The following is a 207378-nucleotide window of genomic DNA, read 5'->3' on the forward strand; positions in this document are numbered from 1 at the left end:
CCGGATCTGAAGCCTGGAGTAGGGTCCCGAGCCGCCACACTAAATAGATCTCCTGTGCGCTCTGGGGCCGCCAGGAAAGACGCTCAGGTGTGGGTTTGGGGAGGGGCTGTTCCACCAAGCGTGGGGAAAGGACAGTGGAGAGAGGTGCGTTTTGGGGGCTGGGGCTGTTTTGAAGTTGGGACGCCCTCACCCCCGCGCTGGGGGAAGCCCACCGGCTGCTGGCGGTGACAGTCGGCGCGGCTCGCAGATCAGGGAGGTGGGCAGGAGCTCAGGCTTGGGGAACAACTTGGCCTCAGCCGACACAAAGCCCGGCCCCGGCGGCCCTGCTGGGCTTCACGGTGGCTGCACAGAGTCGGGCTTGATTCGCGGCACACGACCCAATGAATTAATAACCGGCCTGGGCTTCCCGGCTTTGCCTGCGACAATCCCGCCCAGCGCGGGCGGAGGAGAGGCCGCCAGCCGAGGCCGCACGGAGCCCGGCCGGGGGAGGGCTCGAGGGGCGGGGGCGCCAACTCCGGCAAGCCTCGGCCTCCGCCCCTCACCCGTGCAGCCACCTCCCGTCGCGGCCCGGCTAGGCCCGGGTCTCCCTGCCCAGGGTCCTCCATGCCTGCCCAAGTGGCGCAGTTCCCAGAGCTGGGGGCCGGGTCCTCCTCACCCTGCCGCCCTTTCCCTGGCTGCCCTCCTGGGAAGCTGTTTAAAGCTTCATCGGCGCAGCCCCAGGGGAGGGAGCTGCGGTGGGGTGGGGGGCTTGCATGGGGGGTCCGTGTGCGTGTTGGTGGTGTGCGCCTGCGCGCAACGGGCCTCACATCACAGCTCTAAACTGACCCTGGTTTACTGATTGATTTTCATGTAAAACGCGTTCAATCCTCAAGATGACCTCACTCAAATTCTGCCCTTCCGACTTTTTTTTCTGTAACTGCTGGCAGGCCCAGAAACCTGCAGGCACTGACCTGTTACCAGGGCGGCCCCCAGCCCTACCCCACCCCCAGTTGTTGTATGTTTAACTCTACAACCATATTACTGGTTTTTATTGCTGCCAGATACACAGGACTTTTCCTGTTGCGCAATTTGTCACGTCCCCTTAAAGCGCGGCAGCAGTGGGGCCGGCGTCCTCGCCCCACCCTCTGGAAAGAGTCCCCCCACCCACGCTACAGTTAGGGCCCTGGACAGAAGCTGTCCTTCCATCGCGACAGCCAGACTCCAAGCAGAGCATCCTTCCAGACTGGAGGAGGTTAGAGGTCAGCCCCACCCTCTGCAGCAGTCACCTTGAAATTGCCTCTGGGCCTCCACTTGGCGCAGCTTCTTGGGGGATGCCACCATCGTCATCTGTGCCAGTTCCCCCTCTTTAAATCCCGTGTCCCACCAGCAGCAGCAGGATAAACATCCAGGAAGCAAGTCAGTGCCCCCACAAACACACACAGTGGATTCAACTGCTTTCTGTCGCATCCTTATCTGAAAGTGACCCAAGGGAACCCCCACAATCTGAGTGTCAGGTAACCCCGTCTGCATCTGCCTAGTCAGTGCTTCCTGATTCCTACCAGGCAACTTCCTGGGAGACTCCCCAGGCGGAGGACTCGGAGACCTCAGGCCTTCCTGGCTCCCCTCCCCCTCCTCTCAAACCCCTCCCCCTCCCTCCACCTCTTCAGTTTGCTCTTCAAACTTGCTGGACACCATTCTATGCTGGGGCCAAGAAAACAAGAGGGGAGGAAGGGAACAGGTTAAAGAAAACAAGAAACACAATCAGACCACAGAAAAGCCAGGCAGAAAAGAGTTCCACGGGCAAAAAGAATGTGGCTGTCCAGATAAAGAATGTCTGTCCCGGCCCCAGCCTGTGCTGCAAGTGGTAACTCACCTAGCCGCCTTCCACCTAGGCTCCCGACCACCCTGCAGCCCCGCCAGCGGCTTCTGGCCTCCCCTCTGCCTCGGATAGGGTTAGGGCCTGAGACAAATAAATGCAAGGCCTTCAATTCTCGAAGAAACGCACAGTGCATTTTTCTTTATTTCTGGGAACTTGCACCCAGGTATCTGTCAGGCCTGCTGTGAGGGATTCTACGCGGAGAGAAGGTGGAGCCTTCGCAGGTGGAGAAAGGGGCCGCAGAAGGGGGGGCTGGAAGTGGAGGGCAACGTGGGGGCGGGGCGGGTAGCCCAGAGGGTCCCCCTGGAGGGTCCCGGAGTTGATGTCTGAAACATGCAGGTCACTTGTTTCAGAGAAACTTTATTTGCTTCTTAGGCCCCGCTAGGAGCATCGGCTGTTTCAGGACCTGGAGAAAGGCCCTCAGCTCTACTCTGAGAGGACGTGCTCCTCCATGCTCCTCCGCAAATGCTGCCCCTCTTCCCCAGCCCGGGGCTCAGCTCTTCCGTGTGTTTGGGCCGTTCCAACCCCCGTCTCCCCACCTCTCCGCATGGCCCTCGCGCCTTGAGACTGGGCAGGGCAGGCTGACGGAGGGGCCGGGAGGGGTGGCGGCCGCCCAGGCTAACGTGTCCGTCGGTGGGGGTCCCCTTGTCTTCGCAGAGGTGTAAGGACAAGTTGAACGCTTTGGCCATTTCGGTGATGAACCAGTGGCCAGGAGTGAAACTGCGGGTGACCGAGGGCTGGGACGAGGATGGCCACCACTCAGAGGAGTCTCTGCACTACGAGGGCCGCGCAGTGGACATCACCACGTCCGACCGCGACCGCAGCAAGTACGGCATGCTGGCCCGCCTGGCGGTGGAGGCCGGCTTCGACTGGGTGTACTACGAGTCCAAGGCGCACATCCACTGCTCGGTGAAAGCAGGTAAGCTGGCCCTGAACCCCGGATCCGCCCCTACGGAAGGCCACTGGCAGACCCCCGGCTTAATTCAAGGGAAAAAGAAACGTAGGGGGAGGCTGAGGGCCAGGAGCAGGGGCACTGGGCGATAACTGCGTTTCCGCGGTGGGAACCTGCCCTGTGAGGTGCCGGCCCCTCGAACGCACCCCTACCTTTGAGGCCACAGAGCCCAAAGTTCTCCATGACCCGAGGTGGGGTCCTGTGACTTCCTGCCCGCTTCTGGAGCCCCCACTGCAGGGGGTGGGAAAGCGTGACTGGGGGAGGGGCGCTAGGCCCTTCCAGGCGAGGGAAGGCAGCCCTGCGCGGTTAGCCAGGTCTGGGCGAGCTCCTTCCTCTCGTTTAGGGCTCAAGAACCAACTGCCCCCACCGGCTGTCCCAAGCGCAGGGGCGTCTGTCCTGCCCCGGAGCCCGCGTCCTGGCTCCTCCCCGCCGGGCGCCCGCGGATCCTAAGCTGGCTTCGCTCACTCGCTGAGCCTTTGGGGAGAGGCCTGGTGGGCGGCAGTAAACCCAGGGGTAACCACCTCCAGCATCTGGAGGCCGCGCGCCGGAAGCCTGCGTTCCTATTGGGAGCCGGGCTGGGACGCCCTGGGCGGCGGGCAAATCCCGGAAAGCCGGCCCGAGTCGGCGTGAGGCTGCCTTCTCTGGGCCTGCAACGCCACACGCTGTTGCTGGCGAGGAACAGCCGTAGAGGAGGCGCCATCGCGCGCACGCGAACCTCAGGCCTGGGGCTGTGTGCACAACGCTCTCCTCCGCCCGCATAAATTGGCACGTTTAGCAAAGCCGTTCACGGTGAATTTCGGGGAAACTCTGCCTTCCTCACCCCCCTTCCAGGTTTCCCTGCTTGTCTCCTAAATTCCAAGTTAATGGCAATATGTTAGTAGGAAAACACTTTAAAGGTGTCAAGGCACACTTGTAGGTAAAGGCAAGCGTGGCTTCTCGTCCCCACAGAAAGCAAAGGCGTGGAGCGGGGACGGCAGGGGCGGGTGCGCGGCCCAGAGAGCTCCGGGCCGCAGGGAGGCAGGCGGCACCCCCACCTCGCGGCCCCGGCGGCGGCCCCTGGACCCAGGGCGCTCCCTGCGCAAAACCTCCTCCCCGGCTCCCTGCCCTCGGGGTCCCCCTAGCGGGGGTCTCCGGAGGCCTCCTCCCAAGTGAGCAGCGCTAATCCATCCGCCGGATCGCGCCGGGAGAGCAGAGCCGCGGCGCGGGAGCCGCTCATTGGCATTCTGCGCACACGGGCGGGGGCGCGGGGCGCAGTGTGTCAAGCCGGGCCGTGCGACTCGACGACTCGGGCTAGCCAGCGCCTGGGGTCGCATTCCGGGGGGCTACGGAGGGCCTCCAACGGCCAGCCCCGCACTTCATGTCGGAGAAACCGATGAGAAGATTAAAAGCCCCCTGTAATTCCAGCAGGAAGATTCTTTCTGGCAATCTCTATTTGCAAAAAGCATGATCCCAGAGATTGGAATGCAAAGAAGACGGCCCTCCCCGCCCTCCTCCCCGGCCCCCTGCGCTCCGCCCCAACTTCAATTATTGTCCTCGGGACAGTGAGCCTCAGAGAGCGACAGAGGGCTCGAGAAAGCGGGTAGCCAAGGGGCCTTGAGACTCGGAGCTTCCAGCGCTCCGAACAGGCCCCGCCATTTAAAATTCAAATACACATCTTGAGTGCTTGGAAGAGAGGCCTGGCTGTGCAAATAGTGCTTGTGAATTGCACACGGGGGGGTTTGCACCTGAGCAAATAGGGAGGGGGAGGCCCGCGAGCTGGGGAGAGAGTGAGCTGAGAAAAGGGAGGGGAGAAAATGGAAGTGTCCGCTTCCAAGAGTGTCTCCTGTTTATCCCAGAAATCACAATGACAATGCTGGGCCCTTTATTGGATTTTAATTAGAAAATCCACACAAGCCTCGGATTTTCACACCTCGGCCAATCTCTGGAATGTTTGTCCAGTTGCTACAACTACTGCAGCTATTTTTCACTCCCCGCCCCCGCCCCTCCGCAGGCCTACGCCGAGACGCGGCAGGGTGCTGCGGCCTGGCGGGCCGGCGGGCCAGGGGTTTCCGCCGCGCAGCCCGGGTGCTGAGCGCGCGAGCAGGCGCCGCGCCCCGCGCCGGGGCGGGAGGGAAGGAGGGTGCGCCCGGCGCCCGCGGGAGCTCAAGGAGGCTTCCAGAGGAATCCAAGTGCAGAGCAAACACCCTCTGGATGGATTCGCGGCGAGGCGGGGTGTGTGCGGAGCTGGGGGTGGGGTTGGAGGAAGGCGGAAGGAAGGAGTGTCACCGGCCTCTGCAGGAAACGCCAGCCAACCTCTGTCACCGCCAGCCCAGACTTAGAGAGTCGTTAAGGAATGTGCCTGCGTCGGAATCCTGTCCCTGGGGCGGTGGGGTTGGGGGAGGGAGGTCTGTGCGGGACCCACCTGGAATCAATCGCCCTGCCCAGCGCTGAGCTCATCCCTAGCCTAGGCGCGCGGGCACCAAGCGTGCGCCCTCCTCCCCAAGACGCGCCTCCCTCTCGGAACTCAATGCCCTGTCCTCTCTTCTCTCCCTTCTCCTCACCCGCAGAGAACTCGGTGGCGGCCAAATCGGGCGGCTGCTTCCCGGGCTCGGCCACTGTGCACCTGGAGCAGGGCGGCACCAAGCTGGTAAAGGACCTGCGCCCCGGGGACCGCGTGCTGGCGGCGGATGACCAGGGCCGGCTACTCTACAGCGACTTCCTCACTTTCCTGGACCGCGACGACGGCGCCAAGAAGGTCTTCTACGTGATCGAGACGCGGGAGCCGCGCGAGCGCCTGCTGCTCACCGCCGCGCACCTGCTCTTCGTGGCGCCGCACAACGACTCTGCCGCCGCGGAGCCCGAGGCGTTCTCAGGCGCTGGGCCGCCTTCCGAGGGCGCACTGGGGCATCGGGCGCTGTTCGCCAGCCGCGTGCGCCCGGGCCAGCGCGTGTATGTGGTGGCCGAGCGCAACGGGGACCGCCGGCTCCTGCCTGCCGCTGTACACAGCGTGACCCTACGCGAGGAGGCCGCGGGCGCCTACGCGCCGCTCACGGCCCAGGGCACCATCCTCATCAACCGGGTGCTGGCCTCGTGCTACGCCGTCATCGAGGAGCACGGCTGGGCGCACCGGGCCTTCGCGCCTTTCCGCCTGGCGCACGCGCTCCTGGCTGCACTGGCGCCCGCGCGCACGGACCGCGGCGGGGACAGCGGTGGCGGGGACCGCGGGGGCGGTGGCAGCCGAGTACCCCCGCCTGCGCCAGGTGCGGCCGACGCTACGGGTGCGGGGGCCACCGCGGGCATCCACTGGTACTCGCAGCTGCTCTACCAAATAGGCACCTGGCTCCTGGACAGCGAGGCCCTGCACCCGCTGGGCATGGCGGTCACGTCCAGCTGAAGCTGGGGGGCCCGGGGAGGGGCGCGGGAGGGGGCGGGGCGGGGCAGCAACAGCAACGCAAAGCAAAAAGACACTCGGAAAAGGCGCACGAACCAGACTGAGTTATTATAATTATAATAATAATAATAATAATAATAAAGTAGGACAGTCCAAAGTAGACTCTAAGGAAACAAGGACCCCGGGAAGTTTTGTTGTTGTGTTTAGTTGATATATATTTTTTGAATTTTTTGGTTATTGTTTTATTTTGGTTATTTTTCCTCCTCTCCTGGCTATTTATTTGGTATGAATAGATGTTTTAAATAATATGAACCGGACCTTCAAGAGCCTTAAATAGTTTGCTTCTTGGATAATTTATTATGATCATGTGAACTGTACTCACGGGGAAAAGATTATTTTGTGAGGCCAAGCAACCTGCTCAGAGTCTATTTTTCTACATGCCCCTTGTCCCGGCTGTCAGAAAGCAAACCTCTGTCCCCGCCATCCCTCCCTTCCATCTCCTGCTTCTCAGCAAGTGCAAACTCAAACGTGCTTCATGGGGGTCCACAAATTATATTTTTATACACAGAATTGTAAATTAGATTTTTTGAGAGATCAATACTTAACTGAATTACATTTCATTTTTGAAATAGTGTAAAATATGAAAATATATTATTTTAATTTAACTAGTTTCCGATGTAACAGCCATCTCCTCTGTTGTCTTTATGGTTTCATATTCCCTTTGTATTCACCATTTTGCCACATTCTTGGAAGCCAAGACTGTTACACACACACAACACACACTTTTCTTTGCTTTGCTTTTTTTTTTTTTTTTTTTTTTTGACAAACTGGAAGAACTCTGTTATTTTTAACTTCAAAGAATTTATTAGAAAATAATATTTTTTAAAAGCGCACATAGTGATGAGCCCACGAGGATGGAGCCTGCAGTTTGTACAGAGAAAACAAAAGGATGTTTTTGCATTAATAAATTGAGAAATAACTGCTGTAAATTTACTAAAATGTATTTTTGAATATTTTGTAATAGTTTTATAGAAATAAAATGTGCCATGCACAGACCGCTTAGTATCTGATAACTAAGAATCCCTGTTGCAGCCCCTTTTCTTTTTGTTTTTTTGGCTTCTTTGTTCGGGAAACCTAGTGCTGACAGGCGCTCCCAATACTCGATTTAGATGTGTTGCTTATACTGTGAACTCAGACTGACTGACTTAGGTAACCAAAGTAGGCACACAAACCAACTTCTTCTCATGGCTGGAGAAACCTCCGCTCTGTTTGTATTTATTGTGTGACGCTCTTCCCACGCTCCCAAAGGTTGGGGGTGCCACCCGTGGGGACTGTGCTGTCCCCCTAACCCCACCCCTTATCTAGCAAAGCCTAATGTGTAAGCCCAGAGGAGGTGGCCTGGGGACGGCCACCGAGAACCTTCTCCTAGGACTCCTGTGTGTGGTTGCTGGGCAGACCCCTGGCCTGACCTTGTTTGTGCTGTCTGTGATCTGTAGGGAAGAGGCTCATTGCTGCTTTCTGAGGTCCTGTTGTGCCCCTTCCAGAAAGCATCCTTAGAAGAGAGGACCAGGTTTGATCTTCTCTGAAGCTCTATCCTCTTTTCTTGAGGGTCCCCTTAAATCCGAGTGGCAAGCCCACAGTGGCATGGGCCAGTCGCTGGAATGTTGGGGCTGCTGTTGAGGTCCTCAGGCTACGCTGGTTGTCTGTGTGACATGGCAGTCAGGCGTGGACTTTGATCCCTGTTGAGTGAGCATGCTGCTGTGGGTGCTGGGCTGGGGAAGGTCCTTCCATGCTTCATGCTGCCTTGGAGGCCAAGAGGGTCTCTGCCCTTGGCGGTTGTCAGGGTCCCAGGTGGAGGACTACTACCAGTTCTTTGGCTTATGGAAGATGTGTGCCATGCTTTGTGCTTTGGGCTAAATTATCTGAGCAGGCTGAGCCTTGGAAGGGTCGCGCTGCGTGAGCTCAGGGCCTCCTAGCAGCTGGAGCCTGTGTGGAAGGTGGTCCAGGCTTAGGGAGCGGGAGTGAACAGACTTCAGCCCCACCTGGCAGGGGCTCACTCCTGAGGCTGGGACCAGTCCCTGAAGGTTTGCTCTGCTGAGGGTCTGCCCTTGAGTGACCTTCCGGGGAGGGCGTGTGCCCAGGTGGATGGCGCAGGGTCTCTGGAGCCTCCACAGGGCCGGGCCCTTTGCGCAGGAGCAGTCCTCAGCCATTTTCTGTAAAAGACTTTTCTTTAGTGTTCTAGGTGGTCAGCAGGTTCCAGGCTGATGTTTACAATCTCGGAGGAAGTGTGATGGTTTCTGTTCTTTTGGCGGTTGGGTATAATTTCAAGTCAGTCAAAAGTGAACCCAGAAGCACTGGGCACAGCAGCTCCTCTGGCTGTGTTGACAGACCTGGCGATGTGACCGTGTGGCCCAGATGGTCAGAGAGAAGCCGGTCATTGACCAAGCCCCAAGGTGCCTGAGGCCATGGTGCAGCTCTGCTGGTGACTGGGGTACCTTGTCCTCACCCAGATGGGAAATCCTGACTCCTGGGTGGCACTGCCTCCTGGACAGGCCCGGTGGCAGTGTCCGTGCTGCTGGGTGCTCTCCCCAGCCCTCCTGGTCCGTCTTCTTAAGATCCGTCCACTGCTTTATATTTAAAATTATTTTTCACAGGCAAGGAAAGGAAACCACTGCTTAGAGAAACTAGGTACAGGGCGTCAAGAGGGTGCAACCCAGCCCCGCCAGGACGAGGGGCCGACTTCTCATTCAGGGATGACGGAGCCAAGAGTTTGTGCAAAATGTACGCTTGGTGGTTGCTGCCAGCCTCCCTCATGACTAAATGCATATCTATTCCTGTCAAAACGTGTATCAGAATGTACTTGAAACTGTTATCTTTGTGCTCTATTGTTTGAATAATTAAAGAAATTACAGAGACTCTCTTCAGTGTCTGTGATGTGGCAGAACCCGCTCCCAAACTGTCATCTGTGTTTCTCATCGTCTTCCACAAGGTAGTGCTGGGAATGTGAAGGAAATTCTTATTGAGCGTATAGACTCCGTTCTCTCAATGGGTGGGTTTGGTCAGGCTTTGGGACTTTTTACTGGTGCAAGGAGGCAGGCACGTGACTCCACTGTCTGAGGGAGTTGACAGAGCTGTCAGCATTACACCCACATGGGAAACATGGGGCAGACATGCAGGGAATGCTGGTCAGTTGCAAGATTTGGCAAGAAAGCAGCAGAGCGCCTGCCGGGGAGGCAAGCGGGCCTGCAGGGAGCCAGCTCTTCCTCAGTGCAGCCGCTCTGGCTTTCCGGATGGTGATCCACTCCAGGAGGCTGAGAAACCCAGGAAGTGACTTCCGTGTGACTTCTTGAAAAGGAGTCACAAAACCCTTCGTGAACCCTGCCATTTCTGGGCACTCCCTGGGATTTATGTTCCAGGACAGAGCTAGGCAAATGTTGGCCTCTGGGACAAATCTGGTCTGAGGTCTGTTTTCACATAGCCCCTGGGCTGAGACTGTTTTTACATTTTTTAATGTTTAAAAACAAAATATCTAATGAAGTCTGCTATTCGTCGACGTGACAATTCCGTGAAACTCAAATTTCAGTGTCCGTCCGTAACATTTTATTGAAACACACCCACACTCACTCACGTATTGTCTGAAGAAGCTTCTCCACTAGCCCAGAGGAAAGCAACAGAATCCACCCATGCCGCACAGCCTGGTGTTCACTCTCTGGCTCTCTGCTGAAGTTTGCCAACCCTCTTTCTAGGATTTTGGATTGAAATCAAGCTTGGCATTAGGGGCTGGGGGCTGAGGACAGGAGTTGGAACACAGTGGCCTGCCTACTATTGCAGCGTATTTCTCAATTAGAATTCAATTCGAATTGCTCACCCACTCCTGCTTCTTCCTGAGAGCCATAGGGGCCTCAGGAGGTTAACAAGTCCAGGAAGACCCCGGAGGCAGCCACGTCTGCCTGCTAGGGCAACAGCACCCTTCGATGCTGATCAAGTATGTGCGAGGCACACCCTGTGCAGGAGAGGCGGGGCCCAGACACAGCCCGCGGAGTCCCCAGAGCAGTAGCAGAAGCCGCAAGGTGTCACTCTTCTCATCTGTGCGGATCACACCGTAGTGAGAAAACAGTAAGTCTGGATTTGGAGATGCTTTCTTTTTTTTTTTGGCTGAGCTTAATTTTCTCAAATTAAGAACAAAATTTTTTTCACATTTCACTCTATAAAGAAGCACTGGGTCCTCTTAATGAAGAGGGAGGCATGAAAGTGGTATGGAGGGTTGCATTTTAATGGCTATCTTTGGTTTGGAAATGAGGGTAGCTGTGTTTTCAGATGGCATAAAGAGGTTGAAACGAGGGTTGAACATCGGAAAACTGAAGATAGAGTAGAAGACAGATTATGCCAGGAATCAAAGGAAAAAAAAACTCTCCCCACACAGAATTGATGCCTGGATGGAATCCTCCATCCCAGTGAGGGTCCAGGCGTTTGCTTCCGGGTGAAGTGGACAGCAAAGCCCATTGCACCTGGGAAAGTTCCTTCCTCCAGATCTGAGGTTAATGTAAGGATTTGCCTTAGAACCCTGCAACCTAAAGACAGCAAAATAAACCCACTGCCTCTACGAGGGACGTTAAGGCCCCACCCCTTGAGCGTCTGTTCACCCCATGGCTTAGGTCTCAGAATCCCAGCTGAAGGCCTCTGGCCAGAACTCTGCGGCTCTCATGGCCCAGGCGGCCCTCTAGCAGGCAGGCCCCACCGGGCAGGAGCCTCCGCAGAGGAATGGGACTGTGGAGAGGACAATGTGGTCCCTATCATTTCAGAAAGAGGGTCCGAGTCTCTGCGCAGCCTGGGAAGCCAAGGCACGGTTGAGCCTGCCCGTGTTTACTCCACTGCGCGCCATTCTTAGGGCTGCTGTTCTTCTTACCATTCTGTGAGTGGCATGGGACAGCACAATCTTCCCTGCCGTGCTTGCGGCCTCAAAGGGTGAGCCTTGGCCCACTGTCCAGGTCCCACCTCCCAAAGATTCCTACTGGGGCACTGTCCTGGGCCTGGCTCCCCCAGGGCCGAGCTGCAGAGCGACCAGCACCACCCGGGAGAGAAGCAGCCGCCCCTCCCGGGCGTGCCCTGGAGCCCATCCACGGTTTGGACCTGCACCGAACACCAGCAGACTGCAGCAGGAGGCTCCTTCCGCAGTTCCAACTCGGCTTCCGAGGGGTGCAGGCCGGTGCTCTCCTCCTCTCCAGCCCTGGTCAAGCCAGGGCTCCCGGGCGTCTTTCAGCCCCCACAGCCTCCGCGTGTAAAAGGCACTAGCAGCACAGCGTGGGCGTCTGAGGACTTTACCTACTCATGTCCGGGCTCTCTCCTCTCCCTGCACCTCCATGCTCTCTCCGGAATTGCGGGGTGCTGGGTGCAGATGGCACCTGCCATTGGACCAGCTCCTGGCTTCTTCTCCAGAAGTGTCCCGGGTCTGGGGGGAGCCAGGCTCCGGGACTGTGGGGAGCCGTGGGCCCTGGACTTAGGGGAGCTAGGGTCCCAGGGCTGTGAGGAGCCGCTGACTGCAGGCCCGGGGCTATGGGGAGTCGTGGGTCCCGGAGCTGTGGGGAGCCAAGGACTTGGAGCCCAGGAGTGGCGGAAGCCGGGGTCCCGGGGCTAGGGACAGCTGGGGTCCCGGGCTAGAAGGAGCCGTGGACTTGGGGCCCGGGCTGAAGGGAGCCGTGGGCCCGGGGCTGGGAGGAGCCGGGGTCTCGGGGCTGGAGGGATCCGTGAACTTGGGGCCTGGGGTAGGGGAGAGCCACGGGTCGGGGGCTGGGAGGAGCTAAGGTCCGAGGGCTGGGGGGAACCCGGATCCCGAGGCTGGAAGGAGCCGTGGACTTAGGGCCCGGGGCTGGAGGAAACCGTGGACCCGGGGCTGGGGGGATCTGGGGTTCCGGGGTTGGAGGGAGCCGTGAACTTGGGGCTTGGGGCCTAGGGGAGCCACGGGTCGGAGGCTGGGGGGATCCGAGGTCTGGGGTCTGGGGGAATCTGGGGTCCCGAGAGCTATGGGGAGCCAGGGTCCTGGGGCTGGAGGGAACCGTGGACTTGGGGGTCTGGGGCTTGGGGGAGCCGGGGTCCGTGGGCTGGGGGGAGCCGGGGTCCGTGGGCTGGGGGGAGCCGGGGACTCGGGGATGCGGGGAGCCGGGGTCCCGGGGCTGGAGGGAGCCTTGGACTTGGGTCCCGGGGCTGGAGGGAGCCGTCCCCGCGCTGCCCTGGTGGAGTCTGGGCGCCCTCTGGTGCTCGCGTCGGGGAAGCGCAGGCGGTGGCCGCGGGGCCGTAGCCCTGGGCCGAGGTCGGACAGCCCAGGTGAGCCCTTAAGGATTCAAGCGTCAAAGTCCCTTCAAACCGAGGGCAGATGACTACAGGCCACCTCCACCCACGGGAGCGTCAAGGAGGGGCAGCGAGATGAGAGCCAGGGGGGTCACACGCCTTCCTCTCCAGCGGGGTCAGTCCAGCTTCGGGGTGCTGGGGCCGGCCCGGAGAGGCCGCCCTGAGTCCGGGACCCACAGGAGGCATCAGCCAAAGGCACGGAGGAAGGGGCGTGGGAGATGTGAGGGGATGGTGCCGGCCGTCAGCACAAGAGAGGAAATAAATAGAAAATCTGGAGATCAGGAAGAGTATTGGCTGAGGGCAGAGGGCAAAGGCCACCTCTGACATCTCACCCTGATAGCGACCGAGTCCCGAGCGCCCAGAGCCGTCCTAAAGGTTCCACGGGAAACCTCATCCTGTCACCACGACTCCCTCTGTGCAGATGGAAGAGCAGGTCTCCGAGGTGGCGCAAGGTCTCGCGGGGAGCAGAGGCAGCAGAGACTCGGCCGGGGCCACCCACTCGCTGCAGCAGCCCCTTCCCTCCAGCCCATCCTCTCTAGCTCCAGAAGCAGGTCTCAGGCTGAACTAACAGAGGTGCCAGACGGGAAGGCCAGGGCTCTGGGCGTGCGGAGGAGGGGATGGGACAGCCAGGCCGAGGGGCGCCGACCCCCGGACAGAGGTACGTGGACAGAAACAGTGTTCGCTCTGAAACAGGGACGGGTGGTGTCCTCTTGTAGTCAAAGCCTGTGTGGAAAGCGTTCTAGAGCATACGAGAACCCAGGTGAAGAGACGGAGCGTTTCTGCTGACCCTAAGGAACACTCTCCTGGAATCCAGGCTGGTGAAACATAAAGGCTGCCTCACCACTAGCAAGTGCTTGGAGCTGGGTTAGGGTTAGCCCAACCCAGGCAGGCGGCGACGCAGGGCCAGCATCAGGAGGACCCAGGGGCCCGGCCAAGGCTGGCCGTCCTGGGATAGGAGGCCCTCCCCAGCGCCACAGACAGCCCCACTCTCTGGATGGTGACCCGCTGCCCCAGGGATGCCCTGCCTTGAGGTTGTGTCTGAAAGAAAAACCACCTCTTTCAGCTTTTTCTCCTTTGTCACAAAAAAAAATTTCAGAAATAAAAACATACTGGAAGATTGTTTATAACATGTACAGAAACCGTGTCAGGCTGAGTGCGCAGTAACCGTGTGGGATGACGGGCCACACACACCCGGGAGCACACCGTCACCGCAGCACCTGCACACGTGTGTCACACCAAAGCCAGAGTTTGCCAAGAATATTTACCCTACACCACAGTATCATCTCTTGATTCAAGCTGGCGACTAATTGATTTCAGGACCCACTAGTGGGTTGTGGGAGCAATTTTAAAGTCCCTGCTCTGTGTCCAGGGCCACATCAAGAATGAAAGAAGGGAGTTGTGAGGGAGCCCCAGTCCTACATGTCCCTCAGTGGGGAGCACCTGCCCTGGACACCTGGCCAGCCAGGCAGAGTGGGGCAGAGGCGCAGCCTACCCTTCCAGGGCAGGTGAGCCACAGGCACCTCTCCCAAGACCCCTCAGCGAATGTACCAACCCTGCCAACCTCTCCTCTGGTCACAGCTCACTCTCTGTTCTAGACACTGGAACCTTCCTTGCTCCACTGGGAGGGCTGTGAGCATACATGAGGCCGGGCCTTCAGGAGGCAGGAAATATGGCAAAAGAGGGAAGGAAGGTGAGTTCTGGGGCTGAGAGCCAAAAAGGGAAAGACCCCAGGAGAAGAGAAAAGAGAAGGAAAGAGAAGTGGCTGAGATGTGCCCAGGACTTCCACGAGGTGGATTGGAAGAGTGCTGCCCAGAGAATTGACCTCAGCCAAAAAAAAAAAAAAAAAAAAAGCTTGAAATCATCAGGCAATTATTACAACTGTGGAAAAAGATAAATGAATGTACAAAGCTCCCAGGCAATGCATCAAAACGGTCCAAGGCAGAGGCAGATCGTATGCAGCCCAGAGAGATCTCGGTTGTTGCTAAGATGAAGCATTGGCTGGAATTAGGCAGCACACCAACATGTGGTAGGGTTTCAGTAACTTTATTTATTTATTTATTTTTATTTATTTTATATATGTGTGTGTGTGTGCGTGTATATGTATATATATATATATATGTTTTTTGTTTTTTGTTTTTGAGATGGAATCTCGCTCTGTTGCCCAGGCTGGAGTGCAGTGGTGCGTTCTCAGCTCACTGCAACCTCTGCCTCCCGGGTTCAGACAATTCTCCTGCCTCAGCCTCCCAAATAACTGAGATTACTGGTGTCCGCCACCACACCCAGCTAATTTTTGTATTTTTAGTAGAGACGGGGTTTCACCATGCTGGCCAGGCTGGTCTCGAACTCCTGACCTCAGGTGATCCACCCGCCTCGGCCTTCCAAAGTGCTGGGATTACAGGTGTGAGTCACTGTACTTAGCTGGATTTCAGTTAACTTAAAAAAATACAGGCAGATTTGTTCTATTTGCTATATTTTCCTAGTTTAATATAAGGAACACACTTCCAAAACACAAGATGATGAACTAATTTTAAAATGCCCAGACCCAGGATCCCATCCAAGGCATCATAGGCCACTGTGGGTCTCTGGTCCTGCCCACACCCCACTCCTGAGTCCCTGTCTCTCACACAGCCCCTCACATCCCTGTGCTAAGGTGCCCAGGCCACCTTGGTGAACAGCGATCAGGACGAGGGCAAGGAGGCAGCTGTGAGATGGGGGGTCTCAGCCACCTGCCTGGGCATGGTCGACAGAGTGCCAGCTGACAACGTGCCCCACCCCGGCACCTCTTCCCAGTTCTGTAATTTAAAATAACTCCATGTGATCCCCCATGCTGGGACCATAGGCAGGAGGTGACCCTAGGTCCCCAGACACCTGCAAAGGCCCAAGCTCTCCCTGAACACCACAGCAGCCACAGCGACCCTCCTGGCAGGCGATCAAAGCTATTTATAGGCAGAGTGCTGGTGTCAGTTCTCAAAGACTAGGTGTTCAGTCAAAAAAGACCCTTTTTAGGTCAGGGAAATGAGTTTAAAAATACTGTCTGCAAGTGTGCCAGACAGAGGGTGGAGGCTTTCATTGTCTTAAGCAGCCCGGGGGAGCTTCCTCCAGTGGGACCTGCTAGACCAGGACAGGCCTGCCTACCTCCCACACCTGCCCCGGCCCCTGGCTGGGCACACCCAGCAGCTCTCCCTGTCATGTCGTGTCCCTCTGCCCAGCCCTACCAGCCTCTGGGGTGGGCTTTCACCACTGCTCCTCCTGCCCCTCCTGCAGCCTGTGACCTTGGCCCCTACCAAGGAGCAGGTGGGGCCCTGGGGCCTCCTAAGAGAGATGGGCTCTGGCCACTCTCTGTCCATGCCACAGAGACACAGATCCACTGGCTGCCACTGGGGCCACTGCGGTGTCCAAGGGGATGACTGTATGAGTGTGTGTGAATGTGTCCATGTATGTGAGTTCGAGTGTGTCTGTGTCTGTGTATGTGTGTCTGTGTGTGCATGCATGTGAGTGTGAATGTGCATATGTGTGTCTGAGTGGGCGTGTGAATGGTGTATATATGTGTGAATGTGTATATGTCGGTGTATGAGTGTGTGTGGTGTATGTGTGTATCTGTGTATGTGTGTGAATGTGCATGTCTGTGAGTGTGCATGAGTGTGTCTGAATGTATGAATGTGCACGTGTGTGTATGTGCATGTGTGTATGTGTGTGAATGTGCACGTGTGTGAATGTGAATGTGCATTTGTATGTATGTGAATGTGCACATGTGTGTGAATGTGCATGTGTATCTGCCTGCAAATGTGCATGTGTATGTGAATGTGCATGTGTATGTGCATGTGCGTATGTGTGTGAATGTGTGTGTGTGAATGTGCATATGTGTGAATGTATGTGAATGTGCATGTGTATCTGTGTCTGCGAATGTGCATTTGTGTGTGAATGTGCATGTGTGTGAATGTGCATGTGAGTGTGAATGTGCGTGAGTGTGCGCATGTGTGTGAATGTGCATTTGTGAGTGTGTATGAGTGTGTGAATGTGCATATGTGTGAATGTATGTGAATGTGCATGTGTATCTGTGTCTGCGAATGTGCATTTGTGTGTGAATGTGCGTGTGAGTGTGAATGTGCGTGAGTGTGCGCATGTGTGAATGTGCATTTGTGAATGTGTATGTGTGAATGTGCATTGTGTGAATGCGTGAGTGTGCACATGAGTGTGAATGTGAATGTGCATTTGTATGTGTGTGAATGTGCGTTGTGAATGTGAATGTGCATGAGCGTGCACATGTGTGTGAATGTGCATTTGTGAGTGTGTATGAGTGTGTGAATGTGCATTGTGTGAATGTGCGTGTGTGCATGTGTGTGAATGTGCATCTGTGAGTGTGTATAAGTGTGTGAATGTTCACATGAGTGAATGTGCGTGTGTGAGTGTGCACATGAGTGTGAATGTGAATGTGCATTTGTGTGTATGAGTGTGTGAATGTGCATGTGTATGAGTGTGAGTGTGCATATGTGTGTCTGTGAGTGCATCCCGTGCGCTAGTGTGTGAGAGAGAGGTGCAGAGAGGCAGGGGATGAGGCATAAGGGGAGAAGGGCTGGGCACTGTTTTCAGGGCCAGCCTCACACTAGGTTGGAATTAGCATTCCCGACCACACCTCAATTCAGGGCACCTAAACCACTGAGCAGGAGAGTGCTAGCTAGGAACATAAATCCTCTAGCCTCGGGAAGGAGAACCTCTAAGGCACAGCTTAAACAACAAATTTCTCTCTGAGAAGAGAGGAGGGCTCCTGGGACAGGGGCCGTGGGGCGAGTAGGGCACAGGAACTTGTGGGCTGGGTGTGGACACTCCTTCCCCAGGGCAGGAGGCAGAACCGGGGAGCTTGGGTGAACGGTTTCTCCTCAGCTCCAGTGGGAGTGTCGGAGGACACGGGCCATGAAGAGAAGGGGGGTCATGGAGAGAATGAAGGCGGGGCCACAGAGAGAGACAGAGAGAGAGAGAGAGAGGTCACGAAGAGAGAGAGAGAGTGGGGTCACACGGGAAGGGAGAGAGAGAGACATCACGGGGAGAGAGACAGCAAGGCCACGGGGGGAGAGAGAGACAGCAAGGCCATGGAGAGAGGGAGAGAAAGCAGGGCCATGTGGGGAGACAGAGGGTAGGGCCACAGAGAGAGAGAGAGAGCACGGCCACGAAGAGAGAGAGGGATTATGGAGAGAGGGAGGAATTATGGAGATGGAGGGATTATGGTGAGAGGGAGGGATTATGGAGGGAGGGAGGGATTATGGAGAGGGAGGGATTATGGAGGGAGGGAGGGATTATGGAGAGAGGGAGGGATTATGGAGATGGAGGGATTATAGTGAGAGGGAGGGATTACGGAGGGGGAGGGATTATGGAGTGAGGGAGGGATGATGGAGAGAGGGAGGGATTACAGAGAGGGAGGGATTATGGAGGGAGGGAGGGATTATGGAGAGGGATGGATTATGGAGGGAGGGAGGGATTATGGAGAGGGAGGGATTATGGAGGGAGGGAGGGATTATGGAGAGGGGGAGGGAGAGCGGCCCATCTTCTTCAGTGGCTCAGTCATGGTTGAGCCTATCTGTGAAGAAACTTTTGATTCAAGCCGGACCTATACCAGGGGCTAAAGAAGATCTTAAATAATTCCTCCACTCTTCCCTGAAATTGCATAGGATCTCGTGTGTGGGTGGGGGAAGACAGATTCTTAACATGAAACACTTAGGGGGTGGGTTCTGTCTTTCCTTCCAGTTGTTCTGCCTCTCTACCCATCCTGTCATTGATGAAAGTAACAGTGGTTCAGAGCCTGCCTTCGCCTTTGACTTTCGGATCGTGCTGATGTGGGTCTCCTCAGATCACAGACAAGGAAACTTAACTTTGAGAAGGTAAATGGTTTTCCACACTGCGCAGTTAAGGGAAAGAGCCAGGAAACACTCTGCTGTGGTGCTCACCGTCTGCTTGGTTCCTTGCACCGTGCGGGGGTCGCTGCCCTGGGCAAGCCCAGACCCTCTACCCCTGTCATTCTTCCCAAACACCCTCCCTTTTGCGGGCCTCGTTCCAGCTTCCACCTTTGCGCTTAGTCTTTCTCCCAAACGGCAGTGCCCGCCTCTGCTTTCCAGGTGGTTACATTCCACCTGACAGACACAGAGTTCAGGGCCAGCCCGGCGGTTCCGGGGGGATGAATGCCGGGAGGAAGAAGTCCTTAGGACATGAATGTATTTAGAGTTGCCATGCCTTGGGAGATGCTCCTTCTCCTAATCTGGGGTTCCAACGGGGGCGGAAGTCAATGTATCTTTTTTAAAACTTGGCCATAAGTTACCAAAGCCTTAGCATTTGTATGTATTCACTGGCTCAGTAATTTTAATTAATTAGAATTTACACCAAGGAAATGATTGTGGATTTGCACATGACATAGCCACTAGTATGTTTTCCACAGTGGTATTTATAGTACAACAAATTTGGGCAGCAGCCTAAATTGCCATCACTAGGGGTTAAGGAAAGTAAGGGCCATCCATGTAAGGGATTGCTACTCAGTTATGTAAGGTGACACTGGGGAAGAATATTTAACCTCCTGGGCAAATATTTACATACATTACGTGGTGACAAAAGCTGGTTCCATAACGCGATGTGCAGCCTGGCCCACTTGGGTGCATGTGTGTGTGTGTGTGTGTGTGTGTAGGAACCCACTCTCTGGGCGATGCAATTATAAGTGACTTTATTTTCTCCCTTTCCTCCTCTATATTTTCCAAATTTGTCTCAATGACAACTTAGTTCTTTGTAAGCAAAAACAAAATATTTCAATTTAAAAATGTTTAAGAAATGATTTGTTTTTGTTTCTCCTTTCCTCTCTAAATCCATGCTGGTTTTTACCTGGTCACGAGAACATCCTGGAACAGCCGCCAGGAAGCTGGTTGGGTGCACATTTGAGAGATTTGGGGCCTCTGCTTTTGCTGTTGCTTCCAAAGTCAATGGTGTAGTTTTGTTTGTTTGTTTGTTTTTTGTAAGGAATATCTGAAACGATAGTAAGTCTTCAACCTTTGATGGTGATTTTCACTTTTTAAGTAATCAGAGCCATTCAGAGAAGGATCTTGAGGAGTGTGGGGTGAAAAAAGAACTAGGTGGGTTGGCCATGAAGCCATGAGGTTTGCCTTCATGCCGGGCTCAACACTGGTACCCCAAAGGCCTCTCTCAAATATACTCATCCATGGAAAAAGTGTACATTTTCCCAAGATGGCTCCATAGGGAGCCAGATCTGCTGCAAGACCCGCGATGTCTTGGGCAAGCCAGGACAGCTCTGCCGGCTCGGGGCACACAAAGGTCAAATGCTGGTGTCTTTGGGCGTATTTTTACCCCTGCCATGGAGCCAGCTCTTTGCCACCAGAATTGTCTGCTTCACGCGGACAGGGCTGGATTGTGCCACCCGCTGCCGCGCCCCACTGTGTCCATCACCGCAGGAGACCCACTGTGTCCACTGCAGAAGCCCCACTGTGTCCATCACCGCAGAAATGCCACACAGTGGCACTCAGTAAATATCAAGTTCATGAATGAGTGAGTGAATAAGCAACCGATGAACGAATGTGGGCAGCACCAGTATCTCCGAGCAGGTTAAACACGCACACGCCTGGGCATCTGGGCACAGCCACATCAGGAAGCAGAGGCCGCCCAACGGGTGTGAGAGCCCTGACGTGGACTGAGTCCTGCAGGCTCCTGCGCAGCTTCTCCTCATGGGGTCTGGCCCAGCCGGGTGTGTCTCCAGACCCCGCATCCACTTACACAAGAATTCAGCCAGAAGCAGGCTCAGGGAGGGGCTGGAAGGACTTCTCCGGGTCATGGGAGGGGAGGCTGGCTGGCATCCATCACATACCTCGGCTGCCACAAGGCAAGCAGGACAGGTCCCAGAAAGGCCTGCTGGAACAGGAGAGGCTCAGTTTTCTCTTGTCCTGAAAGGAAGCTGGTGGCCACGTGTGGACCCGCACGGCCTGGATGGGATGCTGGGCAGGGTTATGGACATGGCCAGTGTGGCAGGTAGGGAGAAGGCTGGGCTGCTCGTGGGGGGTATGGGGCCTGTTGGTGCTCAGGGGGTTCACTGTGTTCTCTTCCTGGTGCAAGCATGGCCTCGGGAAGACGGGGTTCACCCAGCGTTGCTCTGCCTCAGCCCCTTCCCTGGCTGTGACTCAGCCCCAATGGAATCAGGGCAAGAGCCAGTCGTGGACCAGAGAACCTGGGGGCTGGAGAGGGAGACGGCCCCCAGGCTGCGCGGCCGGCTGCGGTTGCTCATTGCCCAAGCGTGGACGGGGCTCCTCCTGGCCGACGGTGTCACTCAACCCCGCGGGGCCAGGTCCCTGTACTGGAGCCCCACGGCGGTCCTTGCGCCTCCAGCTGAGCAGCGGAACCTGCGCTCCCTGCCCTCGCAGACCCAAGGCCGATCGTCGCCGTGTTACTTCGCTGGTTGTGGTTTTGGTTGGGTTTTTAGCTGTCGATATGCTAACGGCTCTGCCTGGGGAAACCTGAATACACTGAGAGGTTAAGAACGGAAGTGCGGGCCAGACAGGCGCTGTTCCCACGGCCAGACCCTCTGGGTGGACGCAGATGGTGTGAGCAGAGTCGGCACTGGCCGTCCAGGCCCAGGGGTGGGGGGAGCAGAGGAGACCCAGGTGGCTTCAGTGTCCTGGCTATCAGGAGCGTAAGGCAAACTTTTCATATGAAACTGGAATGTGTGAAAACTCACTGTTTAGAAACACTAGTTGCTAACTTGTTCTTTCTTAACAAATTGTAATCCTCAAAGGGCCAGAGAGGAGTGGGCAGGCCCGGGGACAGATCTCCGCGGGGTTCTGGGCGTGTCCAGGAATAGGTAGGGCTGCTGTGGGGGAACGAAGAGCGGAGAAGAGGGAAGAGCGAGTAGGGACAGAGAGAAAGAGAGGGACAGAGGCAGAGAAGGGGGCACGAGGTCCCCTCCGGCCGGCAGGAAAGCCTGTGGCGCACCCCTCACCCTCTCCTGGTGCGCGCTCCCAGCAGGGACAGGCATCCCAGCCCCTTCGGATGTCCAGGCAGCACTGAGGAAAGGTCCCCAGAGTCTGTGCCAGGCGGGGGCCGTGGGCAGACAGAGCGCAGTCCTGGTCTGCGGCGGGCGGCGCGGCGAGGCCCGAGACAAGGGCGGCCCGGAGGTTCCCGGGGCTGCAGAGATGCGCGCGCGGAGCCTCGCGGTCGCGGTCCGGGGAAGGAGTGCGGGGATGCGCGGCGGCCCGGCCTGCTTTAGCCACGGGCTCAGCGGGGCTGTCCCTGCGCTGCCTTCTGGGACTCTCCGGGGCAGCCAGGCGGGCCCGGGCTCCCTGCTCTGACGCAGCCAGCTGGAGGCCGCACGGGGCTGGTGCGGGGACGCTGGGGGCGCAGGGCCGGGGCGCCTCGGGGCTCACCCTGGGGCAGGGACAGAAGAACCGCCTGACCAGATAAGCTCCGCAAAAAGAAAAAACAAAAAAAGTTAACTGGAGAATCGCCCAGGTCCTGAAATTCCTGATGCAGCCCCAAAGCGTGGCTGTCAGGGAGGCTGTCTGGGGTCCTCCGGGAATGAAATATCCCTCCACAAATGGGGCCTTCGAGGCAGGGAGTTCACTGCGAATTGCTTTTGTGTCTCCATAAAACTTTCCCCCCCCCCCTTTTTTTGAGACAGGGTCTCACTGCTGGCCAGGCTGGAGTGAGGCGACAGGATCTCTGCTCACTGCAACCTCCGCCTCCTCAGCTCAAGCGATCCTCCCACCTCGGCCTTCTCAGTAGCTGAGATTACAGGTGCCTGCCACCACACCCGGCTAATTTCTTTTTTTTTTTTTTTTAAGTAGAGACAGGGTTTCCCCACGTTGGCCAAGCTGGTCTTAAACTCCTGACCTCAAGTGATCCGCCTGCCTCAGCCTCTCAAAGTGTTGGGATTACAGACAAGAACCCTCCTATCACCCAGCCTCGTGTTTCTTAATGTAGTATTTGCTTCACCAGTATTTTATTTAGGATTTTTTTGCATCAATATTTATAAACATTATTAGTTGGTCATCTTTTTTGTGCTATCTCTTCCAGGTTTAGATATAACTGATATATTTGCTTCATTAAAAAGACGTGGACATTTTCTATTTAAATGCTTTGGAACAATTTATGCAGCATAAGTTATATCTAGTCTCTAAACATTTAGAATTCCTCTGTAACACGTAGGCCTTTCTGTGTGCCTAGGTTTTTGTTTTTTGGTTTTTGTTTTGTTTTGTTTTGTTTTTACCATTTTCTTTATTTTTTCTGTGGAGATTGGCTGGTATGAGCTTTAGTTCTCCACAGCAGTTGAAACTGATACACTGTTTATCCTACGAAATTATCCATATCACATAGGTTTTGAAATGATCTGCAAAAAGATCTACAAAGTAGTCTTTTATTGCTTACAAAATCTCTTTTATGGGCAAAGCACTTGAATAGGTGTTTCTCCACAGAAGAGACACAAACGACCCACAAGCATATGAGAAGATGCCCAACCTCACTAGCCCTTAGGGAAATGCAACTTCAAACCACAATGAGACTCCCCCTCACACCCATTAGGCGGCTATGACACACAAAAAAACAGAGAAACATAAAACGGCACATGTTGGTGAAGATGTGGCGAAATGGAAGGGACCCTTGAGCGCTGTTGGTGGGGATGTCAAATGTGGTGGCTGCGGTGGAAAAGAGAATGCCAGCTTCTCAAAAATTGAACATAGAACTGCCATGCGACCCAGCATTTCCACACCCCCATACAGCCACAAGAGAAATGGAAGCAGGGTCTTGAAAAGACGTGTGCACACTCATGTTCATAACAGCCTTCGTCATTGTCAAGCGTCCCAAGCGTCCACTGATGGGTGAATGGGTAACAGATGCGCTCTGTGTTTATAATGGAATATGACTCTGACTTGAAAAGGAAGGGAATCCTGATGCGGGCTGTTACATGACGGACCTTGAGGATATCGTGCCAAGTGAAATAGGCCAGTCACAAAAGGGTAAGTACCATAGGATCCCACCCACGTGAGGCACTTAGAGTCGTCAAATTCAGAGGCAGGAAGTGGAGTGGGGGGTGCTGGGGACTCAGGGAAAGGGGATGAGAGTTTGTGTTTCATGCGGACAGAGTGTCAGTTCTGTAAGATGAAAAGGTTCTGGAGATGGATAGTGGGGACAGCTGTGCAGCAATGTGAACATATATCATATAACAGAACTGGACACTGACAGTTAAAATCATACATATTGGTGTATAATTTTGATGCTACATGTTTCACATAATTTGATGTTACATGTTTTACAATCTAAAAAACTCCTTTTTATCAATAGTAATTCCTTCCTTGTGTTTCTTTTTATTTGTACATTCTTTTTTCTTAATGAGTTAGCGGTTTGTCTATTTCATTGATTTTTTTTTCTAAGAACTGGGGTTTTAATCTATTAATTTTGTTAAATAAGCATTTTCCTCTGATTAATCTGAAGACTAATGGAAGAGAAAGTTTCAGGAAGCTTCACATGGCATCATCTGAATGGTTGTCATCAGTGGCTCCCTGGCCAGGATGGTGCCATCATCTCGGGGCACAGCCTGCCTCTGGTGACTGAGGTGCACACTGGCAATGTAAGGGCCAGGGAAGAAGCCTAAGCCAGGGGCAGCACTGGAAGGCTCAGCCTGTCATCCCAGAACTTTAGGAGGCCAAGGCAGGTGGATCACTTGAGCTCAGGAGTTCAAGACCAGCCTGGGCAACCTGGTGAAACCCCATCTCTACAAAAAATACAAAAATTAACCAGCTGTGGTGGTGCACACCTGTAATCCCAGATACTCGGGAGGCTGAGAGGGGAGGGTCTCTTGAGCCCAGGAGGTCAAGGCTGCAGTGAGTTGAGATTGTACCACTGCACACTCCAGCCTGGGTGACAAAGACCCTGTCTCAAAAAAATAAAATAAAATAAAATAAAACATAGTATTCTTCCGACACCATCCACAGGTGCTCTCCTTTGGTGGCGAGAAAAAATTACCTCCATTGTCAATTTTAGGGAAAAAACGGACTAGCATCTGAGATTGAAAACATCCAGGCTTGCTTTCGAAGCTGGGTAAAGAGCTTAGGTGTGGGTTTTCATTACGCCTCCTCTTCTCAACAGCAGCTGTTACTTGGAATCAGAGAAGTACTCCTCTCCATCTGCCCTGTCCTCTAGTCACCTGCGGTAGGGCCGGGAGGTGTGGCTTTCTTTCTGGAGGGGTTTCCTCAGTGTCCAGCTCTGCAGCCTGGTGCGATGACACGTCCAGAATGCCCCACTGACTTTCCTGTCTGGCTCGGCGTCGGACCCTAGAGAACAGCCGCGAGGACCTCTGCCCTCTCGCTGCAGCCTACAGGCAACACCAAAGGTCAGCAAGAAAGCTTCATTTTTGAGCCTGAAGCTTCAGAACTGCTGTGCTTCTCATTTCTTTTAAGCACACAGCAATGAGCTGCACCTCGAGGTGTACAACGCATGGTTCTGTGCTTCTGTTCCTAGAGCCACCAATTGTCAGCACTGTGGGTTTCCCACACAACTATCACTTAGTTTTCCCTTCAGACGTGACTGTAAGTCACTCTTTCAAAACATGCAAATACATGTTTGAATTCTTTAAGAAAAGGACCTGGCTGCACATGGTGGCTCACAACTGTAATCCAAGCACTTTGGGTGGCGAAGGCAGGCAGATCATTTGAGGCCAGGAGTTCAAGACCAAACCGGACAACATGGCGAAACCCTGTCTCTAAAAGTATTAAAACTTAGCTGGGTACGGTGGTGCACGCCTGTGGTCCCAGCTACTGGGGACGCTGAGGTGGGATCAGCTGAGCCCAGGAAGTCAGGGCTACACTGAGCGGTGATTACACCACTGCACTCCAGGTGAGACAGGCAGAAACCGCCAAGGGTGAGATTTCAGGACTCAGCTGCCATGTTCCAACAGGAGTTATCAGTGCCACACACCTAAACCACTTCCAAACCTCCAAAGGCCTTGTGCCCAGGGACACCCCTGGGCCTGCCACAAATACACTGCCTCACGTAATTGGTTGCACTAAATAAAGACACACCAAGACCTCCAGCATGCCAGGCACTGCTCGGGGAGCAATGATGGGAAATAACAATACCTTCTTCAAAGGAACTACCACTCTTGAGTGTCCCCTTAATTCAAAGCAAGCCCCATTTTCTCCCTGAAATGTCAAGTCGTTTTTTGCCCGTATTCTGTAGAGATCCCATTACCCAAAGTCCAGGTTTTAAAAATAAGGAATGACTTATTCTTGGACTATGGATTGAAGTGGAAGAAAACTGCTTTGGGTTCTAATCACATGGCATTCTCAGATTATGATTTAGGCTTAAAAATTAAATCGGATTTGAGAAATTCACCCAACACATTTCACTTTTGTTACCTATCGCTTCCTCCTCCATTTCAATTTCCCAAATTTGCCTCTTCTCTTGTTTTCTTCCTCCCTTACTTGGGTCCAAACTAAGGCACTTTCCTTTTCATCCTTACGAGAACGGGGAAAACAGGGTGATAAAATGTTACCTTTGAAAGCAGCCACCGTCTGCCCACTGCAGGCCACCCTGCTTGTGGAAGGCACCCATTTGCGTTACGGAACCAGAGTGGAAACTGCAAGGTTTTATTAACATGACTTCCAAATGACATACAATATAGTTCAAACACATTTTTTGATATGAAATCACACAAATGAAACAACAGTACATTTTCTTTTCAATTACGTCACTAGAATTCACATGTGCATTACACAGAGGTGAAGAGCATGAATGGCGGCTGTGTGGCCCTCCCGCACCTGCCTGGACGCCCGCTTCCAGCCCTGGCAGTGAGCCTACGAAACCTGCTCTCAGGGATGAACACAGCCGGAACCTCGCATGTGCCTTCTTCCCACATACCCAACAGTGCTTCCACGGCCACTGTGCTCTTCCCCAGGGTCCTGCTGGGTGGCTCTGTCAAGCCCTGCAAACCGGCCTGGACCAGAGGGATGACAGAAAGGGTGCCACCATGTCCCAATCTGCTTCGGCTCTCACAGCCACTGACCCATAGGCTGTCCCACGAAGGAAGGGAGAGGCCTGTCAAGGGAGCCTCATGTCTTCCATCAGACTCAAGGGGACCAAAGGAAATGGCACTGACTGAGATGGGTGGTCCTGTTTCTACGTAAGAAAGGAGAGGGTGCTGCAGGTGGAGAGTGGGCTGGAGCTGGTCACCAGCGCCCCCCGAACCCCAGCACAGACACCAACACCAGCGTTGGGGTGAGGGAAGTCAGCCCATCACGGTGCACCCCAGGCTGGAGCTGGTCACCAGCGCCCCCCGAACCCCAGCACAGACACCAACACCAGCGTTGGGGTGAGGGAAGTCAGCCTATCACGGTGCACCCCAGGCTGGAGCTGGTCACCAGCGCCCCCCGAACCCCAGCACAGACACCAACACCAGCATCCGGGTGAGGGGAAGAGGGCCCATCACGGGGCACAGCGGGGGGTGTGATGGGAACTTCTTGTTTCAACAGCGGTTTCTGGAAACAGAGCTGCCTTCTTTTTAAAGACTTCATTTTCAAAATAGATCATAAATTATGAGCAATTTCTAACAACATGAAAAACGCGTGGGATACGTGAAATGAAAAATATGCATGATGGTATATGTACTGTGATCACAACCTCCAGCGAGGCCTGCACATGGCAAGAACACGCCACCGTGGAAGAACGGTGTCACGGGAGACTGAGCTTCCCATCTTCGGTCTTTTATTGTCATGCTAGAATACAAGTCTCTTCTGAAGACTTGTAAAAATTATCTGTAATGCTTTAAAAAATTAAAAAGACTAACTCCTCCACCCCCAACCGAAAGCAGCATACTTCGATGCCATCTGCCTGGTCGGTTCGGAGTCATGCAACACCCAGAATGCAGGCAAGGAGGTGCAGTTGCCCTTGACCTTCGAGGCCCACTAATGAGAGAGCTGCGTGAAAGCCGCGGGCTGCAACCCAGCAGCCAATCTGGGGAGCGCGAGGGCAGCCCCCGAGCCTGGCCCCTTACAGAGGTGCGGAAGTAACGTCTTGGGCACACAGGTAAGATGAGCTGTGGCCCGACCTGAGCCCCGAGATAAAAATGAAGGCTACGGAACCAGAGTGGAAACTGCAAGGTTTTATTAACATGACTTCCAAATTACACACAACATAGTTCAAACACATTTTTTGGTATGAAATCACACAAATGAAACACACAACAGTACATTTTCAACTATGTCATTACCATTCTTCACATAGATCCTGAAAAAGTTACCACAGCCGTTAACACAAAGTGAACAAAGGAGTAGAACAGGCAACGGCATTCCCACAAGTTTAGTGCAGTGTCTGGGAGAAAACGGGATGGAGATCAAACCCAGAGAAACGCACTCCCGTCATCTCTTGACGTCTGAATTTCCAACGCTCTCCCAGTCAACACAGCTTCGCCCCCAACCAGAGCCACCCCGGGTGCAGCCCGCAGAGTGTACACGCATCAGGGCTGGGAGGCCCCGTCGGCAAAGCGGTAACACACGGTCAGACGGCCGCCACCTCCAAGTGGAGTGAGCCACGCTACCACTAACACTGAACTCAAGCACAAGAGCTCCTGCGAAAGCAGAGGGGCGGGAAACAAAGAAGCGGGTGGTTAAGGGCACGAACCGCACACTGCGGGACGCTGGCATCTGAATCGCCACTCACTCCTACAGAGCCAAACTGCAAAACAACAGAATTAAAAAGTTACTCTCTCCAATCAAAGACCTGGAGGAATAAATCGTGAGTAAAGACCTGTCAAAGCAAAGGTTGAGAGGTGATGAGATTGTAAACACAGTGTGAGAAAGGTCAGCACCTTCCCTCCCAGCCCACGTGGAGTTCTCAAGGCTGAGGCGGAGCAGAGTGGCAGGAATACAGCCCTCACCCAGTGTGGAGCCAGGAGGCAGAGGAGAGGAGCATGGAAAGCGAGGAAGATGGGAAAGTCTGAGAGAGTGAGTCTCGGAATGGGACAGGAGCTACCAGTGTTAAGAATGGTAGATGATTTAGCCAGGAAAGCAAAATAGAAATGGACAGAGAGGGAGAGCCCAGAGCATGGCATGGCCAGGTGATCCCACTACTAAATGAACAGTAGCAAGAAGAAGACACGTCCAGCAAACAGAATCACCTCAGACATGAAAAAGGTCACACTCTGTGCTTTGTCGTTGTGGTACCTGAAAATTAAACAGTGGAATTAAAGCCCAAGAGTTCAAGTCCTCATAGAGGACACCATTCTGGATCCCACGCCTGTGGAAAGCAAAGCTCGATTATAGAAATGAGTGATGGCTTTTTTTTGCTCCTTTGGTTCAGGGCACCACTGTGTTCTGTGCGTGCATGTTATTAAAAATGTTACACACCTAAGAAAACACTACAGAATGCATACAACTTAAATAGTCCTTGAAAAATCAGCTTCTGCTACGGGTGCCCTTAAAATGAAAAGTAGTTTAAAAGAAAATCATGCTGAAAGAATGCATGAGGTCTACTTTCTAGAGTATATTAAAAATTATTAAATCAGAATACATTACCATAGTACCTGTCTGCCTATCCACTCTATGGAACATATTAAAATAAACTACATGCTGTTTCTTTTCAAAGGCCTACATTTTTCTACATACCTTTTAAAATCAGTAAAATAAAACCAAGCAAAATACCAACATGAGGACCTCCTTATCTTTTAGTTGGTTAGAAGTAAAAGGCAAAAGCAAGTACTCAAGAAATGTCTCACTAAAATACCTGTTCCATCTGCCACTCTTAAAGATTTCCTACCAAAACATGACACAGAAAAGAGCGAGTTGAGACATTTAAAACATGTGCCAGCCAAGGCAGGTTACGATGTGTGAGGCAAACGGCCTTTTCCAGCCATATGCTACCAGCAGGAGGTATACCTGGGGATCCAATATGAATCAGTGAGTTCCACTTTGGCTCCAGTACACAAACCACGGGTTTATGCACCTCAGAAGTTAGGCATTTAAAAAATTAAATAGGTTGCAAAAAAACCTTACATAAAATCCTTAGGATTCAATATTAAGTCAAGGCTAAATGCCTTTGGAGAATTCATAGTTAAGAATGTCCAAAATAACCTCCATTCACAAACTTTAAAAATAGTTGAAAATGTTAACTGAAATGCTCTTTAAATACACTAAAGTGTCTAAGCCTTTCCCTAGTCGATCTGGACTCGGGGTTTTCCGAGTGGTGGTAGTGGGGTGTCTCGGATCCTTTCCTGTCCTGCACCCACTCCTATCAGTCAATTCCCTGGTATAATCGTCACCTATAATTTTTTGAAGAACCAATGATACCTTTCAAGTTTTCTCTCACCCACCCCGTTCCCTCCCTCCCCAAATTAAAATAAAAAAGAAAAAAATATGGGGTGGAGGGTCATAGCTTAATGAAGGGAAGCCAAACTGGGTCTAAAAGCGATTATGTGAAGCCAGAGCTGGGCCTACAAGTAGGGAAGAAGGGCAATAAAAAAATGAATCCCAGGAAGAGCAACACAAGAGCGGGAAGCCTGAAGTCACCCACAACGGGCACCGCAGACACCGCACCAGGAGTGTTCCTTGAGAGCTGGCAGTCCTCTCCAGGGAGAGAGCAGTGGAGGGGAACCGCCGCAGGTACTAAAGAGTTTCTAGGACTCCACGATGTGCCGGCACAGCACGCTGCCATCACACACGCTGACCTCCTTGTCCTGTGCAATTACGTGACTAGGACCCGCCTTCGACAAGCGTCAGTCTGATGGTCTATGAGCACATTCCGCTTACCTTCCCAAGGAAATAACAAAGAAATACAAAACAAAACAAACAGAACAAAACAAAAAAAACAAAAGCCAAAAGAAAACAAAAGTGATGAGTTCTTAAAACCCATCCCAGGACGAAGGCTCCAGGGCCTGGGGTGTCCTTCACCTGCCCTACCTGTCCTGTCCCAGCTGGTCACCACCCAGTGAAGATGCTCCCCTCCCCTACCCCTCCAGGCCATCCAGTGGACGCCCGTGTGCCACCAAGCACCCTGGCCCAAGGTCTCTCAACTTGACTGGCCTGGATGACCTCCCCTGATGAGCCAGTGTGTTAGAAGCAAGTTGATGATTAACACTGAGATGACAGCTTCCCCCATCGCCAGGCCTCTCCTCACCTGGGTCTGTCCATCCCTTCCTCCTCTTCACCCTAAACTCCTCTTCCACCTCCTTCAGTAACAAGGCCTCCTGTTCACAGAACTGAGCAAGGTGCTCTTTGAAAAACAGAGCCCTGGGTGCAGGATCTAAGCTCTGCCACAATTCAGAAATGCCACAGAAGCAAGCTTCAACAACTGTTTGTCTGAGACCTTTACAAATCATGCTAAGAATGACCCATATCAAAAATAGTCACGGTGAAGCCACCTCCCGCCCATCCCATCTCCTCCAGCAAGGCGGGGTGTGGGTGCCTACGGAGGCTGCTGCCTGCCCAGAAAGCAGAGAAACCCCTCAAAGTTTGTCTGGAAAAATGAGATTTACTCTTTAGAAGAATATCAGTATAAGGATTTAACAAACGTAGCCAGACCAGTGGTAATGCAAGGTTATCTTAAAGTAAGCAGCTAAATGAACTTCTATTACAGCACAAAATCAAAACGAGATAACGCAAAAAGAAAAGAAGTAACTTGGCTCCACATAATCAGCTACTGGTTTACCTTACGAGATACACTGATATTTATGGCCTTTAAGCTTCTTGAATTTGTGAACAAATAATACACAGATCAGGATAAATGTATTGACTTACTACCATCTTTATAAAAATCGAATATACACACAAACACATCAACAACTGTGGAACTGTATCCATTAAACTTTGATAAGACAACACGAAGAAACTAATAGCTAAGATGTGGCTGAGTTGAAAGCACTTCCAATCCAATAATATTTTAATTTTAAAAGGTCCATATTTACATTGTATGCTAAATGCTCTTGCATCTCATTTTAAATGCATGATGAATCAAGAACAAAGATAATGGTTGCAGCAGATCTTCCACGAGGGTTTGGCTGGTGTGGGCTGACTTCACGTGAGCAGCACACCCAACATGTAAGTACCGCTCCTTTCTAATTCTGCTTCTTTCCTTTTCTGTAGTTTCCTTCGAGGAAACTCAACCTTCATTACTGGGATTGTCTGGTACTAAGAATCCATTTTCGACGGTCGTGGGTATTGAGAGGTCGGACTGTGTTGGGCTGTTTTAATCAGTGCTTTAAGGCAGGCCCGCATGACTTTGCCAATCACCTTTCAAGAATATTCTATGAGAAAGTCTGCCTACGTGCATGTGTGGACAGTTAGAGAAACATGCACACCCCAGTGCCTGTGTCACACTCAGGTGACACCAAAACAGGCCTTCCCGTGGCCACGAAGTCTATCGTCACAACGAGGGCCCAAACGGGATCTGCTTTATTAACACTGACTACAAAAAAGTCTGTTTCAATGCCTACTTTTCAGAGACAACATGCAGATTTTTGGTTTTAAACACAGCACACTCAAAGACTATTTCAAAAAGTGTTTTAAAAAAAAAAAAAAGTCACGAAACTCATTTCATTTCATCAGAAAGCCCTCAATGATGAAGTGAGTCGGTAGGCCTTCCCACTGCCCAGTGGGTACTGAGTGGTTTGGATCTCTCTTAATTAGAGCTCAAGGGCTACCAAAGTCACCACTCTAACGCAGCTGTGCACTGAGCCAAATAAACTAGACCAAATATATCAACACATCCGTATCTAACTGTGGAAATGAGTGGGCAGTGACAGCCGTGGGAACCCGCTGATGGGCACACAGACCTGCTGCCTGGACAGCCTCCTGCAGGCATGGTGAGGCAGGGCTGACTGACAATCCCATCTTCTGAGGGTTGGCTGGGACACTCTGGAGCAGAGGTGGCAGCAGCACAGCTGCAGGGTCCTAGCAGATCCTACAAGCGCTGTGGCTTCCTGGGACCGACTGCCGCAATAGCCCCTGCAGTGTGGGGTGTTACTCTCAAGCACACAGCAAACGCCACTTTAGAATCCCTGCTACAGAAAGGATCGCAGGTTCTGGAAGACCTGCTTCAGCTCTTCAGCTTGTTGTGGTAACTTAATCTCAGAAAGTAATATAAAACGTCAACTGTGGAAACGAGATGACGCAAGTCTGTGACCGTCTCCTTAGTCCCTTCCTTCTAGGAGGCTGACAGCCCTAGCGCCATGCTCCCTCCAGCGGCAGTAAGAAAGAATGGGCTTCTATTTCCCTTAATTCTATTAACAAATGTGACATGAAATCGTAGGTAGAAAAGGTAGCTAAGATGTCTGAGTATGCCCTAGCATTATTTGCTCAAATAGCTCAGGTCCACTTTAGAATATATCCAAAATAGTGAAACTCTTTCGTAAGCAGAAATACAGTAAGGCACTTTTTTCAGTGTTTGCCCAGAATGAATTCTACCACAGTAGCTTTATAGAAAGTATGTCTCACCTACAGGAACCTGCCCGCAATTACGAAAAGCAGTTTCAACGATGACTCAGACTCGTCTCATTTGGGGTTATGTTGTCCCTGGAAGAAAGCCACCCTCACCCCACATCCCACAGGGAATGGCAGGCCAGAGTGAACATCTGCTGATGGACAGGGCAGCCCTGCTGGAACAGCCTTCAGAAAAACAGAGGTGACTGAAGCAAGGGCCACCAAATTCCCAAGGAATGTCATGTATCACAGAGCCAGTGACAAACAGGCCACCTTGCTGCATTTAAAAAGGAAAAAAACAGACAGGTCTGTTCCACCTTCAGGCTGTTCCACCACCTCATGTGGTAGGAACTAGCCCAGAGGGCTGCCAGGTGAGGCCATCATAGACCCTTGCTCTAGCCGAGGGCCATGCTGTGTGCCTGTCCAACATGCTGCCTTATCTGGGAAGTGTGTTAAAAATGAAAGGGGAGTTCATCGAAACTAGGAACGCAGGGTTGACACTTTTGAAACAGTGACAAGAAGCAGAATCTGCTGTTCAATTGGCACCATTCCCAACCACCCCACTCACACCCTGGCTTTCCAGGGTATGCAAAGGTCAATCAATAATCACCCAAATTTTAATCTACGTTTTTACAAGAGCCTTCTGAGGGCTGAGAAGACAACTCGAGTTAAGCTCGGTTGAGAAGACTCTTCTAACCTGCACTGAAGATAAGTGCAACCATTATCAAATATTCTTTGCTGTGAAAACTACTTAGAACTTGTGACGTTAATGTTCTTTCCTGAATCTAAGTCACTGTGATCGATCATAGAGTCAGATCACAAAGAACAATGTCTACATGCATTGTAAGCACTTTGAAAACAAAACAAAATGAAAAACTTGGAGTTCTTGGTGGTGACAACAGAATGTGAAGCAATCTAACACCAACTCCAGCCTGCTGTGCTCTGTCAGTTCAGCTCCTCTGGAATCAGGCCCGTGGCTGGCTGGCGCTCTGGACAACAGTTACGCAGGACTGCGGCTCGGAGAGACCTGTGCTCCTGGGGGTTCTGCGCTGGCCGGCAGCTCCCTTGAAGAAATTCCACAGTGTGTGTACAGCCTAAGGTCAGGCTCTCTTGTTAGGAATCACTCCACGATCAGGGCCACATTTATGTGGGACAAATCTATCATATGCCTGTGAAAATGTAAAGAAACGATCGACATTAACTCTGCACATCAGCACTCAACCTACCAAGGTGGGAGGAAACTAAAGGAGCCTGGTGGGTCCTGTTTAACAAAAATCCATCATATAAAAAGGCAGAGTGCCTGGGAAGATCTATTAAAACACAAGGGGCAATTCTCCACCAGACAAAAGGACGCACGCCTCATGACAGGATAACTGTCTGCACTTTGTGCCCTGGTGTCCTTCTACAGGAACAGGTGGGGACACACGCTTGCTACTGTGATGGATGGGAGGGCACAGGAAGGAGGTCCTTGCTCCCGCCCCCTCAGCACCACAAGCACAGAACACACTGGTCACCTGTGGAATTTCTGCTGAAATGCTAATGCGTGGGCTGGCTCCTTGAACTTAGCTATGGCTTTCCGTTGCTGAGGAAGCATCTGTAAACTCTAGAGGAAGAAAACAAACACTTTAATGTCAGTTGTAAATGACAATAAAAAATATGAATATATATATTTAAACATTATTAGCTTTAACACAAAATGAGTCCAGGCGGACACTTGGAACAAACTAATTGATTTTCCTTTCTCCCTGGCAATTTTTCTTACTTATCCAGATAATCTATTCCAAAACAGTGCTTTACTAAATCATTACCAAAAGCAACAGTTATATCTTCCAAGTCTAGTGTTAGGACCTCCCATCATCTGGCCACATCAGCTGCCTGCCCCAGCCTGCTCTGTGAGACCTGGTAGCAGGTACCCTTGGATGGAGACATCTCCTCTTCTCACACCTTCTTATCAGGTGATTTTTAATAGAGGCCCCCACAAATCTTTTTAGGAACAGGACTCATCACACCAGAGGAAGCTGTTTAGTATGGGGGCCCCACAGTCCACAGCAGGTGATGGCCTAGTCTACCATCTCGTGTATCCATCCGGCTGAGTGACAGTGAGGGCAGCGGTGCCTGGGGCAGCCATCAGCATAACGTGGTCATATTGTGTACTTTAGAGTTTGTGAACACCAGTCTAAGAGGGTGGTATCTGAAATGAAGTCGCCACCCACTGGCCTAAAACAATGCCAGTGAAAAAGAAATGAATTTATGAAGATTGGCTGAAAGAAATGATGAATCCAGTGAAGATTTACAAAGGAAGTGTCTGAAAAGCATAACTTACATCTAGTCCTCAAATCTGCTGCCTGAGGAAGAGGGGAGCTGCTTTCTGCCTTCTTAAACCTGATTCAGGATCTAGGGCTAGGAGGGGCAGGCAGGAGGAGAGCACAGCGATCTGCGGATCTGTTAGGTGGCATTCTATGAACTCTCAAGCAACTCAGAGCTCCAGAGTCTGGTTCTTCTCAATGACTTCAGGACACAACTTAGTGCCTGCTGTCTGCAGCTCGCACAGGCGCCTGACTCTTCGTCTCGCACTGCCGCCCAGGCTGGTGTGCAGTGGCACGATCTCGGCTTACTGCAACCTCCGCCTCCTGGGTTCAAGCGATTCTGCTGCCTCAGCCTCCCAAGTAGCTGGGATTATAGGCACCTGCCACTACGCCCAGCTAATTTTTTGTATTTTTAGTAGAGACCGGGTTTCACTATGTTGGCCAGGCTGATCTCAAACTTCTGACCTCATGATCCGCATATGCCTTGGCCTCCCAAAGTGTTGGGATTACAGGCGTGAGCCACCGCACCCACTGCCCGACTCTTCTAAGAGCAGGAGTCGCTGGGCAGCTCCTGGCATGGGCATCAGCAAACACTGTCCTGAAGGACTGCACTCAACAGGCACTTTTGGTGGCCAGAAATCATTTGCGGTGTCTGAGTTTCTGTTCAGTGTAATAGAATAGTTAGAGAAAATAACTACCAGCACAGGATCCCTTGAAAATACTGAGGCACATGTGGCCATTTCATTTGAAAGCATGTCAAAGAGCTACAATGGAAGCAAACAGCTACAAACATCAATGACTTGGAAAGTGTTTAAAAAGTTACACTGTATATGAAATAACAGCTCTCCATTTTAATAACTGTAGAATGCCCATCAGTAAACAAGACCAGAAGAGCTCTAAAGGAATACTCCAACGCTCCGAAAAAGGTGTCTTCCAGGGCTTCTGTAACAGTGTTTACACAGAAATACAAAGGTCCACGTCTCCAAATTCAAGGACATCAAGAAGTCCTGCACGCAGCTACCCCAGAAACAGCAGCACTGGTCTGGAGGCTACCCCAGAAACAGCAGCACTGGTCTGCGGACATCACTGAGACAGGCCAGCAATGAGGGAGCCCACGAGGCAGCAACGGAATTGGTCTTTTTTCTGAAACAAGTTCAGTAAAATATCAGACTTTCTCCCTTCTTTCTGAAATAAAAAATGAATACAAAAGAAATTTCTTGATAGTTTCACTTGTCATTAACAGGAAAAGTAAAGCCCTACAACGTAGTCTCCTGGATACATTCTCAGCAATATGGCTTGCAATATGGCTTTCTGGACTTTGAAATTCCGCCTGTATTTCTTGACAGAGACCTGTTTTCTCTGCCAATCTGCCAGACTCGTATTTCAGCATGCACCCCTTTTGTGTATTAGCCTGTGAGTGATACTCAGTCACTGAAACAACAGAGCAACTTCCAGAGAGAAAATGCGTCTGTTCTGTTCCCAGGTAAGGGGCTGTGTTGTGTGAGCGTCACTTGTCCATCCCAGCCTAACCCTAACCCTAACGTAACCCAAACCTGACCCCTAACCCCAACCCTAACCTAGGTTAGAGCTGCTGCAGCCGTGCCTTTGGGGTTCTCTCCGTTCTTCCGGCAACAGCGCTAGCATGCTCAGTGCTCCAGGATCCTGGGGGGTTTAAGCAATGCCCAAAAGTGACTGAAACAGTTTCACACAACAGCTGCCAATACTGTGGCAGAGCTTACTGTGAGAACTACAATAATGGAACCTTCTCTAAACTTATCTTGTCTAAAAATATAAAAATTCCTTCATTAGGAATGGATAAGGAAAACTAATTTCATTTATCACAAAACAATGATCAACATTCTGCAATTCACAGATAGAATCTGGATTTTGGAAATACTATACTAAAGCGAGATCCTATCTCTATAAGAAAGAATTTAAAAATTAGCCAGGCGCAGTGGTGGGCACCTCTAGTCCTAGGTACTCAGGAGGCTGAGGCGGAAGGATCCCTTGAGCCCAGGAAGTAGAGGTTGCAGTCAATCGTGATCACAGGATCACACCACTGCCCTCCAGCCTGGGTGACAGAGTAAGACTCTGTCTTCAAAAAAGAATAAAAATAAAGAAAAAAGAAAATATGCTGTTCTCTTTGGGAAATAACACTTCTAGATATATGTGGTGACTTCCTTTGGGCAATTTCACAATGTGAAATTAGGGCATCAGGCTGCCAATCGTACACTATTTAGTATCAGGTTTTACTTGTAATCTATGTAGTTTAAAAACCTCAATTTGATTGAGGAGCTATCCGCCAGGAAAGCATTAACTTCCAGTGAGATTATTCAATCAGAGGAATGACTTGGTTTTCAGACACTCGACACAATTAACAAGCTTGCTGTCCTAATACTGGCTTCCTGTCTACCCTATTTACATTTTTGTACCTCCTTTCAGAAATAAACCCTGTTTTCTAGATACAAAATCAAACTATAGAAACTGTCCATATTCAACCATTTTTGACCTACCAAAATGACAAGTATTTACAATTTATTGGGAGCAGAGGAGAAGAAACTTTCCAGTGAAAGCTTAAAGACATGGTGGCCGCTTCCATTGTGAAAATAAACACGTCTACACAACTCGGCAACACACTACCATCGAGTTAAAACTTTTCTTCACCCAGAACAAACCAAACGCTAGAATTTGCCTCAAGTCTACATACTGACCTATGTAAGGGACCTTCTTCTTCACCCCCAGCACCCACATAACATACTGGCAGGGAGAGGGGAAAGGCTGGCACACCAGCTCTCATCCTGATTGGCTTTTCATTTTTCAGAGACATCTTCAGACAACTTCTGAGGAAAGCTTACTGGGCTACTATAAATAAGTAGCAAATGCAAGTTAAAAGGATACACTTCAGCTGGTAGCTTCCTGCAACTGTACCCAGCAATTCCACCCAGAACCATATGATCAAATCAACGGCCACGCCACCTGGCAGCAAAAAGCTTCCATGATGTTCAGAACCCTAGCCTCTTTTCCCCATGAAAAGTTCCTCCTCTTCTGAGGAAGAGTCTGCGTATAGCTGTGGTTGTGTACATGTCTGTGCACAGCTGTGGTTGTGTGTGTGCATGCATGTATAAAGATAACTCAGATGTTACAGGAGTACAACTGATTCTGCAATCCTAAAAACCAAGCTCTTTTTCTCCCTCTGGCCAACAATTCTAGCACCTTAAGGAATCATTTAAAGGAAAAATATATATCAGCTGCTTTTAAACACCAGTCAAGCTGCTTAAAATAAGCCCAATTTATAAATCATGAGAGATGTAAATTCTTGAGCCCCACCCTAGAACAGACACTAGAGGCAGTGGGGGAGGCACTCCCTGGCAGGAAGGGCAGAGAGCCCCTGCAGAGCCCTCAGTGAGCCTGCTAAGCATTTCTGTACGAACAGTGTGCAGGACCGGTCCGTGGGGCTCTCCTCTATACACAGGTCACTGTGTGACCAACCTCCTGTTGGAAATAGGGCGCCTGAAGCCTGCACACGATTCCAGTGGCGGGCTGGGTGGTAAAGAAAGATTCACATCAGTGCTCTGGGCAGCTCCAGCCCACACCGAGTTTTCTGTCCCATTTCACGTTCTCATCTATTATCATATAACATGCTGGGTCTTCCTGGACACCAATTCTGGCACTTCCCCTGAATGTCAACGTTTGGGCTCTCTTGCACATCCATGTGATCACTACGGGTGCCCTGGCGCGTTGCTCCTTTTGCTCTGGTATAATTTTAAAACATCTCCTGACCTCTCCTCTTCCCTTTTCATCCCTGGTTGTCCCGTATTCCCCGTCTTATCCTCTAAAGCTTACACATGCTTATCCTCTAAAGCGCAGACAAGCTCTGTGTTCTCCTCCTCTCGGAATGATTGACCGACCATGTTCTCAGAACGCTGTGGGAGAGCCTCCAGTTACCCAGCTTTTCCGCTGTGGCTTCCCATCACGTGCCCACACGCATCTGTTCTTTAAGCCTGTGGCGTGGGCTTTTCTGGAACCCGTGTCTGACACTTCTTCGTGTTTTCCTTCTCAATGGTCCAAACTTCAAAACGACTCAACTGCTCACTCAAGATTCCAACATTTTCTACTTCAACAACCAGGCCTTCCTGCAGTCAGAACCAGATGTAAAGGGGCTGTCTTCCTGCGATCCACTTTACCTTCGAAGCAGAAGCATAATCAGTCAGACGCCAAGATAATCCCACCTTCCGCCAGGTTCACAGAGCCTCCATGTTGGGCTGAGATCCGCTCTGTCTGCAAAGGGCAGATTCTCCTCTGAGCAGTACCTTCTACATTTCTATGCCTACCCCCAAATCAGCAGTGTCATGCGGAGGCTCCTGCGCTGCATCTCCGAGGGCTCTCCCCAGCAGCCTCTGGGGGATGACAGCCCCCCTGGCCTTGGGAGCACAGCTGACTCGGGAGAAGGTGGTCACCGCAGCGCAGCCTGGGAGGCCGCACACCCACTCCCCTTCTTCCCGCTGCTTTAACACAGATGACGGTTTCTTGCCTCTTTCACTTCCTTCCAGATGAACCCAGGAAGAACGAAAGAGTTCATATGTGGTTTATGAGTAGACAGAAAAAAAAATATCTAGTCTTCGAGGAATCCAGTTCTTATCAAGTTACAATTTCTGAAACGTGGTTACAGTTCGAAACCTTTTGGAAGACCATCTTCTGGTTATATTTCTATAAAATCTTCTCATTCTTCCTCACTCTTTGAGTCTATAGATAAATGTCTTTGAAATGGACTTTCTGGAGAGGCTTATTAATGTAGTTTAAGGAAGTAAAACACTAATCTGATAACAAAACTGGGTACCACATCACTGCTACACGGAGGAAAGTTCTCAGATTCCATGGGTTTAAAAGTATAGTTAACATGCAGTTACAGCCGGGCGCGGTGGCTCACGCCTGTAATCCCAGCACTTTCGGAGGCCAAGGCGGGTGGATCACGAAGTCAGGAGATCGAGACCATCCTGGCTAACACAGTGAAACCCCATCTCTACTAAAAATACAAAAAAATTAGCCGGGCGTGGTGGCACGTGTCTGTAATCCCAGCTACTCAGAAGGCTGAGGCAGGAGAATCGCTTGAACCCAGGAGGCGGAGGTTGCGGTGAGCTGAGATCACGCCACTGCATTCCAGCCTGGGCAACAGAGCAAGACTCCATCTCCAAAAGCAAAAACAAAAAATAACGTGCAGTTACTAGAATTTTCTACAACTAAAAGGCCCAAAGGAATGAATACAGGTCCTCCTGGTGTAGACACCACCTGGCATTACACCAGTGAACACTAGGTGGTGACATATCCCAAAGAGACAGAGACTCGACACTATTCCAAAACATTTAGGATAAAAAATATTTGTGGCTCATGCCTGTAATCCCAGCACTCAAAAGAAATGGAAGAAAATGGAAGGAAAAAAAGACCATTTAAGAGATCTATACAAATCCAGAGTGCAAAATGCAAAATTCAATTTAAAAGACAAGACAGAAGTTAGCTGGTTTGGCAATGGTTCCAAGCATATTCTCACAACGTAGGCTCTGAGCCTCACTCAATGCTCTGAGAAGCAAACGGTACTTGTTGTTCAGGTATGGATCTTGACAACTCGATCAGGCTCAAAAATATTCAAGAAAATGATCACGACTACACACGATGAAGCAAAGTCCACAAAAGTAGCAGGTGACATATGAAAACAACAGTGCAACCCTTCCACTCACAGGGAAGTGCAGAACGCCCCAAAGACAGGAGGACCAACAGGACACCGGGCCACACACGTGAGGCCTTGCCAAGCGCACTGGTCTGTGGCTCACAACAGACTAGGCTCGGGGTTTTTTCATCTGGACTCACTGCTACATAGTTATCGGACCAGAATTCTCCATCGCCATTTATTTTGAGAATCTCAGATTAGGATAACCGCATTTTAATGCATCTAAAATGCTCTAGTGTCTATTGTGCCCCTGCAAATTAATCCAGATTATGATCAATTGTTTTGAAATATCCTTGAACATAAACTGTACGCCTCCAATAGCTGATAAAGTCATCCTAACTGCACCACTAGTGAGCCCGCTCTATCACAAACAGAAGCAAAGGCTTTGGGTTACCTCTCCACTACTACACACCAGTAAGAATGAAACCTATTCCCCAGGAATCCAATAATGAAGACGGCAGTAATTAACCCAAGTAATCTGTATGTTTCTGGAAGGGCTTTCATCTCCTCATTTTTAGGAACTGTCAACAGCAGATGGAGATCTAAAACATGTACATTAATTACTCGTATCAACCCTAGTGTGAACACGTTTCCAAATTCACCCAAGAAGCTAGAAGCTGGAAGAGATTCTTGAAAGAAAGCACTTTGGACTAAGCACTTTGGACTCCTCAGAACTCTGACATGTACTCTGTGCATCCAAAAATGTCTTATTTCCAAAGTGCTCTGCCCTCAGACACACCAGATCCCGCCACGGGACACAGGGTGCATGGCAATGGCAACAATGGGCACCGCAGGCGACAACTGACAGGGAAGGCCAGAAATCAAGACTCAACAAGCAGGTGGCTTCTTCGCTGGGTCAGCTACAGGGCTCTGGGCCTACAGACACCAGGAGTTTCCGTGGAAAACCCTGTTTCCAACGGACCTGGAACTGTGTTCCCTTTCATGCATCTCATTTGCAGCCAGCTCAGCAGGCATGTTTCAGCATTAGAATTAGCCAACTTTAAGAGATGAAGATACAGTCCAAGATACTGTCATATTTGTAAAATCTAAACCAAGTCACAGCTATTTAGCACGTGAAGCTATTTCTGGAAAGCAAGGAAAAGAAGGCTAAATACTTTAAAATGTAATGTCATTACAAATAAAACAAGTCATTTGATAGAACAAAAAATTTGTATGTATGTGTGCAAGTGTGAACTTTCTATGACAATATGAGGATCTCAAAGGATAATCTGTTCAGTTGGAGTATTTCTTAAAATTTATAACTAAGAATCTGAAAATTTCAAAATAGACATTTGAGGCAAATGTTCTGATATTAAGTATGCAAAACAGGTATGTGTCTTATTTCCCAAGTATTATTTTAATATGAAGTAGCCAACACAATGGGCACTGTGTTTGAAATCACGAAATGACTGTCTTGGGACACAACCACCCATGGCACAGATGCCACCCCTAGGCAGCTACCTGAATGGGTCCCACTGACATCAGCAGGCTCTTCAGCTGGGCATCCGTGGTGGACGAGGACAGCCCCTCCACAGACACCACGCAGGGCTGAGGCTTGCACTCCACCACCCGCAGGTTCTGCTTGTTTGGCATCAGGCGCCCCCGGCTCATGGGACCGGCCACTCCTCGACCTCGTCCGTGCATGATGGCCTGGTGACAACAAAGAAAATACATTCAGAGTTTCAAGCTTAGGCTTCTTCCATAGTCACTAAGATATAAAAGTGAACAAATAACTTAGAATCCATTAAAATATACCATGAGCTACAGGATTTTCTGTAGTTTTTTTTTCTTTTTTTTTTTTTTTTGAGACGGAGTCTCGCTCTGTCGCCCAGGCTGGAGTGCAGTGGCGCAATCTCAGCTCACTGCAAGCTCCGCCACCCAGGTTCATGCCATTCTCCTGGCTCAGCCTCCCGTGTAGCTGGGACTACAGGCGTCCGCCACTGCGCCCGGCTAATTTTTGTATTTTTAGTAGAGACGGGGTTTCACCGTGTCAGCCAGGATGGTCTCAATCTCCTGACCTCATGATCCGCCTGTCTCGGCCTCCCAAAGTGCTGGGATTACAGGCATGAGCCACTGCGCCCGGCCAAGATTTTCTATAGTTTTCTATCCACTGTTAGAGAATGTTTTAATAGCTAAATGAGACAACAATATCCAGCAAGTGTAAGTGTAGGCAGAGGAAGAGGAGGGAGCTGATGAAGCCTGCACCTCTCCAGGGACCACACACTTGTGCTCGGTGGGCACTCTGTGTTATCACTCTGTGTAGATCAGGCACCCGTGGAGGCTGAGAAACTTGCTGCAAATGACAGTTAAGAATGTGGATCCGGTCCTGAGAGTCCCAGAGCCCCCATTTCTCCTAGTGTATTACAGGCTGGTTTCAGCAGGACCTGTTGTGCACAGCACTAAGTCCATCTTACAGTCACAACAAGCCACAGCATCATGTACCTGACTCAGCTGGCAGAGATTACATTTGCTATCCTGAAACCCTCCCAGCCAGATTCTGCAATAGAAATTCAGCCATGGCTGCACATTTCCATCGTCTGCAGGCTTTTCAAAAGAAACAAAACACAACTGTGAATGAGGACCCAGGCACCCCCAAGTATAATTCTGCTGGTCTCAGGCAGGCCCAAGTATTATCATTTTTAAAATCTGCCAAGGGTTCAAAACTACTGCTCAAGGAACTTTTCAAAAAGAAGAGACTGGGCCTGGCGCGGTGGCTCACGCTGTAATCCCAGCACTTTGGGAGGCCGAGGTGGGCGGATCACGAGGTCAGGAGATCGAGACCATCCTGACTAACATGGTGAAACCCCGTCTCTACTAAAAATACAAAAAAAAAAAAAAAATTGCTGGGCGTGGCGGGTGTCTGTAGTCCCAGCTACTTGGGAGGCTGAGGCAGGAGAAGGGCGAGAACCCGGGAGGCAGAGCTTGCAGTGAGCTGAGATCACACCACTGCACTCCAACAGACTGAGACTCCGTCTCAAAAACAAAAAAAAAAAAAGAGGAGACTGCTGAACTTTCCCATACTTTCTCCAGATTAGAAAGTCAGAGAGAACATATGTGCCCAATGTCTCCAGCCTAGAACAGTGGTGAAGCGCAGAAGGCAGGGTGGAGATGGGTGGCATTTGGTTTCCGGATGGCCTACCCGAATTGTGTCCCGGAGTATGGGCAGAATGCAAAAGTGGCCTCCCAGTCCATCACAGAAAAAGGCAGAAAGTTAGGTGGAAACCGGAATAGAACCTCAGGACATGAGTGTGCACACACACAAAAGGAAATGAAGAGAAAACTTCCACAATGCTTAGTACTCTGCAGAAGGCAGCAAAACTATACCTGTGAAGTAAGTTTTAAAACAGTTGCAAGGGGTTATTTCAAGAGAAACCACACTGGAAAATGCACATGAAAAGTTGCAAGTTACCCTGACTGGAAACCAGTAGGAACTAACTAGTCTTCTATTCTAACTAGAGTAAGTTATGATATTAACAATAATATCCCCAACAAATGCCTACTTATATACACCAAGCACCAGGTTTTTTTAAATGCACCTTCTTATAAGATCCTCACAATTGCCTAAATAAGATAGGAAACATCACGATCCTCATTGACAGGAGTGTTTACGTTTAAGATGAAGAAACTCAAGTGTGCTGTGTGTCAACGTGTATGGTGTTGTGCTTCTACTCAAGTGTGCTGTTTGTGTGCATGTATGGGGGGTGTGCTTCTAAGGCTTTTCTCACATATTCAGGGATGACACCTGAAGGAAGAAAATCCAGACCACAGCAATCTTTCAAGAGTCCCCCACTTTAACACGGGCGTTACTGCTGAATCTGTCTGCACAGCTGTTTTCTAGTACAAAACAGAACTTTGCTCTCATACCATGAAGCGTTTATGAGATGAGACGAACTTAGACTTCAAAAGGAGCCAGAACCGTCTTAAGAGTAACACTACTTCTAAGTGACGAGATGACGAGGCGGGGATGAGCGGCTGACCTGCTGTCCTCCAGAGTGCAAAGCAGGGCTGCGTCCAGGTCTCCCTCTGCATAGCTCCACCCAACAGGGGCTACTGGCTTCTACACCAAGAGAAACGATCAAGACTCTGGGGAGCCAGAAAGCACCTCGCTAGCAGGTGAGGGGAAGGGCACTCTGTCACTTGTGTACATGACAGGATGTGCTCCTAGTGCACAGACGGTCACTCCAACAGAAAAGGGGAGGGTGAGCACCCTTGCTTCTTGCCTGACAGCCTGAACTCAGAGAAGCTCCCTCCAATCCCCAGGGTTACGTTCGGAAGGATTAAGGAGCTGGGAACTGTGGCCTAGAGCAAGTTACTTCATCTCCAAAGACCTCGGTTTCCTCTGTCTGAACTGGGGCCATGAGCACGCACGTGATTTCACATTTGTAAAATTTCTGGTGAGTCAGTGAACAGAGGAAGGAAAGCGTGCTGACACGCAGCAGCAGCAGCACGCGCTGTCCTGAGAGCACAGCAGACGCTGCTGGGTAGACAGCTCAGAGCTGCGGGAAGCAATCACACTCCTGGTTAGCTGTGGGTGCTCTTCTGGGTTTGTTCCGTGAAATAAGTCAGGAGAGGAAAAGGCTTTGGTGAAAATGTGAATGCGTTTTCAAAGCCAGAACAAAGGAAATGATGGTTCATTTATGAATGTGAGTACTATTGTGTGCCACGCGCTACAAATCAGAGTGTGTCTGAACACTGCCTCACGCCAACCTTCGCATTTCCAGGGCTGTGCGTGAGGCAACAAGCAGTACCTTCTTCGCAGGATGAATTCCTTGGATGCTTTTGATCCCTGGAGGGACAGGCGAGTGTGCATGGGGCCCGGCTGGCAGATGTGGGGGCTGCTGGAGGCCGCCCCTGGTCAGCGTCACCTTGCGGGCAGGCTGCGGACCCACTTCTGGAGGCTGGGGAAGCCGCTGGGGCTGGCCTTCTGGGTGAAAAAAGCCATCGCTCTCTCCTCCCTGCTGAAACCAAGAAGGCAGCACACTGTTCAGTGTCTGCTCCACCAAACGCTCCTCCCCAGCATTAGGAAGCCCACCTCAGCCAGTGTTCACCCACGAAGCAAAACCATTTCAAATAAGTGTGACTCAAAACTTGTCATTTCAGTAGAGCCAGTAAGGACAATTCTCATTGGAAAATGGTCAGGTTCTAACAAGACAGCTGAAATTTCAAACACTAAGATCCCCTTTAATTACTGTATTCATATAAGAGGTCTGCGATTAAAATAAATGCTGTTGAATTCCGTGAAACACTGGTTACCTTCAAAATACTTCATATCCAACATGCATTTTCACTTTCAGCATGCGTCATTCATTTTCAAGAGCATTCTTGTTAAAATGTACAGTGTGCATAAGCAGTGGTTTTAAACTCTTAACTCCTATTCCAACCTACCCTAAGAAGCCAACGAGCCCAACTCCTGCTGGCTGTGGTTCTGAGTCTTCCAAACCCATCACAGCGCCTTCCGCCCCTCTGGATACAGGAACTTCAAATCCTCTGACCTCTCCAATACAGTGTTCTGAAGCCGAAGAGCATCCCACAATACTGACTAGAAACTTCCCTTCCTTCTGCTGAGAGTTACAATTGCCATGAGCAACTACAGAGTACATGGATTTCCAAGAAGCGCACTTACTCTATGAAGAACCTTAGAAATACCAGGAATCTTATCTTTTGTGTTTTATTAACAGTCTGTTCATCGATGAAGAAGCAAGTACACCCTGGAACTGCGCCACCGATGTTGTTCATACCTCCAGGCAGCATAAAAATGTCTTACAGTGGTGCCTATCAGCTACTTTCAATACCGAGTAGTGTTTCTCCCCAAGAACAGCTGGAGGCTGGGAAAGAATGGGGGGGGGCAAGGACGGCAGACACTGCCCTGGTTAATTATGTCAAGATGGATGCTTGGACTCGAAAAGGAAGACGGAGGCTTTTATTAGCACCAGGCCCACTCTCAACATCGACAGGGATGGAGTGTCAGTCACGGGATAGTAAATCCTCCCCAGAGTGCTTAGCGGTGCCAGGGTCTCCAGGGCAACCTGGTCAACCAGCTCACATATCCCTGTCCCACTTTTCCTACCAAATGTATCTTGTGGAGACCAAATGGAACAAAGGGATCTGCCAAGAGAAGGAACACTGATTGGGGCAAGATGGATGTAGCTAAGATTTCTGCTAAGACTATACAAAGTAACAGGGACTCAAGAAAAGATGAGATGAAAAATGTCACACAGGAACAGGTGGCATGAAAAAGTCTGCAAATCGCCTCTCTCCAAAACAAGTATAACCTGGACAAAATTTCCCAACACATGTGAGGCCTCTGGGAATCCAAGAAAATGAAACAAATGGAGAAGCACTTATTCCTGAGCTGTGAGGACAGTGCAGTGTGTGGCAGCTCCATCAGCACAGGGCCGAAATCCAGAAAGGCCTCAGGTCCCTCAGCAGCACTGGCCATACGTGCAGCACCCTCGGAGGGGAGGCACAGGGAAGCCCATGGGTCTGTGGGCCTCCGGTCATGGTTCGGTTTGGAACAAGCAGCACACCAGCCAGAAATCTGAGAAACCTAATGAGGAAATTCCAGAACGGAAAGTGCTAGAGAACGCCTAGATGGGCTCTCCCCACATGGCTGCCTGGGAAGCCCCAACCCACACACAGATAACTGGCCACAGGGGGCCGTGCAGGGTCCAGAGATGTGAGCACAGGCTCCTCCCAGTTGCTGGCTGGCCACTAAGCTACGCAGCAGTAGGGTCAACCCCTAGGAAGCTAGGCTAAGAAATAAAAATAACAATACAAACACTGAACAAAAAATATTTAAACTGAATGAAAACAAAAATACAACACATCAAAATTCAGGGAGTGCAACTTAAGCAATTACATCAAAAAGGAAAAACATCTAAAATCAATAATTTGAGTTTCTACCTCAAGAAGCTAGTCCCCCTTCCTCAAAAAAGGAAATCAAACCCAAGTAGAAGGAAGGAAAATGATAAAGATCACAGCAAAAAGCAATAGCATGGTAAAAAGAAAAAGAAAATCTGTGAAACCAAAACTTGGTATTTTGAGATGAGCAAAAAACTGATGCTCCTTTAAGGATACTGACCAAGAAAAAAGAAGAGAAGATAAATTACCAAAATAAAACAGAGGGATCACCGCAAGGGACCCTAAGAAATTAAAAAGACATTACAAGCAACTTTACATCAACACACTAGACAATTTACATGAAACGAGCAAATTCCATGAGACACAAGCACCAAAACTGACTGAAAAAGAGAAAATATGAATAGAACTCTAAGAAGTAAAGACAATGAATTATTAAAAACCATTCACAGAGAAAAAGACCCAAATAGCTTCACCAGTAAGTTTTACCAAATATTTAAGGAAGAAAGACTACCAAGCTTACGCAATCTCTTTCAGAAAACAGAAGAGGCAGAAGCACTTTCCCACTCATTCTTTGGGCCTGGTATTACCCTAATACAAGGCCAAAGGCATCAAAAGAAAAGACACCTGCGAAAGAATATTCCTCATAAACATACATGAGAAAAAAATCCCCAACAGAATATTAGCAGACTCAGTCTAGCAACACAGAAAAGGGATCACACCTCATGACCAGGTAAGATTCATCCCGGAAGCGCAGGGCTGGTTTAACACCCCCTAGTTAACCAAGGGAACATACTATACAAAGGAAAGGACCCTGTGTACATCTGCTATCGTCCAGCCAGGGCTGCAGGTGACTGAGCCAGATGGATTCTCCCACCTAACGCTCTAAGACGCTATCATGTGAATTATCATCTCCTGAAATGTGCTGATCTTACTGGAAGTCATTCCTATCTTACGCTATCTTACAGGGACTACCCCCAACCCCCACACAAAAAGGGAAGCACTGTGAAAAGGCAGGCCACTAGCACAATCCAAAGTCAGACTGGCAGTCTGTGTTTCTTAAACCTTCTCCATGAGGTCTTCCACCCAAGGTGTGAGCAGGTATCCCACCAGGCAGGGAGGGCCTAGCCTAAGTACACAGTTTTTCAGTCTGTATCTTCAACAGCTATGTGAATTCTCTCTAGTTTTATACATGCTTGAAATTTTCTATATTAAAAAGTTTCAAAATCTAAAAATATATACCATATACCCTCATCTTTCATGAGAACCAGTGACCATTTATTAATTTATCCAAAATCCTATTGCAACAGTGTTGCCTGACAGTACAATCTTAGTGTGAGATTCATAAATTCACTATGCATGTGTTCAGCTGAGTACAGTGTTCATAATTCACTATGCACGTGTTCAGCTGAGTACACTGAGAACATTTTCAGTGACTACTGTTTCAGTGGCTACTTCCTCCTCTTTACAAGCGTGAACACTTCACACCAGCCTCCAGGTCCCATGAGGGCCCATGTGAGGTGGAGGGGACATCAGACCACTCAGTGCTCCACACAGCTCAGCAACACAACAGTCTAACTGACTGTGGTTCTCCAACTTCTACCCTTTCCACTAAGGCGGACAAATGCATGGACTGTGGAAGGTGTGCTCTCTAAGAAGGACTTCCGTCGTATGAACTTAAGTAATCCAAATCGGCTCCCTGGTAGCTTAACCAACCAGGTCTCCAAGGATGCCGACTGCATTTGCTGTCTTGTACGTGCTTGAGAGAAGCCAGTGGTTTAGACCCCAGTGAATCTCTTTTGTTCACCATACCAGAATGTCTCATGCACACAGAAGGCACTGAAATATTTACTGAATAAATCAGTAAATACTAGATTGTACTTTTTAAAGCTAAGTAGTTCTGAATGTGCTAAAAAGAGATTATAGTATCAGAATACTAGGTTATAGACACTGTCAATCAGTACACACATATTTACTACATGTCACTAAGATAATGAAAGGCCAACTTTCAGCCCAGCACGATGAAGTGTCACATGGCAGAGAGGAGACAGTACCTTTGGCCTAAAGGTAACGATGTTCATAGAACATGACGGACGGCAAGATGAATGCTCTGGCCGCTGTTTCCCTGGCAACCCAAAGCTAGAAACAAGATGGTCTAGAGAGGAAACTTTAAACAACAGCTGGCACCAGAAGTAGGATGCTATTATCTGTGTGTTGTAAGGCATACAATGCGTATGTGTATTTGGGTGATAAACATGTAACACTGTAGTAATCTGATAATTTTTACACTGTGAATTAAGAACATAAACATTGAGTCAATAAATACCCCGAATAAGAAAAAGTTCTCTTCATTGTTATTTTGAGAAAGACACTGGAGAAAATTTATGTCTGGTGATATTAAGGTCAGATAAGAACTCTGAAAGATAAAGTTCTAAACTTTTATTTTCCATTGAAGGAAAGTTTATTTTTTAAGTAGGCTTGATCTCTATTTAAAGTTCAGAAATATGGGTATTACAAAAAGCCTTTCCTTTCCTCATCTGTTTCAAAAAAACTAAAATTTCCTTATGTAGATCTTGTAACATAATGAAAGGGTCCTAATGTGATGGTGTCATACTTTGTTGATGACTTTCTAAGAAATGGCCTGAAAAGACAGGAATAAGGCCTGTGATGAGACAGTCCCTGTAGACAGAGACCTCACCTCCTACTGCCACCTCTGCTCATTCCGTTGGGCCGTGTGGGCCTTCCTGGGCCTGCCCCTGCACCCCTCCCTACTCGGGAAGCTCTTGGCCCCTGACTGACAGAGTCTTCGGTCCCAATGGCAGGTTGGGATGCAGCTACTTGGTTTTTCTTCCCAGTGGATCTGGCTCTCGATGGTCTCTTGCTTCCTGGAGGCATGTGCACCAGTGTCCTCAGTGCAGGCAGATATCACAAGACACAGAAAGTGGGTGCTTCAGACAGAGTCTTGTGATGCCGACCACCCAACTTTCAAGAAAAGACTCTTCCTACAAAACTGCTCACCAGAGAGAAGCCCTGCCTGGGTAAGCTCTGGAGTTGCTTATATCCAAGACAAGTTTTTGTACCTTATACAGCAGGGGTCCCCAACCCTCACTACCTTACTACTGTGTCCTGTTAGGACTGGGCTGCATGCACCGCAGGAGGTAAGCAGCAGGCGGGCAAGCATTACCACCTAAACTCCGCCTCCTGTCAGATCAGCAGAGGCATTCCATCCTCGTGGGAGTGCAAATCCTACTGTGAACTGCACATGTGAGGGATCCAGGTTGGTAGCTGCTTATAAGACTCTAATGTCTGATGATCTGAGGTGCAACAATTTCATCCTGAAACCATTCCCCACCGCCGACCCCAGTCCGTGGAAAAAACTGTCTTCCAAGAAACCAGTCCCTGGTGCCAGTAAGGTTGGGGCCCCTGTTATATAGCAACAAATGATGTCATAAAACTTTATAATGGAAATTTCTAAGGCACTCCTGGGATCTTAATCATCAGGAGTTTTGGTATTATTCAACATATGCACCTAGTACTGGCAGTGAAATAATCCACAGCTCATATCCGTTGACTGTCTACAACAGGACGAGAAATGTACTAGGGTAGGTACAGACACTGTTTTCCTTCAGTCCCACAGATGTGGCTTTGGTATTTTGTCCCTCCCCAAACCTTCTGCTGAAGTTAGCCCCAGTGCTGGAGGTGGGGGTTAGTGGGAGGTGTTTGGATCAAGGGGCAGATGACTGTGAATGGCTTAGGCCATCCCCTTGGTGATAAGCAAGCTCTGAGATCACAAGAGATCTAGCCATTCAGAGTGCGTGGCGCACGCCCCCCCGCCGCCGCACCACCACGCTCCGGCATTCGCCGTGAAATGCGCCTGCTCCCTACTCTGCATTCCACCATGATTGGAAGCTTCCTGATGCCTCCCAAGAAGCCAAGCAGATGCCAGCACCATGCTTCCTGTAAAGCCTGCAGAACCCTGAGCCAAGTAAACCTCTTCTCTTTATAAATTATCCAGTCTCAGGTAATTCTTTATAGCAGTGCAAGCACTGCCTAATACACCTCCCTGAGAGGTAAGTATTATTATCCTCACTGTGCCCTCACTGTGCCCATTAAACAAACTTCAGTCACCCAGTAGGCGCTGGAACATCTTTGTGGCTCCAAAACCAGGGGAGTTTACGCTAACATAATTTGAAACTATATTCAGCGCGAGTTGAAACAAACGGGATTAACAATTAAATCACTTTAATTAAACGAAGGGTTACTATAATGCTGTGCTTCTGAATGTTTCTGAAGATCATGCTAAGGTAAGCACTGAAGGCTTGAATATAAGTAAAAGGTTGTTTCATTTCGTAAGAAAAAAATGAGTTTTTTTTTCCTAATTAAAAGAACAATTATTCTCTTTTGACTTAGCATGAGGAAAGGCTAATTCTACAGAACAATTTCAAGTTTCTGGGTTTTACTCCAGTTCACACTAGGATGTAAACTAGCATACACATCCCTAGGTTGTGGCCAGGAGTGTGTTTTGGATCAGGTGAAAAACTTCTACCCGCGGGTCAAATTCTCCCATTGACTCTTCGATTCAACAACTTGTCCCTTTGGATTCTGTGGATCACATTCAAATTTTACTTTATTGGTGGTTTTGTTTTTGAGAAAATGTTCATTTCACCTTTCCCAATGGACAGATGTTTATTTCAAGGTACACTTCAGCCCATGTTGTAGTTGATACCTACAATCTCTGTCAAGAAGTAGGCAAGCATTACTCTGAATGGCATCCGGTACAGCTTGGTGGTCCTGATCATTACTTGCAAATTGACGAGTCCTGTTCGAGTCACAAAATCAGGTATTACGACAGCCATGCTGGGGAGAGGAAAATGCCAGTTTTGATACTACCCAGATACCGCAGATGCTATCCACCACCGAGTTACCTGGCTATCTGGAAATTGCTGGTGACGTTTCTGCCCAAACTTTGCTGCCTACTTTGCCACTTGTGCTTTCGCCTGAGGTTTTACCATTCACTCCAACTCACGGGCAGCACACAGTCACATTCAGCCTCTCCTGGGTTCCCAACATGCTCCGATTAAACATCACGATCCCAGCTGCCATTTCATGTCACCTCTTAGAACAAATAGCAAGCAGAGTGCACCACCACGAGAGGAGTTAACTGCAACGCACTAGACTCACACTTGGCCCAATTTATATGGCATGAACAATTTGGAAACAACGCTTTCAATTCCTTTTACTGCATATACCAAAACAATTTCCTGATTTTGACTTTTGATTTCAGTATGTTGTAGTACAAATAACCAGGAACAAATTCTTCAACTGATTACATCTGAGAAACAAACTGATCACATATTTTTATACCTATACTCACACACATAGACAAGATTTGACTAAGAACCAATCCAAATGAAATCTACCCATTTATTTATAAGTCTTCTATAAGGTTATAATTATGCATATAATTATAGCATTGAAAGAGATCCTAAAATTACTAGTACTCAAGTAAATTTTAAAATACTGTTGATTCAAATTGAATTTTAGAAAGCTGGTATCTTAACGTCCGCATATAAGTGTTGTATGTGGGTGACAGGCTACATTCTATTCATACAAAGTATGTTTGCTTTGAAACTGAATTTCTCCAGGGTGGTGTTCGCTTTTTAACTCTTTAAGCAACACTAGGTTCGGACAACATTTTAAATATCTTCTACTTCCTCCAAAGCACAGGAGAGAGAAAAGAAGTTTTGTTATCTCAGGTCAAACCAGAAACATTTTTTTCCCACAAATGATTATCTTTTAATACTATAAAAATCGCTTTTTAGACGAGGTTTTTTTTTTTTTTTTTTTTTTTAATATATAAAAGGCACTATTTGAATTAAGTAAGCTTAGGGAATACTTTTTATCAGCTTAATCATTACAAAAAAAAGAGGTCTGTAGCCCCAACATTAGCAGGACAAATTTACTTATAACAAATGGTTTAAACGCATAGATAAAAACACCTATTGATATTGTCAGGGCTTCTTGCAATTTGACAGATCAAATCTTATTTTCATTCTTAAACCCCATGAAGAAGTGCTATCACTGATGTGCATTCACTAGCGAGCAAATTGATTAACCCCCTCTATAGAAATCTCAACTCTTGATTATACCTATCAGACGTTAAGCAGCATTATTCTAGAGTGACAACACTTGACAAATTCCCCAACCATTTTTCTCAGCCTTTGTGGCCCTGCTAACTTGTATTAACCCTGATGAAAAATTAATTTTCCTTATCTTCTTCTAAACCCCAAAATCCAAATCCGCCAAACTGGCAACTCTTTCTGTAAAGGTATTATGAGAACCTCTAAAAGATTAATTGCATGTCTTCAGGTGACATTAAATTAATTTCTGTACTCATGACAGACATTTGATACTCCGTACTGAGAGGACAGATAACATTGTCAGGACACACAGAAGGACAGGGGTGTAGTGTCCCAGGGCAGCCTCTTATGAATTCTCCTTTCGATAAGGCCATACTTCACTGTCACCGCTAGTGTTGCTGATCTTACAGTCCAGAGACCTCACTGAACAGGTTTCTATTAACCACAACAATGCTGGGCCTATCCCTGTAATCTTCATAAAGCTCACTCCAAATGTGGACAATAAATGATATGCATGCTATACGAAGTTTCTAAATATAAATACATGTAGGGCTCCACTATTTTTTTCTCTGAAGATTACTAAACAAGGTAAAAGAAAATATTAATAAGCAGGCTCACATTCTCTTCCTTCTCTGTGATAAATTATCCTTATGAAATACCAAGCATGCAAAACATGGGGAGCACTTACATCTAAAATACTGCCTATCTGGAACTGGGTCTACACAAGCAGAACTAAAACCAAATCCATACGGTTAGAGAGACCAGGTTGGACAGACCTCCTAACTACCAAGCTTCATCAAAGAAAAGGGTTCTCTCAGCTCATGCATTTTGACTTTCTAGTATAGTATGGTGAGAACACGGCACAGTTATTCAAGTGCTTGCTCTCTCTCTTAACAGTCTACCTTTCTGACATTAGTTAGGCCTGTGGCGATCTTTAAAAAGCAAAATGAACTGGCCTCTGAAGGAACAAACCAAAGCCTTCAGCCTCTGAGGTGATCTCACACCTCAGGACTGTCCAATTTCGACAGCACAAACTTACCAGTCTAAAAAGAAAAGGATTACTAAAGTGAGCCAGGTGCTTCTGGATGCTGTGGCTTATGAGGCAGGGCATGAAGTCTAGCTCTTCCAGCCACAGTCCCTCACACAGGGGTGCAGCCCCAGGCTCCGAAAAGTGGCCCTTCCACAAGGACCTGCTCTGCAGCACTGAGCAAGTTCTGCAGAACAGGTGACCAGGGTCCTATCTGGGTAGGCTGTTGAAAGTTAAGGGAGGGAAGTTACCTAAGACACTGAAGAAAGCAGATTCTCCTTCTGCTGGGGTGGGTGAGTGAACTAATCCTGATTCCTAACTGAAGGTGAATTAACTTCTGATTCACCTGCTAATTTTACTCCCTAACATCATACTCCTAAAAAGCATCGTAAATTAATGAGTATGGAAATTCTTATGTGTTCAAAATAATTTCTGTCCTCTAATGACCAATGGTCTATCTTGCCATGTTTAGAGGCCACATGATTAACAATGCTTAAAAAGTAGTCTCTTTGGAAATTATCAATTCTGCCCACACTAAGACATTTCAAAGCTCTTAAAAACAAGTATTCATGCACAACTGTTTCTCCTCCAAAAGGAAGATGCTAGACTGTACATCTTATCAAATAAGTGATTAATCAGGATTCTATATGCCCTATTTTTCTTTCACTCTTCTGCTATTTGCCTGTTGCCCATTTTACCACTCATTAGCACCTTTAAACAAATGAGGTCAAACTCCACCCAGCCAACTTGGCCAGCATGAGGTGCCTGCCCTGCGCCTCCACGTACCTCCCTCCTCCCCCAAGCACCTGGATGTGCATCTCTCATGGCCCCCATCTCTGGGTCAAAAGCCATTTACAGTCTCCCTTCCTGCCTGGCCTTCCCAGAACTGTCCTGTCGGAAATCCACCTGCAGCTCTGCCCTTCTCATGGGCAGGTTCAGACTCTGGAAGCTTATTCCTGAGTCGCTTCTATCTGGCCCCTCTCAGCTCCTCTTAGCTCTGTTATCCACTCCCAGGCACTGCCAGGGATCATCCTAGAAGTCACCTTCTGCCAGAAATCAAGCGACCAGAACAGCGGCATCCTCCTGTCCGAGACCTTAGAGGCTAAAAACATGGATTCCCCTGAATGACATTCACAAGGTGGAGGCTCTGCCTTTGCATGGGTCTTCACCGCAAACAAGTTACCACTGCAGATTCACCACTTAACACAATTCAAAAAGCAGCAAAACAGGATGTGAAATATCCCATTTTGCAAAATGAATAAAGGAGGACTCTCAGGAGGCGATAATTTTTTGCATGAAATAATGCCTAGAAGAATTAGTAATGATTCGTGTTTTTTGTCTTTTTCCAAATTTTGCTCATTTACCGGTATCATCTAAATATCAACAGAAACTACTACTTTGATCATCAGAAGTACTGGGGAAAGGGGTAAGTACACTGCTAATTCCGCCTGTGCTATTTCAGTAAGAGAATGCAAGCCATGTTGCCATTTTCAACATAGTATTTAAAAATCTTAAACATTTATAATGTACTTGAACTGCCTTACATCGTGAACACACAAAAAAAGACCAAACCCCCACTCAGGTAAGCAGCAGTAACTTCAAGAGCCAGCTCTGAAAACACATGGTCAGATGGGAAGACCGGGCTGCAGAGGAGCAGTGTGTGGGAGCGGCCATCCAGGGAGGCGTCCCAGAAGACGACCCACTTGAGTTGGATCCAAAGTAGTAAGTGAGCGAGAGATGGCACATCCAGAAAAGGAGCAGGAGTGACAGTAGGAAATTCTAACCCCAACTAAAGTGCTGAGGAATTTCCATGGCTTCTTAGGCCAGTGGTTCCCATAGGGCGATAGGCAGCCTCAGAAGCATGTGATGCATGTTTCTGCCCAGCTCTCAACTCAGTGCTCAGCTGTGTCTCATGCCCTCCCACGTATCAACACTTAGGTTAGAACCTCAACAAAATGTGCAAATAATGACTGTCAATCTTTTGTTTGGGTTTATAGAGGATGAGGGACTCACTTTAAATATCTAAATAGTAATGTTTAATTCTTAGAACTATTAACTACAATAATTCAAAAAATGAAATCAAAATAGCAAAAATTACTTCCTAATTCCCACCAATGACCTATTTCAAAAAACATAGTTAAAACAAAATCCAACCGATTCAAGCAGTATCTGTATGAGCCATTTTCCTTTCTTTGCAACTCACTGTAGAAGAATCAAAAATGTGCTGAGTGGGCCCAAAAGAGAGGAGAGCCAAAAGTAGTGGGCAAAAATGGCTCCCAGATCTCCACTCCGAGGACCTGGAGCTGCCAAGAAGCAGGACTGATTCCCGAGCCCAGGCAGAGAGGGAACATCTTCTTGCAGCAGAAAGTGAGGACATGTTCCAAGAGTAACGGCAACAAATCAAAGGACACAGAAGCAGTTCAAAGGGGCTCTCACTGGTCAATCTGGGACAATCCTAACAGCAACATAAACAGTGACAGTTCATTGCATAAAGTAAGAATTCATAAGCCCATACTGACATAAATAAACGAACAAATAACGGAAGGAGAAGAGTAAATTATCACAGCAGGAGTATGACAGCTAACAAGTACAGGAGTGTTGGCATTAGAAAAACTTCAGTGCCTGCTAACAACAGTGAAAATTTGATCAGAAATGGGATATTTATACAGTCCCAATAGTCTCAAAGTATCTTCCTATAAATTACTTACCAATTACAAAGGGTAAAACTGTAATATTACAGAGGAGAGACTTGGCAAACATCACGTTTACCCATCCCCCACCCCATCCAAGTGAATCCTGTCCATACTGGACAAGCCTCCCAACTGAATGCACTGGGAAGGACCCGATATCCCCTCTGGGGTGTTCCTGCCAAATATGGACAACCCGAAACTGATCAGGACGAATCCTAAGATAACCCAAATTAAAGGGCATTCCCTCTGCTCTTTCAAAAGGTCAAGGGCAAGAAACAACAGATTTAGGGGACACGATGAATACAACGAATGATCCTGAGACCCTGGCAAGGTGGGGGTAGCTACAGAGGACATAATTGGGCCAGTGAATAAAATTCAAATATACACTATGAATAAGATGATAGTATTGCATCAGTTCACAGCATTTTTATTTCTGATAATGTACAGTTGTGGTTTTGTAAGAGGGTATCTGTGTTCTGAGGTAACACACCATGTCTCCAACCTACTCTCTCAAAGGTTTGGGAAAGAAGGTTTTTGTGCATGCAAATGGGCAAAAAGACCAGGATAAAGCAAACTTGACAAAATGTAAACAACTGGTGAATCTGATAAAGGACGTATATGAGTTTCTCCTACTGTTCTTCAACTAAAATTATAATAAAACATTCCCTTTCCCACCTCCTCAAGCTCCACAAAAGACATCAGGTATATATCATTCCAAAAGTGGGAATAACTTTTGAGAAGGTAGAAAGGGAGGAAATTTACAAATGCAGTCCAACACCACAAGAGCATGATCCCACAAATAAACTGGGACCTTCGGCATGTAGCATTTTGACAGCCTTTTAAAAATAAAATACAGGAGCATCACAATTGGACAGCTGGCTTTCCTGCGGGGGCATTCTGTGCTTTTCCCATTTCTCTGTGTGGCCAACAGAATAAAGGACTGTTTACTTAATGTGCTGCCAAATTCTTAAAAGTTTCATTATCTTGATTAGAATAAAACAGCTGAATTCAGTATTTGCTCTCATTTTCTTAAAGAACACTATAAACAGCCACTCCAAAAAAAAAAAAAAATTCTTTTTCCTTCAACTAAAAGGGTAGTAACATTTATTGAGCTATTATCACATATTCAAGCACTGTGCCACTCACTTTACATGATTATGACAATTAATCCTTGCAAGGATCCTGGGAGGAGAGTTGGTTCTCATTGTACTGATGAGGAAACTGGGATTCATTCAGGCCAGGTAACCAAGGTTGCAGAGATGCAAAATGAAAACCAAGATGCAAACGCTTCAAAAACTATACCATTTCCTTAAATAGGAAGACAGAAACTGAACACCTAAGGCAAAGAATTTCCCCTGGCACTTGTTTGTTCTAATTCCCCTTTCTTGTGTTTAATCACGCAGAATGGTTTTAGATGACTACAGTAAGTTTACACTAAGTAAACATCTTATACTTTTTATATTTGCTCTGTTATTACTTGAATTGTTTTTCTGGGAATTATGTCTTGGTTATGAACAAAATGATAATGTAACAAGGTTGTTCTTTTGGTTTCTTAAACACTTAAAAATAGCTTTCTGAGAAATGGGCCAATGAAGAGTATTTCTATATTCTAAGTAATTAAAAGAGAACCATTCCACCAAATATAATTCTATAGGTGAACTATTTACTTAATAGTCAGGAAGACACATGAAATTTTAGCAGTATTTTCTGCTATCTAACATTACTTACAAGCAGCATTAATACGTTCCTTTTGTAATCTCACCTAGCAAATCCCGACAATAAAATGAGTGAAAAAAAATGGAAATTCACATACAGAGATTGATGAGCCTCAAAACAAAAGATCTCTTTCCATTTCAAATTCCCCTAATATTTCCCTTCAAAGTTTTAAATGTAAAATGTGACTTAATTTGATTCACACAGAAATGTTCAAGGATAGATTCACAGCACGTAGCAAATGATGGCTATACTTAACCAGGACACAATATGCACTCCCTTTCCTGGGCCAGCGGCCCAGGTTCTGGAACCAGGATGATGGAACCCCAGCCACACGCCAGGCCTATATTCACAGCTGAGGCTACTCACCAACCAGGCTGCTTTTTCATGTATCAAATCCTTCTCAGCCTAATGTTCCAGGCAGTCACTATCAAATCAGTTGCGTTGGCAACCAAAATGAAACCTAACCATCATCATCATCATCATCCTAGGAGTCCCCATTAAGCATTTTCCCAGTCAATCCGGACTGCTAACAGTAGAATATTGCACCTAATCAAGAAATAAATAACACCATGAAAAACACAGCCGATGGGTAAAGAGCATAAGATTCAGCATAGTTGGAAGCCCAGCTCTCCCACTTAGTAGTTGTGTGGCCCTAGGCTAGTTACAAAACCTCTTTGAGGTTCAATGCACTCGCCTCAGAAGGATGTTGTGAGTACATGCTTGACACTTAATGATAGCCACTGCTATTATCTGGCATAAAATCACATATTTCTAAAAGGGGCCTTAGAAGCATTCTACAAAGAAAATGGGAAGTTAGGAAGTGCTTCTGTGTACCAGAAGCTTTCGTTTGTTGACTCCTCATAGCAGACTTATTAACCCCACCTGCAGATTGGAAATTAAAGTTCAGAAAAATGAAATGAATGTTCAGGGTCCCATACAACAGACAACTATTCAAACAGGAGTCTTTTTGCACCCAAAGCCACACTGCTTTACCCCATCACATGACTGCGTGCACAGGTGAGCTCTCAGTCCTAGAGAAAGGCTCCGATCGCTATACTCTACAGCAAGACATTTCAGAGCAGCCAACAGCAAACACGATGCCAGCAATGAGCTCTTAAGTCTGCAGAGTCACTTTTCAAGCTTTAAACCAAGACGCTGACCCTAGTCAACACAATCGTGTAAGAAACAATACCAGGGATCACGCTGTTCATTTCTTTTCAAAACTGTTCCCTATGCGCACGCATACTGCAGCAGCAGCCACAAAAGGGACCACCATGAAAGGACTAGACGTTCTCTTACAATGACAAGGACCAAGGAAAATCACCTGAAAGGCGATATAATTAACCACAGGGCAGACTACAAAAACCTACGGTGTTAAGACTCGGCCTCCCTCACTTTTCAGAAAACCCAGTTTAATAAAATCCAACGATAAATTATTTCATTGTAAGTAATGAAATATCGAAAATATAGAAGAAAACTCCACTTGATCCACAATTGCCTCAGAGACATGAGTATACTCACAGGAACCTAATTAAGTTGTATATCATAGTAAGAAAAGAACCGTGCTTTCATAAACATGTGAAGAATCCTGTGGACACATATTTTAACTGCAGTCACCCACCAACCAGAGCACAAGTTCTTGAATGGCACTATGCAAAGACAGTTCACTATCCTGTCTAGAGACGTGAAGAATTAGGAGGCTACTGAATGCAAAGAATAATTTAATCAAATGTATTAGATTTAGTTACACTAGTTAAATTAGAAAAAAGGGAAGGAGGTAATTTAGGTTAGGTTAGGATATAGTGTAGGTTAGAAAAAATGGGAAACATGAACCAACAATAAAATGTTTTTATTAAATAGTAATCATAAAACTGAAATGTATATAATGATATTCTGTATAGGTACTATGTAGAAGTTAATCCTCCCCAAATGCTAAGCTCCTGTCAGCCAAGGCCTGCTCAGCCCTCAGCTCATTAAGATTTCTGAAGGCAGAAAACCTCCCTGAGCATTAAGATCACAGTCCCCAGATGCAGAGAATGCCTCAGCAGCAGGGAGGAGCAGAAACACCAGCCAAAATAAACATTTCCTTCTTGTATTGTCTGAAATAAGCACAATTTGCAATGAACCACCATTAGCAATATGTTCTCTTAAAAAGAGTCCTCACCCACAAAAAAAACAAAAAACAAGGCCATTAGGCAAATACTGTTTGTTCTGGTTCAGAGAAATCCGAACAAGAGATCTTCCCTGCTAGGTCAAAAGTGCCAAAGTGCTATTGGAGGGGCCTGAGTAAACTCTAAGATACTCTAATATGTGGGCTAGTTAACATGAGGTGAAAGATAAAGAGCTGTTCCAAAGTACTGGTTTGACAGCTATTTTCATGAAAAAATCCTTTGCTTTTCCTATGTATTGTAAAATTAGCATAACTTTGGAATTAGGTCTGACACAAAAATAAATTTTTTCCATTGGACAAAAAGAGTAAAAATTCACGTAGATAAATTTCTTTTAAAGGAAAGCTGTTGGCCGGGCGCGGTGGCTCAAGCCTGTAATCCCAGCACTTTGGGAGGCCGAGACGGGCGGATCACGAGGTCAGGAGATCGAGACCATCCTGGCGAACACGGTGAAACCCCGTCTCTACTAAAAATACAAAAACTAGCAGGGCGAGGCGGCGGGCGCCTGTAGTCCCAGCTACTCGGGAGGCTGAGGCAGGAGAATGGCGTAAACCCGGGAGGCGGAGCTTGCAGTGAGCTGAGATCCGGCCACTGCACTCCAGTCCGGGCAACAGAGCGAGACTCCGCCTCAAAAAAAAAAAAAAAAAAAAAAAAAGGAAAGCTGTTGATGAGTGTAAAAGCTGCTCTTTGATGGTAGAAACCGGACCCTCCACTTCCCAGCCTGCCAGTGCAGAGTACATGCAGCCATTGTAATAAACAGCACCAGTTCTGGTTGCTATGGGAAAAGGCCTAATTCCCAACAATGGGCAACATCTCATCTTAAAAAGTTGATAACACAAGTAAAAGAATGAGACACTGATTAACACAGTATACCTAAAAACAAGGTCAAAAGCAAAAGGGCCATAAGCACTGAAGAAACTAAGGAGTGCTTGAGTTCTCACCGAAAGGTAACAAATTCATGTAATATGAAAACATGTGTATGTAATACAATTCCTCTCAACATTTCTACTTACAATGAATAGATGTAAGAAAACAGATTCAGATAAAACAAAATTATGCATCCTACTGGATATTCTACATATAGAACTTCTAATTATAGTATTTTGTACAAATTTTCTTATAGCACATGAAAAAGTCATAGTTTGTTCCACAAACCAAGAATTAAAAGCACTAACTCTCAGCTAATTAACCAACAAAATGAGTTATTCTTAAGCATAAACAAGGAGCCGAAGTAATGTACTCCTTCACATGCTCACATGTCCTACCATCCTGAAATGGACTAAAAGAGAGATGTTATTTTCTTTTTTTTACTGTATATATATTTTGTGTCTTTCACAGCAATCTTTGCTAGCTGGTTTACTCTAGAAGCATATGTTTACAACATTCCTACTTTCTTCCTCAGTTTACAGTATAAAATTGCATACAATGAATAGCACTTTTATAGAGCACAGCAATTACAGAGACCATTGAATTTGTTATAGAATTTGTTTTCATGAAAACAACAGATGAGAGCTACTTACCACAACTAAGTAAGACTATATGGTGGGATAAAGAAGCAAGTGTTCGACAGATCACTTCTTTATGGAAGAATCTTCTGCAGTGGAAATCTATCTGCAGTGTCTGGTTTTATTTTAGAGTGCTAAACTTATCCAAACTATAGTGGAAAACTGGACTTCCTGTGCCTGACTGAGAATGACCTGATACGGACACTGATCAAAAGAAAGAGAAAGAAATGAGGCATGCTCCACTTCCGAAAGCATGTGGTAAGAGCATACAGGACTTCAATTCTAAATTCTATGATGTCTTTTTTTTTTTTTTTAATGGGACAAACTGAAAACAGAAAACAAGTAGTAGTCCAATAGTCTGGGACACAGTTGATGAAAATTAGACACATACCTGCGCTGCCCACCACTCCCACTGTGCCCACAGCTGCTCACTGAATCTAAAGCTATACACAACAAATGATTTGTGTAAAGGAAAAGTTATCTCCAAAACAAACGTAATGATTTTATCACAAATTATCTACAAGAGGAGGCTAAAACTGAGTAATATCTAATTTAGGGATTGTCACACTGGCCTTTCATTAAGACTCAAAAGAGAAAACTAAAACATGTGCCTCATAACAACATTCTGCTCAGATGGGCGACACCTGTAAAGGCAGTCCCATGAGGTTATGACGCTGTATTTTTACTGTACCTTCACTATGTTAGATACATTTCGACACACAACTACTCACCATTGTGTGACAACTGCCTACAGCATTCAGTACAGTAACATGCTGCACAGACTTGTGGCGAGGGAGCAACAGGCTGTACCGTATAGCCTAGGTGTGCAGCAGGCTGTGCCATCTGTGTGTGAGTACATGCTAGGATGTTTAGACAATGACGAAACTGACTAACAACACATTTCTCAGAACATATGCCCGCCGTCAAGCGACAACTCTTATACCAACTTCAAGTAGGTAGAGGTTGGTTACAAGACTGCAACAGAGGTCATTTTTAATTCTTTCTTCAAAAATATTCTCTGCAAATGAGGGCATTCTATGTGAAACACAGACTCAAAGAAGCTCTCATAAAACTTGTCAACTTACCCCACCTGACAGCTTAATCACCCTGACCTTGGAGCTGATGTGGGGCCCGTCTCCACCACCACTGTTTGTCCTGTGCGTGACAGTCCTTTTCACGCCAGGCTTTGTGTCCTGGGGCCGGCCCTGGATGGACGCCACTCGAGGAGTCTGGGGCACAGCTGGCTCCTCCACATCTGTGGGTTTGATCTGGAGTACTTTATGCAGCGGCTGAGTCTGACTTTGAGGAACTGTTCTGGTCTGTCTCAAATGTTTCAGTGGTTTCATCTGTTGTCCTTGATACTGCATGTTGGCACTGGATGGTACAAAATTTGATGTTTTGGGCTGAACGGTTGAAATACTGACATCCTGGTTTTTAACAAGAAGTCTGTTTTTCACATTTTGTCTGACCTGTGCACCTGGAAAGGGCAACAGTGGGTTACCATTGGTGGGTGATGGTGACAGCGCCTGATCTTCCTGCTCTGCTGGGGGTGGGGGAGCATAGAGCTGCTGCTGCTGCTGCTGCTGCTGCTGCTGCGCAAGTCTCTCCAGCAGCTCCTTCTTCCTGGCACCAGCCTGCTGCTGCCGCCGTAACTCCTTCTGTTTCAGGATTTCTTCTCTTAGGCGTTTCTGTTCTTCTATCTTCAAGCGATATAACCTTGTTTCCTCATCTTCATCAGGAAACTAAAATGGAAAACATACACGGTTTACTTTGCTATACAGGCAAGGTGCCCATTCCAGTCAATTTCAATAAACTACAAGAAGACATTTACCAAAAGTCCTTTAATTCAGTATCTGAAAGAAGTCATTCAAAATCTGTTTGAAGACGTTAAGTATAACTCCTTCCTCTGGGGAGAGGGGGAAAAAAAAAACCCACACAGCTAAAGCTACTTTGGAAAATCTTATCAGAATATTAAAAATGAAATAATGTAAATTTCCACTCATTTACAAATTTGAAACCAATTAAACTATTCATTTAAGATATCAAAATATGTTTCAAACAGGAATGGCAGCAGTAGGGAGGCCTGCTGTCACACAGGTTTTATCTGGCTCTTCCCTGACAAACCAACAAAAGGTGGGGTGTAAATGACCTGAAAGGCTCTGATTAGAACTATTGATTTTTCGTACAGAATTTTCAGCCTGATCTCAAACTCATTTGTCACAGAATAATTGGTTATAATGAACAGCACAAGCCAATCTCTCTGACCTTGAACTCATGCACTCTCCTCAGAATCAAAATGTTGCCAATTGCAGTATTGGAATATTAATGGTATATAAGGAACGCCTTTAATATTCCAAGCTCCAAACCATTCTGCAAGTCAATACAAAAAAAATCTTTGAACAAGTCCAGTAACTTTCATAAAAAGCATCCAATAAGGAAAATGTATAAAAAGTTAAGCATTTTTAAAGAATTATAATATTCTTTAAAAATCATCCATATCCACAGACCCCGTATAAAGGAATGTAACAAGATTTAATCTATCTAGAATTCAGCTATTTCACCATCTTACTTTCTCTAAATAAACCTTAAGAATTAGGAACTGAGGACAAAAGCACAGCTGAGGAGTCGGCTGGTGCCCTGGAGCTTGAGTGCCTAGTGCCAGCCCTCACTCAGGGATTACTTATCTACCTGGAAGCAATTCTGACCAACTCTCTTCTCTAAATTCACATCTAGGGCAGATTTCAAACCGCAAAAATGAAGGTGGGTGAGAGGCTGTTTATACAGGCAGGCATACAGAGCAAGACGTGACATCTGGGGGGATAGTGGACAGAAGGGACATGGGCATTGGGGGAGCAGACGGCCGGGGACATATTAACAGGACCCAAGGCGCCACTGCCTCAAAACACAGGAATAATTACTAGTCTTTGGAATTTCTTCCCATGCAGTCAAGAAAGAGTTAAAGCATGTTCAGAACAGCAACTGAAATACTTGGAAAGACTACCGACTAAGCAGATTCACCCTTTATTATATCATCATCAAGTTGGGGGGACATAAGAAAATAAGTCACAGTTAGCTAAGCAAAACAAACAGAAGACCTTTCTTTTAAAAAGTAAAAATATATATATAATCCTGGACCCCTTTATATAGAGAGAGAAAATTAAAAGAAAATAAATCAAGACATTCCATTTATACTACAGTGACCTACAGGTTCCATTTCACTCAAGGCATCTTTTTGAAATAACTCTATGGAAGAATCCTTTAGAAGTTCGCCTAAATCAACTATCATGGAAGGAACTGAAAGCCAGATGTGCCAGCAGGATACCTGAAAGGCAACTTCCCCTATTAGGTAGCCCTATTGTTATATAAGTAACGAGTGTGTGACTTCATTTTTCTGAAGCAAATCAGTAATACGTACTGAGTTAGAAGCTGGCTATACACACCAGAAGCATAATAAAACTTTTATCAAAGACTTCTTTATAAACTATTCCAATCCAGTTTGTAAATCTACATTATTTTTTCACATACTGATTTTAAAACCAAAAGTCACTTGTGTTCTAATTAAGAGTTCATCGTATGTTAATATTTCAACTTTGTACTTCCAATTTGGTAAACAACACATTACAACTGCTACAATAATGTATCAGAAGAAAATCTGACTGAAAAAAAAATGAACTGATTAAAAGGCTAAAACCAGTGTTAACTGGTTTTTATGAAACTAAGAAAGCATGACTTGCCTAAATTCTTATCTAAAGTCATTCTTCATGACACCGATATTGGACAAGTTTAACCCATTGCACTGCTTCAGAGCACTCCACACACATTTCACTAAGGTTGACACGCCCTCCAGGTGCCAGCCCTCTGCACAGGCCGCCCTGGCCGACCCCGCTTTACCAGATGAAGAGACTGAGGCTTGTGGGAGAAGACGGCCTCGACTAAAGCCAGGTCAAGACTGAGCTGCATTGATTATTCATACTTACTACATTCTGTGCCTACTGAAAAATTAGAAACAGCAGCAACAACATATATAATTGTAATTCAACACAAAGCAAACCCCCAGAAATTTTAAAGACCAACAAGAAAATTGGTCCTATCTTCTAGAAGTTAATAATGTAAATTAAGAAACAGTCGCAGAAAAATACTGGATTCACCAGGTGTCGGCACATGACACCCCACGGGCTGAATCTGGTCCACCACCTGGTCTTATAAGTAAAGTTTTACTGGAACGCAGCCACATCTATTGGCGGAAGAACTATATTTAAATTGCCTTTGTGCTAAAATGGCGAGGGGGTAATGACGACAGTCTGGACTATAAAGCCTACAGTATCTATAAAATACTTGGGCCTTTTACAGAAAAGGTTTGTTAAGCCCCACTATATGTCAATTCTATATAACGGAACAGTAACTGTACACGTATATAAATAAAATCTAATCTTGTAAACTAGAGAGAATACAAGTTTTTTTTAATAAACACGGCTGTTAGGTTAAAAAAAAAAAAAGGCCCAGGTGAAAAAAGCAGGAAGATTTTGTGAATAACTTACTAAATGAAAGCGAACTGAGACATCCAAGTTGATTATAAGGCTTCTTGTTTGAGACCAACATTTGTTAATAAGAGAAGTGTCCTACCTCTGGTTCTGTTTTTGCTTCTTCTTTAGGTTGAGCCACAGGGCTAGCTGGCTTGACTTTTACTTCCGTCTTTCCCTGTGAGCTCCTGGAACCCGCCACGGCCCGTAAGGGTGGGGAAGAGCTGATGATAGGTTTCACTTGCGCTGAGGGTGTGGCAGAGCAGCGGCTGCTGCTCATTTCTATCACGTGTGATGGCGCTATGGGTAATTCACGCAAATTGCTGTTCCTTGGCGCAGTGGGCTGCATTTGCTGCATGGGTCGCTTGCTTACATTCTGAGAAGTTGTATTCTTTTCACAAAAAGAAAGAAATTCTAATTGTAAGTGGAAAGTTGGCAGAAGGAACATTAAAAGGCACATTATTAAATAAAAACACAATAAATCATTCTCATCAGCAAATGACTTCTCTTTTGGGGAGCGGATACTTTTCTCCTTGGTTAATACTTTTTTTCTCATACATAAATGTACCGGATCCATGTGGCAGCATGCCTCATCCTAACGTTAAGGACTTCCATTGGTAAAGGTGTCATACTTGCCTACAGACAGGCTCCTCTTTATAGAAATTACACCAGGCTGATATTTAGCAGGTGCTTCAATAAAGGGACTGACAGTTTTAAAAGAACTGACACAGCCAAAAAAGCACTCTCTCTGCCACCAGAGATCAACAGGATTCACATGCTACTATTTTACCTAGTCACTTAAATTTAAGCTGGAACAAGGAAAGAACCAAGCATCAGGTCAATGTCCTAAGAAACATGACCCCAGGGAGAAGAAAGGTGCCAGAACGTTTTACTCAAGAGGAAATGCTTAGTCATGTTCATCCTGGGGACTCTCAAGAGAGAACCAACACCTGGAGGAGGCAAAGAGAACACGAGAGAGCTGGAAGGGAGGAGGGGAGAGGCAGGGGGATCTCCGCGGTCACACAGGTCAAATATCCCAGTGCACAAGGGTCATGAGAATAGACTACCATTATTCTTTATATCCCAGGTTATAAAGCACCCTCTTCTCAGATTTATAAATCCTTTCTTACTGTTCATATCACTTTAGTTGTGATGTTACTTTAAGAAAGAAAGGCAAGTATCAGGAAAACTGAGATTCCAAGTAGCTAAGTGACATGCCTAAAGCTCAAGGGTGAAAAGGAGACAATACTAAAAAAAAGATTGACAGGTGAGAACCCTGACCACTGACCACTAGCTGCCACACTGTGTCTCTTTTTCCTAAAAATCAAATTACAAAGTCTCATATATATATTTAATGGAGGCAAGAGCCCTGATCACTGACCACTAGCCACATTGCGTCTCTTTCCTAAAAGACAAATTACAAAAGCCTCTTATATATATTTAATGGAGGCAAAAACCCTGACCACTAGCCACACTCTGTCTTTTTCCTAAAATCCAAATTACAAAAGCTTCTTATATGTATTTAATGGAGGACAAGGGCAATGACTGTGGCCTTTTATTTTCAGAGCAATGCATTGTTTCCCAGTTTCTTTTAATGCATGACAAATCACACATTTGCTGATGGTGCCTGAGAACACAACTCCACAAATAAACGTACGCTAATCTCTCTGGACTGACCATAAGCTCCTTGAAGGAAAGGAATTTGTCTCTTCTGTTCACTGTTGTATTCCCAGGACTAGAGTAGTACCTGGCAACAGAACAGTCAACGTATTTTTCCTGAATTCATTTATGTATTTATTCAGAGACCAAAAAGACAGAGATAATCTACACATCAAAAAATAAGCCACTGGTAAAGGGAAAGTGACTACCCTCAAAAATATGTTCTAAAGTTACATGTCTATTAATTCCTATCTATCGCTATAGAAATATCTAGATATAAGAAAGATGCTTAAGTAAATATTAACACAGTCTTTGGGACACAAAAGGAGTATCTTATCAATTATTGTTGTCCAGAAAACAACCACCTGAGTGCTTTTTAAAACATGGATTCACTTCAGAACTATGTACTACACGTTTTAAAAGTTGAAATCAGAATTAGAAAGTATTCTGACCTACAAATGATGCCCCTCAAGTCCTGTAAGTTAAAAGGCCTCCCAGGAAGACACAGGGAAGACACCCCTTGACACTTACATGCCGCAGCCCCTGGCGCTGGGGGCACTGCATCCGGCTGCTGCTGGCCTGAGGCTGAGCGGTCTGTACATGAGGCCGGAACTGTGGCTGAGACATCGGCATCAAAGGAGGGGGCGGGACGGACAGGTGGTGGTGGTGGTGGTGCTGGTGCTGCGGCGGGTGCTGTGGCGGGTGCTGGGGCGGGGGCTGGTGCTGGGGCGGGGGCTGGTGCGGGGGCTGGTGCGGAGGCTGATGCTGCGGTGGGGGCTGTTGCTGAGGTTGCTGAGGCTGAGGCTGATGTGGAGGGGGCAATGGAGGATGCAATGGCCCCTTCCATGTCCAAAGAAAGAGAAATAACAGTTCACAAATGGTTATACCGGGCATAATCACTTCAGTCATTTCCTTAAAAACCTCAACACAAGAAAGGCACTTTCACTGGTACCAAAACTTCATTTTAGACTTGCTGATGAAGGTAATACTATCTTAAATGCAGTAATAAGACAGAAGCTATTACCTTAAATTTTATATTTAATCCAGTAATTCTAGGATTGAATTGTCCTAAAGAAATAAGTATGCAAACTCGTAACTCTAAAGTATATTCCCTGTAGCACTATGATACTGAAGTACGGAAACCAGTCTACACACATGCAAACACACAGACAGCATGAAAGGGAGCCGTGAACAGCACTCTTAAATGATGGCATCAAAACCAACTCACTGACATGAAAAGATCCAATGATACATTACACTGGAGGAAAAAAAGCAGGTGGCGAGAAGATGTGCATTTTAAAAAAGACCAAAAAAAATGCTCCTGAATTGTTTCTAGGTAACGAGAGTATTTAATTTCCTTTCTTGTACTTACATATACTCTAAGATTCTGCAATAGAGATATATTAATTGTATTTTTTTAATAAAAAGAAAAATTCTTAAAAACATTTTATCTTCCTTTAACACCCTAGATAATACTCATTTTCCTTTTTTAGCTTAGATACATATTCCATGTGTTTTTAAATAGTTGATTCAAGTTTATCATCGCTATGTATTTTAATAGTAACCCTACAATACAAGAAGAAATATAAACTTGGTAAGATCTACAGACACATGTCAACCCATGAAGCAGAAGCCGGTCAGCAGAGGGCACTCAAGGCCCTCAAATAACCAGTGAACAGCAACATTTTCTTCCCCCCATGCAAAGACTCTTCAAAACTGTCTACTGCAGGAATGTAATCTGACAAAGTATTTCCACTGGTAAACCTTTCATGACATTTTATACAGATGAGCAAAGGTATTATCAAAACATGTCCTAATTTTATTAGTAGAGCCTTTAAAAAATCCTAATAAGTAGCATTTTTCAATTCCCAAAAAATGACATTTTCTCATTTTTTTCTTGTATTGAGGTAAGCAACAATGTCAAAAAAAGTTGTCTTTAATAAACAGTACATTTAAGACGAATACCCTTATTCTTTAAATAACCATAAATTAGTAGGCTCAAATAAAAATGTTTAACTTTATGAAACACAAAGACTCAAAGCTACACGTTTTCCCTGAAGGTTTGCTCAGGACGCATACCTGCAGGTTGGGCTGTGCGTGTGTGGGCAGGAACGGCTGTCCTGGGCCCGGCAGGAACGGCTGTCGAGGAGGAATGAAGGGCCGTGTGCTGGCCGACCCAGGCTGGCTGAAGTGCAGAATCCCCACCGGACCTGGGGGCTGCAGGGCGGGTCGTACGGGCCGCTCCCTCGGGAACACTGGCTGCTGTCCTTGCTGATTAAATGCTGGTCCTGGTTGAGTGAATGGTAGAGGACTCTGAGCAGGAACAGGATGGCTGCTGTTAAGAAGGGTAGGAGGCGGTGGCGGTGGAGGGGGACTTCGCTGTTCCAGAAAAAGATGGCTCGGGAATCTCGGTTCACCTGAAACTGAAAGGTAACACAACATTATTAACTTCGGGTTAAAAAGACCACGTGCTGCTCAGAAAAGCAATCTGAAGCACTATCCTAATGTGGGGAAAAATCACAAGTGTTGACAGGTTATGAGTATTTGGAAACAATTCCGGATTTTGCCTCTTATTTCTAGATTGCTTCATTTGTCATTTTCTATACATAAATTCCTCCTTTATGTGAGATGCTCCCATTTTGGATACCAACAATATCCAATTTTAGCAGCTGAAATGATAGGCAGAACTGCTGTGGTACAAAAACCTGGCATTCCTAACAACATCTCCAACTGGGTTAGTTAAATTCAGTTTACAAAATAAATGTGTTTGGGCACATCACCCAACACAGCTTCTGCTGTTACTCCACACCACTCACTCTTTCTGTACCTCCTAAGAAGAAAGGGTCTCGCTCCTGAGGCGGGGGTGGGGCTCTCCACTGGTCCTGGAGAGGGAGTCGTGGGGGCTGGCTGAAACTGTTGGGAACAGGTCCGGGTGTATGCTGTGGAAATTCTGGTGGGCCCTAAAGAACAACAAGAGAGAAACAGGGAGAAGGACAGAAAAATGGTATGTAATTTTCAGAAATATAGACCTGGTTCCAAGTTTTCCTTGAAAATGTCAAGTAATGTGTCTCTTAACAGTCATTGTCTTTCTCTTTCTACACACACACACACACACACACACACACACACACACACAGAGTCATGCATCCTTAATGACAAGGATACATTCTGACATGCATCCTTAGGTGATTCCATCACGCGAACACCACAGAGTGTATTGTAACCACAAACACACACACCCCTAGATGGTAGAGCTTTCTACACACCTAGCCTGTATAGTACACACTAGTAGCTTGAAGGCTACCCACCAGGGCAGCATATGACTGTACTGAATACTGTAGGCAACTGTCGCACAATGCTAAGTATCTGTGGATATAAACACACCCAACCCTAGAAAAGGTTACAATAAAATACAGTATTATAATCTCACGGAAATACCGCTGTCTATGCAGTCCACCATTCACCAAAACATCCTCACACAGCACATGACCGCACATATTAACATGAAAACTAAGTGTTCAGCAACAGGTGATTCTGCCATCCTAAATGACCAAAAATCAAAACACAGCAACTAGAAATTAAGTCAATGTCTTAATGTCATTGTAAAACAAGAATATTATTTTTAAGCTTATTGAAATCCATCCAATTATTGGCCTCTTTCCCATGAATCCAAAACACCATCGTGACATTTCTCTTTTTACAGACGCTCATCTTTGCTAATATTTAACACGACTGTAGGCTGCAGCTACGAAACTGCTTCACTTTAGAAGAAAAATTCAATCAGCAATTCCTGACTTAACAGAAAAATGTGAAATGTTTAAGAAACTAAATTATTACAAACAAAACAGTACACAGAGTCCTTTGGATAAAAAAATTTAAGCAAATTCTTACAGATTAACATTTTTCAAAAACTACATGTTACTAAAACTCTTTAGAGACAAATTAAAATTACTTCATTTTTCAGTTGGCCTTTCAGGTACTCAGGGAGATTTTTTAAACTACTGTATTGACCTAAGCAGCAGCATAAAGGTAAAGAAATGTTCACCACTTTTTCACTGCTCCAAAAAGAATGAACTATTAACTATCATCAAAATAATTTTCATTTAATAGCACCTTGTTCTTTGAAACTGAGTTAATTATTTCACAACTTTTAAGTATTACTCTTCTCACAAACTTACAATCTCAATGCCTTGGCCTGTCATTTTATTACTAATTCGCTATTCCCTCGAAAAGCAACATTTTCTAGCACTGAAAATGCTCTTTCGGCCGGGCACGGTGGCTCAAGCCTGTAATCCCAGCACTTTGGGAGGCTGAGACGGGCAGATCATGAGGTCAGGAGATTGAGACCATTCTGGCTAACAGGGTGAAACCCCATCTCTACACAAAAAAAAAAAATACAAAAAACTAGCCGGGCGAGGTGGCGGCGCCTGTAGTCCCAGCTACTTGGGAGGCCGAGGCAGGAGAACGGCGTGAACCCGGGAGGCGGAGCTTGCAGTGAGCTGAGATCCGGCCACTGCACTCCAACCTGGGTGACACAGCCAGGCTCCGTCTCAAAAAAAAAAAGAAAGAAAATGCTCTTCCACACTGCATTTCCCTTCCTTCTCCCTGCAAAAGTCTGTTCTACCCATGGCATTGAGAGAACAGACAAAATGAACACTAGTATAAACACCATAAACCCTTAAGATTGTTGGCTACAAAATAATAAAGAAATGTTTAACACACAAATATTACATCTTTATAAAAACATAAACTTTAGGCACTTATTGAAACATGTACAACAGGAAGTCCAAAGCTGAAACTCTCATAGCTTTTATTACTTTAGGTGAAACAAGGAAATCCATACCATACTATTGCCTGACATTAGGGAGTGTCACTTCTCTAGATAAAGACATCAATTAAGACACAATGAACCCAATAAAAGTCAGTAACTGAGGAATATATTTGTAAGTGAGAATACATATCATATACACGGTCTTTCATCCCTAATAAATGTGTACACTTTATCATAATGATAATTTGAAAATTCACTGATAAGATACTTCGATATGGATCTCTTTTTTTGAGGGGGGGAGAGAGGGGGGGAGAGAGAGGGAGGGGGAGAGAGGAGGGGGAGAGAGGAAGGGGGAGAGAGGGAGAGACGGAGGGGGAGAGAGGGAGGGAGGGAGGAGGGAGGGAGGGAGGGGGAGAGAGAGAGAGAGAGAGAGAGAGAGAGAAAGAAACAGAGTCTCACTCTGTTACCCAGGCTGGAGTGCAGTGGTGCAATCAGCTCACTGGAGCCTCAAACTCCTGGGCTCAAGGGATCCTTCCACCTTAGCCTCCTGAGTAGCTAGGACTTACAGAGCATGCCACCATATCCAGCTAGTTTTTCTGTAGAGGCAGGGTCTTGCTACGTTGCCCAGGTTGGTCTCGAACGCCTGGGCTCAAACAATTCTTCCACCTCAGCCTCCTAAAGTACTTGGATTACAGGCATGAGCCACAACACCTGGCCAATATTCTTGAATATTTAATATCTTTACTTTGCTAATAATATGCTAGAAAAATACTTCTAATAGCACAGGCCATTACATACTGTTACTCACTAAATCTGCATGAGGAATTTCAATGAGCTTGCCTGCTTTCTCCACTGCCAAAGCTTTTTCCTCGTTTTAAAATATTTTCATCTTTTGTTTGAAGTCAATGAAACACATGGTGTGAGCATGAATGTATCTCCTCCAAAATCATATTGTATTCCTCCGGGTAACTTAAATGTTCTATTTATAAAGTAAAGCATCAGTATTCCATCTCCACTTTTGTGCATCAACACGATTCTGACATATACAGACAGTTCCTGACTTACAATGGTCCAACTTACGATGTCTGCAACTTACAGCGGCCTCATCCTGATGTAACCCACCGTAAGTTGCAGAGTAGCTGTGCAAGCATTTCAAAACATGTCTTAAAATAATCTTCCAAACTTTCTGAATGACAATAAATTAGCAATCAAGGTTCTGCATTACTTCAAAAAAACGTTTAAATGATGCTTCTCAGAATGACACGGAATAAAACAAACTGCCTGCCTCTGCATGCAGAGAGGTTTGACTGATCACATTGTTTCCAACCCACGCAAATTGGCAATGGTGGTCCTGAATAAAAATCCTTTTCCAATTACTCAGCCTGTTTCCTTAAGCTGTTTCAATGCACACTTGACTACACTTATTTCTGGGGAGGAGGCACACGGGAGGCGTTTCAAACAGATAAATACAAAGGGAACCAGCAAGATTCATTAAAAGAATTTGCATTGAGAAATGTAAAACATATGGATGAAAATGATGTCACTGAGACACCAAAAAGAGACAAGATCACAGCCTGAAACAAGCTAATAGTTGTGAAAAGTAAAAATCACTCAAATGTAAACTCTTCAAATGAAAAATGGGTATTTTATGACATTTTAGCTTACAAATACGAAATTAGTAACACCTCTGGAAACTATGAAAAACCATTTCCAATGTTAAGTGTGGTTATGATAGCTCTCTTCATGTAACTGAGTCAAGATCAACCACAAGTAGGTTTGATGTTGGTTTGCCCAACCACCTAGATAAGAGTTTGGATGGGGCTGATTTCGATTCAACAGAGGGAGGAGGTTTCTAACACTCTCCCAGCAATAAACACATCCTCAACACACAGAAGCACTCACTCAGGAGGAGAAGCACCGCCTGCTGGGCACGATCTCAAAGCAAACTGGACTAGAGCAACTTCAAAGTCCAAGCCAACTCACCAACAGTGGGTCTGTTGATGTTCTTGAAATTACAGACCAGTTAAAAGACAAACTGGTAAATCTGGCTGGCACTAGTGCAGCCAGGCACACACTGGGCATCAGGTGACAGCAAGAGTGGGTCAGGGAGAAGGAGCCCCGAGTAACAGCCGGGATGAGGTGTGGGCCTCTATCTGCCAAGTCTGGAACCTGGGAGGTGCTCACAAAGAGACTGACTGAATTAAATGTTCATTTTCTTACTTTTCTGGTAGGTCTTGATGCCTAGTGGGAGCCAGATTAGGAGACCTAAGAACAAAGTCTCAGCACGGGTTAGAGTTGGGGAAGTGGGTTCTAAATCAAGGCTCAGGTTCTAGGTGACAAAACAGGAAAGTACTAGCAATGCGAATGGCCATTCTTTCTACTTGCCAGGACTCACAGCCTTTTACAGCTGAGCAAATGCTCCTACACACTCCCTACCACACAGTGACTGACAACTGCAGGGATTCTTGCAGAACTTAAACAAGCATGGCGAATTCAACATGGACCAGTCAAGAACCAACATTTTATAAGCAGCCACTTTAGAATGAGGACCGAAGGGAACTCAGGCCCCCAGTCCACTGGCAGAGTCCAGGAATTCCTGGGTATGACGCTGTCACCACTGTCGATACCAGGGCCCCATGAACTCATCAACACACAGCGAGGAAACTAAAACTTATGACATTAAATCACTGGTCCAAGGTCACAGCACTATTTTAGAATTTTTATTTTTCTGTAAGTTCACTCAACCACATCAGGGATTTCAATATTCAAGAAAACCAAGTTAAAGCTCCTGCAAGGGTTCATTTTATTCATGACATAATAAAAACACAGTGGAGGGAGTTTCAACCCATATAATAAGAAATCTTATCAAAATTACTAAATTTGGGTTACTTTTCCCCAACTTAGATATAAAAATGGTAGTGTACCCCCAACTCAGAAGGTGGACACTGGACACTCGTCACATTACACATTACGCACTTCCCCTTTCCATCACAGGGTATTTCCTTGAAAAATGTTCACTCTTACATTTCTGTCTCAGCCAAAATGCAAAATTACTACAGAAAACGGCTTCTCTTGTAACCCTTGGCGCAGAACCTTTACGTTCTCCTGTCCCTGTTTCACTCTCTGGTCACCTCCCTGTATCAGGAGACGCCTGACACAGGGCCCAGATGGACCCAAGCCTCTGACTCCTCTACCCCTGTGGCCGGGCTCCTAAAGGCTGGAACATGAAGAATCCCATGAATTGGAATCACTAAAAGCTTTTATTTTATTTTAACTGGCTCATCAGTGTCAATCAGCAGTTTTTCGCCCTTCTCTCACTGCCCAGGATAATTTCACACCTCTGAGCACCTTCTAGTGATTCCACCACACAGCTGTCCCCTCTGCCTGCAAGGCCCTCAGCATCCTCACCGCACCTCCTTCCCACCCTTCTCTGCATCCACCTGCATCTAAACATCACTTTCTACCATGAGTAATGGACTTGCTGCTAATTTTTAGCAACAGTCTATTTGTTAAAAATAAACATAAATTCTCACTCTATTATACATTTGGTCAGATTTTTCATTTAAAAGATAGGAACAGTATGCTGAAGTAGAACAGAAGGTGAAAGTCGGCCACCGATGTGCTGACAGGCCGTCAGCCCTAACTACAGTCAGCACACTTCAGGGCTCGTAACTCATTAGCTCTATCAGTCACTACTATGCTAATGAGCTGGCAAAAAAGCAGACATCGGGAGGTGCCAGAAAGAACGGGAACAGTAAAATGTACTTTCAGAGAAAGCGGGAGAGTCCTTTGGGGCTGTTTCCACTTAACCCTTAAACACATTTTTATTGTATTAACAGCTGGAAATCAGCATCACTGGGCGTGAACATTTTTAATCAATTTACAATTCTTTTGCCAATCTTAACAAAGAGTAAAGCAAAGCCTGATGTATCAGTCACTCAGAATGACAGGTAATTATGCACTTCCACTCTCTCCGATCTCGGCTCAGTTTCCCCTTCACCCCTTTCCAGTGTGCCAGTTGCCAGGTGTGCAGCTGCAGGGTGCACTGTTCCCACAGGACCACCCAGCAGCAGGCAGAGCTCCTCCCCAGGAGCAGAAGGAAGGGCTGCTTCTGTAGCTGGCCTTTTGTCACTCAGCTCTCATGCCAGGGAAGTGCCAGTTCTCTTTAAATTTTGCCTATAATTAGAACAAGCTGAAAGAGGTCCTGATCTTTCAATCTTCATTATTTAACAGGTGAATCCCTAATATTTATTATGGCTTTTCTTACTGGGCTTAGAACTGGAAAACGCTATTTCTTAGAAAATTCTGTATTTCTTCTAAGTTCCATGATATTATCTTAGTGCCACAAGTCGCATCCTCAATAGTACAGAGGTCCTCACTTATCCACAGTTTCCTTTTCTGGGGTTGAGTTACACATCATCAATTGAAATCTGAAAATATTAAATGGGAAATTCCAGAAATAAACAATTCATAAGCTGTACACTGTACACCTTTCTGAGCAGCATGACCAAATCTCTTGCCATCCTGCTCCGTCCACCCTGGGGAATGAAATCATACCCTTGTCCAGAGGATCCATGCTGAAGACACACCCTGCATGCTAGCCCATTAGTCACTTGGTCAACGTCTTGGTTATCAGATTGATTGTCACAGTACTGCAGAGCTTGCATTCAAGTAACTCATATATTACTTAACAATGGCTCCAAAATGCAAGAGTAGTAACTGTTTTATTGTATGATTAGCTATTGTTGTTCATCTCTTATTGTGCCTAATTTGTAAATTAAACTTCATCCTAGGTATGCATGTACAGGAAAAACCATGGTCTCTACTGGGGGGACTTGCAGTACACACCCCTTGGATAAGGTGGGCACCACAGCACTGGCCATGCAGCTGCTGCAGCAGGGCTCTTTATAAACCCTTTTTCCCACCCTCCATCAGGCAGTTAATTTCAAGTCCTCAAAAAGACAGATTTTTCTCATTATAGCTAAGGCAAAACGTAACTGGGAAAGTAGACTGGCCTCCACTCCACCCTGAGCAGAGAGTCAACCAAGGTTCGCTTTTTTACTTTGCCACAGGTTGTGATCAGGGAAAAGGACTCCGTCTTTAGCCCTTTCATCCTTTTTCCAAAAGAAAAGAGTTACTGAATTAGAAGAATAAACTCAAAGAGTTTAGTCCACAAACCTAGTTTTCCATAAAAATTCCAAGCCACCTGAGAACTAGGTACTTTACTTCTTAGGTCTCTAAGCACTATCAGATTCCCTGGAAGATTTCCCTGGAACTTTAACGTTGTGATTTTCATCTCTTCCCAGAACTCTCTTTCCTTTAACTGACTATTTACATGCTGTCTAAATGCACAGTCACTGGTATTTAAATGTTACTGATACATAACAAAGCCTCCAAAATTCTCTCTCTCTCATGATAGTTTTTCCACACTCAGTGGAAAATAAAAGCCTTTAAAATCCATCACTAATGTTCAAGCAGAACTTTATTCTAACTTCCAGCGATCCTGCAGGTGCCCAGGTGGAGAAGCAGCACTCATCATCTAACCTGACAGCTCTCCCAGCCCTGTCTCCATCCCAGCCACTTACCAGCTACAGCCTTGAGCTCATGACTGAATCTGTCTGGGCCTCAGTTTGCTCACCTACGAAACAGCGATAACAATAGTACCCACCTCACAGGGGCGGGAAAGTCCTTAGGACAGTATCTAGCAAATAACAAAAGTTCATCATACATGTCATTATCATTTTTACATGTTTTTGTAGACAGCAGCAGTTTTTGTAGACAGATTGTAAATACAGCTTCTGAAATATGTCCATGTCTTCTGTAATATTTCCATGTTTCCAAACAGGGTAAAAACCGAACCAGTAGATTCCCTGTTTGCATTCTTATTTCTGAGATCAAATCAGAAATCCCTCATAAAGTACCAGCAAGTCCTAGAAACTTTGTCTCTTGAATCTCTCCAAACCACTCCCACTTCTCTCTGCCCTTCAACTGTCGGGTACGAGAGCTGAGACCAGGCCTGCCTTATACATCAATGTGTTTCCATGCTTGGCCCAGTGCCTGGCACACAGGCGGTTATAAATATGTAATGGATGAATGAAATGCCTGTTTGTAATAGCAAGGTATTCCCCAAGCTCACATTCTCAACCTGGAAGTACTGCAACATGCTGTAAAACCAGCTGCCCACAAAACACGGGGAGAGGTGCTGAATGGCTGAAGGAAGGAAGGAAGGAACAAAGGTGAGGATGTACTGACCTAGACCTTGGGCAATGAACTGCCTGAGGCTTTCGAGCTGAGCAGATGTGAAACACATACATGCACTAGGACCAAAGGACCAAAGAGAAGCCAAGATCTCGGGTGATCACTGGTTTAGAGACAGAAAAATTAACAGAACTGAGTTCTTACATATATGACAGAATTTTTTTTTCTTTTTTTTAAGAGACAGAGTCTTGCTCTGCCACCCAGACTGGAGTGTAGCGGCACGATCATAGCTCACTGCATCCTCAAACTCCTGGGCTCAAGTGATCCTCTTGCCTCAGCCTCCAGAGAGCCCAGGACTACAGGCATGAGCCACCACATCTGGCTCATTTTTAAATTTTTTGTAGAGATGGGGTCTCACTGTGTTACCCACGCTAGTCCGAAACTCCTGGCCTCGAGGGATCCTCCCGCCTTGGCCTCCTAAAGCACTGGGTTTACAGGCGTGAGTCACTCCATCTGGCCGATAAGAAATCATTTTAACTCGTATTCTATGTAATACTGTTAACGAATGAGAGGACCATGCTGACTGGCTTCTTCCCCCTGCAGCTGGGAGAAGAGTGATGGTCACTGGCGGGAGGCCAGCAGTTCCATGCTAATAGGGTTTGGCTCTGCATCCCCACCCACATCTCATCTCCACCCATAACCCCCACAGGTGGAGAGAGGGACCTGGTGGGTGGGGACTAGATCGCGAGGGCAGTTTCCCCCACGCTGTTCTCATGATGGTATGTGAGTTTTCACAAGATCTGATGGTTTAAAAGTGGCACTTCCCCACTTTGCTCTCTCTCCTGCCACCATGTGAAGAAGGTGCTTGCTTGCTTCCCCTTTGCCTCCTGTCATGATTGTAAGCTTCCTGAGGCCTCTCCAGCCATGCGGAACTGTGAGTCAATTAAACTTTTTTTCTTTATAAATTACCCAGTCTTGGGGTAGTTCTTTATAGCAGTATGAAAACAGACTAATACACATGCTGTCTCATTTAATCCTTATCACAACCCTATAAGGTAGGTATTCTGCTCACAGAAATCTTCTGACCATTTAAATAACCTCCACTTAGGACAAGGTTAGAAAGTGGCAGAACTTGAATTCAAACCCAGGCTGCCTACCTGCAGAGCACACTGGGGATTCCTTGGCATGAACAGCAAACGGGGAGGGATTTTTCTCACATTCCCTAATCAGTCCCTAATCATATGTTTTATCATCACATATGTAAGTGTAATTGTGCAAGTCTATGTGTGTTTCAGAGGCAAGAAAACCAGTAAGTACTACATGAAGTCAAAAGTCAGATAGCCATGGAAATTCCATGGTAGGCTTTAATAAGTAAAAGAAATTATCAGTACTCATGTGACCAATCTACAAGACCTGCGTTAAAGAGGTAAGACCAAAGACGCTATCTAAGATGTAGAAAGAAACCATTTACTCAGGGTGAGTAAACAAGGCAATTTCTGACCTTGGAAGTTAGTTAAATAGAGCAAGAACGGGAAAAGAAGGATTTGCAAGTGTAGCCTGGAGTCTGTACATGCTACAGGCAGGCTGCTGACTCTTGAAGCAGCTGGGTGAAGGGCAGTGAGGAGGGAGTAACATTATGTCACCAAGTGCACAGGATCCAAAGAACCTGAAGTACACACTGACCTTTATAGGTGGGGAGGCTGGCCCAGGGAAAGAGAGCACCTGAATGGTAGATAAATCCAGTCCAATCAGGAGGAAGTCATGACGGCCCATTTTCCAAGATGACAAATGCCCGCATATCAGTCAAGTGGCAGCAGGATAAGAAAAGAGGGCAGATAATACAAGACACCTCTCAGAAAAAAACATTCAATGACTGATCCATGAAATAAACCAGAGTGAAAAGGGTTGCCTCAGCTGGGGACAGTGCCTCACGCCTATAATCCTAGCACTTTGGGACCCTAAGGTGGGCCAATGCTTGAGCCCAGGAGCTTGAGACTAGCCCAGGCAACATGGTGACACCCAATCTCTACAAAAAGTACAAAAACAAATTAGCCAGGCATGGTGGGAGACACCTGTAGTCCCAGCTACTTGAGGCTGTGGTGAGAGGATCCCCTGAGCCCGGGAAGCTGAGGCTGCAGTGAAGTGCTATCACACCACTGCATTCCAGCCTGAGCTACAGAATGAATGCTGTCTCAGAAAAAAAAAGCAGGGGTGGACGGTTACCTTTCTGGCAATGTCAGATGCTACTGGACACAAGGGAGAGCTCACCCGGGCAGATCTGTGGCTTGCCACTGCTCTCATAGAACTTGAGAGTTTAAATATTCAAATAAATTGTTTAACTTTTAAGCTTTAAGATCCCAACAGCTGCTCATTGACTGTTAACACTATTGCTTTTCTGAAACAGAAGTTTGACAAATAGCAGGTCTCCTGAAACGCACAGTGTCACTTTTCCTGTTTTCTGTTTGTTTTGAACACAAGTGGCACTTTTCTCTTTTCCTCTAATTACACAACTTCAATTCCGACGAACATGTCAGCCACATGGAAAAGACTGCTTAACTGCTTACCTAGCACAAATTATCACTTATTCCTTAGTAATAGAGCCCTAATTTTATTCAGGACAACACTGCCCAGATTAAAAACTACATATTCCAACTTAGAAGGAGGGTGACATTTGGCTAGACTCTGGCCAACAGGAGCAGTTGTCAGCTGGAGGATGGGTGGCGGGGAGCTCCCTGGGGGACACCTCAGCTGGCCTGTACCTTCTGCCCTTGCCCTCCTCTTCTTTTGGCCTGGAATACAGACAAATGCATTAGGTGATGGGTAGATGGAAAAAAACACGAGTCCCTGATAGAGCTGCTATACATAAAAAATAAAAGCTTTTTCCTTTTTATGCAAAAAATAAAACAGTCACTGTTAACTAAGTTTTCTGTCAAATGCAGCCTCATTCACATTCTGACTCAGTCAAATATTATAGCCAGTTTATTATATTGTAGCTGATATAAATACTGCTCCAAGAACCTGGCAGACAAGTCACTCTTCCTCTATGAGATAAAGAAACTCAGGTTTACAGAGTTAAAAGTGAATTAACTAAGTTTACATCACCCACCAATGAATGACAACTAAGATGACAAGAACCCACATTTTCACACTCTTGGTTTACTAAGTGCTTTATCCATCATACTACACTGATTCTGCTAAAACAAATTTATCTCCAAGCAATGCCATATAAATCATGGTTCCAAAATCTGACATTCATAAGAGGTTCTGTTGATGTGGTCATTCCTTTATTAACTTCTATCATTTCACGGGAACAAGGGTACTACATGACCAATTCCCTCTACCAAATACAAAATTATTTTAAAACTGTCATGAGCTATGAATACCTCACTTAACAGAACTTTCAGTACTGACATTAATTCTACCTTTTGAGAGAAAAGGCTACTTTAATCCTCTCAAATAATTGCTCAATTTTGCTTTTCTTTATATCCCTTTAAAAATCCAAGGTAAGAAATTATTATTCTCTCTCATATAATTCTCATACAAATTATACTTTCACTTTTCTGCATCTCTTGTTAATTACATGATTTTTATCTATATTAATCCTATTCAAGAAGAACTGATAACTCTGGTTACAAAAAAAAAGGAGGAAAAATTTTGCATAAATTGCTTAGCACAAAGTTAATCATATAAAGCCAAGAATAAAAAGGCACTAACAGCTATTATGTGACTTATCAGCTTCCCTAAAAGGGTCAGTCCGTATATTTTAATAAGACTAATTAAATACCTTAAAAATGTCATTGAAACTTCATGAATCTTTCAATCAATTATAACCAATCTCTACAACATGTTTTCCTTTATTAATCTCACTTAAAATACAAAGAACTATATAAGAAACCAATTGACACTTAGGAACACCTCTCAGTTAATTCCCATTAAATGGGTTGAATGCAAAGAATCAAGGCCACTAGTGACCCCTGACATAATTAAAATTACAGCCCTCTATCACAATATGTTAATCCTCTTATTTCAGTATTCTCCATGGATTTTTTTTCTTTCAGGTTATGCCTTGTTTAAATGCCTATATTCATCTTCCTAGAGGGTATTTTTATATTTATAGATGCATTCTAAACATTTTGAAGGACATACCTTGTGCCAAGTACTAGGTTTCAAAAAACACCACGTGAATTTAAATACATTAGGATAATATTAATGGTTCAAGCAGTGAAACAAGAGCACCCACTACAAACTACAAAACTTTTTGGTACAAAATGGTGTTTTGATGAACCTCCTGAAGACTACTTACATTATTTCCTGAAATGAAGAACTCTTTATTTCTGCACCCTCCCCCCTCCCACGCCCCTCCTGAAACCACTCCTCCCAATGACTGGCCCTGCTGTAGTCAGCCTCCTCACTGCAGTACTTAATGAGGGTCACAGTTTTATGTAGTTACAATTCAACTTCCTGGACTCTATGATATTTTCTCAGTTTACGGAAATTCCATTTCATATTGAAGGAGAAAGTACAGCATAAAAACTAAGAGAATTGGCCTCCAGTCCTACCTCCCGTGTCCAGTTGTGTGAACTTAGGCAATTTGATCTTTCCCAAAGTCAGCTTGTCAATCTCCAAAACAAAAAAACAGTAATTTTTTACTTTTGCTCCACAGGCTGCTGAACACAAACTGTGGAATATAGTGATCACTCAATGTTTTTTATTCACTACTGATTTTCAACCATATATGCTCTATAAAGACTGTATTTCCTCATTCAAAAAAACAGAAAAAAAAAAGAACCAACTAAAAAAGGAAAGCAGTAGTATCAGCTATGTCAACTGAAAAGCATACAGTCTGTCTTAAAGTCTCATCTGTGAATACACTGACTATATCATCCACAATCCACTCCTAGGCATTTACTGACAACTTATGTTCCAAAAAAAAAAATTCTGTACACACACACACACCCCCCCCCCAAAAAAAAAAAAAAACCTGCCATAAACAAACGTTTACGGCAACTCTAATCACAACAAAGACTGGAAATAACCCAAATGCCTATCAGGTGACTGGGTAAACAAACTGTGCTATATCCATATACTGGAATACTACTCAGCAATAGAAAAGACAAACTACTGACTGGTGCAGCAAATGGATGAATCTCAAATGTGTTATGCTACAGGAAAGCAGCCAGGCTCCAAATGAAACAAGCTCTATGATTCCATTTACGTAACACAATTATAGGAACAAACACTTTCAGTGGTTGCCAGGGGCCAGTAGGCAGAGGGGCTAACCACAAGAGGCAGGAGAGTCCCTGGATGATTATATAACGGTAGGCACTAAGCAAAACTCACACACCTGTACACCCAGAGGACTCAATTTTTTAAGTAAAAAATTCTCATCTTTTGGAAGAACTGCTTTTTGGTTTGGTTTTGTTTCGTTCTTACTTGACATGGAGTCTCACTCTGTCGCCCAAGCTGGAGAGCAGTGGCACGATCTCAGCTCACTGCAACCTCCACCTCCCGGGTTCAAGCAATTCTCCTGCCTCAGCCTCCCAAATAGCTGTGACTACAGGCACCCACCACCTTGCCCAGCTAATTTTGTATTTTTAGTAGAGACGGGGGTTTCACCATGTTGCCCAGGCTGGTCTCGAACTCCTGACTTCAAGTGATCCACCCACCTCAGCCTCCCAAAGTGCTGGGAGCACCGGCCAGAAGAACTGCTTTGGATACTTTATAATAAAACAGGACTTCTTTCCAAGTATGCCTTAAAAATGCACCTAAACAGAACCACAGGTCTTCAACGACTCCCGGGAAATTAAATATTAAAACAAAAAAAGCAGTGTGTTTTCTAGGACACATCACTAAAAACAGGTAACTAAGATTTCCTTGGCAGAGAGGAGTTCCAAGACTTTAAACTTTGTGTCCAACATTTCATAGGCTAAATTATTAAGTTGCAGATAGGCAAACTGCACTGAGGTTAAGTCTATATATATGGCACTCTATATCTGAAGAGAATTTAAAAGGTGTCCCAGTCAATGTTAACAGATTGACTTAGCCAACAAACAAAAAACAGCCCTCTGCTGGTATGCTTAGGAGATTGCTTCCAGGCCCCCGCACATACACATGTTGTACAAGGGACAACTGTAGTTTATCACAAATTTTAGAAAGCAGTTTTTACAAAGGAGCTCAATGGCTCCAACAGAAGAAACAAGAAATCAATTCTATGTAATTTCAAGGAGTACTCCCTGGCCTTTGAGTGAGTAGCATGGACTTTAACCCAGCCCTATCTCTACCCAACACATGCACTGCATGCTGACCAAGCAGCAAGTTAAAGGGTTACTGAATTTGATAAACCACCTTCTTTAATAGCTGTTACCATAGTGTTTAGCTGCTCCTGTTACTGCTGCAGATGGGAATTCATTGATATGATTAAATTTGATGGTATGATAATGTATGGTAATCACGATTAATCAGAAACTCCCTAGCAAGTGGAGGATGTTGGGTATTATGTCACCTGCATTTTAAACTGCATTCTCTCCTTGCAAGCCTGACAATGTTTGACAGCTGGAAGGATCTCCTACTATATTCGCCTGCTACTACTTATAGGTCTGATCAGAGAAAATGCCCATGATTCCTTCCATAGCTTAAGTGCTGGTAACTATAAGGCATTGCAGGCATGTAAAAACAGTAGGTGTTCAAAAGCAAGACTTTCTTTCCTGGATGGAATAAAGTCTGGATTCTCATCTGCAAGGGCTGTAATCAGAAAGAAACGTGATTTGATGCAGCAGTCTCATCAAACATGATTTGCATGAAATGGCCTATAAACACATCCAGGAAACATCCTTCACTGCCACCTGATACCATGGGCCCAAATGCAGCCCAAACTATAAGACCTGTGATGCACTGTAACTACAGAGTCAACACAAATGAGAACCTCATTTGCTAGGTCTAAGTAAGTAATAATATGATTGTTAAGAAGATGCATTTAACCTTAAAAGTATAGTTTATTTTAAATTTTAAAAAAAGGCACTAAGAAATTATTCAGCAGCCAAACTACCTGGTCTTTATCAGCCAACTGAAATATCACCATTTGCCCAACACACCAATGTAAAATCAAAGGACTGAATAGTTTTTAAATTTTTTAAACTTATTTTAAAATAGGTTTTAAAACATTCTAGGTCAAGAATCTTTAAAATGATTTTTTCATAAGCTTAAAATTTAGCTCAGGACTTTTTCATATGCTTAAAAACAGCAACTGCACAGAAAAACAAAGAATTCACAAAAATCTCAAAACAACACTTTAAAATATTCCGACAACTAACATTTTAAGTTACTTTTTTAAGTGGGCAAACTTTAAAAACAAAAACCTCTCTGAGGACAAATACATGACTAGAAAATATACCTTACAGGTAAGATAAGGACTTACAGTTCCGTATGAGTGACAAAAACACCAGGTATAGCCTTTGCAGAAAGAGAAACCAATTAGATTAATTTAATTGTAAAACAAAGAACATGTGAAATGGAAAACAGAATTTAAAATGTAGAAACTTACTTCCAGAAAAGTAACTAGCGTTTCACCCCACTACTTCCTTATTTAAAAGACAAAAAAAAAAAAAACACAACACAGTGTTTTGTGAAATAGCATTCGACAGCCCTGACATGAACAAAAATGTGTTCATTAAATGGACTAGTGGATGGTAAGAGGCCAGACCAGAAGACTGGACAGAGCAAAGTGCCCAAATGAAACAGGGTCATCAGTCACACAGGACACGTCAAGCTGAGGGTGTGTTCCTTCCTCTGCTCATCAGCCCGTGTAAGTATTCATGTGTTATGTAATGGAAATATGTTTTACAATGAGAAGAAAAACAGTTTCAGAGTTCAGAACTAATGTGCATTATCTGTAACTAAAATTAAGTACATAAATCTAATTTTTAAATGGAAGCCTAAATTACAAAGCACTTTACAGATCCTTCAATGAGGGACTAGGGAAAGACATGCATCCTAGTGCAAAGGCTAACATAACCAAGAGTTAAAGCAATTTTCTCCAAAATGTTCAAAAACAAGGATCCTTAAGACACTTATTTTGACATGCAGTTGTTTTAAAAATCATTTCTTAAATTCTCCAAATAATGTTAACTAACAAGAAATAAAAATATTACTCTAACTACAAGTAAAGCCCAGAATATCAAATTTTGGCCTCAGATTTGGATTTTTAAGAATAATTTTAAAGGCCAGGCACAGTGGCTCATGCCTGTAATCCCAGCACTTTGGGAGGCCGAGTTGGGCGGATCATGAGGTCAGGAGATCGAGACCATCCTGGTAAACACGGTGAAACCCCGTCTCTACTAAAAATACAAAAAATAAAATAAAAACTAGCCGGGCGTGGTGGCGGGTGCCTGTAGTCCCAGCTTCTCGGGAGGCTGAGAGGCAGGAGAATGGTGTCAACGCGGGAGGCGGTGGAGCTTGCAGTGAGCCAAGATCACACCACTGCACTCCAGCCTGGGCGACAGATACTCCATCTCAAAAAGAGAAAAAAAAAAAAAAAAAAAGAAGAATTTTAAAAAATTTTATACACTATGAAAAATAGTATTTCACATTTGGGTGTCTCGATTTCTGTAATTTTTACTTTAAAAACCAGAAGTATTATCACTCAGCAAAATTTCTGGACATACTAGTTCTAAACTAAGCATAAATACCAAATGTATCATAGATCCTTTAAAATTTGGAAATCTAGTGGTACTTTTGTGTATTGTCTTTTTTTTTTTTTTAACTCTTTTAGTTGGGTACAAAGCTGCATTCTTGAATAGTTAAATGCATGTGATATAATTCTACTATGCAAATTCACATATGTGGTCTTGAAAACAACAAAAAGTAAAAAATATAAAAATTAAACTGCGCACCCCCCTTTACATTACTCATTCTAAGTAGGGCTCCTAATAAGCAGTAAGATCACTCTATATTAAGTTTTGGGTATGTTTATTTGACAACTATGTGCTCCCTCCCGCCCCTCCGCACAGGGCCTGTGGCTAAGTCCACCAGAGCACAGGATGACTGGGACCCTGCATGGGCATTTAGCCACAGACATTCACCAGGTACCACACAAGGAGGAGGAAACACAACTCTGGCTGACGTGAGGAAGCTACATATGCGTTCGGAGCACAGCTGTGGATAGAATGTTACCTATCCTAGGAGCAATGAGCATTCCTTTAAATTAAGGTACTTAAGCTGGGGAAAGGAAAGATTACAATGAATCTTGATTTGCTCAATTGCAAATTTCATAACCACCGGCACACAGATTTCTGAATTCAAATCTATTTTTGCGTACCAAGAAGCACACTGACTCAAACAGACCCACCTGATAAATCTGAAGTTGAATGTTCCACCGCTTTGTGTGTGCGTGTGTCGTCAGTTTTTAAAGCAAAATTCGGTTTGACAAATATTGATTGAACCCCAAATACAGAAAACCACCAGGATAGAAACTGAGGGGCATACAGCCATCCATAAGAACCAAGACAAAGCCTGCAGGACATCCAGCCTTCAGTAAGAAATCTCCAGTGGCCTTTGCTAAGCCACAACAATGCTGTCTTCACTATTTTTAAATTTTACTCAAATGAAAATTCGCTTAAGGACATAAGTTAGGTTTCATTTAATGATGCTTGATTCATTGTATAGCTTAGAGACAGCACTATGTAGAGCACTTGGCATAAAGTTGTTCCTCATTAAATTTTCACAAAACTACATTTACATTCACAGGAAAGAAGTTTAATCTAGTAGTAGAAAAAAGAAAAAATACTCAACAAAGATCTGGCTTACAACTAAAACAACCAGAGAGAGCCTACAGTTTATCTTTCTCCCCAACAAGACTCTGGTGGGCTTTTTAAAAACATAATACCGCTACTGTATTTTTAAAAACACACATTTCATGATTTTCTCTCAGGGAAAAATGATGACAGAAATAAGTAGTGCACTGCACGCGCTACGTCCCAAGTTCACTGTGATGTCAGCACTGGGGACTTAAAGGAAGAGACATGCTAAATCATGGTAAAGACCTGGTCTGAAGAGAACACTTACTAAGCTACATTCACATACACGGCTCATTTCTAGCCCAACCATTTCTGATCACCCACACGTACTTCCCATCTCAAAAACAAAAATAGAACACTGCACCTCACAGAAACTGTTCAAAACTGCCTTGAAACATATTTACCAAGCTTAGAGTACTATATCACTGAAGAGCAAGTTCAACTTCTCACAAAAATGTTCTTTTATTATCCTCTTCTAATAGCGGCAAAGTATTCTAAGGTTTTATTCCTAACATCAGATACAATTATATTTGCACAACTGAAAAATGAAATAAAAATTGCAATTGACTATTCTAAGTTTGTATTAGTAAACATTTTTACAAAAATATAAATTACATTGCTTTAGGTTTATATCTTAACTGCAAAAGCTATTCACATCCAAATTTTATCCTTGTAGTACAAAATATGAAAACACATCCAAAAATGATTTTAACACAGATATAATCATAGTCTTGAAAAAGCAAAAAGTACTTAATATGTCAGTGCTTTACAATAACTAGCAGACAAACTACTCCACAGAAGAAATATATTCAATGACTAAAATCACACATGTCAGCCTTAGGCAATGGAACTAGTAAAACTTGGCTTTTTAGACAACTGCTTCAAATAGATACCCAATAAAAATCACCTAACGTTTTAAAAACAACTAATTTTTAGAACTTGGTAAATAATTTATAGAAACACATTAGCTAACTATAAAGAAATCACGAAGAACCAGCTTTAGAAACTGTGTCATAATTCATAACTACAAGTCAAAGAAATGTCTACAAAATACTCTGAACCTTAAATCCAACAATGTTATTTTTGAATAATCATCTGATTATACATTCACATCCTTCATGTAAGCCTTCTTGCTAAATGCCATATATAAACGTTATCTACTGAAGTACCAAAGATAAACAGTTCAATAGGCCATTTAGGTACTTCCTGAAAATCAGACTGTTTAACCTAAATAAGGCTGCCTCTGTTTTACATATAAATTACATGAAAATGTTATGGTCAGTACATTTTTTTCCCCAAACTGTTTGAAAAAAAAAAATGTACTCTCTAGTAAAACCATGAACAAACTACACACTGAACCAAAAATTCACATAAAATAAAATGTATATATTTAAACAAATATATCTAGTTAATGGGCTTGTTTCTTCTACCTAAAACACATTAGAAGAATGGATAAAATTACTGAAAATACTGCAAAGTGCATTTCTGTGTGTGTATAAGTGAATGAGAGTGTGTGTGAGAGAGACAGCAAGAGAGAGAATATATGCTTTCTTTTAAAGATATTTTCAAGTGAAAACATTCATTTTAAATTATAAAATGAGTGGCTCATCAAGACCCTAGAGGTTCTTTTAAAAAATAAGAGATCTCTCATTTTCATTTCCTAGAATTTCACACACACACACACACACACACACACACACACATATACACATGCACAAACATACATGTGCCTGTGGGCGCATGCACACATACACCCCCATCTCTCTAATAAAGCAAGGCTCTTTCTCACTTACCATAAGGCAATAATAAAATCAATATTCATATTCTTTAAGATGAACAGCATTCCACTGATGATCCTGATTCAACAATTTTACAGTTAAACAAAATTAATTCTACTCTCAAAAATCCACTGACCTTAAGCTTTTAACAAACATTTTCTATTGCAGAGATTACTGTCAATATTTGCAAATCCTTAAAATTATATTTGGCTGGAACCTCTTGCACTTGCTATATTAATATTTCTTAGTAAATGTATGCTCATCCCTATCAGAGCAGAAGGAGCAGCTGCTACTCACTGGGAATCTCTGGGGTCCCACAGCAGGTCTCGGCTGGCTCGGAACTGGTAGCAAGGGCACTGCAAGAAAAACCCCTTGCGTTAGAGACACACTTTACTCAACACCCAAACCCCTGTAATACAAGATATGAAGTTTAATATAAAATATATATTATGTGTACCAGACATATAACACATTCTGCTTATACTTAAGTTAAGCATTTAGTATTTTTAACACTTCCAAAAAAGAAAAGGGAGAAAGCAGAAGTTTCCTTTTCAGTATACAACAGTGCAAGCAGAAGTTTAAATGTCAGTAGTTGACTATTATTTGGAATTAAAATATTTTGCAACAAAAGAAGACAGTATTACTCTAAAATAAAAAATCTACTTTGTTTCTCCTATCCCTATCCAGATAATTCAGGTTATCGAATCCCAGTTATATTTTCCTACGCCAGTCACATACACATTTAAATCTCAACCCTCATGAATCATGAAAGAGAGAAGGGAAGGAGGGAAGTGAGGCAGGCAGAGAAAGGAAAACAGCACTTCCTAGGAACTGGAAAAAACGCTCACAGACCGTTAAAAATTTTCTACTACACCTCCTATGCCAAGGCTTTTAGTTTACTTTGGTTTATAAACAAGCAGGACTTCCATCAATCCACCAGAACAACGAAACAAATCATTTTTAAAAAGACATCTCAGAATAGAGAAGAAGCTAGATGTAAGTTTCATACCCTGAGGCTAAATCAGATGTGTTTAAGCTCTTTAAAACTCACCACGCACTATACTGATCTTGATTTTCAAAGAAACTCACAATCTAAGTGCAGGCTACATCTTACATCAAAACATGCTGACAGATACACCTAGGAAGCTCTCAGATTGTCAGGTACTATGGGGCTGAACTGTTTGCAACTCCCTCCCCCCGCCCCAACCCCAAATGTTATACACTGAAGTCCCAACCCCCAGTACCTCAGAATGTAACTGGATTCCACTGACTAGGTCTTTAAAAGAGGTAACTAAGGTCAAATGAGGTCTAGGCTGTAATCCAACCTGACTGGTGTCCCTATAAGAAAGGGAAATTTAGGCCGGGCGCGGTGGCTCAAGCCTGTAATCCCAGCACTTTGGGAAGCCAAGACGGGCGGATCACTAGGTCAGGAGATCGAGACCATCCTGGCTAACACAGTGAAACCCCATCTCTACTAAAAAAATACAAAAAAAACTAGCCGGGCGAGGTGGTGGGCGCCTGTAGTCCCAGCTACTCCGGAGGCTGAGGCAGGAGAATGGCGTAAACCCGGGAGGCGGAGCTTGCAGTGAGCTGAGATCCGGCCACTGCACTCCAGCCTGGGCTACAGAGCGAGACTCCGTTTCAAAAAAAAAAAAAAAAAAAAAAAAAGGGAAATTCAGACACAGACAGTACCCACAGAGGGAGGAGCACGTGAGGACACAGGGAGAAGGTGGCCAATGACAAGGCAAGGAGAGAGGCCTCAGAAGGAAGCTGCCCTGCCCACACCTCGAACTTGGACTTCCAGTCTCCGGAACTGTGAGAAAATAAGTTTCTGTTGTTTAACTCGCCCTATTTGCCGTGCTTGTTATGGCAGCCCCAGCAAACTCATACACATCAGGTGGAGTTGACAACGTAGCATATTTTTTAATTTAAGAAGTGTCTGCTAAATGCGAAATACAGGTGATACCTCTTAAAAGTCCATCAGAATCACTTCAAAAACAGGGTGCTAGGATAAACTTCTTTTTTTTAACTATGATTACTCAAGGAATTCCATACATTAAGCCTTATCATTCACATTGCACTTTCCACACTTCAACTTCAAGTGATAGCATACATGGCCTGTGTCACTGCTTGATCAAATGCAAAGTGTGACAGAAAGAAAACTTACTTTTATAAAATGTAAAAATGCCAGAAGTTCATCCCTTCCTTGACAGGCTAATCTAATGAGTCCAAATTTCAAAATTAAGAGTGGGTCAGTTTGCAAGACTTTATATAAAATAGAATCCAACTCTCCCCTCAATTCTATACAGCTGATGTTACATCAATTCCATATCTAAAGTGAAACACTAGACTGGAGAAAGTGGAGAAAGAAAAAAAGAAGAATATCTCTGACCTCAGAAGATTATAATGAAGGTGACAAAGAAAACAACTACATATTAAATGTAAAGACGTGATTTTTAAAATCAAGTTAACAAATATAAGACACCCAGATCCTCACTAACTCGATCACAGGTACTATGTAGAATTTAAATGCCAATATCTACCAAAAAATTCCAACACAATAAAAGGATAAAACATTAAGCCTCTTTAACCAGGAGAATGAGAGAAAGAAGGTGAGGTGGGATCTCTAGAAAGCAATCTGATTATAATAAATGGATTTCTTACACAGAAGCCTCTGATGAGCTGGTAATCTGCAAAGTACCAGCCTTTTCCCTATTTAAAACAAAACAACAAACAAACAAACAAAACAAAACACACAGCAGAAAAGGAAAAACAACTGACAAAAAAGGGTTGCTGCGGACAGTCCCGGTGGGAACAGGGCAAACACCTGGCCCACCCAAGAGGAGCCACCTCAGTGGGAATGCCCAGGCATGTGTCTGCAGGCTCTACCTACCGGGCCCTGGCTGCCCACTGTGAGCATAAAAGAATTTAGAAGGTGTGATGTTAGAGACCAGTCCAGCTGAAGCTTCAACTTGAATATCTGAAGTTTAATATTTATAACTTGTCCCATGTATTTAATGGACTAAGTTTTCAATTCATTATAATACTAAAAATCTGGAAACAAGTTACATTTCCAACAAAACAGTTTTTAAATACATTATAATGGAACCCTCTTCATCCTCAAAAAGGAAGTTTGTGCCATCAGAAGAAGATGTGTATATATTGTTAACTTTTTGAAAAAGCACCTTTCATCTATGTAAGGCTCTGAGAATCAAAGGTTTAATCTGTGTATCTTTTATGTACAGGAGACATCTTGATATTCGGTCTCTCTCAAGGGGAACTGTGCATTTCTATTTAAGCTCATTCATTTATTACAGAATAAACAACTGCTTCGAAAGTGTTGCCTATCTACCTAGCAAGGCTATTTTGTCCTTCTCTTCTGTGTCTGTGTACCTCTGAAGGTCAAAGGCAAATTACAGATAAGGGACATGTGGCACTAAAGCTCCTGGTTTCATGGTGAGAAAAAGCTAGCTGGTCCTGAGTTGAAAAACTTCTGTCAGAAAGCTGACCTTGGAGTAGTTGCTAAATCACACGTGTGCTTTGGGGTGCAAGGCCTGCATTCTACACTTGTCAGGCTGCTAACTTTTGCAGGGGACACCATTTTCATACATAGAGGATATCTTGGGGCTTCCTGATAGCTTTACCACCCTATAATTCTAAAACTATTTTAGTTAAGCTAAAGAAAATCTGTACATATTACCAAATGCCAGTTTTCCACTGCATTTTACAAGGAAATGCACAAGAAAGAATAATATAAGCAAAATCATTCCAACGAATTAGACTGACAGTAGTGCCAGGTTTAGGACAACCACTATGGGGAAGACGCAAAGGATTACTTGAAGGAAAGCCACCCTTCCCCATTCAAGTATGCATGTGTCCATTCATTCAACGGCTACTGCGGGAGACACAGGCACCACGCCAGTCAGCGACGCTCAGGGCCACCTAAGAGGATGTGGGGACGAGTAATACTAACCAGGGTGGGAAGAACTTTGTGGGCACACGGGGACATGCGATGGGGTCAGGAGGGCTTAGGAGTTAACTGTACTTTAAAACCTTATGCTTATCTGCCATGCCCAGTGGCCTGGTGGTGCCCTGCAGACGCTGTCAAGAGGCGCCCCCCTCCCTTTCACTCTGTGCCAGCCTGTCACCATCACACTCCCCTGCTCCATGGCCACAGGACAACTTCATAATACTTCTGACCCACGTATGGGAGGGTCCCAGGCTCTAGGTCACTGGCCAATCCCCTGCACTTGAACTACTACCTTAGGCTACTCTCCACTTCTGAAACTTCTCTCCCACACCCTCGGGAGTCCCTAATTCCCCACCCATCGGCAGCATCCACAACACCCCAAGTTCCTTCACCTTCTCGTTCTCACGGCCCCTCTGGGCGGCAGCTGTTCTCCCGCAGCTTCTTGCCAAAGGTCTGGAGGTAGAAGGGCTCCTTCTTGATCTCACTGCTGCTTCCAGATCCAGCTTTCATCTCATGCCACCAGCTGACATCCCCCAGCACCACACTGCCCCGGTCCTGTCTCAGGGAGCTCAGCTCCAGTCTGAATAAACACAAAGCTGGCCCTTACCGTGCCCGCCTCCGATCCGTGCCGCCTCTGCCTCCAGTCCTGGTGGCCATTCTGCCCTTCCATCTCACTCCCTCCAGCACCGACTCAAACCACCATTCAACTCGACGAAGACCTCCAGTGACCTCCTTTTCACCGTCTCAGCCTCCTCCCTGGTGTCCTCTCCCCCCTGGCATCTACCTTATGATCCACAGCCCATCGTTATCCGCACCGCCTCCCCTTTACTACTTTGTGAAAACCATGACCCTCATAAACCCAACCGCCTGCCGATTCCACACCTAGTGCGTGCAGATGAGCACAGCTGGACACACAACCATGCTGACTGCCCTCACCTCAAATCCATGCTCCTCACGGGCTCAGCAGCCCCACCCATCCCTGCGCACATCCACTCTTCCAAAGCACGAGTGGATGCTCCATAGCTCCTTTCCTCAGACCTTCAACACGCTCTCCTACCTCCCCACTCTAGCTCCTTGCTACCTACTGAGGAAACTGAGGCCACCAGGGAAGAACTGACACAAGACTTCTCCACCTGCCCACTCATCTGAGCTCAGGCTTCACCATCTGCCCCAACCATGGAGGACTCCCTGCTCCTCCATCTCAGCAAGCCCACCTCTGGCGCATGGTCCTGGACAAGACAAGTTTTCTTCTCATCTGCATCAATGATGTTTCTCCTTCTTCACTAGCTCTTTTCTGTTAAGTGCAATGAATAAAAAACTTTCTCTCAAGCCTATTGGCTCCCACCGATTATCATCCAACTTCTGTTTTAGCAAAACACAGTCAAAGTCTGTCAATACAGTGGCCTCAAGTTCGTGCCCCATCTCGGCCAGGCTTGCGCCTCCTTCTCCCCAGCTCCTTTATACTTGCAGGTAGGGTCTCACCTGGAGGAAGCCCCTTCATACCTGATCACCCTGCCTGCAATCTTCTTCCCCGAACAGCCACATGACTAACTTACGGATATCCCTCAACTCTTTCCTGCTCAGTGAAGTTCACCCTGATCACCCTATTATTAAGAGGCAACCCACCCCTTCCCCCCATCCTGCTCCATTTCTCACTGCGTTTTCATCTTCTAACATGCCACATAAAATACTTACGTTTACTGGTAATAATAATAAGACTGTTAGACAGCAAGATCATGGCTGAAGAAAGCTTTGTCTGGTTTGTTCATCAATATAACTCAAATGCCAAAAATAGAGTCGTAACTCAATAAATGTGTGTGTGTTCACAGATACATGAAGTTAATGCTTCATATAAACTGCTCGAAAACAGTTTCCTAGCTTAAGGAACATGTTTAAGTAAAAATCAGATCTGTATTTATTTGATTACAACAACTAAAAGATGGATGTGTCCCCTCTCCACCAGCTGACACTGGAATTGAAGGGGAACATGCTGCCTGGAACCAAAGAGGGACACTGACCACTGCAAACATCCTCACCGGGAGAGTTATGAAGAGTCACAGATCAATTTCCACTCAATTATACAATAAGAGATACACATTTTTAAAGAAATATACTTGACCCATCAAGCTAAAATCTAAATGAATGGGGAAGAGCCAAGGAAAACTCATCCTTACAAATATGAATGTGAAAACCATTTTGCCATAGCAACGGCTTCAGTGCAATAAACTAATAAATGCTTTCAGATGCACAGTAATCTATAACATAACAGATGCTCCTCAATATAGGATGGGGTTACATCCCAATGAGGCTATCGTTGGTTGAAAAGACCCTTAGTCAAAATGCATTTAATATACCCAACCAATGGGACATCATAGCTTAGCCTCACCTACCTTAAGCAGAACACTCACATCATTCCACAGTTGGCAAAATCATCGGAGCTGGGAAGCAGAGCACCCCCTGCCCAGCTTCGAGCGAGTTTTGGGATGCCTGATGCTACCCCAGGAGAGATCAAATCTCAATATTCGAACTATGATTTCTTCTGAATGCATACTGCTTTCACACTCTCACAAAGTCGAAAACGCATCAGTGGAAAAATCCTAAGTCAAACCATTGGAAGCTAGGGCCATCTATGCTTTACAACAGTAAAAGGAAACACAGACCTTGAACAGGCGTGACCACCGTCCCTTTGAAGTGCGGGTTGATGTGTATGTTCTTGGGCTGCTGTGGAGTCACGGGTGGCGGGGTCATCATCATCCTTGGGGTCTCTAGCTGGGGAGGCATGTGCATTCCCTGAGGGGGGGATGGGTGGTGCGGGTGCTGCACCGGAAGCAGCGGCTGCAGCTGCTGCGGCTGGAACAGGCTTCTGATCGGCTGCTGCTGAGGCGGTGGTGGCGGCGGAGGGGGAGCCTGGGGCTGTGGAGGAGGAATTAACCTTGGAGAATGAGTCTACAAATCACAAAAAAAAAAAAACAAAAGTTCACCGAAATCAACATTTAAAAGAATGCTGAAGTGTTACAAATTTACACTGATTGCATTTGTAAAGTTACAATGGAAGAAGTCTGTAGTAACAATTTGTATCAAAACAGCAGGATAAAGAAGCTTCTCTACTTCTTCACAGTGAGGGCTATAGTCTCACAATTGAGTCAATCTCAAGGCAAGAAGGAAAACAGCCCCAAAGCACCCAGTGTGAATTTTGAAGAAAAGAAAAATTCAGTTCAGGGAAAAGAACTGCCCACACTGAGCAAAGCCCTGTGCCAGGGACAGAAGAGCAGCTGCCACGGCCCTCCCTGTAGCAGTCCTGCATCCCCCTCCAGGAACTCTGGTAAGCAAGGCAGGAGATGCGCACCAGTCACCCTGCTCCAGAACTGAGGCCTGAGAACAGGACAGGACTACAAAGAGCCTCCAGGAGAGGCTGGGAGGGAGCTTCTCTGAGAGGGTGGCACCTGAACTCGGTGATGAAGGACAGAGAGGTGCAAGGCAGAGTGAGGGACAGATACCCAGAAAGCAGCAGAAGCAGCACAGACCCACCTGCTTGGTAAAACCAGGAGACCAGGAAAGAAGGCAGGAAAGAAGGTATGAAAATGACACACTCAAAGTGGTCAGAGATCTCGATTCGAGGCTGGTTATTTTGTCAGTCACTAGAGAGGAAGAAATCAACAACCGCAACAGCTGCTGTGGACTGAACCTTCCCCACATTTTAAGTTCCTACTATAAGGTCAGTAGAGAAAGTTAGCTGACCTAGCTCCCCACAGTCCTATAAAGTAGGTCCTATTTATTGACCTTTTACAAGATCAAGTAGTTGGAAAGCAGAAAAGCTGGAACCAGAATTCAGGCCATCTGATTCCACAGGTTTTGCTTTTAATCACTAACCAAACTGGTCACACAGCTAATTAGCAGTAGACCACTACTAATTCAGTTGTCTAATTTAACAAGCTATTTTCCCTGAGATGATGCCAAATTATGGAGGGCTTTTGAATTCCAAGTAAATGATCCATTACTACGCCATAGACAACATGTGTAACAAGGGATCACGAATGATCTTTTCGGTAGGAAAATGATCATTCACAGCAGTGTGAGATGAACAAGGGCAAAGAAGATGGAAGGAGACCATCTAATAGGCTCTGGCGAGAGCTGGAGCACAGGAACAGCCATAGTCTGACAAAGACAAGAAGACATCTCAGAGGAACAATGAGTAGGATTCTAAAACTAATCTATGAATGGCCTTGGCCCGCCTATCCTTCCTCAGGGAAGGTGTTTCAAAAGATTCTGGTACCAGCTCACATCCACTAGCACACACGCTCCCATATGCAGTATGCGCCCCTCCTTAACTCATCACATCTGTGCACCTTCGCCCATGAGAGTGGGGATCTTGTCTGTCATACCCACCATTGTATCCCATAGATAGCACACGGACAGACGCCAGGGCTTAAATTTTAATTGAACTGAGGATGACCACAATGCATGGTCATTAATTCAAGACCACAGAGTTTCGAGGGAAAGATCATGTTTGTGTGATTAAACAAGTGACATTCAGGGTCTATGAAACCCATGTTTGCAGAGGTACAGGGACCGCTGGGAGAGGGAGAAAATGGAGCTGGAAAGAGGTTAGGCTAGAGACTAAGACTCACTGAGAGACACTAGGTAACAGCAAGAGGAACAGTGCTGGGGAGACCGCTGAGAAAAAGGAGGACTAAGAACAAAACCTGAAGAAAAACACAACTAAAGAAAAGGGTATTTTGAAACTATTCAAAGAGATTTTAAATGCTCAATACCAAAAACCAGGAAATATTCAAGGGGATGCCAATGTTAATTAGCTTGATATAATCCATTCACAACATTTACATACCGTAACAGTGCGTTGTACCTCATAAATATATGCAATCAAAAATAAAAGTTTAGTTTGAAAATAAAAAGGTCAAAGGGAAGAAAGAAGAAACCATTCTAGATAAGAGAGTACATCCAAAATCTCATATGCCCAAAAAAGAGCTGCTCACAAAGAGACCATGTGTGATGGCCAAGGCCCCAGAGTGTGGTCCAACAGGACAAGGGGTCAGGTGGCATCTCTGAGGGCACCATTCAGGATTCAGGACAGGGAACAGAACGGAATCCAGGCAGCAAGGAGCCAACCAAGCAGAAAATGGGTACAAGCAGAGACATGAGCCAAAAATTTTGTTTGCAAAACTTTGGGGGTCAAGACGCAAAGAGACAAAATAGCTCTGGGAAGGGGAGTGAATAAGATGGAGAAAGCTTATGATGTAAGAGAACGCCGTTGGAATGGAGGATAAGATAGCCCTGATTGACCGGGCGCGGTGGCTCAAGCCTGTAATCCCAGCACTTTGGGAGGCCGAGACGGGCGGATCACGAGGTCAGGAGATCGAGACCATCCTGGCTAACACGGTGAAACCCTGTCTCTACTAAAAAAATACAAAAAACGAGCCGGGCGAGGTGGCGGGCGCCTGTAGTCCCAGCTACTCTGGAGGCTGAGGCCGGAGAATGGCGTAAACCCGGGGGGCGGAGCTTGCAGTGAGCTGAGATCCGGCCACTGCACTCCAGCCTGGGCGACAGAGCGAGACTCCGTCTCAAAAAAAAAAAAAAAAAAGATAGCCCTGATCTCATCATTGATTAGCAAAGATGAGACTATCGCTTACAAAGCTGTGTGAGTCTTAGGGCAGCTGTCTAGTTTACTCCTAATACACAGTAGGCTCTAACAGTCCAAATCAGTCACATTACAATCCAGAGATACAACGTCACCATCAGGACTGAGGACAACTGAATGTCCGTGACATTTTTAAAAGCATTAATGCCATCTCAGTTCAGCCTCTCTAAGGAGGCAGGTGAGAGATACATGCTCTTCCCTTCTTTGTGGTAAGAAAACAGAGTTCAGCAACTTCTCCAGGATCAAAGCCATAATTACGTAAACACTGGTCTCCTGTGGGAGTTGTCTGGCCCCTAAAGAGGCCAGAATAATGAAAATGGCTATTCGACATATGGCAAGCGGAGGTTTGGGGCGGAGACAGGGAGCAATCAAGGAAAAAAAAGACAAACTGTAAATCCAGCCTTTTTGCTATTAGAGAGGCTCAAAAACAAAACAGCTGTGTAAGCAAACAGCAGTTCCTAGTATCATCAAATTGTGTACACCTACCTACTCTCCCTTTACACATCAGAGTTGGAATTCTCATGCTAAAACAAAAATTATCTCTTCTACTTTATCATTTCACAAATGAATGGCTCCTGAAATACAACATTTCAACAGAAGTGAAATGTCATTTTCTCTAAATTCGGATAAAAATGTAAAAAGGGCAAGTGGTAGACACAGTGGACACATATTTGTGTTAAACAAATTTTTCCTTCAAGATTGACTTCTAAGTAAAGAGCCATACAATCCCTAAAGCTTAACTGAAAGAATCGGTTGGGCCCAGTGGCTCACGTCCGTAATCCCAGCACTCTGGGAGGCCAAGGCAGGTGGATCACTTGAGGTCATGAGTTTGAGACCAGCCTGGCCAACATGGTGAAACCCAGTCTCCACTAAAAATATTTTTTAAATTAACTGGGTGTGGTGGTAAGCACCTGTAATCCCAGCTACTAAGGAGGCTGAGGCAGGAGAATCATTTGAACCCAGGAGGTGTAGGTTGCAGTAAGCCAACATCATGCCACTGCACTCCAGCCTGGGCAGCAGAGGGAAACTCTGTACCAAAAACAAAAAAAGAACAAAAAATCAACAATTCCTGTCGTTTTTGAGATGTGCCATCTCTGAAATACAAAGGACATTCCAATTGAAATTACAGGTACATGATTTATTCCTAAACTATAGGCTGTGAAAGCTTTGTATGGAGGATATGGTAATAATTCTGAGAAACTGATATTTAAGGAAAAATCTATGGTAAACAGTATAAAGGTAAAAATGTTTTTATAAAATAAACAACTTCTGCCTAAATTCTATCTGTAATACCATCTTTCAAATGCAATGCACTCAGAAATACCCCTCTAGAGGCTTTAGCAAGCAAAGTGCCACAGGAGCTTATGTCATCTTGGGGCATCAGGTTGCTCATTAATCCCTCCTCTGGAAGTATTTGTGGTACAGGATGATTTCTTACGACCAGATGACTGGAGTGCTGAATTTCTAGTTCAGGATGACTGGAGTGTGCAAAATCACATGAGACTATAAAGCAGAAACTTCAGCCATTACTCCTGCTACTAACCTTTCATTTCAGACTAAGAAGAGAGAAATGTATAATAGGATACCCACAAAAGCTTACTGCCATTTGTTCTAAAGTTCTAGGGCTACTACAATAAAATCTGAAGTTACCACGACAGGAGGCTGTGTAGGAAGCAACGCGGGTCTGTGGTCCTTCATCCTGCCCCTCTCGGTGCTCTCTCTCCTCTGGTCCCCCACACCACGACACATCAGCGGACCTCCTCGTCGTCCTCCCCGCCTGGAGCTGTAGCGTCCTTGTTTATGCTGCCGCTCCCTTTCTTCAAATTCAAGCAATGCTGCCTTGGCCTCTGCTGAAAGTTCTATGTGAAAAGATGTGTATGTGTTAGTTACTTTCCGAGAGCCCAAACTAGAGATCTAGGGAGAAAACAGGAAAGAATGATGTGACATGAAACTCTGCAACAGCCTGTGCTTCACCCGCGGGAAACACCTGATTAGCAGCGGCAAGGATGATACAACCAGCAACACACACAACCCACCAGTGAGGTCTGAGAAATAAGAACAGGCTTTCCTTTACGATACCATGCAAGTGTCGCCAATCAATTTTAAATTATTTTCATTTGAGACCAATGATATGTGCTGAGTGAGGCTAAAAAGAAGTTGAAGTGAAATTTAACCACTGCCCTCACACTAGAAGGCATTTTGCAGTCACATCTTTTTTTTTTTTTCCCTGAGACACACAGTCTCGCTTTGTTGCCCTGGCTAGAGTGCATGGCATGATCTCGGCTCACTGCAACCTCCACCTCCCAGGTTCAAGCGATTCTCCTGCCCCAGCCTCCCAAGTAGCTGGGACTACAGGTGCACGCTCCCACACTGGCTAACTTTTTTGTATTTTAGTAGAGACGGGGTTTCACCATGTTGCCCAGGCTGGTCTCGAACCACCGGGCTCAGGCAATCCATCTGCCTCAGCCTCCCAAAGTGCTAGGATTACAAGCGTGAGCCATTGCGCCCAGCCTGCAGTCACACCTTTTACTGATGGTGTATGACATCAGTCAGAAGCTGCCCCTACCAGTCCTACACCAGTATGATTTTCTTACTGAAGCCAGTAGAAATATTAATAGCATACGATGATGGCACATAGATGCAAGAAAACAAATTCCTGGTCCTTCTCACTTAAAAACATAACTATTCACGAACTCACTCTGAAGTCAAGGTGATTTCATAAAGAATAAAAAACTCAATGTAATACATATCATTTCCATTTTTCATATTTATTTTCTTAAAACTTTACTGTGAAGCCTTCTTATATGCATGCAGACTGACAGAGAAGCCAAATCAAATGAGAGCAAAGTCACATGAGAAAACACTCATGCAAACACGTGTGGAGTGTCCAGCAGCTGCTCACTGCTCTGCCAAATGCTTTAGGGATACAGAAAACATGGGCATTGGCCCCAAGAAACTTCAGATGGCACATTATTCTATATTCCTAAAGGGAACGAAAATGATTTAGCCACATATGGTCCTTTTACAACACTAGCTAAATTGGGACAACAGATCTTACGCCACATTTTCTAAAAATGTCACTGAGTATACCAAGATGCCTTCTCCTGCCTTCTTCCCCAGCCAAGGGTAAGCTTTCAATATTACCAGAGTCTACCTTCTACCTTGGATCCCATCGTCATCTCCAAACTCCTCCAAAATCTCTAAGCCACATTTTTCTTGAAATTGTTTCTATGGTACCCCTCTCCCCTTCAAAGAAAACTAGACCCCATTTGAAAGAAAATTTAATCTCTTCTTAACCAGCATAGACTTTTATTCTAACCTTGACTACATGATTAGTTCACACACACATTTTATGCAGTGAATCAGCAATTATTTTTCTAGTGGTTCTGAGTGTCAAGATTAATTTCACTTTCCTCAGTAATAAAATGGTTTCAAATGACATCTTTAATCAGCAAGTGAAAACGCTTTCCTCCAATTGAGACAAGCTGTCACAAAAGGTCACCAAAATATGACAGGATGGAAATTACATTTGTAACTTCAACTGAAATGTTAATTTCCCTTTAAGTGTTTTCTGAACTATGTCTAGATTCTAAAGAGATACATACCTCAATGTAACAAAGTTTTACACTGTACTGTCCCTTTCTAAAATGTTAAGAAAAATATATTTGCATGCAAATAATTTTGTAATAGTTGAAATACATACAGAATACACAATTTGTTTGGAAAAATAACAAAAGATAATCTGAGTTTTTTTAAAAGACAACTGAATCAAGAAAATTTTAAAGGCCCTGCAACTACAAGGACCATTAAGTACTACTGCTGGCATTAGCAATTCTGAACTGTTTGTTACTACAGAGAAATCTCTTTCCCACAGATCCTCTGAAATCAATGATATTATTTCAAGAGAATATTTTGTGCGTGTACAAGCAGGTTCTTTAGGCTACAGCAATAAAAAACAACTTAAAATGTAACACATGCCAATGAAACTTAGAATAAAATAATCTGGAAGCCTACTCACAGATAATGCCTAACTAAAATAAATGCAGTCTTTGATTTATGGCTTACATTGCTCTCTAAGGCAATCCAAGGGCCACCTCCCAGACGAAGACACAGCTCTCAACCTGGAGGACTGGCAACTGAGGGACACTGGTCAGTGACACTGTCTTCAGAAATGGCGACTGGCTCTTTCACAGTGAACCATTCCTTCCACATGCCTGCTCTGTAACCCTGCTCAACTGAGCTCCAGGAGGGAGTTAAGCACTTACACCCTACAACATCCTTTGAGTGTAATGAATTAATTTATTTCCTAAGTACGTAGTTCTGTACTATCCTTGGGAAAACTGAGAACACTGTCATTCAAATCTTTTTCTGTAAGGTTTAATTTTCACAATCCTGATTGAGCAAAAAAAGCTAGTTAATTAAGATCTTAACCTAGATGAAAGCCCAGAATTCTACTTCTAATCCAATCTGCATTCAAAATACCAATCAACAATTGTGGATAAAACTGTTCCTTAACTGCTGAGGCTGTCACATGTACAAATGTTTTTCACAGAGATGTGAATGTGAAAAAAGACTAAAAGTAACCAAAACTCCCTCCTAGATTGGAAGAGAACTCGTTTCACATGTAAAGTTTTAGAGTAAGAAATTGGGAATACCAGTGCATTATTTGATTCTCCCTTTTGAAGAATGAAGTGTTCTCAATACTAACAATGGTATCAGTGGAAAAAAAAAAGTACATCTCATAAGACAACAGGTACTCTGGTAGCAAGATATTTTAATCCCATTACAGAGCAGGCAAACAGCTTTACAGAATCAAATAAACGTAATTATTTCCACACAGAACCTGAGACTGTTCAGGTTTTTTGATTTTGATCTCTAGGAGCACACAAATAAACTGATGTGTAAAAATGTATTCAAATGTCTTAGTTTACCAAATATTGAGGCATTATCTCTTTTTCAATATATATTTCCTCAGATGTAAAATTCATCTTTTGTTTGGGGGGAGGTGCTGAAGGTAACAAGAGAATTCACTGTTTTAGGAAACCAATCTTTTGATGGACAGAAAAATCCTCCTTTGTGTTGGGAAAAATCCTAACTTCGCAATTATCTGAAACTCATGTTTCCAAGCACCAAGCATTCTTAAGTAATACAGAACAGAAAAGGGTACTTTTAACTATGGTTTCACCTGCCCTATCATCTTGCCAAACAACCACATTCTACACAAATGCAGTTAAGTGCTTTTTTCATTGTTTACAAGAATGGTCATTAATCAAGCTGTTTACGTTTATAGCTACTCTGCCTCTAAGGACCTCATGCTCTTCCCCCATAATTCAAAGGAGAGGACTTGCCCACCACAAACCAACCTTTCCAGCTTCTTGTCCCAGGATTACATGAACATAAAGCTGCCAGATGCCTTAAAAAGCAAAACAGATTCAATACCAGTTATTTAAATACACGAAATTGTCAATGACCTTGGAAAGAACAAAATGAGGGAAAAGTCCTGAGGAGGAGATGCAGGACTGAAACAGACACTAAGCACACATGCAAGCTGGCCATCACTGCAGAACCAGGATGTTACTAGTGGGTAGGTGGAGGGACAATGAACAGGGATGAGATGACGAAACCAGGGAGGTGGGAAAGGCAGAGAGGCAGCACAAATCAGGGCAGGGTGGTACAGAAGAGGGAAGACGAGCCATGAAATCCACAGCCATCCCACAGGGGGCGGACTACAGAGTTGGGGAAAGGCCCCCATTTGTAATGTTGTCTAGCAAGTGAATTAACAGTCTTAGAACTTGTAGCTACCTGGGGAGTTCTCAGTGACTAAGCTTTTACACATCATGGTTTAAATGTATGTAATCAAAGCCACAGCCCAGATAACAAGACCCAACAAAAGAAGTAGTAGCCATAACTAATCCCTCCCTTCCTCCACCCCTCCCCAGTTCAGGAAGCCTTACGTCCTCCAGGTGGTGGCTGTGGGTTGCCCTTAGAATTCCTTAGTATACTGCCAGGTATGGAGAGCTTTCCTTTGCTCATCGCATCCCAAGCCAAGACTGACGCGTCTCTGCTCAAGTAAGACTGTTCTACGATATTACCAATTCCTCCTGTTGACATGTTTTGTTTATTCCCATCCTTCTGTTTTAAGATCTTCGCTCCATCTTTCACCTAAGGCCAATGCCAGACTCTATTTCTTAGAAATTAAAGATGTTCTATTAAAAAATCTGCTTCAGATTAACTGGCAACTTCATACCATAACTTGAAAAAAGTCTAGGGAAATCTTGGGCCACAAGATGTAGTAGCAGTAAACTAGACCACAGAGAGAACACAAAGATTCTAGAAGAATCTCTCTGAACAATCTTGCCTAGTAAATTAAGGTAAGACTGGTTGACTACTGCTAACTTGTGCATCTTTGGAGCTTAGTGTCCTTCTACAGAATTCGTATCTGCTACTTAAAGTACAGGCTCATGTTTTGGACAAAAAACGACTATGAATAACAGTTTTAAGAAGTAATAAAAGTAATCATGAAAGTTAAGTCTTGATTCTTATCTAGACCAAGACCAGACAGCAGGCAGAGCCCCTGTGTCCTCCTGCCCGCCTGCCCTCCTCCTCAGAAGGACAATATCCCAGTGGTTCTGGAAGCACCAGTGCAGGAGCAGAATTGCTTGGTAACTCATTAGAAATACAACTTTCTAGGCCAGGCGCAGTGGCTCACGCCTGTAATCCCAGCACTTAGGGAGGCCAAGGCGGGTGGATCATACGGTCAGGAGTTTGAGACCAGCCTGGGCAATACAGTGAAATCCCGTCTCTACTAAAAATACAAAAACTAGCCAGGTGTGGTGGTGCGCACCTGTAGACCCAGCTACTCAGGAGGCTGAGGCAGAAGACACTTGAACCTGGCAGGTGGAAGTTGCCGTGAGCCAAGATTGTGCCATTACACTCCAGCTTGGGCAACACAGGCAGACTCTGTCTCAAAAACAAAACAAAAAAAATACAACTTTTTTGGGCTCTACCCTATATTTAATCAATCAGAGAAGCTGGGAGTAGGTCCCAAAATCTGTGTTTTAGCAAGTCCTCTGAGATTCTGATGCTCACTCAAATTTGGAATCACTGCTTTATTCTTTGCAGTGGACATTGAAAAACACTGTATAATGAGGGGTAGGGTCACTATTAAAAGTCTCTGTGAATCAGCAGCTGTCTAGTAGACCTTTCACACAGCAAGCTTTGCTCAGAGCGATTATTTCTACAAACGAGTCAGCTTGTCTCAGTAAAGACAGAGGAACCGCAGAAAACACACAAAAAAAGACAGCTATGAAGACACTAAAAGGTACAAAATATAAACCAGTCTTGTACAGAATTCGCCCTGACACCCTTAGGGTCTTGGGAAGTGTCAACACGTTCCCATAGCTACCATCCCCATGCCACCTTTTCAAGACCAGCCAGGAACCACATAGTATGTACAAGAGCAGCTCTAGGCCACACACTCAAAAAAAAAATTTTTTTTTAATTGTCTTAAACATTTTATTCAAGCATTTTAATCCATAAACAGCAACGATTTTAAAGAACGAGTTTTACAGTACCATAACAGCACTCACTCCACAGTCCAGCCACTCTCCGGATGGCAGCCACAATTATCCAGTCAACCTTCTTTGCCTACTTTGATTAATTACAGCAATACTATGGAGGAAGTTGAAATGAGAGTGAAGAAGGATGGGAGACAGGCAAAAAAGTTACCCAAAGTTTCTGGAATGTTCCTTCTCTCTCTAGTTACATCTGAGAGCCTAATAATTGTTCCTTCTTTCCTTTCAGTTTTGAAACGTAATCGTCCAGATTCTTCATCATCTTCTTCTTCTTCATCTGATTCTTCTTTGATGTCCTTTTGAAGTTCCAATGTTTCCATACCTCCCTACATTGCAGACACACAAGGCAAAAAGAGAAGGATAGTACGTTCATATTCTTTTGAATTAAATATTAAAGAATGCTAAAATATTTATTTATATTTACGAGGTAAAAAATACTGCAAAATGTCCTGTTAAAAGGCCACATGAAATCCTCAACTGACTCCAGGAGAAAATACCTTAAACATTAACAGTTAATGTTAAAAAAAAAAAAAAAAAAAAAGAAAGGTCAAATTCTTGCTTGCAATTAATAGACAAAGTCCTACACATCATTGCTGCTTACACTTCTGAGAGAATAAACAAATTCCAAAAATTCCTGCTGGACTTATTGCTTTGAGTTTAACACAGATCATAGCAAAGTTCAATGTATTAATTAAACTAACACTAAAGTTCTATGAGTTTATTGTAACTTAAAGGCTTAACATTTTATAACTCCTGACCCCAACTACCTTCCCTTCATTGACAGACAAGCAGTCCGAACGTGTCGCTGTTGTACTGACGCAGCCTCCAAAGTCTTTTCATCATTTCTCACTCCTGCTTACATCATTCTCACTGTCTAGAGTTAATTTATCACTAGCTTTGACTGAGACTATTGAAAAGGAGAAACTTTTTTTCTTTAGTCATGTCTTCACACTAAAACCAGCTTTTATCTGAAATTTTATTATATCAGTATTCCCTACAAAAATTTTCCCTAACCTCAGCCCAAATTAAAAGTAATTTCTTTGTGGACAATTCTTACTGCCAAGTGTCACTCATGTTCCTAGTGAAAGAATCACCTCTCATCTCGATCAGTCTCCGTGACCCCACTCTTAGTACCTACAGAGAGCAAGGTCAATTTAAACACTTCTTATCAATGTGAAGAAAAGATATTTGCTCCTTTATTCTCATGATTTATAATACGTAAATATTTACTCTTAATAGAAGTAACAGTGAACTTTATTAGAAAATGCACAAGAAAAAAATGAAAACAAACCAATGACACAATCATTTTATATTCTTGCCTTTTTCAGTATTTTCGATGTAAAAAGACCAACTACAAATGCGCACACTCTACTATAAATCCTCCAAGTGGAAAAAGATCTTCTGGAGCACAAATGCCTGAACAGCAGGAGATGACCGTAAACTACAACTTTCACCGTAAGCCTGACAATTGCACTCAGTATGCTGACGTCCAGCATACTGCAGAATTTTAAAGTACCAAAATCTCAGGATTTTTGCTGGTTTGATACCATTATTTCTGTACTACTGAGTGTTTGAAATCAGAAGGATGCCTGCAAGGTACATGCTGCACCACATTTTCCAACAGAACCAAAGCCAGCTTCCTTAGGCCATCTCTTCTGCACTCCCATGATGCTCTAGAGCAGCACTTCTCCAATTCAATGCCCATTCATCAGTGGCAATCATGTTGAAAAGCAGATTCTGACTCAGGAGATTCAGGGTGAGGCCTGGGATTCTCCATTTCTAACAAGCTTCCAGGTGACACCAACACTTTAGGTCCACAGACTGAATAGAGTAGCAAGGCCAAAAGGGAGGAAAAGAAATCACTACCAACAAAGCAAAGATTCTACAAAGTCATTTTCAATTCAACTATTAACAACTGTAAGCAGAATTCAAAGACTTTCCAAACAAGGGTAATGTAAAACAAGACAGCACTGAACTTAATATAGTTTATTCTGCATCCAAATCTCCATCTAAGAAATCTAAGGAGGATAAAGATGAGTTGAAAATTGTTTCTTCCTAGATATTTACCCTAGAGAAATGATACCTTATGTTCAAACAGACCTATAGGAAAATGTTTATTCTATTCAGGATCACTAAAACTGTAAACACTTAAATGTCCTTCAATGAATGAATGGATAAACTGTTGTACATCCAGACCACAGAATGCTACTTCGCAATACAATGGAATGACCTATTGATATAACAGGGATAACATCATAAACACATCATTATACTAAGTAAAAGAAGCCAACCTCAAAAGGTTATATACTGCAATGACTCCATTTATATGATATTCTCTAAGGAACAAAATTATACCGGTAACCAGTGGTTAGGAAAGAAGGAAAGGTATAGCCACAAAAGGATAGCACAAGGAGTATTTTTGAGTGATGGAACCATCCTAGAATGCAAACTTCTGGTCCAGATCTTGGGGCTCAGTTAATCCTTCAACTATATCAAAGGCTAGGGAAACTGAACTGACAGACACCAACCACGGCTGATACCACTTGCTCGACTGCAGACCATTCGACGACATTCACTAAGCTAGGCTTAACTCTCCAGCCACTGAAGAAATACTACCTCTTATTCTAAATACAGGGCTTTAAAAAATCCATCTCCCTTGACCATAAGGTTTAGAAAATTAACCTGTCTGCCAAAATGTTGATCTTCCGTATAATTTTTTTTTCCCCAAGACGGAGTCTTGCTCTGTTGCCCAGGCAGTGGCGTGATCTTGGCTCACTACAACCTCTGCCTCCCGGGTTCAAGCAATTCTCCTGCTTCAGCCTCCCGAGGAGCTGAGATTACAGGCGCTCACCACCACGCCTGGCTAATTTTTGTATTTTCAGTAGAGACGAGGTTTCACCATGTTGGTCAGGCTGGTCTCGAAATCCTGACCTCGTGATCTGCCCACCTCGGCCTCCCAAAGTGCTGGGATTACAGCGTGAGCCACTCCGCCTGGCCTTCTGTGTAATTTTTTAACAAGTATTACCTAGCATGCCACTGACAAGCTACATTCCACTGATGGGTAGTGTGGGGCTACAATATAAAAATCAAACTATCCTAAGATTATGTTGTGTAAACATTTAAACGTGCATGTAAATCTTTCATTTCACTATAGACACTGCCAAAAAATAGTCAAGGTTTGATTTTTAGTTACTGATTTATTGTGAAAACCTCAAAGATTTATTTTTAATTCTTAATACAGAGTGCATATGAAAATCACCATCAAAGGACTTAAAGAACAGAGAGGCCCACGTAGGCTTTACTTCATAAATGGAGAAAGAACTGGAAAAGCAAAGAGGGAACGATACTCAGACTTGTATATATTTTGAAGTTCTCCAGTTAATTCCAAAATGAAACTAGGATCTCAGTGTTTTGAAAGAAAATTGAATTTTCTATCCCAAAATCTAAACAGAAACAATCAGTAATTCTCTGAAACACACACATACACAAATGTAAAAATACATATATATATAGAGAGAGAGAGAGAGAGAGAGAGAAAACATTGCTTACAAAAAGTTCACAGTTTTTAATGCTTATTGATAGAATAACTGACACATCACCAAATAAAAATGAAAGTCATTCTACCAACAGTAAAAATTTATGGGTTGGAAAGACTGAGCAAACTGTGCAAAAATTAGAAGAAAAAGAATTACAGACCAATGTCCCTCATTAATACAGAAACAAAATCCTTTTTAAAAGTAAAAGTACACGGAATCTCACCAAATATAAAAAGGATAATACATCACAACCAAGTGGGGTTTATCCAGAAACATGAGGTTGATTTAACATTCAAAATCAGTCAAATCTTACCTGAAGAATTCCAAATCTATGGAGATCCTCCTCCTCCTCCTCCTCCTCCTTCTCCAGGAGGTGGGGCTTAAGCTCCTTTCCTCCCCTCTCCCCACAACCCCGTCCCCTTAAAGTAGCCTAGACTTAGTGACTTGTTTCCAAAGAACCGAATAAGGAAAGAGAAAGCAACATTACAATGAAGAAAACTGGCAGACACTGACCCAAATGACCAGGGTGGGCGCTGCCAGGGACGCTGTGGATGTCACGTGCCCAGTGGTACAAGGGTTCCATGGTGTTCTTTCCAAAACCACAACCTCAGGTTAATCATGAAAACAGCGTCAAACAAACCGAGATTGGGAGACACCGTACAGGATACTCAGCCAGCACTTGCTAAGGCTGTCACTGTCATGAAATACGCGGAAACACTAAGAAACTGTCGCACAACAAAGGGGAACGGAGAGACAACGATGGGGTACGTGGCTTGGGTCCTAGACCAGTGAGAGGCCATAAAGAGAAAAACTAGTCAAATGGAAATAAAATCTGGAACATGGTTCATCATTTTTTTGTTAATTTAATTTACAATAATAAAAGCCATATAATTATCTCAATAGATGGGGGAAAAAAAGCATCAACAAAATTCAATACCCATTTCTGATTTTTAACAAAATCCCAGCAAACTCAAAATAGAAAAGAACTTCTTCAATCTGATATAAAAATGTACAGCTAACATACTTAATGATGAAATAAACATTTTCCCCCTAACATCAGGAACAGGCAAGAATGTCTGTCCTGAATGTTTCTATTCACACAGTACCAGAGGTCAATGATACAAAAGAAAGAAATAAATGGACAGACTGAGAAGGAAGAATTTTAAAACTGTCATTATTAACAGGCAATATGATTATTAAGATGTTAGTTTTTCCCAATTTGATTTAAAAACACTATCCATTCTCTATCAAAATCGTAACCAGACTTTTAAGTAGCTATTCACAAGTCCATTCCACAATTTATACAGAAATTCAAAGGACCATCAATAGCCAAAATAATTAAAGGAAGAATAAAATTAGTGGATTGACACAACGTGCTTTCATGTTACAGTAATCGAGACTGTACAGTACTGGTAATAAGGATACAAAAACAACAGAACAGAAAGAGACTAAAACCTAATTTTATTGTCAGGACAAGCACTGTGGCACTCCAAAGGGAAAGGAAAGAAATTACAACAAATAGTTGTGAACAATTAGAAAAACGCATGGAAAAAACGGAATCTCATACCACACAAGACACACCCAGACACAGACACAGAGACACACAGACACACACACACACACACACACACACACACACACGTTGAGAAAGATCATAATCTTAAATAAAATTATACTGTAAAGTGTCCCAAAGAAAACAAGATAATAACTCTGGAGTAAACAAAGATTTCTTAGGTCACAAAATTCTTTGTACTTCATCAAAATTAAAATTTTCTGCTCATGAAAAGACATATTTAAGAAAATGAGGCCAGGTGTCATAGCTCACACCTGTAATCCCAGGACTTTGGGAGGTCGAGGCGGGCAGATCACTTGAGGTCAGGAGTTCAAGACCAGCCTGGCCAACATGGTGAGACCTCGTCTCTACCAAAAATATAAAAAATTAGCCAGGTGTGGTGGTACGTGCCTGTAATCTCAGCTACTCGGGAGGCTGAGGGAAGAGAATTGCTTGAACCCAGGAGGCAGAGGTTGCAGTGAGCCGAGATCATGCCACTGCACTCCCGCCTGGGTGAGAGAGCGAGACTCCGTTTCAAAGAAAAAAAGAAAATGGAAACACAAGCCACAAGCTCAGAGAAAATATTTATAGTACGAATACGTAATATGTAATTATCTGCCAATGTAATGATACCCAGAATATACAGACAACTATCTATCTAGAATATATGCAGTATGTATGCATACATATTCTCCCTAAAAGATATATTGTGTATGTAGAAAATATATGTATAGACAGCATATCTTCTCTATGAAAAATATATGGGCTATATACAGCATATATAGAAAAAAAAGACAACCCACTTTTTTTTTGAGTGAGAGACTAAAACTAGAAGCAAAGAACATATACGAAAGTCAATCATTCATGGAATGGTGCTCAACATCATTAGAGGTCAGATAAATGCAAACCAAAACCACGATGACACACCCACTAGAAGGATTACATCAAAAGACTGGCAACATTAAATGATGGGGAACAATGGGGACTCCTCCACATTACTGGTGGGAGTGCCAAATGGTACAGCCACTTTGGAAAACCAATGGCAGTTTGTTATAAAAGTAAACATACCTCTAGACTGTCTCAGCAATTCCACTACTTGTTAATAACCAAGAGAAACAAAAAGACACATCCACAAAAAGATGGATAATATGGATAATAAGATCCTTTTAGTAGCTTTATTCATAATAACAAAAAAACTGGAAACAACTCAAATGTCTATCATCGGGAGAATGAACAAATGGGGTACATCCATAAAATGGAATAAATTATTAATACACACAACTCCTTGGATGAATCTCAAAAACATGTTGAGGAACAGAAGCAAGACACAGGAACACACACACTAGATGACTGCATTTAGGTGATGTTCCAGACTGGAAAATGCCAGTCTAGGTATAGAAATAAGAAAAGCTTTACTCGAGGAGTCAGGACTGAACAGACAAAAACATTCTGCGTAATGGAACTGTTCCTTCTCAACCAAGGGATAGTAACTTGGATGTATACCTGTATCAAAACTTACTGTACACTTTACATCTATGCTTATCTCTAAATGTAAACATTATCACCATTTCACAAGTATTTTAAATGGTGCAAAGATGTTTTTAAAGCTTCTCTCATTTCTTCCTTTACACATGCCAAAACAATTTGAAAATGGCAAGTCTTTTTAAATAACTATGTTAGAAGACAATGGCATAATTGGCACTAATGTGACCGCATAACTAAAAAGGATTGATATTTAGTCTTTATAATTAGATCTAACTTGTTTCAAATATAGTGATTTCTCTATATGAACCAAGCAAGAACATTAGTTAAATAAAAGGAGTCACCTAAAATAGGCTTTTCAATTAAAATTAATTAATTGCTTTTAAGTTCTATAATTAAGATTCTAATATAGCCCTTCACAGAGCTCCAAGAACGAAGTCATGTGGAAAACTGCAACACACTTTCTGCCGGTCTGAAGCAATGCAGAGCCAGGCGTGCCGCAACACTGGTGGGCACAGCGCACAGCGGGCTGCTCAGCAACAGCGGGCTGCTCAGCAACACACAGAGGTTTAGGAAAAGGAGTCCAGGGACTAGGAAGACACCAAAACAGAGGGGTATGTGGCCCATTAAAAATGGTGCTCCTCCCTGAGGACTATACAGTTTATTTAGACTTCTAAAAAAGATAGATCACAAGCCCGCCAAAACCAAATCCTACAAAAGTTGAAATGCTAGCAACTTCTACTTCTCAGCACTTAAAACAGTATTATGTACATGAGTTCCCAATAATTATCTCATTGACTAATATTCCACAATGCATCAGAAAAAAAAAAAAAAGACCAAAGTATTTATTGCTAGTGTAAAAGACCAGCACATCACCAGCCTCCAGGAAGGACTACTGAAAGTCCTAAGATCAAGAGCATTACAAAGAACCTGCCCTCATCACAAAAGCAAGCAACATAAAAAAGGAAACTAAAAGCATCAAGGAAAGGATAAAAAAGTAACTATACGAATACGTTTTAAAAATATTTTTCAACAGTAAATTTAAATTATGAGATATACAGTTTAAAAGTAAAAAGTATATAATACATCTAGCAGATGATATAAAAAAGATAAAATAATATGGATGAGCTCTTTCTGCTAGAAAGATTCATACTGAAAACAACCCTTAGGAAGTTTCACGTGAGAGTGTTAACAGCAAAATAATAATAATAATAATAATCACAAGAGTGAAGCAAATGCAACTTGTAGCTCTTTCCTTCCAAATTCAAGGGTTGGCATTTTAACCACCTTGTGTTTCCCTGTCTCTTCATATTTTAAAAGGAAAAAGAATATTTCTTTACTTATAAAAGTTATTTTGCTTATAAAAAACATTTTAAATCAGAAAATACTGGAATACAAAGGCTAAATAATTCCACCATTTAGCAGTAATCATTATTACCATTTCCATCTGTAACTACATAGACTTATTTTTTTGAGAATTACACACACGTATTTAGATCTGCAGTTACAGGGGGAGCGGAAGGGAAGAATCTTATCATCTTGCTCTTTACACTTAATGCATCACGAGCACCTTTCCAAGCCAAACAGAACTAAGACAACACTTGGTATATTGCATTCCACTTTAAGGTTAGACTGTGATTTAGTCTTCTATACACTGGTTCCACTTATTTTCAATGCTGCGAACAAATACTTGATACATATACCTTTGAACACAGATTCATTCTTTTGGATAAATTTGCTAAGGTGGAACTGATGAGTCCAAGGACAAGAGCTTTAAAGCTTTTAATACTGTCAAGAACAATGAAGAGTGTAAGATTTTACTCTACTTGCAAGCTAACAAGTTAGCTGGCCACCGTTTCATGGAAGCTGTAAGGCGGCGAAGCCTCTGCGTCGGAAATAAGGAGGCTACGACAATGTTGTGTGTATCACTAGCAGTAGCATACGGCACCAGCTCCAAGAGGCCCCACTCCCAACTGGGCCACGTGAAGAGAGCCAGGTGACCCTGCACACATAGGAGTCGTGTTACAGGAGGGACCTCACTGCACAGGAAACCCTGAATGTGTCACAATGGGCAGGAAGCAAGCCTGCCCTTACTCCAGAGGAAGACACTGCATCTGGAGCTGTCAGATACACCAGAATCCTCCAAAAGGTATTCTGGAACAAAGGATAGGCAGTGACTTGTTCACTTTGCTCACAAAATCTGCAGCTAAGCGAAGGCGCCTCAGAAAACTGTCTCCTGACAATGTTTCCAAAACACTCTCTCAAGTGAATCAGATTACATCTGATCAATAATTCTGAGGTCTGTCAATATTAAAGTAGATTAAAATTCTCCATTTTCTTTTAATTTTTATTGAACATGTCTTCATACACTCATTGTTCATTTGCTTATTCAAGTCCTGAATTATTGTCTCACATTATTTGTCCTTCTTTTTCTCCCTCCTCCGCCACACAAGAGACACTGAAAATCAAAGGAAAAAAAATCACCTTTTTTTTTGGACACAGGGACACTCACTCTGTCACCCAAACTGGAAAGCAGTGGCGCAACCACAGCTCACTGCAACCTCTGCCTCCTGGGCTCAAGTGATCCTCCAACCCCAGTCTCCTGAGTAGCTGGGACCACAGGTGCCACCACATCTGGCTAATTTTTTGTACTTTTGGTAGACATGGATGTTGGTCTCCTGAGCTCAACTGACCCGACCACCTAGGCCTCCCAAAGTGCTGGGATTACAGGCGTAAGACACAGCACCCAGCCAGGTCACCATTTTTTATAATAGTCATCTTTTGTTTTAATATTTTAATGAGTACAGTCCAGGAATTGAAGTTAAAAACACCTAAAACTAGAAGGTACTTCCAGAAGGCACCCAGGCAATGATAGTACTTGTTAAGATTCTTATTCTTTAACTGCCTTACAATAAAAGTTTACGTAACCATCTTTTGAAAGCTGAAATCTACAAAACCTTTCCCTATTTTAAGATATGCTATAGAGTATCAGGGAAGAATAAACAAAATATTGTTATCTAAAAACTAAAATAAATTACAAGGAAAAACGAACAACAAAATTAGTTTTCCAACTTCAAAATACCACCAACAAAAAGGACATGAAATTAAAAGGCACCGAATTCCTTGGTTTCTCTCTCAACTATTTACCACGGGGAATGATCTCCACGCAGTCTTCTAATTCTCTCTCCTTTACTGGCTACTTAGATTCTTCTCAGATGTCTTCTGCCTGAATTACCCCTTTTCAGGTTTAACCTAGGCTGGTGCCAGCTTTGTAATAAAGACAGTGCTACAGAATTCAGTGATGAACAAGACACACCTAACCTCTACTCTCTGTGTGCTTTTAACATCTTCTTTAGCTTTGTCTTAGTTCCTTGGACGTTCTTCTACAACTGGAGAACCTGGGTAAAGAGTTCTTTGTATTATTCTGTCCTTTCTCTAAGTTTCAAATTATTTCAAATAGCGAGCGAGAAAGAGAGAGGAAAGCGCACACACACAATATCAAATTTAGTTTGGTGGAGGGGGAGAAAGGGTATGGGCAAGAAGTGCTTCTGTTTTGTAATGTGCACAGCATGCACATTCATAGACTGTCATAGTATTATTTATATTAGGGGGAAAGGGGGAAAGAAAATGTTTTCTGGGCTGAGTGTCTAAATCCTTGAAATAACATCTAAAGTAAATGGCCTAAGCCAGTAAGTATCAGTTTTCATGGCCTCTTGACAAAAGATGAAAACAGTATTAAGAAACACTCTTGTGAAGTTCTCAGGCTGAAGAATGACTTGTGGCTTACACGTCTGGCCCACAGGAGCTAGTTCTGGGGTAAGAGAACAGCAACCATTGAACTCTACATGCCTCACCCCACCTCTCAGTACAAATGGCATCTACCTTTCAAGACCTACCTCAGAGTTCAGAGGTTCACCTCTGCCATAAAGCCTCGTGGACCCTGAACCTCCCTCCCCAGGGGTTTCCTCGGTGAACTCCTAGCACTGTCTCTGAGCCTCTCTTAGGTGGTTTCACTTTTTTTGTTTTCATATCACAGGCATTTACACGTCTTTTTTCTCCTCTACATTAGAACCCAATTTCCTTGAAAGCAGCAATCAAGCTTCGTCATCCTTACTTCTTCAACACTAAAAATGCACCTAATTACAGAAACCTGGCAGTATTTGTTGTATAATGGTCCAAATTAACTGTTATTGACTAATTAAAAAGAATTACAGCACTGCTTTCAAAGCGCTAACATATTACGTCACATTTCTGAAAGATTTCCACCCACATCCCCACAAAACATTTACAACACTCTAACACTTACAGGGTACACACTATGCGGAAATCACAGCACACCAGAACTCACTTCCCAAGGAGCCTACAAAGATCAGGTTTTTCACTATACACTCACAGTTCAAAGGTATGTATCGACTTTCACTAATGCTAAAAAGATGCTCATTTTAAGTCCAGGGGGAAAAACAGCAAACTTTTTGACTCTTTTTAAAAGATGAACAAATACCTCTTCAGTTGCAGGAGCAACCTGGGCATCAGTAATCTCATCTAATTCATCTTCAGCCACACAGTCTTCCTGCTCTCGCAGCCCTTGTTGCCCACCACAAGCCTGCAAGTATTCTTCATCCTAACAGCCATTAAAGAGAAAACAAGTTTTTCTCATACAGCTTCGGGGTGGTTTTTTACGCACTTTTCGTCTTTATGATTCATGCTTAATAATTGTAGAAAGTTTTACTATGGTGATTAGCTGACTGAACACAAAGCACGAGGCCCAGAAACAGAGGGGAAGCTCCTCTGCGTGTTAACGCAAACAAAGCGTATCATGCTGGCCCAGCCACCAGAGCAAGTGCCATGAGCTTCTGCTTCAAACTCCAAGTGCTCTGTCACACAGCTCCTCTGCAAATCAACAGCACGGAAGAGCCACCTAAAGACACAGTGTGTGTGCTCTCACAGAGGAGCTCAGCAGCAGGCGGGGGCTGAAATCATGCCCAACTCTATTTTTGTGGCAATGTAAGACAACAAAAGCATCAGCAATTAAACAGAGGAGCTTTTTAAAAATCATATTTAGTATGTTTCTGCATTAGGCCTCCTTCCCAAATGAGAGGAAGATTCCAGGTTTTGTATGCAACTTAAGGGGTGTATAAGCAAGCAAGCATCCCTTCTGGGTAGATGGAAGAAAGCAGGCAAGCTGGCTGGAGACGACCACAACTGCAGAGAAGAAAGAAGGGCTTCTGGTATTGCAACAAGCGACAACATCTGACCCTACTCAGTGGGGGTGGACATCCCAGGGTCCCAGGCTACTTGCTAAAAAATGAACAGTAAAATGGTTCCAAGGCAGACAACCTCAAAGAGTAAACAACCTATAGAAATTTAACAACTACTGTATGGTACATGACAGTCTCATCTAGAACCCCCAAATAAAGCAGCTGTATTTAAGGTGACAAACCACCTCAGTTCCCACAATTCTTTAAAGACAATCTGAACACAATGCATGTCATTTTCCAGAAAAAACTGTTAGTGCCCTATCAAAATAACAACTATCACTACCCATGAATCACTGGAAGCAGGACATTCAGATTTCAAATAAAGCCAAATAAATGATGCTAATCCACATCTTCAGCCAGTATACAATGGAGTGCAGTCCACACCCCTGGATTCTCACTGGTAAACAAAAATCTGCTACTCTTGACATAAAATGTCAACCTGAAGTTGTTTTTACAGAACAATAAGATCTCAATCTATGTTAATTTTAAAGGCCTTAAATAAACATTGCACTTAAAGGTAGAAGTCACCCAACAATTTTCTAATATTTTGTTGACTAAACCAATACACACTCCTTACTAATATAGAAGCACACATTTTCAAATGAAATCACAATCCTCTCCCAAGAAGAGCACCAGCAAAATTCACAGGAAAGAAGAGCAGAGCTGTGCGTCCAGCTTTATTGATATCTCTGGACCTCCCTTTCTTCATAGGGAACCGCAAACCTTCCCACTGTACATTCTGGGGTTTCATGATTCTACTCCCAGTTATGCACCAAAGCCCCTCCATGTGGCTTTACACGTAGGTTCCAACAGATCCACATTTCAGAGTTCAAGTCTGGCTTTAGAATGGGGGATTAACAAACCCAAAGGAGAACAAAAATCACAGTCATACAAGCCATTTAATAAACTAAAATACCATTGGGGTACACAAAGACACAATCTGCTCATGTGTTCATTAGTCTAAAGGTGAATAAATCATCTGAGCTTCAGTGACAGTCTCAGAAGACAGAGACAGAGAGGCTCCCACTGCCGAGCAAGATAAGAGTACCTCCCAATTTAATTCTCTGTGTATTTCCTCCTGTCCAAGGAAGCGGCAATTTCAGACCATTCAGACGTTATCATTGTGATCATCATAAAACAAGAAAAGAATGACCACGGCTAGAACACACGTATTAAGATGAACTGACAGTGCGCACAGAGAGACATTTAACTACTACTGCTCAACTTTAAACTTTACAACTCTCTGTGAAAACATTAGGACACTTTCAGAATGTCTAAGTATTTTTTTTTTTTTTTTTTACTTTAAGACTTTAATTCTGAAAAAAAAATCATTTTAATGTGGAAGAGTACTATGAGTATTATTAAACTACCACCTTTTCTTCTTTTCAAAACCTTAATCTTAGACCACAAGATGTTGGATAATTAAGTTGGATTTTATTACAACTGGGGCCTATGTGTAACCTCAAGTTTGACAATGGAATACAAGAGAAGGAAATTCCTCACTTGGAAATTCTCTTTACAACAAACTCTGCAAGAACACCAAAGTGAAAGAGGACTTCTATGTGGCTGTGTACACGCATTCCTTCAGGCACCTTCCACGCTATGATCTGTGCCGCCTAGTACTAAGTTCACAGGCAAGGCCAATGTTCATGATACGGTTTAGCAATATTTGTGTCCACAGTGCTTAGACATCAGTAAAGACTTGTTGGACTGGTGAACTTACAGGAGGTAGGAACCCAGGACTCTTAGCCAATCATCTTATTTTACTGATGAGTAATAGAAATAATAAAATACTCTAGGCAATAACTAGGCACAATTCTAAAAGATCTTGGTTTAATTTTCAAAAAGCATTTGAAATTACAGTGTCTCACGTTAAGGCATACAAACACACCAGTAAACCAGAAGGCACGTGCCTACACTAGCGAAGGATTACTAGAACAAATTATTACAGGGTTATGGAAATAACAAGTTCCCCATGATGCCTTTTACATGATTCTATTTACCAAAACTACAAACATTTCTCATTACTGTATCTACCGAAGAGCAAACATTAACCAAAAAAAATTAAATCTTAAAACTATTGAGCACCAGGGACCGTGGCTCATGCCTGTAATCCCAGCACTTTGGGAGGCCGAGGCAGGTGGATAAAACGTGAGGTCAAGAGTTCGAAATCAGCCTGGCCAACATGGTAAAAACACCTCTACTAAAAACACAAAAATCAGCCAGGCGTGGTGGTGGGCGCCTGTAATTCCAGCTACTCAGGAGGCTGAGGCAGGAGAACTGTTTGAACCCAGGAGGTGGAGGCTGCAGTGAGCGGAGATCACGCCACTGCACTCCAGCCTGGGTGACAAAGCAAGACTCCGTCTAAAAAAAAAAAAGAAAACAATTGAGACACCTAAATACAATCATGACTAGAACTAAATATTCTAAGGTTCCACATAAACAATTAATCCTTTTCAAAACTACTCATACACATGGCCGAAATTCAGCAACTTCTAAACTATTTTTTTGAAACGAAAGCTTACTCTGAAAAAAGATGTAAATACAGAAAAGCAGAGCTACTCCCATTGCAAATGGGCTCTTGAAGGTCCCAATTTTGCATACTTCTGTCACCATTCCAACAGCCCCAATCACTCGGCCCCCATGGTGTTCCCAAAAACCCTTAAGATTCTACTACAGTCAAGCCTGTAATCCCAGCACTTTGGGAGGCCGAGACGGGTGGATCACGAGGTCAGGAGATCGAGACCATCCTGGCTAACACGGTGAAACCCCGTCTCTACTAAAAAAATACAAAAAATTAGCCGGGCGATGTGGCGGGCGCCTGTAGTCCCAGCTACTCGGGAGGCTGAGGCGAGAGAATGGCATAAACCCAGGAGGCGGAGCTTGCAGTGAGCTGAGATCCAGCCACTGCACTCCAGCCTGGGCGACAGAGCGAGACTCCGTCTCAAAAAAAAAAAAAAAAAAAAAAAAGATTCTACTACAGCTACTGAGATCACATCCTTCCCTCATAAATTTTGTTACATGCTTATTTTAAAAAACAAATCTCTTTTGATGATGAATCATTAAAAGATGAGAATCTTACACTAGTACATTTTTTCTTTCTTGTTGGTTCAACTTTGGAAAAAAAAAAAAAACTACCTACCCAAATCATCTTTCTGAAATAAAAAATCAGCACAATCTTGCTTCCCGATTATAGATAACGAATTATATGTGACATTTCCTAAACTAACCTCCAATCTCTTTATTCAGGTTTAGACAGTTCTCAGCTACAAAAAGGATGAATGAACAGGACATCAATCACTCTGGAATATTAGCACCTTAAAGATGTCTTTAGCAGGTCAATAATCTTTTCACCTTAGAAGGACTTTATCAGATCTTGTCTAAAGCCTGGATAAAAGCTCTGCATTAAGTACTCCTAACAATTGACAGTGTATCCCCACAACACAAAGCTGTTTTCTTCCTTAGGGTACAATCCTCAAGGTCACGATTCTTTGCAGCCTTCCAGAATGACAAAGGAGCATTACCTCTGGCCAAACAAGCTGTCAACACAAACTTTGTCATAGCTCAGATAAAGAAACTGGCAGACAGTGATAATAAGGTCTAATTTCCCCTCCCTCCCAAGGGAGGTAAATAGATTTCAAATCAGTCTAGAAGCCTATGCATGGGAAGCCAGGTTATCTTTGGCCACACAAAGAAGAAAAGACTCACTGTAAATTCATCTAAAGGTTCATTGATTTCGATGTCTAACACTTCATCGGTGTAAAGTTGCTCCTCCTCTGGCTCCTCCACATATTCTATTTGGTCTTCTGTCAACTCAGCTTCGTGGCCTTCATACTGTCCTTCTTCTGGGTACTCTTGAGTATACAATTCTGATCCATCAGATTTGTGATAAACCAGTTCATCCTCTCCTTGTTCTTGTTCGTACTCAGACTCCTGTTCGCCAGATTGGTCATTAGTGTTGTCAGACAGTTCAAATGATGTAACCATGCCAGATGTAGCATTCAGACTAATTGTAACACCCTGAGAACTAGAGAGGACAAAAATACAACAAAAACAAAAAAATAGCCAATGAAGAGAGGAGCTCAAAACTAAACCATTATATAAACAGCTGTTACAAAGATTTAAACCATGACTGGTAAAAAGTTATTCCAGTTACTGACAAACGCACATTAACTCCCACAGTACTCAAAGTGCTATGCAGAGCTGTGCCCTAAGCCCTTAATGCATACAGCAGAGCTAACTGTGCTATATGGAGCTGGCCACAGACTGGCAATGCATATAGAGCCTCTACTTATCATCAGCGGCAGGTTATTTGACCAAAAGAATTAAATCAACCACAGATGAAACACATCTGACTGGCAAAAGTCCAAGACTGAAATCAAATAGACTATATTTTATTCTAATTTACAGAATGAAATAGAAACTGCTAAGATTTCAAAGTAAAAACAGGAGTATTATTCTATAAGCAGAAAATCAGAGTTGGAATTTTAAGAACAATTTTTCTTTTTTACATCTATGATAGAAATTATAAACTGTTTAAGAAAATCAAAATATTAAAAATTTGTGTGAAAATACATTTCAGTGTTCAAATAAATAAATTTATATTAGTCACAAATATCTTTAAAAATTGTTCATAATTTCTAAGTAAAATAACAAAGGTTTTGAAACTGCAAAAAAATCATGTTCCACCTATTAAATCATAACAGTTGCACAAACAATAAGGTGCAAGATAACATTTCCCACACAAGATGGTGCAGATAAATCTATGTTCACACACAGCACCCAATCCTAACAAAAAATTAATACACCTCTTAGACTTCAAGATACTATGGCTAAAAAACTTCAATGATGTATTTCTAAAAGGCAATCTAACTCAAAAGATCAAAATATAACAATGATGTCAAACAATGGAATTGGGAAATTTATTTGACTGGTAGAATAATTTAAAACTTATTTTTACCTGTAAAAATTACTTTATGTTAGAAAATCTGTTACAAATCCATGGCTGAATAATAAATGGCATATATTCACTAATTACATTTATAACCAAGAGCTTGTCTACATTTTCCCCATGTTTCCTCATGAAATTAAAAAAATTATTCCACCTACCAGAGTGTCTCTCTCCTCGTATAATATAGCTTACTATATGTCAACAACAGAAAGATATTCATCGTACCAGTCAACTAGAGTCTAAAGTATCACCTCCCGAAGTGTCCAAAATAGTAATTCAGTAAATGATATCAATAAACTGGCTAAAATGAAAACAAATGCAGCAACATCAAACTGCAGGAGAGTTAAGAGTCCCAGGCCACTGCCCTCCACCCAAATAAAGCAATTCTTTAAAAGAGCAGTAGATATCCGTACTAAATGTTCATAACCTGCACTGAACAGAACTCACAGAGATCATTAATGAAAGACCTACTGATTTTTTCTTTTTGAGACGGGGTTTCACTCTGTCTCCCAGGCTGGAGTGCAGTGGCACGATCTCGGCTCACTGCAACCTCCGCCTCTCAGGATCAAGCAATTCTCCTGCCTCAGCCTCCCGAGTAGCTGGGACTATAGGCGTGCGCCACCATGCTTGGCTAATTTTTAGTAGAGACAGGGTTTCACCATGTTAGCCAGGCTGGTCTCGAACTCCTGACCTCAAGTGATCTGCCCGCCTCAGCCCCGCAAAGTGCTGGGATTATAGGCGTGAGCTACAATGCCTGGCCAAGAACTACCGATTTTAAACAGCTGCTCTGTTTACAGAACATCCATATGGCTTCTACAGTTATTACTAGTATTCCATTTAGAATGTAATCATGTGTTAAAGATATAAGGCTACATTATTCAATTACATTCCATTATAATTATAAGTAACAGTTCCTATCAATCTAGTTAAATAAAGAACATTTATAATGAGGTAATACTGAGTACCTGAAATTTTCTTCGTCTTCATTATCACTCTGCAAAAGATCATCATTTAGCTCTTCATCTGACAAATCCGACTGATTCTAATTAAAATAAGAAATTAAATAATTAATGTGTGTCACTTCCATAAAAAGACTTGTTACAAAGTACAAAATTACATTGACTGAATTGTTTCTAGCCTTATATTAAAACGTTTGCCACCCAGAAGGCTTTGTGGTCACCAGAGGACAATCAAGAGATCCCACACAAGGCATGTGGATCCCTCCTGGGCTCAGCTTCAAGTGCCCACGCAAATTAAATGTAAAAACAGCAAGTATAATGATCACATTTATTCTCACACAAAAGAGAAAAGGTAAGAAGTTCATTGGTAGAGGCTTACAAACAAATAATATCTTCTTATAATACACAAAAAAGTAAGATATCCTTAAGGTACTACTAAATTTAATGCTAATATCCAAAACCTAAAGATTTTTTAAACAACATAAAAAGTGTAATTTTAGAAATAAGATTTTAAATAACTGAATCACTAAATTGAAATAAGAGATTATAATAAAACTTTGGTTTTTCCAATACAGATCACATATGAAAATAAATGTTAGCAGCTCAGTTCCCCACTCCTGTTCTTGATGGCACTCCTACCTATAAGCATAGAGAGCCTAGCTATTCTGTCAAGAGTTCCAGGTTTTGTTATGTTATATGTATTTGAGCATCTTAGAATAGGTTTCAGGGGGTGTTATTCACACTTTCACACTACTTATTCACACTACTTCACACTTTCTTCCCTTTTTAAAATTACTTATATGTAATAAATGGTATATATAAATTACTACTCTCTTCACAAAAGACAGTCAAAGCCACACACACACACTGTCATACACACATATTCATTCTTAAAAAGTAAAGAGAGAAAAATCAACTTGGTTTTCTACTTAAAGGTGAACAAACAAGCAGTCTTTTCCTGGTAGTTACACCTAATAAAAACTTATCTGTATACTTTATTACAGTATTTCTGATAGTCAAAAATAATCTTATTAGTACTTCTTAGTCGCATGGGACTCAACCTAATCACTGACACCACAATAAAATAAAAATAAAATAACACAGGCCACATACTCAGTTTATCTGCAGAAGGGAGAACAGATATGCGTGATAACAAAACAGACTGCTTAACTGACAGAAAATGAAGTTTCTGGCTGGACGCAGTGGCTCACGCCTGTAATCTCAACACTTTGGGAGGCCAAGGCAGGTGGATCACTCGAAGTCAGGAGTTCGAGACCAACCTGGCCAACATGGTGAAACCCTGACTCTACTAAAAGTACAAAAAATTAGCCGGGCGTGGTGAGGCGCCCCTGTAGTCCCAGCTACTCGGGAGGCTGAGGCAGGAGAATTGCTTGAAACCAGAAAGTGGAGGTTGCAGTGAGTCACTGCACTCCAGCCTGGGCAACAAGAATGAAACTCCATCTCAAAAAAAAAGAAAAGAAAAGAAAATGACATTTCCATTAGGTGACCATATAATCTGTCATCCATTTCTGAGATTGAAAGGAGATGTCATTATGAAAGTGAGAGCTATGAGCCAGGCCTACCACAGACAAACCTCAGTTTGGCTGTCCAACTCAGTAAATAAAACTTCAGGAAATCTTTAAAAATTAATAATTCAATGAGAGACAAATTTCATTCAAGAGGCTGCTTCTCTGAGCTTTTTAGTAAAACTCTTAGTATTTGTCAAAAATCAATGAGCCAAGAATGCACCAAGCAAATAGAAAGGGAATCTGTGCTGTGTTGGGCCCTCATGGGAGTCGAATCTCCCGTTGAGGATTCAACTTTCCTCTCTGACTTTTAAACCTACTGACAGACACAGGAGGCAATAAGCACAATATCCGCTTCACTGAAAAAGCTGGAAAGGAGAGCTAGGCTACAGCTTTGAGGCCAAAGCTGATTTCAACACATCCTAAGGAACTGGAGTAAAACAGTTTTCTCGGGCTCCAGAGGGTTCTGCTCAGGATGGTCTGCAGGAAAGCAGGACCACAGATCCCAAGATACGAAGACAAAGTGGACACAGATGCCAGTGAAATCCTTTCTCCCAATCTTTCCAAACAGGTCATTTCTCCCATGGGGAGAGAAACAAATATGAAAGAAAAAGAATAGTTCTCTCCAATACTCCCAAAAATATAAAACCTACATGGAATAGCCAGAGTTTAAAAACAGGAAGAAAATGGTTCCCAAAACATTCTCCAACACAGGCATCTATGAAACGGAGCCACCTCAGTGTATCAGGAGAATGTCTGTCCAAGACAAGTTGATGAAGGTAAACACAAAAGCTAAAGAAGGAACTGCAAGCTGGCAACCAACTTCCACCTCACTCTTACCCACTTTCTAAAAGCTCTAGCCTGGTCACATCAGCCTGCTTTATCCTAAATTCGAAACCTTAATTATATATTTAAAACTGAGCCCTAACAACCTTCTTGACACGAATGAACTTGTCCCTGACAGTCTGGCCCGTGTGCCATCCTCAGTACTATGCACCTCCCTTGTGCTGTCTGTGCCGTAGGAGTCTTTCCAGGCAAAGGCTCCAAATTGTGCATTTCGTGCGGACCCCAGTGGGAGAAAACAATTTTTCAGGCAGCCGGTGTCCTCATCACGTGAACTCCATTCACAGACCCTGCAGTAACTAACTCGCTCTCACTAGAAATCAAATAAATAGAAATTAAGCCAATCAGAAAACATTTTTCATCTATCACACTGACAAAGATTCTTTTTAAAAAGTGGTATCGAACAGGGAATGGAAAAGTGAGGGCAATGCTTATTCCCTGCTGCTAGAACATAAGTGGATCAAACATTTCTGGAAAGCAACTTGGCAATACAAGAACCATGAAATGTTTCCACCCTTAGGCCAGAATTCCTCTTTATAGAAACCTCCTAAGAAAAAAATCCCAAAAGCGTAGTAAGACTTGTCCATTTAAATATCACCATAATGCCTGAGATTTACATAACATAATTCAGGAGGTAGGGAGTGGAAGCAAAACAGCCTTTAACTGAAAATTACTGAGGCTGGGCGACTGACACCTGAGAGTAAACCGTACCGTTCTCTCTTCTTTTGTATATGCTTGAGATTTTTCACAAAAAGGTGTTTTTAAAAAAGTCATAAGCAATGAGCTGGAAACAACCTCAATGTACACAGGAGTGACTAGGTATACTGTAGCATCTACAAACGTTGACTATTATGTTGCCATTATAAAATATTTTAAAATAACCCTAATGACAAGGGGGAAATGCCAATGATACAATGTTAAATTAAAAAGAAGTAATGTTTTATATCTATATTTCAATTTTTTTTTTTTGAGACCAAGTCTCACTCTAGCCCAGGCTAGAGTGCAGTGGCGTGCAACCACAGGAGCGCTACAACCTCCACCTTCCAGGTTCAAGGAAGCCTCTCGAGTAACTGGGACATCAGGTGCGTGCACTATGCCTGGCTAATTTTTGTATTTTTAGCAGAGACGGGGTTTCACCATGCTGGCCAGGCTGGTCTCCAACTCCTGACCTCAGGTGGTCTACCTGCCTCAGCCTCCCAAAGTGCTGGGATTATAGGCGTGAGCCACCACACCCGGCCTATATTTCGGTCATATTTAAAAACACATGGGAAAAGAACACAAGACAGGTGACAAAACGTTAGTCACGACTGTTTACATATTTTTCAGGCTTTCTTTTTTTATATATTTTCAATGTCTTGTTTCCTATAAGGTACAAAGCATTTATTTTATGTTAGGAAAGAATAGAGAAGAGGAAATGAGAGAGATACATCTCCTGTTCCAAAGTAAACACACTTCCAAAATGTCCAAAACAGATGCAACCCCGCCACTGAGATGTCGGAATGCACTGTCACTGGGCTTGCTCCAGTTCCAGCCCAACAGGAGCAACTTACGACAATCAACTGAACTGAGAAAAGTAGGATGACTTCCCCCAGAAGAGTCAGCATTACAGTCCAAACCAAATAGTATTTCTCCATCTTTAGTGATAACAGTCCTGACCCCAAAGGTCAGGACTTTTTTTTTATGAGAGGAGGTCACATGTATTAAAAGGGAATTATTACAGCTTTCTGGAAAGAAACACAGGGCAAACCATGACATAAGGCTTGCCTAGAGATAGAAATCTAACTTCATGTCAAAGTATTTTACTACATTTAAACCTTTTAACATCTAATTGTTATTCTCCATTAAAGTTGTCTTAAATAAAAAGAAAAAAGTAGCCACTTGAGGTACAAAAATACAAGTGAGAGCACCTCAAAGAGTGTGCAAAATAATTCCCCCATACAGGATAAAAACAAGAGCCTTTTCCCCCAGTGACCATGACAAAGGAGGACTGAGCATCCCACCCCCACTCCAGACATCACACTACAACATAGACCAGAGACACGAGGCTCTCTCGTCAACTGATACGGATGCATCTCCATTTACTCCTATTGAATCAGGTGGATTTACAACTAACCACACTAACTCTCAGTGTTAGAAGTGATGACAGAGCCATCTAAAGGAAGGAAAGTGGGGTGAGGTCAAAGCCAGGCCACCTGCAGGCTGATGATGCAGTAATAAACAGAACACACAATGCAAAGTGGCTTTAAAAGAATTCTAAAATGCATTCATGCATTAAAGAAAATGCTAATAATGCAATATAGTAAGTTAAAAGACAATGGCAAAATTGGTAACTTTTTTTTTTTTTTTGAGATGAAGTCTCACTCTGTCACCAGGCTGGAATGCAGTGGTGCAATCTCAGCTCACTGCAGTCTCCACCTCCCAGGTTCAAGCAATTCTCCTGACTCAGCCTCCCGAGTAGCTGGGACTACAGGCGTGCACCACCACACCTGGCTAATTTTTGTATTTTTAGTAGAGACAGGGTTTCACCACGTTGGCCAAGATGGTCTCCATCTCTTCACTTCATGATCCACCCGCCTCACCCTCCCAAACTGCTGGGACTACGCCCGGCCTGGTACTTCTAGTAAGAGATCTTAACTGTATCACAAATGAGATTAAAAGGGAAATCTATTAAGATGTGATAAATCAGTCAAAAGATGTGAACTTACCGCACTTCTTGAAATATAGATTTATACCACTAATATTATTGATAAATTTTAACCTAAAAGAACAACAGCTTGAGGCTGGGCGCGGTGGCTCACATCTGTAATCCCAGCACTTTGAGAGGCCAAGGCGAGTGGCTCACGAGGTCAGGAGATCAAGACAATCCTGGCTAACACAGTGAAACCCTGTCTCTACTAAAAATACAAAAAATTAGCCAGGCGTGGTGGCAGGCGCCTGTAGTCCCAGCTACTCGGGAGGCTGAGGCAGGAGAATGGCGTGAACCCAGGAGGCGGGGCTTGCAGTGAGCGGAGATTGTGCCACTGTACTCCAGCCTGGGCAACAGAGCGAGACTCTGTCTCAAAAAAACAAAAAAATTAAGCCTAAACTATCTTGATAATGAGAAGAGTTAATAAACAGATGAGAACACTGTTTTTAAACAGTTAATAAAATTTTAAAAATGTAGTATTTCACTTTCCTGCTTTACATTTCTACTTTTACATGTTTTATAATGTCTGAAATATACTGGTAGGGTTCTGTTTGTGTGTGTGTATATATATTTCGTAAACTGAATTACAGTGTGTATATATAAATATATATACACACACACCCACAATATATATAGAGAGATACACAAAATTTTTACTTCATCAAAAAGATTTAGAAAAACCTACATTAGGTTTTAGACTTCTATTTATTTTAATGTTTATTATATTTGAGTATGTTTACCTTTAAGCTTATCTCTGAATGCCTCCAAAAAGTGAAATCCAGAACAAGTATGCAAAATGTTAACCTCCAAATGTCACCTTCTATGGCAAGGCACAACTTTATGTTAATGCTGTCACAATCCAGTAACGGCTAGAATGCCTTGGACAAAGTAGGAACTAATCTTCAAGGATTTATTTCTTGAGTTATAATTACCAGAGAATTTACTAATAAACAGTCAATTCCTTGTGCACTTAAAAAATAATTCAGTTTACAACATTTTTATCTATACCCAACTTTCCAGTAATGAAACCCATGTATAGTGATTACTGCTATATGTTAAGTACAATTAAATGACTATTATTTCATCTCAGGACACAAATTTCTTACCTTTTTGCCAGATAGTAAATCTTCTCCAAGTAAATCATCTTCAAGTTCACTTGGGAGAAAAAAAGAGACATGTCAATGATTATTCCCATCAAGACTTGCAAGTCTGTAGGTCACTTGGGAATTTACCAAGAACTCTACAGCTAAGGTACCTTTTTTTTTGAGACAAAGCCTCAACCCGTCGCCCAGGATGGAGTACAATGGTGCGATCTCAGCTGACTGTAACCTCTGCCTCCCAGATTCAAGCAATTCTCCTGCCTCAGCCTCCCAAGTAGCTGGGATTACAGGCATACGCCATCACGCCCAGTTAATTTTTTGTATCTTTAGTAGAGACGAGGTTTCACCATGTTGGTGAGACTGGTCTCGAACTCCGGACCTCATGATCCGCCTGCCTTGGCCTCCCAAAATGTTGGGATTACAGGCGTGAGCCACCACTCCCGGCCAGCTCGGATACTTTTACATTAAGTTTGCTATACTTTCCTTTTTCTTTATTAATAATAAAAATGTATTTTCAAATGCACAGAGAACATTTTACCTTTTAAGTATGGGGAGGCTTTGCTATAGGTAGTGCCTCACTATACTTCTAATTTTAGTTTTGCACCTTAATACGGGACCTTAATCTCTTGGGCCTGTTGAATAATCAGTAAAAGCAGAAACTGGAATATATTAAGTCATATCTAAGCTTTCTCCTACCTTTAAAAACCTTAATGAAGAAGGAAAAGATACACAATATAATTAATTAGGAAGATCAAAACCAAAACCACTAGAGACAGTTTGACATTCATCAAACCAACAGAAACTGAAAAAAATAAATTTTAAAACCGAATGAGAACATAAAATCAAATCACAGTAACTAAGGGAATTAGCTTTGTATAACATGGATGTCCTATCAGTGATTTGCAATTTTTTCCAGCATACTTCTGTTTTAAATGATTAGAAGCAGGCTTTCTCCCTATTTCTACAATTAAAACAGAAACCCTTAGCAAATAAAAAAGCTGAAAACATTTTCCACTGTATTTATTAGAAACAAGATTTTTTTAGTTGATAAACATGGCTACCACTGGATTATGTTTTTAATTCTGGGGAAATCAATCTCTTGGAAGCAAGTATCATTAAAAGCCAACATAGAGAAATGTACAAAGGAAATATAATTAGACGGACTTTAGTTCTAGGTGCAAATACTCATGGAGATTTAACTGCATCAATATTCTTATTAGAATTGCCACTTTATTTTTTAAGGGGGGCTCTGGTTACAAAATTCTATAGGTTTTGAGAAATCAGCAAAACCATGATTTTACCCAAAAAACCATGTTTATTTTTAGCATGCCTCTCTGCAGAATACTATACTATACTGCAGAATGCACATATGGAGTTATAATGAAATGCATGTTTCTATATGCCTTTTAGAACTGAAAACAACCTGACAAATCATTTAATTCATGCACTAAAGACTTTATTTGTTATTTTAAGTTATCCTCCAAAAAGTCCTATAACCTCATTTTACAAATAAAGAAAATAAGGACAAGACATGAAATAACCTGCCTAAAGTCACACAGCAGTGACAGATGCAGGACAAGAACAGCCCTTGAAAAGCAATCTTTCACAGACTCTTATACGATAGTTATAAAAAAAAAAATACAGCTTCTTTCAATATTTTAAAACCACTATCATCTATCAAATACAATTTTTGTATCTTTAGTGTTCCAACTACCCTCCAGAGGCAGGGTTAACAATGCTGTCTAGTCAACAATATTTACAATAACCCCATTTGAAATTTGATTCCAGATAACCAAAAACACACAAGCACCTCTTTGAAGACAGGCACTCGTCTATACCATCACCTTAAGTAACTAAAAATGGAATGTGATGCCAGTTTCCCAGGGCAAACTGACACAGTCATAAAAACAGGTGTCAGTAATTATACAAGCAAAAATCTAGAAAGTATGCCTTTTGCTGACAAGCACACAGAAATAAATCAACCTTTAATAACTACTTAATTTTTCTAAACAAAAACATTTTTAAAAAGTAAGTGTATCAACTATAAAATAAGCAGAGAAAATGAAGACTCGTACTTGTTCCACAACGAGTGAGAAACAGGATGGGAGACAGTGGGACTCAGTACAGAACAGCAGCAAGTCTAAACAGCAGCTCCAGCAAGCCACTGCATCTGCTCAGTACACTTCTGTGCCAGGCACCACTTGACAAGTTCCACATACACGAGCTTTTCATTGACATAATAACCCTCTCAGGTAGACCCTTACACTGTTGCCATTTTTTAAATGTGCAAACAGAAACACTAAGACGCTAATTTGCCCAAGGTCACCCAGCTAGAAGTGGTGACACCAGTGAGAGAATCCAAGTCCTAACTACTATGCACACACCCCACAGAAACTACATGTACTTTTCTTCTTGTCATCGTAAAGCTGGACCCTCACAAAAGATGTATATATAAGGAATAAACTTATTACATATGTAAAACTACATCCACTCTTGCCAAAAACAACAATGAACTAATGGAAATGACTGATCTCCATCTGGCAGTTTCAAAGGGGCGAGCAGTCACTCTGGCTGGCAGTAGCAGTAAGTGTTCTAGGAAATCAAACAAACACTGGGCTGAAGAGGCTTCCTGTGTTCAATTCTAGAGCTCCCTCAAGATTCCACCAGTAATCACTACTTGAGTATGAACAACCTTTCCGGCAGACATTTCTTATTAAAGCTTATAGACAATGAGCTCTTTGAAAGCAAGTATATTTTTACTTAGAAACAGAAGTTATCCTCAAAGACGTTTTTCAGGAAACAAGTATTTGTTGTTAACCACTGGGCTACAGCCTTTCAAAACCAGAAGCGAACCTGACCACTGTACATGGGGCTGTAGTCTCTGGGTCCTCCCCACTCTAGTCTGCTCTCCATCTTACCTGCCTGCTCTGTGCCTGGATTGTGTCCTCCAGGAGCAGCTGGCACAGCCTGTCCTAACCTCTGGCTTCCAGATGGAATCGCCCATTGGGAGGCACCAACATAATGTCACCAAGTAGGAGGAGAAAGATGGGCCCTTCCCTTCTCACCTGAAGGGACAGAGACTATAGTATCCCTCCCCGAACAGCCTTCACTTCCCACAAGGCCGGGGCAGGAACTGGTACTCCCTGGATGGGAGTGAACTCATTAGTTCTTTAACCTTGCCCTGTAAATAGACCCTTCATTAAATTTCTTCAGCTAAAACTTTTTGGACCGGGCGTGGTGGCTCACACCTGTAATCTCAACACTTTGGGAGGCTGAGGCGATTGGATCACCTGAGGCCAAGAGAGTTCAAGACCAGCCTGGCCAACACGGCGAAATCCCTTCTCTACTAAAAATATAAAAATTAGCCAGGCATGGTAGCACATGCCTGTAATCCCAGCTACTGGGGAGACTGAGGCATGAGAATCGCTTGAACCTGGGAGGTAGAGGTTGCAGTGAGCTGATACCGCACCATTGTACTCCAGAGCAGACTCTGTCTCAAAAAAAACAAAAACAAACAAACAAAAACAACTCTTTGAGTGTGCCATCTCTTTCTTACCTGGGCATGAGACATTCTTATCTTTAAAAAAAAAAAAAAAAAAACACACACACAATTTCAGGTGTTGGTTCAGCAATGATATCATATTCTTCCAAACACCACCACCAGTACAGCACGGCAGAAGAACTTACCATAGTAATTCCTGACCCACTCTTCTCAACTTCGAAGTGTCTCTCTCTGTGTCATGCAGCACACAAAGAGGCTGTCTTATGCTTAAAACATCAAAAAAGAAATACATGTGGCAAAATCTTCATAGATGCAAACATGTCATTGAAGACAATAAAAAAAGGAAGAGTTTGTTCACAAACAACACTGAGACAACTACTATTCATAATAAAGTAAACAATAAAAACTAGAACTGTCTCACACCATGACCAAAACAAGTTTCATCACAGCAGAAAGCAAGGCAGCTGCCAAAGACGTCTAAAGTCATGTCAAATGGACACAGGAGCCAACCTGAAGAAATTCCAATTCAGCAAATATCAGGCAATGTAACCACCAATCAAGATACTAAACTACAATGGATTCAACACAATCCAACATTGAAATCTATGATTTCAAAATGATTCAAAAACAAAAGTCACCCCTGCAAGATGCTAGAGCTGACTTCTTAGTTTGAAATGTGGCAAACAACAGGAAAGACTCAATCACTTACCCTGTCTTTTCTATGTCATCTCCACCTCAGAAGAACTAACTGGTTTACAGTACTATTAGGTACTATTTCGTGTACTACTAGTACTATAGGTAACAGGAAAAGCGGAGGTATCACCACGTGCCCCCAAGTAGCTTCCAATGAGGAACGCAGCAATACTTACTATACTGCCACACCCCAGCCCCTCCCCCAAGTTCAAACCTGAATCCCATCCACTTCTAGTTCTATTAACTCACATAAAACACCAGCAGTTAAAGGGCACACTAAAAACACCTCAGGGAGTGCAATCAGCAAAAGGAAAATTCTAGAAGACACACCACCGTTTCTTCAACAAAAAATTGCATGGAACTAAAATAAGATGGGGGAGAACCTGTATATGAAACAACACTTGAAAGACAACTATCAATGACCGTGTGGGCCCAATTCAACCATAAAAAAGCACACAGACACATATCCAAACTGTGAAAGTAACAGTCTACTCATACATACATTTAAAATAAGTGTGTATACATATGTATGGAGATATACATGTATGCGTCTACATACACATGCATACACACACGCACAAATATAAGAGAATCGGAAATTTAAACACTAAGATATTTACATAACAAGGAATTCTTAAAGATACAATAACTATTGTGGCTGTATTTGTAAATCCTTTATTTTTAGAAAAATATATTCTACAAATTTTGAGGGGGTTGCAGAGTATGGTTAAGAGATTGGCTACATGCTGATAACTGGTGAAACTGGAGGATGGTACATTGGGTTCACTGTACTAGTCTATTTTCACATACGCTTGAACTTGTTAGTAACTTAAAAATCAATTTAATCAATTCCAGGCAGACTGTGTATCTATTTTAAAAAAAGGACAGGCGCGGTGGCTCAAGCCTGTAATCCCAGCACTTTGGGAGGCCGAGACGGGCGGATCACAAGGTCAGGAGATCGAGACCATCCTGGCTAACACGGTGAAACCCTGTCTCTACTAAAAAAATACAAAAAACTAGCCGGGCAAGGTGGTGGGCGCCTGTAGTCCCAGCTACTCCGGAGGCTGAGGCAGGAGAATGGCATAAACCCAGGAGGCGGAGCTTGCAGTGAGCTGAGATCCAGTCACTGCACTCCAGCCTGGGCGACAGAGCGAGATTCCGTCTCAAAAAAAATAAATAAATAAATAAAAATTACAACTTTCATAGACACATGCAGGAGATACCCAGAATACAAGGTAGGGAAGAATTTCTTAAGGACAAAAAGCACAAACCAATTTCCTGTGCCTCCTGAAGTGGGCACTCAGGAGGCCGCACGTCATCTACCCTGACCACAAAGCACAGCCTACAGTCAGTCACGATGGAACACCAGCAAACCCAAAATAAATGGCCTGTCAACGTCATAAAAGACAGGCTACAAAATTCTTCCACATTAAGAAACGATGAAAGAAAAACGCAATGTATGATCCTGCACTGAATCTTGAATCAGAACAAAAAATTCTTTTGGGAGGTATAAAGGAAATAATTGAGACAACTGAAAACATTCTGAATAACCACTGTAGAATAAAAAATTAAAACTGGGTAGGGCACACTAGCTCACGCCCATTCCAGCACTCTGGGAGGCCAAGGTAGGAGTATTACTGACAAAAATCTGAATAATCACTGTAGAACAAAAACTAGAACTAGGCAGGGTGTGCTAGAACAAAAAACTAGAACTAGGCAGGTCATGCCTGTAATCCCAGCATTCTGGGAGGCCAAGGCAGGAGCATCACTTGAGCCCAGGAGTTCCTGCTTGCTATGATCACGCCACTACACTCCATCTGCGTGACACAGAAACACCCTGTCCCCAAAATAACAACAACAAACCTCACATATATAGAACTGGATGTTTGATAAACTTCCTGACTTTAAAAATTATACCATATTTATATAAGTGAAAGTTCCTGTTTTGGGGAAAATATATGCTAAACAATACTGAAGCATTCGGAAGTGGCATGACGCCTGCAACCTACTGTCAAATGGTACAGGAAAGAAAATTTTACATATACAGTATATCCATGTACGTAAAGAATTAGAGTATGGCCGGGCGCGGTGGCTCAAGCCTGTAATCCCAGCACTTTGGGAGGCCGAGACGGGCGGATCACGAGGTCAGGCGATCGAGACCATCCTGGCTAACAGGGTGAAACCCCGTCTCTACTAAAAATACAAAAAAAAAAAAAAACTAGCCGGGCGAGGTGGCGGGCGCCTGTAGTCCCAGCTACTCCGGAGGCTGAGGCAGGAGAATGGCGTAAAACCCGGGAGGCGGAGCTTGCAGTGAGCTGAGATCCGGCCACTGCACTCCAGCCCGGGCGAAAGAGCAAGACTCCGTCTCAAAAAAAAAAAAAAAAAAAAAAAAAGAATTAGAGTAACAACATCAGCTGACAAACAGCACCTCATGAGTGTAAGAGAAGGTTAAGTGGGAGTTTCTGTATTATTCTTACAACTTTCTTGGAAGTCTGAAAAGAGTTTCCAAATACATTTCTTTCACGTTTTAATAAAAAGAATAAAAAACTATAAGGAAAAATATTATACACTTGACTGTATTCTTTTCAAAAATCTAGTTAAAGACTATTTTTTAAGGAAACACATGCCACAGACTGGGAGGAGATATCTATAAACAATAAAAATAAATTTCCAGTAAGTATAATATAAACAGTCCCTAAAATCAATAAGCAAAAGACAAACAATCCAAAAGAAAAACAAACAGATATGAACAGACCATTCAAAGAGGAACTCCAAATAATAAGTAAGCTACTAAAAGACCCACTTAATATTTTATTCAGCTCACCATCACAGTCTTTTAGTCAAAACCAGCTTTAGTACTTACTAATAAGATCATTTCTTTTCTAGGAAAGACTTCGTTTTTAAGCAGTATTTAATTTTTAGAATGCATGCTGGCTGATTTTGTGCGTCAGCTTGACTGGGACAAGAGGTGTCCAGCTATCTAACAAAACATTATTTCTGTGAAAGTCCATGAGGGTGCTTCCAGAGCTGATTAGCGATGAATCCACAGACTGAGTAAAGAAATCCATCCTCACCAATGTGGGCAGACATTACCCAAAAAGTTGGAGTTGGGCAAATTCACCCTTTTCTTGAGCTATCTTCTGCCCTCAGACATGGGAGCTCCTGGTTTTCAGGCCTCCAGGCTCAGAGAGGGACTTCCATCACTGGCTCCCCTGGTTCACAGGCCACTGGGAATACACCACTCTACAGACCGGGTAACTTCTCAGTCTCCATAATCACGCGAGCCAGTCCTTCACAACGAATCTTTCTGTATATATTCTTTTGGTTCTGCTCCTCTGGAGAATCCTAATAAACTGCATGAGTCACTGAAGAGCAATCAGCTTTATGTGGACTGTAAGGGCCTCATAGTTCTCAAGGTAGATTATTCTATATAACTTCTAGATGTGACACTGCCGTTTTTAAACTGACTGCAGCTTCAAAGTAATTGTTACATTTTCTCAACACAGTATTTAAGATGTTAAAAAAGTTATAAAGAATAACCCTCATTTCTCAGCCCCAGCACCCAGATTAAGCCCACATTGTATTTCTCCCAGAACACATCTCTAACCTCTATTATAACTCCTTGCCAGAGGTAGCCACTCTGTCAAACCGCCATCTGTCATGACTGTGGATTTTTAAATCGTGTTTGTGTGTATTCCTAAACAGGTCATTTTCATCCACTCCTAAACAGGTATCTTCATCTTCACTGGTAACCAGGAAAATGAAAATTAAAATTAGCGAAATACCATCTACACATATTAGAATGGAAAAAACACTAAAGTGTAGCCAGATACTCAGTACAAAGTAGAGCTTAAGGAACTCTGGCACAAGGCCACTCCAGTAATGGCTCTGGGTGTCCCCAAAGTCAGTATCATTACTATATAAAAACAAAGAAAAAGGACAGAAGACCTATGATCTGTTGGCAGCCCTCCATACAACACCGGCCTGGAACAGGAGCCCACGGTCAGCCTTCTACATGGAGAAGCTTCACTTTAGCCCAGGAGGGACAGCCCCACTCAAGATAGAGCACCAGGTAGTCAAGGTGCTGTGTTCAGTAAAGACCCCTTGGGAGCCAAGGGTTAGAATGACAGAGATCGGCACGGGCAGTCAGGTGAAGCACAGGGTGCACGTACCTGTCCCAGTCCTCATCAGCAGCTCTTCTTCTCCATGACCGTTCCGCGCCAGGCTTATCAAACTGGTCAAAGTCATCATCTATGAGAACAGTCCATTGAAGTCAGTTTTACTAAGTTAAAACAGATACAATGCAAATAATTCAAACACTAAAACAACTTTTTTAAGGATTCCTGACTTGACATTTCAAATTACAAAAGTTTCATATATAACGATCACAAACACTTTAGCCATTTTCAATAATGAAACATCTTTAAAAACACAAAGCTATCCAAGAAAACCAATTCATTGAATATTGTTGGACATGAAAAATCACTAATAGGTTTTCAAAAAAAACCCACAAATGTTATTAAAGTGTTTTTTTTTAATAAAATGGGTTTTGAATGTTTTTTTACTGCGTAAAAAAAATGTGATGTGCTAAAAAGTTGGAGACTTTTATAATACTTTTTGTAATTGTCACACTTTTCCAAATCATGGAAAGCTAAGATCCCACTTAAGCAAAATAGAGATAATGCAGAGACGTGCTGAGCAATGGAAGTATAAGCACACATCTAATTCCAGGTTTTCTAGTAGCCACATTTATAAAAGGCAAAGAGGAACAGACGAAATTTTAACAGGCCATATTTTAACAATACATTTTATTTAACATAGTATATCCAAAATATTATCACAGTATGTATGGCCAGGTGTGGTGGCTCACGCCTGTAATCCCAGCACTTTGGGAGGCTGAGGCGGAAGGATCACTTGAGGTCAGGAGTTTGAGATCAGCCTGTCCAACACAGCAAAATCTCATCTCTACTAAAAAAATACAAAAAAAAAAAAAATTAGCCAGGCATGGAGGTGCACGTCTGTAGACCCAGCTATCCCAGCTACTTGGGAGGCCGAGGCACGAGAATCGCTTGAACCAGGAGGCAAAAGTTGCAGTGGGCCGAGATCGCACCACTGCACTCCAGCCTGGGTGACAGAGGGAGACTCTGTCTCCATAAAAAAAAGTGTGTATATAAATATACATATAAATATATATAAATAAAAATATATAAATACATATATAAAATCATAGTGTACAATCAATACAGAAAATATTAACAGCATATTTCACATTTTTTCCATACTAAATGGGTATTTTGTACCCACAGCACATCTCACATCTCAATGTGAACAAGCCACATTCCAAGTGCTTGGTGCCGTGTGTGACAAGTGGCTACCGAAATGGACAGTGAAGAAAGAGCAATGAAGAGCAGAGCCCTTTAGAGGCCTGTTTCTTTTTCTGTAAAAACGAAGCTATTATCTACTTCATAAATTTGCTGGAACATTAAATTTGACAATGTGTTTTAAAATACAAGAACTGACAAATGGGTGGCACCTGACAAAGTTATTTTTATTCCTAGTAAACAAAGAATTGAAATTAAAGGTTTTCATCTCAGACATACATACAAGCAAAGAAATTGCAGCACATAGATCTGTCTCCCCAGAAAGAGTCTAGCCTAGGGGTAGGTGGTTGGGGTAGGGAGGGCCAGATGATATAAAGCCTCAGAATTTTCCCAGCCTGGAGCTGGAAATCAATCAAGTTCTACCGAAGTAATATATCTACTCTTACCAAATACTACTGATACAGTTTGAATATACGTCCCTGCCAAATCTCATGTTGAATTGTAATCCCCAGTGTTGGAGGTGGGGCCTGGTGGGAGGCATTTGGGTCCTGGGGGCAGATTCGGCATGGCTTGGTGCTGTCCTCACCATAGCCAGTGAGCTCTCTGGAGATCTGGTTGTTGTAAAGTATGGCACCCCTCCCTACCTCCGCTCACTCTCTTGCTCCTTCTTTTGCCACCTAAGGTAAGTGCCTGCTCCTGCTTGGTCTTCCACAATGAGTAAAAGCTCCCTGAGGCCTCCCCACAAACTGAGCAGGCACTGACGCCACACTTGTACAGCCTACAGAACCATAAGCCACTTAAATTTCTCTTCTTTATGAATTACCCAGTCTCCAGTATTTCTTTATAGCCCTGTGAGAACAGCCTAATATAACTAACTACCAAACAGAATGAGGGCTTTAACAAAAAAAAAAGAAGCAGAAACAAAGAAAAGAAAATCCAAGAATTAAAGACATTAAAGAATTAGTAGCCTCAAGAAGTTCCACTTCCAATATGACAGAACGAGGAACTCCATGGGTCCTCTCTCTGTGAGCCTGGTGAAAACTGTTTTATATAATAACCACTTAAAGTCTCTAAGAATAATTCTAAAGACATACAACAAATGAAAAGACACTTATTCCAGAAATCTACCAAAAATCTGGCAAGAATGGAAGCAAGAATTAATGGATTTTAAACCAGGACCCACCCCTTTTCATCCTCGAAACAATAATGCTAAGATTCCACTCCAGACCAGTGCAACCAAGAACCCAGGACACCCTCCCTCCCCACTCAGCTCCCAGCTTTTCACATCCCACCCCCACCTCCCCGTTGTTGAGGCTGAGTTCTGGGTGAGTGTGAGCGAGAGGGGTGGGCTCCTTTCTTCCACTCAGGTCCCATTCATGGGACAGACACTGCTGGGCCCAGAGAACCCCTGCCCTGGGTCAAGGGCTGGGGGTCCCACACCAAGAAAGTCAAGTTGAGGAGACCTGGGGCTGCTGCCTTCCCCCAGTTCCCAGGCACTCAGCTCCTAAGGCAAGGGTATCACCCAAAGACTGGCACACCACTGTCCATAGCCACAGCACAAGTGCTGTGGCTCAGAGAGGTGGCGGATGAGGAAGTGAGTGCTCCAAAACTCTCCAAAGAAACTGACTTCAAGTCAAACAGTGCTCCTAGAAACAGTGAGGGAGAGTTCTGGTGAGAGCTAATTGGGAAGAGAGTGGTAAAAACAGCTGGAAATATGGCCAGAATGTAGATGAGCTGCTGTGCTGGAGAGAAATGGGGACACAGACAGGTGAGCAGGGCCTCTGCTTGGGTCAGAACAAATCTCAAACACTAACATGGACACTATCCATTCAAAGGAGCCTGAATGTGATGGGCTCAATTTATAAAGCAATTTATGCCCCAGAGCATTACAGAAGGTGTACTTAGAGAGAGACAATAAAAGCCATGACAACCATCCCAGGGTAATTAACTGTGCATGCCCAAGGCTGTGGTCACTGCAGAGCAACATCAAAAGCTTCGAGGGAGGGGTGAACACTTCCTTAAAATACCCCAGCCAGTCAACAAAGGAGTAAAGAAGCAAATAACAGTAATAAGCCCAGGGTGGGAGAATAGGGAGACCAGCACCCAGAGTTGCTACAACGTATTATCTAAAATGTCCAGACTTCAACAAAAAATTACAAGATATGGAAGATACGGAAGAAACAAGAAAGTATAACCTATAATCCAACGACAACAAAAAGCAGGCAACATAAACTCCATGTGAGAGGATCAGGCGTCAGATTTCACAGAAAAAGATCTGTAAGTAGCCATTATAAATATGTTCAAAGAATTAAATGAAACCATGATCAAAAAACCAAAAGAAAACATGATGACAGTGTCAGGTCAAATAAAGAATATGAATAAAGAGACCAGGCGCACTGGCTCACATCTGTAATCCCAGCACTTTGGGAGGCCAAGGCAGGTGGATCACTTGAGGTCAGGAGTTCGAGACCAGCCTGGACAACATGGCAAAACTCCATCTCTACTAAAAATACAAAAATTAGCCAGATGTGATGGCACACACCTGTAATCCCAGCTAGTCCGGAGGCTGAGGCAAGAGAATTGCTTGAACCCAGGAGGCAGAGGTTGCAATGAGCTGAGACCACACCACTGCACTCCAGCCTGGGCCACAGAGCAAGACTCTGTCTTTAAAAAAAAAAAAAAAAAAAAAAAACACTTTGGGAGGCCCAGGCAGTGGGATCACGAGGTCAAGAGATCAAGACCATGCTGGCCAACATGGTGAAACCTGTTTCTACTAAAAATACAAAAATTAGGTGGGTGTGGTGATGCGTGCCTGTAATCCCAGCTACTCGGGGGGCTGAGGCGGGAGAATGGCTTGCAGTGAGCGGAGACTGCACCACTGCATTCCAGCTGGCGACAAAGTGAGACTGCGTTTCAAAAAATATATATATATATATACACACACACACACATACATAGAGACACACGAAGAGACAGAAATAATTTTAAAAAACCAAATAGAAATTCTGAAATTGAAAAATAACTGAAATGAATTCATTAGAGGGGCTCAGTAGATGTGAACTGGCAGAAGAATTAGCAAACCTGAAAATAGATCAACAGAGATGACATAATCCAAAGAACAGAAATCAGAAAATGAAAACTGAACACGGCCTCGAAGAAATGTGGGGCCATGAGGGGGCACAACAATATATGTGTAATGGGAGCACCAGAAGGAGAGGACAGACAGGAGTAGGAAAAAATACTCAAAGAAATAATGGCTGACAACTTCCAAAATGTACTGGAAAATATCTATACATCCAGAAGGCTTGACAAACTCAAATGATAATAAACTCAGAGATTCACAAATACACACAACATACTCAAAATGTTTCAAAGCCAAAGACACAGGAAAAAAACCTTGAGAGCACCAAGACAAAAATGACTCATCACCTACAATGGACCTGCAATAGTTGTTTGTCAAAACAGAAGTAGCCAGAGGCTACTTAGCCAGATGACCTATTCAAAGTGCTCAAAGAAAGAGACCTAAATCCACCAACGCGATCTTTCAAAAATTAAGGCGAAATAAAGACATTCACAGATGAATAAAACAGGAAGAAATTTGTTTCTAGCAGAATTGCTTGTAACTGTTGAATTGTGTCCCCTAAAAATATACACTTAAGTCTTACCACTCCTTCTGCCACCTGTGAATGTGATTTTATTTAGAAACAAGGCCAAGCATAGTGACTCATGCCTGTAATCCCAACACTTAGGGAGGCCGAGGTAGTTGCTTGAGGCCAGGAGTTCAAGACCAGCCTGGGCAATATATCCAGATCCTATCTCTACAAAAAAACTTTAAAAATTAGTTGGGTGTGGTGGTGTATACCTGCAGTCTCAGCCATTCAGGAGGTTGCAGTGGGAGGACTGCTTGAGCCCAGGAGGCAGAGGGTGTAGTCAGCTATGACTGACTCACTGTAGTCTAGCCTGGACAAAAGAGCAAGCCCCTGTTTCTAAAACTTAAAGTTACTTACAGGTGTAATCAAGTTAGGATGAGATCACACTGGACATTAAAGAGGGCACTAAATTCAATGATGACTGATATCTACATAAGGAGAGAGAGATTTGGGTACAAACAGACATACACAGAGGAGAAAGGTCATGTGAAGCCAAAGACTTGAGTTATGCTGCCATAAGCCAAGGAATGCAGGAAGCCACCAAAAGCTGGAAGAGGCAAAGGATTCTCCCCTAGAGGCTTCCCAGGGAGTGTGGCCCTGCTGGTACATTACTATGGACTTCTGGTCTCCTGACCTGTGAATACATTTCTGTTGTTTTAATATACCCAGTGTGTGGTATACTTAGATGTACAGATTCTATCTTTTATCTATATATTTGTTTATGAATTTGGCAATTTTCAGCCATGATTTCCTCAAGTTTTTTTTCTGTCAATTTCTTGCTCTTGTGGGTCTCCTATGTGTATATAAGTGCACTTGGTGGTGCCCCATAGGTCTTTTAGACTCTGTTCATTTTTATGCATTATCATTCTGCTCTTCCAACGGGATCATCTCAATTGACCTTCAAGTTTGCTGATTCTTCTGCTTGCTCAAATCTGCTATTGATCCTCTCTAAAGAGCTTACTTTAGCTACTGTACTTTTGAGTTCCAGAAGTTGTTTCCTTCTAATAATTTCTCTATTACTATTCTCTACTTCTTCATATATCACTCTCCAGATTTCCTTTAGTTTTTTGGTTCACAGTTTCCTAAAGCACTTTAAGCATATTTAAGAAGGTTAAAGCATCTGTCTAGTAAATCCCATGTTTGGGTATCCTTGTGGGTGGTTTCTATTTCTTTTTCTCCTATGAATGTGCCATACTTTCAGGCTTCTTTGTATACAATGTAATATTTTATTTACTATTTACTATTTAAAACTGGGTATTTTGTACATTGCAATGTAGTAACTCTAGAAACCAGATTCTCCTTCCCCAGAGTTGCTGCTGTTACACAATGAAGGTTGCTGTCCATCTGTTTAATGGCTTTTTAAAACTACTATTTATTATATTCCTTCTTAAGTGTGGTCACTGAAGTCTCTCTTCTGTTATCTCCCTAATCAACTAGTGACCTGGTAGATTTCCTTAAATGCCTGCATCCAATAAAAAGGAAAAATGAACAAAGCCGAAAGAGAAACTGCTTCAGCGGAGGGGGATGAAAATAACAGAGAGCCTCTGTACCAGCTCATCAGTGATGAAAACCAATGTTAGGTTCTAAAGTTCCAAAACGGTTGCTTCCAACAGTTCTTGCCAGGTCAATAGTTGTTCCACTGGAAGGACCGGCATCTGGAATCTCCCACTTGATCATCTTCTGTCACATCACAGACTGGCAGAGTGGATTAAAAACAAACAAACAGCCAGGTGCACTGGCTCTCACCTATAATCTCAGCACTTTGGGAGGCCAACGCCAGTGGATCACGAGGTCAGGAGTTTGAGACCAACCTGACCAAGATGGTGAAACCTCGTCTCTACTAAAAATATAAAAATTAGCCAGGCTTGGTGGCGCATGCCTATAATCCCAGCTACTCAGGAGGTTGAGGCAGGAGAATCGCTTGAACCCGGGAGGCGGAGGTTGCAGTGGGCTGAGATCACACCACTGCACTCCAACCTGGGCGACAGAGCGAGACTCCATTTCAAAAAAAAAAATCCAACTATATGCTGCCTATTAGAGACTCACTTTAGACCCAAAGACACTAATAAATTGAAAGTGAAATGATGGAAAAAGATATTTCATGCAAATAGTAACCAAAAGGCAACTGGCACAGTTACACTAATACCAGATAAAATAGATTTTTAAATTCAAAATTGTTTCAAAAATTAAGAATACTGTATACCAACCAAAGGGTCAATTCATCAAGATATAACAGTTATAAACATATATGCACTGAAACAGAACACCAAAATTCACGTAGCAAATGCTGACAAAAATGAAGGGAGAAAGAGACTGCTCTACATTAATATCGAGAATTCAACACCCCACTCTCAACAAATATGAAATCCAGGTAAAAGATCAAGGATACAGAGGACTCAAATACTATAAATCAATTAGAACTAACAAATACAAGGTACTTGGACCAATAAGTGCAAAATATACATTATTTTTAAATGTACAGGATGCACTGTCCCTGATAAATGTTAGGCCAAAAAATAGTTCTAATGAATTTAAAAACATCAAAAGTCATGCTTCATGAAAACAAGAAGCATTCCCTATCAATGAAAACATAACCAAATTCCCAATACTTTATAAGCTAAAAATTTGGCTTGTGGCTAAGACACAGTGAAGGAAATAGTACTTAATCACAATCATCCATGGCAGACATTGCTAATTAATTACAGCATCCACTGGGTACAGTGGCTGGAGCCTGTGGCCCTAGCTACTTGGGAGCCGGAGAAGGGAGGATTGCTTGAGGTCAGAAATTTGAAGCTGTAGTGTGCCATGCTCGTGCCTGTGCATGGCCACTGCACTCCAGCCTGGCCAAAATAGTGAGAACAAAAAAAGAAAAAAGGAGGAAAAAAAAGAGCATCCAATTCTGCTGAAACCAGAACATCTTTTTGCCAGGCTAGCTAATAGCAATCACCTAGAAACCTTGTAGCAAGTACATAATCCCCGGCCTCCTCACTGATTTTTGATTCTGGGCTCTTTCTGCTTTTTAAAGCTCCCACTAATTCTGACGGACAGCTAGGGTTAGGAATCCCTGTGTTCATCTCACACTGTGCGTCAGTGCAGTATCTCCGGAAGGAAATTAACTGCCATCGTGCTACACAGCACTTTCTGGAAATTTCAGTTAAATACACAAAAGCCAAAATTAGAAGCCAGGATCATCAAAAATAATTAAAGTAAGTATTTTCCCAAAGGAGAGACACCATAAAACAGCTAAGGAAAGTGGCTGTTGAAATCATTCCAAAATTGGAGAATGCAAGATAAGCAGAAAATATGAATAGAACTGAAGGGTCGTGAAACCTGTATTCTTCACTCAACAACTATTTCTTGACCACATAATATATGCCAGGCACTGTTCTAGACACCTGACATACAAAAAAAAAAATCTTCACCCTGTGTAGGTTACATTCTAGTAAGAAAAGACAAACAGTAATCCCAATAAACTAATATATGGTACATAACTTAAGGTCTTTATTGGAAAAGACTAGAGCAGGAGGGTAAAGAAGACGGGAAATGAGGTAAGGGTCAGCTGGTACAAACTGGGCTGACTATAATTTTAAAGACAATAGAGTAAAACTTAAGAAACAAACCAGTATTACATGTTAATGCAACATATTTTAATGACAAAAAGTCTATAAAACAAATATTTTTTACAGTTTTCCAAAACTCTTTAATGTCTGACTTTATAGAAAACAGCTGAATTCTTCTATCTGCTTCTGCATTCAATCTCCTGTGATATATATTTTTTTTCCTGAGACAGAGTCTCATTCGATATATTTTTTGACTGAAATACATGAAAGAAATCCGACTCTAAATAGATACGTAGTTGTAAAAAGATGTACTTTGTCTTTTCAAACAATTTCAGATATTCTTCTTTGATACTACACTAATAATCAAAAAGTGGCCATTTCTTAAAGATTGGCTGCAATGCAGAATCTGAAGCCACAGCAATGAATATTTCATACTCTCTTATGTTAAAGTACAAGCGTGTCTTGCATTGTTATTGGATCTTTAACCATGATTTTGTGCCACCATGCAGTGGTCATTTTGAAAACATTGGTTCCCTGATTTATGTAGTACTCCAAATGCTAACACATTTCATTATCCAATATACAAAATCACAATGGTTAATAACATCACCAATCTCATCAGGAAAGTCTTCAAGCGCTGGGAAGTTCTCAAGCTCACAGTATCAAATACAAGTATTCCAAAATTCTCATTTTTGTCTGAAAACTTACATGTTATCATTGGCAACAAATAACATACACTGTTTTACTTGAAGTGACAGGCTCACTTCATTTTCAAGAATCTATCTGCCAAGCACTAAAATCTGAATAACCACAGTCTGTCAATTGTCCTTTCAAGTAAAAATGATGTTCTACAGAAGAAATAAGAAAAGCCAGCGTACCTCACTATTAAATTGAACAAGTATCTTTTTTTTTTTTTTTAAAGAGATGGGGTCTTGCAATGTTACCCAGACTGGACTGAACTCCTGGGTTCAAGTGATCTTCCTGCCTCAGCCTCCAAGTCGCTGAGAATACAGGTGCACACTACTCTGCCAGCTGGACAGGCGCTTTTCCTGAAGACAACTGTTATACTTCATGATGAAACAGAAGTCCTTTATGTATATGCTTCCTATTTGTCACAAATATTTTTTAAATGCACTCTAGGATCAAGATTTAATTAAATACTTGCCACTGCCTTAACGCTAAAACACCAGAAAATGTACCCACCATTACTTTTGCAACACTGATGCAAATGTCAGCAAGGTAAAAAAAAAAGGCAAACTACCTTAATAACATTATGAAAATAGTATGACTTCACAGACACTCTGAAACAGTCTTGGGGACTCCCAAGACTTTGAGAAATACTGTTCATCATTGAGTGAACAAAGGTAGTATGTAAAAGGATGTTCATCAAGAAGTGTTTTATTAATAGGAAAAAGTAGAAATAAACCAAATGCCCAACAAAAAAAGCCAGAGCAGAGAGGTCAAATAAAAGTATAGTCATGTAGTTACATATTAGGCAGCAATAAGAATTTTAAAGTCAAACTATGTTTCCTGACATGAAAAAATATCCCCAATAATATCATGGAGGGGATCATACAATATGGTATGGCCTTTGTGTATGTAAAATATATGTGTACACGTGTGCCCAGGATATAAGCCAAACTGCTATAATGGTAGTTATCTCTTCACACAGAATTATGGATTTATGGTCCTCTTTATTCTTCCTTAAACTTTTAAAACACTCATTTATTAACGTAATAGCTTGATTATCTATACTAGACTAATACACGATCATTATGAAATATTATTGCAATACCTAAAAGCACAAAGATATTAAAATCATCCCAAATTTCTCTGATAAAAACAATTGTACAACTAGGAGAACATCACCACCAATGTTTATCCGTGCACACAGGTGAACACATAATGTGTGGACAAATAAAATTATTAAAACAGCACAACATATATTTTTAATGAAGTATTAAATTTCATATTACGTAAATTTATCAGCAAAAAAGCAAACGAATTTAAATTAACAGAATGACTGAAATTTGAGTAAAGATTCCAAAACAAAAAATACATACAAAGTGATGACGGCTGGGGAAAATCAAGTTTGGTTTGACACACCAGGTAATAACTGAGATGAAGGCTCATAATGACTATATTTTTGTCAAGTAGATGGGCATTCCAGGGAAATAACAGCACAGAGGCTGAGAAGTGCTCAGCAGCCTAGAGCACAGCGAGGAGTTCAGGTAAGCTGACATACTCATAGACAGAAGTAGTCAGAAAAGAAAAGGTGGTAAAGATGTGGGGCATTACTAGAAAAGCAACGTGAGAAAGCTATACGTCATATGCAACACAACCCCAGTTTAGAAAGGGTAATCTACTAGCAAGAAGCAAGAACTAATTAATCGCTAAAACATAAACAATGGTAAAATAAAATAACTACAAGCATTAAGGGAAAAAAAATGTGGTTAGCATCGCAGCAAAGAAACAGAGGGGAGAATAAGACAAATGCATGAACTAGAAACTGACAATTTAGAAATTCCAAGGCATGTTGACTGACTGAAAATAACAAGGAAGGAGAAGTCAATGAAAACAGCATTTTGAGTCTGGACTATTCGCTGTGGATTGACGGATACATGTGCTGGTTTGTTTGAGGGTGGGGTAGAAGTTAATTAGTTTGGTTTTTAAAATGCTGCATTTGTATTATTACACTTCACTCAGCCATCTTTTGCAATATTTTTTAAAAGTCTGACTTGCTGACTGTACTAAATTGCACAATCATACTGCAACACCAACAATTCCATTCAATCCTAACACTAATCATCTGGAGTTAGGGCAGGCCCCACAGATTAAGGACTCAGTTTCACAAAGCTGCCCCACTTCAGATGCCAACTGCGACGAGGTGCCCAGGCTACTCACACTTATCCCTGGCTAAAAATGCTGGGGTTATCACACCTCCCCCCATTGCTATTACTATAACAATTCACAGGACTCAGGAAAACACTGTACTCACTATTACAGTTTATTATAAAGGATACAAATGAAGAGCCAGATGAAGAGGAACACAGGGCTAGTCTGACGGGTCAGGGTGCACCACCCTCCTAGCACGAGGAGGTGCTCACCAACTCAGAAGCTCCCTAAACCCAACGATTAAATCACTGACTAATGGTGATTACAACCAATCTCCAGCCCCTCTCCCCTCCAGGGAGGCTGGGGGTTGAGGCTGAACATTCTAATCCTCTTAACATGGGGTTAGTTTTTCTGACAAGCCCCCACCCCAAAGCTATCTAGGGCCCCCATCCCCGCTATAAGCCATCTCATTAGCATAGAAAAGATAGTAAATGCAAAAGGTTTCCAAAGTTCTGCCTAGGGAACCAGGGCAGAAAAAAATATTCATTTTTTAATCATACCACAGCATCCCCCAAAAGGGCATGTCCATCAGAACCTTAGAATGCAGCCTTATTTAGAAATAGAATCTATGCAGATGTAATGAGTTAAAATGAAGTCATTCTGGAGTAAGACTGGCCCCTAAATCCAAGGACTGGTGTGGCAATTCCATTTTGGGGTATACACTCTAAAGAACTAAAAGCAGATACTTGAAGACGTATTAATATACTCAGGCTCACATTAGTATTATTTACAATACCCAAAAGGTGGAAGCAACTCAAGAGTCTATTGAAGGATATATGGCTTTAAAAAAAAAAAAAAGTAGCATAGATACACAATGGAATATTATTCAGCCTTAAAAAGGAAGTTCTGACACACGTTACAACACTGATGAATCCTGAAGACATTGCGCTAAGTGAAATAATGACTCAAAATTCATAGGGCAAGCTAGCACAAGAACCCTGTACAGCCTCTTTGTATTCTTAATATATTCTGAGGCATTTCCCTGTTTTTCTTTAGAATACAGACAAAACCTTTTTAAAGTTCCAGTTCATAGCAGTCATACTAAATATAAACCAAGAAGAAATGTGTCCACATTAGTCCAGCGTATCCATGAAAGCCAAGGGGTAAAAGATTAACTGAGCAAAACGAAAGAGGTCAATGCCCTCCTTACCTGGAAAATCTCCTTCTAAGGGCTAAACATTGTACAAGACATTCCATTTTAACAGGGGAATCAATTTTCCTTCAAGACTGAAGATAACTACCAAATTTCCGTAATTCTCTATCATGCAGCAATTAGACATCTACAGTTACAAACTTTTACTTACCATTCTATTTCTTCTTCATTTACAGAATCCTGGACTTGGATTAGACACCATATAGACTATTAGCCTGGGATAGAGTTCTAGCAATTAGCTAATCTAAGGGTCAGCAAACCAAAGCCCATGGGCCAAGTAGGGCCTGCCACCTGTTTCTGCCCAAATTTAGCTACCACCCATCTATGTAAATAAGCTTTTAATGGAACATAGCTATTCCAATTTAGGCATACATTGTCTATGTCCACGGCTGCTTTCGAGGTAAATGGCAGAGGTCAGTGCTTCCAACAAAACCCATCTGCCCTGCAAGCCTAAAATATTTACTATTTGACCCTTCACAGAAAAGGTTTGCTGACCTTTGTATCCCAAAGGTTCTCAACTTTCTTTCTCCTCAGTATCACACTCATGTATAGTATGTTCCTAGTTCAAATCACTAGTAGTCAAAATTCCTTATTTTATAGATGAAGAAATCCAGATCCTTTATTTAAATATTAACTAGAAATCAGGTAATGTCCAATAATTTCTAAGTGAACATATGAGCCTTACAGTATAACTATTAAGTTCTGAGTAGCCAAGCCAAATTTTCAGAAAGCGTTCCTACACCATGTTGCTTTAGAAATAATTTGTAGTCACTGTTTTAAAAATCTCTTATGTTGTTACATGGGCCCCAGGACAGGTTCTCCCTAAAATGAACTTTTTGTTTATGAAGTATAGTGCCCATTGGTCATTTGTTTGTCTTTCAATGAACTTTCATCATTCAGGGTTTAAAAATCAATTCTAACAGAAGTCCTGCTTGACACGAGACAGAACCCCTTCTATTACGGAAGTTAGAAAGGCTTGCTCTATCAACCTGGGTAGCCAGGAAGAGACAAATGAGCTGAGCTCAGCCTCCTGGATGTTCCCACTATGACTTAAAATCTACAGGAACTGACACTCATTTCTTTTCCCAGGAACCTAGACCCTCTGTTTTTTTTTTGGTGAGACGGAGTTTCCCTCTGTTGCCCAGGCTGGAGTGCAGTGGCGCAATCTCGGCTCACTACATCTCCACCTCCCAGCCTAGCCATATAGCCTTCTAAATGGCTGAGTTTAAGTTTAAGGGATGAAATGTCAAACAGAGGGGAGAAAATGTTGTTAAAAACTTCTAAAATGAAAAAAGGTCACATAAAAATGATTAGGAATCAGAATGTCCTCAGACTTCTCAAGAACAGATCTAGATGCCAGAAAACACAGCAATACCACCAAAAATCTTACAAAAATGAACTCAAATCTAAAATTCTGAATCCAATCAAAAACCACCAATCAAGTTGTGAAAATTAAAAGTTCCTTCAAACTGAGGAGTCTTAGTCTCAAAAAACTTACCTTCAACATACACACTTAAGAAGCTGTGGGTCGGGCGCAGTGGCTCATGCCTGTAATCCTAGCACTTTGGGAGAACAAGGCAGGCAGATCACCTGAGGTCAGGAGTTCCAGACCAGCCTGGCCAACATGGCGAAACCCCGTCTCTACTAAAAATACAAAAATTAGCTGGGTATGGTAGCATGTGCCTGTAATCCCAGCTACTTGGGAGGCTGAGGCAGAAGAATCGCTTGAACCCAAGAGGCGGAGGTTGCAGTGAGCCGAGATCACACCACTACTACACTCCAGCCTGCCTGGGAGATAGAGCAAGACTCCGTCTCAAAACAAAACAAAACAACAACAACAAAAAAGAAGCTATGGCACTGCTTAACTCTGTATAAATGTGGAAATCTGAACATAAAGAATAATTTTTCTAGGAAAATTTAAATGATCGCAATTTACTTTCCATCTTATAAAACTAAATACATCAATAACAATACAGGAAATTGAAAAGATAACTTTTTTAAAGGGAACCGGACCCAAATGGCTCTGGAGAAAAGAGTTCTTCCACAGTCAATAAGAGATTTTCACACTGTCCCAAAAAGTTTCACAACTCATTCTAAAAACCAACATATCATAAATAAAAGGACAGCACAAATGTACACAGAAATACCAAGGAAGAAAACAATAAGTCAGTCTCCCTTATCATCACAAATAAATCCTAAAATGAAATCCAACAGTATATTAAAAAGAACAAAATGTGCAGATCAAGATTTTGAACCCCAGAATGCATGCTTAGTTCAGCACTGGAAACCTATCAGTACACTACATTAAGAGATTAAAGAACAGGGGAAGAACTCATAATCACAACAGACGCAGAGAAAGCATTTCGCAGCTCAGAGGCAGCAGTGGGGATGGCAGTCAGTGTTCCCGGTGCAGTGATGCTAAAGGGCTCAATAAGAACCTGCCCTCAAAATATTGTGATTGTGCATTGTGACCTGTCCGGTGGTTCTCTGAGGAATCAGCTCAGAGATACCGCCTCAGAACTCTCTCAGGGCTAGAGCAGCATCCCAGGCAGTGCTTGTCAAAAGCATTTAAAGACATCCACTAACCACGGTCACCTGGGACAAGGGATGATGGAGAAGGTAAGCAACATACAAACTGAAAAGCCTGGGAAAGAAGAGGCTGAGGAGGAAAACATATGAAGGAATGAGAGTGTTGAGGGCTCCCATGTATACTGGGAAATCTGGAAGACAAGACCATGCACACGCTGAAGGCTGGGCACATGCTCAGAAAACAACTTGAAAGAACCCTAGATTTAACCTCTGGCTGCTCGTTGCGCTCCACATATGCAGAAGGTGAGGCTAAGGAGGGGGGTGATAAGTGGCCTGCATGAGCAATGAAGTAACCTCAGCTACCTGTAAGCACAGGAGTTTTTGTTTGTTTTTTGGTTTGGGTTTTGTTTTATTTGTAGCTCCAGACATTTGAGGACATCTCCATCAGATCACTGGCTGGGCAATGACACAACACAACGGAGACATCGGTGACCACAAGAGACAAGAAATAGAGTCTCTTTTCATTTGGCAAGTCATAAAAAACCAGACAACTGAAGCCCACAACAAGAAACAGCAAACCCAGAAAAGGGGCAACATTGTGACTTCCCAAATTTCCACATCACAATATTTAAAATGTCCAATTTTCAGTCCCAAAACTGAGGGACTGAAAAAATCAAGTTAACATGATTTAATCAGTTACACAGGTAAATCATGTGGAACTGACTAACATACATTAGGATACAATTATAGATAATTCTTCAGAATCATACAGAAAACATGTCATTCTTTAATTCATTCCCCAAGTATTTGTTTAACACATGCTATGTGCCAGGAACATTTGGAATGCGTGGTAAAACAGATGGCATTTTTTGTCCTCATGAGGCTTACAGGCTACTGTGGGAGGCAGATTTAAAAAACAAGTAAATAAGTAAAGAAAATTAAAAATTAAGATAAACGTTCTGAAGAAAACAAGGGTGCTACAGGTGAAGAAACAGGAAAATATTGAAATTATCCAGTCTAAGGAGCAGGGGAACAAAAATAAACAGAGCCTTAAAAAACAGGGGGACATCATTAAAAGTACCAATCTATGCATTACGGGAGTCCCAAAGGGAGAAAACAGAGTACCAGGAAAAAGAATTGGAGAAAAAAATAAAAAGCTTCCAAATTTGGTGAAAGACATGAACCTACATAATCAAAAAGTTCACCACTCCAAGCAGAATAAACTTGAAGACCCACACCGAGACACATTATGATCACACTATCAAAAGTCAAAGACAAAGAGGATCTTGAATACACCAAGAGAGAAGTGGCATGTCATGTACCAAGGATCCTCCACAAGATTAACAATTTCTCATCAGAAACTACGGAAGCCAGAAAGTGATAGGATGAAATATTTAATATGCTGAAAGATAACAATTGTCAACCAAGAATTATTTATCTGACAAACTGCCATTCAAAAAATTACATCCCCAGGTATGACCTAAGGGACTTTGTCATTAGTACACCTGCCCTACAAGAAATGCTAAAAGTACTCATGGCTGAAATGAGAGAGGCTATTTTTCCCCCACTCCTCAAACTCCCTTGATTGAAGCTAAGAAATTAAGCATGAAAGATTTTCTTGAAGGGAAAAAAAAAGAATTAAATGGCTATACACACATAATTATCGGCATGCAAATATCTCATTTATCAGCACTATTAGTGATTTAAATGCTCCAAAAACGTCCTACCAGGTGAATTTTACCTGTTGAAGCACTAAAGCTTGTTTCACTTTCACAATTTCGAGTGAAAACCTTCTGCGCCATGCTTCATACTTTCCCGCCTTACTACACACCGACACAGTGGGAGGAACACTGAACTACAAGTCAAAAGACCTAAATTCGAATCCACTTCCCTTTCTTAACAGTTAGGTGGCTGAACATTTCTGGGCTAGTTTACTCTCAAATGTAAATTAAGATAATTGGTTTAGTATCTAAAGTCTTAACTCATCCCAGCAGTGTATCTTGCTATAAAATTTTACCAGCCTGGGGTTTGAAATACACAAAAGCGGATACTAGATGATGGGTATGTGGGTTAATTATTCTACTACTGGGTGTGTTTGAAATTTCCCATTAAAACTTTTTATTTCTAAGAATCGACTAGAAAACAAAAAATTTACAAGCACCCATTTTTTTTTTACCTCACCTATAAAATTAGATTAGCTAAGGCCCAAGAATGCTGTTGTAAATCTTAAGCAAGATAATGAACTCACCAGGTTGGAGGCTTTTTACAATTTGTGTACTGATTTTTTATTTTATATTTTACAAGGAAGCACCGGAACTAAGAAGATCTTGAAACTCATTAAACTATTTGTTCCTTCCCCAAAAATGCCATGTTTTTGCCTTTATGTTTTTGTTTTCAGTCTCCAATAAATAACAGTTGTCATTCTCTCTGTTATTAGTAAGGATAGCAATTCCATTCCTCTATCCTTACTACTTGACTGCAATACCAAATGACTCCTCTGAAATGTATCATGGCAGGGCATGGTGGGTCATGTAATCCTCGCACTCTGAGAGGCTGAGGCGGGCAGATCACTTGAGCCCAAGTTTAAGACCTGCCTGGGCAACACGGCAAAACCCTGTCTCTACAAAAAATACAAAAATTAGCCAGGCATGGTGGTGCACACCTGTAGTCCCAGCTACTCAGGAGGCTGAAGTGGGAGAATCAACTGAGCCCAGGAGGCTAAGGCTACAATTAGCCATGATCATACGACTGCACTCCAGTCTGGGCAACACAGCAAGACCCTGTCTCAAAAAAAAACAGAGTAAAAAATAAGCAAACACTCCTACAGACACTTTGTGGTACCCATTTTGGCTATCCAGATTATGGATAGCCAAAAAAGCCTGTTTATCTGGATTACATTCAGTGATATTACTATTTTACTATCCAGATTACGGATAGCCAAAATCCATTTTATTCAATAAATATTAACCACTTACTATACAGGAGACCAGTGATTTTCAAACTGACAATCTTGAACATTTTGTGGGTTGTGAAATTAATCTAGGCCACAATCAGCATTTTACTGTAATGAAATAGAAAACATTAGAGTGCATGGCATAGTACGGACCAGCATTGTTCATGAAATTTTTTTTAACTTTTATGTATGTACCAAATCACAATGTCAATCACATTTCTGTGGCTGCCATTTTAAAAAGTTTGAAAGCCACTGTGCTAGACAATATGCTAAACTGAGCTGCCAAATAAGCTATCTGTAGCTATCAATAAGGTATTACCAATGTAAATATTTCTCTAAGCTAACATGATTTTAATCAGTTACACAGGTAAGTCACATGGAAATGACTAACATAACTTAGGATATAATTATATTATTTCCTATTTGTAAAGAAAACATTTCATTCTTTAATTCATTCACCAAATGTCTGTTGAACACATGCTATGTGCCAGGAACACATGGAATGCTGGTAAAACAGGCAGCATTTTTGTCCTCATGAGGTTTACAGGCTTCTGTGGGAGGCAGATTTTAAAAACAAGTAAAAATGAAGAAAATTACAAATTGAGATAAACATTCTGAAGAAAACAAGGGTGCTACAGAATGAAGGGAAGAGAGAGAGGCACAAGAGCAAGAGACAGACATTCCTCAGATAGAATGAATTCTCAAGGAAAGCCTCCCTTCATGAGACCCACTGGATTAGGAGTCAGCCCTGGCAAGAGGGGACAGGAACAGTCCAAGATGAACTTCCAGGATAAGAGAAACAATCACACAACATGCTGGTGGGGTAGGCAGGGACTAAGTCATATAGAACTCACAAACCTTGGCAAGGAGTTTGGTTTGAATCGAAGAGCAAAGGAAATTCTGGCACTTGTGACAAAATGGAAGGAAAAACTCCAAAGCATCGTGAATAAAGCCTACTTATTCTTCTAAAATAGCAATTCTCAAAACTTCTGACCTCAAAATTATTGAAGACCCAAAAAACCCTGTTTATCTGGATTACATTCAGTGATATTACTATTTTAGAAATTTAAAATGAGAAACGTAAAGGAATACACAAGCATATATTCCATTAGCCATCAGCATAACGTCTTCAGATATTATTTAGCCTCTAGAAAAAATACAAATAACACCTTAGTCTTTCTAATGAGAAGAGTGTTGACCCAAGAGTTCCCAGATGACACTGGGAATGCTGTAACACAAGGAATTCCGACCCCCAGAAAGACAGGTGAGCTATAGATTTTTACATTTTAATTAGGAAGTCGCAGACAGAACACGCAAACATGTATTTAAACTGAAAGAAAAGTGGCATGTAACAAATCAAATTGCCAGAAGCGACATTCCTACACTTACTCTTCGTAGTTTTGTTTTTTCATTTTGTCAGGCAAACGTTTTGATAGTTGGGCCAAAATTCCTAAACAGGATGACTGCAACCTAACCATCTGCCGGCATTTACTAAAAAATACTTCTCGAGTATACACTAGACTAGCTTTTCAAAGTTTCAATGGTAAGAACTAATCCCAAATGCTTTTGTTATCCATATTTTACCATCTTTCCAAAGTTTTCAAAATAATCACTTAAAACGTCACTTTCAAGTATCTCTCCACGTTTTTAAAACCCCCAGTGATATGTAATTTCACCTGAAAGTAGTTTTACCTACAATTTTTTAGAGATAGGTTTTTCATCAATATTGTTCATGCTTGCAAACAAGAGACACTATCCAAAGGAACTGACTCAGTATCTAAACCTTTTGTATCACGTTTTCACTTCTGCAAGACGCAAATAAAACACTAACAGGTTTTTATTAGACAACAAATAAGTGAATTTAAAACAGGGATTTATTAAAGACTATGTCTCAAGAAATCTCTTTCCAAAATGGCCTACTGTCGCACATTCCTTCACACAGGTGAATCTTTTCACCTGTTATGTTTTTGTAATGGGCTTGAAATCAATCTAAATCTGTCAGGATGGCCCCAGAATCTTAACCACCCACCCTACAGCGACCTGACCCGCTCTCCCTAAGTGACACTGTCGCGGTGGGGGGGCGCGGGAGCGCTCTACTAGCCACAGGACACAAGGCCGGCTCCGGCACTTAATGCCCGCCGACGCCAGAGATGGGCCTGACACTTTAGGCAGCCTTGCAAAGTAGAGGACACACGGAAGTTCACAGGTAAGTACGATCTGCAGAGCGGAGAGGAGGAGCGAGCCAGGGATGACAATAGGGAAGGAAGGCGGGGGAGAAAACTGAATAGGCCGAACACAAAGACAGTCGGAGCCGGGGAGAGCCTCGTCCTCTCCTAAGCGGGAAGGCCCGCCGGCCAGCACCCCCGCCCACCGCGGCTCGGCCCTGGTCCCCCGAGCCCGGCGGCCTCACGTACCTCCGGCGCCTGCTCCTCCGCTCGCTCCCAGGGCGGCCGCCATGGCACTCGCGGGGCCCGGCCTTCAGCCTCGCCCACCAAGCCAGCTGGTGGGCCAACGTGACTGGTCCGGGCCCGGGTACTGGTGGCGGAGGACAGGGAAGGGAGGGGGCTGCAGGAGGCAGAGGCGAAGCCGGGCGTCTCGCGGTCCACAGCTGCCCCTTCGCCTCCGCAGGAAGAAAACAACAAACTACCGCAACATGGCCGCGGGCCCGCGCCCGCCGCGGTGCACCCTGGGATGATGGAGGCCGGGAGGCGGGCGGGCGCCAGGGCCTGCCCCCGCCGAGGCTGTAGCAGCCCTGAGGCCGCCGCCGAGGTTCAGACGGGGCGCGTGCAACACAAACACCCGGCAGCCACCTCCGCCCGGCTCCTGAAACCCAAATGTTTGAAGCAGGGCGGGGACGACTGCTGGCCGTAGGTCGATTCCGGGTTCAGTCGTAAGGCGCTTTGCAGCAGTCGGCAAAGCGAAGCTTTACGGCAGCCGGTGTCCCGTTAGGAGTTGGGGAGGGAAGGCCCAGCGTACGGTCCCCGGTCAGGGGGAACTTAACTATCGTTTCTGTGCCTGGACAGTAGGAGAGTGGGGTCTGAATGAGCTGCAGTAGTGAACGCCGACGGCTTGTGTTGAAGGCAGGAAAGGGTGCGCACAACTCTGGCAGGTGCTTCTGCGAGCTGGAATGAGCGCCGCCCGCCCTGTACTAACGTGCACGCGCACTCGTGTGACTCCCACAAGCCCCCACTTCCTACGACCCGAGAGGCTCCGGACCCGCGACCCCGGACCCCCGCCCGTCCCTTTCCCCGCGCCTGGCTAGGCAGCGGGCAGCGCCGGGCCCTGGTGGGCTCTGCCCCTGCGCTTTGCGGCCCTGAGAACAAGACATGAGCAGGACCGACAGCGCCCCGCACGCGTGTCTGAGTTTTCATTTTTGAGCAGTGAGAAAGGTTAAGAAACGAAGTCCTCATACGTGACGTAAAGGAAAGAGTGCTGGGTAGTCAGACAGCTGTGGACGAAAGGGCTCAGGGATTTTGGGGTGTGGGGCCCGGGAAGGCGCGTCTGAGTGGTCGCAGTCGGGGAAGGGGGTTAACTAAGTACACACCGGCTGCAAACATTGATTCCATATCGATGAATGAGGGGCTGAGGTGAGGCGTGCTGACCCAGCAATGAGACTGAACAGGTAGGCAGGGGCCAGGATTCCGGACTTTGGGACGTTTTTCTGACTCTGTGGGGTCTATTGAAAGATTTTAGGAACAATTTACATGGTAAGATTTGTATTTTAGAAAGGTGACTGATACAACAATGTAGAGGACCCTGCAGTGTGGAGAGGCATGAAACTGGAGGTCCAATGCCATGAGGTAACCAAGATGACCATACAGAAGATGCATTGGTGGATGGGTGAAGAGATGGTAAAACGGTACGTGTAATAAAATGCTGGCCAGGCGCGTTGGTCACGCCTGTAATCCCAGCACTTCGGGAGGCTGAGGCGGGCGGATCACGAGGTCAGGAGATCTAGATCATCCTGGCCAACATGGTGAAACTCCTTCTCTACTAAAAATACAAAAATTAGCTGGGCGTGGTGGCGCCCGCCTGTAGCCCCAGCTACTCGGGAGGCTGAGGCACAAGAATCGCTTGAAACTGGGAAGCGGAGGTTGCAGTGACCCGAAATCACACCACTGTACTCCAGCCTGGCGACACAGCGAGACTCTGTCTCAAAAAATAAAATAAAAATGCCAATGGTAGAATCGTCATAGCTAAAAGAATATTTACGGTAAAATTATTCAATTTTTGTATGTTTGAAATTGTAATTTTTTATCAAAAAATAAACATTCCTGGATTAATAGCTAACGTAAATAATACCTAAAATAAAAATCAGGAACGTTTTTAAAAATAATTATTCAACTATGAGAAATCACTCCCCAAAAAAAATGTTTTGCAAGCAACGCATTGAAAAATGGTCTCTATTAGCACATTAATACATCCATACTTAAATGGCTTGAACTCTTTATCACCTTTCATTATTTTCTGAACTGTGGAGGATGGCATGCTTAACTCAGAAAATATTTTTCAGGATAATTCAGTGGTGATCTTGAGAAGAATTCCACAAAAAAAAACAACAACAACAGATTAACAGATGAAACAATCTCATAAGCCACTTCACACTGAATTTCTCTAGAACAAGAATCTATAAAATTTTTTGATCAAACACCCACTGGAAAAATTTTTGAACATGGACACCCAGTATTTGAAGTTCTTGGTAAATTACTGTGAGTAAAGATTTAACCAACCCCTTTTCCTTGTCTGTGAACAAATTTCAGTTTGTGTTAACTTTAACTTGCCATGGAAACCTTAAGAAGGCAGAATGTTCATTGTGGTATAAAACAACATTGGTTGTAGGCCAGGCGCGGTGGCTCATGCCTGTAATCCCAGCACTTTGGGAGGCCGAGACAGGAGGATCACTTGAGGTCAGGAGTTCAAGACCAGCCTGGCCCACGTGGCAAAACCCCATCTCTACTAAAAATACAAAAATTAGCTGGGCGTAGTGGCACATGTCTGTAATCCCAGCTACTCGGGAGGCTGAGGCATGAGAATCACTTGAACTCAGGAGGTGGAGGTTGCAGTGAGCCACGATCACACCACTACACACTAGCCTAGGTGACAAGAGTGAAACTCGATTTCTAAATAAATAAATAAAAAATTGCTCGTGGTAAAAATGACCTCTGACTTGTATTGTACACTGCCTCTGGCTTGAAAGTACTGAATAATCTTAAAACACCTGGTGGGAAGCCATACTTTTAGCATCTGTTACTGTCTTAATTGAGTGTGGGAATCTCAAAGATAAACTCAGGGAACAAATACGAGAGATGCTGGTTCCCGCCTGTCAAGGACTTCCAAAGCAAGCCCACACCCATACTGGTTTGCACCTGATTTGCATTTGGGGAGCCAAAGACTATAGCTCTTCCATGCCTGTATGGAGGACGGCGAAGTGTGTTTCTTCTCAATCCTCCAAAGTGGAGCTGCTGCCAGGTGTAGCACTATGAGTGTCAGGGGCTAAACCTAAGAAGACTACCCAGTGAGCACTGCAGTTTCATACATATCCTACTGGAAATCTTAAAAGCAAGCTTGGCTTTTTTGTAAATAAAGTGAATATAGAAGTCTTTTTCGTCTCTCAGTAATGATGAACTGGAAATTCTGTTCCCCTGCTCCTACAGAACAGATTCTGTGGAACACATTTTTTTGTTTTATTGCTAGGTTTTAGGAATAATGTTTCCAAAGGATCAGGAAGGAAGCAAAACGCTGGGCACAGTGGTTCACACCTGTAATCCCAATGCATTGGGAGGCAATGCACTTGAGCCAAGGATTTCAAGACCAGCCTGGGCAACATGGCAAAACCCCATCTCTACAAAATAAAAATAAAAACTAGCCAAGCATGGCGGTGCGTACGTTTAGTTGTAACTACTCTGGAGGCTGCGGCAGAGCGATGATCTGAGTCCAGGAGTTCGAGGTTATAATGAGCTGTAATAGCACCACTGCATTCCAGTCTGGGTGACTGAACAGAACCCCATCTCTTAAAACAACAAAAAACAAAAAAACAGAGCCAAAGCTGAGCAGTAAGTAGTGAGCACACGGGAAGTTCAGGGTTTCGCTGGGGAAGTCATCCCCATTCACACTGCTAATAGGAAACAAATGCTTGCACAGCTTTTGAGGAGCTAATCTAAACCCGAGGCTCCCAAGTTAGGCCAGAGATCCTGGAAGGGCTTTCTCAAATTGTCCACCTACATTCTTCACGGTTTCAGATCAAGCAACTATGGACTTAAAATCAAAGATCTCAAAATGCGTGAGGGAAGAAACCACTTTAAGTGAAAAATACAAAGTAGATTGAACTCTAGGGACTTTAGTTATTTAAATTACCATAAAGGACGATATTTGAAAGTTTTAAGGAAATAAAAGATGAAAGAAATCAAGAAGAGACTGTCTAGAGTAGCCAGAGAGTGCTTCCTTTAATCTGAACAATGTCCTAAAGCCATTAGGCAGCACTAGTGGTATAGCAGGGCTGGGAGAGATGGGTAGGGATGTGCTGGCCAGGCTGGAGGATCAGAGCCCAAGCATCTCTTCCTGCCCACGCCCTGTGGGAGGGCTGCCCAGCAAGGCATATGAGAGCATCACTGGGTGTAAAGTATGTCCTGTGGATTGGCAAAGTGAGGAGGGCATCCACCCATGGGGGCAGTTCAGCAGGGGGAGTCACACATGACTAGGTTACTAGGATATAATCCTGAGGTATGGGCGCAATGTGGGATTCAGGGCCCTACTGGGATGAGGTGGGAGTTGCCAAAGATGAGTAGACTAGAACGGCAGAGTTCTAGTTGTGAGAGTTTTCACACAGGTGGGAGGCAGAGCGCAGGGAATCAGAACTCCGGTATATAAGGGCACCTGCATGAAAGAAGGTGACAACAGAGATGGCATATTGGTTATGAACAGGGAAATTGATCAGATATATAAATACATTAAGGGTGATGGAGCTAAATTTCTCACTGTCCAAATAGGGAGTTACTTGCATGAAGAAAAAGCTAAAATTAGCCCTATGGTGTGTTATTAGAATAAAGAATCAGAGTGATTGCACTGATGCTTTTTGATAATTGTATTTCATTGTAGGAGTAAGCGTCTATGTGTATTTGTGTGTAACTCTGTGTGTGTGTGTGCGCGCATGTGTTTCCTAACTGTCCACCAAGAGTGCCCTGGAGACAGCAGCCCATCTTGAGCACACCCAGCCCCTAGACCTTGGTCTCTAAATACCACTTTTCAAAAGGAACCAGTATTACTTGGAAAAACAACTGAATTCAGGGCTAGGGCATGGAATGCACAAGATCAGCTTGGAACATCTTGTTCCCTCCAAAAATCAAGGAAGTGCTTGAATAGTGATAGAGATATGTCAAAAGGACACAGAAGTGAGACTTAATGGACCAAAGCAGAGATGAGATGAGCATCAAATTAAATAATGAGAGTAACAGACTAAAAACAGGAAAGCTTGTGTCTATACAAATACTGATAAAGAATAAATTGAGCTTTATATGGAAACAGTATATCAAAATAGTTAAGGTGTTCCTTCCTAGAAAATATGTATTAATTATATAGTAGAAAAGAATAATTTTCAGTGGAAAAGCCTCTAAAACCACCCTAACTGATCAAAGTAAATATTTTCAGTCATGGGATAAATAAAAGTTACCACCTGATATAATACAGTAAGAAGAGTACAGCATCACTTCTGTCAAAGATACCTAACCAAATCTAATTCTGAAGGAAAAAGCACACACTCCAATGGAGAGACATTCCAGAAAATAATTGGCTTGTAATCTTCAAAGATCTAATTATGAAAGTCAAGGGAAGACTAAGAAAACATTTCAGACTGAAGAAGAAAAAGGCATGACAAATGCAATAAATGATCTTTTCACTCTATTATTGGGACAATTTGCAAAGATTCATAGGGTCTGAAGGTCAGATGGCAGTAACACACAAAATTAATTCCCTGATTTCAGTGATTATAAGTGGCTTATAGGAAGAAAGCCTTTGTAGTAAATACATACTACATACAGTACTTGTGGCTTATGGGGCATCAGGTCAGCAACTTAGTCACAATGATTCACAAAAAAGTTTAATTTTACTCTTAAACTTTCTATGGGTTTGTATTGCTTCAAAAAAAATTAAAGAGGAAAAAAATCAAATCAAACACTGTTCAAAATACAGTTGTTAAAAAACCCAAAGGGAAAATTACACAGATAAGACACAATTGAGAGAATTTGGGAATTAAGGGGGGTAGATAAAAAAATTTTGCAGAATATAACGCAAAGAGAAAAGGAGATGAAGGATGTGAATGAGAGGTTTAGCAATTGAGAGACTGGAATGAGGATGCCAAACACGTGATACAGCTTGAATGTTTGTATTCCTCCACCCCAAATTCATATGTTGAAACCTAATCCCCAAAGGTGACAGTATTTGGAGGTGAGGCCTTTGGAGGTAAATAGCTGAATGAGATGAGTGCCCTCATAGAGATCCCCGAGAGCTGCCTTGCCCCTCCCGCCACGTGAGGTTAGAGTGAAAAGATGGCCACCTATGAGAAATGGGCCTTCCCCAGACACTGAGTCTGCTGTCCCCTTGATCTTGGACTTCCCACCTCCAGAACTGTGAGAAAGAAATTCTGTTTATAAGCAGCACAGACTGTGTTATTTCATTACAGCAGCCTGAAGGACTAACACCCTATGTAAAAATGAGGTTCCAGAAGGAGAGAATACAAAGAATAGAGGAGAGGCAATATTTGAAAAGATGATTTCACATGATTTTTAAGAATTAGTGAAAGACATAAATCCAGAGATTCAGGAAGCATAACAAGCATGGAGTAAAAAAATAAATAAAAAGAAATCCACACCTAGACATGCGGTGAAACTAAAAATTTTAATAACCAAAAAAAGAGAAGATATAAAAAGTAGCCAAAGAGAAACTGCCACCACTGGCCGTGATGGAGTACTGAGACAGGCTTCTTACTTCACAAACAAGTCGAAAACTGGACAGATTTGGAAACGCTCTTTTCAGACATTGGAAGACAGGCGGTCGAGGACCACGATCCCTGAGAGAATAGCAACAAACGAGGTAGGCCTTAGGATAGCCCAGCTTTCTGGATTGTGAGGCAGGAAGGGGAAACTCAAGTAGAACAGTGGGCTTAATGATTTGGGGCCACAGGGATGAAAATTTGTAGGTGCTGGTGTGGGACATTTGTGGGTTGCAATACGAGTTCTGGAAATCTGCATGGAGTCACTTGAATATGTTGCTGTAGGGTGAAGCTCCATGAGGATAGAAAAAGTACATCAGGAACAACCAGAAAGCTGGAGTAAAGGTTACTCCAGACCTAGAGTAAAGGTTACTCCGGGATCTCCTAACAGAGCTTTAGGACAATCCTGGAAGGGAGTGTGCTGATCAGCAGGGAATTTAATGGCCTGCCAGAACGAAGTCCAGTTTTTTTTAAGAGAAGACAACCAAATTCAGTACTCAATAAAGTAAAATTCACGAAGTCCAGCATCCAATCAAAAATCACTACTGAAGTGAAGGAGCAGGAATATATGATCAATACAAGGAAAAAACATTGATCAATAGAAACAATATCACAGAAATGATGGAATTACCAGCAAAGAATTTCAAACAATTACTATACCTACACTCAAGAATTTAAGGAAAAACAAGGCCATAATGAAGAAAGAAATCGATAGGAAGTGAATATTTTAGAGCTGAAAAATACAATATTCAAAATAAAATGTTCAATGGGTAGAAATAAAAGTACTTAGAAATTTCCAGTTTTATCTCATAGACGTAGAACACTGGATAAAGTGTCACTGCCAAGGTTACAACAACAAAAACTGTAGCTTTCTTGAGCCCATCAGAAAATCAATGTTGCAGGCCGGGCGCAGTGGCTCAAGCCTGTAATCCCAGCACTTTGGGAGGCCGAGACGGGCGGATCACAAGGTCAGGAGATCGAGACCATCCTGGCTAACACGGTGAAACCCCGTCTCTAGTAAAAATACAAAAACTAGCCGGGCGAGGTGGCGGGCGCCTGTAGTCCCAGCTACTCAGGAGGCTGAGGCAGGAGAATGGCGTAAACCCGGGAGGCGGAGCTTGCAGTGAGCTGAGATCTGGCCACTGCACTCCAGTCCGGGCGACAGAGCGAGACTCCGCCTCAAAAAAAAAAAAAAGAAAATCAATGTTGCAGAGGAACCAAATAACTGGAACTCTAGGGAGAGACACCTGGGAAGAAAAACAGGACCTGAGCATTCACTTACCTGGGACAGAAACAAATGGTGCCATAGGTGTGGGAAATAAGAGTCAGCTAAAATGTTTAAAATGAATTTCTAAATGCCATGCGTGAGACTATGAAGTCCCTTGGGGCTGCAGAGTAGAGAGGTTTGCCTCCTCTTGCAGGCTTCTTGTTCATGAACTCCACCAGGTACTCACAGGAAAGATGGGAGAATCCTGAGAAAGTTCCTCATTATGTTGGCTCAGGGAGGGAACAGTGTCCACTCAAGAAACTCCATCCGTACACAGCTGCCTTATCTCACCTATAGAAAAAGGGCTTCAGGGAGAAAGGCCACAAAAACTGTGGCCTTAGGGCAATGGGGAAGCCCATTGCCCTTGTGCAAAGGGGACAGAAAAATAACAAGCTGTACCCTAGGAGAGGAGAAGGGATACACGCCAAGCCCAACACTGCCGCTGATAGGAGTATTTTGAAGTCCACATCCCTGAGACCCAGACACTCCCTGTGTAAAACGATGCTTAAACAGAACATCAGAGGATTCCCCCTCTGCTATCTCCTGTCACCAGAATAACAGATGTCAACTAAAAATGGCAAAATACAGTTGGGAGGCCCACAAGAGACAGCTTCTTTCAGGATTGCAGTGCAAAGAGAAGACCCAAAGCCCAGAGGAAGTGCAGACACTGAGAAAATAATCTCACAAATGAGCTCTGTTCTAAGTACAAGGTGTCGCTGGAGGAATTTGGAGCCTTTTGTGCAGAGGATAGCTGTGGCGACAACAAATATCTCACTAAGCCCAACTCCTGAATAAGATAGCAAACTCTCATACTAACGACCTACTAGACAACAAGATATGTTCATCTCCAATCATAGAAAATATTTACCATAGTATACACCATCATTAAAAAAAAAAACGAGGTTGCAAACAAAAATTCAGTGTACAAAAAGGAAATGCTAGAAATCAAAAGCACAATGATAGAGGTGAAGAATGCCTTCAGTGGGTTCATTGATACACTTGACACAGAAAGAATAAGGTACCTTGAAGAAAGATAAATAAAAATTATCCAAACTGAAGTAAAGAGAAGGAGTGTCAGAAACAGAGCAGAGCATCTATGAACTGTTGAACAACATTGAATGGTCTAACATGTAGTTAGAAGAGAAGAGAGAAAGGAGTGGAACAAATGTCTGAAGAACTAATTTTTTCAAGATTTATGACAGGCACCAAAACATGGACCCAAGAAGCTCAGTTAACACCAAGCAAGACAAATACCAAGACACAAGCAAACAAGCAAAAGCCCCCATATCCAAATATATTCCAATTGCTGAAAAAGAAACAGTTTCTCTTTTCCTACAGAGGAAAAGAACAATAAGAATTATAGCAGCCATCTCATCCAAAAGCAGACCAGCCAGAAGACAGTGGCATGACCAATCTTTTAGGCACTGATGGAAAAACCTGTTGTCAGCAACAGTTACCCAGAAGAAATACCTAAGGAACAAAAATTGACAGAATTCATTGTGAGCAGACAAGCTCTAAGGGAAATGTTAAAAGAAGTTTTTTCGGCACAAGGACTATCATAGCAATCAGAAATCTGGTTCAACACAAAGAAATGATGAACATGGTTGATGATGAGTGTGGTTGAAATTGAATATATGACGGTAACATTTTTCTCCATATTGTTAATGCCTTGAAAGATTGAAGGAAGCAAAAATAGGGAAAATGTATTGTGTACTTAGAGCATGTGAACAAGTAAAATGCATGACAATAATACAAAGGATGAAAGGGAGGAAGTGGTCATGTATTGCTATAAGGTTCTTATACTACATGTGAAGAAGTACAGTATAATATTTGAAAATAGATGCATAGTAATTAAAAATATAAACTGTAAACCCCAAGGTGACCACCAAAAAATTTTTTAAAGAAATGTGTATATATGTTTAGGAAAGATAAAAGGGGATCATTTTAAAAAGCTAACTTAACCCAAGAAAAAAAGAAATAACAAATTAAACAAAAAACAACTAACAAGATGGTAGGTTGGAATCCAACCATGTCAACTCAGTTTCCGTTGAATGTCAATGATCCATACACACACAACAGTCCTAACACCAAAATGTGTCAGATTGCATTAAGATGTAAGAATGAAATATAGGTTCTCTATTACTTTGGGAGGCTGAAGCAGGTGGATCACTGGAGGTCAGGAGTTCAAGACCAGCTTATCCAACGTGGTGAAACCCCATCTCTACTAAAAATTAAAAAATTAAAAAAATTTTTAAAAAATTAGCGGGGCATGGTGGCAGGTGCCTGTAATCCCAGCTACTCAGGAGGCTGAGGCAGGAGAATCTCTTGAACCCAGGAGGCGTAGGTTGCAGTGAGCTGAGATGGTGCCACTGCACTCCAGCCTGGGTGACAGAGTGAGACTCCGTCTCTAGAAACACACTTTAAATATAAAGATGTAGATAGGCTAAGTGAAAGGAAAGATATGCCATGCAAACACTAACCAAAAGAAACATTGTTTTCCATGTAACTCATTAAAATAGCTATTATCAAACAGATGAAAGATAACAAGAGAGAGAACATGGAGAAAAGGGAACCTTTGCACACTTGTTGGGTTTGTGAATTAGTACAGCCACAGTGAGCCAGCAATCCCACTACTGGCCAAAGGAAATGAAATCACTATGCCAAAGAAGTGTCTGCACTCCCGTGTCTATCGCAGCATTATTTGGCTGTGTATACTGTAGCCAAGATATGAAAGTAATCTAAGCATCCATCAACGGATGAATGGATTTTTTTTTTTTTTTTTTTTTTGAGACGGAGTCTGGCTCTGTCTCCCAGGCCGGAGTGCAGTGGCCGGATCTCAGCTCACTGCAAACTCCGCCTCCCAGGTTCACGCCATTCTCCCGCCTCAGCCTCCCGAGTAGCTGGGATTACAGGCGCCCGCCACCTCGCCCGGCTAGTTTTTTGTATTTTTTAGTAGAGACGGGGTTTCACCGTGTTCACCAGGATGGTCTCGATCTCCTGACCTCGGGATCCGCCCGTCTCGGCCTCCCAAAGTGCTGGGATTACAGGCTTGAGCCACCGCGCCCGGCCTGAATGGATTTTTTTTAATGTGGTACATGGCCAGGCGCAGTGGCTCACGCCTGTAATCCAGTACTTTGTGAGGCCAAGGCAGGCAGATAATGAAGTCAAGAGATTGAGACCATCCTGGACAACATGGTGAAACCCCATCTCTAATGAAAATACAAAACTTAGCTGGGCGTGGTGATGCATGCCTGTAGTCCCAGCTACTCGGGAGGCTGAGACAGGAGGATTGCTTGAACCCAGGAGGTGGAGGTTGCAGTGAGCTGAGATCGCACACTGCACTCCAGCCTGGCAACAGATCGAGACTCCCTCTCAAAAAAAAAAAAAAAAAAAAAAAAGGGGGTACATATACACAAAGGAAAACTATGTAGCCATTAAAAAAAAAAAAAAAAAGGAACTCCTATCATTTGTAACAACGGAAATAAATCTGGAGGAGATTAGGCTAAAGTGAAATAGGCCAGGCACAAAAAGACAACTACCATATGATCTTACTTATACATGTGTGGAATCTAAAAAGGTGGAATTTCCAGAAGCAGTGTAGAATGGTGATTACCAGAGGCTGGGGAGTGAGGGCAGGAGGTTGGAGAAATGTTGGTCAAAGGATACAAAGTTTCAGTTATACAGGATGAGTAAGTTCAAGATATCTATTATACAATGTGGTAACTATAGTTAATAACAATGTATTGTGTTCTTGAAAAATGCTGAGAGAGTAGATTTTAAGTGTTGTCACCACAAAACGTAAGTATGTGAGGTAATGTGTATGTTAATTAGCTTAATTTAGACATTTCATAATGTATTATACATATTTCAAAACAACACATTGTACATAAGAAAGATAAACAATTAAAAATAAGTTAATTCTTTCAAATGTAAAAGAATTGGCTGGTTGCAGTGGCTCATGCCTGTAATCCCAGCACTTTGAGAGGCCAAGGCAGGATCGCTTGAGCCCAGGAGTTCGAGACCAACCTGGGTAAAATAGTGAGACCTCATCTCTACAAAAAAAATTTTTTAAATAACCAGGCATGATGTTGTATACCTGTAGTTCCAGCGACTCAGGAGGATGAGGTGGGAGGATCACTTGAGCCCAGGAGGTCAAGGCTGCAGTGAGCCGTGATTATGCCACTGCACTCCAGCTTGGGCAATAGAGAGATGTCCTGCCTCAAGGGGGGAAAAAAAGTAAAGAATCATGTTAAAGTGACACTAACTTCAACCAGATCATATTGCAGTTTTACATTCCTGTGATTCATTTTGTGCTGATTTCCTAGTATGCTTCTCACTTCCAAAGCCTAAAATACTCTTAATGCAAAAAAAGAGAGAGAAAGAAAGAAGAAAGGAAAAGAAAGAAAACAAACTAGAGTATCTACAATATGGGACAAAGTAGACATCAAAACAAGTAATATTATCAGGAATAAACAGAGACATTACAAGATAAAGGGGCTGATTATCCAAGAAGACATAAAATCCATAAATACGTGTGCACTTAACAGAGCTTTGAAATACATGAGACAAACTGATAGAACTAAAAGAAGAAATAGAAAAATCATAATTATATTTAGAACTTTAACACTACTCTCTCAGTAATTGACAGAACAATATTCAAACCTTTTGCTCTGTGAAAGACATGGTTCAGAGAAAGAAAAGGCAAACCACAGATTTGAAGAAAATGTTTGCAAATGACAAATCTGATAGAGGACTTGCATTTAGAATATATAAAGAACCCTTACCACCCAACAAATAAGAAAACAATCTTTTAAAAGGAGTAAAATGTCTAAACAGAAACTTCACCAAAGAAGATGTACAGATAGCGAATAAGCATATGAAAGACTTGAACATCATTAGTCATTGTGGAAATGCAAAATAAACCCACATTGAGATACCACTACACACCTGTTAGAAGGGCTAAAGTTTTAAAAACGGAGACTATCAAAGTTTTAGGAAGGACACAGAGTAACTAGAACTCTTAAACATTGCTACTGAGAGTGTAGCATTTGTACAGTCCCTTTGGAAAAGTGTGGCAGTTCCTTATAAAGTTGAAAGTGTATTTACCCGAGCCTGGGTGACAGAATTTACATCAGCCTGGGTGTTATTTACACCAGCTTGGGTGATCCTGTCTCAAAAAAATAAAAAAGCACATTTACCAGCCAGATGTGGTAGCTCACACCTCTAATTCCAGCACTTTGGGAGGCCAAGGCAGGAGGATGGCTTGAGGCCAGGAATTCAAAACCAGCCTGGGCAATATAGTAAGACGTCATCTCTACAAAAAAATAAAACAAAATGCACAGGATATCCATACATGGAATGCAACTCAGGAATAACAATGCGTGATCTGCTGATTCACACAATGTAAATGAATCTTGAATGCATTTTGCTACAGATCCAGAAGGCTATATATTGCATGATTTTATTTGTGTTCTGGAAAAGGCAAAAGTGTGGGAATAGAAAACAGATCAGTGGTAGCTAGGTATTGAGAGTGGAGAGAAACTAACTACAAAGCATCAGCTCAGAGAATTTGGGGGCTGATGAAGATATCCATATGGTACTGTGGCCGCAGATATATAACTGTATGCATGTTTCAAAGCTCAAAGAACCGTGTACCACCGAGAATGAATATTCTGTATGCAAGCTTGAAAACATCACCCAGGATGTTGGGGAGTTCAAGATGGAGCACAGACTGAGTCATGGATGGACTGTGTTCCTCACCTACCGTAACCACATGGAACCCAGTGGAGAAGAAGGGAGCTGAGCCATACACCTTTTGAAACAGTGTATTGAATCAACATGGCAAGTCTGAAGACAGAAGGAATTGTGCATGAACAGTGTACTGTAGTTGGTAATGTCTTTCCTCATGGGGGTATGGATTAGCAATCCTGAAAGCACTTTACACATATACTGCCTTTGAACAAATAAGCAATTATAGTGTAATGGGAAGATTTCACACTGTCAGAGAAAATGATTACAAATAACCAAAGGGGGAATGCTGGAATGAGCCTTGCAGTGCTGGGTTTGAGTCTGAGATAGGAGTATGGGGCTCAGGGTTACGTAAACATGTATACAAATACACACATACAGAAAGGAATTTGGATGTGTATTCATATAGATACGTGGGTTAGTGTACATGCATACATTTCATAGCTCTGGTTATGAGAGGGCCCAGGAGTGGCGACCATACCTAGATCTGGGGTTCTTTTTCTTTTTTTTAGACGGAGTCTCGTTCTTTCACCCAGGCTGGAGTGCAGTGGCCGGATCTCAGCTCACTGCAAGCTCCGCCTCCCAGGTTCACACCATTCTCCTGCCTCAGCCTCCTGAGTAGCTGGGACTACAGGCGCCCGCCACCTCGCCCGGCTAATTTTTTGTATTTTTAGTAGAGACGAGGTTTCACTGTGTTAGCCAGGATGGTCTCGATCTCCTGACCTTGTGATCCGCCCACCTTGGCCTCCCAAAGTGCTGGGATTACAGGCATGAGCCACCGCGCCCGGCCTAGATCTGGGTTTCTAAGTAAACAGAACCAAGGCTCTTTGGAAAAATATCTGATTCGGATTCTAGGACTGGGGCAGAAGAAATGCAAAATGAGCCTGCAACATTTTGTGGTGCCATCAGGTAAAGTGTTAATAGTAGGACCATGTCAAAAAGACACAGAAACCAAGCCACAGATCTCCTGGTGACCAAAGCTGGAACAATTTGAGCAAGAAAATAAATCACAGTAGTATTGGAATATAACACAAAGACTAAGATAAATATTTGTGAATCGATTTGTGAAACAATTGAATAAATCATAAATGGAGAAGAAGGACAGCGCTTCCTTAGAAAAGGATTCCAATTAATGAATGTGAAATCAATGAGGGAAACAGAGAATCACAACACACCACAGGAATAGATGCTGTAAGATCTGCAGATGAGCGCGGAGATTAGTGCGGGAAATTTTAAAGAGATGAACGTTTTCATAGCCTAAGTAGCTTTCCAAAAAATACTTGATTGTATAGGTTTTAACTTACGTCCAAAAATTTCTGATATTTGTCCCTCCAGAAGAGCTTAATTCCCCTCCCCTTAAGTATGGGCTACACTTAATAGTTCACTTTAGTAGATTATATAAAGGGGAAATTACTGTAGACTAGAAAAACTTTGAAAATTCTACTTCAATGTGAAGACATTTTGATATCATATATGCCTCCCAACCCATGTGATACAAGCACATACTTGCCCTTCCCATATCCTGTCTCCTAAACCCATAATCTTAGTTAAATCACAAGAAAACATGAAACAAACCCAAACTGAGGAACAGTTTACAAAATCCCTGACCAATACTCTTATCAAGGTTATGAGAAACCAAAAACAAAAAGATGAAGGAACTGTCACAGATTGGAAGAGACATAAGAGATAAAATATCCTGAATTGGGTCTTGGAATGGAAAACAGACATTAGTGGAAAAATGGTAATTCCCAATCAAGTCTGCAATATAACTAATAGTATTCCATCAATTTATGATAGTTTCCTAGTGTTTACAATTATGTCACAATTATGTAAGATGTTCACCTCGGAGAGATAGATCAGAGGGCATACTGGAAACCAACTGTCTTTGAAATTCTTCTGTAAGTCTAAAATTATTTCAAAATAAACAGTTAAAAGCACATTGGGAGGCCGAGGCGGGCGGATCACAAGGTCAGGAGATCGAGACCATCCTGGCTAACACGGTGAAACCCCGTCTCTAGTAAAAATACAAAAACTAGCCGGGCGAGGTGGCGGGCGCCTGTAGTCCCAGCTACTCCGGAGGCTGAGGCAGGAGAATGGCGGGAACCCGGGAGGCGGAGCTTGCAGTGAGCTGAGATCTGGCCACTGCACTCCAGCCTGGGCGGTAGAGCGAGACTCCATCTCAAAAAGAAAAAAAAGCACATTAGACAATGCAGAAGAAAACGTGTGGGCACAATAGAAACTTCTCAAGAAACACACAGAAAGAAAAGACTTAAAAAATGAACAGCGCATGACTGACCTGTAGGACAATGTCAAACAGTCTCATATGTGCATAATTAGAGCCCTAGGGAAGCATAGGAGACAGAGACAAATCCCAGCACAGATAATGGCCAAACCTTTTCCAAAAGTGATAAAAATCATAAAACTATAATTGAAGAAACTCAACAAATTCCAAATGGAATAACCACACAGGAAGCCACAGAGCACATCATAATCAAATTGCTAAAAATCAGGGGTAAAGCAAAAATCTTTCAAAAAGTGAGAAAAAAGACATTATATACAGAAGAAGAAACATAAGGATGACTGCAAACTGTCAGAAAAAGTGCAAATTCCATGCCAAACGTCTTTACTGGTTAATTCTATCAAACATTCAAAGAAGTAATAATATACAAACTCTTCCAGAAATGCAGAGGAGAAGAAAATACTTCTGAAATCATTTAATAATATCAGAATTACCTTAATATCAAACCCAGAAAAAGACATCACATAAAAGAAAACAATAGACCAATATCCTCATTAACATAGATGCAAATATCTTTTTTTTTTTTTTTTTTGAGACAGGGTCTTGTTCTGTCACCAGGCTGGAGTGCAGTGGTGCAGTCATTAGCTTACTGCAGCCTCGACCTCCCAGGCTCAAGTTATCCTCTCACCTCAGCCTCCAGATAGCAGGGACTAGAGGTGCATGCCACCATTCCTGGCTAATATTTTAATTTTTAGCAAGCTGATTCTGAAATATATGGAAATGCAAATACCTAGAATAACCAAAAGAATTTTTTTCTGTGTCAATTGCATTTTTCTTTTTTTTAATTATACTTTAAGTTCCAGGATACATGTGCACAACGTGCAGGTTTGATACATAGGTATACATGTGCCATGTTGGTTTGCTGCACCCATCAACTTCTCTTTTACATTAGGTATTTCTCCTAATGCTATCCCTCCCCCAGCTCCCCACCCCCCGACAGGCCCCAGTGTGTGATGTTCCTCTCCCTGTGTCCATGTGTTCTCATTGTTCATTTCCCACCTATGAGTGAGAACATGCAGTGTTTGGTTTTCTGTTCCTGTGTTAGTTTGCTAAGAATGCTGGTTTCCAGGTTCATCCATGTCTCTGCAAAGAATATGAACTCATCCTTTTTTATGGCTGCATAGTATTCTATGGTGTATATGTGCCACATTTTCTTAATCCAGTCTATCATTGATGGACATTTGGGTTGGTTCCAAGTCTTTGCTATTGTGAATAGTGCCGCAATAAACATATGTGTGCATATGTCTTTATAGCAGCATGATTTATAATCCTTTGGGTATATACTCAGTAATGGGATGGCTGGGTCAAATGGTATTTCTAGTTCTAGTTCCTTGAGGAATCCCCACACTGTCTTCCACAATGGTTGACCTAGTTTACAGTCCCACCAACAGTGTAAAAGTGTTCCTATTTCTCCACATTCTCTCCAGCATCTGTTATTTCCTGACTTTTTAATGATCACCATTCTGACTGTCGTGAGATGGTATCTCATTGTGGTTTTCATTTGCATTTCTCTGATGGCCAGTGATGATGAGCATTTTTTCATGTGTCTGTTGGCTATATAGATGTCTTGTTTTGAGAAGTGTCTGTTAATATTTTTTGTCCACTTTTTGATGGGGTTGTTTGTTTTTTTCTTGTAAATTTCTTTGAGTTCTTTGTAGATTTTGGGTATTAGCCCTTTGTCAGATGAGTAGGTTGCAAAATTTTTCTCCCATTCTGTAGGTTGCCTGTGCACTCTGATGGTAGTTTCTTTTGCCCTGTAGAAGCTCTTTAATTTAATTAGATCCCATTTGTCTATTTTGGCTTTTGTTGCCATTGCTTTGGTGTTTTAGTCATGAAGTTCAACCAAAACAATTTTTAAAACTAAGGTCAATGTTGAGGCACATATAGTATGTTTTTCCAATAATTATTATAAAGGTACTGTAATCCAGATAGTGTGGTATTGATAAGAGCAAACACTTAAATCAGTGTAAAAAAAATAGTATACATTCCAGGAGTAGACAGACACATGGATGGCCAATCGGTTTTCAACAAAGTTATACATGTAATTCAATGGAGAAAGGAAAGTCTCTTCTATAAATGGTCTGGAACAACAAACCTTAACCATTACTGCACCCCACACTCACAAAAATCAATATGAGATGTATTGTAGACCTATGTTTAAAAACGAATACTATAAAATTCTAGAAGAAATCCCAGGGGAAAAATTCTTTATAACATTTGGGTTGGCAAAGATTTTTTAAAACAGAATATAAAATATACAAACTATAAAAGAAAAATGGAAAAGTGGGGCTTTCTAAAAATTAAAAACTTCTGCTCTTAGCCGCCATTAAGAAAAGGAGGAAGCAAGCCACACAACGGGGAATATATTTGTAACACATTTACCTGATAAATGACTTGTATCCAGAACACATTGATAAGAACTCACATTATAAGATAATTAAAAGACAAGGAACAAATTCAAAGAAGGTATTTACAACGTATATTTCCAATGAAGGATTCGTTTACAGAATACAAGGAAGTCCAACACATCAATAATAAACAGCAAACAAAAAAATAGAAATATAGTACAAAATACAGACAGACATATCACAGAAAAGGAAACAAAAGGACTCCAACATATTTTGAAAGATTTTCAACCTCATTAGTAACTAGAGAAATGCACAATAGCCCACTGAATTGACAAAATCTGATAGTAACAGTTAATTGCGACATGGACCAATGAGAACACTTTAACACTATGGTTGAGAATGTGTATGGATAGGGCCACTGTGGAAAACAGTCTGAGGCCACCTTCTACTGCAGGTTCATGGCCCAAGAGTCTAGTCCTAAGTGTATACCCTAGAGAAACTCTACAACTTATGCCCCAGGAGATATTTATAATTGTATTCATAGCAACTGTAAGAATAAGGAATTGTAAATAACCTAAATGTCCATTCACAGGAGATTGTATACAATTGAATACATAAATTCTGGCATATTCATACAATAGACTAGTACCCAGCAGTGAAAAGGGGTGAACCAGAGATACTCCCAGCAAACTGGATGAGTGTCAGAAACATAGTTCTTTATTAAGTGAGAAAGTTCCAGAAGACCAGGAATGAACCCTAATGTGAACATGGACTTCTGGCTACAATGATCTGTCAAGGGCTCGGCAGTTGGAACAAATGAGCTGCCTGGTGGGGGACGCTGATAATGGGGAGACTATGCCAGTGTCGGGAAAGGCAGGGAAAGGCAGGGATATGGAAGATCTCCACATCTTTCTCTAAATTTTTCTGTGAGCCTGAAACTGCTCTAACAATACTAAGTTTTTGTTTGTTTGTTTGTTTGTTTTGAAGTCTCAGAAACTTATATGTTGTATTTCATTTTTGTGCTCAAACCCAAGTAAAACTAAGCAACATATTGTTTAGGTATGCAGTCCATGTTATTTTTTCCTGATCATGGCATCTCTCCTGCTGGGTAAGTATTACATGTTATTTTTTCTAAAGTAATTTTATTTTGAGATAGGGGTCACTCTGTTGCCCAGGCTAGAATGCTGGAGGTCCTTGACCTCCAGAATTCAAACAACCCTCCCACCTCAGCCTCCTGAATAGCTGGGACCACAGGCGTGTACCACCATGCTCGGTTAATTTTTTGTTTTTGTTGTGTAGAGACGGGATCTCCCTGTGTTACCCAGCGTGCTCTGAACTGTGGAGCTCAAGTGATCCTCCTGCCTCAGCCCTCTCAAAGTGTTGGGATTATAGGTGTGAGCCACTGTGCCGGACCAAAACTAATACTTCTAAAAGCAAGAGCATAGTAAACAATTCAGGAAGGTGTCTGCAAAGGAGTCTGGGGGGTGGGACAGAGAAAAGAGCCCCGGGAAGATGCCACACACTCGGTCATGTTCCAGTTCTCAAATAAGTGTCTACAAAGGAGTCTGGGGAGTGGGGTAGAGAAAAGAGCCCCAGGGGAGACGCCACACGCTCGATCCTGTTCTAGTTTTCAAATAGGATGCAGCATTGGCAGTGTTCATCCTATCACATTGGTGTTTTGTTTTGTTTTCTTTTGTTTTAGAGAGACAGGATGTTGCTCTGTCACTCACGCTGGAATTATAGGCGTCAGCCGGGCCTGGCCTATCATGCTTCTTAATTTACCTACATGTTCATACAATCTGTTGAAATATTACATTATGTATTATGTATTTTATATTTTGTATCTGCACTCCACTTTGGATATTACGGCTCTATGTCACTTATTTCATACATCAGCATTTCCCAAAATGTGAACCATTTTAGAAATTTGCATCAAAATCACTTTTGGATCTTGTCAGAATGCAGCTTCCTGGGTTCCATGCTAGTTTACTAAATCTTAATTTCCAGAGATTGGCTCAGGAAATCACTTCCAAGGTGGTTTGTATGTCTGTTTAACACGTGAAAACCACTTCCCTGGGTGTTTTAGGGTGGGAAACGGGGGGCCGTTCAGCCTGCTTCCTCTCACTGTTCACACCATGCGCCTCTAGTGTGGACTCCAATGTTGCTGTTTAGAAGCTATTTCCCCGATTTTATTTCTCATTTCCAAAGCTATCTCTTTCCCTCATTTTATCATTTCACGTTTCTGGAGTCTAGCTGGATGAGGTATTGAGGGAACTTCTGATCTGCTGAAACTTCGGGATGAACATTCATGTTAATGGCAAGGTGGAGTTGAGGAAGAAAGTGAGGAAAGGAGCGGGCAACATAGCCAGCCCCATCTATACAAAAATATAAACATTAGCCAGGTGTGACGGTGTGCACCTGTGGTCCCAGCTACTCGGGACGCTGAGGTAAGAGGATCACTTGAGCCCAGGCAGGTCAAGGCTGCAGTGAGCCAAGATTGCACCACTCAAATGATCCTTCTGCCTCAGTCTCACAAGTAGCTGGAACTACAGGCACACTCCATCATGCCCAGCTAATTTTTTTTTTCCAGAGATGGAGTTTCGCTCATGTAACCTAGGCTGGAGTGCAGTGGCACTATCTCTGCCTCTCGGGTTCAAGCGAATCTCATGCCTCAGCCTCCGGAGTAGCTGGGATTACAGGCGCCCACCACCATGCCCGGCTAATTTTTTTTATTTTTAGTATTTAGGGTTTCGCCACGTTGGCCAGGCCGATCTTGAACTCCTGACCTCAAGTGATCCGTCAGCCTCGGCCTTCCAAAATGTTGGGATTACAGGCGTGAGCCACCGTGCCCACTTCACACCCGGCTAATTTTTAAAATTATTTTTGATAGAGATGGAATCTCACTATGTTGCCCACACTGATTTCAAACTCCTGGCCTCAAGCGATCCTCCTACCTCAGCCTCCCAAAGCGCTGGGATGACAGGTGTGAGCCCCCTGCCCGGCCTCAAATGTCTTAAAGGCAGAAAGAAACACTCAACTGCAGTTCTGAGACTGTGGGTCTGTGTGGAATGAGTTCAGGTGATGCAGGTGAACTCCTGGGGTGAGCAAAGGACTGACAGTGTCGATCAGAGTACTGGGAGACAGCGCTGGTGCACAGACCTCGTCTGGCCAAGGCAGAAATGCTGAAGCAGCTGTGACTCACACTTAAATAGCACCCGTTCCCAAGGAGCTCATTCATCTTATTTTGTTGACAAATCTTCATTTACTCATACACAACATCTATAGGATAGGGGGCAATTGGCCTCACCTCACAAGTGAGAAGGCCAGGAGGATGCAGAGAGGCTAATTGCTAGTCTGAGTCACAAAAGAGTGAATGGTCCTAAGCCATTTGTCTTAGCCCAGTCCCGAGACCTGCGTGTGGCACTGTATCTGGGCCACAGGCCCTGTGCCTCTCCTAGGATCTCGAGACAAGAAGACAAATCTTTCTTTTCTCAGAGTATACCTGTGCATCTCTCTCTACTTTGGCCTGAAGCCTCGCAAGCAGTTTTCACAGTCACATTCCTCTGCGCACGAAGATGTCTGCAGTGCAACCCTTTTGAGGGACCTGTTACTATCACTTACCAAGAAAGAAATGTCAGAGTCATCCTTTGTCCCAATTTTTACTTCTCGGTTATTAATTTCATTCATAACAAATTCTCTTTTTATGGTTCTTTTTTCCTTAGCCTGTCTTTTTCATTATTAATAACACTTTCTTTATAAAGTCATGAAGAGGATGTCATCCTAATGCATAGTAAGAGTAAAATACATCATACCAATTGGGTGATTTTTGATCTGTTAATGCATTTAGTAATGGAAACCGTAGAGAAATGGTCACGCAGATTCTCACTTTTAGGACCTGAGCTGCTCCTCAAAGAGGGTCCCATTAAGTACAAATATGCACCATGCTGGCTTACGAAACAAGAACTTTTTCCCTTTGCTAACGACGACTTGTTATGTGACACGCACATCATTTGGTGTTATTCTGGTGAGATGCTATTTTCGGTCATGCTCCAGAAGCATATTTCAAGTCTTGCTCTGGAGACAAGGCTTACTCTTGGGGAGCTGCCTGCTCCCGCAAGCATCTCACAGTCTTCCTTTGTTATTTTACAAATGGAAAGCAGGGAGATAAAACGTCCTAGGGTGGCGCTGAGGATGGGGAAGGACACCCATCTCAGACACCTTCTTCATGCCACATGCTGCCCACACATGAGATAACTTCAGTAGAAGTGTGTCGCATGTTGCGGAGAGCTGTATAAAATTACTGCACAATATTAATAATAGCATTGAGATTGTGTAAAAGCAAATAAAATATTGCTTCTGAATATGGGAATGTTAAATCTCTTTCTAAGTTAAATCTTCTATCTGCTTTTGAATATAACTCATCTTTTACCATTTGTCTATGTTACACCTTTGCTTCTAACATTATTCAGACGTCCGTCTTTTTCTTTCTAACATTGTTTTATTTTTCTGAGTCTACATTGTGTGTATTGCCTGAACATTCATTATTGTTACATCCATGCTCCCCCCATGTCAACTCGCCACTGGTTACTAGCATGTGTCCCTTCTGCCTTTGGTCTACCTTGCAGGGGGCAAGTGTATTTGCTTCTCGTTAACATCGGATGTTCACCTAGCAAACATGCATTGAGATATTCCAGGCCTGGGGCTGGGCAGTAGGGGCACAGAAATGAATGCAAGACTGTTCTCCACTACAGGGAGTCTCAGTCTAGCATCAACCAACAGCCCTGGGCAGCTGACGTTAGAGCAGCCCAGTCCTGGAGCGAATCTGCAGGATCAAGTTATTAAAACATGTTCTTATGGAAAGAAGTTAGATTCCCCTCCCAGCGTAGGACATGTACAAAAGCTGGTGCTGCCATTCTAATAACCATGAGTTTAATTCCTCAAGTATTAACTGTTGGTTAAACGAATACATCTGACCATTTTTATTATAATTGAAAAAGTAAACTGTAATTTATCATTTGGGCTAATGACAAACCTCATGAAGCCATGCCTCCATGAGTGTCCTGGGCATTTCCTGGGTGCTTTTTATGACCTGAAGTGACCTCACAGTGGTCACCTAACATGCCTGGAACTTAGAGTGGGGAGACTAACACTTCCTAAGGCACACAGCAACATACCCGCTCCACAATTAGTGTACTATACAGTTCTTTTTATTGAGACAGGATCTCGCTCTGTTGCCTAGGCTGGAGTGCAGTGACACAGTCACAGCTCATCGCAGCCTTGAACTCCTGGGCTCAAGCAGTACTCCCACCTCAGCCTCCTGAGTAGCTGGGACTACAGGCATGTGCCACCATACTCAGCTGATTTTTAAATTTTTTGTAGAGACAAGGTTGCACCGTGTTACCCAGGCTGGTCTTCAACTCCTGGGATCAAGCAATCCTTCCTCCTCAGCTTCCCAAAGTGCTGGGATTACAAGCATGCGCCACTGTGCCTGGCCAGAATGACAGGATTTTAGAATTAGGCTGGCCTGTAGCCCAGGTACTCCAGATGCTGAGGCAGGAGGATTCCTTGAGCCCGCAAGTTTGAGGCTATATTGAGCCGTGATCACACGACTGTGCTCCAGCCTGGGCAACAGAGCAAGATACTGTTTCTTAAAACACAAAACAAAACTGGAAGGCCACCTTGTAAAGTGTAAGGAAACTGGGAGTCGTGAGAATAAAGGACTTGGCTGGGGGTCACACCACCTAGAAGGGTCTGAGCCAGGACTGGTCTCCTGGATTGTGAACATTTATTGTTCTGTCCATCTAGTCAAGGAAAACCACTCTCCTTCTCTGGGGGAGGTGCTCCCTCCCCGGCCCCCACAGCCCCACGTGTAGCCAGTGGAAACTGCTGGGCTGCTGACCCCTGGCCCCTGTGGCTGACCAGGCATGGCATGACGCAAGCAACTGAGCCCATGGTGGAATCTCATCACCTGCCTGCTCTCCCTGCCTTGTCTTCAGAGACTGGCCATGGGGTGGGCATTTAGCCCAAGCTGGAGGCCCCGCTCAAGACACTGTCTGCTGCAGGTGGGGGTGTCCCCAACCTTTTAGGCAGTGAGATCGGGAGAATGTGGCCTGAGAGGAGCCATCAGCCATGCACGTCCTTTCCCCAGGGGATCCCAGGCTCAGAAGAAGGGAATGAAGAGCAAGAAAGGAGAGACAAGGGTCCAAAAAAACTCCTTGTGACTTCAAAATCAGGTTAATTTATTGCACAACACAAAAGATGGAATTTTCACCAGCAGGAAATGAAAGGAAGGTGGGCTGCTAGCTTCTGAGCAGTAGATAAATATTTGCCAGCGGCACAAAGTCCAACAGTCCGTCCAAAAGGCATTTGCCTAGTGTTTGTTTCTCACTTGCCAGCTACCACGTAGCACGCCCTATAGAGCACAGGGAGTGGAGAGAGCGTGTAAGCTACCTCTGCCCAGGAGGAGATTTTAATTGGCTAAAGAGATGATGGGGCAGTGAACATAAAAACAGCCAGCGACGGGAACGGCGGAAGAGAGGAAAGCGATCTGAAGATAGCAGCGTAGACGGCCAAGGGCAGTGGGGTCCAGGGCCACAGCGTGATCCATATCAAAAAGCACACAGCAAAGCCATTGTTAATTTCTAAGCCCTCAGTATTGAGCTCTCTGCCAGAGTGGTTCCAAGATCTGGCCATTATCATCATCTTCTTTTAAAAGAAATCATTTCTTTTTTTTTTTAGACGGAGTCTGGCTCTGTCGCCCAGGCTGGAGTGCAGTGGCTCAATCTCGGCTCACTGCAAGCTCTGCCTCCCGGGTTCACGCCATTCTCCCGCCTCAGCCTCCCGTGTAGCTGGGACTACATGCGCCCGCCACCACGTCCGGCTAATTTTTTTGTATTTTTAGTAGAGATGGGGTTTCACTGTGTTAGCCAGGATGGTCTCGATCTCCTGACCTCGTGATCCACCCGCCTCGGCCTCCCACAGTGCTGGGATTACAGGCGTGAGCCACTGTGCCTGGCCAAAAGAAATTATTTCTATATCAAATATCTTGTTTGAACTTAAATCCACTTACAAAAATGTTTTGCTGCTGGAAAAAGTGTGTTAACATTTTAAACAAAGTGATGAGACTGAGATAATCAATGCTAGTATGTTGGGAAAGCCAGGAGTAAATCTCACATTGACCTACATTGGTACTGAGAACATATCAATGTTCTGATAAACATTTTCCTAGTAGTATAGTTACATTAATTTAGTAGATAAGGAAAGATTTTTTTAAAAAGATCGATAAAACAACATAAAGGCAGAGATAGATAAATTTGAACTCAGTAAAATCTGAAACTGCTCTGTATCTAAAGATATCACTTAAATACAAAAAGACAAGTTGTAAACCAGGAAAAGCTATTGCAACACATATGACTAACAAATAATTAGTACCCAGAAAACATATTTTTTAATTGATATATCATAATTATATATGTTCTTGGGGTCTATGTGATACTTTGATACATGTGTGCAATATGTAAAGTTCAAATCAGGTATCTATTACTAATGAAATTTTTTTTTTTTTTTGAGACAAAGTCTTGCTCTGTTGCCCAGGCTGGAGTGCAGTGGCCCACAGTCTCTGCTCACTGCAAGCTCCGCCTCCCAGGTTCACGCCATTCTCCTGCCTCAGCCTCCCAAGTAGCTGGGACTACAAGTGCCTGCCACTACACCCAGCTAATTTTTTGTATTTTTTTTAGTAGAGACGGGGTTAGCCAGTATGGTCTCTATCTCCTGACCTCATGATCCACCCGCCTCAGCCTCCCAAAGTGCTGGGATTACAGGCATGAGCCACCATGCCCGGCCTTTTTTTTTTTTAAGACAGAGTTTCACTCTTGTTGCCCAGGCTGGAGTGCAATGGCGCAATCTCGGCTCACTGCAACCTCCACCTCCTGGGTTCACGCGATTCTCCTGCCTCAGCCTCCTGAGTAGCTGGGATTACAGGTGATTGCAACCATGCTGGGCTAATTTTTTGTATTTTTAGTAGAGACAGTGTTTCACTATGTTGGCCAGACTGGTCTCGAACTCCTGGCCTTGTGATCTGCCTGCCTTGGCCTCCCAAAGTGCTGGGATTACAGGCGTGAGCCACCACACCTGACCACAAATGAATTTTTTAAAACCCAAATAGTGCAATAGAAAAATTGGCAAAGGATATGAATACACAAATTACAGATGAGAAAACTCAAATGCTTAATGGCAATGTGGGAAACTACATGGAAAGCTGCTAAACCTCACTTGGTATAAGTGGTACACAAATTAAAACTTCACACCCATCAAGGTACACAAATTAACACACAGAAATACCACTTCACACCCATCAGGGTACACAAATTAACACACAGAAATACTTCACACCCATCAGGGTACACAGATTAACACACAGAAATACCACTTCACACACATCAGGGTACACAAATTAACACACAGAAATACCGCTTCACACCCACCAGGGTACACAAATTAACACACAGAAATACCACTTCACACACATCAGGGTACACAAATTAACACACAGAAATACCGTTTCACACCCACCAGGGTACACAAATTAAAACACAGATATACCACTTCACACCCATCAGGGTACATGAATTAACACACAGAAATACCGCTTCACACCCATCAGGGTACACGAATTAACACACAGAAATACCGCTTCACACCCACCAGGGTACACAAATTAACACACAGAAATACCACTTCACACACATCAGGGTACACAAATTAACACACAGAAATACCGCTTCACACCCACCAGGGTACACGAATTAACACACAGAAATACCACTTCACACACATCAGGGTACACAAATTAACACACAGAAATACCGTTTCACACCCACCAGGGTACACAAATTAAAACACAGATATACCACTTCACACCCATCAGGGTACATGAATTAACACACAGAAATACCGCTTCACACCCATCAGGGTACACAGATTAACACACAGAAATACCACTTCACACACATCAGGGTACACAAATTAACACACAGAAATACCGCTTCACACCCACCAGGGTACACAAATTAACACACAGAAATACCACTTCACACACATCAGGGTACACGAATTAACACACAGAAATACCGCTTCACACCCACCAGGGTACACAAATTAAAACACAGATATACCACTTCACACCCATCAGGGTACACAAATTAACACACAGAAATACCGCTTCACACCCATCAGGGTACACAAATTAAAACACAGAAATACCACTTCACACCCATCAGGGTACACGAATTAACACACAGAAATACCACTTCACACCCACCAGGGTACACAAATTAACACACAGAAATACCACTTCACACACATCAGGGTACACAAATTAACACACAGAAATACCGCTTCACACCCACCAGGGTACACAAATTAACACACAGAAATACCACTTCACACCCACCAGGGTACACAAATTAACACACAGAAATACCACTTCACATCCACCAGGGTACACAAATTAACACACAGAAATACCGTTTCACACCCATCAGGGTACACAAATTAAAACACAGAAATGCCACTTCACACCCATCAGGGTACATGAATTAATGCACAGAAATACCACTTCACACCCATCAGGGTACACAAATTAACACACAGAAATACCACTTCACACCCATCAGGGTACATGAATTAATGCACAGAAATACCACTTCACACCCATCAGGGTACATAAATTAACACACAGAAATACCGCTTCACACCCATCAGGGTACACGAATTAACACACAGAAATACCACTTCACACCCATCAGAGTACGCAAATTAAGACACAGAAATACCACTTCACACCCATCAGGGTACACGAATTAACACACAGAAATACCACTTCACACCCATCAGGGTACATGAATTAATGCACAGAAATACCACTTCACACCCATCAGGGTACATGAATTAATGCACAGAAATACCACTTCACATCTATCAGGGTACACAAATTAACACACAGAAATACCGCTTCACACCCATCAGGGTACACAAATTAACACACAGAAATACCGCTTCACACCCATCAGGGTACACGAATTAACACACAGAAATACCACTTCACACCCATCAGAGTACGCAAATTAAGACACAGAAATACCACTTCACACCCATCAGGGTACACAAATTGAAACACAGAAATACCACTTCAGATACAAAACACAGAAATACCACTTCACACCCATGAGGGTACACAAATTAAAACGCAGAAATACCACTTCACACCCATCAGGTTGGTAGAAACATAAAAGCTGGACAATACTGAGTGCCAGTGAGAGCGTGGATGCTCGTAGAAGCATACCCTAGACCAAGGGCTGCCAACCTCTGGTTAGGAACTGGGCCACACAGCAGGTGAGCAGTGGGCAAGGCAGCATGACCACCCGAGCTCCACCACGTGTCAGATCAGTGGCAGCATTAGATTCTCATAGGAGCGAGAACACTATTGGGAACTGTGCATACGAGGGATCTAGGTTGTGTGCTCCTTATGATAATCTAATGCCTCATGATCTGAGGTGGAACAGATTCATCCCAAAACCCATCCCTCCAACGCCGCGTACATGGAAAAATTGTCTTCCACAAAACGGATCCCTGGTGCTAAAAAGGTCGAGGACTGCTGCACTAGTGCAATCATTTTGAAGAGTCACTTGGCAATACCCAATATAGTTGAACTGGAACATTCTCTTCTACCCAGCAATTTCACAACGAGTTACAGCCCCTAAAGACCTTCTTGCATACGCATGAGAGGATGTGAAACAGAGGCCCTTGTGGTGGTGTTGATAGGAGAAAATACAAGCAAAGATCCCAAACAAATAAAAACATAAAAGACAATATCTAAATCCTGATTTTTTTTGAAAGCCTGGTTAAACAGATGGTGATAAAAATCACAAAATAATGAGCAAGAGCTATGCACACCAACACGGAAAGAGCTCAGAAACGAAGTGTCAAACAACAGGTGAAAAATATGTAAAGTAACTTTTCGCATAAAGCCAAAGTATAAAGGTGGGTACAAGCAGGACAGACATTCTGCACAGTGGTGACAACATGCGGAGGCGCTGGATGCTGGTTCATAGTGAATTCAACACTGTGTTTTAGACTGGGTTTGTTATACTAACCTCTAAGACTTGTTGGATGTCAGTAGGACTGCATTATCATAGAAAGCGGACTTTCCTTCTCTATTCCTATGGTGGGAGCATCTCTGGAGTCTGTGAATTCCTCTCTGTCACTGTACCTTGTTTTCCATGGATTAGTTTTATTTGTAAACATTTATCATTATAAATATTAGAAAACATCAGCTCTATTAGTCTGGAATCTTTAACATTGGAAAAATCAAAAAGCTTTTTTTTCTTCTTTTTTCTTTCTTTCTTTTTTTTTTCCGAGACAATCTCTTGCTCCATCTCCCAGGCTGGAGCTAAGTGGTGTCATCTCAGCTCACTGCAACCTCCTCCTCCTGGGCTTAAGCGATCCTCCCACCTCAGTCTCCCAAGTAGCTGGGATTACAGGTGCACATCGCCACGCCCAACTAATTTTTTGTAGAGACTGATTTTCACCATCTAGCCTGGGCTGGCCTTGGATTCCTGGTCTCAAGCAATCTGTTCACCTTGGCTTCCCAAAGTGCTGAAATTACAAGCGTGAGCCACCACACCCTGCCGAGAGCAATGTTTTATTCAAAGTTGTTTTTGAGTTAAATATGGAGATGGGATAGAGGCCACCCATCACACTATTCATTTATTAGCTGGACATTGATCTTTAGAGCTAATTTGAGATGTTTCAATGAATTAAAACTGCCCAACAACTTTTTTTTTTTTTTTTTTAGGTTGGGTTGAGCTTTGTAGGAAGATCCGTCCTATCTTACTTTTTACACAAAGGTCTCTGAAATCTCCTTTGGAATCAAAAGTAACCCCAAACAAGTCATTAAGATTTTTCTCTGGGGAAAACCGATATTCTCAAAATGAGGTCCAAGTTTTTTCCAAAAACAGAAAGCAAATATGCACCTGCACCTCCATCAAGCACGTACTGATGTGCTGAGCACATGGCCAGGAATGAAAATAGTCAAATAAGAGCTCGTTCCTACCATCCAGAGTCTTCAGGTTCCCAGAGGAAGCAGACAAACATGAGATGACTGAAGAAGCGGGGTCAGAGGTGTGAGGGGTTGCACAGAGGCAGTGCTGGACCAGCGGCTGTCGGGAGCTTCCCAAAGGGGACAGCTGAGTCTGGGAAGAAAATAGTAAGGAAAATGGGTGGAGGGAAGGCATTTGCCACAGTGCTACAAGGGCTGTGACTTTATTCTTATCTCTTTGACCCGGGCTGGAGTGCTGTGGTGTGATCATAGCTCACTGCAGCCTTAACTCCTGGGTTCAAGTGATTCTCCTGCCTCAGCCTTCTGAGTAGCTGGGACTCTAGGCACATATCACTACACCTGGCTAATTTTTTATTTTTATTTTCAGAAGAGATGAGCTCTCGCTATGTTGCCCATGATAAAAATAATTTATCTGAAGGAGAAACTGGGTTATGCGTAATGGACATGTGAAGAAGGAGACCCTCAGCCCCCTTTCCTGTTTCGAGTGCCCTCGAATGCTCAGGCCTCATGGCAGGACCTCGGCAGCTTGCAGGAGCCAAGCCCACCATCTTCAGAAGGCAGCCTCAAGGCCTTACTGTTTGTCCTTTAGGTGGGGAGGGAGTGGCGTAAAGTACTTTTCTAGTCAAAAATAGTACTCCTCTTAAGTGGAATTTTAGTAACACCATTTTTGCCATCTCTTTACATTTCCAGAGGGTTTTTTAAAAGTGCCCTATGGAAATTGAGCCTCAGGAAACCATCTGGCTGCTCCACCCCTAAAGGCTGCCAGGTTGGTCACTGAGGCAGGAAGGAACTCAAAATAAATGGCAAGGAGCTTGGGAAGTGGAACAAAGGCGTGGATGGGGGCTGGGCGCAGTGGCTCAAGCATGTAATCCCAGCACTTTGGCAGGCTGAGGCGGGTGGATCACCTGAGGTCAGGAGTTCAAGACCAGCCTGGCCAACATGGTGAAACCGCCTCTACTAAAAATACAAAAAGTTAGCTGAGTGTGGCGGTGAGTGCCTGTAGTCCCAGCTACTCGGGAGGCTGAGGCAGGAGAATTGCTTGAACCCGGGAGGCGGAGGTAATAGTGAGCTGAGATAGAGCCAGTGCACTCCAGCCTGGGCAATAGAGACTCTGTGTCAAAAAAAAAAAAAAAGGTGTGGATGGGAAGGATGGACAACAAGTGACATCATGCATATTTTGGGCTACATGGGAAGCTGTGGTACGCTAAGAAAGGATTCTAAGCAAATAAACAACAAAATCGACTTTTTGGAAAGATCAAGGAAGTCCATGGGGCAAGCAGGTGGGTGGAGCAAAGGGAAGACTAGGGCTGTGGAAGCCAAGGAGAGGCTGCAGTGAGTGGTGGTTGATGTGGGGCACCTCTTCTTTGGGGACAGTGCCTCAGTTTCCATTTTGGATAATCCCTTCTCCCCCAGGTCAGAGGCTTCCCATCAGGGGTCTCCCATCTGCTGCCTCCTGCAGCGGAGAGGTGAGCATGTGAGCCAAGCTCCTCTTGTGCCAGGGTTTGGAATCTTGAGCAGACTGGCTCAAGCATGAAGAACAATTGGGGTCCTGTGCCTCTCCCACCTGGAGCTGCCCTGCCCTGTGCTTCCCAAGCGTGGTTCTCCAGCCTCCCTGGCGTCCCTGACTTTCCGTGAGCTCTTCACCTATGTGCTTTCCCTTCAACACCTTGTCTGCTACAAAAACCAACAAAAACCCTTAAGTGATACTAAAGTTATGTGGTTATTCAGGTGCAAAGTAAACAAAGACACTTGGCAGTGGTAACGGTACCGGGGGAGGAAGATCTGAGAGGCAGAATCCACACCGCTCAGGAACCAACTGGGTAGGAAGTAGCAGGGGAGTGGGAGGAAGGAGGCTGGGATGGCTTCCAAGACCCAGGGAGGGAATAGAAAAGGGGAAGCATCGGGGAGTGAGCGGGAGAGGAACATCCCGTCCCTGTGAACTGCCAAACGCTGTGTCACATTCTGGTCCGCAGGTGTCCATGGCCAGTCTGGCGTTTAGCAAAACATCTTAGTGGGAGATGTAGATGTGCCAGCGTCAGGTATGGGTGTTGCCAGATGCTGTGGCTTTGAAGGTGATAATCTCGGGAGAGCAAGTGTGAGAAGAGCAGAGGCTGCACGCGGAGGCCCAGGGAATGCGAAAGTCTAGAGGAAGTGGACAAGAGGAGAGCAGGAATCAGGCAGGAGGGGGTCACAGAAGCCAAGTCGGCATGGGTTTCCAGGGGAAAGTGGTCCGCAGGGTGGAAAGCCATAGAGAAGTAAGGTGCAGACTGGAAACATGACCAGATTGGGCAACTAGGGGGTGATTGGCAGCTTCTGCACAAATTGTTCTCATGAAGTGCCACAGATGAGTTTGAGGCATGTCGTTACCCATGCCCTCAGCAACCAAACAAACATAGTCTGGGCGGCTCCCATCATGGGTGCCCACGCTTGTTGCTTTGCCTTGGTGGAAGACCAACCCTGCGTCATATCTGGACACCTCCTGTGATGGACTGCGTGTTTGCGTTCTCCTCCCTAATTCATACCCAGAAACCACAACCCCCGATGGCACCATATTTGGAAAAGCAAGGTCAGTGGGAGGTGATTAGGTCATGAGTGTGGAGCCTTCATGGATGCGATTGGTGCCTTTCTAAAAGAGACCCCAGAAAGATGACCTCTCTCTGCTATGTGAGGATACAAAGAAAAGCCAGCCATCTGTAAACCAGGAAGCAAGCCCTCCCCAGAACCTGGCTGTGGCAGCACCTGGATCCCAGCCTCCAGTCTCCAGAACTGTGAGAGGTAAATTTCTGTTGTCTGAGCTGTCAGTCTACGGTGTTGGGCTGTCGAAGCCTGAACAGACAGAGATGCCTCATTGAGGCCGAGCTCCTGGGTGACCCACATGGGTGTGGACTGGACACTCTGCATCTGGCCGCCAGATTTGGCCCCCTGAAGGTCTTTAGTCCATTGTCAGGGCTGGTCCCTGGACTTCTTGGGACTCTGGATCCAGTCCCCAGAGACTTCTACATCCTCCACTCATGACCTGTAGGGGCTGAAGCGGAGCTGGCCAGGTTGCAGAGCGTTGCGCAGTGGATGGAGTAGCAAGCCCTGGCTAGCCTCTTTTGATGTTTGACTGGTTAAGGGAGGGTGTTCTTATGGGAGAATTTATGGTGTTATTAATTTAAAAATAAACTAATAATATTTTGTAAGTAATTTTGTATATTTTTTCATTTAACATAATATCTTTTATATGACTTTATAAACGACTCCTTGTAACAGTTTCAGTGAGTGCATACAATTCCATCGTAATATCTCCCTCAAAGCTTCCGAGGACCACCGGAGTGATGTGGACCTGAGGGGCCGAGGGTGCAGGCCAGGGCTCTGGGGAGCAAATGTGGGCTCAGGCTGGATGGGGCTGCTGCTGGGGATGGGGGACGGCATGGTGTCGGCAGCCACACGGGATTAGGGCGACCTGATGGGTCTCAAACACTCGGCCTGCTCCGGGCTGAAGACATTTGCTGAATGTTGAGGCTGTGCTGGGGAGGAAGAGAAAAAGCTAAACTAATCGTGTCTGAATCTCATCGTGGAATTTTCTGCAGTCTCTCAGTGTGAAGACAAGGCCTTGAGCTCAAGGACTGGGAAGCCCACCAGGTGCTTATGAAACCCCTCAAGAGCCACACTTGTCACCTTCATGGGCTTGGTAAGCCTTGGTTAACATCAATTCCTCCAAATCTCCGCGTCTCCTTCCTCTTTAGGATTTCTTCATCCGCGATTCCCTCCGTCTTGGCCACTCTTCCCCCTCTCTGTCTCTCCTTGACCCATCTGTTTCCCAGGTCTCATTTCAAAAGCCACTCAGGGACACTTTCCCCAAGGCTTCCTCTGTCCTCATCTGATCCCATCTGTGTTTTGTATGATCTGAGGTAATCATTCCCTCCACCTTTCCCTCACAGCACTTTTCTCCATTTGTAAATGTCCTGGATATGTTTGCTGGATCATTTGAGTCATGCCTGTTATGTGAATAAGATCACAGCCATATTGTTCTCTACTTTAGTGTACTGAAGAGTCACATGGTGCCAATTAGAATTCAGATTCCTGGGCCTTGATATGAGATGTTCTGATTCAGGAGGTCTTGGGGCAGGGCCAGGAATCTGTGTTTTTCTGGTCCAGGATCGAATTCAGGATCACATGTTGCATTTAGTTGTCACGTTTCTTTCTTTTTCTCTCTCTCTCTCTCTTTTTTTTTTTTCCTTTTTGAGACGGAGGCCCAGGCTGGAGTGCAGTGGTGCGATCTCAGCTCTTTGCAAGCTCTCCTGGGTTCAGGCCATTGTCCTGCCTTAGCCTCCCAAGTAGCTAGGACTATAGGCGCCCACCACCACGACCAGCTAATTATTTTGTATTTTCAGTAGAGACTGGGTTTCACTGTATTAGCCAGGATGGTCTTGGTCTCCTGACCTCGTGATCCACTTGCCTCAGCCTCCCAAAGTGCTGGGATTACAGGCGTGAGCCCCCACACCTGGCCAGTTGTCATGTTTCTTGATTCTTACTTAATCTGGAACAGATCCTCAGTCTTTGTTTTAATTACGACCCTGTCACTTCGTGGTGACCTTGTCACTTTTGCAGAGCTCTGGACAGTTATTCTGCAGGGTGTTGCTCAGCTTGCCTGAGGGCTTCACTGTGCGTTTGGGGCAGGAAACCCCAGGAGGGATGTGTCTTCTCTGTGCCTCAGTTGGTTTGTCCTGTTCCTGCTGATGGTAACTTTTATCAGTCATTCAATAGGGTGCCTGGCAGGTCTCTCCACTGGGAAGTCCTTTTTCCCTTTGTAATGTGTATCTACGTATGGAGAGACACTTCAAGGCTGTGTGAATATCCTGCTCCTAATCAAACTTTCCCCCACAAGCTTACCATCCGTTGATGGTTATTGCTGAATTACTATGATGATGGGTGCCAAATGATGGCTGTATAACTTCACAATTCTGCATGTATACTTATGATGCTACTGCAAGGAAGAGCCTTTACTGTTTCCCATTTATTTATGCATTCAATTCTTTATTTATGCCAGATGTAACCCTGCTTTTTAATTTTATTCTATGAATTATAATTAATTATAATCATTACTTAAAATGTTCAAAATGTCACAGATTTGGCCATTGGAAAACCCTTCGAGTTTTAGAGAATTTGGTCAAAACGCTGTTTCCCAAATATACCTAGGCTTGTTCTTCTCTTGCACACTCCTCTTCAATGTGGCTATGTCATCTATTTCTTTTTTCTTTTCTTTTTTGGATGGAGCCTCACTCTATTACCGGGCTGGAGTGCAGTGGTACAGTCTCGGCTCACTGCAACCTCTGCCTCCCGGGTTCAAGCGAATCTCCTGCCTCAGCCTCCCAAGTAGCTGGGACTACAGGCGTGTGCCACCACGTCTGGCTAATTTTTGTATTTTTAGTAGAAAAGAGGTTTCACCATGTTGGTCAGGATGGTCTTGATCTCTTAACCTCATGATCCGCCCGCCTCGGCCTCCCAAAGTGCTGGAATCACAGGCGTGAGCCACGGTGCCCGGCCTCTGGCATCTATTTCTAATACAGTTGGGTCAGTTAGTTTCTGTTTGTATTCCATGTGGGTCCTTCCGGCTTATTTATTTACTTCATTTATCTTGAATGGTTAGCGTGGTTCTCAAAATCGAAACTAAGCAGCAGATGAACAGAGAGCACACTAGGTCTTCTCCTTCTTACACGAAAGCGACCTCATCCTGTAGAGACACCACAGTTTACTCAACTCCTGTCCTACTTGTGGCCATTTCGATTATTCCCACAATATTCTGATGGCAATCAGTGCCGCAGTGAGTAATCTTGCGTGTATGTAGTTTCATGCTGTCGGAGGTATGTTTTTAGAGTGGACTCCTAGTAGTAGGTGATTCAAAATAAGTGCAGTTGTCGTTTTGTTACGTGTTGTGAATTGCCTCCCAGAGTTGTGTCAGCTTTCACTCCCACCAGCAGTGTGGGAGGGTGCTTATTCCCCATGGCCTCATCAGAAGAAGGAGTTGCCAGCCAGGTGTCGTGGCTCACACCTGTAATCTCAGCACTTTGGGAGGCCAAGGAGGGCAGATCACTTGAGGTCAGGAGTTCGAGACCAGCCTGACCAACATAGAGAAACCCCCTCTCTACTAAAAATACATAAATTAGCCAGGTGTGGTGGCATGCACCTGTAATCCCAGCTACTCAGGAGGCTGAGGCAAGAGACTTGCTTGAACCCGGGAGACAGAGGTTTCAGTGAGCTGAGATTGTGAGATTGCAGCACTGCACTCCAGTCTGGGTGACAAAAAAAAAAAAAAAAAAGAGGAAGAAGAAGAAGAAGAAGAAGAAGAAGAGGAAGAAGGAGGCGTTTTCATACTGATTTTTACTAATCTGATAGGCAAGAAATGGTATCTGTGCGGCTTCAATTTGCATGTTTCTAGTCATGAGTGAGGTAGGACATGTTTTATATGGTGAGGATCATTTTGGCATCTCTTTTGTGAATTATCTGTTCATATATTTTCTACATTTTTCTTTTATTTTTTGGTTCTTTTCTTTCCATTTTAAAGACGTCTTTATAGATTGGAGACATGAGTCCTTCATCCGTGATATGTGTTACAAATATTTTCTCCCAATTTGTCAGGCTTTTTTGTTTCATTTATGATATTTTGCTACACAGCTTTATTTTATTTTTATGTAGCCAAATTTATTTTTCTTTTTTAATTGCCTCTGGATTTAGGATTATAGTTAGAAAGATTCAATGTGCAAGTTGAATAGGAATTTAATCAAATTTTCTTCTAGTACTTTCATTATTTTATTTTTTAAATATTTAGATCCCTGATCCACTGGGAGTTTATCTTTATGTTTGATGTGACATATGGATCTAATTTTATCTTTTTCCCAAAGGCCACTAATTGTCTCACTCAATTGACTAAAACACTCGTCCCTACCCCAGTGGCGTCAGATGCCACTTCTGCCGGACGCTGATTTTCCATGTGTTTCGGTCATTTCAGGACCCTCTATTGTCTACTCACACACCAACACTGCACTGTTGTCTTTAAAGAAGCTTTATCGTATTGTTTCCATTCATTGTCACAAGTTTTTATTCTAACCTCTGAATTAAGTGGGATTCTTAAGTGAAAGCACTTGGTCTTTTGAAAGCTTTCAGAAAATAACGATTTCCCTTCCCTTGTTGAACCTGACTACTTATTTTTATTGCACTCTGACTTCTAGGAATATTTACTGGAGACCCATTGATAAGTAAGCATAAATATTGGGTTTAACTTCCAAAGTCTGATATGGGGGAAAGGTAAAATATTAGACAGCTGGTCAGCCCACAGCTGAGCTGTGATGCCTGGGCTCTCTTTCTCCAGTAGCAGAGGCGGGTGCCATGGGGTGATTCCAGGGGCAGAGGTGGGTGCCAAGGGGTGATTCGAGGCTCCCAGAGGCCTTGGCTCAGAACTGGCTTGCTGTCCTGACCACCAGTCACAGGAACCACCCACATTTAAGGGATGGGGAACAGACGCATGGATCCAAGAGAAGGGTGAAACATTGCGCCTCCTTTTGGCGATGAATCTAGTGCACACCCATGAGTTTCCCACCCCTGCAGTAACAAGTCACCACAGTGCACTTGCTTAAACAACACAGGCCCATTCCCTTACAGCTCTGGAGGCCAGAAGTCTACAGTGAAGGTGTTGGGAGGTCGTGTTCCTCCTGGAGGCTGCCTGTGTTCCCGAGGCCCTGAACCCCCGCTCACATCACTCCACCCTCTCACTTCCATCCTCACAGCTCCCAGTACGGACTCCTGCCTCTCTCCTAAAAGGACCCCTGAGATCACCTGGGATGATCTGCCCATGCCCAGATCCTTCACTTAGTCACATTGCAAAGTCCCTTCTTCTGCCATGTAAGGTCACATATTGACAGGTTCTGGGGATTAGGAGGCGAACATCTCGGGCGGGGGCAGGGGCCCACGATTCAGGCTACCTCAAAACATGAAAAGTTAATTTTTCCTTTTTGTAGGTCCAAAGAGGCCAGATACAGCTCAGCCCAACACTAACATTCACACCCTGGCCATCCATCGGGACACTGGGATGTCAACCCTCTCCCCTGTCCCTTGCAGTATTTGGACGGCAGCATGACCCTGGGGTGGGTGGAGGGCTTCCTAGAGGAGTCAGGGTGACCTTGAGTGGGTGGGCTGAGAAGCTAGGGTGCCCCCAAGGGGACAGCTGCCTTTGGCTGGTGTTTCTGAGTTAAGGCCAAGTATACACAGAGGAAGATTCTGGCTCCCACGAGCGACGTAGGAATTCCACCCAATGCGTTCATCTGATGACATTGTTCTGCATTTTGAAAACCTGTGGTGGTAGTTTCTTTCCCTTAACTATGGAGCCATCACCAGGAGATGAGACTGGGTTGGATTCCCGTTGGAGGCCCCTTATGTTTCGCTGGGTATTTTCTTTTCCTTAACTGTGGAGCTATCACCCGGAGATGAATCTAGTGCATGCAAATGAGTTTCCCGCTGCTGCAGTAGCAAGACTGGGGTGGATTCCCTTTGGATGCGCCTTATGTTTCGCGGGTGTCCTGTGTTCCTGTGCACCCAGGACCTTTCCCCATTTTCCCTCCTGGGACGTGATGGCCTGGGTGGTTGATGCTTCTCCAGCTCTTTCCTTTGCTGCTGTCAGCTCAGCTCATGTTTGGAGCACAGAGCTCCCGGGAACTCACAGGCCATAGTGGGCAATTTCCTGGCTGGGGTTCCTATTTATCTAGGGGTGCTCCAAACAGTGGCATGAATGTCTCCCATGATCTGGGAAGCTCTGCCACAGAAAGAGAGAAGCAGACGGTCCCTGGGCAGTGTCAGGCACACCCTCCCTCTCAGTCTGCCCTGGACACCATGGTCACAATTCTATGCTGTTAGCAGGCCAAGGCTGCAGGCCATGCGCCCTGCTTGAATGCGAAGAAACAAGTTGGGAGATAAAGTCTTCAAAGGAAGGTGGAAGAGAGACGGCTACTGGAATTGTAACCCCACGCTTTAAAGGTGTCCCTCAAAAAACATCCACATCACCAGGAGTGGTTTCTGGAGAGTGGAGGGGAGGAGGACATGGTTTCCCTCCCCCAGGAAGCAGGAAGTGCCAGGAGGCAGCAAGAAGGTGCCTCTGTCAGTCAAGGAAAGCCCACATCTTGGGGAATTTTGAAATTACCATTGCCTGGGAATTGAGTCTGTGGAGCTCCTGGGGGTTCCCGGGTGTGGAGCACCAGCACGGGCATCCTGGAGGGCTGCTTCCAGACTTGAGCCGTTGGGGCAACTCTCCCAGGGACCAGGAGACTCAAGCCACCTGCAGTGCAGCCTCCCCTGGGGCGTCCCAGACAGAAGGGAGGAAGTGCAGGGAAACCCAGACCTGCTCTGTGCAGTCAATGGAAACGTAACAAAATCCATCCCCTTGATGAATTTCTACTTGATTTGATTGACCTAGTTGCAGATTTTTTTTTTTTTTTTTTTGGTCTAATGATGAGAAAAATAAGATTTTTTTTTTTTTTTTTGAGACAGAGTTTCACTCTTATTGCTCAGGCTGGAGTGCAATAGTGTGATCTCGGCTCACTGCAACTTCCTCCTCCTAGGTTCAAGCAATTCTCCTGCCTCAGCCTCCCAAGTAGCTGGAATTACAGGCGCCCACCACGATGCTGAGCTAATGTTTAGTATTTTTAGTAGAGATGGGGTTTCAGCATGTTGTCCAGGCTGGTCTCGAACTCCTAACCCAGGTGATCCACCTGCTGCGGACTCCCAAAGTGCCGGAATTACAGGTGTGAGCCACTGCGGCCGGCCAGATTATTTTTTTTTTTTTTATGTCTTTTTTTTTTTATGTCTTTTTTTTTTTTTATTATACTTTAAGTTCTAGGGTACATGTGCATGACGTTTATATCATGTATAACTCCCCATGCAATCCCTCCCCCCTCCCCCCTCCCCATGATAGGCCCCAGTGTGTGATGTTCCCCTTCCCGAGTCCAAGTGATCTCATTGTTCAGTTCCCACCTATGAGTGAGAACATGCGGTGTTTGGTTTTCTCTTCTTGTGATAGTTTGCTAAGAATGATGGTTTCCAGCTGCATCCATGTCCCTACAAAGGACGCAAACTCATCCTTTTTGATGGCTGCATAGTATTCCATGGTGTATATGTGCCACATTTTCTTAATCCAGTCTGTCACAGATGGACATTTGGGTTGATTCCAAGTCTTTGCTATTGTGAATAGTGCCGCAATAAACATACGTGTGCATGTGTCTTTGTAGTAGAGTAATTTATAATCCTTTGGGTATATACCCAGTAGTGGGATGGCTGGGTCATATGGTACATCTAGTTCTAGATCCTTGAGGAATCGCCATACTGTTTTCCATAATGGTTGAACTAGTTTACAATCCCACCAACAGTGTAAAAGTGTTCCTATTTCTCCACATCCTCTCCAACACCTGTTGTTTCCTGACTTCTTAATGATTGCCATTCTAACTGGTGTGAGATGGTATCTCATTGTGGTTTTGATTTGCATTTCTCTGATGGCGAGTGATGATGAGCATTTTTTCATGTGTCTGTTGGCTGTATGGATGTCTTCTTTTGAGAAATGTCTGTTCATATCCTTTGCCCACTTTTTGATGGGGTTGTTTGTTTTTTTCTTGTATATTTGTTTGAGTTCTTTGTAGATTCTGGATATTAGCCCTTTGTCAGATGAGTAGGTTGCAAAAATTTTCTCCCATTCTGTAGGTTGCCTGTTCACTCTGATGGTAGTTTCTTTAGCTGTGCAAAAGCTCTTTAGTTTAATTAGATCCCATGTGTCAATTTTTGCTTTTGCTGCCGTTGCTTTTGGTGTTTTAGACATGAAGTCCTTGCCCATGCCTATGTCCTGAATGGTACTACCTAGATTTTCTTCTAGGGTTTTTATGGTATTAGGTCTAACATTTAAGTCTCTAATCCATCTTGAATTAATTTTCGTATAAGGGGTAAGGAAAGGATCCAGTTTCAGCTTTCTACTTATGGCTAGCCAATTTTCCCAGCACCATTTATTAAATAGGGAATCCTTTCCCCATTTCTTGTTTCTCTCAGGTTTGTCAAAGATCAGATGGCTGTAGATGTGTGGTATTATTTCTGAGGACTCTGTTCTGTTCCATTGGTCTATATCTCTGTTGTGGTACCAGTACCATGCTGTTTTGGTTACTGTAGCCTTGTAGTATAGTTTGAAGTCAGGTAGCGTGACGCCTCCAGCTTTGTCCTTTTGACTTAGGATTGTCTTGGCAATGCGGGCTCTTTTTTGGTTCCATATGAACTTTAAAGCCGTTTTTTCCAATTCTGTGAAGAAAGTCATTGGTAGCTTGATGGGGATGGCATTGAATCTATAAATACCTTGGGCAGTATGGCCATTTTCACGATATTGATTCTTCCTATCCATGAGCATGGTATGTTCTTCCATTTGTTTGTGTCCTCTTTGATTTCACTGAGCAGTGGTTTGTAGTTCTCCTTGAAGAGGTCCTTTACATCCCTTGTAAGCTGGATTCCTAGGTATTTTATTCTCTTTGAAGCAATTGTGAATGGAAGTTCATTCCTGATTTGGCTCTCTGCTTGTCTGTTACTGGTGTATAAGAATGCTTGTGATTTTTGCACATTAATTTTGTATCCTGAGACTTTGCTGAAGTTGCTTATCAGCTTAAGGAGATTTTGGGCTGAGACATGGGGTTTTCTAAATATACAATCATGTCATCTGCAAACAGGGACAATTTGACTTCTTCTTTTCCTAACTGGATACCCTTGATTTCTTTCTCTTGCCTGATTGCCCTAGCCAGAACTTCCAACACTATGTTGAATAGGAGTGGTGAGAGAGGGCATCCCTGTCTTGTGCCAGTTTTCAAAGGGAATTTTTCCAGTTTTTGCCCATTCAGTATGATATTAGCTGTGGGTTTGTCATAAATAGCTCTTATTATTTTGAGGTACGTTCCATCAATACCAATTTATTGAGCGTTTTTAGCATAAAGGGCTGTTGAATTTTGTCAAAAGCCTTTTCTGCATCTATTGAGATAATCATGTGGTTCTTGTCTTTGGTTCTGTTTATATGCTGGATTACGTTTATTGATTTGCGAATGTTGAACCAGCCTTGCATCCCAGGGATGAAGCCCACTTGATCATGGTGGATAAGCTTTTTGATGTGCTGCTGAATCCGGTTTGCCAGTATTTTATTGAGGATTTTTGCATCGATGTTCATCAGGGATATTGGTCTAAAATTCTCTTTTTTTGTTGTGTCTCTGCCAGGCTTTGGTATCAGGATGATGTTGGCCTCATAAAAAGAGTTAGGGAGGATTCCCTCTTTTTCTATTGATTGAAATAGTTTCAGAAGGAATGGTACCAGCTCCTCCTTGTACCTCTGGTAGAATTCAGCTGTGAATCCATCTGGTCCTGGACTTTTTTTGGTGGGTAGGCTATTAATTGTTGCCTCAATTTCAGAGCCTGCTATTGGTCTATTCAGGGATTCAACTTCTTCCTGGTTTAGTCTTGGGAGAGTGTAAGTGTCCAGGAAATTATCCATTTCTTCTAGATTTTCTAGTTGATTTGCGTAGAGGCATTTATAGTATTCTCTGATGGTTGTTTGTATTTCTGTGGGGTCGGTGGTGATATCCCCTTTATCATTTTTTATTGCGTCTATTTGATTCCTCTCTCTTTTCTTCTTTATTAGTCTAGCTAGCGGTCTGTCAATTTTGTTGATCTTTTCAAAAAACCAACTCCTGGATTCATTGATTTTTTGGAGGGTTTTTTGTGTCTCTATCTCCTTCAGTTCTGCTCTGATCTTAGTTATTTCTTGCCTTCTGCTAGCTTTTGAATGTGTTTGCTCTTGCCTCTCTAGTTCTTTTAATTGTGATGTTAGAGTGTCAATTTTAGATCTCTCCTGCTTTCTCTTGTGGGCATTTAGTGCTATAAATTTCCCTCTACACACTGCTTTAAATGTGTCCCAGAGATTCTGGTATGTTGTATCTTTGTTCTCATTGGTTTCAAAGAACATCTTTATTTCTGCTTTCATTTCGTTATGTACCCAGTAGTCATTCAGGAGCAGGTTGTTCAGTTTCCATGTAGTTGAGCGGTTTTGATTGAGTTTCTTAGTCCTGAGTTCTAGTTTGATTGCACTGTGGTCTGAGAGACAGTTTGTTATAATTTCTGTTCTTGTACATTTGCTGAGGAGTGCTTTACTTCCAATTATGTGGTCAATTTTGGAATAAGTGCGATGTGGTGCTGAGAAGAATGTATATTCTGTTGATTTGGGGTGGAGAGTTCTATAGATGTCTATTAGGTCCGCTTGGTGCAGAGATGAGTTCAATTCCTGGATATCCTTGTTAACTTTCTGTCTCGTTGATCTGTCTAATGTTGACAGTGGAGTGTTGAAGTCTCCCATTATTATTGTATGGGAGTCTAAGTCTCTTTGTAGGTCTCTAAGGACTTGCTTTATGAATCTGGGTGCTCCTGTATTGGGTGCATATATATTTAGGAGAGTTAGCTCTTCCTGTTGAATTGATCCCTTTACCATTATGTAATGGCCTTCTTTGTCTCTTTTGATCTTTGATGGTTTAAAGTCTGTTTTATCAGAGACTAGGATTGCAACCCCTGCTTTTTTTTGTTCTCCATTTGCTTGGTAGATCTTCCTCCATCCCTTTATTTTGAGCCTATGTATGTCTCTGCATGTGAGATGGGTCTCCTGAATACAGCAGACTGATGGGTCTTGACTCTTTATCCAGTTTGCCAGTCTGTGTCTTTTAATTGGAGCATTTAGTCCATTGACATTTAAGGTTAATATTGTTATGTGTGAACTTGATCCTGTCATTATGATATTAACTGGTTATTTTGCTCGTTAGTTGATGCAGTTTCTTCCTAGCCTCGATGGTCTTTACATTTTGGCATGTTTTTGCAATGGCTGGTACCGGTTGTTCCTTTCCATGTTTAGGGCTTCCTTCAGGGTCTCTTGTAAGGCAGGCCTGGTGGTGACAAAATCTCTAAGCATTTGCTTATCTGTAAAGGATTTTATTTCTCCTTCACTGATGAAGCTTAGTTTGGCTGGATATGAAATTCTGGGTTGAAAATTCTTTTCTTTAAGAACGTTGAATATTGGCCCCCACTCTCTTCTGGCTTGTAGAGTTTCTGCCGAGAGGTCTGCTGTTATTCTGATGGGCTTCCCTTTGTGGGTAACCCGACCTTTCTCTCTGGCTGCCCTTAAGATTTTTTCCTTCATTTCAACTTTGGTGAATCTGGCAATTATGTGTCTTGGAGTTGCTCTTCTGGAGGAGTATCTTTGTGGCGTTCTCTGTATTTCCTGAATTTGAATGTTGGCCTGCCCTACTAGGTTGGGGAAGTTCTCCTGGATGATATCCTGAAGAGTGTTTTCCAACTTGGTTCCATTTTCCCCCTCACTTTCAGGCACCCCAATCAGACGTAGATTTGGTCTTTTTACATAATCCCATACTTCTTGCAGGCTTTGTTCATTTCTTTTTCTTCTTTTTTCTTTTGGTTTCTCTTCTCGCTTCATTTCATTCATTTGATCCTCAATCGCTGATACTCTTTCTTCCAGTTGATCGAGTCGGTTACTGAAGCTTGTGCATTTGTCACGTATTTCTCGTGTCATGGTTTTCATCTCTGTCATTTCGTTTATGATCTTCTCTGCATTAATTAGTCTAGCTGTCAATTCTTCCACTTTTTTTCAAGATTTTTAGTTTCTTTGCGCTGGGTACGTAATTCCTCCTTTAGCTCTGAGAGGTTTGATGGACTGAAGCCTTCTTCTCTCATCTCGTCAAAGTCATTCTCTGACCAGCTTTGATCCGTTGCTGGCGATGGGCTGCGCTCCTTTGCAGGGGGAGATGCGCTCTTATTTTTTGAATTTCCAGCTTTTCTGCCCTGCTTCTTCCCCATCTTTGTGGTTTTATCTGTCTCTGGACTTTGATGATGGTGACGTACTGATGGGGTTTTGGTATAGGTGTCCTTCCTGTTTGATAGTTTTCCGTCTGACAGTCAGAAGGACTGTCTGTTGGTCTGTTGGAGATTGCTTGAGGTCCACTCCAGACCCTGTTTGCCTGGGTATCAGCAGCAGAGGTTGCCGAAGATAGAATATTGCTGAACAGCGAGTGTACCTGTCTGATTCTTTCTTTGGAAGTTTCCTCTCAGGGGTGACGCCACCCTGTGAGGTGTGGGGTGTCAGACTGCCCCTAGTGGGGGATGTCTCCCAGCTAGGCTACTCAGGGGTCAGGGACCCACCTGAGCAGGCAGTCTGTCCGTTCTCAGATCTCAACCTCCGCGTTAGGAGATCCACGGCTCTCCCCAAAGCTGTCAGACAGAGTCGTTCGCGTCTGCACCGGCCCCCGCTCTTCCCCTAATGGACTGCAGCTGTGCGCTGTCCGCAGAGGTAGAGTCTACAGAGACAGGCAGGCTTCCTTGAGCTGCTGTGAGCTCCACCCAGTTCGAGCTTCCCAGCGGCTTT

The 207378-nt window shown here is 43.6% G+C and overlaps 2 protein-coding genes and 1 long non-coding RNA gene across 11 annotated transcripts in view; 2 read left to right on the plus strand and 1 right to left on the minus strand.

Moving 5' to 3' along the window:
- Positions 1 to 9091, plus strand: part of SHH (sonic hedgehog signaling molecule) — a 12620-nt gene extending 3529 nt beyond the window's left edge. The window contains exons 2-3 of one of the 2 annotated variants that reach the window (XM_033193527.1): positions 2513 to 2774; positions 5354 to 9091. In XM_033193527.1, the coding sequence (XP_033049418.1) occupies positions 2513 to 2774; positions 5354 to 6180 (1089 nt within the window). In that variant the 3' untranslated portion in view covers positions 6181 to 9091. Of the gene's footprint in view, positions 1 to 2512; positions 2775 to 4645; positions 5173 to 5353 lie in introns of those variants that run through there. The other variant, XM_033193528.1, reaches the window with a different exon arrangement.
- An 18538-nt stretch (positions 9092 to 27629) lies between these two features.
- RBM33 (RNA binding motif protein 33) lies at positions 27630 to 162033 on the minus strand. 7 transcript variants are annotated; one of them, XM_033193531.1, is made up of 19 exons: positions 161570 to 162033; positions 141267 to 141345; positions 132906 to 132954; positions 126751 to 126827; positions 124543 to 124861; positions 120078 to 120197; positions 109161 to 109332; positions 103083 to 103291; positions 98437 to 98689; positions 92104 to 92162; positions 72096 to 72228; positions 71348 to 71691; positions 69800 to 70108; positions 67713 to 68000; positions 64175 to 64831; positions 45734 to 45943; positions 42447 to 42635; positions 34472 to 34560; positions 27630 to 34126 (listed from the first exon to the last, which is right to left on the minus strand). In XM_033193531.1, the coding sequence occupies exons 1-19, from the start codon at positions 161610 to 161612 to the stop codon at positions 34078 to 34080; spliced, it is 3648 nt and encodes a 1215-aa protein (XP_033049422.1). In that variant the 5' UTR covers positions 161613 to 162033; the 3' UTR covers positions 27630 to 34077. The 7 variants fall into 7 exon arrangements, with proteins under 7 accessions (XP_033049422.1, XP_033049421.1, XP_033049420.1 ...); XM_033193530.1 differs by having other exon boundaries at positions 45734 to 45940; positions 98437 to 98722; XM_033193529.1 differs by having other exon boundaries at positions 98437 to 98722.
- Positions 161214 to 165020, plus strand: LOC117073040. Of its 2 annotated transcripts, none has more exons than XR_004433076.1 (3): positions 161214 to 161361; positions 162881 to 163014; positions 164850 to 165020. It is a non-coding gene; the product is annotated as an uncharacterized LOC117073040 (long non-coding RNA). The 2 variants fall into 2 exon arrangements; XR_004433077.1 differs by lacking the exon at positions 164850 to 165020 and adding an exon at positions 163669 to 164755 and having other exon boundaries at positions 162906 to 163014.
- Positions 165021 to 207378: the final 42358 nt, after the last annotated feature.

Source organism: Trachypithecus francoisi, unplaced genomic scaffold, assembly GCF_009764315.1.
Source record: "Trachypithecus francoisi isolate TF-2019V2 unplaced genomic scaffold, Tfra_2.0 Lachesis_group4, whole genome shotgun sequence".
Lineage (NCBI taxonomy): Eukaryota > Metazoa > Chordata > Mammalia > Primates > Cercopithecidae > Trachypithecus > Trachypithecus francoisi.

What these genes read in the sequence shown, in the direction of transcription:
- RBM33 (XM_033193529.1), bottom strand. Translation starts at nt 161,612, where the DNA reads ATGGCGGCCGCCCTGGGAGCGAGCGGAGGAGCAGGCGCCGGAG. An exon ending in GAACATTCCAGAAACTTTGG is followed by an intron (nt 103,292 to 109,160) that starts GTAACTTTTTTG and finishes CTTTTCACATAG; the next exon opens with AACTTTCAGCAGAGGCCAAG. An exon ending in TGATTAAGCTGTCAGGTGGG is followed by an intron (nt 45,944 to 64,174) that starts GTAAGTTGACAA and finishes TCTTGGTTTCAG; the next exon opens with CAGGGAGGAGAGAGCGATGG.